General features: G+C 51.5%; 1 protein-coding gene across 3 annotated transcripts; it reads left to right on the forward strand.

The window, feature by feature from the left end:
- The first annotated feature begins 120,975 nt into the window (after positions 1–120,975).
- On the forward strand, positions 120,976–243,365 carry SHB (SH2 domain containing adaptor protein B). 3 transcript variants are annotated; one of them, XM_037140760.2, is made up of 7 exons: positions 121,071–121,880; positions 122,116–122,214; positions 163,725–163,845; positions 198,029–198,244; positions 213,168–213,339; positions 219,073–219,192; positions 242,517–243,365. In XM_037140760.2, the coding sequence occupies exons 1-7, from the start codon at positions 121,164–121,166 to the stop codon at positions 242,698–242,700; spliced, it is 1,629 nt and encodes a 542-aa protein (XP_036996655.1). In that variant the 5' UTR covers positions 121,071–121,163; the 3' UTR covers positions 242,701–243,365. The 3 variants fall into 3 exon arrangements, with proteins under 3 accessions (XP_036996653.1, XP_036996656.1, XP_036996655.1); XM_037140758.2 differs by lacking the exon at positions 122,116–122,214 and having other exon boundaries at positions 120,976–121,880; XM_037140761.2 differs by lacking the exon at positions 198,029–198,244 and having other exon boundaries at positions 121,066–121,880.
- Positions 243,366–245,647: the final 2,282 nt, after the last annotated feature.

Raw genomic sequence — 245,647 nt, forward strand, 5'->3', positions numbered from 1 at the left:
GTGCTCTCCATTTGATGCAATATTTTCCAACAGCTCAAAACGGTTTTTGAACTCGTTGATTTTGATGTCTTTTCGTGTTTCTGCTGTTTTCTGTTTCACCTGTCCACATCTGCAAAACATTTTCCTCTGAGGACTTTTTTCATCCAGGAAACAAAAAAATTCTTGTCCAGATCTTTCCACTCGAGGCAAGATTGGGGGAAAGAATAGAGTGGGTAGGGAACCGGGGTCATGCTGTTTTGGGCCCCAAACCAGAGAGCACTCAGCGAGGTATGGGCAGGTGCATTTGTAAATCCCTCATCATGAAATGAGCAAAGGCCTTGAAAGTCTTCAGAAACAATTCACTGCAGCTGAACTCAGCCTCTCACAACAATGCCAGCTGGTCACTGACACAGATGGGCTTGTAGAAGATTCTCAGAGCAGAGGAAGCCTGTACTACAAGGGGCCTGGCCTCTAGGAGACAATTCTCGGTTTTTGGGGGGTTCTCCTTGTACATTATTTCATTTAGTCTTCAGAGCAGGTCGATGTGCCCACTGCACAGATCAGCGAGTGGACGATGGGCTGAGGACTTGCCTTTGGTCAGTCCCATGAGCACTATAAGGCAGGGCAGGGACTTGACTCCATGTTGTACCCAAAACCCTTGGGGTTTTTTTTCTCTTCATTTCCAATCAGTTGACTTTGACAAGCATTTTTCTGATCGTATCCTGCACCAAGGCCCAAGGGACAAGCCAACAAATAGAGATGTGATGGCGCCCGCCCTCTAGAGACCCAGGGCCCGGTGGAGACTCAGACACGCACTTACAAACAGCCCTGTGGGGACAAAGGGGCAGCTGACCCTGTGTGGGACGGCTGGTGCTTCATGAAGGAGCTGGCCTCTGACCACCCTGGAAGGAGGGGGGGGCCTTAGCAGGACAGAGAGGGAGTGGAAGAGGCAGAAACATGCCACTGCCAAACAGCCGGAGCCGGCAGAGGGCTTGTAGGCACAGAGACACAGAGCCTAGGAGGCTGGAGAGCCGCTGACCCAGGGCAGGAAGGGCCAGGTCCACAGACAAAAGAGTTCAAGTTACTTCCCATATGTGGCTGGCAAATTCTGAAAGGCTTTAAACACTTTCAACCAGCTCAGGTCTACTTGAAAAACTGATTAAAATAATAATTTTCTTGCTGTAAATGTTTTCCTATAAAAATGGAGACAAGCAAAGGAAAGAAAATAAAAATCACCTTTAATCGCATTGCCCAGAGATAACCAATATTTTCTATGAATATAAACATTTTTCTAGAATGTCACTGTATAGTTGACATTGCTTTATAGCTTTTTCCACTTATTATTTTGTGAACGGCTCCTGTGTCATTCAATACTGTTCTTCAACCGTGGGTCTGATTTCTGGAGGGGTGCAGGAACCCCCCTGAAGACCTGATGGAAGCGCAGACCCTCTTTCCAGAAAACCCACATCCCCAAACACACACCCACCATGTTGCCGGGTAGAAACGCAGGCCCGGAGTGGCCAGTTCTTTGGGTGTTTCCACAGAGCTGGAAGTCCATTTCTCTCAGGAAGCCTCCTGGTTTTTAAAGGTTGACCCCTAACTTGAAATAGTAAAAGATAAAAACACAGAACCAAACGCACTCATCAGAGGCCTCAGTCTGTTCTGGGGCAGCCGGTTTATAAACTCTGGGCAAAGCCAATGTCTCTGGTGTTTAGGGCCTATGGTCAGATCCAACTTACTTTCCACACTACACTTTCTGCCTTGCACAGTCAAACCCCTCTCTTCAATTCCCATTTCCCATTTTCTCAGTTCACACCACACCACGCCCACACATGAAACACCTCCCCGCACCCCACCCCCACGCCCAGCATTGTCCAGATCCCACCAGAATCCCTCCAGGGCTTCACAAGTCTACACCTTGAGCGCTTGCCACACTCTCTCTATCCCTAGCCATTGTGGCCCCATTTCCGGTCCTCGGCTGCACTGCGAACTCCTGGGGACAGCACCATTTGCTTCATCTCTGTGCCTACCCCCTCAGCACAGGACCCCCAAACCGTCAGCCCAGACCGGGTGCTCAGGAAACAGTAGTGTGAGTGAGAGACCCACAGCGTTCATCCCCATGCAAGTGACGTCCTGGCTGGAGCAGAAGGAAGGATAATTACAGTCTGGCTTTGGCAATCTGCTGTGCACTCACCCCTCAGGGTGTGTGAATTGCTGTGAAATTCTTACAAAGGGGAAAGCAGAAAGTGACTCTTAAAAGGAAAGTTCAGAAAAGGAGAAGAAAGGAAGAAAAGCCTTTGTAAGCCCTGGAGCCAAGCCTATGCTGACCTTTGAACCAGGCAGATAAGGACTCAGGTCAGGCCCCAGCCCTGCACTGGTGGGATTTTGGGCAGACGCCTTCCCGTCTCTGAACAGTAAGGGGCAGAACCACATCACCTCTTAGGGCCCTTCTTTCTAAAGTGGCACAGTTCGGGGGGCACTTCAAGGGCATCATCTATCATGTCCCTTCAAGGAGTTGGAACTGCCTCGACCTCTCTGCCTGTCCCCACCTCTTGGTGTCTCTCTCTCTCTGGCTCTATCACAATCCTTCCCACTTTATTCCTCTCCCCCCTCCCATACTGTTGTCGGCTTCAGGTCATAAACCAGCTCACGCATTGTTTTCCATGTGTTAGCTTAGAAACAAAGACAAACTCTCAATCGTTTGCCCAATGTATGTCCGAGGTGGCTGGCGACAATAGTCAGCGTAAGATACACTGTATTTTTCAGACCATAAGATGCACCTAGGTTTCAGAGGAGAAAAATGTGGAAAAAAATTTTGAAGCAAAAAATGTGGTCAAATTTTAAATAACATAATATTTCACCAATGTAAATGTAAACAGAACTCCACAGCAGCATTAATAACCATTATTTCTCCCAAATTGGGGCAGGGGGGGGTATGTTTTATAGTCCCCAAAATATAATCATTGTCAAGGGCTAAAACCCTGCACGGTGAAAATATAAAAGTTGACTAAAAAAGCAAATCTCCTTTTTTTTAAAAGAAGATTTTGTTTATTTATTTATTTATTTCCAGAGAGAGGGGAAGAGATGGTGAAGGAGAGGGAGAGAAACATCAGTGTGTGGTTGCCTCTTATGCACCCCCAGCTGGGGTCCTGGCCTGCAACCCAGGCATGTGCCCTGACTGGGAATTGAACCAGCGACCCTTTGGTTCGGAGGCTAGCACTCAGTCCACTGAGCCACACCAGCCAGGGCAAATCAAATCTTCTTGACAGCGATTAGCTAAATATGACCTGGAAAACTTTGGCTTGCTCAAACTAGTGGCCAAGAAAAGAAAAGCCATGAGACTTCCGCCAAGATGGAGGCATAGGTGGAAATACCTTGTGTCCACGCACAACCAAATCTAAAAACAAAGTTTTAACAATAATAAACGCAACCAAACCACACAGAAAATCGACAATACGGAGTCTGAAAACAACAAAATGCTCAGCTAAACCAGTAAGAGGGGCGAAGCCAGCAGCAGAGTGGGTTGGCCAAAAAGATCCCCTACCAGGTGGTGCGCAAGCAGCTGAAGGCGCGGATCCCAGGTGCAGGGTGGCAACAGGCAGACACAGGGAAGAGGCGCAGCTGGCTGTCTGCGGTCATCAAGCATTGGTGTGCAGATAAACCAGTGAAGAGGCGAGCATTGAGACCACACGGCGCAGGGCGGCAGGCTTGCATATTTCCGCTCAGATAAACAGATGAGGGCGAGCATTGTGACGGACTGGGCGAGTAGGGAGGACCGCCATTGCTTCCTCTCTGACCCCGCCCCCACATACAGCGTCACAAACCAGCGACCTGGGTGGCCCCGCCCTGGTGAACAACTAAGGCGCCTCTCCTCATATGTAATAGGCACAAACAGATAAAAACATGGCTCAAGAACAACTCAGAGCCCCAGAGCCGATAAATCTAAGCGATGAAGAAATAGCTAAACTTTCAGATGCATAGTTCAAAACACTGGTGATCAGGATCCTCACAGAACTGGTTGATTTTAGTCACAAATTAGAGGAACATATGAAGGCTAAACTAATTGAAATGAATGGTAATGCACAGGAAACCAATAGTAATGAAAAGGAAACTGGGACTCAAATCAAGGGAGTAGACCAGAAGGAAGAAAAAAATGACCAAACAGAAAAATAAGAAGAAACAAGAATTCAAAAAAAAAAAATGAGAAGAGGCTTAGGAACCTACAGTACATCTTTAAACACTCCAACATCCGAATTATAGGGGTATCAGAAGGGGAAGAGGAACAGTCACGAGTGGAAACCTTATTTGAACAAATAATAAAAGAGAACTTCCCCATTCTGGCAAAGGAAATAGACTTCCAGGAAATCCAGGAAGCTCAGAGAGTCCCAAAGAAGTTGGACCCAAGAAGGAACACACCAAGGCACATCATCATTACATTACCCAAGATTAAAATGAAGGAGAGAATCCTAGAAGCAGCAAGAGATAAGGGGACAGTCACCTACAAAGGAGTTCCCATCAGACTGTCAGCAGATTTCTCAAAAGAGACCTTACAGGCAAGAAGGGGCTGGAAAGAAGTATTCCAAGTCATGGAAACCAAACACCTAACAACCAAGATTGCTCTATCCAGCAAAGCTTTCATTTAGAATGGAAGGACAGATAAAGTGCTTCTCAGATAAGATCAAATTCAAGGAGTTCATCATCACCAAGCCCTTATTATATGAAATGTTAAAGGGACTTACCTAAGAAAAAGAAGATAAGAAAGATGAACAGTGAAAGGACAGCAAACTCACAGTTATCAACAACCACACCTAAAACAAAAGCAAATTAAGAGGACAGTTAGATCAGGAGTGAACCATAGAAATGTAGATCACATGGAGGATTAGCAACAGGGGAGTGGGAGGAGGAGAAGGGGGGACAAGGTACAGAAAATAAGTAGCATAGACAGTAGATAGAAAATAGATAGGGGGAGGGTAAGAATAGTAGGGGAAATACAGAATCTAAAGAACTTGAGACACGTGTTCATGAACTAAAGGGGGGGGGATGGTGGGGGAAGGGTATGCAGGGTGGAGAGGAATGGGGGGGGCCGGAATAGAACAAATGTAATGGCATAATCAATTTTAAAAAAAGCCACAATAGCAGATGTCATTGTGAATCAATTAAGGAAAAACTAACTGATAAACCAAATCCTCCTGGTGAAACAATAGCCTTGATGGAAATAATTTCACTGAGATTAAGAAGAGGGAAACTAAATGGAAGAGAAAAATGACCAAAGGAATCAATTAACTTTATGGTCTGGCTTCGAAAAAGAATTTCTCCATAAAAATTAATCAGCGTGGATATAATTTTTATTAAAAGATCAAAAGCAGCAGAGTCAAAGGCCCAGGCCTGGGGGGCAGCAGGGTAGACATGGGCGAGAGGGCTTGGCGGGCCCGTCTGCGGTCTCTCGCTGCTCACCCCGCTGCACCCCCCACTACCTGTGACAAGCCAGCGGGTCCCTCCTTATTTATAATCATCAGTGTCTTACTGGTGGTTTTGTTACTTCCAAATGAGCCGAGTTTTCACACTAATCGCTGCCTTCTTAATCAATTAATGAGACTTAAAAGGTCATTTATCATTGGAAATTGCAACTGGAATCACCAGAGCACTGCATTGGCCCGCCAATGCTAAGGAACTGCATCCTGCATTGATAATTGTAACCCAGCTCTAATGAGATTCTTATTAACATATACATTATTAATTAGACCATTAATGCAGATGTCATTTTGAGTCACACCAGGATTCCCAATAGCTCACATGGTTATTAAACCTCGTTAATTTTCACAAGGAATTAATATTATATTAAAGGTTCTCTCCACTGTGTATTCTAAATTAAACGCTTACTTGCGACTTCTCACCCGCAGCATCCACTCATAGTCGTTAAAGAGAGGAATAAGAGGGAAGCAGTTTCATCTAGGACATGAAAGCTTCCCATTTTGCAAGGAAGCGGTGTCTGTAAGCAGACAGGGAGGGAAAGGTTGAGGGGGAGGGCCTCCCGCCCCAAACCCCACGTCTCAGGAGGAGCCTACTCTTTTTTAATTAGCAAGGTTTCCTAATGTGCCGAAAATAGGATATCTAAATTTTTCTTATTATCAATAGCCATTTACTCGCTGTAAATAATTTAGGAAATACACATAAGCAAAAAGAAAATTTTCATCACCCATTCTCTCAGCTCCTGGTAATTACCACTCTGAACATCCTTATGTGATATTTTACTCTGTTTTCTCTATGCTTCAATAGACAGCCCCTCACACAAATAAAGTGATACTCTATTTTAAAACCTTTAATATTCTGTTTTAAAACCTTCCTTTGTTACTTAATATTTCATGAACACTTTTCTGTATGAACAAATGTTCTAAAGCATCGTTAATCGTCACGTTATACATATCAATCTACTTCATTTTTTTAAACTTATTTATTTATTTATCTTTAGAGGGAAGAAGAGAGGGAGAGAAATATCAATGTATGGTTGCCTCTTGTGCGTCCCCTGCTGGGAACTGGCCTGCAACCCAGGCATGTGTCCTGACTGGGGATTGAACCACGATCCTTTGGTTCACAGGCCCGCGCTCAATCCACTGAGCTATACCAGCCAGGCAATCTACTTCATTTTTATATAAGACTATGACAGTGATTTTCTTTTATTTTAAAAGATTTTGTTCGTTTATTTTTAGAGAAAGGGGAAAGGAGAGAGAAAGAGAGGGAAACAAACATTGATGTGCAACAGATACATCAATCGGTTGCCTCTTGCACACCCCCACCAGGGACCTGGCCCACCACCCAGGCATGTGCTCTGACTGGGAATCGCACTGGTGACCTTTTGGTTCGCAGGCTGGCACTCAATCCACTGAGCCACACCAGCCAGGGCTGGTCCTCTTATTTAAGGTATAGGTGTAGCTTATAAGAAAAATATTGCAAATTGAAAGCATAACAATTTATGGCCCCAAGGCTCCCAATGAAGGCACCAGAGATCAACACCAGAGAAAACTTTTTCCTCCACACTTTCTCATAATAAAGTGAGGGAATGTCAGGGTCATTAGCCCTTGGATGCCAGGGCGACGACAGAGATTTCAACCAATGTGCTGTGAGAGTCTCACGGATGTGCGGAACTTTTAAAGCACACAGTACCCAACTGTTCAGTCGGGGCCCTGACCTCTTCTCCCTTAGATGGTCAAATATTAAAAAATGACAACAGCCATCACAACAAAAACCATCCAGTGTGAATGAATCAAAATTATACCTATTTTTTGGTCAGATCAGCAAAAAATATATATTTTGGTGTACCACCACATTTTAGTAATTTGTTTATATGCCATGAGATGAAAAAGTTGAAAATCTCTGGGCTACTGGATGATGAAGGGGACCAAAAACTTTGCTTTGTGGGATATTGATTTTAAACTGGTGATTAAGAAACAAAAGACTCAAAGAACCTTTGCCCCCCCCCCCAGCCTCCCCTTTCCTGCTCAAGAGATTCAGCTGGAAAAACCTGCTTCAGGAAGGGGATCATAGGGTGCTCACCTTGGCTGAACTTGAATGAACCGGGGCTGCCTGTCGGGAGGGCCCATCACTCTGGAGCTGCCTAACAAGGATTTCCCTGTCACGTGTTCGGCTCTTCCTCAATCAGTAAATTGCTCATTTTCGCTTCTTGAGTCTAAGACCCCAGCGTCCCTCTCTCTCCTTTGTCCAGAATAACATACCCACCCCGTGTTGCCTTGCTGCCTGGAACTTTCATGCGTATGTAAGTTCCTCATGCACTAAAATTCTGATTTTTTCCTGTTAATCTATCTCTGTTAACTTGATTATTAGCCTGGCTAGAAGAAGAGAGATGGTGGGAGGAAGAGTATGTTTTTAGCCCCCACAGTGATCCTCTTGATACATCCACTTGGTCAGCCTATGGTGCCCAGTCATTCAGTCAAGCACCAATCTAGATATTGCCAGGAATGCTTGTTGTAGCTGTGATTACAGTCCATAATCAGTTGACTGTAAGGGAGAGTCCTAGATGGTGCTAGAACACCTACCTGCAGGGGCCTACACCAGCCCCTTGGGAACATAGAGACCAGGGTCGAGGCTCCCTGAGGAGGAAACTGCCTATGGACAGCAGCCTCATCCCGCAACTGAGAACTCCAGCCTGCTCTTCCCGATGGCCTGCCAGATGGACTTCAGACTCACCGAACCAGCCCCCATAATTCTGTACATCAGTTCCTTGCAATTACTATCCCCATGCCGATATATATCTCCTCCTGGTTCTGAGTCAGTGGTTACCTGACTGATCCTGTTTGCTTAGGATTTTATCACATGGCATCGCAGCAATCTACTTAACCAGTCTCCCATTGTCGGACACTGTGCCGGAGTGTCTTGCTGTCCACTTGGCACTATCACTCCTGTCCCAGGCTGTAACTACACCTCCCAGCACACTGCTTCCTGAATGATTTTGAAATTGTGTAGATAGCGGATGAAAGGAATCCATGCAAAATCTGGAAGGGAGAAGCAAGCTAAAGAGAAGCCATTACTGTCAGGAAGGCAAGACGGTCACACGTGATGGTGGTGTCCCCATGCAGTTTCAACTGATGTGGCAGCCATGCGGACCTCCCCTCAGTCCCCGCTGCCCGGGTCCACCGTGGGAGCCAGACACGTGCAGCTTCTCAGACTTCCCCGCAGGCTCCTGGCTCTCACCTGCACTGCCCGCGATCCCGGCGGAGGTGGTTAGCGCCTTTCCCCTCCAGAACCTCACTCCCACAGCCACTCCCAGGTTTGCACAAGCCCTAACTCCTATTTTAACCCTTCCCCCACCCCCTACCCATTCCTGTAATACTTGTGATGGCTCTGTGTTCCTGAGCAAAACCACTCATGGGTCAGGGGAACAGATCCTTAAAATGGGAATGTGACATCCTTTCAGTAATGTTACAAGTGAGGGCATTAATGACACCTTTGCTAGATCATCATGGTAGTCCGCGGTGCAAAGGGGCAAACTATTTGCTTAAATTAGTGTTACTTGCAGTCATCTGAAGTCAGGTATTTGTAGAAATCATGTGACCAGTTCGCTGCTGCAAGAGAACACGGTAGAGGAGATGAAGATCATAAGGACTGGGGTTAGTTGACTAGATTGAACTGGGCTGAAGAATTTGAAGAGAAAAAGATGAGCTCAGGCTTTCAGTTCCCAACTCGAGGCTCGAGGAAGAACAAGGAAAGCTTAGGTGACCACCCTGAAATAATCTGCAAGCTCAGAGAATGTGCCCATCTGACCACGTGCCCCATCACTCTCAAACAGCAGTCCCAACAGAAGAGTGGAATGGCCTGTTGAAGACTCGTTTATGGCACCAGCTGGGTGACCAACCTTTGCAGGCCTGGGGTAATGGCCTACAGAATGGGATACCTGCTCTAACTCGGTAACCAGTGCGCAGTACGGTGTCTCCCACAGGCAGGATTGCAGGGTTCAGGAACCAGAGGGGGGAATAGAAGCGACTCGTATCACTGTCACCCTTAAGGATGCACTGGCATCCTTTGTGTTTCCTCGTGGGTGCCTTCGGGCTCTCTTAGTTCCCAGCGGAAGACTACTTCTGATAACAGACAGAACAATAGTCCATTCTGCACTTACTGGAGTGATTAATTTTGGTCACTGAAGAGAAATTAAGTTGCTATTTCACAATAGGGGCTATGATAGATTAAATGTTCATGTCTCCCCCACATTCACATGCTGAAATTCATCACCCAAGGTGATGGTGTTAGGAAGTGGGATCTTTGGGGGTGATTAGGTCACGAGGGTGTAAGCCCCCCTGAATGGGACTAGTGCTCTTATCAAACAGATCCCAGAGAGCTCTCTGGGCTCCTCCACCAGGTGAGGTTACAGTGAGCAGACAGTCACTGATGAGTAACTGGGTCCTCACCAGACACTGAATCTATCTATCTGAGCCATGATCTTGGACTTGCCAGCCTCCAGCACAGTGAGAAGTAAAGGTTCGTTGTTTATAAGCCACCCGATCTCTGGTATTTTGCTACAGGATTCCGAAAGGACTAAGACAGGAGCAAAAAGGAGTTTTGCAGAAGCGTACAAGATTTTCTGGGTGTTTCCTAACACACCCATGTCCTGTGGTAAAAGCTCATGGAAAACACCATCATAAGTCTAACAACACAGACTCTTCAGGAACGAAGGTTTCAGTTATCCCGCCAGACAAGGAAGCATAACCAGCCAAAGAGCCTAAATTACAGGGTCCGGCAGGAGTGAGGCCTGCTTGAGTATGGTTGGTAGGGTAATGATATGGGTGGAATAATGTATAGTTTGAATTTGAACACTTCCCCTTAGAATGTCACTGGTGTGCTCGAGCGTGATATTGTTATGTTTACAGAATTACATGCTTATGGTTTGTAATAAAAGATTTTATAATTAAAAAGGGGTGCTATTTGTACCACACCCTGTAAGTTAAGGAATAGGTACTAGAAGAAAGAAGTCAAATTCCAGCTACAAACACATAACCACTTGCCAAAACGAGAACTGTTTGCTCTCTCATTTCCTTGCTTTGATATGAATATATCTATGTGTGTTAATTTTTTCTATTTCTGCCTTCCCTGTTCTCTTGCTATCTAAAATGAAGTATATAAATACCATTAGATGTGAAGTAAATTAATAGTATTACCTCCATTTTTAAGTTACAGAGTGTACAAGGGGAGGAGACCAAGCTAGATGGGGAAGCATCATCCAGCAATGGATCAACAGATAGATAAACGTGCTTATCCACGTTTCTTCTTCGGAGTGAGCAGTCAGCGTGAAGGACAGTGACGTCACTGGAGGTGGGAGCGTGCTCTTGTTACTGCCTTTATTCGGAAGTCAGATTTAGTGAAAGGGATATGCGTGGATATCAAGTTGAAAAGCGATGAAATATTCTGGATCTTCTTGGAACCACTGCTCCCGTACAAGGCTTGCATTTCCCCGAATCCCTTCCCTGGTCTGTAGGACTGAAGCTGTCGAAGAGAGGAGCTCATAAAATTTGGAAGGAAGGCAGTCGTGAACCAGAAGCCACTGTTCTCAGGACGTCACAGCAGTGGCCCTGGTGGCAGGCTGATGTAGCTGTTCTTTCTGTGGGACGTATGTAGTCACTGCATCTCCTGCCTTCCTGCCCAGATCCTCACACCCAGCTCTAATGTCGAGAATTGGCGTGTTTCTCAGACCATGGCCTGGCCCCCCATCTTTCAGGTTCATTAATGCCTAGGTTTAACCCCTTATTCTTATATTACTTATAGCCGTTCTGTTCTTCTGAGAGAATCCATTAAGAAACAATAATCTAAGTTGTTTCAAATTCCCTGGTATTATCACTTATACTGTAATACACAATTATTAACACCTGACTTTTGAGTAGTTAAAAATAGAACTTTAATGTTTTGCTTTATGCCTGGTCATGTCTGTTGGATTCTTTGCTACAGAAACACTGACTTAAGGTCCAAAGAAGTGTGCTGCAATCCTGGCCCCATTGTCTCCTTCTTCTCTGATCTTCCCCCTCTCCGAGCCTGTGTCCCTCTCAGGAAATTAGGGGAATCATTTCCACTCCTTCCAGCCTCCTCAGTGGTTTGTGGGGATCCGCTGGGCGGATTTTGAATAGTTACAAAGCAATAGTGACACGTGCAAGTCTAGAGCATTGTCTGACCCCACGCTGAATGTCAATGCCAGGTGCCTTCGCCCACGTGAGGCAACAGGGACCACTGTGTTCCAGACCTGAAGAGCCAGCTGCGGCATCTGCGTGGAGGTTCGGCTCCGGACAGCCTGGCCTTTGTCGCATGGTTTTGTATTGTCCCTGTCCAGCTTTTATAGTAGGGTGACGCAGCCTCACCTGGACACTTGCCCACCTCTGAGCTAGTCCCCACCACACATCTGCTGGGCCTGCTGTGAATCAGAAACCTCCCTGTGGTTGGAGGACCTGATCCAGCACCCAGAGCGGGACACTCTCAGACATGGGCCTCGCCCCCCTCAGCAGGCAGGTCCCTGGGTTGTGATTTTCACTGAATCCTCAGGACTGGGAAAATATGAGACCATCTGAATACTTAAAAAGAAGAGCATAGAAAACCAGAGCTGACGGAACAGAAATATCAGAGAGAAGAAATTAGCCTCGCAAATGAATCCTTCACCCTCTACAGCAATGGTTTGCCAGTGGGGACCATTTTGCTCCCCAAGAACTTCTGGCAATGTCTGGAGATATTTTTGGTTTTCAACATAGGTTTGGGGGTGGATGGGTTGCTACTAGCATCTAGTGAGTAGAGGCCAGAAATTATGCTAAACTTCTTGCAATGCACAGGACAGTGCCCCCCGCCCCCACTCCCAACAAAGGATTATCTGGCTCCAAGGGTCGATCATACCTAGGGTGAAAAACCCTGATTTAGTGCATGTTTGGTTTTAGTTAAGACTCTTCAAGTTCAAGTGTTCTCTAGTACAGACACCTTCCAGGAGGTCAAGGAGGGAGAAGGAGAATTTGAACATTCCAAAGGCTAAGCATACACACTCCCCTGCTCTAGAGGGGTCCCTTATGATGCTAAGCCCCTTTAGAACAGCAAGTTCTCCTAGTTGAGGTTTCAAAAATATTCAGATTACAAAGAGTTGCTTTGGCTACCACTTTTCCAAGCCTTCCCTACTGGGCGAAGCGTGTCTGTCTCTACTCTGCGGGGACACACAGCCCTGTCCCTCTGTACTCTGCTAGGACACATGGCACTGTTGGTCAGAGGCCCCACTGCTGGTCCATATGGCATTTTGTTAATGTTTAAAAATATATTTATTGATTTAAGAGAGAGAGAGGAAAGAAGAGAAAGAGAGAGAGAAACATTCATGTGAGAAATATCAGTCAGTTGCCTCTCATATGCTCCCTGACTGAGGACTGAACCTGAAACCTAGGTGTGTGCCCTGATTGGGATTTGAACCTGCAGCCTTTCAGTGTATGGGATGATGCTCCAATCAACTGAACCACCTGGCCAGGGCCCATACATGTCATCTTAATGTAAATTAGGTTAAACCGGCCCTCTCCCAAGTTTTAGTGGGTATATTATTTACTCCTTAATGAAAATCATAACAAAGTCATCTTGTATAAAATACACTGATCAATTACAGAACATAAGAGAACCTTTAAATTTGTGTACCACATGTATATTAAACCAAAATAAAATGCTTTAAGTGAAATAGAAAATTTGAGCTTTTACTCCCAACAGTTAGGACTACAGTATAATTATTTGTTTAAAATTGTAATAGGTCGTATTGGACACCTCTTGTGCCCCACCCCCAGCCTCTTGGCCACTTTTCACTCCAGCTGCTTTCCAGGCAACCAGCTGTGCAGTCTGACGGCCCCTCCCCTCAGCTGTTGCCCAGGTCTCCTGCTTTCTCCGCTTTGGGGTTTTTTGGCTGTGATCACACAGGACATTCTGACAAAGGAGCAAACTTTGAAGTACAAGGGGGCTAGTTCTTCAGAGAGCAACAACCCTTGCCCCCCTGGGGGCTGGGCACCCGTGGGGAAGTGCTCCCTCCCTCTGCTCCGTGGGTGGACACCTCTGCAGAGCATTCCACAGGGCTCCCGGGGATCCCACCAGATGGAGCCCAGGTGCTCAACGAGGTGGCCAGCTGCAGAGCGACACCTCAGGTTCCCTTTCCCGTTTCTCCCTTCCCAGTTCCTGGGTGCCAGTTTCCCAAAACAAACCGCCTTCACACAAAACCTTGTCTCAGCCTTTGCTTTTAGGGAGATCTAGCCTCAGATATGCGTCTCACTGTCATGGAAACAAAATGTTATTATTATTTTACTGCTTCCCTGCAATATCTTCTCTAGAAATGATGGCTCGATTTGACTGATTATAAATCTTAAGTAATTTTAAATACATTTTAATGTCAGGAAGCTATGCTCTCCATTGGCAACCAATGATGTCAAAGTTAAAATATTCTGAGATCTACAAAAGTATGCAGAAATGCGTCCAGTGAGTTGTGGATACAAGTCAAAAGGAGAATTTAGAAAATAGTTGAAGGTTTTGTTCCTCACAGATCAATGCCCCATCTACATAGCACAGTGGTCAATTTCAAAGGTAAATGTTCACCTAGTTAGTTGTTCGAGTTCATCACAACTCTTCAAATTATATGTGTCACTTACAAGTAGAAGAGTGAAGGACCATGATATTTAGTAATTTTCAGCTTTACAAACCTTTCTTCAAAAAATAATATTGTGGGCAAAGGACTTGAACAGACACTTCCCCAAGAAGGATATACAAAGGGTTCAGAGGTATATGAAAAGATGCTCAGCATCACTAACCATCAGGGAGATGCAAATTAAAACTACAATGAGATACCACTTCACACAGGTCAGAATGGCCATCATAAACAAAGCAACAAACAACGAGGGTTGGAGAGGATGTGGAGAAAAGGGAACCCTAGTGCACTGTTGGTGGGAATGCAGACTGGTGCAGCCACTGTGGAAAGCAGTATGGAATTTTCTCAGAAAACTAAAAATGAGACTGCCTTTTGACCCAGCAATTCCACTGCTGGGATTATACCCTAAGAACCCTGAAACACCAACTCAAAAGAACCTATGCACACCAATGTTCACAGAAGCACAATTTACAATAGCCAAGTGCTGAAAGTAACCTAAGTGTCCATCAGTAAATGAATGGATCAAAACACTATGGTACATTTACAATATGGAATAATACACAGTGGAAAGAAAAAAGGAGCTCCTACCCTTTGTGACAACATGGATGGAACTAGAGAGCATTATGCTAAGTGAAATAAGCCAGGCGGTGAAAGACAAATGCCATATGATCTCACTTTTAAGTGGAACTTAATCAACAAAACAAACAAGCAAGCAAAACATAACCAGAGACATTGAAATTAAGAACAAACGCACAGTAACTGGAGGGGAGATGGGAGAGGGTTATGGGGGGAAAGGGGTGAAGTGTTTTCAGGAACTACATAAAGAACACATGGACAAAACCAAGGAGGGATGGAATCGAGGGGTGGGGGGAGGGATGGCTGGGGTGGGGAGGGAGGAGTAGGGGGAAAAGGCAGACAGCTGTACTTGAACAACAATAAAATTTAAAAAATGGAAAATAGTAATATTATTTTATCCAATATTTTAAAAAAGAAATAGATTCTGAAATTTTATATGGGTCATAAATGAGCTGATGGTGGAATTCAGAGTAAAATGGGTCTTCCTCTGGCTTTTTTCCCCTCTCATATTTCCTTTTTTAGAGAAGTTGGCATCAATGATCTCCAATTTGTTTAGCATGAAGAATAATTTTCTCAGGAGGAGGAAGCCTAAGGATTAAATACCAGGCAGGAGAAATAGCATGTTTCTCCTGTTTCACATGGGGGTATGAAACAATCTGGCCCGGTGGCAGAGCTCTGAGTCACTCGATGTGACTGTGACCTTCAGATATGAGTAGGGCAATAGACCCTTGAGACTGGTTCAAGCCAGACTGTGATGCCTGAGAGGGTAGACTTTCTTCTGAAAGCAATAGAGACCCTTCAAAAGGAGGTAGGCACCAGAGTGACCCAGCTAGATAGGAGTTTTAGAAAGGTTATCCTGGCATGATCTACATACCCTGGAGGCTAAGCCAAGCACCATGATTTACCTTTCATAAAAGGCAAAGAAAGGACCTATGGGTCATCCAGGGATCTTATTAAAGATTCTGAATCAGCTGGTTTGGAGTAGGGCCTATGATTTTGCACATCCCAAAAAAGCTCACAGGGGATGCTGGTACTGCTGGTCCACAGACTTTTGGAATACAGCAAGGGAATGAAGCCTACTTGCTGACCTGGTCCCTGATGAGTGCTGGGAATTTATAGACCACCTTCGATATTCTCACATTTTCACTTGCACAGGACTAAAACCATTTTCATTAGACTCTTTCTGCCCCACCCCTCCTCCAGGTACACAGAGAAATCAGAAGGTGCCCATGTTCTTAAGTGGAAGCAAGGGGTCATTAGTAGATGCACAGTGGGTCATGAGGTCATTTGTCTCAGGATGATATATGGGCAGCTCCTGGTCCTGTAATAATCATTAGAAGGACACATTCATCACAGGATATGTCCAGCCCATACTCCTGGAGTGCTGTGCCCAGCCCTGTGGGAGGGACGATGGTGGGCCACAAGCATCAGGAGCGAGAGGACAGGATGCAGAGAGGACTCAATGGCTAAGGGATTGGGGCACTCAACTTGGACAAGACAGGCTCAATAGGACATGGTCACCTCCAAGTCTCTGAGGATCTATCCCAGGACAAAGGAAGCAGACGTGATCTGTGGTACCCAGGGGATGAGCTAAGACAAATCAGTAGGTTTGAATCATAGCAGGAATGCTCTCACTTCATTGTAAAAACAAATTCCAGTAGTCAGAGTTGCCCAAATCAAGGACAATCAACCTTGTGTAGTAGTGTGCTCCTTATCACTGGAGGTGTGCAAGACTGTTCTCAATAATAGATGATTACTCGACTGGTGTGGCTTAGTGGAGTGGGCATTGTCCTGCAAACCAAAAGGTTGCTCGTTCAATTCCCAGTCAAGGCACATGCCTGGGTTGCAGGCCAGGCCCCTGGTTGGGGGCGTGCAAGAGGCAACCGATCTATGTAAATCTTGCATGGCCATGTTTCTCTCCCTCTCTTTCTCCCTCCCTTCCCCTTTCTCTAAAAATAAAATCTTTTTTAAAAAATAGAAGATTGACCAGGATAACCCATGAGTCCTGAGATTCCATCAACCATTCATCCAGCTCAAGAGGCCCTAATCCCTGCAGGGGGCCCAGAAACCCTGGGCAGCCCTAGATTCCAAAGCCAACCTCATTGTTCATCCTCTTGGCAAATAACCACGGGCTGATCGTCTTGTCATGCTGTCCATTAATACCCTACCGCCGTTTCCCGACTGAACTGTGCTTCAGAGAAACCCTTTGTGCTGGGCTGGGAGTCAGAAACTAGAGCTTCGTCCTCTCTCACTATTTTGCTCTGTGATTTTGGGAAGATCATCTCTTCTCTCTGGACTGCAGTCCTGGTATCAAACACCACATCTTGACCAGCTGCCAAATATGACAAGTGGAAGTCTCAGGATGGGGACCACCTCAGGTTCCCCGGTGAGCTCCAGGGCCTAAAACACAGTAGGTGCTCAATAAATAGTGGATGGGTTGCATTGCACTCAGCACAGTGACTGGGGCTGTGGAATTGGACAGCCTGAGTTACACTTAACTGAGTGGAGTCAAATTCACAAATGTGTGTGGCACCAAGCAGCAGAACATTGGTGCTGGAGGGAATGTATAAACTGTTGGGCCCCAGCCTCTCTCACCACTCCCCTCCTTCCCTCCTCTGAATCAGCTCGCCTGTCCTGAAAGGTTCCGACTTTTTACTTTCAAACCTAACCTCTCCCCTAAGCTCCAGACCTCTTTGCCTCTGCCCACCGATATCCCTAGGATGCACCACAAAACCAACACGCCCCACCTTCCCCAAACCTGCCCCTCCGCCATGTTCCCATTCACCTCCCGGGTCCCTTAGTCAAGAAACTGTGGTCGTCCTAGATGTTCCCGACTTTTTAAAAAACTCAGCCAGCTCCTGGGGATAGGGAGTAATGAATGATCCCCGAGTTTATTATTTTTTACATCAGTAATAAACCCAATTTTGCAAGCTTAGAATAATAATTTGAAAAAGGAGCAGTGCAGAATTGATCTGAAAGTGCACCTTTCAGCAAAGCACACAAATATTTGCTGAAATAGCCGAATTATAAATTCTGTACTCATCGCAGTTTTTTTCCTAGACACGACACCTCCTCCCCACCAGGGTGGCCTTGATGGCTGCCACCCTGGCTCATTCTTTCTCGCCTGCAAAGGGTTGTCTCCTTGAAGGGCTGCGGGCGGAGACCCGGCGGGGCCAGGAAGCTGGATGAGAGCTCCAGCATGTAGGTCTCTGGGCCTCGCTCGCTCAGTAGAGGGGACCCTGGGACGTGCCTCAGTAGGTTTCCCACATGACCCTGATGTGATTTGTTGGCCAGGACCATTTTGAAAAGTGCCCGACTAAACCTTCAGGTTTAGTTCCTTCTGGGACTGACAGCTATGAAGCTGTAACAGTCGCCCCTGCCTGTCCAATGCTCAGAATGCTAATCGGCTCTTACCACGTGTGACTGGAACCCTACAGAGCGCAGTTATGGGATGCCCGACAGCCTTCCTCCCGAGGAGGAGGCCGCCATGCTGGGAACCAGGTTCAGCAGTGGGCCAGCAGGGCTGCCGTCGGGGTGGTCATTTCTAAGGGGTAATTTTTAATATTCTGGGACATATAACCAAATGTAAATATTTCCCAGAATGCTCCTCAAAGACAGAACCATGCATGACTGGAAAGACTCCACTGACAGCAGGTTGGCCTGGGGCCGGGACGCTGCCCTGCCATCCCAGGAGGGCGGTGTAACTGCCAGGGCCTTTACTGGTGAGCGACAAAGCAGAAAGTAAACTTAGTGAAAGCACCATGAGGAACTCACAGTGCAGATGGGACAGACGCAGAGTCAGGATTAGAAAGTGGCAGCGGCCAGAACCACAGCCAAAGTGCCACCACAGAGCCAGAGATGCGAGGACACCACCACTGGCCCCAAATCCTGCCAGCCACAGCTCACCTGGTGCTGCTCCTGCCACTGGGCATTGGATGCCACCACCTGCCCCACTGCCACCTGGGCCCGGGAGGCTGGGGCCTGTGCCGCACCAGGATGTGGCCTCTGCTGTCGCTTCATGTCACTAGAGCAGGAGGGTCTGAGGGCCCGGGGCCTGCTGCCTGGGAGGCCTGGAAAGTGAGCGTCCAGCCTTTTCTGCCTCCCCGACAGTCAGGATGTTCAGAGGCCAGAGTGTCTCCCAACAGACAAACGTCCGCTCCAGGAAAACCAGGGTGCTGGTCTTGCAGAGTGAATGACCAAGTCCGGGGCCAGAAGTGAGGGTCTGCGGACAGCAGAAAGACGGTTCATGTTGTCGCTGGCTATCCCCTCTCCCTAAATAAATGTCCAGACTTTCACTGTGCAGCCGAACTACCCGCCTGCCTGGGGCACCTCCAAGCCTGGCCATTCCCTGCTCATGAGTGCTGCTGGGTCAGGTCAGGAAGGAGCAATTTAGACCCCAGTATGCAGGGACGGCCGGGCTCGAATCCTTGGAAGGAGTCGTGGAGGCCACCCTTTCACCGTAGGACCTGGTGTGGGGAGTGGCCTGTGTGCCAGGCCTTGGCCATCGTGGCGCTGAGATCTGTACGAGGGTCCAGAAAGCATGCAGCTGAGAGCATGGAGAGGACACGGTGACCGTCCACTTCCATTTGGACCTGTCTACCCCGTGAGGGTCCTCTGGGGGGTGCCGATGACATGGCTGTGTGGCCCTTCACCGCCTTCCGTGTTGACTTGTCACTGTCCACAACCCAGTCATTTTTCAGAAGCCATTACTGAGTCCCAGAGAGAGTCACAGAGGGCACCCCATCTGGCAAACTCCAGACATTGCAGGAACGCAGGCAGAGGCAGGTGGCACCTCTTCTCTAAGACGCAGGTTGGGACCAACTTGGATTCTAAAGGGCCTGAATCAGGCAGCTCTTGCTAACACCCCTCAAATGTCAATGACTCACAGGAACACGGATTTCTGGTTCCCACCCATAACTGCTGCCAGTCAGCTTAGGCATCTGTGTTCTGAGACCCAGACTAGACAAGGACAACTTATTTCATTTGGTCCCATGGAAGCGGAGAAAGAGCAGGAACAAAACCACGTGCCAGCTTTTAAAGCTTCCACTCAGAACTGGCGCTTTCTTTCACGTTCATGGGCCAAAGCCAGCCACGTGGCCAAGTCTGATGTGAGTGAGTGAGGGGTTTTATTCTTTCTCACAATGAGAATGGAAAGCAAGGGAAGCAGTGACACGGCTCCTCCGACCTGCGTGTCCGCTGGGTCTGTCCCATTGCTCCTGCTCCTCCCAGACTTCCTCTAGGGTGTGGCCCCACAGTCCTCCATGGTTCCACTTTAGAGACGTGGAGACTGAGGCCCACCGAGGAGACCCTCGTCCCTAAGTCCTCCCTAATGTCCTTCCCAGACGGGGGCCCCTTACCTACTCCGTCCTCGCCCTTGCCTCCCCGCCTGCTCTCCCCGCAGCACGTGCCGCACACCTGCTGTTGATCTACGAGCCAGCCACGCCGGGAGGTCAGTAATTCACACGGCACAGGGGCGATGGGAACTCCCTTTTCAGGCCCCATGTCCTGAGCAGCACACTGGACTGGAACTCGGTTTTGTCTCGGCTCCTAAGCCACTGTCCTGTCCCTGTTCTTCACGCTGGCTCAACTCCCTTCCTTCTCAGCCCCATCCATGTTCATTGCCACCTGTGGTGCCATTCGGGATCTGGATGTCACAGCCACTGAACTGTTCCCCTCCTCACCAATCCTAACTAATCTTTAATTCAGACCCACGAAGCCAGCCCTTCAGCTCCCATTGCCAGCCACAGAAATGAGGATAAATGCGGCTGTCAGCAGCTTCCTGCCTCTTTGTTTTTTAATTTACTTAGAGTTGGGCAGCAGAGATAGCAGGAGAGGAAGCAGATGGCTCAGTGTGACAGATGGGATCTTATCCAGTGACACAAGGACAAGGTGAGAGAAAGCGTGTTCAAGGGAAAATGCAGGCTCTGCGTGTGCGCATGGGCCGCTGTGCCAGGACGTCTGCGCCTTGGCCAGCTCGCCAGGCCCCAGGATGCTGGGCTGGGGACTCTCAGATCTCAGGCTCCGGTTTGCCAGCGCCCCTTCACCTCCAACAGTGAGGACACAGGCCCACCCAGAGAGGGACTGCAGTCTGCCCGGTGTCACCTGGCCAGCCACTTAAAGGACGCCTGACTCCATGTGGCCCGGCGCACTCTCTGTCATCAGCGTGGTGGGAGACGCCTGGGGACCGGCTCCTCAGGGCAGTCCCACCCTCGCCAGACGTTTTTGCCGAATTCTAACTTCAGCCTTGGCGTGTCCGTGCTAACGACTCTCGAGGCGGGCTTTCCAAGCACCGCTTCATGCCTAGAACATCCCAAGGTCTCGAGCACACAAGTGGCAGCGCCAGGACGCCGACCAAGGACTGAGGCTTGGGCGGCGCAGCGGCCCCTCCACCCCTGCCGGAACCCCTTGAGAAAGAGCATGTGTGGAAGAGAGAGTCTTGCTGGCGGCAGGTCTTGGGGCCTGTCACTGTGCCCCGCCCGGTCGTGTCGGGGAGGGGAAACAGTGCTGTTTACAGGGGTGGCTGGGCTTGAAGGGGGCGAGGAGCTTGTGGTGAATGACCTTGTTCTTCCTCTATGTACATGTGAGAGATTCAGGCATAAGTGGGTGCTCTGCAGAAGAACTGGGGGGCAGGGGCCGGACCACGCTGCAGAGCTCAGCACGACAGAGTGAGAATTTGGGGTTCCCAAGCCAACCTGGAGAAGGGGCGGGGAGGAGAGGCGGTATGGGGAGAGGAAGCCTGAGCAGCCACGGCAAAGGGCAAATTCTGTTCCACGCTGGGGGGTGGGGGTTGGCTTGTTTTTGCAAGAATTGTAGAAAGGGCTGCATTTTATCTCTCACTCACGTTTCGGGAATAAACAACACTGGGGAGATAAAAAGGTGATCCCGAAATGGAACTCGGAGGTAAAGATGGCCATGGGAAAAGCAGCCCCCTTGGGACTTACAGATTCTTAGGGAGCACGAATTTTTTTCAGATAGGGATGGGGTTTAAGTCTATCTTATTTTAATGTGAAAGACATTTGGGATACAGTGTTAGGAAGGTCATTTTGTAGGAGAGAGAAAGGCAGAGATGGGGAAACTGCTTTCTGGGGTTTTTTAAAGATTTTTATCTATTTAATTTTAGAGAGAGGGGAAGGGAAGGAGAAAGAGAGGGAGAGAAACATGAATCAGTTGCCTCTCGTACACCCCACAATGGGGACCTGGCCTGCACCCCAGGCATGTGCCCTGACTGGGAATTGAAACAGTGACCCTTTGGTTCTCAGGCTGGCACTCAGTCCACTGAGCCACACCAGCCAGGGTGGGGAAACTGCTTTCTTCACAAGCACACTGCTCACAAGCAGGAGGATCTGAAGATGAGCAGGTGGGGGCGGGACCTGCCCATATCCCAGCCCTTCCTGTTCAGTCCAGAGGAGGACCCAGGATTCAAACTCAGGTCTGCCCGACCCTAAAGGTTAGCTGTTTCTTCTCCCGTGAACCCCGGCCCCCCCTGGACGTGCTGAGCCTGAATGCAGGGCGAGATCTTTCTCCCCAGTGACAAGGGTTTTCCTCCCCAGCCCCATGTGAGCCACAAGGAATGCTTGTCATCTCTGCAGACCTCAGCTGGCTCTGGGGGTGGAACACAGAGGTGCTGCTCGTTCCAACAAGCAGCCTTACATCTCAGGACGGTGGAGGCTGTGAGTCCCTCCTACCCCGATGCGCCCAGCTCCCTGTCATGGAGAAGCCCAGGAGGAGGACCACCCTACCAGGCTGAGAGCTGAGGAAGCAGGAGGGGAGCAGAGGTTCCTCCCAACCGCATGGACCGCCCGAGGACAAAGATTTCTCCGTCTCTTTGCTGAGGGTTCTGCAGCCAGGCTCTGCCATCAGACGGGAGAGTTGGAGGTGAACAAGGCAGGAATGTGCAGCTGAAATCTCCTCTCAGTCAGGCCCCTGGCAGGACATATAAGGTCATTCCATGAAGGGACCCTTTGCGGAGGTCTGAGCAGGGTGATGGGGAGCCCGCAGCGAGTCCCAGCAGGTACCCTTCCACCCCTAGGCCTGAAGGGCCAAGGGAAGATGTAGCGTCCTGAGAGCCTCGTGAGGAAGCCGAGAGGAGTAGCTGCCTGGCTGTCTGGGGTCACAGAGGGACCCAAACCCTGCCAGAAACACGATGACAGAATGGGGTGGGGGTGGGGGGCAGGAAAGAAATACCCTGACCTCTCACCTCTCCCACCCTTCGGTCTCCTGCTCCACCTCCCAGGGGCTCAATGGCAGAAGAGAGGATGCAATCCATGGGCATCCGCCTCTGCGGCACAGAGCAGGGCGGGGAGAGTGAAAGCCCGGAATGGAGACAAACGACAACGGAGAAGAGCCAGCCGGCCCTGCAATGTGGCCACCTGTCTTCCCCAACAAGCCCCTCCTGGGCAGGGCTTACCAAATCCACTGTTGTTCTGGGGGTACATGTAGGAATGAGAATTCACTAGTCAGGAACAGGCAGATTTGCCTCACTGCTTCCACTCCTTTATGAAGTTACTGGCTTTCGCGTTGATCCTGAGCCCACCGGGCCTGCTCATCCCAGACCACAGATGTGAGAACGGTAGTTCAGACTGGAATGTGGCCGTGTCTTCCACCCCTTCCAGCTCAGGACGGTGGTTCAGGGGGCTCCTCCGAGGGAGCACCAGAGAGTTGAGAGCACAGGTGGCAAACACAAGGCCCATGGGCCGAATCCGGCCTCCACCTTGTTTTATCCAGCCTGGCATCTTGTTTCTACCCAGTGGCAGCACCGAGCTCCTTGCCCCTAGTTAATGAGTACTTACACTTACACAGTCCTAAAATTACATTTGGCCCTTTGAAGACGACCATTCAAGCTGATGTGGCCCCAATGAAAATGAGTTTGACATTTCTTGTCTAGACTCTCCCTTCAGACTGGGAGGTGTGCTCCCTTCAACAGTGGTCCTGAGGCCTCAAAGTACACAGTCAGCCCAAGAACCACCTTCAGAGATTTTCACTGCATCCCGAGAATTACACAAGTCCCCAATTAAACGCAGACTTTTTCCATTATTGTTTCTCCTCTCCCTAAGTCCTGCCCCAATCTGGGACTAGCCACTGGAATTCAAAATCATTCTTGGAGATAGAAACTAATTCGGAACCTCTGTTTCTGTCTTGGAGACAGAAACTAATTCAGAAGAGGCACAGGGGTCCTGGAAGCAATGCTCCTGGTGACTTAGAGAGAAGGGGATGCACATGAGAGAGACACCTGACTGTCACCCTCCGTGAGATAGTGCTGCAAAATTTGTTGGATTTCAACAGATTAGCAAAGCACATTGTTAACATCCGCCAGAGCCTATCTGTACTCAGCATGGATTCAGCAAACCCAATATTATTGCCGTTTTGATATCCTACCATTTGCATGTTCTATTCTCCTGGTCAATAACTACCATCGCTTGCTCTCCTCTCAATCCCCCAAATTCTTTATAGTTTTCAAGGCCTGTCTCATCATTCACTCGTTTATTCAACAGATAAGTTTGAAACCTACTTTGTGCCGAGTGTATTGCTGGCCACTGGAGTTACAACGGTGCTGAAGACAGACTTGCGTCCTGCCCTGGAGGTTCCCTTCTACCTGCAGTCCCTCCGTCTCTGACCTCTCTCTGGCCTCTCTCTGAGCACCCAACCTAAAGACCCCATCACATCTAACCTTCGATGATGATCTCTCTAGTCTGTGCCAAATCCTCCCCACCAGAACACGAGCTCCTGAACAACTGAGCCTGTATCATCCTCGGCATTAGCCAGGGCAGCACCAAACGCACGGGAATCCACATCCAAGAACAAATTCCTAACAGTTGAGGCCAATAACTTAGCCTCTTCACTTGTGTAACAAGATGTTATCTCAGGGTTTCCCCGAGTCAGACTTTCTGAGCATCAGCAGGGAGTATGTATCTATTCACCGCCATGACCACCGAAGCCGTTAGCTGAAAAGGAACTGCGTCCAGCTCTTCTGCAGACCAGGGGTTGCCGGGTGTTCCTGGGTGCGTTTCGGCCAAACTGGAGACACAGAGCAAGTGCTAAGGAATCTGCCACTGCCACCAGCTCATCCCTCTTTGCAGCTAAAAGGTGGGTCGATTACCAGTGGCTCATTTGTAATCATTACAGTTGTTGTCTCGAGTTTTCTCTGCTGATTGCTTGGGTTAAGAAGCCCGTAATCAGCGGAAGGGGCACAGGGGCTTGAGAGCACCTTTCGTCCGCCACCCCATCCAGCCCCACCTCCGATCCAAGCTGGCGGAAAGGGTGTGGAGAATGGGGGTGCCAGTGCCTTCAGCCCTTGGGATCCAGAGGCTCACTGGCACCACAGAGGTTTCTCTGGGCTGACCCCTGATGGGGGAGCCATGATGGAAAGGGACCCCTGGACATTTTCATTATGTGGATGCATTCCCATCCATATCGCATCGTCAGTGAGGCAGGTTTTCTCACTCTGGACGTGAAAACAGACAGGTGGAGTCGTTTTGATTTGGGCTGCCTCGTGTCTTCCCCAGGGACGCTGCTTTCTCTGGCTTGCATGATAATTGAATTTCACGGATGGAATCTTCCACATACTTCTCAATTAGGGATGTGTACAGGCAGCGAGATTTTTCAGGTGTTGGTCTATGATTGTCACTCTTTTTTTTTGCCTTTAAATTAATCTTCTTAATTTCTGCCAGCTCTAAATCCAGCTCTGCTAAATAGCATTATTCTGACTTAAATGGTCTAATCTGTTTGTCGTAAACTGGGTACAGCTGAAAATCATGTATGCAAGAGCCTTCCTCATTAATCACAGCTGACAAGGAGTCAAATCAAGAAGCAAAATTGTCACTGAAGGCGAAGTGGGGAAAGATTAGGAAAAGCAGCCAACGAGGTGTGATGGCCGAGCTGGGAAGGTTGGGGCAACTCCCAAGCCCGGCTATGCGGCCCTGGGTGAGTCCCAGTGCTCTCTGGGAAGCGAAAGAAGAAGAAAGCAGGTGGAGTCCTCAGGGACCTTTCGGCTTAACATTCTTGAGCCTATACATGATGTCTCAGAAAAATGCTCCCCGAACGGCATCTTGGTGTTTAAACGCACAGCTGCTGCTGGCTGTCGAGAACACCAAGAGAACCTACTGTCTCAATGCTTTACCACAGCACTTTCCAAAATGAGGAAGGCAAGAGGGTTTCAGGTAGCAAAGGAACACAGAATCCAGTAACACAGGAGAGCTCTGCCCCCTCTCGGGTCTCCATCCTCCCAGCAGCTCGAGCACCGGGGTGGTGCAGCACATCTTAAATGCCCCTAGTGCGGCCTGCTCCCAGGTCAGCAGAGAGGGGGCGGCCTCGGGCTCAGCTCCTGTGGGGCCACAGACCCGTTAGAATCCAACACCTGTGTGGTGGTGGTGTGTGTGGTTTCTTTGTTTTTTCCCCACGTAGGAGAGAGATTGTTTGCTTTTAAGACGTATTTATTAAGGAGCTGATTTTAAAGAATGTTAAGTTAATGCAGGAGCTGTGTGACTATGGCAGAATTTTAAAGCAGCATCTAAATATTTGGTTTTGTAGTCTCTGAAAAAATATTGAGTGCCTCAGAAGGCTGGGCCCTATTCAGGCACCTGGGAGATAGGTGAGTCACACTTTTGGTCCTTTAACCTCCTTGCCAACCCTCCACTCCCAAATCCTCAGTGCCCAGGCCCCCTTCCACCCCTTGAGCGACGCCCCCATCCTGGGGCTGACCACAGGAACCAGCTTTCTCATAGTCCTCGGATCCCCGTGCTGACACCATTTTGCCCAGTTGGATAACCATCGGGGGGAGCTCCCCAGGCATGGTACTTTCAGTTTTAAAACCTGGACGGTCCCAAGCAAACAGTGACAAGTTGCTCCTCTTAATAAGTGAACTAGTCCAATGCCGAAGTGATGTTACCCGCCCCCCTTCATCACCTCCACCCCAGTGGCCGCAGCTGCAGGTGAATCATGTCCCTTCCCCCTCCTCACAGACTGGCACCCTTCCAAATTTTGGTCTCTGCCTAGCATGCCGGTGAGCCTTTTATAACTCTCCCCCACCTCCCTGAAGAGCTGCCTCACACTCCTCCAGCCCTCCCCGGCACAGCCTCCTATGCCACCCTCCTCCCTGCACAGAAGAGTCTGCTCCACTAGGAGCATGGAGTTCCCTGCCTGCCTGCCTGCCCGCCCACACGTCTCCCCTCCCGCTGCACCCACATGCATGCAGCCCCTTCCTGCCATTCTGTCCTTCCATCCTTGCTCTCTCCTGTATCCGCAGTCACTCCCATCCTACTGGCACCACCCCTGCAACTAAAAACACTTGGTCTCTCAGAACCCTTGCACACCCTCCCCCAGCCAGCTACCACCCACCCCGCTGCTCCTGCTGTTCCCATCCAAATAGCGTGTGCAGCTGTCTCCCTTCCCTTTCTCACTGTTTGAGTCACTAGCCCCTCAACCTCCACTCTGGCGTCTGCCTCCTCTGAAACAGCTTTCTCCCTACCTCTGATGCCCTGCTACTTGCCAAACCCAGTGGATATTCAGTGTCCTCAGATTTATCCCTAAGTGTTTTATATCTTTTGATACTACCATAAGCAGTAAATTTTTAAAACGTCTCTTTCCAACTGTTTGCTCCTAGTATGCAAAACACAATGAATTTTTGTAGGTTGACTTTGTAAACTGCAACTTTACAAAACTTATTACTTCTATAGCTTTTTTGGGGGGTAGGTCCCATTAGATTTCCATAGATGACCATGTTGTGTGTGAACACAGACAGTTTTATGTTTTACTTTCCGACCTCAGTGTCTCATTTCTTCGCCCTGCCTGACTGCACTGGCTAAGTCCTCCAGTGCAATGTGGAAACAGCAGTGGCAAGAACGAATCCCCGTCTCATGGCAGCTCTCAGGGGGAAAGCGTCCGGTCTTCCTGACCGAAGGTGATGCCAGCTCTCTAGACATGGCGTACGTCCCTAATCGGGGTAAGCTAGTTCCTTTTGTCAGGAGTGGGGGTTGAATTTTGTTAAATACACTCTCTGTTTATTGAGATGATCATGTGTTTTCTTATTTAGTTTGTTTACACAGTGAATCACATTGATTGATTTTTTAATGCATTTCTGGGGAAGACTTCAATCTGGTCTTCCCCAGAACTGCATTAATCTATCCTTCAATCTGTTGTTGGACTCACTCTGTACTCATGTTTTTCTCTTTCCTTACAATGTCTTTGTCTGCTTTTGGCATCAGCGTGATGCCGACTTGCTGCTCGGACTGGGACGGACCCCCTTTCCCCTGTTCCTTAAACCTTGTGGGACAATTGGGTTGGCTTGCTATTGTGTCTTTCTTAAATGTTCTGTAGTATTCTTCCTTTTAGGAAGGTTTTTATAACTTACAAGTTTAATTTCTTTAATAGACAGTTAATCAGGTCAGCTATTTATCCTTGAGTGAGCATTAGCGATATGAGTCCTTCAAGGGATTTGTCCAATTCATCTAAGTTGTTAGAGTTATGGACACAGAGCTGTTCATAACATTCCCGTATTACCCCTCCATTATCTGGAAGCTGTAGTGACACCACCTTTTTCACTCCTGACTTTGGAAAGTTCTGTCTTCTCTCACTGCTCCCTGGTCAGTCAAACTAGAGGTTTATCCTTCTTGCTGACGTCAGAGAACCAGCTTTTGTGTTTTCATTGATTATTTCCACTGTTTTTCAATATTCTGTTTCACTGATTTTCACTTTGATCTTTACTATTTCTTTAATACAGCTTATTTGGGTTTATTTTTTCTCCCCTTTCTATTGTAGTTTCTTAAGGTGGGAGCTGAGGTCATCAGTTTGAGACCTCTTTCTTCTCGAATACCCACTTAGGGCTATAAACTTGCTCATAAGCAGCAGCTTTAGCCCCACCCCATGGCTGTACTTCCATTTCATTCTGTTTAAAATATCTTCCCAGTTCGTTTTTCACTTTTTTCAACCCCTGGCTTACTTAGATGTAAAGTGTTGTTTCATTTCTAAACATTCAAAGATTTTACAGAGATCTTTGTGTTATTGATTTATAATGTAATGCCAGTATGATTTAAGGAAATACTTTGTATAAACTGTTTTAAATTTACTGAGGACCAAAATATAGTCTATCTTAGTAAATGTGCCATATGTACTTGACAAGAATGTCTATTTTGCTATCGTTAGAAAAAGTGTTCAATAAATACCAGTCGAGTCAAGCTGCTTGATAGTATTGTATTTCTGTCTATTCATTCCATCACTTTTCAATTAAATGGACAGGAATTCTTGTCCTGATGTAAATATTAAATAATTCCACAAATAAATCTATAACTATCAATGGTGATTCAAGCCAGACATTTGCTCTGGCAGGAATTGAGAAACAGGATTAAATGACTCCTAACTCTGAGACCAAACAGCATAGAAACACAGGAAGCCTTATATAAGAGCTAGCTTCTATTATTACATTATCAGTAACATTCTTGTTTTTATTATTGGTTCTATTATTTGTTCATTTCACATTTCCTGAGTGCCCACTTTGGGCTATGCAAAGAGGCAAAGCTGCATGAGATGGGTCTTTGTCCTCCAAGCAGATGGATTATCCAATACAAAAGTACCGTAACTAGAAACCAGGAGCCCAGAGAAGCACAGTCTGCCTGGGAAGCAGCAGAGAAGACCCTGGGCTGGAAGGGGCGGAGGTGTGCCTCCTGGAGGCAATGGGAGTGCCTTGGAACTGGAAGGACAGGTAGGAAGAGCCTCAAGGGATTGAAAGCTAGAAAACTTCTGTGTTGATTTCCCTCACCCTCTTCTGCAGACTTCCCGGAAACCTGGCAAAAGTGAGGTTTTTGCTCCTCTCTCTAATCCCCTCCCCACCCCCATCCTCACCCCTGCACTCTTGGTGGTGGAGGGTTTTGCTCAGCTGGGCCCCTTAGCCAATTAACACTCTTTGCATCTGAAAAGCTCAAATCAGCTCCTCGGAGGTGTTAGAGATCAGAGTAATTACGGTCTCTTTCTAATGCAAATCTAAACCAGAAATTGAATGTTTGTCTCGGAAAATTAGAGTCCTGAGTTTTACAAGAGGTGGTGAAATTCCGAATAGGGAGGTGACGGCTTCAAGGACTAGAAGCCAATTTGTTTGGACGCTTTCCAGAAATATTTGATTCAATTAAATAAGAATGTACTCCCCATGGCTTGCAGAAGTGATATTTTTACAACTCCAGTTGCACCCCGTCTCCCCCCGAGTCTCTGATGTGCTTGCAGTGAGACCCACAGCCTTTGCCACGGTCCCGAGGCCCGCCATCACCGGGTCCCTGCCATCACCCGGCCCCTGCCCTCCCCCCACCTTCAGCTCAGGCCTTCCACAAAGTGCTTGTCACACTTTGCAATGATTTTATTTATAGGCTGGCCTCCACCACATCATTAAGTAAATACATCCACGATACTGCTCACCCTGAAGCGCAATATATAAAGTTGTCTGAGTGAAAAACGGCTTGGTTGCAAATTAGCACTTGCGATTTGCAATGTGCCCTAGAGCCATGCAGAACAGGGCTCATACTAAAAACTGCCACCATTTCCCCTTCCACCCATCGCCCCCTCTCTGCCCACGGTGCACCAGCCGGTATGGTAGGGTCAGCCGTTTCTCACCTCTAGCTGTATCAGAGTTCGGCCTTCTGGAGACCTAACTGCTCTCCGAGATGCCCCTCGGCTTCCTGAGCACCATTCACCAACAGCTAATTTTTAAGCTGGACACAAAAATAACCTCCAGATGCTAAGAAAATTCCTCCAGCCATGGGGACAGAGAGAAACAACATTATTTACTAAGTTGTTACTCTTCATGTTTACCTCAGTCACCACCTATCTGAAGCTCCCAGAACACATCATGCCCCTTGAAGGATATTTCAGAAACAGAAATCTTTTGAATAAATGGTATTTTCGGAAACTGCCATGTGGCGGCTCGGTGCCAGCACCGCCACCACAGAGGTGGACAAACCCAGACCACGCCTTGGGGGAGCTCATAGTCCAGCAGGGAGACCCAAAGGGCCAAGGACCACTTTGTTCACTGAGCACTTGAGCGCCCCCTAGAGTGGAGTCAGACTGTAAATACAAAAATGGTGGATATCAATTCCACCAAGTGGGTTTGGGAGATGGGAGGAGGGTGGAGAGAAAGGAAGCAAGAAATGACCATCTTCCCATGGCTGGCACTCTCTCCAGCTAGGAGGGACCCTAGCACCTCATTTAGCCACTGAGCACTGTTGGAGCCAGGCACTGAGAGTGTACTGATGACTTATGGCTGTCCTTTGTCATTAAGTGAATCAGTCTGATAGAAGGCAAAAATAAAATAAAAAGAACCCATATCGTAATACCCTGTCACATGGTAACAACAGACATGAATATGCGTCCAGACCTCTCACAGAAGTGGGCGTGATTTACCACAGGGGAGAGGAGAGTACAGAGAGAACTCTTGCAAGACATGATGCCTCATCTGGGTTTTGACAGACAAAGAGGAGTTTTCCAGGCAAAAGAGAGGAGAGTGACATTCCAGATGTCAAGGGCACACCAAGTACAAAAGCACAGAAATGTGAACCAGCATGATCCGTTTGAAGAACTGCAGTTGGGGGCAGTTGGGGGCAATGCCAAAGTGTAAAGTGAAAAGGGAGACTCGAGGGAAACCAGACAAAAGTATCAGGGCTCAGATGCCAGAAGGTTTTGGCTGGAGTTTATGCCTCAAGCTCCAGTGCTGGGCTTTAAGCACAAAAAATAATGAATCAGCTTTTGACCTGAGACAAAACACTACAAATCTCAGTGGCTTAAAACAACAATCATTGTGTTTTGACTTACACACCTGGGGTCAGCCGGGCGTTGGCCGGTCTTGGCTGAGGTGGTTTGCTGCTTATCCACGAGTCTGATCTTCCTTCCGGGGCCATCAGGCCAGCCTTGGCACGTCTTGCTCATAGCAGAGACCCAAGCGTACACAAAAGGAGACGTGCAAAGTGTCTTGAGATCTGGGCTCAGAATCATCACGTCATCACTTCCACCTAAAGTCATGTGGCCTAGTGCAGATTCAAGGGCCTGCACCTGCAAAGTCATAAGACAAAGGCCATGGGCATAGGAAGAACAGGAAGAAATGGGTTCAGCAACGCACTCCAGCACAAGATCAGATCTCTACGTCAGGTCTCTCAGCTGCAGTGTGGAGGGTGCCTTAGAGGGGACAAGGCAGGTTCAGAGATTCAGGTGCAAGCTAAATGCCCCCAGGATCCCACAAGTCACTCTTTCCTCTACTGCATACACTAAGATTTGGCCAGATCAGGCAGATCAGGGCTTATCTTCCGTTCAATTCAAGGAGCTCAGCCTGAGTACAGTGGTCCTTGCAGCAGTGAATAAGGAAACTATGAAATAAGCAGATAAAGGCTAATATTGAATAAACTAGTGAACAAGAGCTTTCTTGAATTCTCCTGGAAAAGACATCTGTGAGACAAAAACAAAGCTGAGCTGCAATATTGGATAAGCCCCACTGAACACAAGAAAACCTAACACAGGTAATTGACTATTGGCAACCGCAACAGAACCAAATAAAGCAAGTAATTAACAATTATTGTGCTCGAGGTAATAGAACTACAAATCCAGGCTGTCTAGGTGTTTGTCCCAGGCATGGTTAAGAACAAAGTGTTTGTTAGTGGGTGAGTAACCCAGGTGTGAAATTCATTTTATTAGACTAGATCTAAAAATAGGCTTGAACCAGACAGTGGAAAAGAACAGAATTCACTGTGACTTGCTCACTGGGGCACACAGGGAAAACTCATAGGTCTGGTTTTTGTTTAAAAAGGGGGAATGATGGTAGATTGTTTCCAAAACTGACCTCGATTGTTTCTCTTCCTGTGTCAATGCTTCTTTGTAGATGAGGCTTTCTATCACAATGGGGAGTCTATTTGCCCACCCCTGAGACTGTGACTAGCGTTGACAAGCACGCTGTGGCAGAGGTGACATTATGCTAGTTTCTAGCATAAGCCTCAGGAGGCATTGCACCCTGCCATTTGCTGCCTTGGGACCCTGGGCCCCACAAGATGAGCAAGCCCACCGAAGGCTACAGGAGATGAGTTAACTAGTCACCCCGGTTGTCCTGGCAGCGGCCCCAAATGTGAAAACTTCAGCCCAAATCAACAAAAACAGCCAACCCACAGAATCTCGAGGTTAATAAAGGATTGTTATTTTAAGCCACTAAGTTTCAAAGTGATCTGTTACCCAGTCATAGATAACAGATACAGGAATATTCTATTTCAAAACACCTGGGAACAAACTGGTGCTTGGATAAAAATAATGATATCACCACTACCAATTACCAGGTCCCTACTTTCCACCGGGAACTCTGTGCATCTGCAGCCTCACTGGCTACTTCGTGTCCATCATCTCCCCTCATCACTGAAACTCTGCAAGGCGGAGTTATTGCCACCATGTTGCAAATGGGGCCCGTGGAGAGACTGAGGCTTCCGAGACCGTTGAAGCGACTCGCCCCAGGCCCCATTTCCTATGAACAGGTTTCCCTATGAACACACTGCTAGCAAGTGGGGCTTCTCGGGGACTAAGGGAGGCTCAGGCCACTTCTGAGTTTTGAGGTGCTTGGTACACTAACAGATGAAGATATGAAGAAACAGTTACCCAAATTGTGGTATATTTTCATTCTTTACATCTATTAAGTGGCCACTTTTAATGGCAAAGAAAAAGCCAGTGTAATAAAACTGCGAAACGCAAGACCGCAGCATTTATTTAAAAGCCCGTTAATTTACAGCGCACTAAAAGTGATGTGGCTGGTAATGGGATGCAAATGTTACTTTGTCGGCGGGGCCTTTGCTGCTTTCATCTGGTCAGCGTGTCCGTGTGATGGGACATATAACCCATATAACCTCCTTCGCAGATAATAGCAAAAGGTGAAATATGAGGTCTTTCATGAGGTCAGGCCCAGCCACAGGGCCCTCCTAGCCATCCCCCCACCCTACCCCCGCCCCCACACGGGGCCTGTGCGTGGGCCAAAGGAACCCGCTCTCGATGCTCATGAGCCCCAGGGAGGCCTCTCATGAAACCAGAATTTCCTGCTCTCGTCAGAGAGTTAAGCCACTACCGTGATGAGGACACAAAGGACATCCCACGTGTCCAGGGAGCTAAAATTCCCAAACAGGACATTCTGCTTAGCCAGGGGAAAGGTGAGAGCTGCTGTCGCACACAGGCTCAGTTCAACCGCCCCCCTCCCGGGGCTGAAAGGGACCCAGGGGTTCCACACATACCGCCCCGCACGCCATCCTGTGTGCAGCCGTCTCGAAGGCCCCCCAGCAGGACGCCCTTCACACGCCTGCAGAGCGGGGGCGGTCACCGCCGCCCAAAACTGCCAGTTACAGCTTCGGGTTGGTTGTGCCTGCTGCAGCTTCTTCCTTCTGCTCAAAGGAAAGGGGCCTCCCCGTGACATCTGGGAACGGGCCCTGCCTTTGACCTGTGGGGAACTAACTTTCTGGGGACCTAGGAGGGAACGCTGAGGGGAAGAGGCGGCCAGTGAAAGAGAGAAAAAGAAAAGGGAAGAAGGAAGGCACTGCGACTGTCTTTTCAATTTACAGTGTGGTGAGACCATGTCATACCCCTGCTCGTAATTCTCATTCATATCGGTCACACATCACCTTGCCCACGCTCCCACGGTAGTTGCCAGGATCCTTGTAAGCTGCAGCTCCTTTAGAAGGCCCTAAATGCATTTTCTACGGGATCCTGTGCAAGAGCGCTGGTTGCTATGGTAACAGGTGGATGTAAATTTCCCAGAACCCCTAACTAAACTATTAATCAGGAAGATGAGGAAAGGGCCTGGGCAGTAAATAAATCAGTTAAGAAACGGTTTCCTACTGGGAAGGACTGGGAGCAGCGCCACCCCCACCCCACGGAGGCAGCCACTCACCCCCCCCTTTGGAGCCTTTGAAGTGAAAAGAGGGGCAGTGGGGGCCCTGGGGTGACGCTGCCTCACCCCTTTCTCCAACGGTTCCGTCCCTTGTCCTTGTGGGGTCAGAGAGGCTCAACAGTGGACGCTGCACCTGGAGAGGAGGAGAAGGCCTGGAACACAGTGACGTGAGCAGGGACATTGCAGGCGGAAGTGCCGGGCCCTGGAAGACGTGTTCAGGCACATTTGAAAGAAATGCTCTCCTGAGGTGTGGAGATAAGACGGGGGTTAGAGCCCTGGCTGGTGTGGCTCAGTGTATTGAGTGATGGCCAGTGAACCAAAGGGTCACTAGTTTGATTCCCAGTCAGGGCACATGCCTGGGTTGCAGGTCAGGCACCCAGCAGTGGGAGTGTGGGAGGCAACCACACTTGATACTTGTCTCCCTCCCTTTCTCCCTTCCTTTCCCTCTCTCTAAAAATAAATTAAATAAAGCATTTTTTAAAAAAAGATGGGGGATTAGATTCAGCACTGATAAATGACAGAAGAATAGAGTAATGGGGGCCTCATTTTAACTAGAAGGTGCAGGGTTTGTTTGGCTGTTTGTTTTTTCCCCTGAGAACATTTTACCTTTTTAAATGTTTACATTCTGCCACCTCAACGAGTGCTATGCAAAGGCCTGCTGAGCCTCCTCAGGTAAAGTAGACCCACGGGGAGCCTGGCCGGTCCCACCAGGCATCCTTTCTCTGATTACAGAAGCCCACCTTGGGAGGGAAGGAACAAGGGCTGCTCCCCCCACTCCCTTCTACACAGAATCCTGCAGAGGGAACTGCACGCAACAAAGAGGGGCTATCGGGCCACAAGCCTGGGAGAGGGGCACTGAATACGAGTGTGGTGGGCTCCACTGTGGCCTGGGCTATGTCCCCGATGAGCAGGGCTGGCAGTGGCCTCACCCCTGCCTTGGGCTGGCACAGCCAGGGCAAGGGGTGAGGGAGGAGGGCACCAGAGAGGGCCAGCCCTGGCTCTGCTGAGGACTCACCCTGGGATCTCAGGCAAAGCCCTTCTGTGTCTGGGCCTCAGTTCCCCAAACTGCACATGGAAGGCCCTGGGCCAACTGAGGTCAAAGTCACCATGTAACTAGCAGTAACGGGCCTTGATGCAAAGTCTAACACAGGACTCTCCCTCCACCCCTTATTTCTCTGAGGGGAAAGGTGAACTCAGTCAAGGATATCTTCCTTGGGCAAGAGAACTGGGGGCAAGGGGCCAGGACTCCCACTTCAAAAGACCCCCCTGGGAGAGATTTCACCAGAGGACACAGGACCCCAAGGGCCTCTTTGATGTTCTCTGGCTCTAAAATAAAAGGCTCCTGAGTGTGGGAAGGGGAAGCAAAGAGAGGCTGAAAGGGGGTTTTCCAACCCAGAGGCAGGACTGCAAAGGTTGGATTAAAGTCACAAAGAGAATCTCCGGGTGGCCCTCTCCCTTCCAGAGCGAGTCCTCACCCCAGGACAAAGCGCTGGCCACACAGGCCTGTTTCCCTGCTGCCCCCTGTAAGCATCCTCAGAGCAGGGGGGCCTCGAAAGGAGCACAGACCCGAGAGGGGAAGGAGAGACGCTAGGCCTCACGGTGAGCAGGTGGGCCAGGCAGGACTTACACCCAGGCCCCCTGCCCCCCACCCCCGGGCCATTCCCACCGCCCCATGGCCAGTAGCCTGTCTTCCCGGGGCTCTGCTATAACTGATGCACACTCTGCCGTGAAAATGGAAGCAAGAGCTCCTGCAAGGATTGGGGTAATTTTTCACCACGGGGGGCACTAAGGCTCTCCTGTTCCCTAGAGAAGGGAAATGAACGGTTGATTAAGTACTTAAAACATCCCTACCTGTGGACCTTTTAATAAGTGCCTCGTCCATCTCGCAGGCATTAGAACAGACACTTGGTTCACTAATCCAATTTGGCAAACCTCTCCAAGGCCGCGGTCGCCGGCTGCTGGGCGCCATTTTGTATGATGTGCTAGGAATCGATGCAACCTCCCAGCGCTTGCTCTCGCTACTGCTTGATTAATTACGATGAGCCTTGGCCCCTTGCATTAATGCTCCAATACAGACACAGCAACCCCCAACGGTCCAAGAAGCTTTGAGGATCTGGTGATGACCCAGCCGTTCCCTCAATTCTCCAGCCTAATTCCTGGATCTGAATAAATCAGCAGAAAGCAGGTGTGTGTGTCGGCAGGGTGGGGGGATGTCTTTAATCCCTGAACTGTGATTTATGCTATGCTGTCCACTTAGCTGGAGGAAATCTATAAAGAGGAATTCAGAAGAACATTCCAGCATCTCGCCTAAAAATCAACAGCAACAATGTACGCTTGTCATTTTGTTATGCCATGTCCCTTATTTGGGTGCCAAACTAGTTCTCAGTGTATCTGTTTCTCTCGGCCAACAAGAGCTCTGTGAGTGACTGGGGCTTCTCTTAGCCTTGGCCACCAGGAAGCCACGAACAATATGTAAAAGAATGAGCATGACTGTGTGCCGATAAAACTTTATTTACAAAAACAGGAAGTAGGCCTGCAGATCAGTTTGCCAGCCCCCTACTTTAGATCATTAATGTCAATATGATACAAGTTTTGAAAATCTTTCTTTATAAAGATATTATTTATTTATTTTTAGAGACAGGGGAAGAGCAGGAGAAAGAAAGGGAAAGAAACCTCGACGTGCAAGAGAAAAATATCCATCGTTTGCCTCTCTCATGCCCCAGCTGGGGACCTGTTGCGCAACCCAGGCATGTGCCCAGACCAGGAATCAAACCGGTGACCCTTCAGTTCACATGCCGGCACCCAATCCACTGAGCCATACCAGCGAGGGCAAATTTTGAAAATCTTGATAACACGATTACTGAATTTTGCTGATATGAAAGCAAGAAAAATAAATATGTAACTGATGAATTTCGTATACTTTGACTTCATTTTTCAACCAGACTTTGTCAGCTCATCAACAAAATACCCAGATATATGCAGTCATACGGTAGCTGTGTTACAGGAAAATGAAGCAACCAGACACTGAGGGATTCTGGAGTACGAGGTTTATTAATGTGCACGGGCCCATATGAGTTGGTCTCCAAATTCTGAGCCCCAAACAAAGGATTCTTGGGGTTTATATAGTCTACGGGGTCTTCCTGTCTACGTAGCAAAGCGGGATACAGAAGCGGAATGCGGAAGTTAGTTCTAGCTACGTGGCAGAAGCAGAGTACAAAGGCTAAATGCAGAAATTAGTTCTAACTGCGGGGGTGCTAGTCCTAGCCCTTGTGAATATCCTGCTGTTTGCTTTCCCCAGACGCCCTATCGGCCCTATCGCTCTTCCTAGGGTGCTTGGGGTTTGGGTAAACAAAGGTTCTTCGAAGCTTCCCATATCAGCTGGGTCTCTCTTTGTATTCTTGTCCAGGCCCTGCAACTATCAGGAGTGTCCTCGGACCTTTAAGACAGGGATGTCAAACTCATTTTCATTAAGAGCTACATCAGCCTCGCGGTTGCCTTCAAAGGACCGAAATCATTTTAGGACTGTCTAAATGTAACTGCTCCTTAGCTGTTAAAGAGCTGAAATTACATTAGGCCCTTTGTAGGCAACTGTCAGGCTGATGTGGCCCCCAGTGAAAATGAGTTTGACACCCCTGCTTTAGGAGGAGACAGGCTTGGCTGGCTCCCCCTTTTACCATTTTTACCTTCCCGCTTCCCTGGAACACAGACTTAACCGTCGGAATTTGGCTACCAGCTTGCGACCATGAGGGAGTGACCAAGTGAAGGGCAGACATTTAGACCTGACATCACTGAAACAACGAACGCAGTTCAGAAAACATCCACCCCCAGATCCTCACCATGTGAAGAAATAAGCCACTCTATGGTTCAGTCACCGTTGTTTGGGTTTTCTGTTACGAGCAGCCAAACACAATTCCTAGACATAAATTTCAATGGGAGGTAGCTCTCCCTCCACAGCTCTTCTGATACATCCGTCACGGCTCATTCATTCCCGCATGCATGCATGCATTCACTCAGTTCACAAGCGCCTATCATGTGCCAGGGCCCAGGGTAGTTTCGGGGTGAGCATCAGGAACTAGAGAGAAATATGGGGAGAGACATTCGGAAGGAGCTCATGGCCTGGTGACAGCGATAAGTGTGGAAACAATTACCATGGATCCTCGACTTATCTACAGTGTTCGTTAAATTAGAGGTTCAGATACGTGCACCAGAAACCTGGATTGACAGAGGCTTAAACCAAAGAGAAGTTCATTTCTCTTGTATGTAACAGTCTGGGCTGGTATGGCCGCTCTGGCTGTCAAGTTATCAGGGGCCCGGCTTCCCCTTTACAGTTGCTCTTCCATCCTGGGTTTCCATCACCTACGTGGTTCAAGATGCCTCACCACCAATCTAGATTCCCGCCAGCTGGGAGGGGTGAGGAGAACACGCCCGTTCCCTTTAAAGGCACAGTTGCTCTAAGTTGCTTACATCACTTACATCCCATTGGGAGAGCCTTAAGATAAAGCTGTAATTAGCTGCAGGGAAGTCTGGGAAATGTAGTCTTTTTTTTCTGAACAGCCATGTGCTTAGGAAAAAAAAAAACCCACCTGGTTTCTAGTGTAGAAAAGCAAGAGAAATCACTCATTTCTGCTACACTTTCTAAAATATTCCTGAAGCCCTGACCTGTGTGGTTCAATTGGTTGGGTGTCATCCTGCAAAGCAAAAGGTCGCGAAGTGAAAGGTTGCAGGTTACATTCCTGGTAGGGGCACAAAGTCCCAGGAGGGGGCACAAAGGGCATGTTTCTCTCTCACACTGACATTTCTCTCCCTCTCTGTCTCCTTCCCTTTCCCTCTCTTTAACAATAAATAAACAAAATCTTTAAAAACAAATATTTGTGAACCACCAAGATAATGAACTCAGATATGTAGGCTCATGACTTCTAGAATCACATTCCTGAGAAGACACTGGTATTTTTTTACACTAACTCTCCCCACTTTCCAGTATTAGTTAACTGCCTTAATTTTTTTTAATTTAATTTATTTATCTTTAGACAGTGGGAAAGGGAAAGAGAGAGGGAAAAAAACATCAGTGTGTGGCTGCCTCTCACACACCCTCTACTGGGGACCTGGCCTGCAACCCAGGCATGTGCCCTGAATGGGAATCAAACCAACAACCCTTTGGTTTGCAGGGGGGAACTCAATTCACTGAGACACACCAGCCAGGGCAGTTAACTGCCTTTGGAAGATTTCATTAAAAGTTCATCTCCTCTCATTACACACATGTGCACACACACAACAAACAAAAATAAAACATTTTTTTAACCACCTAAGTATCATTCCCTGAGTGATTAATTGAGAATACAGAAACTTCACTGGGCAGTCTGCTAGGGTCACTCAGTATTGCGGCTCATTCAGCACATCAGCCTCACAACTCAGGATTCCAATCCATGGTCTTTGGGTCTTCAGAAGGAGCCAGAACTCTGCCTAATGTCTGTGAACACCACAGGCACTGTGAATTCAGGTGAGAGTTATCACAAGATTATGAGTAAAGCAGTCCATTTTGATGTGGCTATTTTCATGCAAAGGGCATTTTATGTGGCGCTTTCCCCACGCCATTTTGAGCTGTCTCAAAATATAAAAGCTGTTTGTTTTCCGTGCCAGCCCACCGGTCAGCCCACCCTGTTTCTCAGGCGCAATCCACTTCTTGCCGCTTGTCATTCAACTGCAAAGTTTATGACCACAGCAAATGGCCCATAATAAACGGGCCCTGGTAAAATACCCGTAAACCCACTGTGCTTCTCCTGAGAGAGATTTAATAAAAATGAACTCAGATAAAAACACTCATTAAGGATTGAAAGAGAGACTGATAGACAGTGCTTAATTTATAATTAATACATGAGAAAATTAAAGTCTCTTTCTTAAGGGTATTTGAAAATGTTTCAGTCTCATAATTTTTGACCTGTATAGAAATTGTTACCTCAATTCTCATGTTTTAATAATGCCCATGGTGGGTTTTTCTTTATATAAAGAACCTGTGTCCTTGGTGTCCTTTGAGGTGGCCCCTGCCCTGGCACATTTCCAAATGGCTTTGACGGGGTTGACATTTTTAGTCATTACCTTTCATGACCTGCCTTAACATGGATAGAAATAATGAGGTTTAGTGGGGTTTATTTTTGACAACTTTGGTGGCTTTAAATAAGTGTCTTTGACCTAATTTTAAAATGGTTGCAGATTTCGTTGAAGCGTATTATCTACTAACACATCAAATGGAACCTCCGGTCATCAGATGCCAGAAACAGAATCATCTGAGCTGCCAGGGAAAAATTCAAAGCACTCTGCTTGGTTTTTTTTTTTAACTCTTCCTTGGCTGCTATCTCTTATAGTTTCTCTGCCCGAAACGGAAAACATTTTTAGTGCTCATGAAGACTGAGCGGGCGGTATTTAATGTGTCCTGCCCCAAAGCCATCGCCATGGACACTCAGCTCCTGTGTTTATGAGAGAAAAATAGTGGTACCTAAGGCACAGCATTTGAGGATTCAGTTGAGACACACAAAGTGCTTAGCATGGGGACAGGCGCATGATAAAGGGTCATTAGATGATATTGTCTGTGGTGTTGTTGTTCTCCTCTAGAGCAGTGAGATCATGGATGTTTCACGCCCTCAGGAAGGCACCTGTGAGTGCTGGCAGGGCCTGGGAACTTGTCTCCACAAGTTACAAAAGGGACCATGGGGCCTTTGCAGGGTGAAAGCTGTCGAACTCCAATGTAACCAGGTGGCTAAAATGAAACCAACAGCCGTGCGAGGGACCGACGTCCTGTGCTCCCTGGCATCGGGCACTGGAGAAGCCCCGTGTCATTTTGATGTAATTCCTGTCCTGAAGGCACGGCCTGAGTTTGGACCCAAGGAAACATGGACCGACCCAGACGGAGGAACCTGTTCCAGAATGAAAGGCCCGTGTCCTTTAAAGTTGTCCGGGATATGCGTGAGCAGGAAGGACCGGGGGAAGCTGCAGGCTGAAGGAGACTAAAGAAAGAGACAGGATCATTGAGTGCGATACACTGGGCTGCACTGGATCCTGGACCAGAGAGGGGACAGAGACTTTGCTGGGGCCAGTGACAAGAACGAGAGCTCTTTGTACAACTGGTCCTGCAACTTTTCATGGAATTTGAATTTATTTCAAAGGGAATTATTGTTGAATGATGTCTGTATGCTTCTTTATGCCCTGAGGAGGCAGTGGGAGCCAAACTGAAAACACCAGTGTGTCATTTCAGCTGAAACTGTACGCCTGCCTCAAGGAGGGGCCGCCAGCCTGAATGCCCCTGAAGTGCTCTCTTCTGGTGACTCCAGTATCGACAGGAGATCACCAGGCAGACAGCAGAGCCTGAGTCAGAGGACGCTCCCTTCTGCTTGGGGAGGACGAACTCCTCCAGAAACTGCCCTCCTGGCATAAACAATCAAAAACCAGACATGGGGTGGCGGACGCACAACGTACAGATGACGGATTAGAGAATTGTGCACCTGAAACCTGTATAATTGTATTAACCAATGTTACCCCAATGAGCTCAATGTAAAAATAAAGCAAACAAAATGAGTAAAATCTCTCTTGTAGATATTGGGCTCTCAACACAGGACTGTGATTATGGGACAACCCCAGGTGAGGCCCACGTCCGTCCCACCTAACTGTCCGGAAGGAGGTCCCAGGTCCCAGCACAGGGTCGGGGACCCACATTGAACCCAGCGGGCCTACTGAGCAGAGGGACAAACCAGAGTTCAAGGAGGTGGGAAGCTGGAGGCTGCGGGATCCCATGTCACAGATGAGGGAGATGCCCAGGGAGGGACTGAGACCCTCAGTGGACACCGCTTGAAGGCCGATCAGCAGTTGCCTGTGACTGAGCGTGTGCAGAGGGAACTGGCTAAAGTGAAATCAGCAGTCGTGCAAGGGACTGATGTCATGTGCTCCCTGGCGCCAGGCACTGGAAGATGGTGGTTTTTCCCCATTATCTAGAAGACTTCTGGGGTGACGGAAATGTTTTATATCTCAATTGTAGTGGCAGTTACATGACTGGAAACATATGTTAAAACCCCTTGAATTGTACACTTAAAATTGGTGATATTATTAGGTACATGCATCTCAATAGAACTATTGAAAAACAATACATTATTGCCCTGGCTGGGTAGCTCAGTTGGTTAGAGCATCGTCCTGACACGCCAAGGTTGTGAGTTTGATCTCGCTCAGGGCACATATAAAAATCAACGCGTGAATGCATAAATAAATGGAACGACAAGTCAATGTCTCTCTCTCTCTCTCTTTCTCTCCCTCTTGACTCTCTCTCCCCCTTCCTCTCTCTAAGATTAATACATTTAAATTTTTTAAAAAATTCTTGACTGAGAGCCATCCAGAAGAATCAAATCGCTTGTGGTCCTGAGATATTTAGAAGCAGTGCCCAGTCGTTGCCCTGGTGCCCTGCGAAGGTTTTTCGCTGCTCCAGTGTTTTAGCAATTTCCCTTTGCAGGTCTTCAGAGCACTTTGATAAGCCCAGTTGAGAATTCCAAATGGAGCCTGAAGAGTTTCTCAAATGCAAGAATTGTCACCTTGAACTTTGAAAGTTTCTTCCACACTCAAGGAATCTCTTACCAGTGGCCGAACTTCCTCTGTTCTCACAGAACGATGGATGCAACATGGCTTTTTAGTCACTTCTGGCCACCCCAAAACTAAGTGGCTTCTTTGAGGATAAGTCTATTAAAGCCGCCTAAATGGCTATCCCAAAGAGAAGTCCCTTTGTCCTTGGCCTCTGTTTGACACCTGTGCCAGGGGAATAAAAATACCTTATGTGAACAGATTCCCAGACTCTTGCCAAAATTTTTCTTTTGCTCTGTTGCCATGATAAGCTGCATTAATGCACATTCTTATCTGAGTCATCTTTACATTCCTGACATAAAACCAATTTGTTCCAATGTATGATTCTTTTAACACAGTTCTGGTTTGAACACTTATTTCATTTGGGATTCCTGCCTCTATGTTCTGAAGTGTGTAACCAGTTTATTAAACAATCTAAAGTCAGCAAGCACGAACATAAAATAGTTTGATTTTTTTTTATCCAATTACATACCTTCAAACAAATTCTGTGAAATCTCTCCTTCCTGCCGCATAATGACCTTTAACAGATCACAGGGATTTCTGGTCTGCACGAGATTTCATCACGATGCTGAGAACAGGGTGCAATTTAACATTTATGAATTGTTTATTCCTGGAATTTTTCATTTAATCCTTTTCAGACTGTGGTTGACTGCAGGTCACTGAGGCTGCAGAAAGCAAAACCGCGGGTAAGGGAAGACGACTGTACCAGTCCAGAATAAAGTAGGACTTCCTGAGTCTTGTTTACCTCTTCAAGAGGTAAACAAGAGTCTTGTTTTTGCCTCTTCAAGAATATTTTTAACTTCAGTTAAGTTTTATACCACTTTTACAATTTCTCCATTTTTTCTCTGTGTAAGAGACATGCTCCCGTCCCCACCCCACTCCTGGTTCCTCATCCCTCAATGACGGTCTGGAACATTTCTCCAAGTTCTTTCTTCAAAAGGGTGCAGAGGCCCTGGCTGTTGTGGCTCAGTGGATTGGGTGCCAGCCTGAGAAACAGGGAATTGCTAGTTCGATTCCCAGTCAGGGCTACACGCCTGGGATGTGGGTCAAGTCCCCAGTGGAAGGGAGGTAGCCGCACACTGATGTTTTTGTCCTTCTCTTTCTCCCTCCTTTCCCTCTCTCTAAAAATAAGTAAAATCTTTACAAATATATATAAAAGGGCATAGGGCAGGAAGTTTTTTAAATTCTTCCATATTTGAGGGTATCTTTCTTGAAACTTCAAACGTGAAATGTACTTTGGTGGGACATCAAATAACTAAATCACAACCTTTTCTTTTTTTTCTTCTATTACCGTTGTCCCATTTTTTCCCCTTTGCCCTCCTTTGCCCAGCCCACCTCCGCTCCAACAGTCAGTCCCCACACCACTGTCCATGCCCATGGGCCATTCATACATGTTCTTTGACTAGTCCCTTCCCCTTCTTTTCACTATTATTCCCCTTGGCCCTCCCCTCTGGTCACTGTAAATCTGTTCCATGTTTCCATGCCTTTGGTTCTGTTTTGCTCTTTAGTTTATTTTTGTTCATTAGGTTCTTCTTATAGGTGAGATTATGTGGTATTTGTCTTCCACTGCCTGGCTTACTTCACTTAGCATCATGCTCTCTAGTTCCATCCATGCTGTCACGAAGGGTAGGAGCTCCTTCTTTCTTTCTGCTGCATAGTATTTCATTGTGTAAATGTACTATAGTTTTTTGATCCACTCATTTACTGATGGGCACTGAGGCTGTTTCCAGCACTTGACTATTGTAAATAATGCTTCCATGAGCATTGGGGTGCATAGGTTGTTTTGAATTGGTTTTCCAGGATTCTTAGGGTATATTCCCAGCAGTGGAATTGCTGGGTCAAAAGACAGTTCTATTTTTAGTGTTTTGAGGAAATTCCATACTGTTTTCCACAGCGGCTGCACCAGTCTGCATTCCGACCAACAGTGCACTAGGGTTCCCTTTTCTCCACATCCTCACCAGCACTTACTGTTTGTTGATTTATTAATGATGGCCATTCTGACTGGTGTGAAGTTGTATCTCACTGTGGTTTTAATTTGCATCTGTCTGGTGACTAGTGATGCTGAGTATCCTTTCATATGTCTATGGGTCCTCTGTATGTCCTCCTGGGAGAAGTGTCTATTGAGGTCCTTTGCCCATTTTTTTAACTGGATTGTCTTCCTGGTGTTGAGTCAGATGAGTTCTTTTATATTTTGGAGATCAAACCCTTGTCTGATGTATCACTGGCAAATATGTTTTCCTACACGGTCAGTTCTCTTCATTTTGATGATGGTTTCTTTAGCTGTGTAGAAGCTTTTTAATTTTATATAGTCCCATTGTTTATTTTTTCCTTTATTCCTCTTGCTGTAGGAGATATATTGGCAAAAATACTACTGCATGGCATATCTAAAATTTTACTGCCTATGTTTTCCTCTAGGGCTTTTATGGTGTCACAACTTATGTTTAAGACTTTTATTCATTTTGAGTTTATTCTGGTGTATGGTATAAGTTGGTGGTCTAGTTTCATTCTTTTGCATGTTACCAGTCCAGTTCTCCCAACACCATTTATTGAAGAGGCTATTTTTACTCAATTGTATGCTTATGTCCCCCTTGTCAAATATTAATTGGCCAGAGAGACATGGGTTTATTTCTGAGCTCTCTATTCTGTTCCATTGATCTATGGGCCTATGCCAGGACCAGGCTGTTTTGACTACAGTGGCTTTGTAGTATAGTATAATATCAGGTATTGTGTGAATCACAACTTTTTTTTTTTATTCATCTGAAAACTTGGTAGACATTCCCCATTGAAATTGAGGGCAGCAAGAGTTTGAAACCAATCTTTTTTTTCTTTTTGTAGGTTTTTCTCTTTATTCTGAGTATACACTTGCATGATTTTGAGAGCTTGTTCAGAGGTTCTAGCAGGGGAGCGCAGCTACTCACATACCCTTGGCCAAAGACCAGCGCTCTCCTCTAGTTGGGAAGGTCGTCCTCTTCGACCCAATCGCAGCTTTGGGAGGGACGCACATGGATCAGTGAGGGAGGAAGGGGACACCTGCCTAGCCAGCCAGATCAGCCGAATCAACCCTGGTGACCAGTGAGGTGACAGGTGTTAAAGCCAGGTCACCCTTGCATCCCACTGGCAGGATTTTAAAAATCCCATTTCTTTGAGCATCTTTGTGAGGTGTCTAGACGTAGGTCCGTTTTCAGTGATTTTTGCCTGGCACAGGTGATCTTGTTCAAACTGCACTCTCAGGGTCTGTGTGGCATTTTCTCATCTCTCAGATGATGGCTTCTCTCCGGCATCTCTGGTCTCACCCTCAGAAGCATCAAGTATTTGCTTGGCACTTCTATTATTATTATTATTATTATTATTACTGATTTGTTGTTCCACTTATTTATTCATTCATTGGTTGACTCCTGCCTGTGCCTGACCTGAGGCTGAACCAGCAACCTTCGGTGTATTGGGACGACGCTCTAACCAACTGAGCTACTACGCTAGGGCTGCTTGGCACGTCTTAATTCTCTGGTCTCCACATTTATAAAACTTCCTTTTGTCACTTTAATGTCTTCATCATTTTCCCCCGTATGTTTTATGAGATTTCTCAACCTTGACCTTTACAGCACTGATTTAATATTTTATAGTACCAATTCTGTTCTTTAATCTCGCCAAAGGATTAATGGAGGGTTTTAATTCTGTGATTACATTTTTCCTTTCTCTTACAGTGTTTCCTTTTCTCATTAATTCCCTTTCATTTATTATTTTTTTTATATAGCTCATTCTGTGGCTTTTGAAAGAATGTCTGCCCCTCTTCTCCTTATGGCTCTCTGCCTGTATTTCACAGGGACCATATCTTCTGACAAGTGCAACAGCACAGTTTTCCCTTTTGCTTCAGAGTTGATGCAAAGATCCAACATAAAGACAAAGGGCTAGGTATCCACAGTGTAGTTCAAGGGGTGCAGCCCGTGTAGACCCTATACTGGATCTTATGAATCCGACTCTTCCGGAGCTACAGGCCGCTCTGGGGGGTCCTTGCGCAGACCGAGGGGCTGCACTTTGGAGAATGCTCCCACAGGAGGGTGACGAAGCCCCGCCTCCCAGTTTCCCCCTCCCCTTGAAACTGGCAAACGCACAACTTGCAGAGCCCAGGAGGCTTCCTTTGCAGAAAAGAGCTCTAGGGCTTCAGGTAGTCAACATTGTCCCCGCAGGGAACTCAGCCTTTGCGCCAGCTTCAGGCGCCTTCTCCTTCCTCCCCAGGACTTCCTCCGTGACCGGGAACAAAGACATTCACGCAAATCCACAGGAACATGCTAATTGGCAAACAACTGAGGCTCCCATCGCCCTGAGGGGGCCAAAGGCTTGTTGGGCACTGCCAGGGGAAGAGGAAAAATGAACACTTGAGCAGTAACAACAGCTCCTCTACTTAATGTATTCAAACATGTCCCCTCCAGGAGTTTGCAGGCCCTCAGGGGTACAGGCAGTTGCAGCTGAAACAATTTCTCCTAATTGCCCTAGCGGACACCCAAACAGAGTCCTGCGTTTGAGACTCCGGTATGAAGATTGGCTCACTCTGGTCCCAGGGCCGGTGGAGACCCCCTTCTAAATCAGGGTCTGCCAAGTGGGTTTCTCAGAGCCCTATTTTCATGGGCTGTTAATAAGTATTTCTGAAAATAGGATTCCAGGGAAAATAAATTGGAGACGTGCATAAGTAAACAGAGTGGCAGGTTTCATTCTGCAGGACTTCTTGGCATCTTGTACACTAATTGCCTGTTATTCAGTCATCCTGCACACACTGAGCGCCCACGGAGTGCCAAGCGGTTGTGGAAACAGACAGGCCTGCAAGGAGCTCGCAGCGAGCATTCCGACAGCTTAGTCTCCAGTCGTGGCCTGGGCCAGTAGCTGCAACACCCACCGAAAACTTGGTAGAGATGAGGACTCTTCAGCCCCACCTCCAGACCTACTGCATCAGAACCTGTATTACGTGTGACAAGCTCCCCACGATTTAAGTGCACGTTAAAGTATGAGGAGCCCTGGAACTATGTGCGTTGCTGGGGGAGAAGAAGAAGGGCTGGACAGGGAAGCGGGAGGCCTTGGCTGTGGAGCCCAAGTGCAACGGCGGGCAGCAGAGCTGGGGAGGGACAGGCACATGGTCCTCCCTTCAGCCCGGACACAGCAAGGCTTCACTGTCAGCACCAGTATTGGATGAGGCAGAGTTCCGCTTTGAGGAAAGGAAAAGCCCTGAGTAACAGCGTTGTAAACATGATGAAAGTGTATTCTCTCCTCGTTTCTGGCCAGTCCAACAACAGGCAACACGGGCTGTCGGAGCATGCCACAGGATCACGACCCTTCCGCCCTGCCACCGTGTCACAACGTCCTGCATCCCCAAAGCCTGCTCCTGGCCCCTCAGGGCTCTGGGCCTCCCTCCAGCCACGATGGCTACCTTCCAGCAATGGCTTCTGTGATGCCGGTGCTCTTGGCCTGGAGGGGGTCATCCCACCCAGGGGTGCCATCACCACTGCAATTTCCAAATAATGGCAATAACATTAAGTTCATGGAGAGAATTCTCTGAATTTAAAATTTTTGATGTGTTTTCCTTAAACTCTAGTGATTGCAACTGCCTGTCTGCTTTTGAAGAGGGATTTAAAGGAAAAATAAGTGAACGGATGGCAAATGGTGCAATGAATATTAATGGGAAACAACAAAATTGCAAGTTCAATAACTTTTCTGAGACTATACGGCTCTCACTACATCTTGCATACATAGAATGGAGCCGAGTTTCCTACAGGCAAACTCTTTCTGGCTGTCACTGGCATGATGGACTTAGATGTGTTGAGGTTTCCCTGCAAACTGCAAAGGGGACGATGCTGTCCATACACTCCATCCCTGAATGGAGTTGAGGCCCACTGCTCTACGAAAAGGCCAAAGATGGGTCCCGACACCCAGGACATCAAACCAAATGACCCCACTGTCTTCTGTGACCCAAACCAGAAACCTGTCAGAATTGCCCTTGAGTCCCAACCCAGACCAGCTCATTTGAGCAAGATGCCCCGGGGGCGGGGGGGGGGGGGTTCCGTGCCCATTAGAGTTTGAAAAGCATTGTCCCAGGAGAGGGGCAGGATCCAAGCAGAGGGACAGGGGGGAGAGGCAGTCAGAGCTCCGATGCCTCTTTAAAAATATATACATGTCAATTGTTTCACAAACATCTTCTCCACTCCCCATGCCTGCCCTGCCTCCTGCCAGGTCCTCCCAGGCTCTCTGCCTGTGTCCAGATTCATGACAAGTACAGGGTCACTAAGAGGAATCAGGGCTGGGGCTACCACTTCCCCCTAGAACTCCACTGCAACCCAGCATGGGAGGAGCAGAGGCAGCTCAGTGTTTTCTGGTAAAGAGGCTGCTCCAGTGTGGCTGGCAGGGGTGAAGCAGGGAGGAGGGGCATTTCAGGAAGAGGGAAGGCAGGTACTAGCTGTGAGGAGAGAGTGCTCTCTGATCAATCTTAGCATGAATGGGGCAAAAATTCAAGGAAACAGGGACCAGAAGAAAAGACCAGAGAGACCTTCGAGGCAGAAGAGGGACAGAACCCAGTGGGGCAGCTCCTCTCAGGAGCACTCTGGTGTCCTCGGAGCTGAACACGGTCCCAAGTCAGCCTTGTCACAGATTCCAGAAACAAACACACTAAGGAACAGCCGGCCTCACCCTGCACGGTGAGGGAGGACTGCGTAAGGCCCTGCATCCACAGAAGCCTCTGGAGACGAAACAGGCAGCTTCGGTCCGTGTTTGTTGCTGAGTGCATGCTCAGTCAGGGGAGTTCTCTCAGGAGAGAAAAAGCAATTAAATTTAGTATTTTCTGCCCCATACATGATTCAGCCGAAAAAAGAATGTCACCTTCCTTGTGAAAATCAATTATAATAAGGGAAATGCTTCCACAGTCAACAGAATTCTCAGCCTCAGGACACACAAGCATTAATTAACAATGCTGTTGCTCCACCTACGCCATAACCCCAACCCCAGTTCAGCAGGAGGAGGCTAGAAGAAGGAGAGCTGTGCTCTAGGAGCAGACCAACCCCAGCTTCCCGGGCCAGCCCCTGCCACGGCACATACGGGAGGAAGGGAGCAGGTTATCCCAGAAAACAGGGATACCACGCCAGAAAATAGAGGGTACCACGCCAAAGTCCGGGCAAAGCCACCGGATGCCCAGTTCAGAACAGGTATCAGCAAGGTTACCCATCACATACCTCTGCCCTCTGGGACTTGGTTTCCCCATCTGTATAGTAATGAGGGAGTTGTCCCTTCCAGCTGTCACGTACTGTGACTCTGTAGTCTTGACCCAGGTTGGCAAACTGCAGCTTATAGTCCAAAGTGGGCCCTTAGTTGTTTCCACATGGGCTGTTAACTAAGAATTGTCTTTCCATTTTTAAAGGGCTATAAAAGAAATAAAAGAGAACCACAAGGAAGACTATGTGATGGCCAACCGGATGTGGCCTGCAAGGCCTAAAATCCACACCGTCTAGCTCCTTACAGCTCCATGGCCAAGCCCTGCCCCAGATGAGGTTGGAGCTGTGCTCCTGCCCATCTCCATGCGTAGAATTCTTGGAAAGATTGTGGGTCAGGAGCAGGCTTTCTCACTAGCTGTGCAATCATTACTTAATTTTCTCTCCTTCCTTGTTTTGTAACTCCAGGAAGGCGTGCCCTTGGACCCTAGCATGGAAAAGATCTTCAGTCCAAATGGATGAGGCCTGTGTTCCAGCAACCCTGCAGCCATGTGCAGCGCCACTCAGGCTGAACAACCACTGGGGCATAATGCACACTGTAATCGTATGCTTGTTCTACCCAATGAACCATCACAGTGGAGGGCTCTTCTAGGTCAAGGTTCCATGCTAGGCTGCTGCCCAGGCCTGACTCTGTCCACCAGGAGCTCAGAATCCAGTAAGAGAGATCAGACATGGACAGAAATAACTACAATCCAAGCTAGACCGTCATTCATGCTCCAAAAGAAAGGTAGAGAAAGGGAAATGCACACTCACAAAAGGAAGAGGCAATTAAGTCTGAATGGGAATTAACGCGCCACCACATAATGGGCAAAACCAGGAAAAGGCAATTCACAAAAGGGAATCTATTCTAATAAAACTCAGATATGGAAAAACCTCTGCCTCACTAGTGGTTGGACAACTGCTAATAAAAATGACAACGAGGTATCTTTTTACACTTATTAAAATAGTAAAAAATCTATTTCGGGTCACAACGGCCAGTGTTCTCAGTGGTGCAATGAAACGGCTCTCTCACACGCTGCTGTTTGGTAGGAATGAAATTGAGTAACTCTTTGGAATTAGTTCGGTAATAATATTAAATATAAAAATGCACAAACTTTATGACCCAGTCACTCCATATCTAAGAATTGGATCAAAGAAAGTAATTCAAAATAAGGAAAAGCCTATGTGCTAATACATGGGACTCATACTGTCGCAGCTATTTGGAAGCAATACCAAGCCTTCCCATGGAATTCTCTTCCCGGGACCCCTTTTCCAGCCCAGCTGCCTGCTGACTTAAGAATGACCCCCACTGGTAGAATGGAACCCTGCTCTTGCTACGCAAGAGGAATCTGCCCCTGAGAAAGAGGGTCCAGTCTCTGTTGGGTCACTGGATTGTCACGTGTGAAGCTTGGTCATGACCAGTGAGTATTTCCTGCCATGTGGACAAGACAAGCAGAGGGAGCTACTGGGCTGGGGGAGAGAGGGAAGAATGCTGTCCACACAGACCAGGGGACATACCCCAGGCATCTGCCTCCCTGTTCCTGGGGTCCCCAAACCCCGGCCACACCTCTGCCCTGAGCTCCGGTGAGATGCACCAGTGTCCTCTGCACAGAGATCTCTCTTCTGTTTAAGCTCATTTAGGTTGAGTTGCTGTCACTTGAGTTGCTGTCACAACCAAGAAATGACTAATACACAGTGAACAGTGAGCAACCAGTAAAAACTGTGAGGAAGACAATGGAAGCAACATGGGGAAGCAACAGGGCTTTTGACCTAATAAGGGTAAAAAACCAACCAGATACAACATTACAAGTGTGTTACATGCTCAAAACACATGGACAGGAAAACTAGAAAGGAATACATTAAAATGATGAAAGTTGTGCTAGCAGTGGGATAAAAGTGAACAATTCCTCCCTTTTCATACCGTTGCATTGCTTTTCTTAAACTTGCGAAAACATTCTGAGTGAAGAGATGAGTCACAGACAAAAACACTGTGATGCTGAGCGAACAGCACTGTTGCCAGACAGGGGGCGGGGCCAGGGAACCTGGCCAGGAAGGATGTTTTTATTGCCTCCGGTGAAGGAATAAGGATGCAGCGTTTGAAACAGGCTCCCAGCAAAGGACCAAGGCATCCGGGAGAGGAGGGAAACTGAGATAGAGAGAGAAAGAAGGAACAAAAGCTTGGAGATGGAAGAGCAAAGCAGGGAACAGTTCCTGTGGCAAGGTAAGAGCAGGACGAGTGAAGACCAGTAGGAAATGAGGCTGCACTGTAGAGGTTTTAAACTGGAGACCTTCGGGCCACATTGACCCAGTTGTCTTTTTGTTCAGTCAGCACAGTAATCACATACCTCTAAATTCGTTGCTGTGCCTGTCATTTCTAACCATACTCCTCTAAATTCTGCTTTGTGATGCTGCTGGGAGTCAGGCGCCTTGGCCTGACAGTGCCTTCTTAGCCTCCGCAGATAGGGGGCGCTGGAGGGAGACCACAAGGCGGAGGACCAAGAGAAATGCGCTGCGGGTGGGAGCGTTTACTGATTGGGATTTAATGTACAAGATTGGCGGTTTACACACCGTGTAATCCAGCAGCCCAACTCCCTAGGATGTCTTTGTGAAACTCTAGCATGTACACGGGGAGACATGCCCAAGAATGTTCATAGCACCGTTATTCAGGGATAAAGGACTAGAAAGGGGGCACAGTAAAATGTGCCCTGGGGATGGGCACCCCCTTCTTCAGCCCTCCCCAAAGCAGAAAGCCTCACACTCTGCACCCAGACCGCCCAGGGTAACCGTAACTAACTGCTCAGGGAGGGCCTCAGCTCACCTCTGTGTGACAAATTCTCCACTCTGGTCTGAAGACACCAGAAAACCTACCTTGTTCTCCCAGTGAAATGTGAAACAAAATAAAAGGTCCCAGACCTCCAGAAACATAGGCAGCTTCCTCCCTGGTAGGGAGATCCGCAGGCTCTGGTGAAGCCTGGGGAGAGAATATTTCTGATCCTTCTAGAAAGCCCATAGGAGTTAACAAAACAAGACAACTAATTTCTTCATAATTCTGTCTGTTAATACCCAGTGTAGGCCAAAATCCAATCTAGCCCTCTTTCAAAGAATGATTCTTATGGTCCCCGTCCCATAAAATGCAAACTAGAAGGGTGGACTGCTGCATGCAGTGGGGAGGTAATGACCTTCACGGTAATGGAAGGAAGCTTGTCTCGTGAGGAGTTGAAATGCATGGTGTTTCCCTTGAGCCCATGGTTGACTGAGGAACGACCCCAAAGATATCTAGGCCCCAATCTGTCAAACCTGGGAGAGTCCCCTTACCTGCAAAAGGACTTTGCAGATGTGATGAAGTTAAGGTGTTATTGAGATGAGGAGAGTATCCTGGATGATCCAGGTGGGCCCTGAACATGATCACCAGTGTCCTCACTAGAGGGAGGCAAAGGGATTTTTGACACAGACCAGGAGAAGGCTTCGAGACTACGGGGGCAGAGGTGGGAGCGATGTGGCCACAAACCAAGAAATGCCCACGGCCACCAGGAGCTGGAAGAGACAGGAGATGGGGCCTCCCCCAGAGCATCCTGAGGGACTGTGATTTAGCACTGTAAGACCCAGTTTGGATTTCTGAACTGCAGAACTGTCAAAGAATAAACTTTTTTTGTTAATCTCAAGCTGCTCAGTTTGAGCAGCCACAAGAAACTAATGCAAGCCTTGGCTGTCAGGAACCTGTGACCTCAATGGCTGCAGCCTTCTTAGCCTAGGGAGGCCTGAATAATTAGGTGCCCCCTACCCTATCCATGGGGTATAAATAATCTGTGTCCAGGAAGGAGGGAGGAAGTGAAACCGAATAGGTAAACTGAGGCCAGATCATGAAAAACCCTGAATGAAAAGCTAAGGACTTTGGCCCTTACCCTGCAGACTCTGGGAAGCCATAGACGGTTTGGAGCAGGGAAACGGTATGAACCGATGATTTTTAATACACCTCCGCTCTGTAGAGAAGGGAACGCGGAGGCAGCAAAACAATAAACCAGGACGCAGGGAAGAGGCTGCTGCAGTGGTGCAGGAAAGACAGGATGAGTGGAAGCCTGACGAGAGGTCAGGCGAAGGGACACCCACGAAGCCTTAGATCCCGGCAGAGAAGAGGGAAGACTGGCTTTTGTAAGAAGGGAAGTGGAGGACAGCAGGTAATCTTCAAAGAGAACAATGCACAGTCCATCCTGTTTGGATGACATATACAAGAAAAAGAAGGCGTTTGATCACACCTCCCTGGAGGTATTTTTAGATGGAAAAGCCAACCAAATTATTCACTGAAAAAAGAGAAACTGTTTTCAATCCCAAGACCAGGGTGACCCTGGTTGCTGCCACGATCCATAAAAGCTTGGACGCTCCTTTGAGCCAAATTTTGCAAAGCATCCAGCTGTTTCACGTGGGGCCTGTGCGACCCATGCAGGGGGCCCACAGAGGAGGGGCTGTTACAGGGGAGGTGGTCTGGCACAGAGGAAGCTGCTCAGGCTGGGAGGCGGGAGCTCTGGACTTCAGTCCGGGCTTTGCCACTAGCTGCGTGGCCTCAGATGGGGACTTGCCCTTCCTTCCCTGGGCTTGTCTCCCCCTAGATCCGAAGTGTTCAAACTGGGTGGCCGAGCACTTGAATTCTGAAGAGGTGCCTCAGGACCAGCGAGGCCTGGGAGTGGGCAGGGGGACCCTCTCCTGCCTCCTCTGGGGCGCTGGTCAAATATGAATGTCGTTTTTCTTCCTTTAGCTGACGTGTTTGACTACTCACTATCTGCCAAGCACTGTTCTCAGTTCCTACTTGTATTACTTGTTTTACAGATGAGGAAACTGAGGCACAGAAAGATCAAATGGCTTGTGCGAGGTTGCCTTGCTGAGAGGACAGAGCTGGGATTTGAACGCGCCCCGTCTGGCCCCGGGACCTGCGGTTTCAGAGGCCTGCTTCGTGTCCCCGGTTACTCTCTCCCTCCTCTGAGTCCCACGGCCCCCTGGTTTGTCCTCCATCACCCAGAGCACACAGTCCACTCCAGCTCTAGGCTGACCTGTCAATCTCCTTCTGATCACACTGGGAGCCCCCGGAGGACCTGGACTGAGCCGGGTCTATCTCTGATCTCCCACAGAGCAGCGTGGGGCCTGTCGGCTTGACCCTCAGTGACCGTTCTGAGGGGCTTCCCACCCCACACACTGGGCCCCAACCCTGCACTGGCACTGTGGACGCAGAGAGGAATCCGACTGGGCCCCTGACCTCCGGAAGCCCAGCCTGGCCAAGCAGACAGATCTGGAAGCTGATAATAAAAGCCCCGAATGCTATTGTCTAGTGTCATGTAGACAAACTGCACTTGACACTGGAGAAAAGCAAAACGAGACCACATGAAAGCAGCCTGTGATGCTGACAGCCAGCCCCGCCCCCCAAACTTGAAGCCCTGCTGGTCGAGGGGTAGGGCAGACCAATGGCAACACTGGCCACAGCCCCCACCCAGAGGGCCCTTCTTTCCTTCGTTCAGCCAAACAGAACCGAGCAGCTCTAGGCTGGCCCTGGAGGGTGCGGACGAGATGGATCAGACATGGCCTTGTCCTCAGGGATTTCACGGGCCAGTGGGCATGGCAAGCTGCAGATACATCACCATTCCACTAACACAGAGGACTCAGACACAGGGAAAGCACTTCCAAGCACCAGGCAAGAAGGGTGGATTCACATGTCACAACTGCTAAGCCCGCGCGGAACCAAACCTTGACTTTATAGGGACAGAACCTGCGGTCCAAAGTGGGGAAGAGACTTGCCCTTGGTCACACAGAGGTCAGTGGCACACCTGGAACGGGAGTCCCAGCATTCTCTCTCTCTTCACACCCCACCCTTTTCCCCAGCTTGGAAAGTAGACATCTCAAAGACACATCTGCTTTCCCCAGCAGTTGCTGAGGTTGGGGGAAAAATGGTCAAAAGAACTCGATTCCCATTCCCAGTGCCCACCCCTTGGGCCCATAGGGACAGCGGCCATAGTCCCGGGGCAGCCAGTGCTCTCACACCCAGCTAAGACTGGGGTGCACCTGGGGGCTGGGCCCCTGATCCTCACAGCTGCTCCCAGGGCCCCAGGGGCTTGTCGCCTGCTCAGATGCTGGCTGTCCCCAGCCCACACCGCTTACCCAAGCTCTGGGCCATGGTCCAAACCTCTGGAGTAGACCCAGAGAGCTGGGACTGTGAGGCACTTCTGTCCAGACCAGGAATCTCAGGGAGGGGAGGGAAGAGACGAAGGGACTCACACTAGCTGAGCACCTACTGGGTGCCACACAATCTCCCTGTGTGATGTTTCAATTCATCCTCCCAACTCTTGTCTGGGTGGGTAGGATGACCCCACCCTTCAGAGAAGGAAGCCTGGGCTCAAAGGGGGCTGCAGGGGTCCCTGCTGGCCAGTCACCAAGGTCTGCAAGCCAGAAGCAGCAGCATAAGAGCCTGCAGGACACACAGTCCCTTTGTGAACACCATTTCCTGTAGTGTCATCTAATGTCACGGCCCGGCTCCTCCTCCAGGTGCAGGACCCCAGGATGCTCAAAGCAGATACTCACCAGGCATCTGTCTCCCTGAGCCCCAAAGCCCCGAGAAGGAGGATGCAAGAGGCCAGCTTCCCATTTCACAGACCGGAAGCTGGGGCCCAAGAGTCAGCTCTCCCAGGCCAGGGTTCTCTTTCGCCAGGAATTATTTTGAGGTTCATCAAGGCACCTGAGTTGAGATGACAGGAAAGGAGAAAGCTGCCAAGAGCTTCCACAGCAAGGGCCGGCATGCCAGGAGAGCAGCAAGCAGGCCTCAGGGTGACTCGGGGGTCCAGAAAAAGACACATAGTCTAGGTCCCTCAGCCCTGACCCACTCAATTGGCCAGATCCAGTTGGTCAGGACCATGGCTGTCCCCAGATGGAGCCAGCATCTCCCCCAAACCGGCCCATTTCACAGGCCCTGTGCGGTGCGGGTAGGTGCTGTGATGGGCTGCAGAAGGCTGGGCAGGAGCCACTGGTAGCAGAGTCCCTGCATCCCATGCAGCATGTCGCCCGTGCGTGGAACCACCCCGAGGGGCTCCCACAGGCAGTGAGTGTGGTGGGCGGGACCATGGGTTCTGTAGCCAGAAGGACTGGAACCCTGTTCCGAGGTTCAGCACCCCGGAACCTCAGTAGTCTCACCTGTAAAACAGGACAATGGTAAACGCCACCTCTGAATGGTTGTGAGGACCGAGAGATAATGTGCAAAGCCCTGAGCACCCCAGTGAGCAGTGAGAGCCCAGTGGGCAGCAGCTGCCAGCAATAGTGATAGCAGCAGGAGTGTGTGAACAGTGGCCTCCCAGAATGGACAGAGGCCACATTTTCACCCTGGGCCTGGGGCCCTGAGATGCTGACTCAGGTCTCAGGGGCCACTAGACATGGTGAATTAGGCAGGGCTGTCCTTAGAAGGGACCAGAGCCTGGGGCAATTCAACGGTGCAGGGTTCACCCTATCAAGCACCTATTCAATGAGCGTCATAGAAAAGTAGGTGCAGGCCGGTGTCAATCTTAGTACCGTCGGCAATGCCCCACGGCACCCCCAAGTCCTTCCTCTGCAGGAGGCCCTGTGGGGCCCGAGCTCAGGCAGGGCCGAATATTTTTGCTCACACTCTCCCAGCACCTCGCACAGCCAGCCACACAGTAGACCTCCAATACCTTTTATTGGGTAAAAAAAGTCACATGGCGCACCAGCGTTCTGACGCCAGGCAAAGGTGCTCCTCCCTGCTTCCATCTTACATAATGGGCTTCTGCGTAGATTTTCCTTTGAACAAAAAGGGGCTTAAAAAAATAAAATTCACCTGCATTGCTAAGTGCCAAACAAAGAAAGAAAGCTTTGTGGGCTGCTTTGTCAAGGGGTTTATTTTTAGATGATGTGCACCTCTACGGACTTGGCTGCATTTAATTTGAACTCTTCCTATATACCAGGTTGTTCTCACGGAACCTGAAGGTTGACCAGTGTTAATAAAGCTTTTAATAGTTACAGCTCGCAAACCTATGTTTTCCAGTATTTCAACATTTCAGGTAAATGTTTTCATGGCTTTTCCCTTTCTTTCAAAACGTTACTGCTTTCCATAGGCCATGCATATATTTTTGTTTAAAATGTGATTTATAATATCTTTCATGTCATCAAACACAGTGTGTATTATAATATATATAGTAATAAAACAATCACCAATATAACACATAAAATAAAATGAAAATCCAATAAGCTAGTCCATGCTTCTTCTTTTACAGTGGGGGACCAAGGCAGAGAAAGTCGGGGGGCCTTGCTTGAAGGCACAGTGCAGTCGATGAGTTCCCCTGTTCTAGGCTTTCTCCTCCCCTTCTCAGGGCGTCTTCCAGGGTGCTGAGGCTGTGGGGCCCTGAGCGGGCCCGGAGCAGGGCCTGGAGCCGGGACGGGAGCCTGGCCGGGAGCCTGGCCGGGGTCAAGGCCAGGGCCGGGGCCTGCGAGGCTGGGGTCCCTGCGAGCCTGCTGCCAGAAGTGCGAGGGAGGGTGAGGATTCTCTGACTGTTCCCACTGCTGGGAACAGAACCCAAGTGCAGGCAGAGGTGGCGCCCAAGATTTATGCGCTGGGATGTTTATCATCGTATTATTTATAATGTTGAAAAATTGGCAATGACCTAGAAACAGGTTGATAAATCATGCCACCACCTTTTAATGGAACATAACGCAGCTACCTAAATTCATCTCTTTGGAGACTGTTAAATATTAGGTTAGAAGCAAGGCGAAACACAAACCTCTAAATAAGGCTGACACCAGTTTTTAAAAAAGACATATATTTTTTAAAAAGCAGCTTGTCGGAAATATATCTTACTGTTAAGCACGATTATTTTCTGGCAGGTTGGAGGGGTGGTTAACGGGTGGGATTTTTTCTTCTACATTTTTTTTTGTATTCTCCAAATTTTCTACAATAAACATGTACTAACATTAGGATGAGAGAAGGGGGAAAAATGAACACTTTCTGTCCCGGGTCCAGTCCCGCTGAGGGGGCCAGCCTCATGCACCCCAAGGTTCATTGCACACCCACTCAGCACGCCATTCCAGGCCTCGAGTTTTTAGACGCCGGGAGTGTGTCTGCCCAGAGGCGCACACGTACCATTTGTAATTCATTTTGTGAGCCGGTCATGACAAATGAATAGGCTTCCTCTTAATTGCAGAACAGACCATTAGAGCTTCTGATAACTGCTGTAATACATATTTTGCAGTTAGAAAAGCGATTTAAATGTTCAAGTTTTATAGCCCCGCAAGACACTGTTTGTGTCTTTTGTATTCCGTAGATTGCCCTTCGTCTTCTGAGAAGAAATCCTGGCAGCTCTTCCTCTGCCTAGACTTCAGTGGTTCTTATTTTTTCCAGCTGATTTTATCACTGATGCTAATGGTCCCTGGTGCACTATGTGACTCTGAATGAGTCATTTGACCTCTCTAGGCTTCAGCTTCTCCCACTATAAAGGCCCTTCCAGCATGAGATTCTTCACTTCTCTGTTTCTCTGTGATAGCCAGGTGACATTGTCAAGATGGAGAGTTTTTGACCTCTGGACCCTTTGGCCAGGTCCTTACACAGTGTCACTCAAATGCTGGGTCATTGATTTTTGCACCCAGACTTGGAGCATTTCAGAGAAGTGGCATCCTTTCGGGGGCGGTGCTAAGAGAGACTCAGCATCCTAAATGGGTGAATCATTCTGATGAGTCTTTATGGGCTCCCGGTGCTTCATTAAACGTCCAGGCCCCGGGGGCTCTGAACCACGGCTCCTCTCCCCTCGCAGCCCTTCAGGAGCAGTTCCAATTACCCCATAAATCACATGATGTCAGAGGGTGTCTGCAGGCCCTTCATCTTGCAGTCCAGCCGCCAACATTTTACGGGATATGCATCGTGCTAGGCTCCCACTCTTCTCCATCCCCGTGGTTACCAGGGAGGGCCCCCTGGAACAGCTTCTTTGGAGCACTGGCTCAGTCTCCAGTGATATTTCTCCCCTCCCAGGAATGCCTTAAATTCTCCCGGATGGAAAGTATCTTCTACTGGAAGCCCTTGTTCTCGGCTCTCTTGCCAAAATGAAGTCTTGGTGGCCTGAAGATCCTGCTGCCTCAATGAAACCAAACGGGCTACTTTCCAGACAAGTGGGGGACCTCACTCTCACTCCTCCCAGGAGTGGCCAGAACCACTATGTGAACCCTCATCTCAGGGCCAGACCTCAAATAGTAGCCATGGTGACCGGCCAGCCAAGCAGAAGGAATGGTCAAGGGAGCCATAAAAACAGGTAAAGGTGTGAAGAAAGCCGCAGTCCTCTCTGTTCACACTCGAGGCCCCAGATCTTCCTCTCTCAGCCCCGTGGGGCCTGCAGCTGATCCCCATGCCTTCAGGTCTATCGCCTGATATCTCATTTGGCTTTTCCCACACGTTGACCATAGGACTAGGATTCTGGTACAAATGTATCCTCAGGAAACACCTGCTGGAGAGCAGGATGTGAGGCAGGGAAGGGGAGGCAGCTAATGCAGGTGTGCGGTCCAGCTTTGACCCACAGGGGAACTCTGGGGGTCAGAGCTCTCCTTCCCCTCCGCCTGGGGCAAGGTTGCTGGGCTGTGCTCACACCAGCCTCAGCTGGGCACTGGTGGGAGGCTGCTGAGGAGGCCACTGCTCACTCTCCAGCACTTTTTGGCCTGCCGTGGGCTCTGGCCAGCAGGATAGGCCCTTGGGCAAAGAGGTGCAGACAAGACACTTGGAAACCAGGCTGTGGCTGTGTTGGAAAGGTTAAAGGGATCTGCTACTACAGCCACGAGGACGCTTAGCAGGCAGCTCCCCTGCCCGGGAAAGCTATTCTGGCCACTGTGTCCCGTGCAGAGTCAGGCCAGCTTTACCCGCTTTTGTAACCTCGGCTCCCTCCCAGGCGGCAGGGAGCGTGGGTCACACTGGGCTCAGGGAGGGAGGCATGTGCCCTCACTACACGTGGCTGCAGACACAGGCCCCACCTGCTGATACCTCCAGGTCTGATGGTCTTTCTCCACCCTGATGCCCCCCCATTCCCAGCGTTGAGGGCATGCACTTGCTGTCTTACAAAGTTGGGGAGCCCTGAGGAGGGTTTCCCTCCCTGCCTCCCTGCCTCGCTCTTCTGTGTTTCCTGAGATCACCTTTCCAATAAACTGCTTGTGCTCAATCCCTTGCCTCAGATCTGCCTCTGGGGAACCCAAACGGAGACGCCAGGCAACAGGGAGAAGTGTCAGAGCGGGGACGGGGGGCACTCTCCCAGAAAAGTCTAGATAGCAAGACGGAGTGACATAAAAATGTGGGTTCTTCCCAAATAAAATTCTCTGCTAATACAATCTAATCAAAAGCACAGTACAGCAACATTTACTACTTTGTTTTTTTAAAGGATGTTTAAGTCAGTGTGTCACTTTCCTATGGCTGCTGTAACAAATTACCACAAACACAGTGGCTTAACAAGCACAAATTTATTCTCCTATAGTTCTGGAGGGTCATAAGGCTGAGATGAGTCTTAAGCAGCTAAAAATCAAGGTGTTGGCAGGGCCTGTTCCTTTGGAGGCTCCAGGAGATCTTGCCTCTTCCAGCCTCTAGAGGCTGCCTGCATTCCTTGGCTTGTGGCCCCGTCACTCCAGCCTCTGCTTCCATCACCTCTCTCTGCTACTCCTGCCCCCCTCTTATAAGGACCCTTGTGATTACAGGTGACTCATCTGGATAATCCAGGATAATCTTCCCATCTCAAAATCCTTCACTTAATCACATCTGCAAAAGCCCTTTGCCATGTTAAGATAACACTCACAGGTTCCAGGGATTCAGATTCGGATGTGTCTGGAAGAGTATTATTCAACCTGCCATAGTTAGATGAGACAAATAAATGAGCTGGAATCATCACTAAGACATGTTTGAAGAAATAAAGAGTAATGAAGGTGGAACATTCTTGAGTTCTTGGTGGCAGGAATATGTTGTCAGTTTGGCTCAAATACACTATTATAAAAATTCAAAAAAATTAAATTAAATTAAAAAATGTTTAAAAAGGAGTAACAAAGGTAAACTTGGTTACTTGACAAATAAACTCTATAATTCTAGTAATTGAAAAATCAAGTTACACAGTGGCGCAGAAATAGATTCAATTATATATTAAAGGCTGGTTTAAGATAAATATGGTACCTCAAATAAGTGGGGAAAGAAGTGATTATTCAATACTTAGTTCAGCTGGTTAATTATGTGCAGACAGAGTTTTTTTACCACTTAAAGCAAAATAAATTAGAGGTATATTAAAGACTATCATGCTTATGAGTTGAACCAATAAAGTAATAGAAGGAGATATAATTGAAAATATTTGTTACTTTGGTATTAATAAGAATCTTTTTAGTGTAAAAGCAATAAAGTTTATAATTGAAAACATTATGAAATTTGACGACATAAAATTTAAAGTCTCTAACTCAAATATACTATTATATGAATGGCAATAAGCACATGAAAAAGCATTCAATATTCTAAGTCATCAGGGAAGTGAAAATCATTACAATGAAACACTAAAATTTTTAAAACTTACATCAAAGTTGGCAAGGATATGGAGAAACTGGAACCTCCTGTTAGCAGAGGTCCAAGGGGGGTGATATTTGGCCCACCCAGGGATGCCAAAAAACTGTTACAGAACAGATACACTGGGGCCCCGGACTCTAGAGGATGGTATACAATTACCATCCAGACCCCCCCTACTGGGCCTGTCTGTCACCAATTGGAGAGACATCTCTCAATGCCAGAGATTTGTGGAAAGGAAACAAAATGTTTATTTAGTGCTATTCAGACCTAATACCTTCATTAAAATATCAAAGTCCTTTACAGGGTATACACCTACACACACACACACACACACACACACACACACACACACACACCACTCCCTTCTCCCTCTGTCCCAACTCCGGGTACTGTAAGTCAGGAAAAGAGCACACGTCCGTTTTTCTAGGCCACTGATACCATCAGCTGTGTCGCCGTCCAGGCAGGATCTCCAATTACTCCAAAGCCATGGGGCACCCTCTCACGGTCCACTGGCAAGAGTTCTTTGTACCCATTTTTCCAGTCAAAGTCTCTCCTGCTTTCCAGGCCACGCGGCCAAAGGGGGCACCCCAAAGCAACGTGGGCCTCTTCTACCAAAGCTGCAGGGGTCCACGCTCCACCAAAAGCATGTGGCTTTCTTCTTCACCTGGCTGCAGGGGTCCCCACTCTGCTAAAACCATCTGGCTTTCTCTCCCACCTGGGCCAGAGGGGGTCCTAACTCTGCCCGAAACTGCATGGCTCTCTCTAGTGGCTGCCGTGTCTGGGTTTAAATCCCCACGTCAATCTTCCTCTGTACCCCTATTTCTGACTCCTCCCACGATCAGTTACACCTGCCAGTATTTCTGTATTATTACAAGTTTACTGGGCTCCCATCGTGAGTCTGGGCACGTGTGGCCCCATGTCCTAGAGCCAATCTTCTCCAAGCAGACACTATAACTCGGGGACCTGCCCCCTAGTTACATCTTGGGGGGAAGTGACTTCATCCCCCTGGCTCCAAGCCTGGCCACAGCCATTTAACATATCCATGTGACCCACCAAAGGCTATAGATATGTTAAATTACCAGGCCATGGATTAGCTGCAAGACTGTGGCTGTACAAAACAGCCCTGCATGTTCCTGCTCCATGTGTCCCTTCCCCCAACTCACACCGGTGGGGGGAAGGGGTGAGGACATGTCTCTCCAATATTCCTATACACTTAGAGTTCTGGACACCATTCCAAATCTTTCTTTTGCCCCCGGGCTGCACCCTGTATCACTCATACAACAAACTGCGCTGTGTTCACACAATGGAACACTGGTAAGCGATGAAAAGGAACAAGTTACCAACCGTAACAGCATGGCTACATCTCAAACATCATGTTGGGCAAAAGAAGCTAGACACAGAAAAGTACAAGTCTCCGTCTCCGTGAAATGCTAAGACGAGCAACACTGATCTGTGGTGACAGAAATCAGAGCAGCGACTGCCTCTGGCAGAGCAGACAGGGGATGAGGATGGTGTGGGAAGGGACACAGGGAAACTTTCGGGGGTGACAGAGAGGTAGGTTACACAGGTTTATGCATTTGTCGAAGCTCATGAAACGGACCATGTTCTGTGCATCTCAATGACAAAAAGTGAAAGAGTAAGCAAAATTAGAAGATAATGCCAAATTAGACATAACATTCATGAAAAATAGGACAGTCTTGTAAACTTTAACATAGAAAGATTACTTGAAAAAATATAAACATCCCAAAGGAAAAAAAGTGAGCACAAATGATTCCTTCCAAAAGAGGGAACACACACACATGTATGTGCGCACACAGATATGAAAAGTAGTAATAAAATGGTATGGATAGATACTATTCATGTATAAATACATATACATGAATACGTATCTCCATAAATATGAAAAATGATCAGGGATATTTCTATATATAAGAAGCAGTAGTAAAGAAGTACAAATTAAAACAATAACTCTAGGCATCACATTAATTAACAAAGATGATTCAATAGTGATGACACTGGATAGCGATCCAGAGAAAGATCGTTCAGTGGTGATGACACCAATGAATGGCCACCCGGAGAAAGAAGGGGCAGGCGCTCAATAACTGCCTCCCCAGGGTCAGGCGAAACCCTCTCTCCTCCCCCCTTTCTCCTCCTCGGCAGCACTGGCCATGGAAGGAAGCCTGGCCTAGCCCGAAATGGCAACACCAGGTTGCAGTTCCCAAATATGGGCCTGGCTGCCCTGGCCACCAGAGTTCCGGGAGGAAGCTCAGAGATGGAGTGAGCTGAGAGCCCAGCACAGATTTCTGAGCTTCTTTCAGAAATCTCTCATGATTTCTGAGAGATCATGAAAATGTGCTGTCCTCGAATTTTCATCCTGACTCACAAAGTCCTTCCACCGCTCTCCTCTTAACCTAGAGGGCTCTTCACTCAGTTCTCCCATCCACGTTACCCTGTCTTTTCAGCCACCTCCACCCACCTTCTCACGGAGGAGACTGGCTTTGATAATCTGATATCAGTTAAGAAGATCCCAGAAAGTCACAGGGCCTGAGGAAATAGGGGGTTCCCCTGATAAGACATTGTCTTTTTTCTTTTGTATAAAAACATGCTGTCAGTCAAATGAGCAGAGAAAAGGAACAAGCAGTTCAGAGAGGTGAAAATGCAGTTAATTAACAAATGTATATTAAAACAGTCAACCTCAATGGTAATAAAAACAAATACAAATGAAATGCCCATAAAACTAGCAAACACTTTTATGCATAAAAATTTCACAAAAAAATTTTTTACCTGTAAGATGACCAAAAATTATTTTTGTTATGATTTCAATGCTGATAAGAGTATAATGAAATTGGAGGTACTGTATACTGTACTGTCCTTTGAGAAAGCAATTTGACAATATGTATTGAGTCATAAAAATGTCCACACTATTGACAGAGCAATTCATCTTCTGAAATAGTACACTAAAGAAAAAAGCCTAAAAGAAGAAGAAAAAAGCTTTATGCACAAAGGTCTTCACAGTCATTTGGAAACAGCATAAATAACCCACAAAAAATGTAGCTAAGTAATGAGGGCACATACATAAAATGAAATATTCTGTAGGCATTCATGAAGCATGACTCAATAGAAGAAACAATTCACTGAAAATAATGATCAACCATCCCCATAATTAAATAAATGAAATCGAAGCAATGGGGATATACTATCCCCCCCCTTCAGAATGGCAAAGATTTAAAACTTTGTTTACATCTTATTGGCAAATGGGGGTGGAGCCATGCTCACTTACTATTCGTGGGAGTGTGCACATTGTAACCTATGATGCCGTTGTGTAAACCGTGCAACAAAACTGTGGGCAGTGATATAAGTAACATCTGTGTATCTCCTGCCCATGATTTGAAATATTAATATTCATGGACCTTCTTTGAAGAGCAATGTGTCATTAGCTATAACACTAGTAATTATATATGCTCTTATATAGTCCAACAATCCCATGTAATAATACGTATCCTCTTTAAAGATACATACTATTGTAGACTCTAATAATTGCATTCCTAGGAATTTAATGTATTGTACAAAAACTACTCTGACTGTGCACAAGGATGAATGGACTAAAAGATACAGCGAACTATTATTTCTAATGGCAATAGCCTAGAAACCCCATGGAATCAGCACAGTGGAGAGCTGGTTGACCAAACCCTGCTCCGTCCCCACAACCCCATCCTGCTCCTGACGCAGAACGAGCTCTCTGTCTAAGTGCCGACGAGGAAGTATCTCCAAGTTACAGCATCGAGTGAAAAAAGCAAGGTACGGAACACACTGGAGGGTCCCACTCGTCTATTTTAAAATATATGCATATATACACACATATGCATTAAAAGTTTTTGAAAGAATTCCCAATAAAACCATAAAAACCAGTTATATCAAGGAAGATAAGCTGTAGGAAAATTGAGAGTATCTTTAATTTCATCATTTATTCATTTCTGAATTGTTTGCATTTTATTTAACCATATACACATGTTACTTTCATAATTTAAGAACTAATTTGAAAGATAAGTATGGCCCTGACTGGTGTGGCTCGATGGGCTGAGCAACCATCCCACAGGCAGAGGGGTCGCTGGTTGGATTCCGGGGCCGGGCACGTGCTTGGGTTGCAGGCCAGGTCCCTGGCTGTGCCCGTGTGAGAAGCAGCTGATCAATGCTTCTCTTCCTCTCTTTCTCCCTCCCTTCCCCTCTCTCTAAAAATACATTTAAAAATAATTAAATAAAATCTTTTTTCAAAAAAGACTAGTATAAATACTGTGTAGCAAATGGGAAATGGATATGGTATAATCTTTTTTAAATTTTATTTATTTCTTTTTAGACAGAGAAAGAGAGGGAGAGAAACCTCAATGTGTGGTCACCTCTCACATGCCCCCCACTGAAGACCAGGCATGTGCCCTGACTTGGAACTGAACCAGCAACCCTTTGGTTCACAGGCCAACACTCAATCCACTGAGCCACCCCAGCCAGGATACATATGGTATAATCTTTTTTTTTAAGGACTTTTTAAAGATTTTATTTATTTATCTTTAGAGGGGAAGGAAAGAGGGAGAGAAACATCAATGTATGGTTGCCTTTCGTGCACCCCCTGCTGGGAACTGGCCTGCAGGGAACCAGCCTGCAACCCAGGCATGTGCCCTGAATGGGAATCGAACTGTGATCCTCTGGTTCCCAGGCCTGTGCTCAATCCACTGAGCTATACCAGCCAGGCATATGGTATAATCTTAAATGACTAAAACAAAAAGATAAGGTGGAATGTGTGCTCTGCAGGTAGCATGGATGTGTGCAGAGGGTCTTTGGAGATGGAAGTAATCCTGCTGCCTCTGGCCTTAATTCCTGCCTTGCCCATCTTCTCCAGGATCCCCGGCCTCTCTGCAAACTTCAGCCTCTCCCTTGAGCATTAACACATGATCGAGTGTCTCCTTATTAAGACAAACCAAAACCTCAACAACCCCTCTGGCTCCTCGGCGCTTACTCCTTTCACAGGCCCTCGGAGCTGGCTTTCCTCGAACCCCTCTCTGGCTACACTGCAGGCAGGTTGCCACTGCCCACTCACCGCCGCTGTCCGCAGGGCATTGCATCATCTTTTCCTCCTGGAAACCTCTCCTCCTGGGCGTGGCTGAACCTGGGCCCTTCCTGCCCCTCCAGGTTCTGGAAGACTTTCTGGCCTGTCCTCCCGCCCTGAACTTGGGGGAGCCTCATCTCCCTAAACCGTCTCTCTAGGTGACCTCATCTACTCCTCTTAAAATGACAGCTCTTTCTACCTTGCTTGAGATTTTCCAATTCAATTTTTAAAGCATAAAGTATTCAATTGTACATGCCCCAGGAAACTAGGTTAAAATGACATGTTTAGAGAGATTGAGGATCAGCTGAGCAAGAGCTGGGCATCGATGCCTCGAGCAACTGCTTTCAAAAGGTTAGACTTGCTCCCACTTTGCTGACCCAGAAATCACTTAATGAGTCCACGCAGATTGGATTTCGCTTTCCCCAAACCTAATACTTCTAGCTAATGGCCATGCCCGTCACTGCCCGCCTCCCATCCCAACACTCCACTCCTGCAGAATCTTCTGTGACTCCCTGTCACGGAAAGGCTCCAGCCATCCTAGACACATGCCGTTCCCCAGCCACAGCACACACGTTCCTGCCCTGGGAACCCTCACCCCCAGCCCTTCTATTCCCTCCCCATCTCTGCTTCCATGCTCCCGGGCCATGGCTCAAACTCCGCCTCACCTGGGGAGTCTTCGTGCTGCCTTCATCTTCAAGTAGGAAAAAGGTCCTATTTTTCCCATACCTAAAGCGCCCATTTGTAGCTCAGATTCACCTGAGAACATAGTGTGTTGGCCCGTGAGTGTTTGTGCAGCTCTACTTGAAGTCTACTTGAAGCCTCCCCTTTCTGCTGGATTGAGGACGTCCCCCACACTGCCCATCGCAGTGACTGTAGCTGCCTCTTCCCACGTCAGGCTCTCCTCTTGGACTGCAGGGGCCAGGCAGGCTCATCTCTGTCTCCATCACCAGACCATGTCCCAGAAATACCCCTGACACCTTCGCCGGATGCCATCACGCACTGTCCCCTCCACTGGCTGCCCAGGTGCCTTTGGGAGTTTGAATCAATTACGCTCAGCCAGAAAGGAGCAGCTGCTGCGTTATCTAGGGCAAGGGAGGTGAAAGGACAGAGGGGACTCCTCTGGGCCCCAGCAATCACGGCTGACAGCCCCTTCCCTGGGATCCAAATGGCAGGTTTGCACGAAGGCGTCACGCTGAAAGCTGCCAGGGCTTCTCCCCAAGCAACACTTCAGGAGCTGGAGGAAGAATCAGAGAAGACAAGGAGGAAGCGTCTGAGGAGAGGAGGAAAATCAATGAAGGCAGATGTCGAGAAGTGAAGGGAGAGTTTTGAGGAGAAGGGGTAGTTTGCAGGGCCAGCTGCCACATCAGAGGAGAAGTGTGGGGAGGGAACCAGAAATACTGGCTCCCAGCCTAACAGAAGCGCATCCTGGCTGGTGGGTGAGGAGGGTGGGGTAGGTCCTGAGCCATTGGAACCCCTCAGACCAGCTCTAGTACTGACGGGGAGAAACCCTCTCTGCCTCCTCAGCAAGGGCCCCTTCAAACAAACTGCAGCACCCCCAGGCCTTTGCTCAGGTGTGACCTTCTCCCCTGATCCCACCCCCTCCACCAGCTCAGTCCTCTCTGCCTTCACTGCCGAGCTAGGGAGCTCTCCTCCACCAAGCTGCCCTCTGGGCCCCAGGTGGGAGGTACTGCCCCATCTCTGAGCCCAACGCTCTGACTTTTGAGGGAGGGAAGGGTGTCCTGCTGCAAGTCTCAGTTCTGTGTTGTGTACCCTGCCCTCGACCAAGGCTGTGAGCACAGGGTGGGAGGAAGGGGAGAAGGATGAAGGGCAGGGCCCCCTACAGACCTACTATGTGCTGATTTCAAACTTGGATGCTCTCCCTGTCTCTGCTTCCTGAGGGCTGAGGAAGGAGTACACACCCAGCCTCTCAGGACGAGGTTCAAAGCAGCCATCAGGGGTGAGATGTTTCTTTTTTTTAAAAAAAATGTATGTGCAAAACCACAGTGAGATACTACCTCATGCCCATTGGGATGGCTACTTAAGAAAAAAAAACAGAAAGTTACAATGTTGGTGAAATGGCAGAGAAGCGTAAGATTTGTGTAAATTTGGTGAGAACGGGGACTGATTATGACCACTATAAAAAACAGTGCGGCGTTTTCTCAAAAAATTACAAATAGAACTAACATGTGATCTAGGTACACTTCTGATCACACCCAAAAGAATGGAAAGCAGAGCTTCCGAGAGATATTTGCACACCCTCGATCACAGCGGCATAACTCACTGGAGCCGGATGGCGGGAACCACGCAGGCATCCCTAGATGCGTGAATGGACAGGCCAAGGCTGGCCCACACATGCAACGGGACATTAGTCAGCCCTCGAAAGGGAGGACATCCTGTCACACGGCACAACACGAAGCCTTGAGGACGTTACGCTAAATGAAATAAGCGAGCTGTAGCCCTGACCCGTGTGGTTCAGTTCCTTGGGCGTCATCTGGCAAAACAAAAGGTCGTCGGTTTGATTCCTGGTCAGGGCTCATGTCTGCATTGTGGGTTTGGTCCCCCCTGAGGCAACCAATCGATGTTTCCCTCTCTGTCTCCCTCTAAAATACATACATACATACATACACAAACAAACATTTAAAGAAAAAAGAAATAAGCCAGATATAGAAAGTCTAATTCTGTATATTTCCACCTACATGCAATACCTAGAGCAGTCAAATTCCTAGAGACAGAAAACAGAGCCGTGATAGGCAGGGGCTGACAGGGGGCGGGCGGGGGCTGCTGTTCGGCGGGTGCACAGTTTGTATATTCTCTAGAAGAAACAGACATCGCACGAAGTGAGCACCCTCCACAGACTGAACTGAACACCTGAAAATGCGTAAGGTGATAAATTTTATGTTCGGTGTATTTTACCAAAAAATTTTAAGAACGCAAAATAATATATATATCCACTCCACAATACAGACATCCATCTGATTTTAATATAAAAGTGACACATGACTTTTCTGTTCCAGAATCTTTGATAACAACTGCTAACTCCAGGAAGATGCCAGGACGCCAGCATCCCCATGAGGGGGCGCCCCGCGTCTGACCCTTGGCTTGTCTGCCCTCAGCCCCCAGGGCCACAGGTGCTCCCCTGTCACCAGCCACACTGCCCGCTGCCCTGAGCTCCCTTCTCACAGCGTCTGGTCAAAGCTTGCGATGACCTCCACTGAGCGGACGGCAGAGCAGCCTGCTCCAGGGCCAGAAGCCGGGGAAGGAAAGTGAAGCGAGATGTTAGAGTTCCACCCGAAGCAGCTTCTTCAACCGGTGAACGAAGCTTTCACGGAGCAACCCTTCTCCCTTTGCTAAGAGTAGTGCTGTCTCTCTCCTGCTCCCATGGAGAAACCTCACAAGAACCAAGGAGCCCAATGGGGCTAATACCAGTTTTTCCACAACTGTGTCTGGAGTGCTGAGGCCACCCTGGAATAAGCTCAACCCCCACTGGGTCTTCTGACTCCAGACTCAGCTCCTGAAAAGGAGTCCCTAAACTGAGCCACTGGACAGCCCTGTGCCAGCCGCAGCACTGGGCCGTACAGGACAGAGTCCCCCGAGTCCGACCCGGTTCCTCCCCTGCCCTCTCTGGCCCCACACTGCCCCCAGCACAAGTCTGAAGCTCCATAGCCTTGTTCATAAGCCTCATCACCTCGCCCCATGCACTAGAGGTTCACAGTTCCCTCCGAGCTTTTGTGCATCCTGCTCCAGCTGATTCTAGAAGCATTCTCATCCCAGAGCACCATCTCTGTCTCTCTGGAAGGCCTGGAGCCCTTCTTGCCTTGTGGTTGGCTGCTGTGATCACCCTAAATTCAAGGCTGCTCACAGCTCAGCCCTGACAGGGCGTGGCATATAGGACACATCAGCAAGCAATCTAAGGAAATCGACCAGAGGGGGCTCCCGGAAAGAGAGCTGGACCCAGCTGGACCCAGGGAAAGCGGAACCACCTGTGTCTTGGGGCAAAGCTCTGAGCTACAGGATACGGGAGACTTGGTTTGCCCTGTGTCCCCTCATGGCAGAAGCCATTAGAAAATGGGTCCCACACACAGATCAGCAGAGGTGAAAGATGGGAGGAGGGTCTAGGCTGCATTTGGGTTCCTTTGTCCCTGAAGCTGACAGAAAAATGACTTGTTGATGTTTGAAAGGACCGTCCATGACTCAGTAATGTGGGAAGCCCAGCGTCTTCCCAATAACCTCCTCTTCCCCGGGGCTTAACATATGAGTTGGGTTTCTATGATGACAAAAGCATCCTGACTGCGAGGACCAAGAGCCTCTGAGTTTTGCCTTTGTTGTAATGAATCCTGAAGTCAAGCCTGGAAGACTCCCTATAGGAAGAGGCCCGATTATACTCCCTCATCCACTTGGGGCAACAAGAGGCCTCAGCCATTGCCTCAGCTTCTTCACCTGCTCCAATCTCCCTCTACCTTCCATTCTAGAGAATTCCATTAAGTCCCAAAGGGCTAGCCTAACAGGGTGCTTTCAGTCCACCTTCCTTGGTGTTCTCACTATGACTCCTTCCCTGTCCGAACTTGGTCCTAGGACACCACAGACAGACTGGCCAGCAAAGGGGCAACTGGGAGGGTGGCCCGGGTTGGTTTCCACTCCTGGGCTTAGGTGAGGGGCACAGTAAGAGAGACAGGTTCGTCTCAGATGACACTGTACCAGCCAGAAGTGTTCTAAAGTCAATTGGAAGATCCCATCTCAGTGCTGCCTCTCCAGCCCCTAATCCTTAATGAGACGAGACAAGATGAAACAAGATAAGATAATAAGCAAAAGACAGCCTGAATTACTGGAAAACCCCGGGCTGGTTCAGAAGCCTTGGACTCTCGTTCCAGCTCTGCCCCAAATGGCCATGCGGCCAAGCACAAGCCCCACCCCTTCTCCGGGTCCTTTTTCCATCAGTAAAATGGGGGACAGTGGGGAGCAGGGAGTTTACACGATTTCTAAGGGCGCTTCCAACTCTGATTCGGTAAATTTCTGTTAGATGGAAAGGGAGAAGGAGCAGGGAATTCCCGGGGTAGGAGGAGGGAGTGCACGAGGCACAAACATCAGGGGTGTGTGGCCAATCGGTGGTCTGGGACCCCAGTCCCTCCCACAGCCTGAGCCCAGTGCTTGCCCTCCTGCCTACGCCTCCTCACTTCAGACAGCAGGGGACATGGAGGTGTCACACCCAGAAAGGGGGACCTCATAAATAAAGGTCCCTGTAGCCTACAAAGGCATCTGTTCAAATCCCACCACTTCTCCTCACACTTCATTTCGGCCCCCTTGATGACAGGGAAAAGGGCAGGAGGACCTGGGCACAAAGGACCTGGGCACAAGTCCAAAGGACAAGCACCTTCGAAGGAGGCTTTGGGGGATTTGTAACAGAAAGTCAGCAGACCCTGGTTCAAGGCCCAGCTCTGCCGCTGTCTGCTGTGAGCTCCAAGCAGTCCCTTCTCCTCTCCAGGCCAAGGTCTGTCCTCTGGACAACAAGGGGTGAGACCCGGGGACCTAAGAGGTAGTTGTGTGGTCTCAGGCCATTGATCACCGATGGACAGGGGAATAGAGGGGTCCAGAATAAAGAAGGGGGGTCTGGCCTTGTGGTTTCCTGAGGTCTCTGCACCCAGAGCCTCAGAGCTTCCTTCCTGGAGGACCCATGTAAACAGTCCCAGTGATTAAACGTAGGCCCAAACACAACTCACACACGTAGAAAAATGACCTGAGGGTTGTCTCGGCTGCACCTTCACTCCATGTAAATAGACAGAGTTGCATCTACCCCCTTTAGCTCCTGTCCTCTAGGGCCAGGGCCCTGCCCGGGGAACTTGCCATGTTCAGCTGCTGAGACTGTAGGACTGTTTGTTACTGCAGGTCGTCCACTCTGACTAAGGCGCTATGCAAACGCATTAACTAGATCTGTCTCTCCTTAACCAGGGGCACCTCGGGTGCTCCCTGGTAAGCTGAGGGTCCCCAGGAAGCACTCGCGTTCCTCTGGGGAGTCTGTCGCCCGCTCTGGCTCTATGTGTCTGCACCCAGCTCAGTCCTTTCTCATCCCAGCACTTCATCCTCTGGGCCGGCCCTCTCCCCACGGCCCCTCACCCCACACCCCCAAACCACCAGCCAGAGCCACACAGTGCAGTGAGGTCTGAGGTTCACAGCAGGGAATTACTTTACAGAATCAGAAAACCATTTAAAATGAAACTTCGGGCATCACTCTTGCTCAAGCTCATCAGCCAAACTCACCGTTGGTCGATTGCTGGTGAGATTCCAGCCTCCTTGTGCTGATGATGCTTTCACTCGGCAGCCACCGACGGTGCACGGGCCACGCGCCAGACTCCTCGCCTTCTAAGTGCTGGGGATGAGTGGAAAACAACACAAAACCCCGCGATTACAAAGCTGACTTTCCAGCTGGGCCAGAAGACAACAAACAAATAAACATGGAATGTGATGACAGTCCAGGAAAAATTATTGAAAACATGAAAAATGAAGCACTTTCAAGCACACATTGTCTAACAAGCTGCCTAATTGTCATCCGACTTCCTGGAATTGTGATGTCCCATAACGTGGCCCCCAGCACACATGACCCTGTAAATGTGACTTACTGACTTTGTATTAAATTAATGGAACACATGCAATATAATAAATCATACAGTATTTTACTAGTACTTATACTCGTATCACATTAAATCATTTCTATTATGTTATATTTTGAGAACTGACTAGGCACACTAGTCAGAATGGAGGGGCTGTCACACTGGAGGGCACAGATCTAGAACATTCCTTCATTGTACAAAGTTCTTTTGGACAGTGCTGTTCTGGGAGAGTGATTTTCAGTTGACTCGCTATTTACTATTGATTAGGGCCCAGCCTCTAAGAAGTGCAACGTTAACTTAAAGAAGATTGATAAGCTGCAAATGATTTTTGTCCAGCAGAGATGCAAATGATTTCTGTCTGGAAGAAAAGGCAGCTCCAAAGGCTACGGTTTTCCTGCGCTGTAGGACATGGGACAGTTCAGCCCATACCTTGGCGATCTTATTCCAGCACTTTCCCCATCGACTGCACAGCGGGGTTCCCGCACCCGCTTTGGACCTGCCGAGTCATTCTGCCGATTCCCACACCGATGAGGTAAACTAAGCCCTGACACATCTCTCTGAATGTGTGTGTGAGAGTTGCGCTTTCGACTCTTTGAAAATTATACTTTGACATCAGGCCATGGTCGGTGCACTGAAGGAAACTTAAGCAGAGTGAGGAGATGGAGAGCAACAGTGTGCAATCTGAGCGAGGCAGGCCAGGGCAGGCCTTTCTGAGGAGGTGACATCTGAGCAGAGACTGACTGAAATGAAGGAGCAGGCAGTTTGGGTATCTAGGGGCGCACGGTCCGGAAGGAGAACACAGGTGCAAAGGCAGGTGTTGAGGCCGGTGGTGCTCAGGATTGTGGCAGAGCTGGGAAGCTGGTGTGGGTGGCGTGGTGTGAACCTGGTGGGTCATAAGCTTGGGGAGAAGCAGGGCCTGGTTGCTTAGGGCCTTGAGTACAAGGTGAGGACTCTGGGTTGCATTTTATTGGTGGGTTAAAATTTTACAGTAGGAGCATTACTACTCCCTGCAATAATTCAGGGGGACACCTCTGCTGAGGCTCGCCCTGGGTAGGTGGGGACACCCGTCACAGCATGCTGGGTCCCAGAGGCTGCCTTCACGTCGAAGCAAAGTGGGCGGGCCCCCAGGAGTGCCAGAGGCTGTGGCGTGGATGCAGCCCCCCCCCCCCGTGGCTCCTGCTCTCCCACTCTAGCCCCCCCCTCCCCCTGCGTCTTACATAAACGCTCTTTAAGGAGCTTCTCCAAAGGGGCAGTTTTCTCCAGAAAAAAACTCTGGCAGACCTTCCAGAAGGCTCCGAAGCAGCCAGTTTTCAAACAAGTTTTCCTTCTCGCTCCAGAGAGGGGATGCCGGTTTTTTACCAGACATGGGAGCAAGACTGGGGCCTCAGAGAGCTGTTGAGGCTGCTCTTACCGGTCCAAGGATCTGGGCTGATAAAGAAGTGAAGACAGGATGGGGCTGCGAGACTGAGTGGAAATGGGGACAGTACAAAGAGGGCCTAGAAGTCTCCTTAGGGTGGAAGGGCAGGGGCAGAGGAGAGCTGTGGCCAGGGAGTGGACTGTGGCAGCTGAGACTTCGGGGGTGGGGACGGCACCATGAGTATGGGTCCTGGCGCAGTGGTGCCACTGTCAGGTCCTAGCTCTGCTGCTTATGACCTGCGTGACCTTGGGAAGATCACATGCACTCTCTGCGATGCCATCTCCTCCAGTGTAAAAAGGCTTTGGGGGCATCGAGCGAGATAACGCGTGTGGAAGGAGCCCTTGAAACAGTGCCTGGCATGATGCAAGTGCACCAGAAATATTAGCTATGACTGTTTTGTTTTTTTTCAAGACTGTATTTATTTATTTATTTTTATGAGGGGAAAGGAGGAAGAGAGGGAGAGAAACAACATATGTGGTTACCTCTCACCTGGCCCCAACTGGGGACCTGGCCCTCAAACCAGGCATGTGCCCTGACTGGGAATCGAACCAGCAACCCTTTGGTTCATAGTCTAGCGCTCAATCCACTGAGCCACTATGATTATTGTAAAAGGTGATCCTGTGATAGCAGGGTCAAAGTGGAGTGCAAGTTCAGGGACACTGAGTCACCTGCAATGTCAGGTGTCACCTGCGATGGTGGTGGGACTTGGCTGTGTGGGAAGAGTGCTGTCGGAGCAGCAGGTGGCTGAGGCCCGTCAGAATGGCAGCCTGCCTTCCTGGGGTCCCTTCGGGGCCAACTTCCAGGCTCCCGCTCCCTGCGCCCCTGCTCCCCAGCAGAGCCCGGAGTGGATCCCAAGCTGCTAGGAAGCCCTCGGGGCTCCCAGAATTACAGAATCCTGGGGACTTTATACACATCATCACATTTCATCCTTCTAACAGCCCTGAAAGATAAGTTTGATCCTCCCCCTCTCAAGCTTCCATCCAAGGCCCTGGGGTGGATCGACCAAGGGCTCAGTGAGGCAGAATCTTCTTTCTTTGATTCAATCAAAGTGGACTTTCAATGAAGATGCTGCTTGGTAAAAGGATGCTGCAGCTTAAAAAATAAACCAAGAAGGAAGGACTGAAAATTGCACTGGAAACCCTCAGGTAACCTTTAGACTTAATAGGACCCAGAGAGGTCTTTTCCCCCAAGGTCATTGCCAAATATGCTCCTTTGGCCTCACACAGACCCACCAAGAAGCAAAAAGGCTGGGGATTCACAGAGGCTCTGCTCCTGGGCAGAGAAGAGGAGGGCTGGTGCCAGAGGGAGAAGAGAAGAGGGACGTGAGCTTGCTCCTTTCCCGATCCCTCTCGCTCACTGAGATTCTGCAGCTGGCTGCTTTGGTGCCTTCAGTACACTGCCTGGGAGTGACGCACGAACACGGGGATCTGGAGTTTATCTGCTCCACCCAGGTGAGTCACAGGACAAAGGTCAGGCCCAGGGAGGGCCCCTTCTCGGCCACCCCACCTCACTCCTGTTCACCCCCGTGAGCGGTGTGTCCACTTATCACCTCACAGGCCACTTCCCTTCCTCCCGGAGAGGGCAAGGTCCTCACCCCTGCTGATGGGCACAGCTGTTCTGGAACAATCCCTACCCTTGACACCTCCATTCTGTCACTCACTTTGCTTCCTCCATCTGGAAGAGAATGTTTTTCTGAGTCAGGAAACTCCCAGCTCCCATCTCTGAGGGTAAAAATGACCTCCCTATGTCTAGGAAGTGAGATTTTGGTTAATTAGGATGTTTTCTTCTGAGTGCTTTTCTGTACTTCTTGGTTCTGATTAATTAGCAGCAGGTATTGTAAATATAAAAGTGGTAAAACCATTCATTTTATATAGACCTTTTTTCTTTCGGCTTCCTTCCCTTCGGGGCCCAGGAAGAACATCCTAATCTCCAGCCGGAGAGAAGCTTCACCCGTTCCAACGCCCACAGCTCTTCCCTTTCTCTCCCCCGCATTCCTGGTCATGGCTCGTCTGCAGTTGTAGTTTGTGTCCAGGTCCCACTTCCCTCCCCGCCAGCCTGTGGGTGCACCAAGGACCAAACCGGGTGATTGTCTCTATGGCCCAACTCCCTCCTCCAACGCCCCCATCACCACCGCCACTATTCTCCCTTCAACCACTCAACTGCCACCACCCACCAAAATCACTGCCGCCCCTATCCTCATCACCACAACCACCATCACCCACCACCATCACTACACTCACCATCAGCAACACCACAACCACCACAGACAACCGCCAGAGTCAGCACTACTACACCATCACCACTGCACCACTATTTCCCTATCAACAACACCACAACCGCCAGTCCCCATCAACACACCCAACAAAAACAGAGACCTCCATCTGCCACCATCACCATCCATCACCAACGCCACCGACCTGGCTCCACCATCACCGCCACTCACTCCCCTCACTTCAACGTCAGCATCACCATAGTAACCCATATTCGTCAATACCACCCAACAACAACAAGGACTTTCTACCACTGCCACCACCCCCACTGCCACCACCAAGGCCACCGCCTCCACCCCCTGACCACCCCTGAGCACGTGCACCACGAATGATTGGTTGGCTGGTCACCTGACTGAGTGAACAAGTGAATAAGTAAATAAGCAAAGGAATGAAGAAAATGAAAGAATGTCCGCGAAGGAAAGTCAGCTTCGCCACTTTGATTTGTGGTGTGCAATACAAATAGATTTATGTGTCTGAGCTTTGTCTTCCTAGCATTTCTTTCATCTTCCCAACTTCCACACATCTGCTGCCTTCCCCAGCCATTGCCCAGCACCCCCAAAGCCCATCACGGAGCAGCCCTCTCTAGGATAGCACTCAGACGCTGGCAAGGAGCTGAAAACCCGAGTTTCTGGTGAACAAAGGGGAAGCATGTGGCCAGCTGCCCTCCACTCTGGTGGAGCTGTCCAAGCGGCTCTATATAACAGCCTGATTTAAAGTGGGGAAGGGGACACCCAACCCCACATTCTGTAAATGTCTCTGGGGTCTTAGTCATTTTCACTGGCTAAGAAGCCCCAGAGTCTCGGCCTCCCAACTTCCTTCTCTGCCTCTCAGCATGCAGCCGATGCCCCAGATGCAGCTGGGAGTCAGAAGATCTAGGTTCTAACTTTGAGCTCCTGCCCTGACAATGACTCTCTGGGTCTCTGTCTCCCCTTGTGAGTGAGAAAAGATGTGTCTGGTGCTTCTCCAGCTTTCTCACATCTGTGACCTATTTCTACCAAGAAGATTTCTTTTTCTTTTCTTTTTAAGAGAGATGGGAAGAGAGGGAGAAATAGAGAAAGAAAAATATAGATGTGAGAGAGAAACATCGATCAGCTGCCTTCCATATGAACCCTGACCTGGGACCAAACTTGCAACCCAGGGGTGTGCCCTGACCAAGAATCAAACTGGCAACCTTTCAGTTTGTGGGACAATGCCCAACCAACTAAGCAAAGGCATCCACTAAGAAGATTTCTCTGCTGGAGGAATCGATAGGTACAGTTAGAATAGATGGTCCCTCTCTGTTCACATCCTAGACGGCAGACAAGAACCCAAAGTAGTAGTTGGCTTGAGCACCCAAGAAGAAGGGATGCGAGGACCCCTATATCTTTAGGTCCAAGTGTGCAGTCAGTTATGAGGCCCCAGAAGGGCCTTGGGGATCAGATGGTCCAAACCCTGAGCTAGAAACATTCCTAAGAACCCCAGCCAAGCACTCCCAAACCAGGGCCTGAGCTCCCGAAGTCCCTGCTCTGATGAGCTCTTTCTGCAGCCAGAAAACCTAGAAAAAACTACTGGATAAACCCCAACACTTCTCTCAAAATCCCACTTCATACCCACAAAACTGCTGCAGCTCACACACCATCTGAAAAGCTGAACCCTCAAGCCCCAATGAAGAAGCCTTGGGACAAAGTCCTCTGGGGCCATGTCAACCACTGAGCCTCAGAGGACCCAACGGGAGCATCGGCTGCACTCACCTTTGAAGCCTTTCCCAGGACCGGTGCAGAAGGAGAGGGGAAGTGTAGAGAGAGGGTCTGCTCTCCTAGCCTTCCTCCCTCTCTGCTTCCTGTCTCTCTTGCACACTGTCGGCCCCTTTCTGACTCTCTTTTGGTCTCTTTGTCTGTTGCTCTTTGAAATTTATTCATCTCTATGTCTTTCGGTTGCTTTCTTTGTCCCTATTTCACTCTCTTTTTGTCTTTCTATCTCCATTCTTCTCTCATCTCTCTTCCCCTCCTCTCCTCCCACCCCCTCTCATTTTCTATCCATTAGTTTTGTTCTTGGAATTTAAAAGATAGGTACCAATTTCAAGGTCTTATTAATTCAGCTCTAGGAAAATCACTGTTTATGAACGAAGGCATCCAGGAACTATAACAATTCTTACAAAACCCCACAGACTGATGGAGAGGGAGGAGCCCAAGCCTGGGAATGAGAGCTCTGGGTTTCTTTCCCAGCCCCACCTTGACTAGCTGGGTGATCTTAGGAAGCCTTCTTGCATCTATAAAATGAGGGCATTAGGACACATTGACCTTGAGCACCAGTTCCAGCTCTGAGGACTGGATTTGAAAGGATCCAGATGCTCCTGTTCCCCAGCTCAGCCAGTGTGAATACTAGCTGTGGGCATTATCGACAATTTGCATTTGTGAACACTAGCTGGGAATTCCACCAGAGATCCCCATGCCAGCAGGCATCTCTATGCTCAATGATTAGGATCTTGCACTAATCCTTGCTTCTTCCTGCTCCTTTGTTTGAATTCAGGAGAACATGAGTTGGGTTTGGCAACAGATGAATCCAGCCACCCCTCAGGAAGATCAGTCTATGATAGGTGAATTGGAGGGGATGTCTTAAGTAGCCTGGTGGGGGAGAGAGTCTTAAGCCAGAAACCCAGAGAGAGAAGTCATTCCCTTTTCAACAAATGTTTACTGAGCAACACCTTTGTGCCAAGCACCTGACCTAAATCAGACACTGTCTTTGCCTTTACTATAACATAAAGAAAAAAGATAAAATGATCTTCACTGATGAATAAATAATTTCCTGTGAAAATGCAGAAGCAACAGAATTTTGCTTTGAATGAAGAGATCAAGACAGACTTCCCAAGAAGGTGACAGTTGATCTGGGACCTGGTGGGTAAGTCAGATTTCACTGGGCAGAGTAGTGTGGGGAAGGGTGCAACTCGAAGCAGAGGAAACAGAATAAGCAAGAGAATGGAGGGATCATCAGAAACAACTGAGTAGAGAAATGAGTTGAGATCAGAATGTAGATGGGTGTAGATAAGCCTACAAAAGGATGCTAAGGAAATAGCCTTTATCCTGAGAGTTTGGGGAATCATTGGAGATTTCTCCTCACGGGAGTGAAAAGCTCAGATTCTAGCATTAGAAAGATCCCTCTGGTCATCAGTGTAGAGGCTGGAATGGAATAGAACAGATAGAAGGCAGAGAGAATCTCTAAAAAGACCAAGAGAACACAGAAACAGAAGCTGTGCCAATAAATACATCAGCACACATACATACCCTAGGCTACAGGGTAAGGGAAGAAGCCAAATACAGTGAGTCAGGGACAGGAAACGAGGTCTGAGTAGGACTTGGCAAATGCACCTTAGAAGACAAGTCTGTCAAGGTAAGGACAGAGAAAAGAAAGAACAACATCCCAGAAACCCCATGACTGAGCCCTGCATTTGAAAGAAACCACAAGTGATAAATCACCATCCATCAAAGCTGGCAGGGACCTCCAAGACTGTTCAGTCCTCCATCCCCACTGCATTGGTGGGGAAATCAAGGTCCAAAAGGCATGAAGGGCTTACCTGGGTCTAGAATCAAGGACTTATGCCTGCAAATCCCACAGTTTACATTTTTTTCTGGCTAGTGTGTGGCTCTATCTTGCCAGAAAAAAAGAGCAAGAGCCACAGGAACCACAGGAAGGTGCTCGAATTCCTAGTTCCTGTGAAGCAGGCACTCAGTTGTGGTTTCAGAGCTGTCGTTCCACTCAGGAGCTGTGAGGGCAGAGTTGGGAAGAGCCAGTGATCGTGGAAAGGAAAGGTGGGGAAAAAGATATTTTGAAAGAAAAGTTACAAAGATCAAGGGAATGTTGCTCCAGGGTAAAAGAAAACAGCATTCTGGGCATTTAGAATCTCTGGTGGTGGTGGATCCAGATGAGATGTCATCATCATTAGTGAACAAGACCAGGTCCGGGGTGACCCCCGAAGTAAGGAAGCTGGAGAGCTAGAGCAGGCAGAAGACAGGAGGGCTTGACTGGAGTGAAATTATGACCTTGGTTTGAATAAATTGAGTTTGAAGTGGTGGTGGAACCCAAAGCTAATCTTTTTGAGCAGTTACCCTATCGAGGGCACAAAGTATTTGTGTCATCTCATTTAAGACTCACAAGAGCTCCTTGAGAGTACACTATTATTATCTTTATTGGCTAGATGAGAAACTGAGGACTAGAGTAAGTAACTATGTCCAAGGTTCCTCAACTTGTATATGTCCAAACCAGATGTCAAACCCAAGTCCTCCTAACCCCAAAGCCCAGTCTCCTGTTCCATTACCAAGTTGCTACCGAGGGGAATACAGTTGAAGAAGTAAGAATAGATAACCTCTGGAAAGCAGAGAGGAAAATGAGGCTATGGAAAACCGTGAGCAAATGGTGAGCTCGGTGAGCAGTCAGAGAGAAGCAGATGGAGCCAGAGGGAGAATAGAGTCTTTGTCACAGAAGCCAAAGTTGGAGACAGTTTCAAGCCAAATGTCACAACGAGTCTTGGAGTTGATCCCAAGTGTCTTGTGTGGTGAAAATGTGCTGATCATAGTAAAAGCAGAAGAACCTTGGATAACAAGAAATCCCGGTGTTTTGAGGTGCCCCGGCCTCAGGGTAGGACTTAAGAGGGAGAGTCAGAGTACTGACGAGAGCACTTGTTGGGCTGGATCACAACAATCAGATCTACGGGGGCATCAGGAAGCAAGCCCCAAAACACTCCAGGGAAGAGCAACAACTAAGTTGCTCTTAGTTGAGGAGAAGATATGCTGGGGGTGGGGAGAAAAGATGCTTCCCAGAGTTGCTTTTTACATTATTAAATACGTCCAGTTTTCAACAACAACAAAAAATAAGATATACAACAAACAAACAAACAAACAATGTGCTATACACGAGGGGGGGAAGCAATCCATAGAAATTCTACCTGAGGAAACCCAAATATTTTAAATCAGTTATTTCAAAATGTTCAAAGAACTCAAGGAAAACACATTTACAGGCTAAAGAAAAGTATAAGAGAGGTGTTATAGTAAATAAAGAATAACAATAAAGAGATAGAAATTATAAAGATAAACCAAGTAGAAATTCTGGAGTTGAAAAGTGCTGTAGCAGAAATGAAAAATTCACTAGAGGGGCTCAGCATCAGCACTGAGCAAGCAGATGAAAGAATCAGCAAACCTAAGATAGGTCAGTGGAGATCGCCTCATCAAGGAAGAAAAATTTTTAAAGAAAAAAAATGAACAGACCCTCAGAGATCCATGGTATACTAACAAGCATACCAACCTTAGCATCATGGGAGTCCCATGAAGAAAGGAGAGAGAGAAGAGATAGAAAGGATATTTGAAGAAACAGGGTCCAAAATTTCCTAAATTTGATGAAAACATTGATCTATCCATTTAAGAAGCTCAGCAAATTCTAAGTACGATAAACATAGACAGCCAGACATAGACATACCATAACCAAAATACCAGAAGCCAAAGGCTAATGGAGAATCTTCAAAGCAGCCAAAGAGAGAAATCTCATGTGCAAAATGAGCTTCACTGAGATCATTACCTAATTTTTTATCACAAACCATGGAGAACAGTAGCCAGTGGTGTGACATATTCAAAGTGCTAAAAGGAAAATAACCTGTCAATCAAGAATCCTAAATCCAGGCAAAAACATTACAAAGAAAAAAAAACCCTATAAACCAATATCTCTTATGAATATACATGCAAAAATCCTCAACAAAATACTAGCAAACTGAATCAGGTAACATATAAAAAGGGGTTACACACCAGGATCAAATGGGATGTATCCCAGGAATACAGGGTTCAATATAGGAAAGTTGACTAATGCAATGCACCATACTATTAAAATAAAGGGGGAAAATATGAGATCATCTCAATAGACACATGGAAAGCATTTGACAAACTTCAACACTCTATCATAATAAAAGCATCCAAGGAACTAGAAATAGAAGAGAACTTCCTCAACTGTGAAAAGCCCACAGTTGACATTACACTTAATGGTAAAAGTCTTAACGCTGAAAATCTGAAAGCTCTCTCCCAGGATCAGGATCTGCTTTCATTCCTTTACAGCATTGTACTAGAGGTTCTAGCCAGGGCAATTAGGCAAGAAAAATAAATAAAAGACATACAGGTTAGAAAAGAAGAAGTAAAACTAGTTGAATTCACAAAATGGGATGATCTTGTATACAGAAAATCTCAAGAGATACACACACATACTCACTATTACATCTAGTAAGTTCAACTAGATTGCCAGAGATAAGACCAACATGCAAAATGTAGTTGTATTTCTATATATTAACAATAAAGAACCCAAATGAAATTAAGAAAACAATTTCATTTATAATAACATCAAATAGAATAAACCATTTGGGAACAAATTTAACAAAGGAAGTACAAAACCCATACACTGAAATTCCACTGAGGAAAAAATTCAATGATTATGATTTTTCAACATCATTGAAAAAAATTTAAAAACCTAAATAAATAAAAAGACATCTCATGTTTATGAGCTTAATGTTAAGATGACAATACTCCTCAAATTGATCTATAAAGTCAACTCAATCCCCATAAAAATCTCGGTGGGTTTTTATTTGTTTGTTTGTTTTGTTTTGTTTTATCCTAAAATTCATAGGAAAATGTAAGAGACCCAGAACAGGCAAAACAATCTTGAAAAAGAAAGAAAATGTTAAAGGACTCACACTTCCTGATTTTAAAATTTATTACAAAGTTACAGTCTTTAAGACTATTTGATTCTGGCATAAAAATAGACTTATAAATCAATGGAATAGAACTGAGTGTTCAGAAATAAACCTTCGTGTCTATAATCAATTGATTTTCCTCAAGACAGTTCAAAGGGGAAAAATCGTTTTTCAACAAACAGTACTAGAACACCTGAGTATCCATATGTAAAGGGGTAAAGTTGGACCCCTTTCAAAGCACATACAAAAATTAACTCAAAATAGACTAGACACCTCCATGTAAAAGCTAAAAGTATGAAACAATACAAAAAAAATAGATATAAATCCTCATGACCTCCTATTAGACAATGAATTCTAAGGACACCTAAAGCAAAAGTAACAAAAGAAAAATAATAATTGTGGAGTGATCACAATTCCACAATTACTTCCATCAAACTTTAAAATGCTTGTGCTTTCAAGGACACTAATAAGAATATGAAAACACAAGCCACATGTGGGAGGAAATATTTGCAAATCATATATCTGGTGATTCTAGAATCCAGCATATTCAGAGAACTTTTAAGACTCTGTAATAAAAAGACAAATACCCCAATTAAAAACTAAGCAAAAGATCTGAAGAAATGTTTTTTTCTCTCCAAAGAAGAGATATAAGTTGCCAATATACACATGAATATTTACTCAACATTATCAGTCATTAAAGACATGCAAATCAAAACCACAGTAAGTAATAGTTCATACCCACTCAGAGGGCAAAGATACAAAAAAAGGCAGCCGGTAACAAGTGTCACTGAGGAGCTGGAGAAAGCAAAACCCCTACACACAGCTGGTGGGAATGTCCAATGGTGCAGCTGCTTTGGAAGAGGTTGGCAGTTTCTTCAAATGTTAAGCATGGAGTTACCAAATGACCCACATTTTCCACCTCTAGTCATACAACCAAGAGGAGTGACAACATATGTTCAGATGAAAAAATTTTTACAAGAATGTTCACAGAAGCATTATTCATAATAAGCAACAAGTGGAAAGAGCCCAAATGTCCATCAACAGATGAATGGACAAGCAAGCGTGGTATATCCATACTCTGTGGCACTCAGACCTAAAAAAGAATGAAGTGCTGACAAAGGCCACAATGTGATGAACCTTCCAAACATTCCACTGAGTCAAAGAAGCCAGACGCAAAAGGCACTGCAGTAGGTGATTCCGTTTATGTGAAATGCCCAAAACAGGCAACGCTATGGGGTCAGAAAGTAGATTAGTGGTTGCCAAGGGCTGAGGGGACAGACTGCCCAATGGATACGGATTTCTTTGGAGGGGGTAAAAATGTTCTGGAAATAGATGGTGCTGATGATAGGTGTACAATCTGTAGATACACTAAAACCACTAGATTGTACACTTTTTTTAGATTTCATTTATTCGTTTTTAGAGAGTGGGGAAGGGAGGGAGAAAAGGAGGGAGAGAAACATCAATGTGTGGTTGCCTCTCATGCACCCCCTACTGGCAACGTGGCCTGCAACCCAGGCATGTGCCCTGACTGGGAATAGAACTGGTAACCCTTTGGTTTGCAGCTGGCGCTCAGTCCACTGAGCCACACCAGCCAGGACTGCACTGTGGACTTTAAAGGGATGAATTTTATGGTGTGTGAAGAATATCTCAGAGAGACAGAGAACACACAGGTAGAACTTTCTGTAGCAAATACTAAGTGGTGGTTTCATCCCTCGAGGAACCTCAAGACCTCGTCTGTCTAGGTTATCTGGGCTAGGAGAAGCACATTTTATCCCACTGTTAAATTCTTTTGAAGATATTACTCTGAAGATTAGCTTATGTTGCATTTTGGACTATCTTAGTTATATACTATAGTTGGATTTGTAGAGAAACGTCTAGAAGACTGTTATCTGAAATGCTAACAGAGGCCGTGGTTGCCTCTAGGAGACGGAGGTGGTATCTTGTGTGGTTTCAAATTTTATCCTTACCCTTTTATGTGTCACTTAAAGCTTCTACATGCATATTTAACAACTATAATCAGTAAAATCCATAAAGCTCTTTTTGTTTGGGGGGGAAAAACCCAACTTAGCTGTGTTGAGAAAATGTTGATAAATAATTTTTTAAATTCTACCTACATGAAACCAATATCATTTTGCTAGTTGCTCCCATGCGGGGAGGGATGTCCAATTAGCTGAGTGATCACAACTCCACAGTTACTGTTTTGAACACGGAACAAGGCCCTGTGCTGAGCAGGACTGAGAGAGAAGGACGTTTAGGGCACGGTTCCTGCATTCAAGCGCTGTTTGATGTAGGAAAGGATCTCAGATGTGTAAATAAATAACCGAAAGCAGGGCAGAAGAGAGGAGTCTAGCATGGAGCCACCTGACAGATGCTGCAGAGTCCCACGAGGAAGCTGCGACAGGCGACAGACCGATTCAAAAAGACAGGACAGCTTTGGAGTTCGGTTTGGAGGCTGGGCTGGATTTCGCCGTGTGGAAAGCAGGAGGGAGGGGGGCAGGGCAAAGGCAAAGGCCCTTCGGAGCCCTGCCCGCCTTCCCCACCCCCCTCCACCTCCCATCAGGGCCCTTGCCTTCCTGGGCCACTAGCTCTTCTGGGCACAGACCTGCAGTTTCACAGCTTCATGCTGTTGTTCACCTGGAATGCTTCTCTCTCCCTCACCACCTCGCTCACTCCCATTGTGCTGTGAGACTCAGGTTCCTGTCACTCTCCCAAGAATTCTCCTTGACTAAGTGGACTGCATTCAAGGCCTCCCGCCTGTGCTCTGACAGCATTTTGAGTCTGTCTCTACCGTCACACTCTACATTGCCCTGCATTGCCCTGCGTTGTAATGGACTGCTGGGTGTTTGTTTCCTCCGCCAGATTGTGAGCTCAGGTGGAGGAAGGGCTGGGAGCTGGGCACAGAGCGCTGGTGTTCCTAAGCTTTTAACTGGGTAGAACACACCCAGTGGCTGGTCTGGGGTGCAGGGATGGTAGCCATAGCTTTGTGTGCCCAGCACACTCCCCAGCTCCCTTCTCCTAGGAGCCCACCCTGCCCTCCTGGCCACAGAGCTGGGCCAGCGATATCAGATGGGCTGGTCATCACCCCCAGTTCCCCCAGTACAGCAACTGCTCTAAGGACGCAGGTAGCCCAAGCCAGGACAATCAGAGCCCCGCCCCCACCGCTGCCAGGAGGAGGCACGCTTTCCATTGAGATAATAAGCTGACAATGGCCATATTCCTCCCCATGCAGAGAAAACCTGTCTGCTGGAGAAGATGGAGCCCTCCCACAAGACAAACAGAAATGAGAGGAAAGCAGAAACGGCATGCTGGGAGTTACCGATGGTTTCAGAGACCCGGGATCAGTCCTTGACATTCCCCAGCCCTGGGTCGGTGCAGGCAAGTCTTTCTTCACTATGTATCCTAAACTGGGACCTTTACATAAATAGTCTTGTGGGTACAAGCTGGTCCGGTTGGGTTTCTGCCACTCAGAAGAACATCCCTGTCCAGTGCTGGGGTCCTCAGTCAGGCATACAGCTGGAAAGATCAGCAGAGGCCAAACTGGAGAGGATTCTACACAGCATACCTGGGGGGTTGGAGTTTATATTGTAGGTGTAGTCATGGGGAGCCAGAGCCCCCTGAGAGAACACAAGGAACACGCAAGTTTCGAATTAGAGGGAGAGACAAGACGAGAGACCAGATGGAAATGCAAAATAAAACTACCCCCATACATCACAGAGGTCAAGGAGAAAGAAGAGTGAATAAAACCCTAATTTTGTTATGGAGGAAAGTGCAGTAAAGCTTGTGATGAATGGGGAATTAAAGGAGAAAGGTGGTCATATCGAATAAATAGTCGTTTCTGAAACACTGCAAACAGCCCCGTGTGCAAACATTAGTCACTATTACAAATGGGATCTCAGAGGTTTTATAAACAAGCAAGCCGCTGCCAGCACTCACATTTGGCAGATGATACATTCATCACGTGTAATTACTTCACGTAGCATCGATTACCCTGATCAATTTTAGGCATCTATCATTTTCCGGGCCTGCAACCCAGCACAGGGAAGTTACAAAGAAACAGAATGTACCCATCTTTCCAGGGTTACAGCTGGTGCGGAGGAAAACAGTGAATAAATCTGTAGCAAAACTCAGGTGGCTTTCAAGGCAAGGAGAGAAAAAAATACTATTTAGATTTTCCATTGAGGCATTTCTTAAAATAGATGAAGAAACCATAGATGAAGAAATTTTTGAAATTTCTTATTAAAATCTTAGGAGGGAGAAAGATGAATAATCATACACAAGAAATATGGATGACAGAACTGGATCCGCAGCCATCGGATAAGACGCTGCAGTGTGCCGAGTGCTTGGAGGAGGAGAGAGCAGGGCGGGAAAGCGATAAGGAGTTCACGTTTTATCTTGTAGGCAAAGGGGAGTCATAAGAGGTTTTTTAAACAGGAAAATGGCACGGTGGGAGTGGTTTAGGAAAAAAGCCTTTTCTAAGCAGGTATGGAAGGCAATAGGGTCCCTTCCTTATTGTCAAAGTAAAGGGGAAAGTAGGGGAAAAGTCACAGACTCATGACTGTCAATCAAGAGAGATGATGGGGGTTGGATGAAAGTGAAAGAGAGAAGCTGAGACCCTGCAATGGGGCAGGAGAGAGTGACAGGCGCAGACCAAGGAAAGAGAAAGGAACCAAAGATCACTGAGCCCTTACCGGGTGCCGGGCATGACTGTGGGCACTTTTTACACATTATCTCATTTAGTCCCTCAAAACAATCCTGCAGGGTGGCTGTCATTATTCTGAGTTTACAAATGACAGACAGGAACCTCAGAGAGATGAAGTAGCTTGCCGGAGCCCACACAGGTCTTTTGGACATAAATGCCTGGTGTCCCTTTCAATATGAGATGCTACCTCCTGGTGTAGATTATTTATCCTTCTCTGCTCCATCGGGCAGGAGGTAAGGCTGAGATCTAAAAATTCATCGACACTCTCAGCTGGTGAGTGCCCAGTTCGGGACACGAACCCAAGCCTGACCTGCTGTCCTTCCTCCTCCCCTCCCTACCCAGCTGATCTGTTCAATGAACCTTTGTTCTGCCATGTTGTGTAGCTCCCTTCAAGTTCATTGTTAAACCACTAAGTCGCACTGGGTGTGTTTTAAAAGGAACCAGAGGAAGGGCCCGGGGGAGGATGTGGGGTGGAGATGGCTCTTCCTCCTCCCAGGACCTTTGAAAATAATTCCCTCAAAGACTCCTAAAACCCCAGACCTCTACCCTACAGCCCCAGCCTGCAAGGCAGTTTCCAGAGCCCCAGCCTCAGAGGCTCACAAATCCTCCGTTCATGCTCAGACATATAAATTGCATTAGCAGAGAGGAGAGCTATGCGCCTGGTGGTGTAATCTTTGAAGAGAAGGCGCTGGAGCTCAAGTGCACGCATGTGAGCACACCCGGCCCGGCCCACCCCCCTCAGAGTCCGACAGGAAGTCGGGGCCTCTCCAGCCCTCTCCAGGCTGAGACAGAAGAAGCCCATTTCCCTCTTTAGAGCGAACCAGGTGTGGGGGAGAGGGATCTTCCAGACTAGCAGGCACATGGGCTCTCACCGCCCCCACCCCCGACTGCCCCAGGTTGCTGTCACTAGAATTAACAAGTTTGCTCCAGAGGCTATGACCGGAGGGTCCGCTGGAGTGTATGGCACAGATACCTTTCTCTGTAGACAGCCCAAGAATCCGGATTTGTTACCAGCACTTCCAACTAGGAGTTGACTAGAATTTCAATGAGCAAAATATTTTTCTATCCATTCACACTTATCTTGAACCCCTGATCTGCTTTAGCTCCTTTGCTGGGTTCTAAGGACCCAGAGATGAATTGGAAATGGCCCCTGATCTCAAGTTCTTACTCTAGAGGAGAAAGCAGAGAGTGAGTGAGGTCAAGGATTTAACAGAAAGGGCCCTGGACAGGTTGGGAAGACAGACCTCGGTTCCCACTCAGTCCTCACACTTAATCTATCCAGCAGAGTTGGTGTTTGGAAGGGAGAGAGAAGATTGGCACCGTACCCAGGACAGAACAGAAATGCCATATATGCTATTGATTATTAAGAGAAGAGAGTAAATCAGTAAAGGCTTCCTGGAGGCAGTAGCATCTACATCAGACCTCAAAGCAGGGGTGTCCCACCACTTGGCGTCTCTGGGCCGCACTGGAAGAGGAAGCCCCACATTAAATACACAAACACTTGAAAAATGATGAGCCAAACAAGGTTTTAAGTAAATTTACGATTTTGTTTGGGCAGCAGTCATAGCCATCCTGGGCCACATGTTGGACGCCCTTGCTAAAGGATTTTGACATATAAAAAACCAGAAAACGTTCCTGTGGGGGATTAAAGGGAGGGATAAACTGGAAGGAGTACAAGGGCTTTAAGGACAGTGCAATTTTCCTGCATGGGACTGTACTAGTGGGTCATGTCCTTACGCACTTGTTAAAGCCCAGAGGACATACAACACAAAACACAAAGAGTAACTCTTAACTGTAAACTGTGGATTTAATGATAATGTATTAATATCAGATCGTCAGTTATAACAAACATACACACTAATGCAAGATATAAATAACAAGGGAAACTGGAGAGTGGAGCGGTATATGGGGACTCTATATTTTCTAATCAATTTTTCTGTAAACCTAAAATTGCTCTCAAAAAAATGATCCAGGAAAGAACACTTAGACAGAAAGATGGGCAGAAACAAAGGCCAGGCTGGCAGCGATGTGTGGCTGGAGCAGGCAGTACCTGGAAGAACAGTGAGCCAGGGAGCTGGATGTCAAGGTGTCTAGATTTTACCCTGAGACTGTGGAGGGATGGTAAATATTTCAGCGGGATCAGTCTGTGTTTAAGGATGATCAGTTCAGATGGCCCCTGACTCGTTTCCAGCTGAAGCTGTAACAAAGGCCAGGACGAGAAATGATGAGATCTGAGTGAAGACAGCAGTGGTGGTTTGGGAAAAGGGGGCCAGGTGCGAGAGGTACCCTGAGGCTGTCTCAGACAGAACCTGGCGATGGGCTGATTGATTGCCGAGAGTGGGAGAAGGGCAGGCACCTACCGGAGTGCCCGGGTTCCGGTTTATGCTAGATGAGGGACAGGACCTTCCCTTCTCGGATGTGGAGGGAGGGGTAGAAGTGAAAATACACTGACCTGGCCAGTTCCAACGTGTTTCTGAGAGAACATCATTCTGGCTGTTGTGCAAAAAACACTTTCCAGGATTCTATCAACCTGGCCCCTTTGCACAGATTGAGGACTCACTCACTACCTACAGACGTGGGCGCACGTGTGCCCGCACGGACGCAGCTTGACAAGGGGTCATTCCAATGCTGAGCTGAGACTGCCTCCCATAGCTTCCCCCACTGGGCCCAACTCTGCCCTTGGGGGCCTCACAGACCTGCTTTCTGTGCCCAAGAACAGCCCATTAGTGACCTTCGAACAATGCCAAGGTCCCTTGAGTCCATTCTTCTTCAGCTGAACAGCCCCAAATCCTTCACTTGTTCTAGCACAATACAATTTTCAGGCTGCCCTCCCCACCCTAGACACACCCCAGGACACGAAAATCCCAGGAGTGCCTGGTGCAGCCCAGAGTGTGTACAATACTCAGCCCCTCCTTCCAGACATTACTGCAACATTAGTGCAGCCTGAGATCCCCTCAGCCCCTGGGGGTGTCCCCCCATACTTCCCACCCATCTCAGTCAACTCTACGACACAGGCTCTTCTCTCATTTACCTCTGTCGAGCTAGAATTCTGCAGTTGGACTTTTAGCTCTGAGGGTAAGACTTAATATGGATCCTGGATAAACTCCTCCCTGCTATGTGGCCATCAATGGGACAAGCCAGCTGGAAACTGGAATGCAAAGAGCTCCGCCAAATCCTTTTGAGGACTTAGAAGCAGGTGAGAGGTTGCTGAGATGGTCCTGGCCCTGCTCTGGTCTCAGCTCCACCATATGCCACACGGGCATGACTAACCTCTGCTTCCTGCCAATTTGGGAGAAGTGACCATACCCAGGTGCTCATCCCCCACCCTCTGGGAGCAACAGACTCCGAGAGGTCAACTCATACCCCCTCTGTTGCTGGGCAGCACACCCTCAATCTCTCCGAACAGAAAATCGTGCAGAAGCTGTGAAGTGCAAAGTCACGTGCAAGCAAGCGTCTCCATCACTCAGTGACACATAGTCTTCCTAGGGCAGAGTACCACCTGGTAGCTGCTGGGGACCCCTGGCTATAGTGAATTACAAAGCTGGGCATCCAAGACCTGGAGGAAGTTCCCACAGCCACTCAGGGCCACCAGCCTGCCTCCTCCCACCAGCCAAGGACCCCCCAACACCTCACAGTCACCCCATCCCAGCAGCTTTTTCTGTGCAAACCCTGCCTTCTTTCCAGAAAACACAGTTGTGCCATTCCCATCCATGAAGCCCTATCCAGAGCCTGTTTAAAGATCTCACTTGCTTAGTTAGCCCCTTATTGTAGTCAACACCCAGCCCGTTGGAACCAATATGTTCAAAAAACAGAGGCAGGCGATGCTGCCTACCACAGCAGTGCTCTAAAAGACACACCTCAGGGTCACTTACCTTTAAAATTCAATTCATTTTGACTCATCAAATCCTAATACAGGGTTTAAAATGAAGTGATCAAGAGTGATGTCGGCAAAATGGCAGAGTAAGGATCTCCAAAAATTCTCTTCGTACAAGCAATGAAAACTGTGGCAAAAACGGTCAGTATCCTCTGGCTGGTGTGGCTCAGCGGATTGAGCACCAGCCTCACGACCCAAAGCGTCCCCAGTTCTATTCCCCATTAGGCCACATGGCTGGGTTGCTGGCCTGGTCCCCAGTGGGGGGCAAGGGAGAGCCAAGCACACACAGATGTTTCCCTCCCTCTCTTTCTTCTTCCCTTCCCCTCTCTAAAAAATAAATTAATAAAATCTTTTAAAAATACGCCCTGGCTGGTGCGCCTTCGTGGACTGAGCGCCAGCCTGCGAATCAAAGGGTCACTGGTTCGATTCCCAGGCAGGCCACATGCCTGGGTTGCAGGCCAGGTTCCCAGTACAGGAGCACGAGAGGCAACCACCCCTTTCAGGGAGAAAGAGAGGGAAAGGGAAAGGGAGAGAAACACATTGATGTTTCTCCTCTTTCTCCCTCCCTTCCCCCCTCTAAAACTAAATATAATCTTTTTAAAAAATCTTTTAAAAATACTTTTAAAAGGTGAATTTTACTGTATATCAATTATATCTTACTTTTTTTAAAATACCCAGTAAATTAAAAATATGAATGACAGTACAGCACAGGAAATATAGTAAAAATATTGCAATAACCATGCCCAGCGGATACTAGACTTACCGGGGGATCACTCTGTAAATTCGACAAATGCCTAACCACTGTGCTATACACCTGGAACTAATATAAAATAATATTAAATGTCAACTGTAATTTAAAATTAAAAATGGTTTAAAAAGTACACATTTTTAAAAAGCAACAATAGCAAAAAAAACATAAACTACATGCTCCCCAGTGATTCCTAACTGCTCTTCGGTTGCAGCAGGCGCTGTGGGGTCCTGAGCCCACGCGGGCGTCCTCCCCCTGCGCGAAGCCGCCCTGGCCCCTGCTCTGTTCTGCCTGGTGCGCCCTGCCTTCCCCTGCAGGGCGGCCGGTTCTCAGTCACCGGACCTCGGCTCACAGGCCCCTCCCCCAAGAGACCCTCCCTCCCTGTCCCGGCCGCAGCAGCCCATTCACCCCTTCAGGGCACTCGGCTCAACCCACAACCACCGCTGACAGTCTGCTGCCTTGAGGCTGGCTTTCTCCTCGCCCTGTAGGATGAACGCCACGGGAGAGGGGCTTTTCCTGCCTCGTCCCCGCAGCACAGGCTAGGGACCCACTGCATGCCCTTTATAATGAATCAGGGACATGTCCTCTCAAAGCCTGTTGTCATCTGAAATCAAATATTTTCTAATATTTTCTTCTGCTGCCTGCAATATGTCATTTGGTCTGGTCTCCTTCTTAGAACTTTTTGAATCACTTGAAACCGTATATGATGATGTTGGGGGCTGGGGGTAATGATACAGGGTGCAGCCAAGGGGGCGCCCCCCAAAAAAAAGATTTGGGATGGGGTCCAGAGATCATGGTGTCTAGGAAATATTAAGATGTCCTCACCCCCTCCCCCAGAGGGAGGGGACGAATGGGGAGCAGGGTCATTGAGAGCTGTTTTGCATAGCAACAGTTTTGCAGCTAACCCCTAGAATGGTCATTTAACATATCTATAACCTTTAACTGGTTTCATAGATATGTTAAATAGCTGTGGCCAAGTTTTGAGCCAGGGAGAAGGGAGTGGCTGGGACCCAGGATGTAACTAGGGGCTGCGCTCCTGAGTGGGAACCCCTGTGTGAGAGCTTGGAAAAGACTGACTCCAGGACATGAGGGGAGAATTGCCCAGGCGAGGAGAGGCCATGCGGTTTCAGCAGAGTGAGGACCCCCTCTTGGTGAGGTGAAAGGGAAAACCACTGAGCTTTGCTAGAATGGAGATCCCTGCAGCCAAGTGAAGAAGAAAGCCACATGCTTTTGGTGGAGTGCGAACCCCTGCAGCTTTGGTAGAAGAGGCCCACGTGGCTTTGGGGTGCCCCCTTTGGCCGCATGGCCTGGAAAGCAGGAGAGACTTTGACTGGAACTTGGTACAAAGAACTCTTGCCAGTGGACCGTGAGAGGGTGCCACAGTACTTTGGATTAACTAGAGAGAGATCCTGCCTGCACGGTGACACAGCTGATGGTGCCAGCGGCCTGCAACACAGACGTGTGCTCTTTTCCTGATTTACGGTACCCGGAGTTGGGACAGTGGGAGAAGGGAAAGCTGTGTGTGTGTGTAGGTGTATACCCTAAAGGACTTTGATATTTTAGTGGAGGCGTTAAGCCTAAATAGCATTAGATAAACATTTTGTTTCCTTTTCACAAATCTCTGGCATTGAGAGATGTCTTTCCAATTGGTGGCAGACAGAAGAGCCCAGTAGATATTAGTATTCTGTCTTTGGGAGGGGCCCCTGTTCTTTAGCAGTTTTTGGCATCCCTAGGTGGGCCAAATATTGCCCCCTCCCTCGGACCTCTTGTTCGGTAACAGTATGACATTGTCTGATGAAGGGATATTCCAGTTCCCTATTGGAATGTCTCAGGCCGAGATGAAATACCCGCTGCCCTGCTGGCCACTTTAGTAGCTGGAGAGGCTTCAGGAGGGACTGGTGCCTGGCAGGGCTCCTACCTTCCTGGTTGAGTGACTGTTCTCCCTGCTGTGGCGTCAGGCTGAGGTGAGTCCATCCCCCTCACTGTGTGATGGCCACGTTGGGGATGTGCTTTGCCTAACGCGAGCTGGGAGGGAGGGCCGCCCTTGGGAGGTGGTCAGGGGTACTTCCAGATAGTCTCCAGGCAGGTCTTTCTTAGCTGGCATCAGCCCCTTCCTCAAACCAGATTTCTAGCAATTTCTCACCCAAGTGTCTCTTATTTCTCAGGCACGTGGAAGATACCCACTTGGAGTGTTTCTGTTTTTTTCGCCAATGCCAAGAATACCTCCTTCCACACACGTCCCTGTGCTGTGCACACAGTTGTGCGTTCTTATCTGTTTATGTCCTCAGATACAGTCTTAAAAGTAAAATCGCTGAGTTCAAGAGTATTCATACTTCACAGTTGGAGCCATATGACTCCGCTGCCCTTCAAAAAGACTGAGTCGATTTCTGCTACTTCCAATGGTACTAAAGTCCTCGGTTTTGAAGGCATTTCATAGAAATTTTTTGTTCCCAAATCCCACGTCACCGTATTTCCCTTTTCACAGACACTGAAAGTCGGCTTTCTCTCTCACTAAAGAAGTGAGGGGAGGTGGGGTCTGTCCCTCGGAGTGGGTGAGATGGGGAAGGGCTGTCACCTCCTGGGCGTATCCCGGGGCAAACTGAACTCCATCTCAGGCGGCCCCCACCCTCCAGGTGGAAGCGTCCAGAGTCATGGCTGTTCCAAGTGCCCACAGGAACAGGTACCAATGACATGTCAGCCTTTGTGCAATTCACTAAATTTTCCGGACACTTCCACAGCGCTACCTGGGGAGGAGCCATGCCAGGCCTTTCCCGAAACCATTGTCCTTCCCCAATGCCCTCCCCCACACCACCACCAACCTGCTGGTCAAAGTCAAGCTCATCCTTAATCAGAGAAAGGCGGACTTAAGCAATAAAAGTGCTCTGCTCTTTCCCATCCAAATGGTGAAGATTTTAAAAAGAAAATAGTGCTAGGCCCTGGCTGGGTAGTTCAGTGGGTTAAAGCATCCTGATTCACCAGGCTTGTGGGTTCTCTCCCCAGTCAGAACACACACAAGGAGCAACCAGTGAATGCAAGTATGGGTGAAGCAACAAAATCCATGTCCCCCCACCCCCGCCTCTCTCTCTCCCTTCCTCTCTCCGTATCTCTAAAATCAATCTTTTAAAAAAAATTTTAAAGAAAAGAATGTTGGCAAGTGTGCAGTGAGATAGGAACACACCTATGTTGCTCGTGGGAGTGTGATGGGTCCATAGGTCTCCAAGGTTCACACCCTTTTCCCCTAGGAATTCTACTCTGAATCTACCCTACCTATGTTTTATGTACAAAGGTACTCACTTGAGCATTATTCATAGCAGCAACAAATTTGGAAACTACCAACATATTCAAAGACACTGAAAAGGTCACACAAATCCGAACAACAATACTAAACGGCCATTCTACATCACGGTTTTGAAGAATGCTTAACAACACGGGAAAAGACTCTTGACATATTAATGCAAAAAGAGAGTGCTGCGAAATTGTATCAACACAGTGACTCCAACATTGCTAAACATAGGTAAGCCATCTGGAACATTACTCACTAAAACATTTACAATGTTTTCTCTGGATTATGCATCATTATAATCCTTTTTATGTATTTCCCATATTTTCCTTTAGGAGCATATGTTATTTTTTAATTGGAAAAAATGTGCTAAAAATGAAAACTTTTCATTGTCCAAGGCTCAGCTTAAATTACACTTTTGCCTTGCAGCCCTTGCCATGGATGTGACAGGCACTTCAAAGACGTGACCATTAATGTGACATGTTCCCATAACTGTCAGGTCTGGTCACTGAACCTTAGCCTTTGCACTTTCTTGTGTGGGACTCATCTCAGCCTGTCTCACTTCAGAGCCACTTAACCAAGTGCCAACCCGCTGCCTTCTTCCAGCCTGTCCTCCAGATGGGGACCCGAGGGGCAGGGATGAAGTCTCTTTTTTTGTCCTGTTTTTCTCAGGTTGAGTACAGTGATTGTTTATAGAATTAGTTGCATGTGATCCATCAGATTGTTCAGAAAATAAATTCTAATTGTATTCAGAAGATCTAGGTCAGCAGAGCTCATGTTCTAGATAAAAAGATGTCAAAATTAGGATCGAAACCTCTGTTTCTTACCATGACCTGTAAGAAGGGACGTGGCTGGCCTCTGGGAATCGCATGGACAATGAGCTCACTGCTCCATGTTCACACTTGCTGTGTCCCTCCATCTCTGGGCCGTGCCCTTCTTCAAACCTCAGGCCTGCCACCTGTTCCCTTTGCATGGAAGGTCTGTCCCCTTCTAGCTGGCTATAGCCTTGTTTATCTGTCAAGTTCAATTCCATTAATAGGCTGATTTGGTTCTTCCCTCCACCTCCAAAGCTCTTTCTTTTCCTTCTTACCCTTTTCCTCTACTGTCATTCTGTATTTGTGGCATCATTTGCTCTATGCTTGTCTCTCCTGCTTCACTGGAATCCCCAGAAAGCCACATCTGCCTATTATGGCTGGTCCTAGCATCTGGCGCAGAGCTTGGCAACAATCACTAGCTGAATGAAGGAAAGGAGACAGACGACATGAAAAGGACCTAGCACTTAGTAGGCATATTTTCGCATTTCTCTCCTTCCCCAGACCCCAGAGCTGATCCAACCCCCTGAATTCAGGCAGAGGATGTGGAGTCAGAATGTCAGGGCCAGCCAAGGTGCAGAGAGGCTGAGAGGTGTCCAGGGCACACGGTTTGTTGGTGGTAGGGTGGGGTCCAGCGCCCAGGCTCCTGACTCCTGGCACAGGGCTCCAAAGAGCCAACGTGAGGAGGAGCATTGGAAGCAACCCCAGGCCAAGCCCTGTTTTCCCAGTGCCCAAATCCTTTCCAGGGGATGAGCCTTGATAAGGTAGAAGAATTGGGATAAAGTCTCTAATGCCTCCATTTATCACCAGGGCAGGGACCAACAGCTGCTGCCTGTTTAGATCTGGCTCAGTGCAATGACATCTGTACGTTGCAGTCATTTCCAAAGCACGTTCACTTCCGTTCCCTTGTTTTAGCCTCAGAGAAATCCTGGGAGGACAGGCAAGCAGCTGATTCACCCACATTACATGGGAAACAAAAGGCCCAGAGACGTGTGTCAACGTGCCACGCAGCTGATCAGTGGAAGAGCCGGGCCTGGAAGCCAGTGCCTCCTGATTCCAAGTCCAGAGCTCTTTCAGTATTTCCCATATTCAAACACGACACTGAAATCCTTGCTTCTTATAGGACTGTTCATTTGTGGCATCTCAGTGCTGTTTGTGATTTGAAAAGTGGCCGGGGGAAGGAGCTGATGGGGTGATGGGTGTGGCTCCCCGTGACTCTGACTGTCGCCAGGTCCGGTTTCCGTCACCCCAGCACACTCCCGGATCTCATGGTCTGAATCTCATGGTTCATGGCCCTTTCCCAGCCGCTCTGCTCTGACCCTGACGCTGATTAAGAGCAAAGCAGATCCTGTAGCCTCCCTACATGCACAGTTCCTGTGAAGGAGGCAAGACAGGACGGGGGGAGCCAGGGAGTGTTTCTGACAGAACCAGAACCCAGGGTTACATGCACTGGAGAAGCAAGTGCAGGCACTTTCTGGCCGAGAAGAGCCTGGGCTGTGGAAAGGAGAGAGCGGAATGGAGTTCAGAACTCGAAGAGACTGCTCTAGCATTCAGACAGAACAAAGAAGGATGTGTTGAGAAAAGCAGGGCTTGGGCCTTAAGTTCTGACTTCTGGTCAGTTTTCCACCATGTAACTTTGGGAAGTCACTATACTTCTCTGGGCTTTAATTTTCTCATTTGTAATAGTGCACAGGGGGGGTGGGGGTGGGCAGGGAGGGGTCAACAGGTCAAGGTCCGTTCTAACCAGTCAGTTCTGTCACTCAGTAAAGTAGCCAAAGAAATTAAGTCTTCATACTTTGAGGCACCTTAAAACACACAGCTTAAGAGCACAGTCTTGGAAGACAAAACTCCCCGGGTTCAAATCCAAGTTTGCCACTTATTAACTGTGAGTCCTTAGTTGTAAGTTACTAAAACCCTCTGTGTTTGTTCCTCGTATTTAAAACAAAAATAAGCCCTGGCTGGTGTGGCTCAGTGGACCGAGCACCAGCCTATGAACCAAAGGGTCGCTGTTTCCATTCCCAGGCGGGGCACAGGCCTGGGTTTTGAGCCAGGTCCCCAGTTGGGGGGCCCGCTAGAGGCAACCACACGCCGATGTTTCTCACTCTTTCTTTCTCCCTCCCTTCCCCTCTGGCTAAAAATAAATAAGTAAAAATCTTAAAAAAAAACAAATAATCTTAATACCATTACATAGGGCCATTATATGGATCAAAAGAGTTAATATAAATAAAGCAATCAGCGCAGAGCCTGACATATGTGTGATTCTTGCTGCTCCTCAGCAAAATCCGCCACACTCCATTCCGACCACTTAAATAAAATTTACCGACGGCTAAAGCTTTCCCTTGGCCACAATGTTAAAAACTATGATTACTTTGGATATAAATTAAGAACTATAATTATTTTGAAGATAAATCTAAGATGCGCTATAAAATGTCTTGCTTTCTTAAACAGTGCCTATCAATTACAGTTCACCTCCTCTCCTGACTCGGGCTCCACAAGAATAGGAGATCAATGCAGACCAAGTCGTTTCTAAAAACCTTTCTGGTCTAACTCCTAAGGTCTCACAGGTAAAGCACCTGAAGAAAGCTCACCTCCACCCTGGGCTGGCTCCTGACACGCAGAGTCCCCTGGAGTTAGAGAGCACGACCGCACCCAAGGGGGGCGGAGCCCCAGGAGACCTGGCTCTCCTGGGTCTGCGATGGCCCAGCTTTGGAGTTGACAGCAAAGTTTTGCTCCAGCCTCCTGTGCTCTCCCAATGTGTTGAAACTCAAGCCTGTTTGGCAAGAAGTTTGGCCCCAGCGGTGCCAACATGGCAGTCTGCTCACTGCCCTGCGTATATCAGGCTTGGCCTGCAGGTTGAGGCTTGCTTCTCTTCTACCCAGGCCCTAGGTCAGACCAGACCCTGGGACTACAGGGCCTGCTGGCTCCCACGTGGTCCAGGAGAGTGTTTCTGGCAAGGCAGGAAGCCCCTCCCGGCGCCCAGAGGAGAGGCCCTGACTGCTGAATGGGAAGCAGTGGTGGGACAGTCCCTTGTTACCAGCAGAAAAGGAGATCTCAGATTTTTAACGAATTTGGGAAATTCTGCCTACTAAAACCTCACCCAGTGCGGCTCAGTGGGTCGGACATCGTCCTGCAAACTGAAATGTAGAGGGTTTGATTCCCAGCTGGGGCACATGCCTGCGTTGTAGATTCAGTCCCCAGTCCAGGAGTCTACAAGAGGCCACTGATCGATGTTTCTCTCTCATATTGATGTTTCTCTTCCTCTCTTTCTCCCTCCTTTTCCCTGTCTCTAGAATTAATAAAAGAAAAAAATTCTAAAGCTTACCTGAGCCAAGGTTAGACTTGAACTCTGAAAACTCAGTGGGAAAAAATCTGTCTGTGGGGCCACAGAAAATGAAGGGACTGTCTCAGCTCAGGGCGTGGTGTCAGGCAAACAAGCCTGGTCCAAATGTTCAGTCAAGATAGCTAATCTCTCGGGCAAGAATTTTTTTTTTATGCTTAGCATGGTGTGTGGTATATAACAGGCACTTAATAAATAGGAGTTCTCTTCCTCCTTCCTGAGCCTTCCCCACTCTGTACGTCCAAGGCACACAGACACACACACCCCACACCACATGCCACACACACACACGCCCTGGAAGCCTAGATTAAGGAGGAATTAGAAACCAGATAAAGGCCCCACCAACTCCCCACCTTTGCCCCCTTTCCAGTTGAGACCCCCGCCTCCCCTAGTACCAAACTGCCAAGAAGACCCAGAATCTGGCTTCCTCCTCCACACCAGGTAACAGCCATTATACCTAACAATTACTGAGCACTTCCTCTCTGCCAGTGCTGTGCTCAGCATCTTTCTCGCATTCATTATTCCACCAGCCCCGGAGCCATCCTGGTCAGGCCATCCTCAGGGGTTCCAACCGGCCGGGCAGCACAGACAAAACCGGTGTCTGCTGCAGCGCCAAGCCCAGTCCCTTCAGAGGGCCCCTGCCCCAAAGCACCTCCAAGCGTGGGATCCTGAGGCCAGGCCAGAAATGCTTGAGAGGGTGCCTTTCACACTCACAGCTCTGCACACTCCTCCTTTTCGTCTTCAGATTATCATGTAGATTTTTTTCCCTGAACTGATACAGCAGTGTTTTTTTCTATGTGTGTGTGTGTGTGTGTGTAAAATGTTACATTTACCAAAGTCATTATTTTTGCTAGTTTATGAGCTTTGCTTTTTTGTCAGGTTTCACTGATTTTGACAAATTGCAACTACCACAATAGCTTTCTCATCCTCCCAGATACATAGTGACCATCGGCTCTGCAGCTTGAAAGGAAACTGGGCCTTTAAACACACTGGTTGTTTTGCCCATCGGCTCCCTTTCCCCTTCCTTTATTTCTTTTTTTCTCTCAGTACATATTAACATAATTTCATAAGGTGTCTCCGAGCAGCGCTTTCACTGTAATTAATTGCTTTTCACTCACAGCGACACGTCTAAGAAGTGAACTAACACAAAGGAAGATACGTTTAAGAATTGAGAGCTCAGTTAACTTTCATACTGATTGCTGGGGAAGGCAGTAGCTGTTCTTTAGAACAAGGACTCTCAAAGATTAAAAATGTTTGCCTCCCTGAGAAAGAAAAAAACCAGAAAACTATAAGAAACAGACCAAAATGTTATCAGCAGTATCTTTCAGAGACAGAAGGACAGATAAATACTTCCTTGCTTCTAAAAGCTTCCCCTTCTGAGCTTTCTCGTGTTTAAAAAGTAAGTGTGTATTATTTTCATAACAGAAAGAAAAAAATGCAGTCAGGGTGATGGCTGCCCCCTAACAGGTCATCTTCCACCTCTTGCTTCCTGTCTTTTCCTGGAGAAAACATCAGGGCAGAGGACGGAGGAGGTTGTCATCAAGAAGGCCTTGTCCCCGGTGAGCAGATGGAAGCTCAGAGTTTGCACACTTGCCCAGAGTCACAAAGTCACTGACCGAATTAGGGCATCTCTCTGTCTAGGTCATCAGGTTACCTGCCCACGGCACGGAGCTGTGCCTTCCCCATCGTGCCATTCCAGTGGGTGACTAGAAATCAGGCTAAGCCATTACAGAAACAGCCTCCAAATAAAGAAGAGGTTCAAGGCGGCCGTCTTCTCATGAGGATGCTACTATCAAAACAAAACAAAACAACACCCGGAAACAAGTACCGACACAGAGGTAGAGAAATCAGAGCCCGTGCACTGTTGGTGGCAATGGAAAACGGGGCAGTGACTACGGAAAACAGTAGGAAGTTTCCTCGGATAATTAAAAACAGGACTACATGATCTGGCATGTGCACTTCTGAGTAAATAACCAAAGGAACTGAGGGCAGGGACTTGAAGAAGAGATATTTGCACATCCAAGTTCATGGCAGCATTATCCACAAAAGCCCAAACATGGAAGCAGCCTAAATGTCTATCAACAGATAAATGGATAAACAAAATATTCTTCAGCTTTAACAAGGAAGGAAATTCTGACAAATGCTGTAACATAGATGCTCCCTGAACACATTATGTTAAGTAAAATAAGCCAATCACAGAAAGACTAATACTCTGTGATTCCATTTATATCAGATACCTGGCGTAGTCAAGTTCGTAGGCACAGAAAGTAGAATGGTGGTTACCGGGGGCTGGGGGTGGGGAAAATGAGCATCGTTGTTTAATGGGTACAAGTGTTAGTTTTACAAGATGCCAACGCTCTGGAGATCTGTTTCCCAACAATGCAAATATACTTAACACGTGAAAACAGCTAAGGTGGTAAACTTCATGTTCTGTGGTTCTTTTTTACCACAATTTTTAAAAAGTAAAAAGGCCCAGGTGGGAGGCATGAACGGGCCACTGTCCATGTTCCCAAGGCTGGAAGAGGAAGGCTCGTTACATCCCCGTCATTCCCGAGGCGGCACTTTTCCTGGAGCCCTTGATCGGCCACTGTCCCCAGACCACATGGGTTCCTTTGTGGGACACCTCGGCAGAAGCTGGGCAGAGGAGCATGAGACACGGAGGGAGGGACTGGAGCCCAAGAAAAAAGGTGCCGAGCCTGCTAACTCCCAGCTGAGAGCCAGGGGAAAGATAGGATCAGCCGCAGAGCTCCAGGGGCTTCTTAGGCGAGGAGAGCAAGGGTTCTGCCTGGGAAGAGGAGGGCGTGGGGGCGGGAGGCCAGGGGGAAAGCTGCAGCCAGGCCCCTGAGGAGACGTGGAGGGCTCGGGACACAAGGATTGACTCCCAAAGCAGACACGAGACCAGCCCCCTCTGCTGAGGCGCTGCCCTGGGTGTTCGAGTCACTGATCCGCCCAGGCCCGTCCCTCCGCTTGTCTCCTGGTCAGCCCCCCGACTCTGCTCACCGGATACCACCCTTGGCTCCACCTCCCGTGTCCTGGCCCAGGTTCCCGTTCGCTGCCTCTGTTCACACATTCCTTCATTCGGTTTTTTTTTTCACTCTTCCCTTCTGTCCATCCATTCATTCAAGATATTACAGAGGCTAAGAGCACAGACACAGCCACACTGCCTGGGTTCAAATCTCAGCTCTGCCCCTTACCAGCTGCAGGACCAAGGACAAGTCACTGAGCGTCCTTGTGTCTCCATTTCACCATTCTCTAAAATGGAAATAAAATGGTGTCTACCTCAAAGAGTTACTCAAAGATTAAAGGACTGAAATTCATGTAATGCGCTCGGAGCCGTGCCTGGCACGTGGTCAGTGCTCAGAGTATGTCAGCTGTGACCATTCGTGCATTCGCAACACTCGGAGCACCGACTACACCGCTCACACAGCTGAAGCTGTACTGAGGACAATGGGAAGAAGAATCTAGATACAGTCCCTGCCCTTGAGTCGCTCCCAGTTTAGTAGGGGAGACAGACTTACGAATAACTAAATATAAATGAAAATATGAAAACTGCCCTGGCTAGTGTAGCTCAGTGGATTGAGCGTGGGTGTGTGAACCAAAGGGTCGCTGGTTCAATTCCCAGTCAGGGCACCTGCCTGGGTTGTGGGCCAGGTCTTTGGTTGAGATGTGTGTGTTGATCAATGTTTCTCTCTCTCTCTTTCTCCCTCCCTTCCCCTCTCCCTAAAAATAAATCGTTTTAAAAAACGGGTCAGCTGTATCACTGGGCACCCTATGTTTCTTCTTCCTAAACCTAGTACCCCTACATTGGGGTGGAAACGATAGCCCTCGGCCTGGGCCCGAGCTTGTGTCCCCACCCACCCTTTTGTGCTTTGCCACCACCATGAGTCACCTAGTGCTGTTGACTCTGGGCTTCAGCGGGACCCTGATAACTGTGGGCAAATTGTCTGGTGCCACCTGGTCATTGCCGATCTCCCTCCGCCCCCCCAGAGAGACTGGCGTCCCGCGCGTTCATTTTGTTGGAGGTTGCTCTGTCTGCCCTTTTTATGTCGCCTCTTGATTTTCCTGAGGTCACATCTCTTTTTTTCCCTTTGAGATTCATTAACACCATGATAGGAAGAAATTGATTCCCTTTTCGCCATTATAAACAGAGAGAGGGAAATAAAAAACAAATACCAGCACAATGAAATATCTGACAACGGTGACAATGGCTGTGAAATGCACAGGGTGGGAGGGACAGGGACCTAGGACTACACAGTGGACCCGAGTGGTACAGGCCGGTGATGTTTTGCACCAGCCTTTTTAGGAGTCTCCCGGCAGCTTCCGCCCCAGCTGGGCCTTTAAAGCTTCAGGTGAGCGGCAGCTGCACAACCCTCAGTCCCATGCAGCAGAGAAACCTGGCAGTCCGCAGCCATTCACAGGTGGTCCTCCGGACCCTCCCTCATACATAAAACATGCCACGCAAAGTCATTTCACGCTCAGCATCTGCCCATCGTTCCAGAAAGGTACACCTATTCATCTCTCTCAGAAATGTTTATGGAAAGAAATTATCAGCAAGAGAAAACAAAGTCTCTGGTGAGATACTGCCCTTTGTGCGGTATCTATTTCTGTAGAAATGGTGGCAACGGGGACGGTGTTTGGCTTGAATGCAGTGTGCCTGAGAGAACTGGGAGGAGCCTGTCTTTACAAAAACACCAGCACGGGGAGTTTCTGCCACTTGGGTGCCTGCTTACACAACGGGGCTGAAAGACGGGCTTTCAGTGAAGTTTCTGAGATTACAGCGAAGTGGGAGGGGGGTTCCTCTTCTTGTTGGTGCACTCAAAGCTTGCTCCAGCCCCTGGGCCAGAAGATAAGACAAAATGTAGTAACTGGAAGGAAGGACCCCCTCCCCCGTCCCCCACACTGTTTTGGCTGCCTCAGAAGGATTCTGTTCATCAGACACGGGATTGAGGACACACAGGCTTTTCAAGAGCTTCCAAAAATGCGCACCACAAACATGCTCGTAGTCAAGATACAGAATAAAATTCCGAAACCAAAACTTAACTGTCTACAAAATGCAGTACTGTGTCAACTCCCTAAGTTATTTCATTCGCTAGCCATACCAGTTTTATTATATCTGAAAACAGTGCATTCTTCCACTTCAAGAAACTCCTAACTATGCACAATGATTTCTGAGAAATCACAGCCACTGAATATTAAATTACCAAAATCATCTTGAAAGCGAAAATATAAAAATGCCCTTGAGACTATCCTACAGCAAAAACAATTGCATTCACAGCACTATGTGGGGACAGTTTGATGTGTGCTGTGACACGGGGCAGGGACAGTTAGGACTGCTCAGCGTCAACCCTGTCCCACGGGGCAGGGCCCGTCAAAAGTTTTAGAGAAAGTGGGTGTGTGCAGACGGGGTGATGAAGAAACGTCTTTGTCACGAACGGAACTGCTTCGTTCCCACAACCCCAGAGACCGTTTAGGCTAGAAGGATCCCTGGCCATCATGGACCCCAGAGGAAAGGTAGGGCTGGTCTGTGAGTCTCCAGACACCAATCCTCTTTGTGTAGGATGTGACGCCTAAGGCTCAGAGAGGGGAAGGTCGTCTCCTAGGTCACACAGCAAAAGCATTCATCAGACAAAGGGCCGAGAACCTATAAGCTGAGAGATGGGACTCTGAGACTCCTACCTCCCAGACTTTGCCCTGGCCACCAATCCCTGCCTGGCTGTCCTGCTTCCTTCGCCAAAGCACTGAAGCACACCCTTGTCCTTAGAAGAATATCTAAATCTCTTAAAGTTCACTCACTTCTTCGATTTTGGAGGATTCAGCTCATATTCTTAGGTGCCTGTTGATGTCCATCATCCATGTGTTTATCCTTTGACTTTCCCACCCTTAGTCTAGGCATCCTACTTTCCAGGCCTACTAATTGGAGGCCCATCTTATCCTGTGCAAATCACCTGTACCCAAGATCTCCTTTCTTAGCACGACTTAGCTGACTGGCTCACCCAGCCAGCCTTGTGGACACCTGGATACTTGGACCATGCCATCTGCCGCCCCCTTGTGGCCACTAGGAGAGGTACACTGCTTGGGACTTTGTCCACCCCCGTGTGCCAAGCACATTTGGACAAGCTTAATTACTGTTTCTGGAAAGGTTTCCTTATTCCTGAATGGTTAGTATCTGGACAGCATTCCTCTCCTTTACTACTACTCCTCCAGTGAATTGCCCACGGCAACTTCGGCTTCCCTGATGAGCAATCAGTCCATCAATTCCCAAGTCTTCATTACATACCAGTCAATAGTGATAAACTTGGCAATGGAGGGTGAAGAGGGTGTGCAGAGAGCATGTAAAATGTAGTCCATGACCTTGAGGAATTCACAGTCAATAATGGGAGTCAAAACACACCAAAAAACTTACAAATAATTTGATGTGCAATTGTTCTGTGCCAAGAACTTGAGGAATTCAGAAATGGGGTGAAGTAGTGAGGGAGGCTCCTGGAGAAAGAGATTTGAACTGATGTTTGGAAGGCAAGAAGTATTTTGAAAACAGAAGTAAAAGACAAAGACTCCTAGGTGTCCCCTTTGCTTTGACACTGTTACCACACTACTGCTGACACCAGACGCTGGGGTTTTCCAGAGTCAAGCAATCCCACCACACCCACTGGGTTACCCCAGAACTTGGCTCAGCTCTGACACTGTCTGCCCAGAGAGAACATCGGATTCCAAGGTTAAGGGCTCCGACTCACCAGCCTGCACCCCCTTCAGATGCCAACTGCAAGTCCAAGTCACCTGTGCTTCTGACCAACCACTTACAACTTTAGAGCTTCTCAGACCCCCTCCGTAGATTTGATGAATTTGCAAGAGCAGCCCAGGGAACTCAGGAAAACTTAACACACTAGACTGCAGATTTACCGTAAGAGAATATAACTCAGGAAGGGCCAGATGTAAGACACGCTTTGGGCAAAGTATGCGGGGGGGGGGGGAACAGAGCTTCCACCCCCTTAGTCGGGGGGGGGGGGTGTTGAGAGGGGACACTCTCCTCACAACTCTACATGTTCACCAACCTGGCAGCTCTCTGAACCCCGTCCTTTGGGTTTTTGTAGAGGCTTCATTATTTAGACACGAATGATTAAATCATTGGCCACTGGCAATTACTTCGACCTCCATCCCCTTCCCCCTTCTTGGAGGAGGAAGGGCGAGAGGTGCCTGAAAGTCTCAACCCCCTAATCACAGGGTTGCTTCCCCTGACAAGCAGTCCCCATTCTTAGAGTCTTCCCAAAAGAGGCCTCATCAACATAAACTCTGGCGTTGTTGAAAGTGGCTTGTTATAAATAACAAAAGACATCCATTTCACTTCTATGCTCTTAAGACTTACGAAATTCCACGTGTTTTAAGAGCTCTCTGTACAAGAAAGGGGATGGTGACCCACCATATATTTATTATAGGTCACAGTGTCTCAAGAAGGAAAGGAAGAAGAGTATTCGGAAAGGAAGCAAAGGCCATGAGCAATAAGTAAAATAAAGTTATGGCTAAAATAATATTTCCAAGATAAAAGATAAAACGGAGATGAATTCCTTTCTCATGATCTTCTCTGGGTGCTTCAGACCACGTCGTCAGTCCTCTTGCACAGCCCACGGCACAGTCTGCCTCCACCACATCCGCGTGTCTCCCTTCTGCTAGTCACCAGGGCCCTTTGGGTTGCAATGCACAGAAATTCGGCTTAAACCAGCTTAGGCAAAACAATAAATGCATGGATGGGAACGAGTGAGAAGGACACGGCTGCACGGGCACAGGGTGTGACCACGTGCAGGGCTGACTCGGTACCACGTGTTATCAGCTCTCTCAGTCTCTGTCCCTCTCCCTCTTTCTCCAGCTCTGTTTTGCACTGTTTTCACCCTTTGAGGGCCTCATTCTGTCCCATCACAGCTGGGTTCCCCCAGAAGTCAGGGAAGACGGCCAGGCAACCAGGTGCATGTCCTTCCAGCTGCGACTCCCGAAGCTGAAGAAGGCCTTGCCCACCGGGTCCGCCAGAAGAGTCCCGGGGAAAGGCCTTCATTGGCTCGGCGTCCCTTCCATGCTCTTGCCTGTGTCACAGGGGCGGGAAGCCTGAGAAATGCACGCCCCAAATCCCTGTCTGCAGATCCCAGAATAGAATGCATGAAGGAGAGGCACTTGCCAAGACGTGGTAGGCAGAGGAGAGGCAGTAGCCAGATTTCTGCTGCTCTGGCAGCGTCTAACGAGGCCTGGGCAGGCGTGACATTTTGCAGTCTAAGTATTTTCCTGAAAATCTTGGACCTCAGGATTAGAGGCAGCTGCGATCATCCCTACTGGTTTGTAAGTCCCTTCAAATTCTTGTCTGTGGAAGCTGGTAATGAAGCTGGTGATTTTTCTTGACCTCTGTCCAGAATTTCCAATGATTTTGTAAGCACCTCATTCCCTCTATTCAATTCCTTCGTACTTGAAACACCTCAAGCAGTTCCTGTTTACGAACATACCCCGACCGATACACGCCTACACCCCAGCGGAGGAGGAGGAGGAAGAAGAATCTGTCACTCTGATGAGGGAAGAGGAGGAGGAAGAATGTGCTAGCAGGCAAATCCAGAGCAGTCACACTTCTCCCATGGGACACGGTGGGAGGTAAACCCAGGTCGGTGAGATGAGGTGAGATCATGGAAGGCCCTGAATGCCCGGCATTCAACTCTATCTCCTGAGAAAGAAGAAAGCAGGTGAATGTGATGGCAAAGGCCACATTGTAGGACCACCAGAGGTGACATGGAAGGGACAGATTAGTGTACTGGCACCAGAAAGGAAGCAGTGACAACAGAGGGGCCTGAGAACAGGAGAAATGTGAAAACACAGAAAAGGTGCATCTAAGAGATGTGTTAAAAGAACAACCAGGATATTTTGGTACATCATAGTTCAGGACTTGATAATAGTAGCTGTCATGCATGAAGTTATAATTAATTACACATCAGGTAATCGGCTGAGTTCTTTACTTATGTTAGTCATAATCCTGCAAAGCAAAAATCGTCCACATTTACAAATGAGAAAACCAGGTTCGAGGGATGTTAATTGATATGCTCAAGATCAATCAGCCAGAGATCAGGGACGTGAACTTCATTAGGTTGCTCTTCAAGGCCTGCATTCTTTCCACCACGCTATGCAGATTTTCTCCCCACCACTGGTCCTGTTAACAATTCAAAGGATCGAACTTGATCCCCGCTTGGCAGGAGGCACGGAGGCCAATGAAAAGGTCAAAGCCTTCGTCCTCTGACATGCGGCCCTCGGAATACAATCAGGAGGAAACAGTCGGACAAATGCAAATTCAGGGATGTTTCTCAGAACAACCAGCCTGGTCTCCTACAAAATGTCAATGTTCTAAAAGACACACAAAAAGATGAAATACCACTGTAGATGAAAAGAGACTAAAGAGATAGGACAGCTAGAGGCAGTGAGTAGTTCTGAGTTGGATGCCGAATCAGACAAACAGTGCTATCAAGGACACTTAATAAACAATTGGTAAAGTCAACCAGATATGAAATAGTAATGTGCTAACGTTATGCTTCCCACGTGTGACAGTTTCATTGTGGGTTTGTGGAAGAATGCTCCTGTTCTTTGGAGATGAGCTGAAATATTTAGAAGTCAATACAGTGTTTCCAAGTAATCCTCAAACAGATTGGCAAAATTATGATAGGAGGCAGATGTGGAAAAATACTAACAATAAAGGGGTTTGTGGGATTGTATTTTTTTATTAATTAAAAGATTTTATTGCCCTGGCTGGTGTAGTTCAGTGGATTGAGCGTGGGCTGCGAACCAACGGGTCACCAGTTCATTTCCCAGTCAGGGCACATGCCTGGGTTGTGGGCCAGGTCCCCAGTGGGGGACATGTGAGAGGCAACGACACATTGATGTTTCTCTCCCTCTTTCTCCCTCCCTTCCCATCTCTCTAAAAATAAATAAAATCTTTTTTTTATTTTAAAATAAATAAATTTATTTTTTAAGATTTAAAATAAATTTTTTAATATTTTATTTTTTTTTAATATTTAGAGAAAGGGGAAGGGAGGGAGAAAGAAAGCAAGAGAAAAGATCAATCAGCTGCCTCTCAAACACTCCACACTGGGGACCTGGCCCGAAACCCAGGCATGTGTCCTGGCTGGGAATCGAACCAGCGACCTTTCAGTTCTCAGGCCAGTGCACTGAGCCACACCAGCCAGGGCGGATTGTATTATTTTTGTGAATTTTTCTGTAATTCCAAATTTTTCAAAGTAAAAAGTTGAGTAAACATTTTTTTGTGGTATCCATTCCCCTTGCCCCTCCCAAAATAAAACAAGACAAGAAAAAAGGAAGGAAGGCCTTCGCATTGAACACACCCAAGTCTACCACTCCCAGCTGTGCGATCTCTGAGCCCTCAACTCCGCAGCTGGAGAACGGCGAGCACCGCGTGGGGCGGCCACGGACACCGCAGGCGTGCCACCTGGAGCACAGCGTCCTCTCCGCTCTCGGGGTTCCCGTTTGCTCTCCTCCCTCCTTCCTGCCTCACCCCCGTTTCATCTCAGAACCCGTTAAACTAGAGAGTTGCCCAGGACCAGCAAGAACCACCAAGTGCCCTGCAGAACGCAGTGGAAGAAGAAACATGGCCCCCTGCAGGGACACCAGGATGCAGGCCGGCTGACCCTCTGAATGCTGGACCGACCGCAGGGACAAAAGTCGGAAATGCGTCCACCCATGACTTGCTGGCTTGTGCCATGGACTGGAGCTCGGAGACCAGTGGGAGCGTCTCAGAGTGGGGTCGCTGGCCCCCCGGAGCAGGTCAGCCGTGGTTCGGGTAAAGCTGCAGATGCCTGGGCCCCACTAGGACCCGAGCTGGCTTCTCAGCACCAGTGTTGGGAGCGTCCGTTCCAACACTGTTTTCTAGGTGACTCAGAGCCACGCTCCAGTCCGAGCGCCCATCCCACACACACAGTGGCTGTCGGGATGTGCTACTTTATTGCAAAACCCGCCTGCTGGAGAAGTGAATTCCTGTGGTTATAGAGCCTAATAATAACAACGTAAAGAGGTTATACCCAGCATGGAAATGTCCACAAATGGAATAAACGGAAATCTGAATTGAGTTGTATATGGAGATGAAAGCAGGACATTTAGGGAGAAAGCAGTGTTTCCCTCTGGGCTTTGCTAGCTCCGGACTCAAGGTGTACAAATGAGATGCTACCCCAGCCTCAGGGGTGAAGGGAGCCCCCAGTCCAGCACCCCCACACCCACCGTTATCTGCACATTAGCATTACAGGGATCGATCGGAGTGGGCTCTGCGCCCCTCCGTTCACCAGGACTCTGGGAAGCTGCACAAAGCAGACAGTTCCCTCCTCTGGACGTGCGCTAAGTGGGGATTCCACAGCACCTCGTAAACTCCAAGAGCTTCAGAACTTCTGATGACCGAGAGGCTTGCTTACATTCTGCCCCCATCTGCCAGTATCTCTCCAAGTCGTGCCCAGCACCCTTAAGGACCCTCTCTGGAGAAGGTCGCTCTGTCGGGTACCACCTGGGTAAAAGAAGCAGACAGCCGCCCCCTGGTTTCCCTGTTGTCTGCTAAGGGCTTGCTAGGGAATGTTTTTGGCTTGGAAGGTGGCTGGGCTCCTCGAATCATTTGGCCGCACAAGTTCCCCTCGGATCCTGAGAATCCTCTGTTCCACACCAGCTCCCGCAGGGTCTGAGTTATTTTGGGAGGCTCAACATCCTGCACTGGCCCTAGGGAGGGGGAGAAGGATAGGCGACTGGGCAGTCTCCACCCCCAGTCCACCACCAAACTGAGCAGACAGCAGACAGCCATTGGCATCTTTAACTCTTCCCTGGCTCTGGCTTAGGCCAATGCCTCCCACTTAGAAAAGCCTCAAATGGAAGCATGGTGACCATTTTAATTCAAGAAAAAGAAACAAAGTAGTATATCAGAAGAATACTATGCACTGGAAAGTGACTTTTAAAAATCGTCTAAATATTACAGCCAAAGTGAAAGGATGGAAATTGCATCATCAGAAGAGCATTTGTGTGTGTGTGTGTGTGGTTTAACACTGAAGAAACAAATCATTTTCCCAACTGTTGGCCTTAAAGCAGTACTTCCCCTTTCAGACATGAACTAGGGTTAAACTCTTCGGATTCATAGTTTTACACACCAGCACACAGTCATTCACATTGGAACCCAGATAAGGGTAATCTCCTAGGTGTTGATGTTTGCTGCCTTTATCTCTTCTTCTTTGATTATTCCCTACAGTGTGCCCAGCCCCCAGGAGGCAGCTGGGCCAGGCTGACGGGAGAGGGGCTTGGTGCAAGGAAGGGAGGCTGGGAGGCAGCAGAGAGAGTCCGCAGTGATTCCACAGGGTGACAAGGGCCCTTCTGCACAGGGAACATCTCTGGTTTCTTGCCGCTGTGGTTCATCAAGGCCTGAGGTGGTGAGTCATATTTAAGAGCCAGGATCTGTCATATCTGTCCTGGATTCAAGTCCACACACAGTCTGTCACTCAGGGCCCAGCATTTGGCAGGAACCGAGTGAATCCCGGATGTGGACAGAAATGAATAATGCACAGCCCCACTGCCTGCCCTCCAGATGGCTCTCAAGGACAGAAGAGTCCCTCATCCTGGACACAGAAACCAGCCAACCTGTGACCGTGAGGTCCCCACAGAAGGAAACCTGACAGACCTGTGGGCCGGCATTGAAACCCTCCTCGGCCGCAGAGAAACGCCACTCTGCTCTCGACTGCCACTTGCTTTTTCATACAAAACAAAGCAAAACTAAACAAGCAGGGCCTTCCTTCTCTGCCTCCGACACCTGCCCCTCCAGTCTGTGGGGAGCCTGCCCTGGGCCTGGCTCCCCACAGAAGCAGTGACTGGCCCCCTGCACCTTACCAGCCTGGAGACACCCCTGATTCTCGCTGCCCCAGCCCCGGGACCTGGGCTGACCTACCGCCCCCCTGACCCTGTTTCCTTTCTGCCACACTTTCTAGTTCCTCCTTGCCCACAGGCATCGAGCCCCTTCTGCTGGGCCTTCAGGCCTCCAGAAGCCTGACCTGAGGGAACGTTATGTCCTCAGACCCCTGTGGTCCGTGTCTGGCTCTTCTGGCCAGAACTTGTTCTATGGCCCATGAGCTCCAGGTGCCAATGGTGGCCCTCAAGACAGCTGCAAACATCGGATTGATGTTTGGGGACTGAAAAAGCCACTGTACTCAGCATTTGCCAACTCCACAATTTACACTGCAATCGCCAGAGGACAGGCAGTTTGGCCATTAAGATGCATCACCATTAGCAAATTCGGCTAATTTGCTTTCCTAGCATCTGATTGCAGATCAGGCCCCAAAGGACAGAGCCCTGTTGTCATCAAAGGGACTTTCAGAGGGGCTCTCAGACTTCAGTGACAGCAGAATCACCTGCAGCGCTTGCTGAGCCACAGCCCCCAGTTTCTGGTTCTGAAGGACTGAAAATCAAAAGGACAATTTGCTTTTCCCGCAGAGTTGATGCTCTGTGCCAGGGACCTCACTTTTAGGAGCTGCTGCTCCAGACCAGTGCTTTTCAAACTTGGCTCCACATTGGACTCACCTGGAGAGACACAAAATGAACAAACAGCAACAACAAATGCCTGAATCTACCCCCAGAGATTCTGATTCAATTGGTCTGGAACACAGACTGGTCACAGGAGGTTGTAGAAACTCTGGAGGTGATTCTAATGTTCGGCAGGGCTTGAGAATGTCTGTTCTTGTCCATTTCAACAGCAGAGTCTGGGCTAGGGGTGGGGAGCCCTCTTTATCCCCTGCAGGAACCCAATTATTGCACGGATGTCCTTTAATGTTATTGTTTTGTTTTTCTAAACACGGCAACCCTGCCCTCAGACACTTCCATACACAGAATGAGCAACAGTGATCTGCCAGGTCCTGTTTTATAAATAGTAACACACTGAGGGCCCAAGAGGACACAGAGGAAGCCTTGACCTCAGTCTGGAACACTTTCCTTCCATCACACTTAAGTGTGCTAAAGACATTTGTACCCTCTTTTTGTTGGGGGCTGCTGTCGGTTGCCTGGAGGTGACTTCAAAGGAGACAGCGCGATTTATGTCTTCTCTGTTCCCTTCCCAGTGCTCAGCTCCGCCCACCTTTCTATTGCCACAGACATCACGGAGGCTGTCCTGGGGGATGGCGGTCCTCAGGGCCATATCCTTCAGGCCACCGCAGGGAGGAAGCGGGCTGGAAGTGGAGACGACTGTGAGGGAAGGCTTGTAATTGGGTAACACAAGGACAAGTGGGATTTGGCACAGGCACACTACCGGCAAAGCATGTTGGGAGAGGCCCACTTAATTCACAGAGACACTCGGAATTAGTTGTAAATTCTCTGGGAAGAGATCAAGGCAGCGGCATAAACAGCTCAATTAAACTGTCGGCTCAATGCTGAATGCGCCGTAATGGTCAAAACACAGCCTTTAATCTAGATACAGAGGATTAGCTTCCGGCCAGCACTAAGATTCCGAAGATTAGCTGTACCTGAGTTGAAGGGAACAACAGCTGTCTCAGCAACACCGGGGACAGCCTGCAGGTCAGCGTGACTGGGACTTGTGTGGAAAAGGCTACCTGGATGCCACAACCCTCCTGGGGCCCTCTCTGGATGCCAGGAAGATGGGGAAGAATCTCATTCTGCCTTCTCTGCTTGGGACACGGTCTGGGAACACAGCAAGTCTGACATGCTCCCACCCCCAGACCACAGCGAGCTGCCACTAGCACCTGCTCCAAGGCGGACAGAAACGTCAGGCTCCACCCTCTGCCCTCCTGCCCTGCGTGACCCACCACTCACATTCACAGTCCCTCCCTAGGTGTCCGCCACCGTTCTGGCGGATGCTGGCGATAGGCAGTCAACAAAGAGGAAAAACCCCTTTCCCACTGCGGGGCAAGACAAAGAATAAACAGGAAAAATAAGTAAACTATGTGGCGCGTGAAATGGGCGGAGTGAGACTAATTGTTGAGTGGGGACAACACTTCTAGATTTGTTGCCCAGGGGAGGCTTCTCTGGGCAGTGACACTGAAATAAGACCTGAAGGGACTGAAGGGTGAGTCACAGAGACAGACAGCTGGGGGAAAGCATTCTAGGCAAGGAGATGCAGTGCAAAGGCCCCAGAGGGAGACAGTGTTCAGGCAACAGAAGAGGTGGCCTGGGTAGAGCAGGAAAAAAGACAGGAGATGGTGGGGTCAGGAATTTAAGGAGACTAGAGCACATAAGGCCTTATGTATGAGCTGTGGTGAGGACGTGGGCATATAGTATTGGGGAAATGAGCATTTAACGGGGGGTTTGAGCAGAAAGCCATAAATGGATTCTTTTTAATAGGATCACTGGCAACTGAGACAGAAGCGGAGAAATGGGTAAGAGACACTTTCCATGATCCAGGCAACAGACGAAGGACAGGTGGAAGCAGCTGAGGTGTGGGAGGTGGCAGGACTCTGCATATTCCTTGCTGATGGGAAGGATGGAGTGGGAATGGGAGCAGGTGTCAGTGATGACTGGACGGTTTTGCTTCAGACCCTCACTGAGCACTGATGACTTCCAAATCGACTCTTCTGACCCAGACTCCTGCCCTGGGGCCTGGCACGCAGCAGGGGTTAACATGTGATGGACTAAAATGAAGAAAGTTAGTGAGCCCGTTTGGTTGGTGGCACAATTTTTTCCAGGCCTCCACCAATGTACAGCCTACCTCCAGATTTTGGAAGGAGATACAGAGAACAGGGCTGCCATGTCCCCATCTTGGTCTATGCGAGAGGTTGAGAGAAGGCAGAAAATGAAAGAGGGCCACAACCAATCCTTCTAATAAGAAAATCAGGGAGAGGAGAATGGGGGTGGGAGGGGACACAAAAGTGAAAAATGTGAAGAATGACAGGCACAGCGTTGGGCTGTCAAGAGACTAGACGCACCCTGGCTGGTGTGGCTCAGTGGATTGAGCGCTGGTCTGTGCACCAAAGGGTCACTGGTTCAATTCCCAGTCAGGGCATATGCCTGGGTTGTGGGGCAGGTCCCCACTGGGGGGCAGTGTGCCATGAGAGGCAATTGCACATTGATGTTTCTCTCCCTCTCTTTCTCCCTCCCTTCCCCCTCTCTAAAAATAAATAATACATCTTTAAAACAATGTAAAGAGAGTGGGTGCCACTCCCAGCTGTGCCTCCTGAGTCAATCTCTTCCCTTCATTGCTCCCCCTTTTCCCTCTGGAAATGGAAAGGCCAGCTCTCTGCAAAGAGAGCCTGTCCAACTGCAGGCCTCACGGCGCTCCCTCTGATCCTCTTCCTGCAAGACCCTGTCTCCTCTAACCACCTGACACACTGCTTCTCCAAAGTCATCCTTAGGAAACTTTCCTGCTTCCTTTCACAACGATTCTCTGACTCCGAGTCTTGTAAGATGTGTCTGTACTAGTTCCCAGAGAAAAACACCCATGTGTTTGGTTGGTTGGTTGTTTTTTTTTTTTCTGCCTGCTTAAAGTAAGTACCACCTTAGGCCAGTTAGCCCATCTGTAAACTGGGAATAACACCAGATTGCTGGAAGGCTGAGTAGGGTTAATAAAATACAGACTGTGTAGGGGTTGAGCAGATATACAACTGTGCTGGAAGTTCTTGGCATAATACTATAGCATTACAATAATTTTGGCTTGCAAATTACACCCCAGCAGAGGTATCACATGGAAAAGTGAGTCTGACCCCATGGCCTGCTGAAAGTGAAATGAAAAAAATAAGTTGTGAAATATAACTTCTCTTCCTAAACCTTTGAAAAAGGCAGAGACAACGCTTCCATGTGCAACCCACATGCAGGGAACAAATTTCCAGATCCTGGAGAGGAGTTTCTTGTCTGGGGTCACTTGGCCTATCGCCAGGATCTGGCTGATCTTCCTTCCTGAGCAGAGATGGGAAGGGAGGGAGCCAGAGAAGATTTGTGGTTGGTTGAAAGGTGGGGCTTTAATGAGGATGTCCTTCAGTTTTTCTTTTGGGGTCCCCTTACTTGCAGGATAATTAAGTGCTTCCCCAGCAGAGGAATGACTTTAAGTGTAATTTGAGATATTTAAGTCTAGGGATACCCAAAATAAACATTTTAGCCCAGGTCAACTTCTGGGTCCTCCCACCATCCCCTAGACACTTTCTGTCTCTCTCTCTCTCTCTCTCTCTCTCACACACACACACACACACACACACACACCAGGGAAGGGGTTGTGTAGTTGGTGATGGTGTGTGATTGTGTGATTTGGAAAAATTTAACTGGCTCATAGAAAATGACTGCTCTCTGACCACAGAGGGAAGGAGCAAATAACTTGATCCTGAAGTGACAATTTGCAGTCAATTCGATGGCATTACTACGTGGGGCTGAGTGGACAGAGTACAGGCTGCAGAGTAAGACCCAACTTGAAGTCCTGGTTCTGCAACTTTGCAACAGTGGCCTCAGGCAGAGGAAGAGTCAACAGCTGTAGGCCCCTCCCTGTCCAAGAGTCTCAGACTGAGAGTCTGACTTCCAGCTCTAGTGTGGCCAGTGCTGTGTCCTGGCCAAAAGAGCCTCTGGCCTTGCAGCCTACCAGAAAAAAATAGACTCTCGCAAAACTCATCTATAATATACAGGTAGCAGATAAAGATTATTAAAAATTTGGGTTATCATCCTAGTAAATCAGACTTCTTAGAGAATTTCTCAGGTTTCAGTTCTCACACCTAAGGTAAGCCATATTCTGGGGCTTGCCCAGTCAAATTCAAAGGAGCTCCAGCTCTAGTGGCAGTCACCTAGACCATGGCCGTGCAATTCCGGCCTTTACTGGGAGCATGCTGCAGCCAGGAAAACAAGCTGGCCCCTCCCCCTGCCTCAGTTTCCTCATTTTTGGTTAATAATTAAAGGACGACCTCAAGTTGCCAGGTACAGACTAATGGAAATAACATCATTTTACAGCCAGGAGACTGGAAAACTGGCGCCCAGGCCTTCTCTGGGCCTCAGTTTCTCCATCGGCAAAATGAGTGCCCTGGATTAAATGGAGCCTTGTCAACTCCTACAATCTTGGACATGAAATATTCCCACAGCTCCCTGTGCCAGGTTGTCCCTGAACGGGGTTAAAAGCACGACTTCCTCAGAGGTGAGAAGGTAAGCTAACATGCCGACTTCTCCTTAGCCTGGCACTTGGATTGGTGCAGAGCAGGGCACCAGCCACCTATCCTGGCCGCGTGGTCGTCTGGATTGCTAATATCCTAATTAGCTTAAAGACTCCTCTGAAGATCTGACACACCAGGGCTGAAACGCGCAGTCTCCCTTCTTTTAAGAAAGATATAGGCACCCAGTCACCAAGGGGTCCCTGCACCTCATTTCCTCCTCGAGAATCACGCTGTAAACTAGAAATGTCCCAGTTAATCCACCTTTGCAACCCACCCAACAGTGGGGATCCCTGGGGTAAACAGCGCTAGGGTCCCTGGGGATAAGGGCAGGTTTAGTGTCTGAGCGCTGCAGGCTCAGGTTGGCTACCTCTCGCCTTAGGCGGCAGCGGGCGGCGAACGAGGCGGGGCTGGTGGCACCGCAGGACCCCGGCGCCCTCCGGCACAACCCCGCTGCTGGCGCCGAGGAGGCCGCAGGAGGTGGCGCGTGCTGAGGGGCAGAGGTGCGCCTGCGGAAGACAGGGGCGCAAGGAGGGCGGGGCTTGGACCAAGTCCCGCGGCCGGGCTCCCGGAGGTGGGCGGGGCGGGGCCTGCTGGGGCGGGCTGGGGGCGGGGCGCGCGCGGGCCCCGGGAGGGCGGGGCCGCGGCGCGGGGCGGGCTCTGGCGGCCAGAGTGTCACACACGCGGCGGTTCGGGAGGCGGCGGCAGCGGTAGCGGCAGGCGCCGCCGGGACGGGCACGGGCGCGCGGGCTCGGGCGGGCGCCGGCTGCTTCCCTCAGTCGCTGGCTTTCCGGCTGCGGGTCCGGGATCGCCCCAGCCCTTTCGGAGAGGAAGAAGGGGAGGCCGCGAACGCCGACAAGTTCGCCGATCAGCCAGAGATCCCGGCCAAGGCAGAGACTGCGCCTCCGACGGGCAGCAGCGCTCTCCGCAGCGGAGCGCAGAGCGTCCGAAGCGGAGAGGCGGGGTGCCCGGGCCTTTCGCTCTCAGCGGGGCCGTGGGCCGGGATCCCATGAGACTCGTCCGCGAGGGGCGCGAGATCCGAAGCCCCGGCGGCGCGCGGCGGAGGCGGAGGGTGGTGCTGCAGCTGCTGGAGCCCGGGAGCAGCCGGCAGGAGGCGGCGGAGAGAACTTGAACTTGGCGTCGGGAGCAGGCGCCCCGGACGCCCCCCGCCGGGGCCGGGGCGCCGAGGGACCTGGGCGGCAGCAGTGCCCCCCGAATGGCCGCGGCGGCGGACCTGGCTCCCGCGCCGCGGCCCTAGGCGGCCTGTCGACATGGCCAAGTGGCTGAACAAGTACTTCAGCTTGGGCAACAGCAAGACCAAGAGCCCCCCGCAGCCGCCGCGGCCCGACTACCGCGAACAGCGGCGCCGGGGCGAGCGGCCCTCGCAGCCCCCCCAGGCCGTGCCGCAGGCCCCCACAGCCGCCTCGGCTTCCTGCGGTCCGGCTGCCGCCTCCTGTTTCTCGGCCTTGTCGGGATCGCTGCCCGACGACAGCGGCAGCACAAGCGACCTGATCCGCGCCTACCGCGCACAGAAGGAGCGCGACTTTGAGGACCCCTACAACGGGCCCGGCTCGTCGCTGCGCAAACTGCGCGCTATGTGCCGCCTAGACTACTGCGGCGGCGGCGGCGGGGAGCCGGGCGGAGGCCAGCGCGCCTTCTCCGCCTCGTCCGCATCGGGCGCCGCGGGCTGCTGCTGCGCCTCCTCTGGCGCGGGCGCCGCCGCATCTTCGTCTTCGTCCTCCGGCTCCCCGCATCTCTACCGAAGCAGCAGCGAGCGGCGCCCGGCCACGCCGGCCGAGGTGCGTTACATCTCCCCCAAGCACCGCCTCATCAAAGTGGAGAGCGCAGTGGGCAGTGCCGGAGATTCCCCGGGGGGCGCCTGCTTGGGCGGCCGCACCTGGAGCCCAACAGCCTGCGGGAGCAAGAAACTGCTCAACAAGTGTGCCCCCTCCGCCGCGGAGGAGAGCGGGTCCTGCAAGAAGGACAAGGTAAGGCTCCCCCTGGCCTCACCCAAGGTTCCAGGGCCACTGTGCCCATGGGGAAACTGAGGCACCTCCTGGGTTTCGAGTCCCTATATCAACTTCTTGCTAGGACCCTGGGGTCAAGGCTCTCACCCTTCTTCCTGATTCTGCGTCCTCGCACGCGCTTTCCCCTGGGTTGTCCACCTCCTGATACACTCGGTTTTGCCGCTGCTCCCAAAACGTCCCCTCTCTAAACCCACAGCCAGGTGTCCGCTTCGGAAGTTACCTGACGAAAAAGCCCCGCCCGGCCTTGCCCAAGAAAGAGACACGCAGCCAGCCCTTCCCGCCCCCGAGGAGTAAAGTAAGAAAGTCAGAGCCGTCACAGACTGAAAAGCGTTTTCTCTTGCCTTTTCCCGTTTCCCGCATTTCCTCTGGTCTATAGATGGGAAATTGAGGTTCAGCGCTGGGGAGGGACTCGCCCCGTATTACACAGCACTCTAGGTGGCAGATCCGGACCGGCTGTCTCTAAAAGTGCATGTGTAAATCCCACTAAACGCCCTGCGCTGCCCCACCCCCTGCGCCAGGTTTCCAAACTCTGGCTGCCTTTTGTGCCGGAGCTGCCTTTGAAACCTTCAAGCTGGCTTTTCCGGGAGGGGTCCGCCCGTGGGCTTGGCTAGAAGGAGACCCATCCCTCCAGTCCTCACCTTTCTTCCTGACCCACCCCTACCCCCATACTGTCCCAGGAGTGAGGAAAATAACTTTGTGACACCCCACTGCCGTATATATCAAGCCATCTTGACACCTCCCCCCTCTCCCCTCTTTGAAGCAGGGTAGTTCATTAACAGCCAGACTGGGCCCTCACCTCCCCTTTCACACTCCTGTGACACCCTTCCTTTACCCATAAAATAATACTTGTTCTGTCCACTTCTGGTGGAAGGCAGTGTTTTGATTACATCTGAGGCCCAGTGTCCTGATATGGCTGTCAAGCTGCTGTCCCTCTTGTGTCCCCCACACCCCCAAAGAGAAACTTTTGCCTGGGCCAGGGGAGACTGATAGAGTCTGAGTCCCTTTTAGGACTACTGTCCGGACAGGTGGAAGACAGGCTCCTACCTGCCAGCTGGTGCTGGGAAAAGGATCTTTTTTGTTTTCCTGTCGGGAGTAATAAGAGGATGCACCCCTTTAATTTTTCCACTTGGCTTGCTACCCCTGAGGCCCCAGGTCTCCAGAGTATCCCCTCCCCAATGGGTCTGTTGAAGACAGCATGGGCAGTCTGTGTTGGGTCCCACCTCCCCCTGGGGTCAGTTTGGGGACACACCTCAGAAGCATGGACTCAGCTTCCCAAGCATCCAGGATGCCCCATCTAGATAACAAGGAGCAAGTAACTACCAGGTGCTGCTTTGGGGAAGGGGAGATTTCTCTGTGAGCCTCGGGGATCGTGGGCTTGTGGTTAAACCATGAATGGGACATCAAAGAAGCTCCCTGCTGCCTTATGCAAGGCCCGGGTTTGGCTAGGTGCTGGCCTGGGAGGACCTAAGGTTCCTGAGTACGGGAGGTGTGTGTGAGGGAGGCCCGGCTTGGCTATCAGGAGAGTCACAGGCAAAGGTGCTGGGCTCCCTGCATCCCCCTTGGTAACTCCGTGGCCATCTCTCTCTCTCTCACTGCTTGTCATTCTGCCTGCTCACTAAGGTCTTCTTTTGTGGCTTTCAAAACTTCAGTAAACATTTTTTCTTAAGTACAATAAAGACTATTTCAAATACTGAGGGATAATATTTTATAGCTGGAATGTCAAGTGTGTTTAAGACTTTGCTTCCTTCTGCCATCAATTATTTCTCATGGGTCTTCTTGTGCCCTCCCCTGCTCATGGTGAAGTCGGCCCCTCTGGGCAAATGCTGCGATGGGGACTTGTGTTACCTGGGACTGAAGTGGGGGGGATGGTGGGGGGGCATTATCATGGGGAAGGGGTGCTGCTCTTGGCTTCAGAAGAGAGCTTGGTGCTTCAGGGAGCTTCAGGTAAAGTCCCTGTTGCTAGAATTGAGAGATGAGATTTGGGCAGGGCCCCAGAGGGGCAGCAAGGGGGGAGGGTCAGGAAGGACCTCGTAAGTTAAGCACAGTGAGGGCCAGTGAAGGGATTTAGCTGCCAAGTAATGTGAGCAGATACAATTTTGTGGAAAAGATCTCTGGGCTGAGTTTCACCTAACTAGATTGTGACTTGGGCCCTTTGATATGTTGAGAAGCTGGTCCCATTCTGGATTCTGAGGAATTATTGCTACCCAATGTTCTTCCTAATGAGGAGGACGAGAGACAGCCAGGGAGGGTCACTGAGGCAGTGGTTCTCAAACCCTCACTTGGGGGGCTGGTTAAAACACATTGCTGGGAGCCCCCACCCCTACGCCCCTGCTGTTTGGTTCACCAAGCCTGGTATGGGGCCTGAGAATACGCATCCCCCGGTGAGCTTCCGGGTGATCTTTTCCTGCAGATCCTGGGACTTTGAGAACCACTAAGACAGCAATGGCCTCTGGGTGTCCTGGCTGGAGCTGCTTTGGGGATGCAGAGACTCCCGATGCTCCGTGAGTGGGGGGGCTGCCTGCTAATCTGGGGCCGGCGCTCAGCCCCCAACTCCTGGTCAGGCAGCCAGGAGGCAGCCTGGTTTTCACACTGTTTTTAGCCTGATAGCTTTTGAAGGCCAGACATGCTGTAGATCCAACCCTGAGCACCCCAGAGCCTCCCATCTGCCTCACCCATGGATCCAGGGACACCCACTTCTAGCACCCCACTTAATCTCAGGCCCAGCTTCCTTTTATCAGTTGGACAAGAACCCATAGTGCTGTTGAATGCTCCCCGCCTGCCAGGCCCAGTGTTTGTTTTTAACCTTGGGCCTGAGTTGAGTTACTGTGTGGCCTGGAGTAGTGACTGTCAGTGCACAGGTCCTCCTTTCAGTGCCTCTGGTGCCACCCCCACCATGGTTTATCTTTGGAGGCCCCCTCCAGCTTCCCTAATATTTGTGCCTCCCTCTGTACACACTACAGCATCCTTCTGTTCTCCCAGGTAAGGCCTGGAGCGCGCACATACCTGGTCACCCCCCCCCCCACTACCACTCGAATCCTGTCGTGGGCATGTTCCCTGTTAATCCTGTGGAAGAGGGACGGTTTCAATGTAGCCAGCTTTCACCTGCACTTACATTGTGCCCAGAGATCTCCCAGGGCCCGAGCCAGTGAGGAGGGGAGGGCAGAATGCTGCAGCAGCAGCCTCTGGGGGAGACCAACACGCTGTGTTTTCATCATTTGTCTCCCGGGGTTTTTGTCTTGGGAAATTGAACAAGGTCCTCACCTAGGAGGCAGCTTTGAGCTGGATCTAGAGATGGAAGCAGCATTTCAGCACAAAGAAAGGGGTGACTGCAGCCCACAGGTGCACTTAGGTACCAGTGCTGTGTGTGTCCGTGTGCCTAGGAAAGTGTGTCCCCATGCCTGTGCGTGGTTATGTGTGTGTGTACATGTTACCCTCAACAAGGAGTGTCTTTTTGGAAACCAGAGCTTTCTTGTAGTGGGCCTGCCTTGGGGAATGGAAGATGACAACGTGAAAGAGCTGGGGGCCTGAGTTTGGACCCCCCTTCCCAGGGGGAGTCCCGGAAGACTGTTGAGCCAGGACAGGGATGGACCCAGCCGGAGCCATGGTTGGGGAGCATCCCAGGCTACAAGCAGCTGCCACAATCTAGGGGAGCTGGGGTCGGAGTATAGTCCGGGGGAGAGACAGCGAAGGCCTGAGCTCTTGGGAAGAGAGAACAGAACTTCGGTAGCTGGAAATGGTGTCCCTTCAGGTTGTCTTTACAAAACAAGAACGATGGCAAAAGGGGCTGGTTGCTTGGTATTGCTTTTGTGCAGCCAAACTGTTCTCATCCAGTTACATTTTCTGCTGAAGGCTCATTTCTTTTATCATTAAGTAAATGTTTCCACCACAGCTGAAAAAGTCAAGGCGCATCATGACATCATTTTCCCGAGTTTTAAATACAGGCTAACACATACCAACACTTTATATTTTGTCAGCATTCACAGAGTTGAGTTAAATAACATGTTTCCTAAGGAGTAAATAATATCATGTCTAACCTTTTTTTTTTTTCTTTCTTTTAAACATTTAGCAAACAATGTCTGAGCAGCCTACTAGGCAGGGAGAAGTCAGAGAAAATAAGTGGTGGCCAGTTTTCCAAGAAAGAAGTGTCTCAAGGTCTAGTCTGGGAGAAAGATTTGGCTAATGAGACAATATCGTGACCCAAGGAATGTCAGAATAGAAATGTGTACAAAGGTCTGGGAGATCCTCATATCTGGGAAGTCAAAGAGGGCTTTCAGGAGGAGGTGCCTTTTGAGCTGACTCTGGAGGGATGAGTGGGAATTCCCCAGGCAGGGAAGGAAGGAGGAGGGCTCTCCACGCAGAAGGGACAACACAGCTATGTCCAGGCCTGGAGGCCTGGGAGAGAATGGCTGGAGGCTCAGCAGAGCAGATGTGGTGGGAAATGGCATGGGGAAGTTGGAACCACAAAGGGAAGGAAGTGTCTCGTGTGCCTTGCTGGGGAGTTGTGACTTGTCTTCGGGTGCTTTTCACATAAAATCATTGATGTGTGGCTTGATGGATGCCAGGGTCGAACATGAGTTGCAGGTCATTTTCCCTTTGGTTAATGGGCACATTCTCCAGTTTTCAAATCCAATTTTTCCCACTGATTTTCGTCCAAGAGGACAGATATATTCTCCATGTTTCATGCTAACCACTAATTGATCATTTAATCCTCATGATCACCCCAGAAGAGGTTTAGGTACTGTATCAGTTAGCTATTGCTGCATAATAAATCATCCTAAACTTGGTAGTTTTAAACCAGGGCTTGGCAAACTCTTCATAAAAGGCCAGATAGTAAATATCTTTAGGTTTGCAGACCAGTCTCCAAAACAACTTGCTGTTGTGGCTTGAAAGCAGCCAATGACAATATATGAATGAAAGGGCATAGCTGTGTTCCAATAAAACTTTATTTACAAAAACAGGCAGCCGGCCTGTGGTCTGTCGTTTCCAACCCCTGCTTTCAACTATAATAAGCCTTTATTATTGTCTGTGAGCCTACATGTCAGCTTGGTGGTGTTTTGGTCTTAGCTAGGTTCACTCGGGCATCTGTGGTCAGCGTGGGGCAGGGGTGCAGCCCTGCTGACCCCAGCTGGGCTCTCTCACATGTTTGGGGGTCAGCTGGTTTAGGACGGCCCTGACTGCGGTAGCTGGGCTCTGTTCCATGTAGTCCCTCATCTTCCAAGTAGGCTAGCCTTGTCCATGTGATGGTGGCAGGGTTCCAAGGCAAAACAGAAGCCCATAAGCTTCCTTGAGATTGGAAATTGGCACACTGTCCCTGCTGCATTCTGTTGACCAAAGCAAGTCACTGAGCCAGGTTTTGAGGAGAGAGGAGGAGCAGCAAAAATCCATGGGCCAAGAGCACTGATACAGGCAGACCATCAGTCAGGGCCTTCAGTGCCATCTATCCACCACAGGTAGTCTTGCCCCCATTTTATGGATAAAGAAACTGAGGCTTAGCTCTGACTGCCGTGGCTCCGTGGGTTAGGCATCATCCTGCGATCTCTGGTTTGGGCACATGCCTGGGTTAGGGGGCCAGGTCCCGGGTTGGGGGTGTGCAAGGGGCAACTGATAGATGAACCTCTCACCGGTCAATGCTTCTCTCCCTCTCTTTCTCCCTCCCTTCCCCTCTCTCTAAAAATGAATCAAAAAAATTTTTTTAAAGAAAAAGACACTGAGGCTTAGCAGGGAGTGACTTGCCTTATGTCACACAGCTACCAAGTGATGAGCCAGGATCACACCTGTGCAGCTGGAACTCAAAGCCTGTCTGCTTTTTATTAATGTGTCCCACCATCTTCCACAATTTAAGTGGGGAGAGTGAGCCTGATGCTGAAATGTGTGTGATGTGTCTCTTCCTCGCCTTCTTGCTCCCGGCACCCTGGTTCCCGTCCCTCTCAGGCTGGGCTTTGGGGGCCCCAGAAGGGACCCCAGAGCTGGCTTTTCTCTCTCCCTTCCCCATCTGCCTGTGAGTTCCATAAATGAGATGTTGGTGTTAATGCAGCACTTGACTCATTGTATAGAGAAATTCTCCGGACAGAGTTGGAGCTTCCCAGAGGACAGCCGCACAAAACATGTCTTTCAGCCGTCATGTCTTCTTATTCCAACACCAAGTGTTCCCTCCGTCCCCAGGACTGACGAGGCTGTGTGTGCTGTTCTGGGGCGCAGACTAGTGGTACTTTGTCCCTTATAAACAAACAAAAAAAACAAACCCAACTTTCCTTAAAGGAGATCAATTTCAGAACATGACTGATTTCCCCAGACTTAACTCCCAAGGGTTGACCCCATCCTCTCCCCACCCTCACAGCATTGCGGACCGGACCGTAAAACAGGAGTTAAACAGAACATCCGAAACTGACTTGGCTTTCTCTGGTCATTGAGCGAAGCTGGGCTTGGCTGTGGTCAAGAGCTCCCCTAGGCAGTTGGATTTGCAACTGACTTTTCTATCTTGTGCTGAGATAGCCCAGAGGCAGTGGTCTGTGGGGGAGAGTGGGTCAGGCTTGCCCCTGGGAAGTAAATTGGAATTTGTGGCTCTGAAGCAGAGAGCTGGGTGCTGGCTTTCTGAGGCTGGGTGGAGGGCGGTGTCGGTAGGTTTCCTGCAGGATGGAGGCAGAGGCTGCGGTGGTCTCTGCCACCCCAACTTCATAATTCTGTGTGGCCTGTGTTGACTGAGGAGTTACCATATACCAGCCACTGTCAGGAGCTGTGTTGATACAAGATGATGAGCCAGGGGGTAAGTGGTACCTCCCCTTAAGAAGCTTACCTTCTGGTGAGGACACAGGAACCAAGTGGTAGAGTGTATCAGTAAACAAAGTAATGTATCAATAAAAAAGTAGTGTAGACAATATAGATCTCTATGACAGAATGTATCAGTAAACAAAGTAGTGGGAGAACTTGGAGCCCTGCTAGCACAGAGCTGCTCTGGGCAGGGCCTTGAATCCATGGACCCAAAGTAGGAGCAGGGTGAGGAGGAGATCCATTTCCACTGAGGGAAGTAGGGAAGGTTTCTCGGAGGAAGCATTGGAGTGAGGACAGTGTAGTTGCTTGAATCGGGGAGCTGTCCACAGCAGAGATACTAGCCAGTACGCCCATGACGGGAGCCAGGCACCGTTCTGCGTGCTTTGCTTTGAAGGCATTGACTCGTTTACCATTCACCAATGCCCCTAAAGGTTGGTGCCGCTGTGGTTCCCATTTTACCTATGAGAACGGCAGGGGGCGGGGCACAGAGAAGTTACATAAAGGTTACACACTGATGGTAAGGGGCAGAGATGAGATCTGAACCCAGGTCCACAGTCTTTGTTTTTAGCCACTGTGCTCTTCCACCTCAGACCGCGCAATCTCATGCCTTATTTGTGACAATACTTACTCTTTATTTTAAAAAAAAAAATCCTCTCTGTTAACATTGTAGGAGAGACTGATTCCTACATTTATGTGAGTATTCCCCAGCTTAAGGGGCACGTTCACGGCCATGATTAATTTGATTTTCAGAGTTCCTCTGTGAGGAAGGTGCTGTAACCCCCGTGTTACAGATGGAGAAACTGAGGCCCCAGGGAGGTGTGGACCCTGCCCTGCCTCACAGCAGGTATCGGCTGAGCCAGGGGCCAGGCTGTTGACCTTGTTCTGGCCCAGTAGTGCCCTTTGTGCCTGGGTGCTGTGGAGGTGGCTTGGCCAGAGCTCCAGTCCACGGGAAGGGGGACGGCCTGATTGGTTTCCGGTTCATTCTGTGTTTTGATTCTGAAATGCTTTACTGAGACCATTAATGAGGATCGACGGTGGGCCTTGCTTCCACAATGGAATTTTCCTCCTCTTCCTGTTTGGTATTTTCCAGTAATATTTCTATTCATGTTTCACTTTCAGAGGCACTAACTTCCTGACAGTTTGCGCTTTCTCAACTGCTGAGCCAGGACGAATTGGATTTTCCTTTAAATCATTCCGCTCCTTTCCATTTTCTCTGTGGGGCAGTCTCTCTGGATTTCCCATTATGCCGCAGAGGAAGGATCTTGGAGGTCGGTCCAAGGGATGGAGAGAGAATTAGTCAGAGCCCTAGGGAATGACTCAGGCCCTGGGTTTTCCGAGCAGTTCTTAAGAGTAATGGTCAGAAAGGGGCTTCCTGAGGAGGCCACAGAGGGGAGTGACTTGACAGGTGGGCAGGGGGGCAGACACCACCGGCCTACTGCTGGGCCTTCCCCTGCAGGCTGGACCCGGAGTCCTCAGCTGGGCCGCAGGAACCCATCCCGAGGCCCTTCTCCTCATTCATTCATTCATTCATTCATTCATTCAGCAGGCATTGCTGAGTGTCCGCTACGTGCTGGACGTTGTTCTCCTCAGGTGCTGGGGGTATAGCAGTGAACAAAGATACAAGTCTGTGCTCCCCCGAGTTTGCCCTACCAGGAGGGCAGTCAGCAAAGAGAAAACGTCAGGTAGAGTGTGGAGAAAAGTAAAGCAGGACACGGGAGCTAGAGGGGGCCAGAGTTTGGGGTGGGGCGCCGTTTCCGGTGGGTGCTCAGAGTGGGCTTTGCTAAAGGATGTGGTAACGTGATTCACAGCTCTCAGAAAGGAGCACTCCACAAAGAGGGAACAGTCGGGGAGAAGCCGGAGGCAGGAGCATGCCAGGTTCTTCAAGGGGATCAGCGTGACTGAGGGGAGCAGGTGGGGAGGACGGCGGATGAGGTCTGAGGTGGGCTGGGCAGGCCAGGTGTGTCCAGGTGTGTCCAGCCCAGGAGGCACTGAAAAGGTCTCTTGCTTTAACTCCCAGTGAGGTGGGATGTCAGTGCAGGGGGTTCTGAGCAGTGGAAAGACGTAATCTGACTTGGGTTTTGAGAGGATGGCTCTGGCTGCCTGGTGAATAATAGACTGAAGGGGACAGGCCAGGAGACCAGCTAGGAGACCTGCAGCCACCGGAACTGAGGCGCTAGCAGTGGGTAATGAGGACACCAGATTCAGGACACGTCGTGGAGGTAGAGCTGCAGCATTTCCTGGCAGATGAAATGTGAGGTGTAAGAAGGGGAAGAAAGTCAAGGATGACTCCCAGGTTTTGGCCTGAGCAACCTGGAGGACGAGTGTTCATTAGCTGAGATGGTGAAAATCCCCCCAGGAGGATCTGTCACCATTCTGCGGATGGAACTGATCCCGCAACTGGGTCCTCAGCTGGGAGCAAGCCCTTCTGTACTCTCTAGGGTCGGGAGGTTCCTGCAAACCCAGAGGTGGCGCGGGGTGGCCTTAGTCCGGGGCTGGAAAATGAACGACCGGGATGAGGCCATATGGGAGATGGGTCCAGAGGAAAGTGCTGATGGGGCATCACGGGCAGAAGGGATCCTCCTCCGGCTCGGAAGGGGAGCGCTGCTGCTGCACACAGGCGTGGCCAGACCTGCGAGCTGATTGCCTTGGTGTAACTGCTGTGATCCGGAAAGGGGCGCAGGGGTTGGGTGTGAAGGGTCTCCCCTGCCACTAGTCTCAAATTACTCCGATTCCCCAAATTCGAAAGAGGTCACCTGCCAAATTTCATGTGGTGTTGTTGCAAGGCTGGGCACTGCAGGTGGGTAACGATGGATGCCAGGTTAAGTCTCCAGGGACAGGGCTGGTGCCTGCCTGTTCTGCTCAGCAGAGCATTTCACCGCTGAGCACTTGCGATTGTTTTGAAAGTTCTCCCTTATATGGGTCTCACTGAAACTTGGGCTGGTGGTGTGAGGGGGGGTGCACACAGAGTGGGGGGAATGGAACATTCCCGCTTTCTTCTGGCTAAATTTTAAAGACGAAAATGACCAGAAAGTTACAGTGAAGCTTCACGGTTTGGCTGGATGTGCACTCCCAGAAAGCTAGACAGCCCCATAATCCCTCCAGCGCATTCCAAAGCCACACGCGATTTGGGGCCCGCCTGGCATTCACAGAATGGTGCAGCCGCGACCTGCCCTTCCGTGGGGGCAGCTTCAAGTGGGCCGTTCCTCAGGACTGCACACTTGGATTTTTCAACGTATCTCCGTGTTTCTCTCTTTGTTAACTTTTTTCTTCCCCCTTTAACAAAACTAAGACAAGTTTGGTATAGAAAATGCAGATGACCGAAACTAAAATAGAGACCATCTCTAACTCTGTAATTCCAAGAAACCGCTCTTTCAGTGTCTACCTCGCTTTTTTCAGTGCTTACGCAATACATTTTTTCTCCTCTAAAATTAAGTAATATTGTATCTATTTTCTTTTTGCTTAAAGACACGGAAGGATTTCTACATTATCTTAAACATGCAACAACAAAATTTAAAATCCGGATAACGTTCTGTTTGCATAGTTAGGCTCTCCCTAGTTTTCAGTAATTGAGCAACGCTGTAATAAACATCTTTGTAATTTAATTCTTTGCCTAAGTCTGTGATGATTTCCCTCGGAATGATTCCCAGAAAGAGAATTGCTGGGTAAGAAGGTAACGTTTTTCAAACATGCTTTCAGATTGTATCCTAGAAAGTCTGTACAAGTTTATGCCTGTTACTCCAGTGCCTGGGTAGTTTAATTTGCAAATTCTTGGGTTACTAGTGCATATATGTGCTAACCATCCCTGTTTCTTTTCTAAGAAACATTCCTGTACTTTTCTAAGTACCATTCCTGTACTTTTATCTTCCGTCCATCCTTCCTATTGCAGGGTTTACCTTCCCTTTGTTAACTTGTAAGAGCTCTTTGTGGATAGGACGGCTGCCCCTTGCCTGTCCTGTGGGTCACAGGATGTGTTTTACAAGTTTGTCATTTATTTGCCTTCAGGTTTTGAGTCTGGTGACTGTTGTTGCTCACACTGACCTGTTTGCTGTTGTTAAGTCAGTCTCCATGTTCTTCATGATTTCTTCTTTTTTTTCTTGCTTTTTTAAATCCTGAGGATATGTTTATTGATTTGAGAGAGAGAAATATTGATGTGAGAGAGAAGTATCCGTCGGTTCGGTGCCTCCCTTACGTGCCCCACCTGGGCGTGGAGGCCACAGCCTCGGCTGTCCTGTCCCGGGATCAACCTTCGGTGCACGGGACACGCTCCGCTGCCCGAGCCACCGGCCTGGGCTCTTCGTGATTTCTTGAGTATGACGCTTAAAAATGTCTTCCTTACTCCAGTATTTTCCTTACGTTTTCTCCTAATACTTTGACTTTTCAAAAAACATTGAATTTTTTCATCTGTCTGGAGTTCGATTGCAGGGTATGAGGTAGGTTTTAATTTTATTTTTCTGGTTGACCAGTCGGCCTGGACACCCTCTCCTTGTTGTTTGTTCTGTGACCTGTCTATATTTCTTCGGGCTCCTTTTAGACTTAAATATTTTGACTTGGGACGTCTCACACTCTGACTGCGTTTAGGTCTCATCAGCTATTACAATAATGATGATTTCACCTTGTCTTTATCGGATGACACCTCTCGTCTGCAGATACCCATGCGTTTATTACACATTCAGCATCTGGCACCCGGGGGAAGTCACTGGGCGTTAGCGCTTCACCTCCGGATGCCAGACCCAATGCTGTGGGTAGGACGAGGCAATGGCTCTGCTCACCTCTGGTGGGGCTGCCTTCCCGCTCCCAGACAGGGGTGGGGGGCAGCAGCCGTCGGGGTCCGTCTGGGGCAGACCACCACTACCTGTGGTCTGCCCTGCCTGTGCGGCCTGATCCGGGTGTGTCTGCGTACTCCATAACTTTGTGGAGAAAGGGCTGCAACGTTTAGTCATCCCTGCAGCTGACAGTTTTCGGATTCCCACCACGTTCCTGCACTGGGCGGGCCCTGTCCGAGAAGACAGTCCTCCTTCGACATCATCAGTAGGTTCTGCGACATGAGGCAAAATGACTATAACAAAACCAATTTTAGCGTAGGCTAATTTATAATAACCAGAGTTAAGTTTCTGCAGCATCTCATCAACCTTTGACGAAACCACATTGAATGAAAAGACGGGATGTGAGGATCTGCTGTATCTCTAACACAGCAGACAGAAAGAGGTCACAGCCAGGAGAGAGAGAGACAGGTCATGACTCTGAGCAGAGCCTCGCTGGAGCTCGAGGTGGTCGCGGGCGGTGGTGGAGCCGACAGGGAGGGGGAGAGTTGGGACCTGAAGGGTGAGGAGGACGGAAAGGGGTGGCATGTGGGGATTACATTATTTTGGTCACTTAAATTTTTTTCACACCTACCAGAGTCCAGTTCAAGTGAGTTGAATTCACAGAGCTCTTCCCCTGGCCCTAACATGTTTGTCCACCTCAGCCCAGGTGTCCTGAGTTTAGTCACTGTGAGACCTTCTGAACTCCTGTTGTGTGTCCCTCCCTTTCTGGCTCGGGCCAGTGTCAGGGGAATCTATCCGGTATCCGCCGTGGGGTGTGTGACGTTAATGAATGGGTGTCGTTGGAACAGATTAAGGCCAGGAGTGTTCATGGAGTATAAATCAAGAAAAAAAATGTAGATTTTTGAACACAGGTGAGCATCTGTATGGTCCTAAGAGACTGAGAATATCTACTTAATGTATTACCCTGTACGTCACACAACATCGTTGAGTCCTAGCCCAGCCCTGGGCTCTAGGAAGAGCTTTGTGTTTTTATATTCTTTTTGGTCACAGTCTGTCCTGGCTACAGTCTGTCCTAGAGCTCTGGCTGGGCTGCCCTTTCTGACCTGGTGGGGTCATCCTCAGAAAGTGACTGTCCTTATCTTGACAGTCAGTTTGCAGTGCACCCATGAGGCCCTGCAACTGGAGAGAAGCCAGAACTCTGCCTTGGTCACTGCTTTTCTGAGTGCTTTGTGAGTGTTAATTCACTGAAGCCCGCAACTCCCCTGGGGTGTATGTTCTGTTAAGAGTCGCATTTATAGATGGGGAAGCTGAGGCAAACAGGAGTTTGTTTGTTTGTTTAGTACCTCGTTGCGGGTGACACAGCCAGTGATGGGTAGAGCTGCAGACAAGGCGGTCAAGACCAGGCAGCCAGTCTGACTTCTGTCTAGCCTAAACCTCTGTCCTACAGGCCGTTGGGAACAGTGACAGAGGTCAGTTCCGTCTCACCTGGTGCTCCCCAAACCACAAGGCTGGAGCCACTTGAAAACCATAGTTCTCTACTATTGAGAAAGCATCTGGTCTGAGCTACACACGCTTCACATTTGTTTCCAGGTTAATGCTGCCAAACAAGTCTCTGTTGGGAAGCCTTCATCGAGCATCGAGGAGCGGGTATGGGAACTGGGCCTTCCTGGAGAGGGAGGACTTGGGTATTTAGAAACTGGCGAATGTGAAGAGGGCACCCCAGGAAGGGGCTCTGTGAGCGGTCCCACGTGCCTGAAGGAAAGGCTGTGAGAAGGTACACAGGCAGAGACGCTGGGATGGGAGAGGAGGGGAGGTGTCTGAAGGCCGGGAGGCCAGACCAGAGAGCTTGGTCTGTTTTCTGTGGATGACGAGAGACGGTGGGGCCAGGGCGTGGCAGGGTCAGGTTTGTGCGTTAGGACAGTTGTCTGTCTGCAGCTGCGGAGAATGAATGCGTTATGGAGGGTGTGGGAGGGGTGGCCTGAGCTGAGCCCGGAGGTGGGGACCCTAGTTAGGCAAAGGCAGCAGGGGCCTGACCCCAGTCTGCATCCTTAAGCATGACATACTCTGACTGCTCAGGCTGCTGTCAGGCAGCCCTGGTCAATGGAGGGAGATTGACCGAGCACTTGTGAAAGGGATAGATTTTTCTGGGTGCTTGTTGTCAATAGCTGAGATGCCCTCTTTGGGGGGTTGTCACTTATCCACTCCACCAGAGCATTTGTCCACATTCTGCCAGAGTCAGGCGGATGGTGCACCAGGGGTCCCCCAGGATGGGTTGGGAATGGAGATACTTTTCCACCCGTGGTCCATCTCGCTGGGGAGTTGCTGAAACACAGAGAGGAAAGGGCAAAGCCACCAACCAGCCCATCCACTAGGAAAGCTGTGTGGGAGGAAGGGGCTGGGGGAGGAGGCAGTGTTTGTTCCAGGGGCCAGCAGAGCCAGTCACCTGACCTTGCGATGGAGGCTCAGCCCTCCCCCTCTGATGGCGGCACCTCACGGAGTTGGAGGCCTTCCAGGATGACCGGGCAGGTAGAGGTCCGCAGACGTAGAAGGAAGCTGTGGCAGAGCGGCTGCTGGTGGAGCTGGAGCCTTTAGAAGGGGGCGCTGTGGCTGTGGTCGGTGCTGGGATGCTGACCTTTAGAGGACGTCCTACACAGGGGGAGGCTCTCGAAGAAGCAATAAGTGCTCAGGAGGCTTCGGGTCCCCAGAGGGGAAGAAACATTAGCCCTGATGAAGAGATGTTTGCTGGGCTCAATCGAAGGGCCCCCTGAGGATCCTTGGCCAATTTCTTCCCTATTCCCTGCTGAATCAAACGGGCCCCTCTGGCCATCAGAGCATGCATTCTGAGCCCAGAAGAGATGCTTTGTAAATAAAGATCCAGGAATAATGTGCCATCAGTTCACCTCAGGGGGCTCTTGCCCCACACTTGAGATACACGCTTGGGGAATTCATCTGTCAGTTGGTTCCTGCTTGCCTAGCTTCTGCGGGACGTGGGATTTGTCTGAAAGCCATCTCTGGTGTGACTGCAAAGTGACAAGATGGGAATTGGTGTCATCGCTTCCTAGTCACCCACAAGGCAGCTGAGAACACGGTTACGCCCCAGATTGCACAGGCCTTGGCCTGAATGCTGTCAAAGTGCAGGCACCAAACCTGGCCATGTGTCTGGGGTCTTGCCTTCCTTCCCTGTGCCCCGCCCCTCCTTGATTTTCATCTGCATCCTTGATTCTGATTATCACATGCAGACCAGAGCAGAAGGAGGCCTGGTTTTGGAAAAGCAGAGAAATGTCTCCATGCAGGCAAACCCTTTGTTTTAAGTAGTCCTTAAAGATGATTTAGACATGAAGCCTCCAGAGGAAGCAGAAATTGCTCTTAGTGACAGCTCACGGAGGGATGCTGATTAAACAGTTTGGAAATACAGTGGATGGGGGTAGGGCACATTCTTCGCTTTTATTTTGTACCATTCCATTTCTTTCCCCCTAAATGAGAAATGCCTTTTTTATACCTGCCTGGTCCTTCGGGGAGTGGTTATCCCAGAAAATATCATACTCTCTTGCTTTTGATGGTCTCTTCTGGTTTTACCCTTTTCTCTGCAACCCAGCAAGCACTTCAGAGTATTGGATTCCGTAAAGTTCAGCGGCTTGCAATTTTATGGAGCTCAAACATTTCTTACTCTGAAAATAAATTTCAGTTGTACACTTTCATTCAGAGAGTCATTTCGTCTTAGACATTTCTGATGACTATCTTGTAGTCATGGACGGAAAAGGGACTTTAGATCTGTGAACTGTACCAAAACGAAACAAGAAGTTTGTTTTTGTCTTACCCAAACTTTTCTTTAAAATTTTTTTTCAAAATGGGAAGTCAGGGCTTCTCGTGTAGGAAGAGGCCTGGCTTCCTTGGAAGATGTGTATATTTGAATTTCAAAGGCTGGTTTGATTGTGAAATCTAAGGTCATCTTGTACTCACAGTCTGAAAATCAGAGACAAGTGAGCTAGTCTGCTATAAAGTCTATTCCTGTAGCTGTTAGGGGCATGAACCTTTCTATGCCTTCGTTCTTCAGTGGCGACAGAGAGCCTTCCCCACGGCTGAGTAAGGAGTCCTTGTGCACAAGCACTGGTCAGTGGCTGGACGATTAAAACACTGACAGGCATTAACAGGTGGACTCCCAGTCACAGGGTGTGTCTTAGGGATTTGTGGCCAGCCATGTGTGTTGTGTTGTAGATCATCCTGTTCTCCCACGGTACCCGCTCAAATTCTGGCCTAGGGGCCTACGAGAGGCACTGTGGCTCACTGCTCGGGAGTAGCCTGGGTTCAAGTTCTGTAGCCTTTGGCAAATACTTGACCTCTCTGAGCCCTTTTCCCATGTTGACATGAGGGTGTTTATCATAGCTGATTTGCCATGAGATCAGCCGATACGGCCACTGTGAAAGGATTTCATAAATCCAAGTTGCCCTAAAAAAATGTTGTAGATTTGGTTCCAGGTCACAGAAAGAGTGACAGGAAACAATGAGGGGACCACATGGAGAAGCTTAAAGGTTGCTGCTCTATAACCCAGTGGTTCCCCTCCTAGGAATATGTCCCAAGGATAGAGGGAAGAAAGTCACAGTTATTTAGCTGCTGATAACCCACAACATTTGGAAAGACAAAGAAACTGGAAATCACCTAAATACCCAGCCACGGGCAATGGCTGATGTGTGGTGCTTTCAGACAGCAGCAGGCAAGTGGCCTACCAAAGCCGAGTTGAGCAACTCAATGCCAAATAGTCCAGAGGGAGAAGGCTTACTGCACAATACTTTGTAAAAGTCCGGTATAAAAAACTGAGCATTCGTGTTCACCACCACCCCATGCCCACACACACATGTAGAAAAAGGCTGGAAGGAAACAGACCTCATGTGAACAATGGCTGTCACAGAAACGTTGGGCATTTTTCAGTTTTTAAAAACATGCTGTAATCACAAAGGTGCCTTTTTTATAAAAAAAAAGCAAACTAGTGATAAGTTAAGTGCAGAGGGGAATTCGAAGGTGAGCCAGTGCAGGCACTTTGCCTCCCAGTTGAGCTCAGGCCATCCCAGTGAGTTGTTGAACTTCAAAGCCAGGGCTGAAGGAATGTCTCATTGTGTTGGAATGTGGGTGATGAGGATCACAGGAAGTGGTGACAAGCCCTTTGTTATATAAGCTCACCAGGCTTGCACATCGGTGCCAGTGCTGGCCTTGGGTACTTGATCAGGACATCATCTGTCTGTGTCACAGCCTTCGCTTGGGCAGGGCCCTGTTATCAGAACTGCACAGCCAGGCACAGGAAGCTGCAGCTCACACCCTCTCTTGCTAAACTCCCGCTGGCATGCTGGGCTATTCCATGAAAGGAGAGGGGCCAGAGCAGAGGGATTTACAGGCCTTATTTCCAGGAAGGTTTGGGGATTTTCCCTCACCCTTTTGAAAGAAATCTCTCCTGGCTTTTCCCAAAAGCCAGACCAACCTGCTTTGCATCTGCTTCTGTTTCTTGGTTCCTATTGGACTGTACTGTGTTTACAACTGTCCCGATAAAGGAGTGAGCTGGGAGAAAGGGACTGCTCCCTCCTTTGCTGGGAATGTTGCTGCTCCAAAGGCAGCTTGTAGTTTTCCCCTCTGTTGACTTCCCTGGAGGAGGCAGGCAGAACATGCCCTGCACGACAGGTGCCCAGTGAAGCCTGGCCGTCTAGAAGAGGCTCCTGTGTGGGAAGGGGTGTGTGTGTGTGTGTGTGTGTGCGCGTGTGGGGAAGGTCCGTGGAATGCTGCTGCTGGAAAGCATCTGGCCCTCATGCCTGAGATTACAGGCCTCTTTTTTTAAAAAAAGATTTTATTTCTAGAGAGAGGGGAAGGAAGGGAGAAAGAGGGACAGAAACATCAATGTGTGGTTGCCTCTCGGACACCCTCTGCTGGGATCCTGGCCTGCAACCCAGGCACGTGCCCTGACTGGGAATCAAACTGGCGACCCTTTGGTTCACCAGCTGGCACTCAACCCACTGAGCCACACTAGCCAGGGCTTGTGAGCCCCTTTCTTGAGCACCCATTGTGTGCTCTACTCCATGGGGTGCCTTACATACCTCAGTGTAATTCTCCCAGGGATGCTGCAAGGAGGATATTGTTCATTTTTCATGTAAAGAAAACAGACTCAGGTCAGGAGACATGGCCAAGGCCCGTCAGACCTCCATGGTGTTTTGACATCCCTGTCCTTTTTGGATGCCAGGGACTCAACTCTGTGAAAACATTTTTTATTTTCCCTCATAGCCCCTAGCTCAGAACCTGAAACTCTGTAGCCACTCTCCATAACTTGAACCTTGAGGTTTCGTGGCTGGGTGACTTTGGACAAGTCCCATCCCCTTTCTGAGCCCCAGTGTCTCCATTTGTAAAATGGCCAGGGGTTCTTCTCTGTCACCAGGTCCTGTCTTTTCTAAAGACTTCCCAGGATGGCCAGCCCCCAATGGCCAACCCCAGACAGCAGGTTCCTGTGGAAAGAGTTTGCTCTTGTAAGAGGTGGTCACAAACTATTGAGGTGTTTTTTTCGTTTTGGGGGAGTTTTCACTGTCAGGCCAAGGCTTAAACATCAGATGACTGTTGTCCCCAATTAATAAGACATGAGAAATAAGGTTGTGCAAGTTTATAATGAAACCACATTTCTTGCTGCAATTTCAGTTCATCCAGTGTTCAAGGCACGCATCCTGCCCCTGGCAAGCCCGCATGTTTCATTCCTTGGCACGATCACCCACCTTTTCACCTGCATTGGTTCGGAAACCCTTGGGCAGGGTCCAGAAATCATACCCACTCTACAGGATGGAAGATTTACCACTCCAAGGTGTTCAAAGAAGTGTGTGGCCTCCCCTAAGGGGCTCAGAGAGTAGGGACTCAGAGAGGAGCGCACAGGGGCTTTGGGAATAAGTTGGTTGCCTCCCAGGGTGGCCGCTTGTTCGTGTGTGTGAGTTCCCATGTGTCTGACACAGAGGTCAGTGAACTTTCTGTAAAGGCCAAACAGTACATACTGTAGGCTTTGGGGGGGCAGCACGCATTCTGTTGCAGCAACTCCACTCTGCCCTTGTAGTGTGAAAGTGGGCGTAGACATGATGAACGGGTGCGGCCGTGTGCCAATAAAGCTTTATTTTAACCCATAAAACTTTGCAGACCTCTGGTCTGAGGCATTAGGCACATCTCTTCAGAATGACAGCCCCTGTTGGCTTGCTCTCTCTGTTTTATACATACCTCTTTTGACCTCCCGATTGTATGCAAGTTCCTCCACTGGCACCCCTTACTTTCTTGCAGGCTGTCTCTGGCCTGTTGATCTTTGATTAACACTTAGCTGTGCAGAAGTTGCCCATTTGTCATGTCAAGAAGTACAAGTCTTTTACAGATGCACCATTTTCCTCTACAACTGTGTTGTCCTGTGTAAGATTTCTTGATGTATGTCTGGTTCATCATGAAGACATAGGAAATTGATATATTGTCACATCTCTTAGTGTTACAGTATCCCCGAATGCTGTCGGAGGAGAAGCTCCATAACCTGACGTCCCGTAGTTCTTGAGTCTTGACTCTTCTGGTTGGTCCTTCATCTCTATCTTTCAGACTTGACTTTGGCCATGCCATTACTTAAACATTCCTCATGGCTTCTAGCATGTCCAGGCTCGTAGCATGACGTCCACGCTGACCCTTCCCGCTCCGAAAGGCTTCCTGTTGCTCCGTGCTTCACGGTCAGCCAGGTAGAAACCTCCTGCCTTCCTCTAGGGTTTTACCTACGTCCCGTGTGTCTTTCCAGGAACCGTACTTCCACCCACGTTGTCCTGCCCAGTCCAGCTCAGCTATCATGCCACTCAGGAGGCTTCCCGATCTCCCACCCTCCTTTTCTTCCTTTCTCCAGGTACATGTGTCCATGCATCTGGCAGGTGTGGTCACCCATGTCACGGCTCTTGTCCCTGCCAGGCACCTAGAAAGCTGCAGTGAGAACCCCTCCCATAGGGCCTGACCTGAGTGGGTTCAGGAATGGTTGTCAAATGAGGGGCCTCAGAGAGGTTGATTGAGGACCCGATGTGCTCTGTCACCCCCAGAGTCCCCAAACCTTCAACAACTCCAGCTCAGGGGAACACCCCAAGCCCCCGTGACCTCTTGATCAGCCAGCATGCTCTAAATTATAGGCACCTGGTGGGCCTCCGACAGGCAGAGTGGCTTTGGTGCCCACCTTTCCGGTGTGGTGGTGAGACTTATGGCTGAGAAGGCAGGTGGGCATCAGGGAAGAGCAGCTTCCTCCCTCCTCAGGGGCAGGTGGGAATGATGGTAATAGCAGTTACCAAGTATTGAGCACCACCTGCATACACAACTCTAAGTTAGGTACTTGGCTCTGGTCTGCACAGGCTGCAGGGCAGTGAGACTTAGGGATCCTTCAGTTTTTCAGCACCAGGCCCAGCATGTAGTAGGTGCTCAGCAAATACTTTTTGAATGAATAAATGAATTAGAGCAGAGGAGGTTTTTCTGGAAAGCCTTGTTGTGGCTAGATTAAAGGGCTGCAAGTGCCATACCGAGGAGTTACTTGAGCAGTGGGGACTCAAGGACAGGTTTGTTCAGGGAGGGACATCTGCACAGCATGTCGCACTCACCCCATTATTTATCCTTTCCGGTGTGGCTGAGGTGCCAGGTAATGAGGCGCTGGGCTGCACAATGCGCTTCCTTGTGTCGGAGGGAGGCAGGGCTGGCCTTGCAGCCAGTTGGCCAGCAGCCTCCTCCCTGTAATTTACGCCCAGTGGCAGGTTGGAGTGGGCAGCCAGGCAGAGCCAGGGCTTGCCTGCTTCCCCAGGTCGCCGCCTGAGCTTGCTTGCTCCATCCTAGGGACCGTGGCCTTGTCTCGAGGCCAGCCCCTCAGAGAGCTCCCTGTCAGCATGTTCTGGAAAGATTATAGGTAGTTGGCCCCGCTCTTCCTAAGACTCTCTGACCCAGTTGATGGTTCCTATCCCAGGGAGGGGAGAGAACCCCAGTATCCCTGACCCTCAATTTCTCTACCTCCGCCATCCCCACTGCAGCTCCATGGCTCCAGGCTCGGTTGTTCACCTTGGGCTTCTGCTGTCTAAAGGCTGCTGGCCCTGCCGCTAGGTGGTTTTGCTGCCTCTGCCCCCAGAGACCACTTTCCCAAGGAGGATGAGCTCACTGTTTCATGTTGGGAAATGCAGTTTAGGTGGCAGTCCCTGGGATCTATCCTGAGCACTTACTATGTTCCAAGGGGAGGGCCGTGCTTCAGCGGTTTAGTCCCCTGCACATGCACTGGCTGAGCCGCCCGACCTGGACACAGTGGAGACTGCAGAACAGAATACTGTGGAGAAACGGGTGCAGGGCAGTGGACACAAGGCATTCCACTTCACAGAAAAACAGTGGGGGTTGCAGGGGCCTCTGATCAGTTGATTCTGGGAGGGGGAGATGGGCAGGCCCCGTGGGGAAGCAGGAGTAGATTTTAGGCTGGCCCTGAAAAGTGTCTGGGGGAAGAACAAGACGTACTTCAGCAGGGGGTACAGCTTTGCTGAAATCATGGAAGGTGGCAAGTGCAGGTGGGGTCTGGTGGGAAAGCTGTGGGGCTGGAACTCAGAATGGGAACAGGTAAGGCTGTGGGTGATCTAGCGGGTGGCATTCGAGTGGCTCCGAATGCCTGACCCAGGGGTCAGCTGTATAGTTCAGTTATGTGGCAATGAGTCTAAGGGGCCCTGGTTGCCCTGTCATTGCAGGGCTTGACAATGCCCTGGGTCACCCAGGGAAAGCCCAGGGCCTGGCGCAGGGTGGGAATTTACGGGAGTTTGATTTCTAGGCTAGGCTGGGTTGTCCCGGGAAAGCCCATGCTTGGCCAGGCTGGAAATGAGCCCCTGCTGTTCTGGCTCTGGCATCTGCTTCCTTGGGCTGGCCTTCAAAGAACCTGTCACCATGGTTTCTGAGGGGAGCCAACAGATGGGCAAGGTGGACATGCCTGTCCACAGAGGCAGATCCCTTCCTACCCTCCCTGAGGAAGGCGGAGGCAGGGGAGCGCTGACCCCTCTCCCAGGCCCTCACTGCCCCAGGAGGCAGAGAGGGTGGGGATTTCCAGTTCCCATTTTATGGTTGGAGGAGTGAATTGCTTGCAGTCACCCCCAAGTTGGGGAGCCCTGGAGCAGGGCTGAGCCTCCCCACCGCCAGCTCAGCACATTAGTCATTGCTTAGTGCGGTCCCTCAGTAATTAGAGGGCATAGGCCAGTTCAGAGGTGAGGTTCGCAGTTAAATGGCAGGTGAAGACATGGGCGGTTTCTAGCCTCACTAAGAGATATTAAGCTCCTACTGTGTGCTGGGTGCTGTGTGGAGCTCTTCTTTGCTTCCTTCTTTTGACAGCCCTTGTCGGTAGATCCTTTTGTTAATCCCAGGGAGGAGCCCAGGGCACAGGAGTTTAAGGAACGTACCCAACAGTCCAACACCAGACAGGCTTCTGTTCCCTGGGGGCCCCACCCTGGAGCCCACTCTGAACTTCATGCCGCGCACCCCTCATCTGCTCTGGCAGTCCCAGCATGCTGTGTGATTAGAACTGACTGCCATTCCTGCTAATGACTTCCTCCATACTCAGAAACTCAGGAGAAAATTGAAGAGAAAGGAAGTAGGTAGAGAATGAGGTTGTTTCTGCTAAAGCCCAGAGCGCTGTTCATGAAAAGCACGTTTGAAAGCCAGCTCCCGCTGGCTAGACTTGGGCAGTTGGCAGGCCTCTGCCGCGCTTGTGCTGGCCCCGCCTGCACCCCCGTCGTGGAGGGCAGACATCACACTCCTCCTGACCACTCGGCTTCTCAGAATTGGTGGTGGCTTTAACCCAGCAGCATTCCAGGCCTCTCACGAGGAGGTCCCATCTCCTTTCCCAGCTATGTGGAGAACACTCCTCCCTAAACTCACTAGCCTTTGACCCCTCAGCATTTCTGAAGCTGGCACGCCCATCCTCCCAACAAATGCAGGTTGTACTCCAATCTCACCCCTTCAAAATTCTGTAGTCTCTCCCTTCTGTCTCCTACCTGTCGGTCATGCCCCTGGGCCTGGAGGTGACTTCCTGGCCCGCCTCAGTGTCGCTGTGTGTGCCCCACCCCCACGCAGAGCTCCCTGTAGGCCGGTATATTAGCCCATGTGTGTACATGACTGTGGAAGAGGCAGTTTAAGTGCAGCCTTTATGGGCAAAGGGAAAACAAAGGCTCCTGATGAATGGAAAGGGCTTTCTGGGTATGGGTGTGAAGGGACTGTTTCCGATTGTGTAGAAAAAGAACAAAGGTCCTGGTAGTGACTGCATTTTAACCCTTCATCCCTGACTGGAAGTCACCTAGCTGTGGCTTTAGCTTGGAGAGGAGTGGGTGCGAGCGAGGGTAAATCACCTAAGACCTCATCTGTCCCAGTCCTGCCAGGAACCAGCAGGTCCTCAGGAAGTTAAATTGCCTCTAGACATCCGTGGGGCAGGTGTCTTTTCTAAGTCAACTCTGTCACCTTTCCCCAGAATGGCTGCATTCCATCCCACCCTCGTCACTCCTCTTCTTGCTGAGTAAGTGCTGTCTCTGCTTCCCAGTGTTGACACATTTCTCTGTTCAGAGTAAATCCCCAAAGCAGAGCCCTCAAAATCCACCCCCGAATTTCACTTCTACACGTCTTTGCTGTATACCCGCCACATGAGCCCTCCAGCCCTGTGGCCTAATCTCTTTCCTGCCCCCTCCCTCCCTTCTGTGCCCTCCTCCAGATGCCTCACTGCCCATCCTCTCACCTTGAGCGCAGTTGCCTGCCCTGGGCCCAGGGGAGATGTGCTGCCACCTCCAGGAGGGCTGCCTGCCCGCCTGCCCACTCTCACTGGCATGCGGCGTAATGGTCTCGTCTCCTTCAGCAGAGTGGCTGGAGCCTGTGGGCTGGTCCTGTCCCCTCTGTGCGTCCCCTCCTCCACCTCACACAGCATAGGTGCTAATGTCTGTCTGAGGAGGCCACCCGGCTTCAGTAATAAGAACTGTGGGGATGGTTTGCCAGTTTCTGAGGACAAATGACAAGTCTTGTCCTCTCTGAATAATCACACTTCAAGAATCAGGCTGCTATCAACACTCTAGAATGTGGCCTTAGAACCTGAACCAGGAATTCCGGCTCAAAATAGAACTGTGGCCCAGGGATTTGCGGAGACCAGGGCCCCGGCTGCCAGACTCCTGTCAAGAGTCCCCTGGCAGAATTCCTCCTCCTCTTCCCTCTTTCTTCAGCTGAGAGTCACCCTGGAGAGGGCTTGGCCTGTCATTTCCAAGTCACTGGGCAAAGCCCTCCCCAGGGCCTGCAGTTGATGGCAGCCCCGGGCCAGGGGTGCCTTGGACTTTGGAGATAGCTGAGCTTCCCTGGGGCGTTTATGACATCACAGCTGTTTCTGGACAACTGTGGCTTGTGTGGTGAAGGTAAAGAGGTTGTTCCGGAAGCCAGGTGAGCATCTATAGGAAATAGGGTCACAAGGGGACTTGTGGCTTTGTGACCTCTGCTCTGTAGGTAGAGGAGGGCATGGGTGGGAAGGGGCAGAGGTACTTGAGCCAAGAATCATGGAATCCATTTACTCACAGAGTTGTGTGCTGCAGAATGGGACGGCGCCCTTGGCCCCAGGGCCACACCCCCCTCTTCAGGTCTGCGGTAGCACGACCAGGCCAGCCGCAGGGAAATCCTGTGCTGTAATCAACAAGCCTTGCCCTCGGCTTCTTCGTGGGCTTAGTCCAAGTGCACTTTCTTGTAAGCCCATTTTGCCAGATACCTTCTGATTTAGATACAATATAAAATTAGAATAGAGTTTAGGTTTTTTTTTTAGGACTCCAGTTACTCAGTTGGGGGCTGCTGTTGGAGGCATCAAGGCCTGACGGCAGCATTGCTCAGGGTACGTTATCCCAGGAGTGCTTTCCACTGTTCCGACAACAAACTAGTCACGTTTATTCAAGGGAACAGAGTGCTCTGTGGCCAGCCCTTCCCTGGCCACGCTGTGTTGGGCCAACGCGCTCTTTCGCCAGCTCAGCCCGATAAGCTTTAGGAGTTCAGAAGCATTTTTCGCAGCTGACACTCTGTCTCGGAAGCTTCCATCGCCTCCCTTCCTCTGGCCCCTCTCCAGCCCACTCCCTGGGCCTGTCTGTTCTCTCTCGGTCAGACGCTCCCTCCCGGGGGCTTCCTCTGCCTTTTCCTGCTCTTGCCACCTCCTGGTGGGCAGCCCCAGCTTCTCCTTGTCCCCAGGCAGATCTGCTGTGTTCATTTGCTGTGTGATCGTGGGCAAGCTTCTTAACCTGTCTGAGCCAGTTTTCCTTACTTGTAAAATTCGTGTTTCACTTCCTAAGCACCTTATTGGTGCCAGGCCTGGTGTTAGACATGGGTACCAGAAAGATGATGGGCCTAGTTCCTGCTCTGGAGCCCGAAGTTTAGGAGGTCTCGATAAACACGGCATGACAAGTTTGTGGGTGTTTGGGAAGAGCAAGTGGCCCTGACTTGGAAGGGCCCCAAAAATCGTGAAGTACAGTGCACATGCAGAGTGTTGGTTCTGGGGGCTCCTGGGGCCATTGCTTTTGTGACAGAACAAGGTCTGCCTTGTGACACTCCCCCGTCTGGAGGCCCCTTTGAGCCCGGTGCTGTGTGCCCACCTGTGACTGCTGAGCTCTGGCGTACGTGGAATGCATGGACACGAGTCGGGGGGGGGGGCGGGGGACGGGAGCTGGACAGCAAACCCAGACTGTAAAGTAAGAGAGGGAGAAAATTCTAAAAGCCAAATATGGTTTGACCTGATTTAAAAAAAAAACAAAACACTCTTATACAACTTGTCTGGAGTTAGCAAAACTGCCTTTAGTCAGTGGGAATACAGCCAGATTTTTTTTTTAATCTTGTTGGAGTATGACAGGATGTAAAATGTCACTTAGCCCCTCGCAGCTATTTGTGAGCCGGCATCTATGCCCCTGACTAGCCTGGGATCCCGTGCCAGACTGCAGTAGTGCGTTGTTCTCCTCTGGGTCCTGTGGCCCAGCGTGGGGCCTGGGCTGGAGCAGCCTGGGGAGGCCGAGTGGAGGCGCAGACACGACTGTGGAGCTCAAAGGAGGGAGAGCCCCCTCCTAGCCGGACAGTCTGTGGGGGCTGAGCCAGTGAGGATGATAACACTCTGGAGTTTCTGCTGTTGCCAGGCACTGAGGCGAGCTCTCTTAGTATCCCCACTTTACAGATGGAGACACTGAGACCCAGAGAGGTTGAGCAAGGTTCCTGAGGGGACGCGGTCAAAATTCAGACTCAGAAGCTCAGGAGCTCGTGCTGTCAAATGCTGTGCCCTGCAGACTGAGTAGAACTTGAAAGCGTGCATGGGGTCCAAAGACTGGGCTGGGGTGGAAGCTGGGGGCTGCTGACCCCTGCATGTGGTGGGGGGGAGTGGGGAGGGGATGGCATAGGGAACAGCCCCCTCTAGCAGGGAGGTGGGACAGGAGGTCCCCGAAGGACATGGGGTCCCCTAGCAGGCAAGAACCCTGTGATATGAGCTGACCCTTTCTCAGCTCAGCAGGCCCTCAGCACCTTGTCCTAGGAGCTGGCAGGACCCTTCTCTGTGAAAAGAGAGGGCTCTCCCAGGGGTGGTACATAGGCTTGGTTTTGCCCCAGCCCCCCTGTGTGTGGCCCCACACCAGCCCCTTACTCTTGCTGGGTCTGTCTCACCATCTCTGCAGGGATGATTTGCTTCAGCAGAGTCACTTTAAAGCCCTTTGAGTATAACATTAAGAGCTAGAATCTGGGACAGAGCAGCTGAGTTTAAATCCTGACTTTGTAACTCACTGCCTCCCTGACCTTGGGCAAGGTACCTAGCCGTTAGTGTGCCACCGTTTCCTTGTCTATAGGAGGGGGGCAGTGTGAGAGTCTACTCCATAGGATCATTGGGAGCATTAAGAGACCTGCACACAGGCCCTGGTAGCTGCCGTAATTATTTATTGTATTATTATTATTCTGCTTGTCCCATCCTTGCTCTCTAGCCCCTGACTGTCTCTGTGGCTCAGTGGTGAGGAGGGGGAGTCTGGAGCCCAGAGGCTCTCTGGCCACACGCAGAACATCCTGCAAGGCCAGCGATGCCTGGATTTGCCCTGTTGCTCTGCAGATGTTGAGATCATTGCTGCCAGTGGCCATCCAGGCTCAGCCAAGCTCTTGCAACATTCCCCAGGGCTCTGGTGGTTCCTCGTGTTCAAGTCCTGCATGGGCAGAGCTCCGAGCAGGCAGCACGTTTTGGCAGGTCCTTAGTGGTGTCATTGGTAAAGAGTTTCCTGTGGCTGCGCTTGTTAGGGCTGAGGAAATACAGTTTTTACAGTCCTTTTGTTCCTCCCAGATGCTAATAAACTGTTTCAAATTTGCTTAAAATGCTGTTTCTCAAAAGAAAGGCAGATGTTTTTGGTCCCGTGTTAGTTTGAGGTCACCGAGGTTTGGTCTGGGGAGAGCGCCAGCTCCCGCATGTTAGAGTAGCTGGAGAAAATGTGGTTGGCATTTATTTCTCCAGGGTCCTCACCTTTCTAGAATAATGGGGCAGGAGCTAGAAGGCACCTGTATCCCACACTCTGGGATGAGCATGTGGGCCTGTCCCTGTCGGCCATGGTGCAGAGCCAAGTCCATGGGCTGGGATTCCTTACCTCTTGCTTCATTGTGTGACCTTGAGCTAGTCACTTCCCTGGGCTGGGTTTGTGCAACCTTGTGGATTATTGCAAGAGAATAGTGGGATTACACTTGCTTGTTTTCTGGTAGAGACCAGTGATTCACTGTCTTGGCTGCACAGTGCAGTCACCTGGGAGAGCCTTTAGAAGTCACTAATCCCAGGCCTCTACTGGGACCACTTAAATTGGAATCTTGGGTGGAGCTTCGGCGCTGGTGCTTTGAGAAAGCTCCCCAGGCGATTCCATTGTGCAGCCCATTGTGAACCACTGGATGAGACCGGGCTGGGCAAACCAGAACCTTTGGGCCACATCCAGCTGCTGCCTATTTTTGTAAATAAAGTTTTATTGGCACACAGCCATGCCCATTCATTGAGTTATGTGTGTATGGCTGCTTTCACATTGTCATACAGTGACAGTTGAGTTCAGTGGTTGCCACTAAGACTTTATGGCCTGCAAACAAAATATTCACTATTTGACTCTTTACAGAATAAATTTGCTGACCTCCCTCATCAGTCTCTCTCCTCCTTTAGCCTAGACATTGAGCTATATCTGTCCTTCTGTTCTCAAGACCTAGCCCATCATGGGCATTGCTGAATTACAGAATTCAGGTGTTTGGGGTTTGATTCTGTGCTTCTCCCACGGCACCCAACCTATCAGATGCTGTTAAGGAAATAGGACCAATCTTAGCTTAGGTTGACACACACACACACACACACACACACACACACACACACCCCTACACCTGCCCCTAGTGGCCTGGGTACAACCCTGGAGCCATCTGGAGATACTGAGCTCACACTTACCTTCTTCTGTCTCATCTTCGCCCTCTCCGAGGGCGGGCATGGCTAGCCCCCCACCTTCATGCTTTTGAGCCAGTCGTGCTACAGAGCAGCACCCTTTGGGCCCTAAAGCCAGGAAGGCTTGGGGCTTCTTGTGGGAGTGAGAGAGAGGGACGTGCCTTTTTATAAGGCTGAACTGACTCCCTCAACACTGGCTCCCTGCCCTCAGGCCCATGCTTTGGGGTACTATAAAGATCCCAGGAGGAACATCAGGTCTCTAATGGCAAAGAGTCTTAGTCTGGGCCCTTCTGCTGGCCAGTGTTCAGCCAAGTTCCGCACAAACATCCCTATGGCGGGGAACTCACTACCTCCCAAACTCACTGCCTCCCAAACTCATTGCCTCCCATCCTGCTCTATTTTGAACAGCTCTGTCTGATCAAACATTCTTTCTAAAGTTCAGTTACAATCTTTTCATAACCTCTCCAATTAGTCCTCCTTCTGTCTCTCTTACCCAGTATGTCTGCATCCTGTTCCAGGGATTAACCACCTACCCTGCACCACACTCCGCTCTGAATCTTCTCTAGAACATACAAACTCCTTGATCTCTTTAATTAAGCTTTGAGACATGGAGTCCAGGCTCCTTATCATCTGGTGGCAGCTCTTAATTAAAGTGCAGGGCCCAGAGCGGAACATGATTCCCCACTGACCCTCAGATTTGTACAGATTGGAGCGAGACAGGCTCCTTCCTGGCAGGGAAAGTCCTAAGGTCACATCATTGTCAACACAGCCAGTGGGCAGGTTGGCTTTCGGGAAGCTATCTTAGACCGAGGGAGCATAGCATCACTTTAATAAAGGTCCCAGGCAGCTGAGACCCCTGAGTTCCTGTATATCTGCAGCAAGTTAAGGCACCGTTTCTCCCACCTGGCCACCTGCAGCTGGCTCTGTGGAGGATCATTGGTCTTCCCCAATGTCTGTGTCCCTTCCTGGCTTGTCCCCAGGGGGAGAGGCACACATCTAGTCCCCTCACCTGGCAGAGAAGTGGGGTTGTTAGAGCTTCATGGGCCCTGGGTGTATCACATCGCTGGGCTAGGAACGAGGTTAATGTTTTTAATGACGAAGGGTGAGCCCCATTATTACCCCGGCTCATTAATCAATGGCGGAACCCGTTTTACCTGTTATGTGCCCTCGGTGTGGGGAGTTCATGAATGGGAATCTAATTTTCTCTTTAAAACCCAAGCCACCTCTCCCCTTCTTAAACTCAGGAGGCAGTTCTGGGGAGGGTGTCAGTATATTACAGCAGATTTTCCTACAGTGGAAAAGGCTGTGGGCAGCCTTTGCATAAGCCTCCCTGCCTTCCTCTCCGAGCAGACTGACTCCGTGGGCTGGGGCCGCAGCGGAGGGGCCGGGGCTATACAGCTGGCCCAACCAGTCCTGCAGGCCCAGGACGTCTGGGGGAGCTTAGGACCCTCTATCTAGACCTGTTGCCCACAGATCACACCAGGGGCATGGCAGAAATTCAGGGAGAGGGGAAGGACAGCGGGACCACTGAGGTGGACCCAGTCCAGGCCTTCCCAAAATGCTGGTGCTTTGAAGGTCTCCAGGGAGTACATTCTGCTGGGGTCTGTGGGTTGAAAGGACCTCCCTTGCCCCAGGCAGGTGGCCCAAATCACCTGTTACCCCCAAGAAATGAACATGATGGGGCACCCATAGAGGTGAGGAGGTGCCCACTTGCATCTCAGGAAACACTGGTTTGGGTTATTCCTGGCCCCTCTCAGGCGACACCACCACCTCTGGGCTGGAAGGTCCTTAGGGGTTTCAAGCTGGCCCTCTGACCCCGGGGCCTCCTTCTCTGCAGACAGAACATCCCCAGTTCTCTGGTCCACACTGTACTTTTTTTTTTTAAATGCAGCTGGGCTTACCCTAACACGGTGAAAAATGAACCAGTACTACCATAGAATTCCTTCCCGCTTCACAATGACAAAAATGAGACTGACTTTACAGTCAACTTTGAAAATAATAATAGCTAAATGCATGCTGGGCAATGTCCAAGTACTAACTCTTGTTAATGAAGCAGGGGTCAAGGTTCAGGTTCATCTTTCAGCTCTCATTCCCCTGCTGTGCTGAGTGATGTTGCCATGTGCAAAGGTTCAGGGATGTAGGGAGGGGGGCCCCCGGGGCCTCTCCACTGCCTCCTGGCTGCTATGAACCTTGCCTTTAATGTAAGGACACAGCCTGCGTGCTGCTGCACTGTGCTCTCTCTGGTGGTGCGTTGCCAGGAGTAGAAGGAGGTGGGATCCCCCAGGCAGGAAGGATGAGGCAGGAGGGGATGAAGGGAGGTAACTGCTGAAAGCCGAGCGCAGGGCAGAGGCTGCGGGCGGAAGTGGCTGCTTCCCCAGGTGTGGCCTGCGCAGGTTGCAGGTGTGTTCCAGTCAGAGGGCGGCTGTCACGGGAAAAGGAAGGGAGACTTCCAACACCCAGCTGACTTAGGGAGTGTCAGGGGTGGCCCTTGCCTGGGGTTGACACATCTGAGCCAAATTGGCAGGGCCGTTGCTTCTTCCTTTCAAACCTCCCTTTAGACTGAGATTTCCTCCTGCTGTCAGGAAGGGACTTGGGGTATTGAACTCATGCAACAGGCCACGGGTGTCGTGAAGGAGCCCCAGTTTGGAGTGCGCAGGGTCAGGGTTGAAACCTGCACCTTCCTGTGTGCTCTGAGGCCTTGGGGGAGCTACTAAACCTCTGAGCTTTGATGTTCTCATCTGAAAATGATGCCCTTAGGAAGATGAATGAATAAGACGATGTATGTACAAGCACACAGTCTGGTGCCCAGCATGTAGCACGCACTTCCATCCTCTGCATCACCTCTAAACCTCTGGCCAGCTCTAGTCCTCTAGCATGCTTGGGCTCCAGGATCTCAGATCCTGGCAGAAGACCCTCGTGTCCAGGAGTCCATCCCTGTGAGTCACACATGGCTTCATGGCTGGGCAGAGAAGGGCATGGAGGGAGGAAGCTGGTGATGCCTGGTGACAGCTGCGTTATTGGTGAGGGGCGGGCCTCCCCGATCACTTGATTTACCACGGCAGCGGAGGATCAAAGTTTGCTCTTTTGAGATGGGTAAGTCTGGTGCTTAGTTCAAGATACCTCGGCCTCCCTTTAAAGATAGAACGTTTCTGGTGGTGGGTGATTTATGAGCTTCTGTTTGGAAGAGAATTTCATAATGTGCATTAATAAATTAGGGCCATTTCATGCCTGATTCATGAGGCTACTATTAGGAGCTATGTTGGTGTTTCGTAGAGACAGACACTCAGCAGTGGTGGAGAACTTGCCCTTGGAGTAGGGGGGAACCCCGGGTGGAGAGAGAGGCAGGAAGAGCCAGAGCCCTTCCACGGTGGACACACACCGGCCTGTTGAAATGCCCATGTGGTCCAGTGCTTCGAAAGCTTAGTGATCTCCGGCGGAATTAGAAAAATGAAAAGCTAGGGAGGTTTTATGAAACTGAATCCATTCACTTTAAAAAGACTGTGCTTTGTTCTGTTTCCTGTTCAATGTTTCGCATTATTGTTCTTTCCTTTAGAAAATATTGGTGAGGAGAGACGGTAGTTGGGTTTTGTTTAGTGTTGTGGTCCTGTGTCTTTTCCCCTCTTTTCTGGGAAGCCCACTCTACCCTTCCCACCTTTCATACGGGGAAACAAAGGTCCCAGCAGGGAGTGTGGCTTAGCAAACGGTGCCCAGACGGAGAGGGGAGGGGAATAGCGGAGGGGAATAGCGTTCGGACCTCAGGCTCCATGGAGACTTGTGAGTGTGTGCTACGTCATTCTACACTCCTTGCAGTCCTCTTTCTGTGCACATAAACACATTTCTTTCTTGTGTGGGGGGGTATATTTTAGAAAAATAGAAGACTGTAAGTATTGTTTTGAAACCTAACTTTTGTTTAGGGGCTGAGGTGTGAACAATAATTTTATTTTTTAAATCAGCAAAAATTCTGTAAGCTTCTTCACTGGCTTCCTAGTGGGCGTCCTTGGGTAATTCCCCGACCAGCCTGCCCATCGCTGGGACTCAGGGCAGCAGGTGAAGGGACCTCAGCTGTGCCCTCAGTCTTCGGCTCGGCACCCGACAGCTGGGCGCTGCGGTGCTTCCCAGGCCTGCCCTCCCCAGGGGCTGGAAGCCCCACCACGAGGGCAGAGGAGCAGGCCTGCTTTCATTTGCCACCGCATCGCAGCTCAGGGCTCACTGCCTGGCACTTTGTAAGTGTGGGGTTTATATGATTAACAAGCCATCAACACCATTACAGACAGGCGTGACATTGCAAAGCTCTGTCCCCAGTCATTTTCCTGTACATTAGAAGGTGCAGAGTACCTAGGAGAAAAAGTGCTTTGGGGCTCAGGGGCAGTTTCTTGGCCTGGAGGACTACCCAGGCCAAGAGCTCCTGCAGCTTGGTCCCTGGAGGGTTTGAGGAGATGGCATTCTTCTAGAAGTGAGTCACCATTCAGCAAGCACCCTCTGTTAAGCCGAACTTAACTGGTGGTAAGTATGGCCGAGGCTGACTGTCCTCAATGCAAAGGCAGCGTCCATGTAGGAAATGCACACAAATAATCCTGATGGGCCCCACTCAGAGAGAAATGACCCTTCACTTAGTCCCGGTCCTGTGCCACTGGCAGCTGATGAAACGAGGGCACTGGCCCAGATCACATGGGCTGCACCAGGCCCGAGCGCCTGTCCCTGCTGATCTCAGCTCTGAGCACGAAGCAAATGGCAGGAGCGGCCCCCTTGCTCAGTCACTTCTGCTCAGTCCCGGGCCCCTTGTGGGGCACAGATGCCTGGTTATTAAAGGCACCACAGCTCTCATGGAAGGCCCTGGACTAGGCTCTGCCGGTTTTCTTTCACATACCTTTCCTGTGAGTACACTGCCGAAGTTACCCGCAATGCTCAGAGCCTCCCGTTACCGTGAGAAAGCCCCACAGGCCTTCCCCGTCCCTTCCTGGGGAGGAGCAGCGGCGAGGCTGGAAAGATGGCTTGAATACAGCTGCCTAAATCCATTTTGGAAGCAAGCCTGCTATAAATATATAGCTCACCAAATGACTGAGGTTCTCCTGCAGTTGGAATTTGGTGGGAGACTGGGTTTGTCTCCCTGCTAATTCTATCTGGACAACCTCTGAGAGACCCCTCCCCTCTCCAGTCCTCAGTTTCTCCCTCACTAAGACAGAGTCCCTGGGGCTGGGTCACGTGTTGAGATAATTGCACCTGGCATTGCTTGAGCATTTGCTGGGTGCCTGGCTCACAGAGTCCTCCTTCCATTGCTGGTTGTAGATGAGGAGGCCGGGGCACAGCTCGGCAAATGACTTCCAGAGCCGTCCTGTGTCCCTGCTCCTGATGACGCTTCTCCAACCCTTCCAGTCCTGAGTGCCCAGCCAGGGAAAGAAGGAAATCCTGACCACACCTTCTTGACCCTGGGGCTGGTGTGAGAGCATTTTCTAGGAGGAGCACTTGACCCCCCCCTTGAGCAGGAAGCTTGGGAAGAAAGGGCCGTGGAAAGGTGGGTGAGGTTGATGGAGTTTGCAGGAGGGCTGGGCGGCACTGAGCCTGAAATCCGGGAGGACAGACGGAGGCTCCGGAGGTGACTCACGTGGACCAGGCCTGGGCTAGGGCTGCCTCCCGCAGGGAGCTGTCTGCAGGGATGGGTGGTGGTCCTCGCAGGGGGTACCAGGGAGTGTTTCCCAGGGTGGGTGACTATGACGGGTATACCCTGAAGACTTTAGGAGTGACTTGAAGAGGAAAACTAGGTAGCATCTACAATACAGGAGTTGCAGACACAGCATGGACCTGGGAGTTAGGGAACACCTGGTTACCTGTTCTTCACCCTTCCCTCGGGCCTCCTGCCCCTCAGTGGATTCACACTTTCCAGGCAACGGAGAGTGGTGAATAGTGGTGCATGTTGAGGTTTCCTTGGCATGAATTGCCCACGTGAAAATTTGAACTGTGCCAGTCCCAACCATCTCCCGGGGCCCTTTCAGCTCTGGCCTCATTTGCAATCACTCTGCAGATCCTCAGGGGGGATGCACTGAACTCTCTGTCCGCAGGCCCTAGCTGGACACAGGTGAGAAATCCTAGGACTGAGCTATTCGGGGTTCCAAATAGAACCTCTCATTGCTTGAGAGATGCTGAAAAGCTAGTCCCTACTACTTAGTGAGGTTTCAGGGTAAACACAGGGCCAGGCCCCACCCCAGCAGCCTCCCACCCACGACCCATAGTAGTCTTCAGAGTTAAACTGAAGGAGAGTGGGGGTGAGTGAGTGAGGCGGGGGTGGAGGGGGAGCGGGGAGGAGGGCCTGAGGAGAGCTGACAGAGGCTGTAATTTGGAATGCGTTTTTCCTAACAAGTCGCAGCCTGCAGGTGTGGAGGCAGGCAGCTGTGGCCGTGAGGTGGGGGGAGGACTGGAAAGACCAGTGGAGACCACTTGCAACACCCCTTGTCTCCTGACATGTGGGGCGGGTCACGGACTGGTCTGTGAAGAAGCGTTTACAATAGAGTGCCCGAGGTCTGCACAAAGAAGAGGCTGGCAGCCGCCAGAGGAGGGCTGCTGGAACAGTGACGACTGTTCCCAGTGACTGAATTATGATGTCGTGAGCTCCCCGCCAGAGGAGGTTTGAGGGCAGAGCACTTGACCTCCATGCATGAAAGAGGGACTCAGAACTTTGAGGTGATTCTGCGTGGGTGAGCCAGACCTCAGAGGAAAGGAACTGACCAGTCCTCAGTAGCCGTGGGAAAGTGCCCTCCCCACCATGTGATTTCCAGGAATTGCTGCTGAATGTGTGAATGTGGCTAATTAATCTTCCCCAGATTAATTTCCTTATCATGTCAGAAATGATTTATTGGCACACCTGTAAGGGGGTTGGTGCATGATGGTCAAAGCCTGGGGCAGACAGGCGAGGCTGGGGGCAGGGGGTGCAGTGCTTGCTTGAATCTCCACCTGGGGTGTCCCCAAACATGGTTATGGCCAGTCCTGTGGACCCCTTAGAGCCCTGGACACAGGCCCTGGACCAGGAGCACCCTGCTGCTGCCCAGCACACAGGCGGGGTGGCCCTGAGGGTCCCTAGAGGTTCTCTACCTCTTAGCCAGTTGCCCTGACTATGATGCACCTAACACACGGAAAGGGGAAACAATTGTTCATGAACGCGCTTGTCTCTGTCGGGGATAAACACGACTGCTGTTGTCCTGCCCGACTGCAGCCAGTTCTCTGGTGCCCGCAACTCTGGGGGACTGGGGCTTCTTCTCGGTTCTCTGTTCGGTCTTCCCCACTAGGTTTCAGTGGGCAGAGAGATACCCCAGTACTCAGCTCGGCCCCCAGCACCCAGGAGGTGCCACCAGAGCCGTTTCTTTATGAACTACTCCTCTGTATTTGCTCCTCACGCCATTCGTGGGAAGCTGAGACGGCAAACAGTTGTGCCCTTTTTCACGAATGAGTTGCTGAGGCTCAAAGAGATGGAACAGGTTGCCCGGAGCGACCCAGCGAGTCTGCAGTGCCACCTGCCTTTCTGTGTATTTGCCACCGGTCAGCCTTGGGGCCTCAGAAACATTGCCTGTCTGGGCCACCCTGGGGGTTCTGCAAACCCCCACCCGGGGATTCCTTGAAATCAGGGTGCTGCTCCAGGGGCACTGAACCTGTGCTGAGAAAACGCAGAGCATGGGCGGCTGGTAGGAGTAGGCTGACCTGCACCCAAAGCAAGTGCAGACCTTAGAGCCTTTGCTCAGACACCTGAATGGCAGGAGCTCTGGTTCCCGGGGACTGTGTCCCTTTATCGGCTGTCAGATGTCCTTCCTGACTCCTGAGCTTGTGTCTGTAGAGTTGCCGGACAGCCCCCTGGTCATCTGGAACCCTTCCAGACCCCCAGTCCCTGTTTTCATTAATGCTATATCTTGGTTGGCATGGCAACAGAGTCTCCGTTGTGGGGGCTATCAGGCCTGCCAGGGCCTTTGTCATGGTGGGTCCCAAAGGAGAACCAGGACTCCAGCCTGCCCAGCCCCCAGATGGGGGACAGAGGCATGGAGCCTTCGGCTGCTGCCGCGACCTCCTGCCCTGCACACCATTTGCTCGCTTTCAAGGAGCCCTTCTGATCCCCGGAGGGGGGGAGAGGGCCAGGTTGGCTCTGCTTGGGAGGGCTGTGGCTGCTGGGCTTCAAGCTGGCAAGCCAAGACATAGCAAACTGACTGTCCTTCCCACAGTCATAGTCCTCCCACCCCAGCCTAATGGCAGGCCGGTCACACGTCTTCCTTCCTGTGTTGTCAGCCAGGTGTTGAATAATGTGTTGAATTACAACAGAGTCAGCACCCGCCGCCTCACTAAGGCAAAGAGTGCGTCTAGTCTTAACTGCGGTTTTAAGGTGGCTCGAATGTAAGGGGGCTTGGCCTCAACCTGGGGCTCCTGACCTGCAAGTGTGCCCGGCACTTAGCAAGCATATGTAAAGGTGATGGAGGGAACCACGCCTTCATCAGTCACCAGATTCGCAAAGAGATCTGTACCCCTCACCCCGCAAACTGTTCAGAAAACTAATGCACAGTCTTAATGGCGTTGTTCCTATGCAGTTTGCTTTGGAGTAGAGCAGACAGAAGTCATGGGCCTGGAAGGGACCCAGGACCTCCTGCGGTGCCACCTCCTCACTTTCCAGAGAGCAGAGCAGCGCAGAGTGGGGGTGACTTAGCTTGCCTCATCCAGCGGAGGCCAATCTGGGGCGGCCCCAAGCTGCCAGTTCCCACAGGCAGCAGAGCACATGGAGGTGACCGTGTGGCTCGGAGGAGCTGCCCTTGGGAGAGTGGGGACAGCACAGGTCACCCACTCCTGGGAGGTGGTGGTTGCTCCGCCTCTCTGGTCCCCCCACAACCCCTTTATCAGGTTTGAGTGATTTTAGCAGGGATGCCCCGTGCATTTCAGCGGTGCCTCCCCTACATTCCCACCAGCCCTTCCTGGAGCGGGGGATCTTCCTGAAAGGTTCACTGAGAGCCACGTGGAGCTGGCCAGAAAAGGTCTACCAGGGCTGTCCAACCTGCGGCCCCACACAAAATCAGAAATTTACTTAAAACATCATGAGACTTTTTTGTGATTGTGTGTCGCAGTGTATTTAATGTGTGGCCCAAGACAGCTCTTCTTCCACTGTGGGCCAGAGCCACCACAAGGTTGGACACCCCTGAATGCCTTAGAACAGAGAGCCTTGCGTGTTCGCAGGGCCAGGCTCCCCTCGCTGGGCAGGGTGAGGCCTGCCTGCCTGGTCCCCCCCCCCCCCCCCCCCCACAGCCCTGTTGCTCAACCTGGGGCCAGCCCTCAGGATTGCACAGAGGATGCCATTACCTCTACGTCTTAGATTCTGGAGATGGACCAAGGTGTGTTGGGTCATCTCTTACTCCAGTCGACTCCCAGGGAAAAAAGCCAAAGAGCTGCATTCAATACCCACTTCTCGTTTCACTTTAATGCGTGGGGCTGAGAAATCTGGGAGAAGTGAAAATCCAGAGTAATGTCTGGAGGCTTTGCTTTCAGTTGGTGAGGGAAGGGCTCTCTGTCTTACATTTCCCAAACTTTCCTGATAAGAATCACCTGGGTTGCTTATTAAACACACACGTTATTGGAGCTAGGTATCTGTGTTTTTACCAAGCATTCAAGCCATTCCTATCTTTGGTCGAGTTTGGGAAACAGTTTATCTACTGTACCAAAAATAGCCCGTGAAGAGGGGTGCTTCTTTAAAAGTTTAGTTTCGCGTTTAACACATGAATGAGTTTTCCTTGTTTGAAAATGTGTTAACATTACAGACAAGTCTCCTTTGATTTCCTGCGACGGCCCCCACCCAGCCCCACCCCCTCCACCCAGAGGAAGTGTCAAGGTGAAGTGTGCATCTCCCCAAACCTTTTCTTTACATTCAAGATACAGGTTTCTGTTTATTTTTCCTAAAGAAGTGTCAAGTTGTTTCTCTCATTCCACAACCTGCTTTCCTTTTATTCCAAGCCATGCCATGGAGAACTACGTTTGTGCATAATGAGCGACTGCTTTTTTTTTTTACTCGCTGCATAATATTCCACAACGTGGAATTAGCATGATTGAGCAATTCCCCTGTGGGTGGATGTAGCAGGTGCTTGCAGTTGCTCATCAGTATTGCTCCAGTGAGCATCTTTGTCCGTGCCTCCTTACATACATTTGGGAATAAATACTGAGAAGCAAAGTTGCTGGGTTAATCCATGTACATTTCTGGATTTTAATAGGTTCTGCCAGAAGTTGTCTTTCAAAGTGGCTCTACCAATTTACCGTTCCTCCAAGAGCGTGCACAGGGAAAGAACCCAGCTCTCACCCCAGGGGCAGCCGTCTCACGCAAAAGCCTGTGGATGTGTGTCCGAGTGACAGTACTCACCTTCCCCTAACCCTTCCCTCTGGGGATGAGCAGGAAGACTACCTCCTATCACAAAGCTGTGTCTCCAGGATAAAAGCACCCTGGCCCCAGACTGATGGAAGGCAGCGAGCGGTGTGTGCGGAACAGAAAGGAGGCTGTGGAGCTGAGTCCCAGAGCCCTCCTGTCAGGGAGGTGGCACAGGCAGGGTCGAACCCTCCGACCCTCTGGGCTGCGTGGGCCACATATAAACAAGGGATGCTGGAGCAGGCCTCTCAAGGAGCCTCCATTCCGTTGCTTTCTGAGGCTGTGAAAGTCCTTTGAGGGTACTGGGTTGATCTGGAGTCTCTGGTTTCATTTGAAAGCAAGAAAAAGCTTTCAAACTGGGCAACCTGTTTGAAATAAAAATGGGATTCAGCCATAACCTCCGTCTTTCTGCTGCTCAGCTCCACAACGAGGTGGTGAGACCAGGAGCCTGGGCTCCCTGGCGGCTCTGTACCTGCCGCGTGGGACCACGAGGCCACGTGAGGGGCCAGTGCCGGGTCAGGCCTTTCCAATCCAAGATCAAAATCAAGGAAAGCCTCTCACGGGCCCAGGTGGCCTGCTCTTCAGAAAAGTCTCCGCTTGGCTCCCTTTTAGTCGAATTGTTCAATTAGATTTCAGGGACTTGTCTGCTAACTGGGGCAAAGGCAGCCCAACAGGACCCCAAGCCCACGTGCGGGGAAACGAATTCTCCTTTCTTAAGTGAGAAAATTCGCAGCCTTCACGCAAGCCCCTTGAGGGGCCGTCCTGACTTCGAGTGAGTCCTGGGCGGCTGGGACAGGGATCTACTGCTCACGGCCTGTGGCTGGGGCCCGGCACACGCCCCTCTGGCTAACTGCCCACTCCGCTCTCTCCTAACACCTGGTTAAATTTTTACTTCCCAAAACCAGGACATGATTTTGCAAAAGGTCAGACAGCTCGGTGAGTGTTTGCAGAGTTTCAGGTTGCTCAAACCTCCAATTCCCTCCCCACCACCCACCTCACTTTGAAGTTTGAAAGCAAATTGATTAAATATATATTTTAGGAACCTTCTGATTTGCTTTTTAGACTAACAGAATCCTAAACTTTTTTATTTTTAAACGGAAGGATTTTCAACTGTCAGCAGGTATAACTGGAACCATATGTCAGCAGAGACCAGGGGCCTTTCCTGGTCTTAGGGTTTGTAGATTCTTATTGAAACGGAAGTAAGCAGGCAGCTGGGGGGCCCGTGACAGCCCAAGCTCAGATCTCATTTTAATTAGAAAGTACAGATAGTGCCTGCTGAACCAAAGGCCTCCCAGAGCTTCTGTCTCAGGGCGAACAAAGATTTGGTTTCTATCCTGCAAGGCTCCGTGTTTGCAAATCACAGAGCACTTCCGTGTCGTGAGCTCCCTCCCCCGTCTTCTTCCTCCCCGCCAATCCCCCCAAATGGTTTTGTTTTCCTGGGGGAATTTTTGCTCCCTTCCTCACTGCGGAAGAGATGGAGGATGTCCAAGTTGAGAAACGACAGTTAAGGAAGTCTGCAGCAGGAGACGTAAGGTTAGATGTCAGCCGCAGCATGTCCATCACTTTCTGTGTGTGGACTCTGGTCCACTGAACTTTAAGACACCAAACCCTGTGCCAGATCCGCGTCTGAGCTATTCTGTTTGACAGTGGTTCACATGTATAATTTTCTCCCCGCTGTGTTCTGCAAATGGTAGAGTAGAAATATCAAGTGAAAGACATTGCCTGGCCCAGGTCTCTCCCCTCCCCCCCCTGCGGTCTTTCCCTTGCCTGGTATCATTTGAACTCAGTGAGCCTCAAGAAAGGCCATCGTTACAACGCCTCATCTGGAAGGACCCCTGCTGGGACTCAGAGCCCGACCCACAATGGAGTGGCAGTGGACAGGCCTGCAGGCCTGGGGGCAGGCAGCCCGGTGCACGTGCTCAGGTGGGGGGTGCTCCAGCTTTGGGTCTTTCTCCGATGTGTGCCGTGCCTCCTGTTGGGCCCACTGCACACACCCACGATGGGGCTGCTGCTGGCTGTCCCTCCTCGGGCATCACGTTCAGGCAGCTGGCGGTCACCAGTTCACCCTGCCAGGGCCGCTGCCACAAGCTGCCATTCACCGGACAGACAAAGGGGGATTTTCCCTTCCCCTGGGTTTACAGGCCCCTCAGATGCCTTACATTCCAGGAGCTGGGGGAAAAAGGAGGCTCCTGTGGTTTCTAATTAAACCCACAATTTAAATAACAATTTATGCAACCCCAAGGGTTGAGAGAAACGCCAACCTACCCCCTCAAGAGGGAGGAGCAGCCCGGTGGCCCTGGCGGGAGGCTGGGGACTTGCCCTTTGCCAGATGTGTGACCAAAGAGACAGATAATGACGGAAATCACTGAGTTTGTGGTGCAGCCAGAATGTGTTGAAAGGGAACGAGTTTGGTGGGCTCCTGTCCTTTCCCCTCTGATAAGTGTGCCTGTCATGAAAGTTAGGAAGTAAGAAAGGGGAAAGAAAGTTGTCATCTTGACACTTAGCCTCCGAGAGTTTTACCCTCCTCCAGGGAAAATATGGAACTTGGTTTCTGAAGTGTTCACAGCCCAGATTCTCACATTTTCATGGGACTCCCCCCTCTGTCCCCTCACTGTCTACCCCCAGGTGACTGTCTGTCCATCTGATGGGAAGCTTTGCTCTTTTCTGGAATATAGACAAGTGAGGAGGCCAGGAAGGGCCCTGGTGCAGAGTATCTGGCCCAGGGTCTTGGTCGAGCCCCTTCCTCAGCTGGACCCCCCAGCTTCCCCGTTTGTTACAGAAAGGTCTTCGGATTTGTTGCTTCCCGGGCCCCGTCCAGGACTGGCACTCTGTCCAGCCATCCCTGAGCTGCCTCTGTGTTTTCATCAGGCCTCTCTGGGGCCACAGTCTTCTTCACAGTGCATTGATCTCACCAGATTGTTTTCTGATTACCCAAGGCATGATCATGTTCCAGATTTGGGGAAAATGGAACGCTCAACGTAATTATCTCTAGACAAGCTCTTCTTGCCTCAGCCAGCACCAGGAGCTTGTCAGCGTTTCCAGCTTTCTGCAGTCTCCTTTCCAACTTTCCTCCATTTCCATTCCATTAAATTGAGCAATTCGCATTCCCAAAGACACCCTCCAGGTTCTTGCCTCTGTGCCTCTCTACGCAGACGCCTTTCTGTTCTCACTGCACTGTGCCCAGAGCAGGCCAAGCTGCACGAAGCAAAGGCTCAGAGGTCCCCCTCTTGCAATGGAGCACTGCCAGTGATGCGGGATTGGGGGGGAGTCCCTTTGTTATCCCTGCACGAATTGGAGCTTCCTGAGGGCAGGCACCAGTTCTGGCTCCAGACTCCCCCTGCCTCTCTCCCTCCCCCCCCTTGCCAGTGTGGCCCAGGCTCAGTTTATGTGTGTTGGAGCAAAGCCTGGCTGAGAAGCCGAAAGCCAAAGGTGGACTCACCCTTCCATCTTCCTCCCTGCAGGTGATTATTGCTGATGACTACTCAGATCCCTTCGATGCCAAAAATGATCTCAAGAGCAAAGCCGGAAAGGGGGAGAGCGCTGGCTACATGGAGCCCTACGAGGCCCAGAGGATCATGACAGGTAAGCCAAACAGTTGGCACAGGGACTTGCAACTCAGCAGGGAGGTAGGGAGCCCACTCCTGGACACATAAGGGTGGTCCCCGGCCCGTCTGGGCAGGGGAAGGTTTGTGCTTTCAAGGAGGCCGAGCCTTGTTGAATGTTCACCACGGTTTGCCATTTCATGGTTCACGTACACCAGGAGGAACCTGGCAGGGTACAGTGGAAGTCCGGACACCAGGGTACCGAGGACAGTTAACCAAGACAGAGACAGAGAAGTAACTGGGGAGGAGAGAGGGAAAGGTCTGTCGGGAATGTCTGACTGAAGAAAGGTACAGCATTTGAGACAGAAAACTTCACTTGGAGCTTCCAAGCAGGTGGGGTCACCTTCTTTTATTACCTGGTAGACGCTGGTGAACTAGGTCATTGTGGGCAAAATCACCTCAGTCCAGATCTGAGGAGATCTTTGTTTTCGGGCTAGAGGTAGCCTAAAGAGCCCTTGTTGTCTACCTGTGGCTATTTTTATATTGGCCTTTAATGAAAAAACCTTGTCAAAGCAGTTGTGTTGTCCCAAAAGAATGTGGCCAGGCATCATAATGCCTGGAGCATCTTCCCGGGACAGTGCTGAGAGCATCTTTAGAGAATGCACAGGTTATCAGCCATCACAGGCAGACTGGGGGGGGGGGGGGGGGGGGAGATCCCCAGCAGAGGAGAAACCACCCCCGCTTACAGGCCTCCCTGGCCCAGGAGGGCTGTCCAGAGACGAGAGCCCCTGTGGACCAGAGCCCTCTGGTCCCTCAGCAGAGTGGCCAGGAGCAGGTTGGGAGCCAGCGGTGATTTGGAGGCCGAATGAAGTGGTGCCCTCTGCGTCTAGGATTTAGGATAGAGACGCCTCTTCTGTGGCCCTGTATTGTTTGTTTCGTGTTCACTGAGTCGTTGAGCTCTTTCTCTTTGTTCCTTCTGCATGAGAAGAAGGAAGGAACAGGAAGAGACGTTTACTGAGCACAGAGTGCACGCTGGGCCCAGGAAGGATAGAAGCTCCTGGGTTTGTGGAGACCATGTAGGACGTTGCTGAGGACCTGGGTGCGAGTCCAGACCCTGCTTCCAGGACTCTGCCTGCTACTCCCCCTGTTTATGGAAAGGGGTTCTCTGGCGACCACGTGGTCTCTGGAATGCCTGGCCATCCTAGAAAGGGCCCAGGAGCTACACTCCTGGAGGGCCGCCCCTCATACTCACTCCCATCTTCCTAGTCTCCCCTGGCAGAGCGGCCTCTGGGGCCAGCAAGAGGCAGAGGGCTGGGTGTGCACTGGGGCCAGGGGCCTGAGGGAGGGGCAGCCCGCCCTTCTCCAGGGACACGGAACCAGGTGTGCCAGTGGAGTCTTCACCTCGGCTCTGCAGTGACACCCGCTCCTGCTGTCACAGCCCATCACCTCCCATGTTCTGTCACCTCCACTGGGCTCAGCAAAACCCCAGCTCTGTGGCAGTGCTGTGGGCTATGTCCCGCTTAGGCCTGGCTGAAGAGCTTGGGCCCTGCACCTCCGGCCGGTCATGCATCCAGCAGGCATCAGCCGGGGCATAGGCGGGTGGTGGTTACAGGAGTTACTTCAGGACACCGACACATTCATATATCAGGGCAGCAAAGGATACTCAAGGTCATCCAAACCCAGCAGCCTCATTTGACAGATGGGAAAACTGAGGCTAGGGAAGGCGGGGGACTTGCCCAAGGACACAAAATAGTAAGTGGGAGGCAAGATGCCCAGCACGAGGCCTGAGGTCTTCGGGGTGGAAGGCTGGAGGAAGTGCAGTGTTTGTGTTTGACGACAGGGTGTCCGGGACACAAGGAAATGGCAGGAGCCACCTGAGGCGAGCCCTGGGCTGTGTCCTGGGCCCTTGGACATACATGCTTCACCATGTCCCTGCAAAGAAGGTGTTGTCTTGTTTTTCAGCAGAGGAAAACTGAGGACAAGTCACTTCCCTGGGGTCACACCTGTAGAATTGAGGGGCTCAGACCTGTTTCTCCAGAACGTGGGAGCAGGGAGCTGAAGTCAGGAGGGGCATTTGCTGAGAGCCTTTGTGGAGAGTCTGCCACTGCCTGGCGACTCTGCAATGGAGCTGGGTTCCTTCCGGGCGCTGCCATGGACCTCAGCAGTGAGTGGCCGTCTAGCTGGGTCGAATTGTCGTGTAAGACTTTGGCTTTTTAATGAGGCACACCCACAAGGGCCAGGTCTAAGCCAGGGCAGTTCGAGTTCACCAGGAACCTGTTAAGATCTCCGTGCATTCTCTCCAGAGAAGCATTCTCGTACTTGCTGCTCTAGGCTTTCTTCCTAGCTTGGAGCCTGTGCCCAAATTTACACCCCCCTTTCTTTTCTAAAGGAAATAGTTGACTAAATAGGACGTTTTCTGGTTGTAACGACCTTGTTCCATTTGACTTGGAATTCTTTGTGTGTAACGTCACCAGTGTGACTGATGGCAAGGATGGGGGCTGGGACCATAAATGCTCCAGGAAGCAGGTCACCGAGCTGACAAGGGAGGAGGAGGAGGTGAGGGACAGAGATGGGTGCTGGTGACAGCAGTGGAATAGAGGATGGCCCAGGAAAAGTTACAGCCATCCTCTTAGGGTGATGTTTTTTGGGGTACTCTAACATTTATGTGTATGTGTGCACGTAACTTCTAGTCTTGGGGCAGGCTTCTTTGCACTTGATCTTAGCCAAAAGGCCGAGAAGCAATGGGGCAGGCTTCTTTAGAGCATCAGAGTCCCGCTGCCCGGCAGAGTGTGCCCTCTCTGCCATAGATGGCGTGCCTCTTTGTGCTGTGCCGAAGGAGGCCAGGCTGCAGTCGAGGCTATCTGGGAGGGCCACTTGCCACCTGGCTGCCCCCTGGGAAGCAGGAGCCTTAGAGGGAGTGGTCAGTGTGAACAGGCTGTTTGACCTTGGGTGGTGCCTTCTGTGCCTCTGTTTTTACCTATTTATGAAGGATAGCTCAAACGGTGATAATATCAATAGCAGTGGTGGCAGCTGCTAAGCTCCCTTGTGCTTTTTACAGCACCAGATGTGAATTCTCACTGCACCCTCACCATCACCCTTTGATGTGTAGGTGCCCATTATACTGGAAGAGACGCTGAGGCCCAGAGAGGTTAATTAACCAGCCCAAGGCGCCCAGCTGGGAAGTCAGTTGTGGGGCTCATGGCTGAGGCCCTGTTTTCACCACTGTGCAGTAGAGTCTCTCCAGGGCCCATTCAGCCCTGGTTCGCCCCTGGTTGATTTTCAGACCCCTCAGCACAGCGGACGTGGCCTGTGATTAGCTGATGAGGTTTTGTTCTCTGCATCCTCAGCTCCACGTGGAAGGTCGTAGGAGCTTTTGGGAGGTGTGTGTTTGTGAACAGAGAACTCAGCCTAGCCCCACGGGCTATGGCTGGGAGGAAAGGCATGGAGAATCATGCTTGTTTCCCCAGGGGCTTCTCTCACCTCCTCCCCTTTGTCTGCCTCAACTTCCCTTTCCACACATTGCCCTTCACGTCACCCACAGGAGTTAGGTTCTGGCTCCAAGACTGAGACTCAGCTGTCCACAGAACCCTACCACCCAGATGCCCATGGATGGCCTGGTGGGCCTCACTTTCTGCCCGTCCCCACCCCCATCACTGCTCTCTCTCCAACCGCAGCTCTGGAGCTACCTCCTTAAAACTCAAAGGCTAGTCCTGGCCGGGAATCTGAGATGGTTAGAGAGCATCGTCCTGATGCACTGAGGTTGTGGGGTTGATCCCCAGTCAGGGCACAGGTAAGATGCAGCCATTGAGTGCAGAAATAACTGGAACAACAGATCGATGTCTGTCTTTCTCTCCCTCTAAAATCAACGAATAAAAGAAGAAAAACTGGAGGGCTCTGTGGAACCCCAGTAGAAAGCTAATGACACAGTCCGAGCTTTTTTTTTTAATAGGTAAGGACACTGAGGCTCAACAAAGTCATAACCCTTGTGAGATTTTTTTAACCCACTGGTTAAACATGAAGCTGTCTAGTGAGACAGGAAGTTGTCCATCCTAGAGGTAACCAAGCAGAGGCAAGACGGCCAGCACTGGGAGACAACATGAAGGTAGTTAAGTGTCAAATGGGTGGTTGATGCAAGTGACCTCTGAGGTCTGTATCAACCTCGAGCTCCTGGATCCCGTGATTCACTGTGTGCTGCCTCATCATTAGACACCTGGGACCAGCCCCGAATAGGTAAGGATCTGGCAAGGTCTGGCAGGTTCCTCTCCTGGTGCCAGCCTGGCTCATGCCGTTCAGTCCTAGGCCCCTTTGCATCTTGCTTGGACCATCATTCTATGGTCTTGGTTTTTTCCATTCCACTGGGGCTTCCCTTTCCTCACGTGTAAACTGAAGAGGAAGAATCAGAGCACTTCCGGCTTTCCTTCCTGCCTGAGTGGCCTGCTCTCATGCCCCCGGCCAAGCCTCCCACTGAGCCAGTAGAATCGAATCAGGCTGCCTCCCTCCACAGCCCTGCCTCACAGCCTATTCTTTCCCTCTTCACTCCAATCTCCATCCCAGGCTTGAGGGCCCCGGGTGCATGGAGGCCTGCCGATGTGTGGGAGAGGTGGTGGGCTCTGAGTCAGGCCGACTTGGGTGGCTGGGGTGGGTCAGGATGCTTAGCCTATTGAGGGCCATGGTGTCCTCACTATAAAACAGGGCACACAACACTGACACGGCCTCAGGTGGAAAGAGCAAGCCTGGCACATGAGCATGAATTGTTATTGAGGAGCAGAGCAGCTGTTGGGCCTTCACTTGGTAATCGGTGCTATTGGATTCTCTGACCAGGCCCTGGCCACCTGGAGCTGGGTGGCCAAAGCAACAGGGTGGTGGAGAAGGTGGTCCTCAGACCCTCTGTGGTGCACTTGGTTAGCCTTGAAGCCCTTGCTGCACCCTGTAGTGTTGGAGACCAGGCCATGTAGCCTGGGCAGGTACTGCCACTGTCCCCAAGCATTTCCACAAAGCAAGGAGGCAGTCATGGGCCCAGCTGATCAGTGGCTGGTGCACAGAGGAGATGCAGAGGGCGACCCACGTGGGCGGTGGGCGGGTGTGGAGGAGGTGGTGATGAGCACAGGGTCTGGTAGCCCAGGCGGAGGGAAGAGCTTGAACAAAGGCAAGGAGGTGTGGGATCTTTTTACTGGAGAGGAGAGGCCAGCGATGAGGCTTTTGATAGGGTAATGATAGGAAAAGCATAATGAGGATGATGGGGCAAGAGCTTCTGAAGGGAGCCCTAGTTCACCTAAAAGCACAGAGCAGTTCTTGGCTGGGGTCCTTTTGCCCCAGGCCTTCAGCCCCAGGAGTTCGGAAAGGTTCCTAAGGTGGTCATGGTGAGGGGGCAGTGGTCGTTGTTTTCTGCAGAGGGCTTCCCTGAATGCCAGGCGCTGCTCCAAGTGCTTTCCATGATTAGCTCGTGTAATTTTCGTGTAGCTCGTAAGGGGTAGATACTTGTCACCCCCCACTTTACAGATGGGAATACTGAGACTCAGAAAGGCCAAGTAAGCAGCAAAACCAGGAAAAGCCCACCTTCTGGAGCCTGCAGCTGAAACACTCTCACATCTGCCCTGTCCTCCCAGAAGGTTTGCAGAAATACCTGGGAGTTTACAGTTACTTAGATCCCCTTTTTATGTGTGACCCCCTCCACCTCAGCATCCCCTATAAATTGCTCAGTGTCACCTCACAAGATGAATCATATATACATTCACTGAAAGCATTTTCCCATAATTTTTAATATTATAAGTAATTACACATTAAAAAGTCCTTAGCATGTTTTTATTATTAAACAAGTTTATATCATAGTAAGAGGAAATTAAAGGAAAGCCATTTCACCCAGCGCCTGCTCCCCACATGGCTGTTTTCCTTGCTCACAACTTGCCTTCTGCCCTTTTTAACCCCGTATGCTGGTGGGCATAGTCCAGGTAAAGTCAGTCACCCACTTCAAAGGCAGAAGGGAGGGGGAAATGTCTTTTTGTATCTGTTCCCTGTCTGTCATGGCCTCTTTCAGCAGCAGCAGGCTTTCCAAGAGTGAACGTATACATCATGCTCAAGCCTCTATGTTACAATCGTGCCCTATTTCAGGAGGAAGGAGGCAGGAAATGTGGCTTCTAGCTCTGGCTCTGCCCTGATGTGCTGTGTGTCCTAAGGCAGGTTGCTTTCCCTCTCTGGGCCTCAGTTTCCTCATCTAGAAAGTCAGATTTTCGCCTTCTCCCCTGGGCGCCGCAATGGTCTTTATAAATAAATCCTCAGATTCCCTTCTTCTCCAGCTGTCAAAGTAGGGACTGCACCTCCTCCTGCTCCACCCCCACCACCTCCGCGTGGCGTCAGCCCAGGCCTTGCCAGGTTGTGAGGAAGAGCTGGCCCTGGCACCTTGTCCCAGGAGCGTGCATGCTGCTCTCTGTTTTTCAGGACAGATAGCACTAGGAGCTGCAGGTTTGAGCCCTGTTGGCAGGCAGGCTCCAGAGGCCCTCTCTGGAGCTGCTGTTTCTGGTTTTTGGAATAAAGCCCTTCCCCTCACTCCCCAGAGACCAGCCAGCAAATGCGTCTTAGAGAAAGGGTGGTTGTCTTTGAGTTTTGACTGGGCATCAGAAAGGCCTTCTCTGGACACCCTCACCGAGATTTCTCTACCTTTTTCTTGTGCTCACCATCATCTCTGCCCCCGGTTCGAGGCTGTGCCGTTCTCCTGTGCTCGTAGCTGGGAACATAAAGGGCCTTTCCGTCTGGGCCCCAGAGTCCAGGCCCTTCCCAGCTCTGCAGTGGCAGTGGACTCTGCTCCTCGAATGTCTGTGCACTCGCCTCTTCCTAGCTGCTTCACTCCCCTCCCGCTAGGCTGCCTCCCTCCCCCCTCTGCAGGCCCCTTCACCCTCCTGGTCTGCCCTCTGCCTGTTCTGGTGGTCACAGCTCTGCCCCGGCTGGGGGGACGGTGTCAGGGTGGAACGATCCTTGAGGAGCAGTCTTTTCTGCACAATTCCCCTTTGTGCTCGAGGCCCGGAAGGGCCAAGCACTAACTGGCCAAGGTCACATAGCAGCAAGCTGCTGAGCCAGGCTCCTGATTTCTAATCTAGGGTTCCTGGGCCTTGTTTTGAAAGGTTTTGAAACCTGCCCTTACACCTTCCTGGCAGATAGAAGGCTTGGTCACAGACTGTGCAGAGTTCCCTGGCTGGTCTATCATTTACCAGAATGACTTACCTACAGGACAGGAAGAAGATAATCAAGTGTAAATAGATTTTGTATTAGTCACCCGATGACTTTCCTGATCTTGAGAAATAGCATGGCTCACACACCCAGCCTGGTGGTGCTGCTCCCTTGCTGAGCTCCTGGCCCAGGGAGACCTGGTGGGAGGGGGGCCTCTGGGAGAGGAGCCTGAGGCCTGGGTTTCCATGGTGACCAGTGGGCCAGTGCTGGCAGGCACTTTCTATTCTCTCACCCCATGTGCCCCTCTCCCTTCTGACCCTGGTCACTGAGCTTGTCCAGCTTTTCAGGAAAGTTGCAACAGGTACAGGCCAGAGAGCTGGCAGTCGTTGATGACATACCTGCTGGGTGCCAGTCTTCCCCACCCTTACCCTTGCCTTCCAGAATCCCAGAGAGACATTCACAGATCTGGAGGCACAGAAACTGACGGAAATACCTCTCCAAAAATTGACTCAGGGAGACTCAGGTTGACGGGCAGCAAAGCCCCCCGGCACCTTGCACCCACCCAGCAGTCCCTGGGGTGTGTGCGGAGCAGAGCGTGAAGGCTGTGGGGAAGCACTGCCCGCTCCTAAGCTGGGTGTGCCACAGTCAGGAAGTTGTTTAGGAAGTCGTGCCTGCCTGGGTGTGTGGGACGGATTAGAGCAAAGAGAAGCAAGAGGCAGGGAGACTGGTTCTGTGGCTCCACGGCTACGACAGTCATCTGGGCCAGTGGGCCAAGACCTGAGCCCGGGCTGTGGCTTCAGGGCACTGTAAGCTGGAGTGGGCATGTGGGTGGAAGCTGTGGGTAAGAGAGAGGGAGAAGCTGGGGTCCTGGTGAATGGGAGGATGAGAGTTTCAGTTACCTGATAGGGACTGTCCTATCTGAAAAGAGGGAGGAGGTTTCTTGGAGGCGGAGCCGGAGCTGGTGGTTCCGCATGTGGGCACCTTTGCATTTGTGTGTCAGAAGAGAGCCCAGGTGCTCTGGTGGCCTGGGAGCCCTGCTGGGGGGATCTGGGGAGAGGAGCTGGTTTACGAGACTGTCCATGGAGACCACCGGCTGAAGTTCCTGCTCCGCCTATGGAAGGAGATTCAGCGAGTTGCCCCATACCCTATTATTTGTCTAATTAATTAGTACCTTCCTCTAACAAGGGCTCAGGCTGACTTTCTGGAAGTTTACACCGATGACAGAGAGCTATGTTTAAAGGGTAGCTTTATAGATTATGCTGGGAATCTCCCTGAGGCTTTGGCAGAAAGCAGTGGGATCATTTCCATTTTGCAGATGAGAAAGCTGAGTCACAGGGGCTGACCAGAACTGTGTCCCATTCTAGGCCCCCCTCTCTTTGTGGGGTCTCTGCCTGGCTGATCCAAGCATTGGGGAACGACAGGTTGGCATTTGCTTTGATGCAAAGTCTTTCCACCTATGGGGTAACTCCGCAGGTGCCTCAGGTTTAGCCCCCGCCCCTGCCCCGCTCAGCCTCCCGCATTGTCCTGCCTTTCAGCTCTCTTTCAGCTGGCTCGGCGCATATGTTTCAATGTGGTGCACTGCCTCTGGTCCTTTTCCAAAACAGGCAGCATGAGCATAAGTAAATAAAACGCCACTTCTTTCTCCTTTCCAGAATGCAGGCTTGTAATTGTACCTGGCAATCTAAAAAGTGACGCACTGGAAGAGAGTCATCTCCAGGGGGCCAGGCTTCTTGTTCTTCCTCCCTGTTCTAGCTGCCACGGTCGCTCTTGCTACAGTTGGATCGTGCTGATGCAGCACTTACCTGCCGTGTCGTAATTCACCTGCTGTACTGAGCACCCTTGGCCGGGCAAGGGCCAGAGGGCTAGGAACCCTTGCCCTCGGACTGTCAGCGGCCGGTATTTGAGATGTTGGCCCAGAACTTGCTGGTTTTGCTGAAGCATTGTGCAAGTGATCAGTAAACTCTCCCCGAGGACGAAAGGCTCTCTGCCCCTGTCCCTCGGTAGGTTCACTTCCCTCGCCAGGACTCATAGAGACTGGCACATACGCTCATGTCCCCAAGCCCCAACCACGGCACCCTCCAGGAAGCCACCCTCTGCAGCATCCCATCGCCAGATTAGGGTCCTTTCAAGTCTGCATTGTCCTTGTCACCCTCAGCCCCTGTGTTGCCACCTTCCCTAGTGTCCCCACTCTAGCTGGTGCTGGAGCCCTCATCTTTCTCCAACCATCAGCCTTATCATGCCACACTCAGTGGTAGCGTCTGATTTGCTAAAGCTAGGTCCACCCCTGACCTGACCCCGCATGACCTTTCCAAATCCCAGCCCCCCAATTTGCCAACACAGTCCTGGCACAGAGTGGCATGGAGGGGGGTCTGCCTCCCACCAATTTCTTCCTCACTTGGCCCCATCCTGGTCCCTTTGTTCTTGCTGTGCCCCTCCCCCCGAAACCCAGCCAGGCCTAGCAGCTCAGGGGCACCTCCCCTGGAAGCCCTTCTGCACATGTCCAATCTCGTCGACCTACTTCTGTCCCCAACCTCCGTAGTTCTTCAAATCAGAACCTTTCAGGGTGCCATTCCGCCGGGAGTCCTGACCTTCAGAGCTCCCCTCCTCAGCCTCCCTGAGTCCCAGGAAAGCAGTGCCTGGGACAGTCTCCATTTTACTGCCGACAAAGCAGTAGAGGCTCGAGCAACCGCCTGGAACCAGCAGGGAGGATTTCTGGGATCCTGGGAGCTGTGTTCCCAGCGCCACACAGGAGCAGGTCAGGTGGTCATTGGGGTTGGGGGGACCCCAGGCTAAGGGAAGCCCATGGGTCTGAGGCTAGTAGACAGAGATCAGCAGTCCCGGTGGGTGGGGGAGCCCCACAACGCAGCAGAACTAGGAACAGCCAGTGGGTGACAGCATCCCTCCCGCATACTCACTTTCCTTGGCCTTTTCTAGGGCTTTATTTCTCCTTTCTGGACTTGTTTGAATTCCCCTGCTAGAGCGGCTTTCACCAACTATTTGCCAAGGAAAGAGTTAATCCTGAGCCCAACTGCCTTTAGGGGGGAGGGGGATGGGCTAGTTTCTGGGGGGGGTGGGACCATGTAGATCCAGGTAAGGTGAAGGAGGGGCAGCCCAACCCCAGGTTTCTCTCCCTCTGAGGAATGGCCTCTGTTGAGCCCCTGCTGTGCTAGGAAGTGGTGTGCACCTGGACCTGCCCCCAGGAGGGCCACTGTAGTGGGAGGTGGCCCCATAACTGCAGTCAGCCCTCTGGGTATGTCTGGTGCGGGCATAGAAGCATGTACCTGGGGAGTCTGGTCTGCTCGGGTCAGGGAGCGTGGGTTAGAACAGATTTCTCTGCCAGGTGACTGGGCTAGGAAGGGTGGTGGGAGCGGAGACATCCAGGGGCCTCACCCAGCTCTGTACCCTAAGGGCAGACCTGGAGGAGGGCTTAGAGGACAGGCTCCACAGACCCCAAGGGTTCTGCTGTGGGGGCCTTAGAAGTAGAGCAGGCCCAGGACTCGCCCCCCTCCTCCACCCTCGCTCCCACCTCTGGCTCAGCCAGGCCTGGTGCAGACGAGCCTTGTCATTGAGCCTCAGAGGCAACTCTGCGATGTTTTCCTTATTTTCATAATTTATACCCCAACATTAGGAGGAAGACTTTGTTTGTAATTAATACACGTAGCCTATTTATTTCCGAGACTTGAAACTGACTTTCAGCTGGACCAAGATTTACCGTAAATCCCCAAGGCTCCCTGTGCTCATGAAAGGTTCTGGGCTGCCTTGCGGGCTGCAGCCCTGGGCCACGCCGTGGGCTCCCCAACAGAAGGGCAGGATCGCTGAGCCTGGGGCCCAGGTGGAATCGATCGCCTTTGGAGCATTAGAGCCAGGCCTCACAGCCTCGGTGACGGACGAACGGACGGACTGAGCCCTGGCGTCATCCGGAACCAGTGCTGCTGACTTCTGCCTGAGCTGTGTGTGGCGCTGTTTGGAGAGCTTGAGCTTTATGTCCACACCTTTCCTCTCACTGGAAATCTCCCTTTACAGTGTGGGGGTTTGGGAGCGGCACTAGACTAGAGGGCTGTCTGGTTGCCCCCTTGTTCTGTAGGGGAAGAAACAGAAGGCCTGGGGACAAGGCGGGGACGGCCCCTGGAGTGGTGCGAGGGGAGTCCTGGCCCAGGGTGCCTCCCTGTCAGCACATGGGGTTTGGTGACTGTCGCCAAGCAAGGCCTCCTGCAGCCAGTGTTCCCTTGTTTCTGGGGAGCTCACTGCCTGGAGAGGACCCATCTTCCCTCCCCAGCACGTGCATCCCTAGGGCTTTGTAGTGGCTGGCACCCATGGGAGTTGTCGCCTCTGTCCAGTCCTGGGAGAGAATGAAGAAGGCCTTCCCCCGCCTCCCTCCCCTCCTGGAGCCCTACCTAAGGCGTCCACAGCTCGGCCCCCAGGGCTCTGTCTGCAGGGAGTGTCTTTTCCCTCTCTGGGGCTTAAGAGTCTGCGAGGAAAACATCTTCGTTTCAGGAAATCTCTGGGTCTATGGAAATTTCTAATTAATATTGTCAGATTAGTTGGCCTTTGTCTAGTTTTTTTCCCAGGACGTTGGCTTTCAGTTATACGTGTGGGGTTATCATAACAGCTGATATTGACCTCTCCTTTTACTGACTACAAAGGACTTTCTTAGACATTATCTCATTTTGTCCTCAGAACGAGCCCCGTTATTCTCAGTGTTAAGACCAAGAAAGTGAAAATGAGAGAATGGAGGCAGCCTGCCCAGGGTCTCCCAGTAAGCAGTGCCGGGCCAGCCCTTGGGTCTCGAGGCTCCAAGTCAGTGCTCATTTTGCTGTGCTGCATCAGTCCCTGTCTCCTGCCCCTTCCATCCACGGCCCAAAGCCTGTGGCTTGAACCAGGCCCCTGGGGATACAGACAACACAGGAGCCCCTGCCCTCCAGAGCTCACAGGCTGGACGGCAAGGGGACCTCTATCTGCAGAGGCCCCGGGGGCAAGTGTGGGTGGACAGCTCAGTGTTCGAGTCAGTGTTCCAGCTCCACGGTGGACTCCGGTGAGGAGAGCCCTCTGTGCCTGTGAACACGTGGCTTTCAGGGGAACCAACCTCGCCCTCCTTCCCTCTCTTTGGGGACACCCATCACCCCGGTGTCCCTGGCACCTGGTCTCATCCTGCAGAGAGGCAGGATTGAAAAGGACCCAGCTTGGGAGTGTCTGATTGACTCTCCTGGATAAAGCACACAGATCAAACCGTCCCAAGGGCTTGGCCCACAGACGCTGCCCTTAGCTACAGGATGGGGCTGCCCAGCTCTTCCCGTTCACAAAGGGCCTTGTGTGGTTTTGCACACGGGGCGAGAAAGGCGCAGTCTTTCATGTCTGGAAAGAGCCCTGGGTTTGACACTAGCCGTGGAGCTATAATTATCATCTTTAATTACACACAGTGCCTCTGCCAGAGAGACGGCTTGACAATTATCTCCTCTCCTGACAAGGGTGGTTCCGTCTCCCTTTATAAAGTACTGACATAAACACACACTTGAGATTTCAAAACTATGAAAGGGCCATTCAGAGATGCCTACCAAGGACCCTGGCTTCTTTTCCAGGAGAAATGGATGAGCCAGGTATCAGTCAAGCAAGTGCTTTCTTGCCTGTTGCTGAAAAGTAGTGCCCGTGTACTTCCCGATCGCTAAAACTGGAAGAAAAGAGCCAACCTTTTCCTGATCTCCCGGCTCACCCCCACCCCAGAGCAAAATACTATGTAACAGCGCTTGTGTTTATGTTGACACACTGAGACCTTCCACACTCCAGGGTGGTAAATATCCTAGTTATATAGGTGGGAAGATGAAGGTCAGGGAGGTTAGGAGACTTGCCTGAAGTCACACAGGAAACTGGGACAAGAGGCCACACGAGCTGTGTGCTTCTGCGCTTGGATGGCAGTCTTCTCGGTGATTTTTATGAGCTCGCTCAGGTCCCAACTCACTCTGGGGCTCACACATGGGAATTAAAGCCAGCCGCTCAGCCCCAGACTTTTGAGGGCCAGGGTGAGTTGTAACTTTTAGGCGGTGTTGAGGGCAGTCCTGGAGATTTGGGAGGGTAAATCACGTGAGAGTCCCCAGATGAACGATGCACGTTAGCCCTGCACTGCAGGGCGTGCCTGCCTGTGCTCTCAGCCCCCAAGGCTGCTCTTCAAGCAGGCCAAGGGACCCCTCACCCAGCCAGGGGAAGTGAGGGTGAGGTGAGTGGGTGATGTGAGAATGCAGGTTCCTAGACCCTGCCCATTACAGACTCTAACTGGAGCCTTAGAATCTGCTTTTTAATACCTGGCTCCATGATTCTGGGACAGGTGGTTCCACGGTGTAAGAGACCCTGGGTTAGCATCAAGCTTCCTTCGGTTCCTGACACTCTGGTCTGGTCCGCCAGCAGCATTATTTTCCCTGACTTCTTGCCCCATCCTCTTCCTGCCTCCATTGCAGCAGGGTGGACATCCGTTCTGGTGTCTCCTTGACCTTCCCCATGCATGTCCTGAGCACGTGGGGCTGCCGAGAGGAGCAGAACCCTGACACCTTGCCCAAATGGACAGCACGAGGGCCCAGCCTTGCATGTTCCTCTCCTTAGCTTCACAGAGCTGTGATCTTAACAGTAAGACTCGTAAACCTTTGAATGGCCAAACAACAGGGCCGGGATGGAGGGTGCAGCATGGGTAGGGGGAAGGAAGAATCGTGAGCCGAAGGACTCAGCGGCTCAACCCATCTTCACTGACCCCTGGTGTGAACTTGGGCAAAGCACTGCTCCTCGGGGCCTCAGTTTCCCAGTCTCTAAAGTCAGGGCTGCAGCCCGATCCTGAGGTGACTTCAGTGCGCACCTACTCCAACAGTGGCAGTAGTACCAATAAGGCCCATTGGGAGCACACAGGTCCCACTAGGCTCAGGGACACGGTTTCCCACAAACAAAAAGCCTCTGTCCGCTTGTCACCAGTTGTGATCAGACAGACCTCCACACAGCCTGTGGCACGTGGCGTCTGCAGCTTCCGAGCAGCACCCTGGAGACCTGTTTGTGAGCTGAAGCCTCGTTAGACCCCCTGGGGGATGTGTTTGCACAGCCTGCTTCCAAATGGAGCGTAATTTCACTGTACCTACTTTTAGGAAAATGCTTTTCATGTATTTTAAAGTGCTGTCATTTTGCACGTGCATCCTCTGAGCAAAGAGCAGCCATTTGAGCTCCTGGCACCCTGTATTCACCACACACTGCCCTTCACCCTCACAGGGAGCACGAGGACCCAGGGAGGGCCCACATGCCAGCCCCCCACTCTCTCTTTCCAGACCCCTCCCTCTCACCATCACCAGATGATTTTGCCAGTGCCCAGTTGGGTTACTCCCCTGCGCAAGTCCAGGCTTCCCAAGCCTTCCTCAAGCCACACCTCCTCCTGCATTGCTCTCAGCGCCAGGCTCCAGGCAATGCCTCCAACACCTTGCTGCTCTCTCCTATGTCAATTCTCCCTGTCATCTCCTCCAGGAAGCCTTACCGAGACTCCTTGATCCCACAGGTCTTGCTTAATACTTTTCTCCCCCTTCTCTTATTCTTGCTTTGAGTCCTCAGTGAGCCTCTGTCTCCTTCAGCATCCCGGGCAGGGCCTGAGTGACTGATTTTGAGGCTGTGGGAGCACGTGCGCTCCCCATGTTGAAAACCGGCAACGCAGAGACCAGTTTGTCTCACTCTGCGGGGAGGTGCTGTGAGTCTCGGGAGCATCTGCACTTAGTTCTGGGAAATTTGCGGCTTACGGAGCTATTTGTGGCCAGGAAGCCCAGGGCAGTGGGTAACTGTCTGGTGTGACCCTGGCCCTCAAGCTTCCCTGCCTCCTCCCTCTGAGCTGCCGGCTACTGGTCCCTGTACCTTGGAATCATAACTCTGAAAGGTCTCAGAGCAACAGGAATGCCATAAATCCCTGTCTCATTTCCTTTTACAAGAAGGCAGGTGAGCAGCCTGTCACTTTACAAGGGAAAGAAGCTCCGCCATAGCAAATGCAGCGTGTGCCTGGACGTCCAGCCTGCTGTCTGTCTGCGGTTCACTCAGTGGTTACCATGAGCCCGGAAGGCACACCATGTTCCTCCCTCATTTCAGGGCCCTCTGTCCTTCAGGGTCTCCTGCCACGAGCTGATGTCCCCAAGGCTCCGTTGTCCTTGTTGCACAGCAAAAATCTCCTGCCTGCCTTGGACAGACTGGCCATCTGGCTTGGGGGAACGGAGCAGTGATGCTGCAATCTCGATCTCTCTCTGTGGTGCGAAAGGCACAGGACTCCCCACGTGGGCTGAGCGGCTGCAGGCCTCCGGGGCATGAGGGGGTCAGCTGCAGAGATAAGACGATTTGGGGGAGGGTGGCATTACCCTAGGACAGAGTCTGTCTATCCAGCAGTCATTCTGTGGACCCTGTGCGGGTTCCAGGAGGTAGCCATGCACCCAGGTCAGGCATCGATGTGTCTTGGACTTTACTTCATGGGGTGGAGGCCACACAAAGATGGTGTGGTCACTTGGGTTCCAAGGGAAGAGGAGGCAGAAACGGCCTCCCAGGAGTTGAAGCCTGTCCCACGTCTTGAAAGACGTGCAGCCTCGGAAGTGTGGTGGTCCTGGGAACCCACCAGTGCTTTTGCAGGTGCTGAGCTGGGCCCCGAGGAAACTCAGCGGAGGCACTTGTGAGGCAGAGAGGGAGGGAACCTTGCAGGGGAGAGGCAGCCGGTGCCATCTCCCAGAAGTGAGGAGTGCAGCCCTGACGTTAGTGGGGGTGCGTGGGAGGTGTGCGAGCCAGTTCAGGGAGCGCTTTCTGTGCCCCTGGCAGGGGCTTGGGCTTTACTCAGAGGTCTGTTCGGAGTTACTGCACCATAACTTGCTCCCTTCCCACTTCTTATCCATCAGTGTATCTTTTCCCTGAAACAAATCATTGAGCTAGCTCAATGAGACCCTGCTGGTACCAGACAGGCACTGGGCCACTTGGGCACGCAGATTGATTCCATAAGAGCCTCTGCTCTCGAAAACCTCCGTCAAGTTGGAAGATTAGCCCGGGATAAGAAGTCAAGGACAGAATCACAAGGGTGTTGAAGAGCCAGTACTAGAAGAAGCATCAGGCAGCCTTGGTGATTAATTGACATATGAGTGGGACAAGATAATCAGTGCAAGAGTGGGCAGCAAAGGGACAAGATGCCTCCCCAGGGCAGGTTAGGGACAGCACCTCAGGGAGGTGAAGTCTAAGCCAGGCCTTCGAAGGCCTTCAGGTGTTGGAAGGGAAGGTCCTTGCTACGGGGTGGGGCAGTGGGGAGCAGACTCTGATCTTGGCCTGGGGCTGGGGCACAGGCCAGAAGCACTGCCGTTTGTGGCTCTGACAGGGAGCCATCTGGTATGGTGGAGATGAGGGTCTCAGGCTCTTGCCTGAGTTAGTTGACCTCCCAGATAGTTTTAAGAACTATGCTATTTAAGTCCTTCGAGCAGGCCTGTGCAGTCTGGGCACCTAAGCACGAAATCGCAGATCCGCACACACCCAGACCGAGGGACCTGGGTCTGTGGCCTCCTGAGCAGGCTTCCGCTGGGAGCCGAAGCTGAGCTCGGGGGTCGTGAGGGCAGAGGTGGGCTTCAGGTCCTCCTGAAAATTAAGACCATCGATCAAGCCTGTGGACAGGAGGCCGCCCTGCGTCTGCTCTTGCTGGTAAGCCATGGCTGACGCGGTGGGCGCACAGAGCGGCTGCAGTCCTTCCAGCTCGCGCATTTTTCAAAACAGCCATTTCCGGTTGTCCACAGCACAGAGAAATCGCCACAAAGCACCCCAGCACATCTCATTTTTAACCAGCGGGAGCTTCCTGGGAAACTCTGTAAGAGGAATTAGTTGCCAATTAAACCCCCAGGAAACAGAATGATTTGACCTATTGTATAGAATTGTTGGATGTGAGCCAATTGGATGTTGAAAGACATCTGCCTACGATGATGATTTGGCTCTTGGAGTAATTGATCTTAAGTCATTCCTTCTGGCAGATAGGAGGGAGTACATGCAACCAAGGGTCCTAATGACCATGACCTCCCCCATGGAGCAGGTAAGAATGAGGAGAATTAGCCAGCTCCCTTTGGGTGTATAACAAGGGCCCCTGCAGGTGCTGGTGAGTTTTCTTCCATACGTCTGTTCTCCTCATTTTGAGCACCCCTCTTCTCTCTTTTGCCCTTGCCCCCACCCCCCACAATATTACTCCCACTGTTAATGAACATCAATTGTCAGTGAGGAAAGCAACCTAAGCAGAGGGAGGCATCCTCCGAGTAGTGGGTGAATGAGATTTTAATGGACTTTGGTGACAGGTGCTCAGCAGGACCCCAGAGGTCCTGTCCTCCCTCAGGCTTGGAGCCTGCTGTGATTGCCACCTACAGAGGGACAATTTTACAGACTGGCAGCCAGTGGTCGGGGGCCGCTGAAGGACTTAGTGACCAGCCCCTCTGAGTTGGCACTAAGATGCAGAAGGGCAGGCCCTTCTCAAGGTCAGTGGCGGGCTGGTGGTAGACATAGCAGGCCCAGAGGCCAACAGGTTTAAAGACCAGAGGAAAGCTTGCACCAAAGGGGAGTTGTGAGAGATTCCTCAGAAGGGTGGGATGTCCTCAGGGGGTCTCAGCCTCTTTGTCTCCCCATGATGAGCAAGGAGCCCTCAGTCATGTGGCCTGTGGCTGATGCCTCCGTCAGGACGTGAGTGAAATCTGAAGTGGGAGCCTGTGTGGTGGCAGCTGTAACGTGACAGCTGCCGCCCACCCCCCCTTCTCCTTCCCGGCTCTCTCCGCCCCGTCCTCGTTTTCGAGCGAGGAAGCTCGTCTGGCAGCACCGACTCAGCTGTCATACCACATCAGTTTTTGTAGGTTCCCAGCGAGTGGAAAAGTGCCAAACGCGAGCAGATGATAAACTTACTGAAACGCTCAGGAAGAGAGCTGTGGTTCCAGTTATTAGGGGGTGTGTATAACGTCAAGGCATTCTTTTTCCCAGAACGATTCCGAACTGTTCGCTGGTAGGTGTCACACACAAAAAATGTCATGTTTCTGAGCCCCAGAGTCAGATCCTGCCGTCTCAGAACCTTGTCACATGTGGCAGGGACCTTCTTTGAGGGGGGGTAAATGTCGAAAACTATTGAATAACGAACCAGAAGTTGATTCTGTTTGTTCGGACTCAGTGGAAAGCGCTGTACACAACTGATGTCATGAAAGAAAAACGAAATGCGTCTTGTGGACACAAACTGATTGAATGACGAGTCGCTTGGACTGGACGTCAGCGAGGACTAATCAGGTTGTGTCTCTATCTGTGTGCACGTGTGTGTACGCCGCCCTAATCAGTAACATCTGCAAAGAGTCTGATGCTTTACGAGGCTCTTTTATGCCCTCCGTCTGGTTGTATTTTTATAACGGCCCCGTGAAGTTGGTAGCAGTATTCTCTCCACACTACAGCAGAGAATGCTGAAGCTCAGCCGGGACAAGTCACTCCCCACAGAGCCCGAGCTGGTCAACGCCAGGGCGGGGGCTTGGCCCTGTCTCCTGAGTCCGTTCCACATTGCGCACATTGTCACTTACAGCTGCCAGCCTCTTCTGTACCTGGGACTGAAGCCCTTCGTTTTCAAGAGAAGATAGAGGTTAATCATTTGAATAATGTTTGCAGGTATTCCAAGATGAGCAACGTCTAAAACATATTTGAGTCAGAGAAGACAAAATATTCATTCACGTGCACAGGGCTCTTCATTTGTTATTCAGAGGTCTAGTGACGTCATTTGTCAGTTGAGCTGGAGCCCCCCACCCCACCCCACCCCCCACCCCCGGCCCCACCCCCTGCCCTGAGAGGCTGGAGAGTCACCAGGGTCACCCATCTCAGAAGTAGCTGAGAATCAAATCCAGATCTCCCGGACACTTTCTCCTCTCCCATGCTACTGGGTTACAGACACTTGTGATTATACAATGTGAAAATGAAGAAACAACATGAAAACAGGGTGATTCAGCAAATAAACGAGCAAAGGAGGTCAGTCGGCCGCCTAACGTTCAGTCGCTGTGCGCACATGGAAGCAGTGAGGAGAGGTCTGTGGGTGTGCACACGGGGGAAGCAGTGAGGAGAGGCCTTACCGTGGTCTGGGGGTGGTGTGCTGCCCCCACCCCATCACCCCGCCCCCGGGTCTCAGCTGTAGATGAACCATCACGTTCTGAGTCTTCCGTAGGCCATAGGTCACAGAGCTGACAGATCAGAACACCGTCAGGGTTGACCCAGTCTTGTATTGCCAGCTTCATAGCTGGAAGACAACTTTAAGTTCCAGACTGTGGGCAACCCCTCCCTACCAAGGGAGGCCGAAATCTCGGGCTCGTATCAGAAATTCCCTATTTCTCACTGGTGAGTCCACATTCATACTTCAGTTATTTTTAGGTGGGAACTTCACATCTGCTGTTTGGCACCACTCTGGTTTCCCTGCTTAGCTGGGGTTCTATTTTCTGTCCAGCAAAATGTTGGAGCTGCCTTATTTTTAGCCTGGTTCACTTTTCTTCCTGTGATTTCCTTTTTCTTCTAACTTTATACACACTCAAATGGGCTTCCTTTCCCCCCCCCCCCCACCTAGTTCTCACTCACTGGGTCATAAGACTTAATCCAGAAGGCAACTGCTAAGCCTCATCTTGTTTGAGGCAAAAGGAAGAAGAGTCTTCAGCAGGCCTTGAGTATCTGCTAATTGTCACTTTGTTAGTCTCTTCTCCTGTTTCTCGACCTTCGTACCCCGACTCCTGGCTGAGGCATTCGCATGTGCGCACCTGAGGAGAACGCTTCCGCCTCCTGCATCCCACGCCCACCCGCCTCTGCACAGAAAACCTGCTGACCAGGTGGGGCAGGGGCTCCGGGGGGCCCGGGCATTCATCAGGCTGCTGGAAGGCCAGTCGCATGTGTGTGTAACTCTGCGTGTGTGTGTACACATCCGCGTTTGTCCCCATCAGTACACACTCATGTACTCTGTTTCCATCTCTGGCAGCCGTAGCATTTGACTCTGGCTCACAGGCATCCCACAGATACACTTGCCCTAGGACTTGGAGTTGGTTACAGTGCACTGTCTTTTAGTTCATTTACACCGTCCCACATGCAGGCGGTGGTAAGAGTCCAGTATAAAGTTTGCGGAAACAGACCTGGGGGACCTGACTAGCCCGGCCTGCCCCCAACACAGGGGAAAGTGCCGTGGACAGATCTGGGGCCCCTGCTCACCCCTTGGCCTCCTCAGCAGCCTTCAGTGGCTCCCCATTGCCTGGCCATTAAAGCGTGAGCCTCTTAGCCTGGAGGTACTTGAGCAGAAGACACACTTCGCTAAGTTACCCCAGAGAAGACTGTGTTTTAGGCTGTGAGCTTCTCTAGGCCAGGGGCCAGGTTCGATTGACCAGCGTTTCCCCATAAACCAGCAACATGGGCGCTCGGGAGCGCGAGCAGCAAAGCAGCAAGCGAGTGTGAGAGTGAACTGGTGAAGCCAGTTGGTATCTGGACCTCCTTCCTCCCTCACTCCTGGCCGCATGGATTTCCAGAGTTGGGACTCTTTAGTCCATTCCCTGAAGCACATCTCATATTGGTAGGGCCTGAAATTCTGCATCAGTCCGAAGGGTGAGAACTTGTGCGGCTTGTAATCCCTTCTGATCCCCTGGGCAAGAAGCCGCCTGTCAGGAGGCAGCCTCTCCTGGAGCGGACTTGTATTCCAACCCGATTCATCCCCGAGCTCCCCCTGCCCAGGGGGTGGCCTGCTGCTATCAACCATCTGAGGCTGATCAACATTGGTTGATGGGAATTACCTTGACTTTCGACCTAGAAGAAAGGGTTTCCAGCCCCTGTGAGAGCGAGAGCCCTTTGCGGTTCCCCAGAACCAACCAGGCCTGTGTAGCTGTGTGTCTTGGGAAAGCTTTTGTTGTGTGTGGTGTAGTCTGTAACTACAGTTCTTCACTGTGTCTCTATAAATCAAGCACCTCCATGATGACCAGGGTTTGGGACCATGTTACAATTAAAATAGACATCTTAGAGTCAAAAACCCAAATGTAATTCCCTCCGAACACTATTTCCTAAACTGCAAATATGTCAGTGTGACAAGAAAAGGGGATTGTGAAGACACAGCCGCGAGAGCAGAAGCTGTTGATCCAAAGCCCATTCCAGCAGGATGGTAACTAGCAGTGAGGGGATCCCGCAGCCGGGGGCGTCCCGAAGGCCCCAGGGAGCCCGGCGGACCCCAGCTCCCGCCTACGACCTCGGTTATCTACTCTCCCTGTCCCAGCCTCAGTTTCCTCGTCTGCCCTGGGGTTAATATAAAACTCCTGTCACAGTGCCTGATTCAGAGTAGACACTCAGTAAGTGTTGTCACGAATAATAATAATAACAAAGAGGGTGGTTTCATGTGCCATGTCTGCACGTGAAACGTCCTTTAAAAATCCTTCTTAAAAAACTATGTGCTCTGGGTAAGAAAGCTCAACATATAAGTGTCTAGGACATAGAAAGTGGACTCTCTCTCCAAAGACAAGCTTGATCATTAATAACTTGTTATATCTATTTATCCTTCTTTCCCATTTGCTTACAAAAACACGCATCTGTACATATCACAAACACTGTTTGTACGTAACTGCTATCCTTCTAAGCGCTGTTTCAAATCACAGATCTGGTCCGAGGTCAGGAGTTCTTTGAATGGTTCCACGTGACTGTCCCACAGTCCATGCAGTCATCCCCTCCTCGTAGACTTCTAGCTTGCTCCCAGTTTCTCTTGTCAGCGTTCTGTGGCAGGCTTCCCCGTACATTTATTTCTCTGCGTGGGTCAGGGTATTTCTGTAGATACGATTTCCAGAAGTAGAACTTCCGGCCACGGGGTATTTAATTTTTGTTAGATCCACCAGTGTTCTCTCTGAAAAGGCCGTCTCCAGTTTATATGCCTTCCACCAGTCTGTGAACACAGTTTCCTTCCTAAGGAGGCACACATTTTAAAAATACCTTTTTCCGTGCTAAATATGCAAGAGATTGTGTATGTTGTTGTTCTCTCAGCCCATATTTACAGAGCATCTGCGGAGCCATGTTCCGTGCTTGGAATCGCAGGGTCTGTGTCTAGACAAGCTGCACTTGAACTAGCCCTCAGCAGCTGGGGTGGGGGTGAGGACAGAGCGTATGAATGTCTAGAATCTCAGTGGAGAGTCTTGGGGGCCCCGGGCTGAGGAACTCTCACCACTAACATTGAGGGGTGGGGTGGTGACAGGAAATGCCAGAACACCTCCCGAGCTTCTCAAAGGGAAGTGCTAATGACGGTGTCGGAGGCACCACCTCTAGCGTGCTGTGGGGTTCACTACCTGGTGTCCCACATCACACGGAAACCTGGACTGGGAGCTCTGGGGCAGCAGCATTTCAGGCTGGGCGTCCTGGAGAGGAGCCAGCTGGGAGAGGCCACCAGAAATAAGATGGCTGTCTCCCCTCAGAGTCTCCAGGCGTGGCTGCTCGCGTGTCCCAGGCGTTAATGCAACCTTTCACACAGTATGGAGTCTCTTTAGGACACCTTTTAGGGCCCCGAGGAGGGGCTGTTCTTGTGTTTCCCAGCATAAATGCACTCATTATCCAGATGTTTCCTTCCAAGTAATTCTTGAGATGGTTGTGTGGATGGTGTAATCCGTGATTGCTATTGACAGGAAAAGGCCGCTTGAGAGTAGCTGTGAGCAGTGGTCGCTTTCAGGTTCCTGATTCTATGCGAAGCCCCTCCCACACACCTTCCCTACTTGTCTTTCAAACAATCAAACAGACAAAAAACCATCATCAGCATTAAGTGTGGCTGGGCCTTTGGCTGGTGAGTGTTCAGCCAGGTAGGGCCCCCATCCCTCCCCGGCCAAGATCCTGATCCTGTATTGACTCTGCTGTTGTCAGGCCTCTCGGCCACGTCCCTGTTTCTCGGGCCAGGAAATGTAGGAGATTTCCTCCACGTAGGGATAAAGAGGTTTATAGACCCAGCTCTGTGTGCTGGCGTGGTCTTTACGGGAACTGTTTCTAGAAAGGGGAATGGACAGGCAGCCCGACCTAGGACCATGTGCTAGGCATGTGGGGAACTCTTTTTAGAGAGGCGTGTATTAGACAGAGTTCTCCAGAAAAAACAGAGCCAGACAGAAGTATTTATGATGATAAGGAACTGGCTCACACAAGTTTGGAGGCTGGCAGGTCCTAAGATCTGCAGGGTGCATTAGCAAGCTGGAAACCCAGGAGAGCCCATGGTTTTGTCCCTATCTGGGTCTGTGGGCCCAAGAACCAGGAGAGCCGATGGCATAGATTGAAGGTTAGCAGGCTCCAGTGCCCAGAAGAGCCATTGTTTCACTTTGAGTCCAAAGGCGGGGTGGGGGGAAACCCAGTGTCTGAATTCAAATGCTTTCAGACAAGAAGAATTCTTGTTGTATTTGGGCCTTCAACTGATTGGACAAGGCCCACCACATTAGGGAGAGTAATCTGCCTTACTCAGTGTTCTGATTTAAATGTTAATGCCATTCAAAAACACCCTCATAGAAACACCCAGAATATTTTTTTTTTACCAAATATCTGGGCTTAGTCAAGTTGACAGAATTAATCAGAGGCAAAAAGTACAACTGTGTATTGGAGTAGTGCTCTCCCTGCATGTTAAGGTTGAACTTGGGGGAGTTTGCTAGAAGGTTGTTGGGATGCTGAGGTCAGGGACCCCACACACTGGTAGGTGGGTGCTGTCACATATGTCCCCTTCTCCTTCACATGGCGGAACTGCAGCGCTGGACCAAGAAGCATATGTGAACATCTAGTATTCAAAGAATCAGACTGAGGGATTTGGGAGCCAGAAAGGTCTCTGAGACCATCTGCTCCACCCCTTCCTGCCTCACCCGCAAGGACTCTTAGCTCCATGGATCAGGCAGCTGTCCAGGGTCCCACGACTGGTGAGCCCAGGGCCAGGCTGGTCCCAGGCCGGCAGCCTCGTCACCGTCATCCAGAAGGCTGAGGTTATCCAAGTCTCCAGGGCCATAAGTTCCTCTCTTGAAGCAGTTCCAAAGCGAGGAAGGCGAAGGCTGGGGCAGAGAGCTTGCCAGAGCTCAGCAAGTCGCTTCCGGCTGGGCAGCTGTGCTGGGCACCAGGCACAATGCCAGCAACACCCTTCAGCAAGAGGCAGTGACCTCCCGACCACAACAGCCACCACCAGCTGGGCCCAGGTGGGGTCCATCAATTTGGCCTCAAACCTGCCATGCGGCAAGGGCTGACCCCCTCAGGTGGGGGAAAGGTTATGCCCAGAAGAGGCTCCGGCTCTGCCCTGAGAGGTTGGCATCCTACCCCCCAATGCCAGTTTGTAATCACCTGCTTAGCACCAGCTAGGGTAGGACAGCAGCATGTGTTGGGTGCCCCTTTAAAGTTCCAGAAAGTGCTTGAATTACCCCATGATGGGCAACTGCCTTGTGATCACGCCCTTGGCTTTCCTTCCGGACTGCTTGATGATGATTTCTGTAGGGACCTGTGTGTGGTCCTAGTCAGATGGACTTTGGATGACCCCTTATCTGCCTAATGAGCAACCTGCTGACCAGAGGGAGGGAGAGACCTGCCTGGCATTATAGGCATGGCAGGGGCTCGGGCCCTGCTCTTCCAGTGCTTGCCTCTCTTGCTGACCTGAACATGCTGGTGTTATTCCGGACCTAGTGGAGCAGAAGGAGCACCAACCAGGATTGGGAAGGTGGTATAGCCGGCTGCAGGGTTAGGGTTCAGTTGCGTGGGATTTAGAGCCAGGATGCCTCCCTCGCTGGCTTGTGATCTGACCGCTTGACAGTGGCAGAATCAGCAGTGCTCCCTCAGAGAGGTGTTGTGAGGATTCCACGAAGGACCGATGCAGGGCACTTAGCGCGACCCCAGCGCCACACGCACTTGGCACTCAGTAGTTCTTAGAGAGTATTACCAAGAGTTCAGCCTTCAAGACCTTGGCAAACCACTCAGCTTGTCTGAGCTGCAGGTGGGGCTGGGCCTTGGGTGTGGCCATGGCTTCTCCAAAGCTCCTTCTGTGAGGGTCCGTGAGAACAGGCAGACGTGGCGTCTGGCATGAAAGCCTGTCCCCTGTGGCTTTATCACACTAGAATGTGGCCCGAGGCCTGTCTGGAAGCTGAGGCGTCATCGTGCCCACAGACCGGAAGATTGCACCAGTGGGGTGGCTGGCCGTTCTTATAAGTACAGCCGTCAGTACCCAAGTGAACCAGCCTGGGCTCCTGTCTGGATCGTTTGCCAAGGCCCCAGGGAGTCTCTCCTGGGCCTGGCCTCCATCTGCAGCATGGGGGCTGGGGGCACCTGTCCCTCTCAAGGTTGACCTGAGGATGTTGGTGCCGTTCTGACCCCTCCCCCTGATCCTGGTAGAAATACTTGTTTCCACATTTGGGGCTGTTGGAAGTGTGCTTTTTTTCCTGGAGCCTGGGCCCCCCTGTCCACTTCATGGAAGGGTGGAGCCCTAATTGTTTGCAGGGTTGGACCTTTAGGTCACCAGTAGCTGATTGCTACTCCCCAGTGTTTCCTGCCAGCTTCTAAAAAGGCTTATTGTGGGTGTGAAAATGCAAACCTGAGTAAGGCTCCTGGTCCACCTCTTCCAGTTTGCACCTCTGCTGAGTCTGCAGCGTCCCTCCTGGCACTCAGACCCTCCACGGCCCTGGTCTGGTTTTCCTTTGTAGCTGCTTCTCGTGCTTCCTCCTCCTGAGCACGGGGCCCACAGCAGCTCAGACTGTTTGGTTTCACCTGCAAATCCCTCCAGCTTTCCTCTGTCTGTGACTCTATTTGTGTTTGTCTGGCCATGGTCGCCCCCCTCTCCTGATGCCCTTGCCTTCCCCTGTCTGAGCTGACCTCCTTTCCTTGACTGCGTTCCACCCTGGGCCAGCAGTGCGCTGCCTGTGACACCAGTCAGGCCCCTGGGCTTCCCTGACCCTTGCCAGGCCTCCTTGCACTAGGATCTGAGATTCCCTGAAATGCCACCTCCTCGCTGAAGTTTTTCAAACTCCCAAGGGCTGCGTGTGCTTTGGGCCTCCACGCGGCCACCACAGTCTGTATACCATAGGGTGGCTGGGGCCGGTCGGAACTGGGTGAACTTCGCTGAGCCTCTGAACCTGCCTGAGCTCCAGTTTTACGTTGTAGAACACAGTAATACTCGCCTCTCTGGGTCGGGGGGTTGAGGAAGGCTGTACGGCCAGTGCTCAGGACGGCTCCTGGCACCAGCGGGTGTTCAGTAACTTGGAATTGTCATTAACCCAGTGATTGTAGATGTTGGGGTCCCAATTCTCCTGCTAAACCAAGAGGTCTTTGCAGGGATGGGAGCCTCGTCTAACGCCATAGGGGTGCTCATTATTTGGCCTGGGAATGAGACCTCATCATGCCCAGCAGACTCTGGCACACAGGAAGGGCTCAGTGGATGTTTGAGAGAGAAAAGCAGGCAGGTTCCCCCACTGGCCTGTGAATTCAGATCTTGCAGTCCGCAGGGAATTAATCGGAAAGCTGTCTCGTCAGGGAGTTGCTGGTCTAACTGGAGACTCCCTTGCCTAAGCACTTCCTCGGCCAGGAGCAGCCAGTTCGCCTCAGTGAGTCCCCGCCGGAGATGGCAGCACAGGACAGTTGTCACTGGAGGAGTGTGGAGTGACAGGCAGGGCCTGGGGACTCGGCTGTCATCGTGGAGGGCGCCTGAGAGCTCTGCGGGGAGGCCTGCGTGGCCTTTTAAATCCCGAGGAAAACATTTGGTGTCATCAGAGGTGTGTGTGCTTGTCTCCCCGCTGGTGCCACGGAACAGGGAGCCTCAAGGGACAACCCTGTCCCTGTACAGATGACCAAGAGAAGGGGGCACACCAGGCTCCGTGACTTTGACCCTGGCCTCTCCCTTGCCCTTGGACTAAGGGTAACACAGCAGCAGTACAGGTTCTGCTGGCCAGCGCCAGGCCCGCTCTGCCTCTTCGGGCGAGACCAGTGTCCTCGCTCCACACCCCCTGCTTCCTCAGAGCTCCCCCTGTTTCCTGGGTGTTTTTTGTGCACACCTGGAAAAGAGATGGTAAGAGAACTCCAATTAGTCGGCCTCCTGGCTTCTAGACAGCTCCTGAAACCAGACTAGATAGAGGAGGAGAGGCAGGGCCTCCTGCTTGTGCTGGATTTGTCTACAGGTGCGAATTCCCAGCCGCCCTGCCCTGCCCTTGCTGGCCTGCAGTGTCCACCCAGGGGGACACCTGCTGCCCCATGCCGCCACCTCGGCCTCCGAGGAACACCTGCATCCAGGCATCCGCTGAAGCACCCTAGTTAGGAGGGTTTCCCTACAGCAGATTTTTGAGTTTAGATGGGTCCCCAGTCTTCTCTTTGACGTGGTGCCCTGGAACTTGGCAGGGATTCAGCCGCGTGTCTAATGAGAAACAGCCATCGCTGCTCCTGTGGAGCCCCTCACCGATCTGCCCGAAACAGATGCCCCTGCCTCCGGAAGACTAAAGAGAAGAAGATGGTCTGATAAAAAGGTGCGAGGAAGCACCCAGGAAAGGCAGGAAGAAGAGCCCTTGTCTTAGAGTTAGTGGGCCTGGGGCCTCGTCCCTGCTACTTTCTTCCCTTCCTCAGGCCTCAGTTTGCCCGTCTGTGGTGGTCAGACCTCTGGCCCCTGTGGCCTCCCCTGTGTGTTTTGTGTTCTGCACAAGAGTTGACCCGGAGCAGGGCTCTCACGTGGAGGCGTGGGATTGCCAAAGCAGCAGCTAACGTGGAGTTGTGGATCCAGGCACGGAGGTAGTTCCAAGGCTGGTGTAGAAACCCTTCCATTTCCAGTGGAGGGGTGGCCTGCCCGACTGCAGTGAGCAGGCCTTGGCGGCTCTGGGGCACAAGAGGCGGTCTCAGAGGAGGAGGGGTCTCGGGATGGTGTCCCAGGAAAGCCCCAGGGCAGGGTGACTGGGATGGTGACACCATTCCTAGAGTGCTCTCTGTGTACCGGCACTGTCCTAAACACTGGGTGCATGTGAGTAATTGATAAAATCCTCCGTGGTGGATACTGTGGTCCCCACCCCCAGTGATGAGGAAACTGGGGCAACTTGGCCCGGTGCCCCCGTTGGAGCCCGGATTCGGGCCCAAGCAGCTGGGCAGGCTCGGGGTTTTCAGCCTTCACACTGTGCCACTGAACCTGTTGCACACCCGGCCCCGGGACTTTCCCTCCCACCAGGTGGCCGATGTGAGCCAGGCTGGGTCAGTGGTGGGTGCGTCTGAGTCTAGACCACTCCCGCCCTGGCTGAGGAGAGGTCCCTTAGACTGAGAGGTGGTGGCAGGGCCTGGCCTCTGTGGGCCACATGTCTCTCCTGAGCTCTGCCACCCTATGATTTGTGAGCTGGTGTGGATTCCCAGACAAGCCCAGCTGGGAAAATTAGAGGTGAGGGGCCTGCAGGCCCGCGTCTGTCATTTCCAGCTAGGTTCCTACACGTCTGCGCCAGCCTCTCCCTGCCCGGCTCCGCCCTGCCCAGAGGTTCTGGGGCACCTCTCCTTAGACACTCCCGGAGGTGCCGTCTGCATCATTCGGGACCATTCAGAACCCACTTCACCTGCCTCCAGCTTCCCCTTGCCCTGGGCCCCCTGGACGGCCCTCCTTGCCCGTGTACACCTCATGCCTCCGTCCCCTGTGCCTCCATCAAACACATTTTCTGTGCTGAGACCCCGTCTACATTCTTAAAGGCCTTCCCAAGTTCCCCCCAGCTGAGCTGCAGGGCCCTGTCTGCTCCCTGTTAGGAAACTTCGCGCCTCTGTGTACAGAGCTCCCTGAAGGCCAGCGCTGTGTCTAATCCATCTCCGTGCAGCCCCGCAGCTGGGCCGTGAGTAGAGGCCTGGCTGGGGGCGAGGATGGCGCAGCACCCGAGAGACCGGCGCTGCTGCCCTCAGCCCGGGACTGCCAGAGAGGGGAGCCAACCCCGCCCCCTCTCTCCGTTCCTTAAGGGAAGGTGGAAAGGTTAAAAAAGAGTTTCTTTTCTTTCAGTTTCCTTCCTAGTAAAAGATTTTACCATAACGTGTGTTCATGTACTTTTTCATTTACTTTGTGTTCATCATCTGCTTTCAAAATATGGATTTGAGGCTGTCCATAGTGAAAAGAAATGTGTATATTGAGGCTACAATAGTAGTGATCAAAAATCTATATAGAAGGAAGGGCAAGTGAATCTACACAACGTAAGCAAACATAGTTATTGAAGGTAAGTATCAGAATTAACCGTGATCTTCCTGGCAGACAAAGGGGAAAAAATTAAAAGGCAGGGTTGCTGGGGCACAGAGTTGAATGAATGCTGGAGTGAAACGCAGCAAGTAGTGTTGGGTAGCCCAGGTGGCTACGGAAGGACCCGGAGCCAGAAAAGTCCAGTTAAGGGCTTTTATTCCAGGCGGGACACTTTTATTCTATCAGGATCAGGCAGGCTGGGTCCAAACAGACAGTCCCAAGGGAAAGTGTGGAAGGGCTTTTAAGGTGTGTAGCAGACCCCTGGGGGGAGGGTGAGTCACCCTGCGGACACTCTCCCGGTGTCCTGGGTATCTGATAAAGGGAGGGCTGATTCTGTAGAAAGCCAGGGAGAGGGCAGTGACAATTCCAGGAGTTTCCAACAGGATGTCTCCCCAGCTGTGCCTTGGTTGCTTCTGATACGGGGAACCTCCAGGTCAGGTATTTAGCCAGTGATGGTGACGTATACCTTCTTTGTTCCAGCCTAGGCGGTGTGGCTGAGGTCCACCTTCCAGTACATTCTAACATACAACTTGTTGCCTGTGGGCTTGGGGAACTCTAAACCTTCGTCAGGCCCACTCAGCAGGCTCCTGGTTTGCACTGAGCTCTGTCCCGGGCCCCTCGCTTAGGGAATCCCCGGGCCCAGGGCCACAGTCCCTTGTCAGGGCGCCTGCCTCACCTTCCTGGCTCCGAGCCCATGGTGAATGCTCCCAGGGCTTTTTCCAGTTCTAAGGTCGTCTAATTCTAGAGGAAGTTTGATCTCTCTCTCTCTCTCTCTCCCTCCCTCCCTCCCTTTAGTTCTTTCTCTCTATGTAGTTCCACTTAAAAACCTTTCTACTCTAGAGGTCAAGAGAATCCTCACCCTGTCAATTTAATGTTTCTGCTCCCTGCCCAAGTGGCATGAAATCACAGCCTGCCACCCAATATTAAAGGTCGTTTTCAATGAGTTTATGGATGGCGATGCCCAGATAACTTGTGACTTAAATCATATGATTATCAGCTCCCCTATCAGATCAGCCTCTGGATTGTCACAGGTCTGTCTGGGGAACAAGGAGGCTGAGCCCGGTCACCAGGCAGGAGACGGTGACGCCTGGTGAGCTGGCCCCTGACTCCTCGGGCTCCTGGCCAGCCTTTCCAGGGGGAGAAGATGCTCCCCAAATGGGCCGGGCAGCTGCCTCCAAAACACACGCAGCTCCTATAAGCCCAACCTGCTTAAAATTGTATTTACATGTTATGTGTTGCTGTCTTAATTACATTTTTCTTTACTAGTATTTTTATTCATTATGTAAAACAACTTTCAACAATGACCACGCAGGCATCCCTTCCTCTGTACGCAGTGGCTGTTTACCTTGCCGAGTCAGGTTCTCAGCCCCACCCGCATTCACCCACGCCCGTCCTCACAACATCGCTGTCACCAGTGTTCAGAAGTCACGGGCAAGGGCGAGACACTGGTTGGTGTTCGGCAGCTCCTGGGCAAGGAGTCGAATTCCCCTCAGGGCACTGTTCACCGTGTCCAGCACTTGTTTGGAAAGCCTGTATTACTCAGTATGCTCTCAACACACAAGTGCTCTTGTATTTTACTCTTTAACTTAGCATAATTTCATGCACGCTTTTTCATGTAGCTACACAATCTTCAGATTTATCATTTTAATGGCTGCTTAATATTCCATCCAGTTAGCATGCCATAATTTACCTAACTGTTCCTTTTGTTGGGGCCTTAATGAAAATTTGAATTCACCATGTAATGCGGGGAAAGCTTGTTTTAATGATTACCATTATAACATCCCCCGGCCTAACTGCATGCCATTACTAACCCAGCTCTGGAAGGCCCAGATGCTGTGGGAACAATAAATCCTGTGAGCGGTGCACACACGAGGCCCTCTGATTTAATAGCTAATCTGTTCGCTGGCACGTGTTTCTTTTTTAGGTTGGTATTTGTACAGAATATCCATCTCTTCTGAATATTGCATAATACCAAACTACACGCACTTAGCATGTCGTTCCAGGCACTTCATCACTGCTGTCAGGGACTTTCATAAATTAACTGGAATTGGGGGTAAACCAGGCTGTCGGCTGCCGTTCATGTATCCCACCCAGATTCATTGACTATCTGTTTGCAGCCAGACTCTGAGAGAGGGAGGGCGTTCCTGGTTATTGGGGGCCCCCAGAGGTGCGTCTGTGAATTGCTTTGTGGTGCCCGCGATTAAATGGTGATTCGCATGCAAAATGCCTTGTACACTGTGGAGTACGGTGCGTGCCTCAGTGGTTGCCGGTCCTGTTTGTGAAACAGGGTGAGGGGTAAAGTGGTTCTCCCAGGCCGGCGCCTCTCGACTGTGGTCCCTGCGTCCTCAGCCCTCAGAGTTCTCCAAAGACAGAGGCAAGGCTGTCCTTAGAATCAGGGAGGCAGCGATGTGGATGACAGTGACCTTCCAAAGCAGGTCAGATAGATAGTTTGGTAGATTTAATGATTTACAGAGTTGGCTGTGTACTTTGCGGTTGGTTTTCTCTTTCAGGTGACCCAGCACTGCCTTTTCTGGCTCTTCTCTTTTCCTCCGCCTCCCCCATAAAAAGGGAAGGCTCATCCCCCAAACTTATACACTACTCCAGGTTACTCATGGGACCCAGCAAGGCGTGCTTTGCCAAAGATGGGGCATCTCGGAGGAGAAGGATTTCAGGGGGCCTGAGAACCACATTGTGAGAAGGTTTTTTCCTTTTTCATCCTCTCTGTAAAAAAGAGAAAGTTGTTATTTGTCAAAGAAAGTCTGTCTGGTGCTTTCATGCCCAGCTTCTCCAGCGTCTGCTCATCGCCTCAGCCGAGAGAACGGCCGTGGGCGGCCTCCCGTGGGCAGTGGTGCCTCCCTAGTCGGTCTGGTCCTCCTTCCTGCTTTTTATGTTGATTAACTGTTTAGATAAGGGCTTATGGGAGGATGATAGAAAATGTGCTTTTTAAGCGATGTTTTTTCTCTAAAATGAATAAACAAATATGGAAATTAATAACCCAAGTGGTACTCAAAAAATGGCAGACTCACGAAGTCATTATGTGACTGAACGCAGTTTGGGAAATGTTCCCACAGCGTTATTGAAAGGCGACACTGAGGACCACCGGCACTGCCTCTCGGCTTCTGTTGTACTGGGGCCTGTGCACTGGTGGGCGGGGCGGGGGGTGCCCTCCCCGTGGGCTGGCCTTGGATCCGGAAGTGCAGCCTTACAGCAACGCTCTCGCTTGGAAGGGCTGTCGTCGCTCAAGTGCTCTGTCAGCTGCCCTTTAAGGCGCACGTGACTTGACCATGTCATTTCGCCATTGGAACTCTGACTTGGAGAATTGCCTCCAGTTCAAACTGTTGAATGGCACACTCTCACGACCCTCGCCTCTTTGGTGACAGCCTCCCTCCACTCTCTTGCCTCCTTGGACCCGGTACTCCAACAAAAGTGGGCAGTGAATAGACACGCAGCGGGGTATTGCCCAGCCTTACAGAGAAATGGAAATTCCGACACAAGCTACGACATGGAAGAACCTCAAAAACATTATGCCACATGAAATAAGCCAGCCACAGAAGGACAAATACAAGCTCCCCCTTATATTGAGGCCCCTACGGTATCAAATCTATAGAGACAGAAACAGCATGGTGGTTGCCAGGGGCTGGGAGACGGAGAAGTGGGGAATTGTTTGATGGACACGGAGCTTCAGTTTGGGAAGATGACAGCATTCTGGAGATGAATGGTGGTGGTGGTTGAACATACTTAGTACCACTGCATTGTACACTGAAAACGGCAAATGTTGTATGGCCGGTTACCACAGCAAAACAGAAAAGCAGGTAGTGAGCATGTTCTCGCCAGCCCAAGTGCCCTGGCTTGTTGGTCCTTCCACAGGGACTCCTGTCCTCTGCTGTTCCCGCTTGTCAGAGCTGTCTGCTCAGATGCTGTCTCTCTCCCATGTCATGGCTCACAGGCCCCACACTGAGCCCCTTCTCTGTACAGTGTTATGGCGATTTAGGTTGTTGCAGCCCTTGTGGGAACAGTGGGCTTCCTGAGAGCAGCCTCCACAGCGAACTCTGCCTTCCCTGTGTCCCCAGGTGGGGCTTGCACACAGTGGGTGTTTACGGTCAAAGCCGGTCACGTGTCCATTTGACTCAGAGGCCCCCGACTGTAGCATCCCCGCACTTCTGTTAGCCACTTGGGCCTCTCGGGAATGAGCAGCAGCTGAAACGGAGGTCACCCCTCTGCCCTCTGGAGTCGGGCCTCGGCATCCTCGCCGGGAGATACAGAGCTTTCCTTCCTCATTCAGAAATGGAACTGGACGGCTGCTTTCACATCGCTCAGATGTGCTCAGCATGTTAGAAGACAGGCAGGCTCTGGGGGAGGCAGCAACACCGGGAAGGAGTCTCTTAAAAGGGGAGAAAAACGGTGACTCTAGGTCCCCTGGGGAGGCTCCTTGGGTCTATTTAAAACGAGTGTGCAAGCTGGGTGAAAACTTGAGTGAAGGTTGCAAGGGTGGAGAGGGGCCGCGGTGGGGAAGTCTCCAGTTGTCTGTAAGGTGAGGAGCTCTATCTGCTCAGGCTGGTGCCCGAGCACACTCGAACCACGTGGGTACCTGGAGGCCCTGCCCCCGAGGCTGCAGTGAGCGAGCTGGTGGCGGCAGTGAGCCTTCTGTTTCTGTCCTCAGGTCCCAGAGCCTGATGCCTCGTGAGGAGGCCTCGCCCCGTGAGGGCAGCAGTGCTGCCTTCCAGGGTGGGAGGCACAGTGGATGCAGAAAGAGGGCTGTTCTGTGCAGTCCTTACCTCCTGGGCTGGTGGCTCTAAACTCCTGTGGGTGTCACCTGGCAGATCCCAGGAGAGGAAATGTAGGTTTCAATTCTCTTATACCTCTGCTTCCCTTTTATTGCCTGCAGAATTTCAGAGGCAGGAAAGTGTCCGGTCCCAGCACAAAGGCATCCAGTTATATGACACCCCTTACGAACCTGAGGGCCAAAGTGTCGACTCGGACTCAGAGAGTGCAGTCAGCCCCCGGCTACGGGAGAGCAAGCTGCCCCAGGACGACGACAGGCCCGCTGATGAGTACGACCAGCCGTGGGAGTGGAACCGGGTCACCATCCCAGCTCTGGCAGGTGAGGAACCAGTGGCCTTGCTCAGAGATGGCCACTCGACTTTGGTAAAGGGGGTCAGTGCACTGGTCCCTGCCCACCGAGTAAACCACAGGGCTGCCTTTGACACTCTGGTTGGGCTGGCCTTTCTTCTGGTACAGCCGAGCCCTCAGAAATGGTGAGCGTCCTGAAGGGAAGGAAGGCCTGGCCAAGGGGAAATCCGGGGTCTCAGTTGCAGTCTCCCTAGACGGCCCAGATAATCTCACTGTCTGACTCTGTCTTGGTCTGGTTGGTAATGATCTAGTTCACTGAAGCCAAGAGTCAGACTGCAGAACACAAAACCAGTCTGCAGAGAGGCTCTGCTCCTATTGGGCTGGAGGGAACCCAACGCTCCTATCTAGTTGTACAGCTGCGCGGGCCTGCGTGTGTCCAAGGCTGCTGCATTTCCTGGCTTGGCTTTAGTGTGAACCTGCTCACAGAGCGCCAGCCCTGGGCACATCCTGACCTCAGGGGCTGCCCCACCCACCCACAGCCAAGAGCCCCTGAATGACTCAGGTACCTCCCCTCCCCCTCACTCCGAGACTGGTTTTCTCCAGAACCCGGGCATCCGTCACACTACTGAAGCTCTCCCACAGCCTTTTGGAAACCAGTATGCCACATGCGTTAAGGTCCTGAGCTTCTTCACACCCTATGATTCTAATTCCAGGCCTTAGGATTCACGCCAAGGTTATGATCTGACATTCAGAAAAGGCTCATAGTTGTGAAAGATGGGGCACAGTGTGAATGTCCAGCTGGCCAGGACTGGTGGAATGGAACCTTGTGCAGCCACCAAAAAGTGCTATGGACAACCAGTTTATAACAACCTAGGGAGATGCTTGTGTTTTATGCTAAGAAGTGAAAAGCCAGGCCCTCGCTGGTGTGGCTCAGTGGATTGAGCGCAGGCCTGTGACTCAAAGGGTTGCCGGTTGATTCCCAGTCAGGGCACGTGTCTGGGTTGCGGGCCAGGTCCCCAGTTGGGATCACATGAGGGGCAACCGCACATGGATGTTTCTCTCCCTCTCTTTCTCCTTCTGCTCTCTCTAAAAAGAAATAAATGAATGAAATCTTTTATTAAGAAAAGTAAAAAGCCAGATGCAAACATTTGTATGCATTTCAAAATTTAGTCATGTGAAAAGAGACACTGAATGACTAATCTAATTCACCCTGAAGGTCATAAAGGGAGAGTTTTTATTTTTAATTTCTTTAACATCCCTATTGCCTGAAATCTCCCTTGTTCATGCACAACTGGGCCCCTGCTCCCCTTCCTGCCCCCAGCTGTGAGGCCTCTGCCCTGCCCACACCCCGACCCCTCAACGGATGTTCTGGCTGTTCCAGCACATCCTGCCCACAGTTCCCTGGATGGAGCCCTCTGGACACATCCATTCCTTCTGCCCATATGCCTGTCCCCTCCTGTATCTTATCTGGAAAAATCTGAGCCTCCTTCGGGACCCAGCCCAGACGTCGCTGTCTCTGTGAGCCTCCCCTGCCGCAGACAGCCACGCATCCCGTGGGCTTCCTCTCTGCCTCTCTGGGCCTGTCGAGCTTCCGGCACATGTCCCTGGGGAGCGTCTCTCTCACCAGGTGGAGTTTGCTCTGTAGGTGCTGGTCTCGCCCACCAGGCTGTGAGCCCTAGGCCGAGGGCCGGTAATGAGAGTGGTCATGTGGCCGAGCGGCCTTGGTCATCTCTAGCATCTCCTGTGCTTCCCTCAGCACAGGGGATTTGAGGACTGCCCCTGTCCCCTAGCATAGCTGAAAGGGTCTGTGCTCCTCCTGGATGTAAGAGGCGCTACAGTGGAGCCTGTGCTGTCTGAGAACTTACTCTTTGCAAACACCAGTTTGATTAAAAGGCTAAAGGAGCTCAGGTGACAACTCTCCCAGGTACCAAGGGCCCGTGGCGTGAGTTATCACCGCAGACAGGTGTGGGGTCTAACCCCCCACCCACCCCTGTCCTGCACTCAGCGCCTGCAGGTCACGCAGTGCTCTACCTTTGGTGCTCTAGCCTCGTCCGGTGCCTTGCTCCCCGAAATGTGGTTTCCGGACCAGCAGCTGGTGAGAAACGCAGGCTCCTGGGCCCCTCCCCAGGCCGGCAGAGGCAGACCGCGCTGACAAGGCCCCCGGTGAGTCACCTGCGCACTGAGGTGAGAAGCGCCTGCCCTGCCGGACAGCATCCCCTCGGAAGGTTCTCGTGTGGGAACATGCTCACTTCTGCCCAAAGGCAGTCTCAGAACTTCTACACACTTAGTTTTTCACAGAGGATCCCAAGGCCTCTGACAGTTTCTGAGCCACAGGTATGCATTCTGGACTTGGTTTTCCGTCAGAGTCGTGCCAGGGCTGCTGTTGCAGGTTGATAGAAGACAGACTCGGCACCATGTCCCGTCTGGGTCTCAGGGAGTCGCTTCTCTCTGTGTGCTCTGCCCGGGGGCATGTCTGGCTGTGCTTTTCCCAAGAAGCATTTGGCTCAGTTCTGATTTCTGGGGCCTGGAAGGAAAGCATATCTCTCTGGCCGGAGGCACGCCGTGAGCATGGGCCTTCAGTCTCGACTGGGTCCCACCCCGTGTCTGTGGATGGAGCCTGCCGGGCAGCCATGGTAGGTGAGGAGCGGCTCCTGTTTTCAGCCCAGAGTGGGGATGAAGTGAGAGTAGACCGGCTACCTGTCAGGGGATGAGTCTTAACAGCCCGACTGTCTTGATTACTCAAGTGCCACCACAGTCCCATTTATAAACCCCAAAGAGTGGCTGCTCGGGAATGAAGCAAGTGGTTCATGTTGTCGGGAAGCAAGGCAGTGCTTTGTGGGGGGCGGCTGTCCTCCTTGTCACAAAACCTATTCAGAATGCCCCGTACCACTTTGCTGGGCTCTTGGGAGCTCGTGGACGAGTCCTGGAAGCCTGGGGTGCAGCATCCTTCGCTGGAGAACGTCTGTGTGGGGTGAAGCTGCCTGGACAAAATTATCACCACCTCTTTTTCCACCCCTTGTATTATTCTCTGATTCTGCATGTCTAGCCTTGGTGGAGAAACATGGGCAGGGAACCTGGTTAGTGTTTTCAAATTTCCAAAGGGTATGGGGTGTGAGGGGCCCCCAAAGGGCAGAGCTGGGCCCACCGAGGAGGAGATGTGGGGATTTAGGGGCCAGGTGAGTGGTAAGAATTTCGGTTACACCTACAAGTATGTAATGAGCTTCCCTCGCTGGGAACTTGCATGCAGAAGCTCGGCCGAGGCAGGCTGATGTCTGGGGACTTTGCCAACCGTGGGAGGCCGGCCCGCAGGCACCTGCAGGGATGCTGCATCATCCCTTGGGACCCCTTGGTGCTGGTCAGAGCCCAGGAGAAGGGAAGGCCTCTGAATTACCTCCACGATTCAATCTATGAAGCAAAAGTGCTCCCTGCCTTTCAAAGTGCCATCCTGCTTTGCATTCGTGGAAAGAGGCACTTCTCAAAGGGGCACTTGGATGGTCGCCTCCGAGCTAGCCCACCTGGGCCAGCAGCTCTAGACCATCCTCTGTGGAAGTCAGACCCTTCCCATCGCAGCCAGACTCCAGGGGCTGCATGCAGCCTTGGGGAAGCTCGGTTCTCCCTCACGGCTCTCGTGGAAACAGCTATTGCAGGGTGCGAGGCAGTCCTAGCTTCTTGGCAGTGAAAGTCTTCCCTTCTTGCAGAACTCTGTGGCCAAGTGAGTGAGAAATACCACAAGCTCTCAGAAAATCCTCACTGCTTGCTCTCCCTCCAGGAAGCTGACCGTGAACCCCTACTCTCACCTCGCCGAGCCCAGCGGGTCCCATTTCACTTTTGTGACCTTTGTTGATCCCAGCCCCCAGGACAGATGCTGGTCAGGTGTCACCCGCAGGCTGTAGCCCTGCCATCCACCTGTCAGCCCCCTCCCCACTGGGCAAAGACACCTGCTTCAGAGCCGGCTGGACTCCGTTCCTGGCCTGCTTGACTCACCCCCTGGGAGTCCTCACAGCAGCAAACTCTGAGACTGGCAGGTGGGTCTAGAAATGGCTGCCTGCCCGCCCTCAGCCCCCACCAGTGCAGACCGGGGCCCACAAAAGGGTTGCTGTAGATCCCAGCCCAGCGTGGGTCAGGGAAAGCAGCCTGGGGTGACTCAATGTGGTCTTGGAGCGGCACTGGTTAATGTGGGGGGGGTCCCCGGGCTTTGTGGTACAGCTCATCAGATGGACAAATGGAGCCTGCATGGGCGGCGGCCACACAGGGAGGGGCCGAGGAGCGGGGTGGGCAGCCTGGAGAAGCAGACCCAGGCTGGGTGTGGCATGGACAGGATGTCTCCACATCTCTGAGCGGCCAGTGGGAGGACAAGGGACTGAACCTGCCCTGGATGCAGCTGTGTCCTTACCTGGAAATGTGCCCACTCCAGAGGGTCCGGTTGAGGCTTAAATGCACCACATCAGGAAAGTGCTGGCGTTTATTGAGTGGCTTGTGCACACAAGCATCCTTGCAGGTGCAACTGAAATTCTTGCTGCTCATCTGGGCCCTAAATTCCCACGTCTCCTCCTCAGTGGGCCCAGCTCTGCCCTTTGGGGATCCCTCACACCCTTTGGAAATTTGAAAACACTAACCAGGTTCCCTGCCCAGGTTTCCTCACTCAGGTTAAACATGCAGAATCAGAATTCTGTATGTGCTGTGTCATTTAGTCGTCACAGCTGTCCTCTGGGACATCAGTTTCCTGCAGTTATGGAAGCTGAGGTGCAAAGACCAGAAATAACTTGCCCAGGGGCCACTGCTAGCCAGCCACAGAGCTGAGAGTTGAACCTGCAAAGTCCACTCCAGAGCCCAAGCCCCCAACCCAGTCAACATCTGGTCACCCTGTTGCTATCCAAGATGCTGCGTAAAATATGGTCAGAGCCCTCCTCCTCCCAGAGCCCATGGGAAATGTCACGTGCCTTTCATCAGCCTTGACCAAGTTCTCCTTACGTAGACAGCTGGTAGGATGTGATACTGGGCCTGTGTTCCCATTCAGAAGGGTTCCCTCTGAAGATTCTATAGGAGCCCAAGTTCTGGAGGTTCAGGCCTCGCATGGGGGTGACTAGGCCATCCCATGGTTTGGTCATGCTCTGTCCCCCCTCAGCACAGGGAGAGGCCCCCCGAGGGGAAGGGGACTGCTTGAGACCTCGGTGCAGAGCAAGTCAGGCCACACAGAGAGGATGGATCAGCATTTCCTTCCGATGCAGTGAGTAGAGTTAAAAGCTACATCCTTAATGGTTTGCAATGGCCTCGGAGAAACAAGCAATGGTAGTGCTTGCTCAAGGAGCCAGGCAGCAGAAAAATGTGTAGGGGCCCTCGAGATCACTTAGAGAGTCGTTTCATTTTGGACTCACCATCTGAAGATTTGTCTCTATTGAAGCGACTTTTCAGACGATGTCCTGGGCTCATCCAGCGACAGGTCTGCCTCCCAGCAGAGAAGATAGGCCTGTAAGTCAGTGCTGAATGTAGGTATTTGGGATACTTGTCTGTCTTCCCCACTTGGGGAGTTTTTCTGCCCTGGAAAACTCAGGACAGGGTCTTTCACATCGGGAGTCAAAGGGACAGGAGAAGGAGTCAGACAATCCTGTGTTCATGTGCCACATCATCTGCTCACCACCTGTGGGACCTCAGACAGGCTCTGCAGTCTCCTCGAGTCTTTGTTTTCCCATCTGTAAAATGGGGATAGTCACAGCCCCTGCCACACCGAGCCTCTGTGATGATCGGCAGGAAAGATCTGAATAAAAAGACTTTGTAAGCCCTAATGGGTCACACATGAGAGAATGGTTATGGGTGTTCAGGGGAGGCTTGCTGTATTAAATAAAATTTAATTTAATATTAAAACAGCAGTACTGCATAAAGAGGAACTTAGAGGGCACAGAGGACCCATTTATGAAGCTTGTTCCCACTTATTGCCTGGCAATGAGATGCACAGGTAGCGTGGGAAGCAACATTTAGGAAATCCCAAATCCCAGTTCCAGCAGTAGTTGTAACCATGAGCCACCCAGGTCCTCCATTCTGTATTCACGGGTCCCCTCTGCCCCCTTCCCATTCTGGTTGGGACACAGTAGTGGATTGGTTGGTTTGTCAGGATCACCCAGAAGAAGCGTTAAACAGATGTCTGGGTCCCCCTTCCCCCGCCCCGCGCACCTAGAGTTCCTGGTTCCATAGGTGCATCGACATCTCGAGTGGGGAAATGCAGGTCTGAATGACTGTCCCTTTCCCTTGTGCTGGTGTGAGGTGCCTTGGGTTGTTGAGGCAGAAGCAGTTGTGCCCACTCCGTGGCATGTGAGTGTCCCAGCCAAATACGTGCTCCAAAGCTGGCAGTGCTGACGTGTGCGCCAGGCACTGCTCCAGCGGCTCGCTGTTCCCAGGGAGCCCTGTGACTCATCCTCTTGCTCTCGGAAGGAACAGCCTTGGCCTCTGCAGAAGGTTCCTCGGGGAATCTTAGACCTGCCACCCTTACCTGGTGCACCCAGCAAATACCACCTCCTCCTCCTCCGCTGGCCCCACTTGGGCTCCCATGATGCTTCCTGCCTCCTGCACAGCTTCCCAGAATGCCTTGGGCCTGCAAGGAAATTAACAACTGTGTTTGTACCAGGAGCTTTTTGCTATGTACTAATGAGTAACAGTTGTAATTAATATTTAACACGTGTGAACAGCAGGTCTGCAGAGAAAGGGGGGGTTAAATGCGAGAGCGGGGATCACTTGTTTCCTTTGGCTAATATGTTACTGAAGGACAGGTTTTTCCAGTTGGCTTTTCTGTTTGACTTATGAATGAATTCATTTAGTAATGTTAAAAAAAAGAAAAGAAAACACTAGCGTTTAATAGCTTTGATTCATCTGCTAATTATACTGATAGACATGTTCCTTTAAGTGCCTTTGTCTCCTTTGTGGGGGAAAAAAAAACAAAGATTCCATAGAATGTCTTTGCCCTCCTGTTTGGCAGGTCACAGACCTTCACGTGGATAGAGGTTTTTAAGCTGCATGAGACAGAGACTGGGCCTGCCTCGATCAGTGCCTGGCACATAAGGAACACGCAGTGACTTGTTAAATTACTGAGTAAACCAGGTCTCAGGGAAACCCTGCCCCCCACGTTCTCTTTAGGATGCTACAACATACCTAAGCAGGGGGCCTCCGACCACAGAGGTGGTTTGTTTACATGCCCTTCGTTTGTGCTGCATCCCTCTCCGAATGAGGCGAGGGACCTGCACCTGCAGGGGCATTTCTGAGTGGCTGTGGACTGCTGTGGTGGCCACCGCAGATCTGAACCCCTGGGGAGAGAGTTGTGTTGCCTCCTGTCTGAGGATGGCCCGCACATGGGCTGGGGACACCGGCGTGCCAGTGGATGGCAGGTGGCCCTCTGAGAGCCGTGTACCTGGCTGGCCCCTGCCTGCCTCGCCTGCCTTCCCCCACTGCTGTCTGTGGAGGGGCAGCCGCAGAAACCTATAAACGGATGGGCCAGGGAAGTTTGTTCCCACCGATGCCCACCCTGCTCCCAGCAGGTCCTCTGAGGCTGGTGGATGGGGACGAAGCCCCTTTCTCGGGCCCTAGGATGCTAAGGAAGGGTCAGTGGGTGGCTGCAGGTGGCATGTCAGGGGACACTGCATCGGACGTGAGCAGGCTTTCTCCATCTGATAGGCAGGCACAGCAGAGTGCACACGATTTCAGCTGCCCGGGGTCTGGATTTAAAGCCCTGTGTGTTGCTATTTGCTAGTGGGGCGACCCAAGCAAGTTGCCGCTGTGTCCTCATGTGTAAAACAGAGTGGCCGTCAGTGCTGAGAGCTGGGCACAGCGAGAGCTCAGTGGATGCTGGATTTTGGTATCACCGTTGTTACTCTTGTTTTGAGAATGAGCTGCACTGCATCAGGATTTGTGCCGAAGTTAGAGGTCTCTGGCATTCAGAAGGCCTGGGTTGGAGTCCAAGTTCAAGCCTAGATGTTGACTTGGGGCAAGTCTGTCCCTTCCCTAGCCCTCCTTTTTCATCTGTAAAATGAGTTATCACAGTGAAGATGGCTTGCTTCTGCAGGTAAAGGCCCCTGTGTTTGAATCATTTAATCATTTTTGTCAGGATTTTCCTTGACATTTCCTGTAGCCCAGCAGCAGCCTATGCTGTCCAGTTCTCCCTCAGGAGTGCAGATAAGAGGATGCGGCCCGCCTCCTTGGGCCAGGCCCGCCTTCCCCGGCCCAGGCTTGGCTCTGTTTGCCCTGACTGTGTTCTTGGAACCTGGTTGGCGTCCCCACGCCTGCCCCACAGCCTCCCCATGCCCTGCGTCGCAGAGAGTCACTGCTGCCTCCCCTGACAATGAGGACCTCTGTTCTTGGCACCGCCCACAAGATGCGGCGGCGGTGCCCGGGGGCCTGCATTTGTCTGCGAGGTGAACACAGAGCCCTCTTGTTGACGATCCTGGAAATGCAAACCAAACATTTGCTGAGCCACATGATGCCTTACTGTACATCCTACGTGAAGGGAGAGCTGTCATTCACGGTGCAGGCTAGGGAGATGGGGAGAGCAAGGCCCACTCCTGAGCTGGAAGGGAAAGGGGCTTCTCTCTGGGCCTTGGTCTCTCCATCCGCCAAATGGGAATTCTAATTCTTGTCTTGCTGTGAGGAGCAGAGGAGATGATGTAGAATGTACGTCTAGAAAGCTGAAGCACCAGAGGACTGTTGTCATGGGAACAGTTTTGTCAACTGCAAATGTTTGTGTCGTCGGGAAAGTTTCTGCTGTTTCCAGAGACTTCAGGGGTCATGTGGTCCAGCAATCTCCCCAAACCAACTCGCAGTCTCCCTCCTTGCCCCATCTTGGGGGCTCACAACTGCCCCTTCCATGCCTCTTCAACCCTGCGCCCCCACTGTCTCCTCCACATGAGTACACCAGGGTCTCGGGTGGCTGTCAGCAGTGTGGTAGAACTGACACCAAGGGTGTACAGAGGGGTGGCCTTGAGCACTTTCATACGTTGTCTGAGTCCTTGTGTGTTCAGTATAATGGGACGTCCGTTAACGGACGCGAGCCTGGTGCCCTGCCCAGTGCCCCCCCATCGGCCCCACGTGGGTCACAGCTGAGGCCCGAGTTTGCTCTCCCCCACCCACAGAGGCCCAAAGACGCCTCTTCAGCAGACCTCTGTGTAGAGTGCCTTGTTTTCAGTCATTCTGGTCCTCGTTGCCTCTACTTCAAGGACTGTGTCCTGTGCTGCAGGACTGGGAGGGTCGGAGTCTCCAGACCTGGGCCAGAAAGGAGCAGCCACTGAACTTAGAGCACCTCGCAGGCCTCGCCTGGGGCCCAAGGACCCTGCCCCCCTGTGCTTCCTTCCAGTTCCCTTTGCACAGTCCCTGTTCTCAGGGGCTGCCATCCACACCCGTGGTCGGGCGGGAATACTGGAGGGCGTTTTGCAGACTGTGGGCTCTCCTCCACCTGCCCCTCCCTGGGGAAGGGCACTGCTAGGGCGCCCCTGGGTGAAGGGAGGCCGCCCGGGGCTTCGGTCCCAAAGCAGAAGCATCAAGGGCTAGGGCCCAGGGCCACTCCAGGTGTGCAGCCTGCTCCTATCAGCTCCGGCAGGTTACCTGCCCGCACCAGGCCCGGCCTGTAAAAACAGGGACAAAGGGGCGCTGATCTCCCAGGTTCACTGTGAGGGTCAGAGGACAGCTCCACGCCAGGTGCTCACACGTGCCTGCCCGTGTGCATGAAAAGCTCTCCGTAATGGCTAAGCCCTTCTTCAGAACTTTTAAAAGAATTTGAGGCAGGAGTGCAGCTCCTAAGTTTCCTTTCTTGCTTGATGATTGGAGGCTTTCCAGTCCTGCTACCTTGGGCGGAAGGAGGTTCGTTCACACAGCAGATACTGAGCATCCACTGTGTATATGCACCCGACACCGTCCTGGGCACTGGGGAGTCGGCTGTGAACAAAATAGAACGTGTTCTCTCCTCTGGGGACTTCCATCTCAGACCGGAGTTCAGTGGAGGTTGAGGGAAAAGGTGATTTCTGATAAAAGGCCCTTTATTCTCTTGATTGCATGAAAGGGGCCCATTCCGAGCATGGCTGTGACTATGGGCAGGGGGGACCACCGTTCACAGGGAGCCTGGATGGGCTTGGGGACGTTGTCTGTTACCGACCACCTCCACAATCCTTTATGCTGTAGATACTGTCCTCCCTATTTTATTTTACAGAAGGTGCAGCTAAGGCTCAGAGAGTTTGCCCCAAGTCACAGTACTTAATAGCAAGTCAGGATTCGCACCCGGGCAGGGCCTTCCCAATGCCAGAGCAGTCGGTACACACCCTTTCTGTGATGCCCAGCCTCCGCCTGCCGTTTCTCCACTGCCTGGCTGTGCGGTGGGAGGTTCAGAGGAGCTCAGGCCCGAGGCCCCATCTCCCTTGGGTTCTGAGAAGACAGCTCCATACCCCATTGTAAGAGAAACTGGGCTGGGACCTGACAGTGGCCAAGATGGGCTGCAGAGCACAAGGGGAGAAAGGAGTTCCACCTGGAGGTCCAATTGCCACAGGAGGCAACATTGGAGCTGAACTTGGAAGAATGGCTGGGACTTCTGCACACAGAGAAGAAAGGGACTCGAGAGGGCAGGCACAGCCATGGCCTAGAGGCAGAAAGGCAGGTGGTGGATTTGGGGACTGGCCGTTCTTGTGATTGGAGCCTGGGGCTGGGCGTGACGCCCAGCGGGGTTATGTAGGAGAAAATGGACCAGGTCAGGTTGGCATCGAGTCTCTGAGGACCTCACTTGAGCACCAGTGTGCGGCGTTGCCCTCCATCCCGAGCACTGGGAGGCAGAGCCAGTGAGGGTTCGTGAGCCCAGCAGAGCCGCGCTTTGGAGGCCCGTCTGCTTTTTGGCAGCTTGTTCTCTGGCCAGCCCTAAACCATACACAGAGAGGAGCTGGACCTCGAAGAAACACATGTATTTCATCTGAGCAGATATTGACTAAGCACCATCTCCGTGCCGAGCGCTGTGGTAGGTTTAGGGGCAAACAGGACAGGAGAGGAAAAAGAAATGAAATGAGTGCCAGGTGCTGCCCCCACCCCAGGGCCAGGCTGACTGGTGAGCAGTGGTGTGGGTGCCCCTGGGCGGGGAGGCCTTTTGCCACCCTGAACTCCTAGATGTCCTACAGCTGGAGCAGGACCGTGGTCATTGCAGGTCCCGAGGTGGGGGGCACAGCCCAGAGACCGGATGAATGGGGCACAGCCCCTGCCGCCTGGCAGTGTCTTTATGGGGAAGGAGGATCTGGAGGGGGGTAAGCCTGACCCTGGCGGCCTGCAGGCCTGGGCTCCAGGCTCGGCCCTACACCTTAGCTCGAAGAACCTGGAGGCGGTTTTCCCTCACCTCCTCACCCATTACCCACAGGATGGCCGGGTTCTTGTCAGGGTCAGAGCTAATGTGGGTGCCCGGGATACCATCCTTCCTTATTTTTAGTGACTCAACTTCAGGACCAATTGGTACAAAACCCGTACAAGGCCAGTCCTCAGATGATGCCCTGCCACACAGCCCAGTTCTGTTCCAACGTTGCTGGGCTGCTGCAGGAACCTAGCTCTTGATTATACCGATCAGCCGGTGGTGAAACCGGTTTTGTCATAATGTTGCTTCGCTTAAAGTCGCAGAACCTGGCAGTGGTGTTGGGACAGTTAGGCCTTTCCTGTACAAGCAGGGAGGGGACCAGCGATGGAGGCTGACCTGGATGGAAGGGGAATAAAGGCCTCCTGGAATGTGGGGGGCACCCAGCTGGGTCTGGAAGGATGAGGTCTGCCCTCGGACCACTTTCAGAAGGACATTTCAGGCATCGCAAAAGGGCGATTTTCACCTGCCCTGGAGAAGAGGCTGGTGGAGCCGCCACCTGGGCCTCCCCCCTCACCGCCCGATGGGGGTGGGGGGAGGAGTCCATTCCTATCGTCTAGTCCCCCCTCCCTTCTGTGGAGCTCAGAGTACCATTTGTAACTGCCTGTAGGTGGAATTAATTAGGTTCCGTCACCCTTACAATTCTGCAGGGTGGCACATTTTTTCTCTAAATGCAGATATTCTTTTGAGAGCTGTGTCTTCCTTTATCTTTTGCAGAAAATCACTAAATTAAAAGAATTGCCATTTTAAATTGCAGATTAAAGTGAAACCTAATTAGAAGGAATGAAGGCAGTAGTGTTTGGAGCTTTTGTTCCTAACGATTTTTTTTCTTTTGCTCCTGAATCACTGCACTTGGAGTTTGTATATTTTTATTTTAGGTGAAATGATTTGCCTAATTAAGCCTGTCATTCACCACCACCTGTTCTCTCGAAAATATATGGCTATATTATTAAGCTTGCAGGCGAATGTATAAATTAATTCAGCAGGAATGACAGTGTTGCCTGGGACGTTACTATGTTTTATCCAATTTGTCTGGTAAGAAAACTGATATTTTTCCCCGATGATGTGAAACGGCCGCTGATTGAGTTTCTTCATTAGTCTTCCGTTGAGCACCTATTATGCGGCAGGTGTGTGCTGGGGGTGGAGGTGGGGCAAATAGAGTATAACCCCTGACTTGGGGGGGCTCAGGAGGAGCCAGACAGGAACACTGGTGATTAGGATACCGTAGGCTGCAGTCAAGGTTAGTCTGGGGAGAGGAACTCTCTCTCTTTTAAATAAACTTTTTTTTTAGGATTTTATTCATTTATTTTTAGAGGGGACAGTAAGGAGAGAGGGAGAGAAGTATCAATGTATGATTGCCTTTCATGTGTCCCCCGCTGGGAATGGCCTGCAACCCAGGCATGCACCCTGACTGGGAATCGAACCGCGGTCGTCTGGTTCGCAGGCCCGCGCTCAATCCACTGAGCTACACCAGCCAGGGCATTCTTTTAAATAAACTTTAAAAAATTTTTTTTGGTTCACAGCCAAATTGGACAGAGAGTTCCCGGGTACCCCTGCCCCCCCTCTCCTTCCAGCACAGCAGCCCTGTTCTGAAAAGCGCCAGGTCACAGCCTTGCCCAGCGTGACACCCGAATGGCTCTCCTTTCTCTCAGAATGAAACCAAAGTCCTGCCCAAGGCCCACAGAGCCCCATGTCCTCCCACTCGCCTTCCCCCAGCCCCGCCACCCTCCAGCTGCCCCGGGCTGCCTTATTTCTCCAACACCCCAGGCATGTTCCCACCTTGGGGCTCTGGAACTTGCCCTTCCCTCTGTCTGGAATGTCCTTCCTCCCAGCAGATGTCCACATGGCTCGTCCCTCCTTTCCTTCAGATGTCGCCTTCCGAGAGGCCTCTGCTGCCCGTCTTTAGTTGCTCTGCAGCACTCGCCGTGAGCTGGTGTGCGGCGGGTCTGATGTGCTCCGCCGACTGTCTCTCTTCTCCTTGGGCTCTGAGCTCCGCAGGCAGGGACGTCTCTTTGGTCGCTGCTGTTTCCCCAGCCCCGAACGTTGTTTGGCCCGAGTGAGTGAGTGTTTGGGGGGAGATAAGTGAATGGACGACCCGTCAGGCCCAAATGCACACACGCGCGCGTCCAGCCTGTCTGGCAGGAACTCCCTCCCTGCTGTTTTCTTTAGTGGTCAATAGAGAAGAGTATCTTGGAGGGATGGAAGTGCTTCACAGACCTCATACGTGGTCTCGTCGCTGTCATAGAACAAGTTCATTTCCACAGAACAAGTTCGGTCCCTGTAGACAGTACGGCACCACTGACGGCTGAGTTTTCCCACCACCTTCCATGAATGCGAGGTTCATGGCTGTATGTCAGGTTGATGGCTGTATGTCTGTCTGGAGTCACAGGCTGACTTGCCACATCTGAGCTTGCTGGTTGGAGGGCAGACGTGTTGCTCGGCCAAGGATGTGTGTCGGTTGGCTGGTGGCTGGACACGACTTTGGGAACTTTGTTTCACAGACCCTGACCCAGTTTACTCAGCACTCCGAGTGCGCCAGGCCCTTAGGATATATGTTCCCTCGTCTGATCGCCACAGAGGCCTGGTGACAGGAAATGTGCCTCAGAGAAGCTGAGTGACATAGGGAAGGCTCACAGAAAGCCAGGGCAGGCTTAGGAGAGGAACTCAGGCCGGGTCAGTAGCTCACGCGCAGTGACTAGCACCGTGTCCCCACTGAGCGAACTCGATGGCAGAATATGTGTAATAGACAACCCTGATTGAGCACAGACCACACGCGCATTGCATGATCGAAGCCTCACAGCAACCCCTCAAGGTGGGTGCAGTCGCTGAGGCTCAAAGAGAAACTTGCAAGGTGGCCTAGCTGGTCTCTGGGAGTACTTCCAGCAGCTCCGGTTTCAGCTCAGTGTTTCCTGCTCTCTGTGGGTTGTCTCCAAGGCCCTGCCCTCGGGAAGCGTCATCCCCAAACCCATGGGGGTGAGCGATGCTCCTGCAGGCCCAACAAGGGACAAAAGCCCATGGGAGGGTCTGTCCCCCTGTGACAGGCACTGTCAGGCCTCCCCAGGTGGCTGCGTGGGGCCCACACAGGGGCACCAAGCAAAGACACGCAGACCTGGGTTGCCACGTGGCCCTGACCGGAACTCTGTGGGGATGTCCCAGGAGAAGGGGTGCCAATATGGCCAGTGCAGCCCGTTGGGACGGGAGAGCAGGAGGAGGTGAGGAGCTACTGGGAGGCAGGTTTTGGACGCAAAACAAGGAATAATGTTTTTTCCTGAGAACTCTCCAGGGGCCTGAGCCCCTGCGGGTGTGTCCTGCCCCCCCTTGCTGCAGGTTGCAGGGGGCTTCCCGGGGGATAAGGCTGAGCTCAGCGGCCTCTGCAGACTTAACGAGCCCCTTGAAAGTACCATCTGGCTTTAACAGCACCTTCGTGCCCTGTCGTAGGAAGTCTGCCTCTTTTGAGCCGTGTATATTCATTGCTTGGAGTTCTTCCTCCTGAGAATTGTAAAGCCCCCACGAGCAGTTGACATACCCCACGATGCCACACAGTAACTCCTTGGGCTGAGCTCCTGGTAACCTCTCTCTTTCTCTCTCTCTCCCGCCCCCACAGCCCAGTTTAACGGCAACGAGAAACGACAGTCATCCCCCTCGCCTTCTCGGGACCGGCGGCGCCAGCTTCGAGCTCCCGGCGGGGGCTTCAAGCCCATCAAACACGGGAGCCCCGAGTTCTGTGGGATCCTGGGAGAAAGAGTGGACCCCGCTGTCCCGCTGGAGAAGCAAATGTAAGTTCTAAGGGGGCAAAGCGCAACCTCAGCTCCCGGTTCATAGTCACTGCTCTTCCCTCTATTTCCTTGTTCTTATTTTTTTAATTCACAGACTCAGAAAATGTTAGAGCTGCAGTGGTCTTTAAGTCCATACCCCTACCTGCCCCCATGTACACATGGGCAGGCTGAGGCTCATGGAAGGTCAAGGCCACCGCCAGGTCCACGGCAGAACGGGATTAGAACGTGTGTGTCATTCCCAGCCAGGTGCTGTCTCTGTCCACACGGAGTCACCTCCCTTACTTTCGATGACTAGGAGGAGGGACACAGTTCCCTCTTCCCTCTTACGTGCCAGTTTCTATCTTCACCACGTAGCAAATGAGTTTTTAGGTAGCTAAATGTATACCAAATCCTGTTCCCTAATTGTAAATTAGATTTGTTTTCTAGCTTGTGACATTTTTGCCCCACATCTGCTTGGTATTCGTTGGGCATGGCCTTGACACTCTGGATTTGGGTTTTCTCCCAGGCCTGCTGGTCGGGCCTGCTTCTGCCCTCCCCTTGGCCGTGATGAGCCTCCCCCTTCTCTGCCAGGGTCCTCATAGGTGCAGGTCCCTGCTCAGCCCTGAAACCTTCCATTGCTCCTCATCACCTCTAGGACAGAGTCCCATCGCCGAGCCTGCCACTTACTCCATAAAGTGCCCCAAGTCACTCTTTCATATCCTCACCATTCCATTCCGCATATCTGAACTTGAGTGAGTTTCTCCGGGAGCAGGTCCTGGGTCTTGTGCTGGTGTATCAGCCTCTAAACAAGCAAATGTGTAACAAATGGGCTTATCAGCCCCACTGCACAGGTGAGAAAATCAAGGATCCCAGAGGGGCAGAGCCTTTGCTAGGCTGTCAGGGTTCCAGTGCAGAGGCAGGATTTGAACTCCAGCCCCATGACTCTCCCTCTGCTCCTCGTGCAGATTCTTGCCCTCGACCCTTAGCACATGCCTGGCACAGAGCAGGCACCCAGTCAGCCTGAGAGATTAGCTGATACCAAGCCGGTTCCTTGCGAGACTGTCTCGTGCGGATCAGGAACTGTATCCGTCTCCACCCAGGGATTCTGCTCGCAGCAAGGCCAACAGTGCACCCCTCGCAGGAAACGCTCGCCCGGTGAGCAGGATGCAGGGCTTTCCGATGACGTCCTGTGCTCACGTGCCCGTTTCAGCACGTGCCATCATCTCGGGAGGCTGCAGCCTCCGGGCCTGCCCCTCGCCTGCTGTACTGAGCACATGGCAGGGGGAGCGCTCCCAGCGGGCATTGTATTCGTCGTTTCTCAGAGCCACGCAGATTGGGTGGCAGGTTTTGCTTATGTCTGATCAAACTGTACTTTTTAACCAACAAACACAGTGTGATCCAGAGATGCCAGAAGCTGCTCATCGTGCATCCTGACCCAGGTCTGCCTGGCATCAGCGGCCCAGCCTGTGCTCTTCCCACCCCCGGGCAGAGCTTTCGTGAGGCTGGGGCCCTCGAAGGCAGTTCTGCTTGCTTTCCTTTCCCATTCCCACTCAACAAGGCTCTTGGCCAAGTTCGTAGTCATGGCCAGCTTTCCCTTTCCTGTCATCTCTTCTTCCAGGGATTATTCTGGCCTGTGGAAGACCCTGACTCATCACCCAGAGGTGTGCTCTGGTACATTCCCACTTCCAGCACATCCTGGTGACCCAGACAGAGAGATCACTTAATCCCTCCCCTCCCCTGCCCCCGGCTGCTGGTGCCTCAGAGTTTAGGAGGGACCTCTGAGTCTCGGTGCCTCCCCACCCTAGCACAGGGGAGGGGAGTGGGGCCGACGCCCCGAGGGCCGTGTCCTGCAGGGGTTGTTGAGGGTGGACAGTCACACTTCTGCCTGCTTTCCCTCCTGGGACAGTGAGTTTTTAGGTAACTCATAACCCCCTCCGTCCTGCATCACGAACTTTTTTGTTTTAACAAACTTCTTGAAAGTAAATAATAAAATCTTGATCTTTCTATAGCTCCTGCCCCTGTTGGGAACATAAGTTCTGTGAGGACAAGAACTTGTTTGGGTCACCACAGTGTCCTCAAGTACCTAGAACAGTACCTGGCACATAATAGCAGCTCAGTAAACAGCTCTCTGACAAGTGGGCGGAGTCCCCAGAGAGCTGCCAGCACCATTTCTCTCCCTCTCATCACCCGCCTTCTCTCTCGCCCACCACCGCCTGCTTCCCTTTCCTGCCTGGGTCACCAAGGGACGTCCTCTCTCCTCCACAGCGGTCAGCACAGCAGACGGCTCCCTTCTTCACAGATGGTCTGCTTGGGGCTCTTCTCCCGCCTCCCTGGCTGGCAGCTCCTCCCTTCAGCTTGACCTGAAGGGTAGACTGTCCGGGCTCAGTTTCCAGCTACGTACTTCCCCTGGGTAGTCTCCTTGGGGCCCTGGCGGTGAGTCACTCTTCTCCCAGAATGCCCGACCCCTACATCCAACTGCCTTCTTGGCATCTCCACTTGGCGGAAGAATGGGCGTCTCAAATTTCATGTGTTCGGATCCGGGCTCTTAATCTCCCAGACACTCACTCTTCTCCCAGCTTCCCCACCCCACAAACAGCACCACATCCACCTGGTTGCTCCAGCCCCAAACCTGGAATCATCCTCAGTCCTTTTGTTTTTTTGCCTTACAACAGCATGTAATCATTCAGTAAGTTCTGCCAAGTATCCACCCAAAATACAGCTCACATCTGTCCATGCCTCTCATCTCTGCAGCCACCCCCCATCTGGACCACTGCAGAAGCCTCGTAACTCCTGTCCTGCTTCACTTCCCCTCTGGCCCCCCTGCAGGTCAGCCTGGCTGAGCCTTTGTAAGATCATTCAGAGCAAGTGATATCTCGTTTTAAAACTCCCATTGCCCTGCACTGTGCTTAAAATAAGATCGCACTTCCCTTGGCCCACGAGGCCTCAGGGAACTGGGTCCCACCTCCCGCTCCACCCGCATCCTGTCCTGCTCCCAGGCCCACAGCCCCAGGCGGCCTTGCTGCCTTTCTGCTCCACAAACACCCTGAGCTGGTTCCTACTTCAGGACCTTTTCGTGTGCTGGTTCTCTGCAGAGAACTTGTTTTCTCTGGTTTTCTCCTCCAGATGCAGAGTCTCAGGTCAAATGTCACCTTCTTAGAAGCCTCCTTCAGACTAAAGTAGGCTCCCCCCTTGGCCCCTCCCAGTCATTACCTCATCAGAGACCCAGTATTTCTGCATAGCACTTGTCACTATCTGAGATCGTTTCCTCAACCTATTTATTGATTCTCTATCTCCCGGTATCAGCCCCATGAGATCAAGGATGGAGTAAGTGGTGAGTAAATATTGGATAAGCTAATGGGTATTGGATAGGCCAGGTGGTGATGGCTGAATCTGAATTCCATCGTTCCGACCTGACGGGCCAGCTCCACAAAGTCCAGCACGTTCCCAAGCTGTCCTCCTGCCTGAATTCTCTTTGTGGTCCAGGCCGAGCCTGCTCTGGGTCAGCAGTTGGTCCCCAGCCCCACAGGACACCCCCCATCCTGTCTCCTGGCCAGCCTCCTGCTGACAGGCTGGCCGTAGCTTCCCCTCAGTGTCCTTTGGCACTTGTATCCCAAACTCTGCCCGGGTCTTCTTTCATCCTCCGCTGAGTTCCCCCGCCTTTCTCTCCATGCGGAGCAGCTGAGCAACCCAGGAGTTAACCAGCAGCTCACCCTGTTTGCCCACTGGGGACTGCCCTTCACGAGGGCCCGGAGCCCCCACCTCTCTGAGAGCGCAATCACTCCCGTGCTCAGGGAGGGGCAGCGGCAGCCAGCACTTCCCCGAAGACCACTTTCCAGGCCTGTCCCCAAGGACACCTCTCTTTCAGCTGGCTGGAGCTTGTTTTTCTAAGAAAACAACGGTTTGTGTCAGCTCACTGGGGGCAAGTGTTACACAGGTGAGATTTCCCAGAAAACAACCTTGCCCAAACTCTTTGCTCTTATTATTGAGGTCGGCCCATCCTGGTCGGTCTCTCCCGGTCACGGTCCTGCGTCCTCTTTGCAGCATAACCCTGAGCCTTCAGGACTCTGGGAGTGCTGTTCTCATGGCAACCCACGCGACCCTCACCTTCACATTTCTCCTCATTTCTGTGCAAGTCTAGGAAGGAAGGCGGGTCTGCGGTCTGTGCGCTTCCCTGCTTTCCCTTGGCCAGTCCCCTCTCCAGGTATCCAGCCCCAGGGCCGAGCCATCAGTGGTCACAGCCTGGCTGTCAGCGACTCAGTCATGTGCTCACTGGACAGGAGCACTCACGTCCACTCTCCAGTCCTCGTGTTCATTCGTTTGTTCATAACTACATCATCACCACTGCCGCTTCCCTCGCAGAGCTCCGCCCTGCGAATGGCAGAAAGTGGGTCGTGAAGGCAGCTGGTGTGAGCGCTGTGTCTCTAAAACCCTGTCTGTGACTGGAGCGGCTGCGCTGCTCACAGGGCACTCGTGGCCAGGACCGGGCAGTGGCCCGAGACACGATAGCTGGGGAGCGCCCGCGGCTGCCTGCAAGTTCAGCCTCTTTCTGCTGATGTCTGTAGCTGCCATTCATTGAAACTCACCCCACCCAGGCTCTGCATAAGCCCTTTTATGCATCACCTCGTTTACTCTTCAACCCGAAAACAGGGGTGGAGTGACCCTAACTTGATAGAGAACCAAGGCTCAGCAAGGTTCACCGTTCGCCCCAGACCCCCTGGCTGGACAGTGACCGACCCATATGAGCTTCTGTGGCCGAAGCCTGACCCAGCCTCGTGGCCCAGCCCCTGGCTCTGCTCCCGGCCCCGCTCCCACCACCTCCCCACAGCCCCGCCCCTCGGAGACTGTGATGGAAACAGAAAAGCGACCTGAGTGCACCCTCTCACTGGTGTTTTCGCTCTCCCGTTCAACTTATACCTTCAACCTTTCCAGTCTCAACAACAACCACTCTTCTCCTCTTGTCCTGCCGCTGGGGGCCACGGGCCGTCAGCCACTGCACCCCACCTTCTGCTTCTGCTGCCCACCACGTGGCGTCTGGAAGCAGAGAGGCTGGGATTCCCACACGTCCGGTCGATGCGGCCGCCCTGGGTGGCCACTCTCCTGAGTGATGAGCACAGCTGTCTGCGGATGTCAGAGTCGGCACATGTCCCTCCTGTCAGCACCCTCTGATGGCGTCGGGGTCGACTGGGACGGAGAAAGCCAGCATCCTCACCCCGCACACAGGCCCCTAGCCACGGCCTGTGGGGCCCCCCCACCGACTCCCCCGACCCCTGCCCCACTCTGCACTGATCTTCTTGCTGCGTCCCAAACAGCAGGCCCTCCCACTCGGGCCTCTGCCTTCGCTGCCCCTCCCTCTGCCAGAATGTTCTTTTCCAGCTGCTGGCCTTTATGGCTTCTTCCACCACCACCCTCTCCAGAAGGCTTCCCTGGCCACTTTAACACAGCCGTCCCTACTGGGAGCCGCAGCCCACGGGGCCACACCTCTTCTCCTCCATAGCACCGGCACCAGAACGTCAGCCTCACACGGGAGGCGGCAGTGGGTCGGTCGGTTTGTTCGCCGTTCTCTCCCCAGGACCTGGCAGGCAGAGGGGACTCGGTAAATGTCTCTGGGATGACTGGATCCATGCACACACGTGCCTGCCTCGGAATGAGGGGGCCCAGGAAGTGACAGCTGCCCTCTGAGGGGCCGAACCTCCCCAGGGAGGAACAGATTTCAGAGTCCCGAGCTAGGGTCCTGACCCTCTCTCCTCTCCCCAGATGGTATCACGGAGCCATCAGCAGAGGAGACGCGGAGAACCTGCTGCGGCTCTGCAAGGAGTGCAGCTACCTTGTCCGGAACAGCCAGACCAGCAAGCACGACTACTCCCTGTCCCTGAAGTGAGTACACGCGTCGCCCCCCAGCCTCCCCGGCAGCCTCCAGCGAAGCGCGGCCAGCGCGCGTGTCTGTGGCCAAAAGACCTGCCTGCGTGCCCCTGGGAAATTCGCCAGCGCGAGTTATTTCAAGCCTGGGTTTTTCCATTTGATCTCAGTCCCCCGGGATACAGAGGGGTCTTTATGTTCTGTTTCTGCCTCCCCAGAAGAGGAGGGGCCTCGTTCTAGGATTTATATTAAATAACCAAGAATGGCTTTCACATCTACTGTGAGCCAGGGACTGTATGAAGCTCTTAGCATACCTAGGCCTTCTTAAGCCTCCCCACACTCTTTGACAGAAAACATATTGTCCCTATTTCGCAGGTAAGGAAACTGAGGCACAGCGAGGGGCTGTGGCTGGCCCCAGGTCCTCAGGGTAGGGTCAGGACCGAGGCCAGCTGTTTGACTGACCCTTCAGTACTCTCCGCCGCTGCTGTGAGAACAACCTTTTCTTGGGTTCCAGGTTGCTGTTCGGACAGGTCTGATTTCTGGGCATCTCACAAAGGTTCTCGTGAGAGGTGCTGGGAAGAAGAGACCCAGTGGCGGTAGCACCTGGGGCTGCTCTCTGACCCCCAAGGCACTACGGTCCAGTTAGGTAGCCCCAAAAATAAGAAAAGAGGCTTTGGGGGTTGAGTGCTTCATTAGTCAGTGTTGTTATTAGAGCGGACCCAACAAACCGTCCAAAACCCATTTTACAGATAGGAAAAGTAAGACCCAGAGAAAGGAGGGATTGCCCAAGGACACATAGAGAGTTAGTGACGGGATTAGGATATAAAAACCGAGGCCTCCAGCCAGTACAGGCCACCAGGAAGGGTGAAGCCCCCTCTGCTTCCTCTGCTCCGTTCACCGGCGTTGGGGGCCACGTGGCGGAGGGAGGGCCTGCTGGACGTGACTGTCGGGAGCCCATTTACCCGCCGGCTGTGAGGGCATGAGATCCTTGCGGCCCCGGAAGGGGCGCCATTGGGCAGGCAGCAGAAGCGCTCCCTGGAAGTCTGCCTGGAGAGGGGTGGGAACCGCAGCCCTCCGAGGACTGTCGGGGCAGCTGGAGCACTCGAGGCGGAGGCCCAGAGAGGGGCTTGTGGGCAGGCAGATTCAGCTCAGCCAGGAGAAGAGTTTGCTCACAGTCAGAGCTGGTCAAGAGCTCGAGTGATCTCAGGCCGATTCAATGGGTAGTGAGCATCTCATCACTGGGGGTTGCACCAAGGCCTAGACGACCACCTGACCAGGGAGGATGGACATGGAGGGGGTTTCTAAGCTGCCAGGAGGCCCTCAGGACCAAAGGCACCTATGCACATCACTGTCCACCCTCAGACCCAGCAGCTTAAAGAATCAGGTCAGTGATTGCAGCTGGGGAAAATCCAGTGCGTTAAACAGCTACTGGGCAGAGGAGGTTGGGCTGGAGGCCGCCAAAGCTGGAGAGGGCGGTCATTGGAATGGCAGGGGCAGGTACACACCACTGGCCATGCTGACAAAGGCCAGGGGTCCTCAGCCTCTCACTGCTCTGTACAGCCCTCACTGCTGTGTTAACCCAGCAACCCGGTGCCCACGAGCGATGCTTCCAGACTGGGAGAGCTACTGAAAGCCAGTAACATCAGAGGTGGGACTTCCTTGTCACCCCCCCTTTCCTGCTGATCCAGGCAGCCTGCACCCCCCCCACCCAAGGCTTCCTCAGTGTGGTGATCGCCACACAGGCAGCCCCCGAGCTTCTCAGGGGATCTCATTTCTCCTGGCGTCCTGGTGTCTGGGGCTGGCCAGAGGGCTCCTCCCAGGAGGACAGAAGGGATGCACCAGAGAGGAGGGGGTGGCGCGCCCCATGGCAGACCTCACTGTTCCTCCCAAGGGCCAGACAGCAGGACTGCCCTTGAGGGACAGACAGCACCTGGAGCCTGCTCTCACAGTGACAAGCTGGTAGTGCAGAGAGAAAGCAGGGCCCAGGCTGCCCCATCCCTGGCCTTGTGGGGGTGGCAATCATGTCCCCTTTCTGGGCCACAGGGTCCTCATCTGTGCATGGAGTACAGGCAGATGACAATGTTCCTACAGACAAAAGGCATCTGGAGCCCAACCAGGGCGGTGTAAACGTTATTTACATCACTCCCACCCCACCCCTGCTTTCCCAGGTCAGCCCTGCAGTTTCTATGACAGCCGTTTTTAAGGGGCACAGAATGGACCCAGTGTCCACCATTCTGGACAGGAGTCCTGTCCTGCCACTTACTGCTCAGTCTGTGTCCTTGTGCGAGTTCCCTCCCTCTGGGGCTCCGCACCTACGTCTGCCTGGTGTGAGATGGACTTGTGTGGTTGCTGAGGACGCCTTCACTTCTTTCATTAAGGTGTCCCTGACTCCTCAGACTTCCCCTACCTGTGGGCTCAGCCACCCTTCATCCTTGGGGTGCTCTGGCTGGACCCCCACATCTCCGGGCCAGGGAGAAGCTGGCGGACGCTGAGGGCACAGCCCAGCCGCCCGTGCCAGGGCCTGGGAGGGGAGCACCCTGCCATCAGGCCCAGTTTGGATGACTGGTCTCTACCCGTGGGTGAGTGTTTGTCTCAAGCCATTAGATCCCGAAGGCCAGAGGGGTAGTCTGGCCTGGTCGGCTTTCCCTTGAGGAAGCTCAAAACTGGGGAGGTGGGCTAGGCCACTCCCTGGCGGGCAGAGCAGCTGGCTAAGGGAGTGTGGGCTTGCTCCCCAAAGTAGCCCCGATTCCTGATGTCCAGTCTGACTGTCAGCCAGTGAGCGGCACCTGGCATTAACCACCTGGACCACCAATGGGACTGGGACTGAACACGCTGTCTGCTCGGAGCACGTGCCAGCCTTGCCAGGCACCGCATGGGGCGTGAGGGCTCTCCTGTTCCCGAGGCCTGTGGGACCGGCGCAGGGTGTGGAGTGGCCTTACCCCTCCCTGCAGGGTATCATCAAGAACGGGGTGCGAACTGACACTGGAACCCCAGCTGAGTTTTCTTGTAAACCTTGGGTCCCCCTGTGAGAGTGCTCTAGGGTGGAGAAAGGACTCAGGACGTTCTGGCCTCAGAGAACAGGGCCCCCCATCCTCTCCATCCTTCCCTCGGGGGATAGTTGTGAGACCCTCCCACACCAGGCACTGGGCAGGGCAGCAGAGTGAGGGCCGAGGCGAGGACAGCCCGGCGCAGGCCGCAGAGCTCCCAGTCCAGCCCGCTCATCGCAGGCTGTGCTGCACACAGGTCAGCACCGAGGGCCTTGCATAGGCGTGGCAGTCCCTGCCACAGAGGGTCAGGAAACAGGGAAGAGTTGCACTTGAACCTTAAAGAGATGGTGGGTGTTCCCCCAGGGAGGGACAGCTGGTAGGACCCCAAGTAGAGGGGACAGCCCAGGCAAAGCCCATCATAGGGACCTTACCAAGGCTGGAGTGGATGCAGTGGACTCCTGCCCAGTGTCTCCGCACCCCCGTCTAAGCATTCCTTACACCAGGTCAGCAGGTCAGCAGGTGTCAAACCTGGGAGTGACCCGAGAGGCCCACCTAGTCCATCCCTTTGCTTCCTGGGTGAGGAGGCTGAGACCCATTGGGGATTCACGATTGGCCTAAGTCTCCCCACCTGGCAGTCGACTGCACTCACAGAGACAGAGGCTGCTGCCCACTGTGGGGACCGGACAGGTCCCTGCACCAGCCCAAGCTGCCCTCTTCTGCCCCCCACCAAAAGCTCCTGCACTCCCCACCCAGCACCTCTTAGTCCCCACCCCCTGTGGCGCACACCCCCCACCTGTGAAGCAGCCTTACCAGGATCCCGCCTCCTTGTGTTGGAACACTGAGTCCATCTGCTCCCCTCACCGAGTTCTCCCCCCTCCCATGTGCGGCCTGGCTCGACAGAGCCACAGGCCCTGAGGCTCCCTCTCGGCTACCAGTGGACATGGTGACCCTGGCATCTACCACTGACCCCTGCGTACACTCACTCCAACCTCTGGAAGCAAAGGATCAAGACTTTAAAAATTGGCAGGGAAACATCATACTCTAATACAGTTTCCTGTCTAAAAAGGCAGGCAGTTGGGGAAAGAGATGAAAAGTCTTGAAAAATCTCATTAAAAGAGTTCTTCAGGCATTTTGGACTGTGAATGACTCTTTGCAAGTTCTGGTTCCATGAGTTTTTGCAAAGGAATCTGGACAAGATGAGGGAAATAGGACTTCAAAGCTGGAGAGCTTGCAGCTGAGGCGCCGGGAGCAGGGTGAGCGCCAGGGCCTCCCTCCCTCGATGCCGGGTGGCCCCGGCCTGCCTTGGGTCTGCGCCTGGGAGACACAGCGGCACTTCTTAGGATGCCACTTCTTTGACAAGGGCCTGGCCTCAGCTGTCTTCAGGCAGTGAGAGTCCCAGCCCTGGTGGGGGAGATGGCTCCAAGGAGTCCTCAGCAAAAGGGCCATCAGCTTTCCAGTCCCCAAAGACACAGTGCACAGCATCCTTGCAAATGTGGCTCAAGAGGCGCTGCTGGGGTCTGGCCTGTTTCCATCAGGGTGTGTCCCAGGCCTGGCCATTCAGGAACCTTCCTCAGACCCTGTAAGCTCTGCCCCATTCGGTGTCATTTACGGGGCTCCGGTCCTCCAGGACTTCATGGCTGCAGGTGGGGGAGATGTTCACAACTGCAATTCATACACAGACAATCCCTGACTTGGGAAGGTTTGACTGGATGGTTTTCTTGATTTTACGATCATATGAAAGCGGTACACATTCTGTAGAAACCGTACTGCAGTTTAAGTTCTGACCTTTTCTCAGGCCCCCAGTGCAAGGTAGGATCCTTTCCCCTGATGCTGGACAGCGGCGGAGAGCGGAGTTCCTCATCAGGCCCTCGGTCACCTCGCTGGAGCCGACTCCAGTGCCCTAAGTGTAGCATCCTCCACTTAACATACTTTCACCCCATGATGGGTTTATCAGGACGTAGCTTCACTACCGGTCAAGGAGCAACGTGTTTAGGGCTGTGCCAGGAAGTGAGTTCGCAGCACAGTGACAGGGCAAGGACAGGAAGAGGGCGTCTGTGGTGGGTGAGCAGGGCTTAGGCCTGGGGGTGCGCTGGGAGGGCAGCCCAGGCAGGGGGCGCGCTCAGAGGCAGGGAAGTGCAGAGCTGATCCTGGAACCAATGACATCCTGGGGGGAGCCAGGGAAAGGTGCAGCCTGGTCTGCAGGCTGAGGAGTTGGGGCTGTGACTGAAGGACAGGGCATCCTGAACGCTTTGAGCAGGGTGCGGTCACGTCCGTGGAGCCGTGTCCTAGAATCTTCAGTGATACGGGGTGCACCATGAGTGCTGTCGAGGAAGGGACGCTGCTTCTGCCCACCACGTGCCCTCAAATGTGCCACAAGGCTGGGAAATGGGCAGCGTGTGGGCAGTCGTCGGGGCAGGTGCGAGGCAGCCCTTTTCAACATGCCAAGGGGCGGTACGGGCTCTGCAGTTAGATACCTGGGTTCGAACCCTGGCTTTGTCTTTTACCTGCTGTGGGACGTCGTGCGAGTGACTCCCTCCCTGCTCATCACCCGGAAAGCTCTAGTTCACCCTCATAAAGCTACTGTAAGAGGTCTGGTCGGCCTTCCAAATCTGCGGGTTTCACGTCCGTTGCTTCCACCACAGACAGAAAATATTTGGGGGAAAAATGTTCCTTTATTGCCAACTTGCACTGTATAGTCAGGCCCAGGATGGTGTCTGTACTGAACATGTAGACTTTCTTTTCTTGCCATTAGTTCCTAAACAGTGCGGTAAAACAGCATTTACACTGTACTAGGTATTGTACGTAACCTGGGGATGATTTAGAGTGTATGGGAGGAGGGGGGTAGGTTATATGCAAACACTGCGCCATTGTATACAAAGGACTGGGGCATCCCTGGATTTTGGTGTCCAAGAGGAGTCCCGGAAGCAGTCCCCCACTGATTGCTAGGGATGGACAACCGCAGTGCCGCTCAGCAGGTATATCCCTCCTGCGGCCCACAGCAGGTACTTAGTGTATGCTGGTCCCTGCTTCTCCCAGCTTTCCCAGAGCCTTTAGAAATTGCCGTGGAGACAGCACAGTGGATGGTCAAGAGCCCTAGGGGACACTGAGACTGTTTCTGCCCCCAGATGACATGGCAAGTGTCCCCTCCTTGCATCCACAGAATGACTATCTGGGGCTTGGTCAGTAAGTGTGCTTCTGGGTTAAGGGCTCCACAGTTAGGGCAAGGTAAGAAGGCCCCATCTCCTTCTCCAAGTAGCAGGGAAGGGGCGGGACAATTGATGTCACTTGATTGATGACACCTGCACATTCTTGCTTGGAGCTTCGGGTTTGTGCCGACTGCCAGGCAGTGCCCTGGCTGCACAGGCCTGCCTTCCTGGAATCCTCATCTCGGGGGGACTGGGGGCGGGGGGCAAGGGAGACGGAGACCAGTGGTGCTTCCTGGGGCTCCGTGGAGTGTGGTGGGTGGAGCTGGGGGCGGGTGGACCTGAGGGGCAGCGTGCTGGGGGCACATTTCTCTCAAAGCTGTTTTTCTTTCTCTCCCCTCATTGATTTATATAGCAAAGGAGAGAGTTTTCAAACAGTAGGCATGTCTGGGTCCAGACAGGCAGGCAAGTGATTAATCTTAGTTTGTTGCTGCTGACAGCCAGGAGCAAAAAATAATAAAGGTTTACGGAGTAGGGAGGGGCGGGGGGGCGAGGAAAGGCTGCTCACCCCTCGGCAGGGAGCAGAGACTTCACTCCCCTCTACTGGCTAAGCACCCCTTGCTGGGTCAACATCCGAGGCTCCAAATGCTCGCTGCCTGCTCCTGTACCTGAGCCCCCAGGGTGGCCGCTCAGACGAAGCAGGACCTCCCAGCAGTTGTGGGGTTCCCTGCACAGGAGCCCCACCCCTGAGACCAAGGCTTCAAGGAAGACAGGTGTGTGCAGCCAGGGCACTGCCTGGCTTTGCGGAGAGGGGCCCAGGGTTCCTGACCAGCCGCCCACCTGTGGCTCTCTGAGCTGCCAGGTGGGTGTGAGGGCTGGGGGGGGGGGTGCCAAAGAAATACAGAGAGGACGGCTCAGGCAGACTGGAATGGGGGTGGTTGGCTTCGACTTCAGGCAGACAGTCATAGCAGGAGGTGGCAGGGGCCTTGCGGGTAGGAGTGGCCAGCCCTGCACAATGCAGGGAAGAGGGGCTTCAATGTGGTACTTAGAGAGTGAGGAGGATTCTGAGGCAGTGAGGGGTGATCGGGGCTTGGAGCTGCCCACACTGAGGAAACAGCAGCCCAGGAGGACAAAGAGCATCCTACTTTCCAACCTAGTTTCCAGCACATCCTACCACCAGCATCCTCCTTCTCCCCCACCCCCAGGAGAAAGGCAGCTCTGGCCTGCAAAAGACAGGCCCGGAGTCAGTCTGGCTTGGGCTCCTGAACCTTAGTTTGACCACTTACTAGCAGGGTGGTCTTGGGCAAAGGGGCTTAACAACACAGCCTCTGTTTCTGATGTATACCATGGGTTTTACAGGCGTACCAATGAAGAGACAGTGTATGCGAAGTGTTTAGCATGTGCCTAGCACGCAGTAAGTGCTCAGTCGGTGAGTGAGTGGTAGCTCATTGTCTTTGTCAGAGACCTGGGCGAGCCAGCGGTTGAGGAAAGAGCTCTGTGTGGTCCAGAGCCTTGCAGAGTATCTAGGTCTGACCTAGAAGCCTTTCTGTGCCCACAGCCACTCCCCTTTGTGGTGGTGGGGTCTGAGTTTATGCAGACTACAACTGCTTCAACTCCTGCATCACTGTAACTGAGACTTTGAGTAACGCAGAGCTAGAGTCAAACCCAGGCTGCCCTCTTCCTGGCTGTGTGACCTTGGGCAAGTTGCTTAACCTCTCTGATCTCCCAGTTTCTCGTGAGTAGCTGGAGAAGATGACCACCTCAACAGGCATTACATCTGTCCTCCTCACTGTCCTGCCGCCCTTCCAGCTCCCTGCCTGTGTCTTTAGGCAGGAGTTAAATGCTCATTCTCACCAGAACTTGATCTGGTCTCCTTCATTCATGGGGAAGCGTGTATGTGTGGGAAGAGGGTTTGGGTTTTGGTGGGGGTTTTTGGTTTGTTTGTTTGTTTGTTTGTCTGTTTGTAAAGCCAGAGGAGAAGCCCTGGTACACTAAATATACTAAGTGGAAACATTGGGGTTTAGGGAACAGAAAGAGGCCATTGAGATCACCCAGCCCAGTGCCCTGTACCGGTGGGCAAACTGAGGCCCCAAAAGGGAGGGAGCTCGCCCAGCCCTGGCTTCCCAGCCGGGCCCTGTTTTCTGGCAGCATTTGAGTCAGTCTGAGATGGGGCGAGCAGGCGGGGTGGGGGCCTTTGTCTCTGTAGTCATTACGTGGAGGATTTCCCATCCTTTTGGGGCGGATGGAGGAAAACTGAACTTTCCGTTCAGTTAGCACACAGCATGTTTTCTCCTTCTGAATGGTTTAAAGGAAACACTGAGATTCGGAGCTGCTGCCGTAGGCAAACCAGGGGCCCCTCAAACGTTCTTTGCAGGGGGACTCAACATAAACGGGGAACTTGAGAATGTGCGAGGTCCTGCCTTGTAGGCAAAAGGACACGCTATCGAGAGACACTGTGAGGAATCGTAGCCGGCGTTTCCCTGTTCAGAACTGCTGAGAAAATATCCCCTGCCGGTGGGAAACATCTTCAAGGGCGCTGCTATCACCATTAACACGGTTCCTCTTTGGACTCTGTGCCGAGGCTTTGGGGATTCTGGGGTGGCGAGGCGGCAGAGGGCGGGAAGAGGCTGGGGTTCGAATCCAGGCTCTGCCGCTGACTGCTGGCTCTGGGGCCCCAGACCAGTTGGTCACAGGCTCCTTCCTTCCTCGGGGGCGGCCATGATGCGGGGGGTGCCACACTGCAGATGCACTACCCCTCAGAGCCGTGGGGGCCTGGGCTCCGTTGCTGAAATGCTTTAGTGAGGTGACTCGTGTCGGTGCTCTGGCATGGCTGCCGGTGTTTAGAAATGGCAACCTTTCCCACCGTAGTAGGATGCAGTGAGAAGGGTGGGCATCGTACCTTTATTTTTATAGTTACACAGCCCGAGGCTCACGCCGTCACAGCGAGTGAGAGAAGAGCTGGGATTTCAATGCCCAGTGCCTCTTTCCTCCGGGGCCCCTCTGAGCAGGAACACCCCCACCCTGCCTTCTGTGAGTTTGAGAAGCCCAGTCAGGCCCAGCAGGTACCTGGACAGACACCCAGGACCGAAGCCAGGAGTCTGAGTGTGGCCTGGGCCTCAAGCCCATGGCTGGACATTCCTCTGGCACCCTTCCCAGGGCAGTGGTGATGTGTACAAGGCCAGAGACCCTAAAGCCCCTTCCCTCAGCTTGTTGGGGCCTGAAGACATTGGCGCTTTCTCCGTCTGGCTCCGAAGCAACGGCGTTGGGGTGAGTGACCCACCTGCAGGAGTAACTTTCCTCCTTGGGTTCAGGTTGCTGGGAGCATCTCGGGGTTTGGTGGCAGAGAGAGAGGCTGAAGCAGCTCCGAAGGGACTGTGGTGGCTTTGGTAGCTGGCCAGACAGATTTTCAGGAGCCCGTGGACTCCTGAAAATTTGGGACTGACGGTGGATGAGTCTGGGAGGCGGGCCGGGAGTGGAGGCCTTGGCGCTGTGAGGGGCCAGGACAGTGGGAGCAGAAGGGAGAGCGTGTTACGGTAGAACCGACCAGGTGGGGAAGCAGGGGGTCAAGGCCTTGACCAGATTCCTAAACGGCTGGACGAGTGGCGGCCTTGCCAGCTGCGATGTGGACCTGGGATGGTCAGTTCTGAAAAGACCCAGAAAGACACACTCTCCCTAACTCAGCTGCCCTCCTTCTACCCCTGCCCCAAACCCAGAGGCGAGAGGTGCCCGCACTCTGGCTGCCAGCCCAAGGGCATCCGCCGGCCTGGCAGGGCCAAGTGTGTCTGCTGGTGGGCTGGGATCCCCCCGCCCCCCAGCCGGGCCTTCAGTGTTGACTTTTGCTCCCCCGAGAGCTCCCCAGTCCCCTCCAGTGGCTGAGCCACCCCAATTACGTCTCCAGCTGGTTTTTAATTATCTCATATCAGCCTGCAGAAATCTGCCTGCGTGGCCCGCCTGCTGGGGAGGTGTTCCAACTGCCGGGCGTTCCAGCTGCCCGTCCATCGCCAGGAAACCTCGGGCCCTGGGACGGCTTCCTTTCCGAGGCACTGGGTGGTCTCTCCAAATGGGGAAAACATTTCTTTCCAATCACATTTCTAACATCTTGTTAATATGACTTATTTAATAATATTTCTACAAAAGCCATCTGGGAATGGCTTGGTTGGGGACCAGGGAAGGGCACAGCGGGGCTGCCCTTGGGAAGGACAAAGTGGGTCCGTGGCGGCAGGACCAGAGCCCGAGTCCCACTGCTTCCACCGTCCGTGAGGGTCAGCAGCGGGGAGCTTCCCTTCTTTGAGCCCCTGGGCCCCAAGGCTCGGGGACACAGTGGGAGTGAAAGCTCTCTGTAAACTCTGAGAGGCTCTAGGAATGCAGGTGGGGTTATTTGCGGAGCCTCTGAGCTCAGCTCAGGAAAGAATCTGTGGTCTTATCTTGCTTAGAGCTAGGTAAGTAGCTCAAAGGCCCCCGGAGGAAATAGGGTCAGCACCCACCTCGAGGCATTTGCTGGGGCTCCAAGCAACAGCTTCATCCAGGAAAACCTCAGGATGCAGCGTCGCTGTTCCCCTTTGGGCCATTCGGCCAGGAGAAGGTCTCGGGTCATCAGGGTCAGACCCTGGCTTCCAGAGGGAGAAACGGGAAGTGGGGGGCTGCTGGCAGAGCCCCGATGTCTCAGCTCCTCCTGGGTTATCGCCCTTTGGGGCCCCATAGCAGCATGCTTCCTTGTCCCTTTGTGTCCATAAACATTCTTGATATCTGAGGCCGACGTAGAAAACTGGGTGTCCAGTTTTATAGCTCTTGTCTTTGTTTCCACAGTTCAAATGCTGGAGCTGTAGAAATGTTGTGGTGTGTGTGTGTGTGTGTGTGTGTGAGACACCTGAGCACTCTTCAGCTTGGCCGGGGCAGAGACCACTCCGCTGCTGCTGCTGCTTCGCCCACCGTCCGCCTTCCAGCCACGGGTGCTTTCTGCCACTTTCAGAGCTTTCTTTCTTTTTTGATTACTTTGCCCAAGAGAAATATCAGAAACAATTGGATTTGGCAAAGCCAGCTTATTAGAAAGGCTTTAATTAGAACCTTTTTTTCTTTTTGCTGTTTTCCTTTTGAAAACCCACATGCTGCTCTTAGCTCCAGGCGGCTTGGGGACCCGCCTGCCACATTCTTAGCCCAGACTTTCTGGTCAGGGCTGACAAACCTGTCAGCAGTGTGGCTGACACTGCCGCACTCCTCTCGTGCTCTAGGCCTTCGGCTGAGTGGGGAGAGGAAGGCGCATCAGAGTCCGGGAGGGGGAAATGCAGGCAGGTGAGTGCTGTGATGGAGGGGGGAGCGGCAGGGACTAAATGAGAGAAGAAGCAAGTAAGTCTCACCAGAGGTGTCTTGGGAGCCTTCCTGGAGGAGGAAGCATTTGAGCAGGGCCTTGGAGGGTAGTAATTTGGGGGGAAGTAATAACAAGGCAGGGTGGTTAGGGTTGGGAATAGAGGAGAGGTCTCTGCAGTGTCCCCTCTCCCCATAGTCCCAATTTGTTTTTCATTGTCCCCGCCATATAAGCCCCCCATGGGCCCAGGTGACCCACAGTTCAGACGTCCCAGTCAGCTCTCTCCAGCTCCTCACAGCATCCCCACTTTGTCATAAGGGAAAAGGGCTCAGAGAGGCAGGGGCTTACCCGTGGCCATGCCGGCCCCCCCGACTAGCCAAAGAACAGGCTGCATGCCCGTGACCTCCACCTGACACGAAAGGTGTGCGCCTTGCCCAGGCCGAATGCGGCCTCTGGGGAGAAACACATCCACGCGGTGCCCGGCGGGCTCTCTGCTGCCCCGGGACCTGGCGCGGGGCATCAGTGAGGACAGGCTTCTGCAGTGTGCGTCCCGAAACAGGGAGAATTATGCCAGTGACGATGATGAAAAACTCGGCAGCGTCTGAGTTCTGCCACAAATGATGATAAAACCACCAAGGTGACGTTTGAGTTCCAAGTTTCAGGCTGGAAAAATGCTGTTCCTGTTCTGAATCACTCTAATCTTAACAAGGAAAAAATCTTCCATGGAGAATCTAGGGTTGACTAATTGGACTTTCGTGGGAGTTGTGTGTTTAAAAAGCAATCAGTTCCAATAGTAACTTTTTGGAACTCAATTACTTGCAGCCATGCTGGGAAAAAAAAAAACAAAACTATAATTAATGGGTCAAACCCTAGCCAAACAATAAAATGAAAGCTTTGTTGTGTATCAAAGCAGAAATCAATTTCATTAAGGGGCAAAAAGCCAGAGATTTAATTTTGAGGAAATTCTCCACCCTGTGGACAGAGGTGGTCAGGAACCTGCCGGAATGGATGCCCAGCACCAGAGCCCGGGTTACTGAGGGCTAACAGTGGCCTTTCACAACTGCCTGTCCGAACCTCCCGAGTGTGGCCAAAGCCAGTGGGCTTTGGTTTTTATGTTCTTGGCCTGGTGCCCCTTCTAGTTTTGGTCAGGAGGTGAGTGTGGTCTTTACCCAATGACACCTGTGTGTCAATAAGACCCTGCCTGTCCTTTGGGACGCAGGAGAAGGTGGAAGAGAAAGGTGAGCTCAGGAGATCAGCAGACACCAGAACAAGATTGAGCAAAGATTTGGGGTGTCCACATTGATGGGGCAGTCACATCCAGACGGGTGCTGATGGCCAAGCAGGGGACACCCAGCAGGACGCTGGCAGTGTGAGAAAGAGTGTGCAGTGAGGGTGACTGGGACAGAAGGGACAGGAGATGCTGGCCTGTGCGGATGGTTGGAGAGAGAGAAGCACCCTCGGCTCTTCTCGCCTCTCAGGGGCCTTCCGAGGGCAGAAGGCACATCTGTGGCCTGCAGAAGCCCGAGCTCGCTGCTGCCTCTCAGCTGCATAAGTGGCACTTCGACTGAGAACGTGGAAGGACTTCCCCGTGGGCAGAGCCAGCTGGGGTTGGGAGGGGCTGTGTTGGTGGAGAGTAAGCTCCCCGATGTTGGGATTAAGCAACAAAAGCTGCGGATGCTACATGTCATGAATATTACAAAAGAGTTTCCATCATCAGAATTAGAATGGCGGTTCTCAAATTCATATGTCCTTCAGAATCTCTTGAAGAGCATATTAAAAGCAGCTTCTGGGTCCAAAAAGGCCTGGGAGCCACAGGCCCGACGACCCAGCCCCCAGGGACGCTGCCTGAGCACCAGGGCACATTTGAAGAGACTGTTTGAGCAACCTGCACTTGAGACTCCAGGGTGTCTGTAGTGAAGGCGAGTCCTTCCATTCAGTGTCTCAACAGTCCGTAATTCCTTCCTCATCCTGTGAGCGTCTGCTATGTGCCTCACGCTTCAAAGATCTGAGCTCTGCGGGAGGGACGTCGGCAGTCAACTCCTGTCACTTCATTGTGTAGATAAGGACACTGAGGCCTGAGAGGGCAGGAGCCAGGGCTGGGGCTAGGTCCCCAGTGTCCAGTTCAGAGTTCTTCTCGCTTGCTTCCTGGGGACTTCGGGGAACACTGTAAGCTGCTCCGTTTCACAGATGAAGAAACTGAGGCTCATTTCTCCGAGGACTGTTGGGAGTTGTTTCCACCGCGAGCCACTGTTAATTCATGTAGTTTGCAAAAGACCCTCAGCCAGGGTGTCTGGGCGGCTCACAGTCGGCCCCAGGCCTTGGACGTTCCAGGGAGAGCAGGGTCCTCCGTTAGGTGCAGGGCCAGGGCGCTGAGCAGGCGGGGCTGTTGGAGCTGGCGTTTTTAAAGGCCCCTCTGGATCTCCCTCTACTCTTTCTTTCTGCCTTTCTTCCTCTTTTCTTCTTCTTTCCTTTCTTTCTCTTCTGTCTTTTTGTTTGTTTTTAAGTTGTATTGGGTGCTTTGCGAGTGGGTCCCCTTCATAGCCATGCTGGTGAATGCCCTGGGGCCCCTGGCAGGGAGACCCCACCAGGACAGGAGCTGGCATGGAAGATGGCGAGGGCACAGGCTGTGCTTTAAGGATGAGGATGGCGACTGGGGGGATCGCTGCCACCTGCCATTCCCCTTCAGCTGATGGCATAGGTGGGGGTCGGGGGGGCGTTTCCAGCCCCTGGTTGACTGGGGAATGGGAGCTGACCTCCACCCCTCTGGGCCTCAATGTCATCCGTAAAATGAAGACAGGGAACCAGATGGTCTCAAAAGCCTCTGCTTAGCATCTTGTCTCCCTCAGAAACATTGGCTACAAAGCAGTACTCACAGCAGGCCCTTAATAAATGCCATAGACCGTCTATGACCAGTGTATTTTAAGCAGAAACTCTCTCCTCGTCATTTCCGCTGTTTTTATGTGGATCCCTGTGTGGCCCAGCGTGTCTTGGTGTCAGGGGGGCGGACCACAGAGGGGCCAGCACCCTGCCACCATCACCCAGAGACAGAGCCGGGCCAGGCCTCAGGGCCCCCGCGGCTGCTGGTCTGCCACCGTGGCCATTACAGGCCAGACACACAGACGGGAGATACACTTCGTGCTCGTCCTGGGCAGCCAAGCCATCAGGACAGACCAGATGGGCAGCTACTTGTATGAAGGCTCCGCGGGGCCGTGGGGACAGAGTGGGCGGTGGGGGCAGGGGGCAGTCAGAACCCGGAGCCCCAGCACTGTCCACCCCAGACCTCAGGACAGCCCTTGTGGGCGGGTGGTGAAGCTCCATTACACAGATGAGGAAACCGAGGCACAGCTCACAGTGACGAGGTGGAGATTCAGACCCAGACCTGGGTCAGCCCGGGTGGTGGCTCTCGCCCTGGTGTCTTTCGCAGCTCTCTGCCTTCCTCGGCCAGGAGTGCTCCCCTTGTCTCACCGCCAGGCTCGCCAGGGTTCACCCCGGGGTTCCAGCGCCCCTTTGCCTATAAAAGCCATCATGGGTGGCCCTCAAAGCCCTTTCCCCAGCAGCTGGTGCTCAGCTCCACAACAGGTGTGGCATGGTCCCCCACACGTCCGCTGGTCAGGGGACCAGGGGTAAGGGGGTCAGTCCAGGGAACAGCCTGGAGCACTTTGCAGCCAAGCTACTCAGCACATTCTGTGTTGTGTCGTAAGCCCTTAAATCAGTAGCTGGATGGCCCGGCCTTTGTCAAGTGTTCCCGCTTCCTTCACATGGAAGGTCTCGCCTCCCACAGCTCCTGTGAGGGTGGGCTCCCGTCATCCCCATTTCACCGATGAAGAAGCAAGGCCCAGGCAACTAGTGAGGGGTGTGGCTGTAACCTGGGCACTACTGAAATTGGGGCTGGGCGATTCTTTTGTTGCTCTGGGGGCTGTCCTGTGCGTAGTAGGCTGTTCAGCAGCATCCCTGGCTTCCACCTAAATGCCAGCAGCACCCATGTCCCCAGACATTGCCCACTATCCCCAGGAGAGGGTCAACTTGCCCTGGTTGGGAACCACTGGTCCCAGGAGAGTAGGGGCCAGGAGGGAACGTGTTCTATCCCTCCGTTGGCACAGGCCTTAGGAAGCCTGCTGTTGGCATGGTGCCGTCCCCAAACCTGGGATCCACAGGGCCCAGTTCTGTCCCACCTTCCTCCCTGTGTGAGACTTAGCCATCCTGCCCTCCTTGGTCTCCCTGGCTGGTGCGTGGGTGGCCCCCACCCTCTCAGGATGACTCTTGTTGGCTTGAGACCTTTGGCGCTAGACGGGAGCCCCTTCACCTTCCCCAGAAGGGGACCTGCCCAGCCAATGACATCAGTGTGATCAGAGTTTGAACCAGGTGTCCGTCTGACTTCAGTCCAGCCACTGCCACCAACCCTACCCATTCCTAACACAAAAGGGCCTTCGTGTTCCTAGAAAAGTCCTCGGAGGTAAAGGGGGGTGGGGGGGCACCACTCCAGAGCCTCTTTCCTCTTCCTAAAGCTCTGACATTTCATACATCACCCCCTCCCCTCGGATGCAGTTGGCTGGCCTCCAAGCATCATTACCCTCCTGCTTACACACCTCCAGTAATGGGAGGCTCGCTCCCTGAAGTGTCAGCTTTGATCATTAAAATCCTCCTGCCTGACACTTTGTTAGTCTTCTCCTGAGAAAATTGCCTTAAATGGGTTTATTTTGACCTGCCTGCTGCTTGGTGTGGCACAAAGCAGGCCTTATGCCTCCTCTTGTTTGACGGAGAGGCATCTGCCAGCTCTCCTGCCTGGAGACAGCTTCTGTCATGATTTACAGAAGGCCCTCACCCTGAGCCGCCAACTTGGAACTTGAGAAATGCCCAGGTGTCTCAGGAAGACTAATCGCTGCTGACGAATTTATTGAAAGTATAATTATTTGGTTGTAAATCAAATGGTTTGGCTCGGCGGCATTAACATTGAGACTTTTGTTTGGAATAACCCAGCTTTTGTGTCTTTGGCTCGTCGCTGTGACAAGGCAGTTTCAGACTGGGCTGGTGTGCAGGTATTCACCATGTGACCTCGGGAGCCCCTTCCCCCAGCTCCCCTGACTACTGGAACCTCTCTGCTAGAAGGGGCCTCCGTGCCGTGTCCCCACGCCCCCCGTACAGTGCATAGTTGGGGAGAAGCCCTCTCACAGCCAGAACTACTCCCATGCTGGTCCTCTGGCCTTAATGTCCTCTCTCAGTGACCTTGGCAAGTGGCTTCTCCCTCTGCCCTTGGCCTTCTCATCCGTGCAGCGGGCATCTTGCCACATGATGCCAGTCCTGCCTGCTTCTCTCTGGAGCCACAGGCTGGTCCAGCGTGGGCCAGGGGGGTGGTGGGTGTCATTGTACACCTTTTTGTTTCAGGCCTCCAGGCCTGTGCTGCAAGCTCACATCATGTGCACATGATAGCCGGTACACAGTAGGGCCTCAGGAGATAGTGACCAGGTGTCGGTCTCTAGAAGGCCCCCGTCACTTGAGATCTGGGCACTTCTCTCCCGAAGCAGGACCAGGGCTCTCCTCGGAGCAGGCTGCTCGACAGGCACAGAGTTTCTGGAGTGGCTGCCCCTTGCTCTCAGGTGTGGCAAGGCGAGTGTCCCATAGATGCAGCAAAACATCCATCTCCCTGCCAGTCAAAGAGGAGGTGGGTGGGCAGTAGACTGTCCGCATCCCAGAGCCATCTGCTTGTGGGAGCAGCGTTGCCAGCCGCAGTCGCCCTCCAGACCATCTCCCCACAGAAGCTCCCTTGCCCGTGGTCACAGCAGGTCAGTGTTAGAGCCAGGCCTAGAGCATACCCCTCTTCCCACTGATTCAGTTCGCGTCCATACCCTCCGCAGCTTGAGTGCACACCTGTGGGGCCAGCAGGGCCCCCTGGGCTGGCCTCGTGCCCTCTCCATGCCGAGCACCGGGGACGGGGTGTTCCAGGGCTCTGAGAGAGAGGGCTGGTTGCCGTTGTTTGTCGAGCTCGGGAGACCTGGGACAGCTTTCTCCCCTGAGAGTCAGCCTGCGGCCACTTGTTGAGCACATTTCAAACGTACAATCTGGCCCTGGCTGGTCTCCGATTCGATTCCCAGACAGGGCACCTGCCTGGGTTGTGGGCCAGGTTCTCAGTAAGGGGTGTGAGATACAGCTGATCAATGTTTCTCTCTCTTTCTCCCTTCTCTCTCTAAAAAAAACCAAATGTAGTCTCTGCTGTCATAGATCTAGCCCCAGGAATCTGTGAACAATATAAGATTCACACGTTTAGTTAAAATCACAAGAGAAGTCATTTGGGGGTCCACTTAGACCCCCCCAAAATGCATCCATTTAGAGATCTGCTGGGCCCCAGAGTGGGCAGGGCCCACAGGAAAACCGTAGCTTTTGGAGGGAACTGGCCTTACGTTCATTTTTTGTTTACTTGGGCCTGGGCAGTGGTTCCAGGAATTCCTTTTAGAATCCCGAGGAAAGAGATGGGCTTGACCCCTTCTCCCCTGTGGCCTCCTTCAGGCAAGTCCTCTCTGGTCTAAGAGGCACCTGCCTTTGTGCCCCCGCAGAGTCTTGCTGGTTCGTCCTGGGACCAGTGCTGACCAGACCAAGCAGACTCTGTGTCTGGCCTTGGAGGAGGCAGCTTTGACCCTGGATGGGCTGCACTTGGCACTGGCTGGAGCGGCCGCCCGCCTGCCCTTGGGAGCTCACAGTCCTGACAGGAGGGTGCATGGGGACTTGTCTCCCTGGCTCAGGGTAGACCCTCCCTCGTTAGCTTCTGGGTGGATGGATGGACAGACAGTGTGCCGGGCATGTGCTGCGGGCCCAGAGAGGGGCTGGGTTTGGCCTGCTGAAGAAACATCACAAAGAACAGGCAGGGTTCTTGACCTCAGGAGCTCACAGAGCTGCAGGGAAGCCAAGTCTCAAGGCAGAAAGAGCCCAAAGCATCACCTGGATACCTGGAGCCACCTGGGCGGGTGGCTGAGCAAGGGAGATGAGGCTGCCGTGGCCCTGCAGGGCCCTGAGTGCTTGCCATGAGCTAAGAAGTAAGCACAGGCTTGAGGGCCAGGCAGGCACAGTGAACTCCTGGCCCCTCCGTGCCCTGCAGGGGGCACACAACCTCCCGGAGCCTCAGTTCCCCCATCTGTGAACAGTGATAGTTAGCGACTCAGCGAGGTTGCTGTGGACGTCAGTGAGGCACAGTGAGGACTCCGGCAGCGCGGGTGTCGTCCATCCCGCAGCAGCAGTGGGGAGCCGAAGGACAGCGTCCTGGGGCACCTTGGTCAAGAGAGCACCTCCATTGGGGGAGCGGCGCCCCACCCGCCGTTCAGCAGGGTGAGCTGGGGAGATAGCCTCTGCATGGACTCCTGCGACGGAGTCCTACGCACCAGTCCCAGAGGGCACGTAAATATTATATGCAAGTATTTTTAAGTCATTTCATCATGAAAAAAAGCGATTTAACATAACTATTACCCAGGATTCTTCATGAAATATGCATCAAGCAATTAGGTCTAAAAGCGAGAGGTGAGGCCTCGCACCCTGCTCGGGCCGGCAGCTGCGGGCTGAGTGATGTTTTATTAAAGCCTGTGATTATGAGGCGAGGTGGGGCCTGCTATTAGGCCCTGCACGCCAGGCGTGTTTGATAGTCCTGGTGATGAGGAGGTGCTTCTTGTGATGATAATGAGCAACCTGAGCGCCACGACAGCCCCCACACCCCTAGCCTCTGGGGGCCTTACAAGGCTCATTAGAAAGGTCACCCACCAGAGACATCCCTAATTGTGACTTTGCTCTCGCAAGATGTCCTATCAAAGGAGACAGGGCTGACTCGGGAGCCTGGCAGGTGGCTGCAGCCCCTCTGACTCCCCAGGGACCTGTACCTTTCCAGAAGCAATGATGGGGAGGTGGGGTGGCCTGGGACTCAGGGCCCCTGGGTGCTGACGAGAGAGCCCACCCCCCCACCCCCGGCTGTGTGTGCTGGGCCAGAGTGTTGCTGTCTCTGAACTCAGTTTCCACCAGAGCACCCCAAGAAGGCGAGAGCAGACGGCCCCCAGGCCGCCCCGCCCCGGAGGCACTCTGTCCAGAGCAGCCGGAGCATCCCGTGCATGCTGGTTGTCTGATGTGGCCTCGGTCCTCCCAGAAATTTTTTATTTTTTTTCCTCTTTTTATGCTTGATGTCTGCAGTATAGAATTGGGAGTCATTAAAGCTATCCCTGGCATATGTTTTTAAGTATTCAACTGCTGTTAGGTAGCATCTCGTGGCAACATTGTGCTCGGGATATGTTATTACAGCACACCTCTCCGGTGTGTTTTGACAAGGCCTCCCCGACCTCCGCCTGAGTCGGGGTTTGACAGAGACAGTCTCCCACGGAAAGCCTGCTCGCCTCTCAGAGCCCACCAGCCCCGTGGGAGGGGTCACCGCCCTGCCTCCGTGGCCGGGCCTCCGAGGCTGGGCCTCCCCAGGTCAGGACACGCCATCCTCAGTCCCTGGGGTGGCCTCTCACTGCCAGCCGTGCTGCCTCTGCCCCGCCATCAGCCCGGCAGGCTCGGGGCCAAGCGGTCCCTTGGTCAGGATCTAATGCCTCTGGCTGCCCACCCTGCCTGGCCCCATGTGGAGTGCTGAGGGCTAAGTAGGGCCCTCTCCTAGAGCAAGATGGTGCTGAGGCCCGGAGCACCGGCTCCGGGGAAGCCCTGCCAGCGAGGGAGACAGTGGCCCCACCGCCGCTGGTCCCCGTGTGGCATGGGGTCCGCCCCCTCCCCGCTGAGCCTCTTACTCTCAGCAGGAGGCCTGGCTCACAGCAGTGCTGAGCCCAGGGGGAGGACCATTCTTTGGGGGGGAGGGTTCCATTGTGAGGCCCAACTCTTGGCCTTTCTACCTCTTTTGGGGAATGGTCATGCCATAGGGTCAGACTGGGGGTCACAGGGCCTGAGTTCTCTCCCTCGGTCTCTAACTGTCATGACCGACCCGCCCCCTTGGTACCGCACAGTTACAAACCAGCTTTCAAGTGTCGGAGGAGCAGACAGTGGGCCTGGGGAGTCAAGGAACTACGGGAGGTGCTCACAGCCCTGCTGCCTCGCAGGCCCTTCTGCTGAGGTGGGAGCATCGCCATGGCATCTCTAATACCTGGTGGCCGCTTCGAGCCTGTGACCTGGGAACAGGAGCTTCTGCTTCTACCTCTGGCTCTGTCAGCTGTTGCCACCCTCCCAGCCTACTACCCTTGCTGGTTGTTTCAGTAACAACCTGTGTGAAAATGTCCTGTTAACCCACACGAGTTACTTTCCTCGATGTCCTTAAAAATTAAATCAGTGCTTCCTGCAACGTCATACCCGGAGGGCACACAGAGCCTCAGCGTTCAGACTGCTCACAGCCAGCCACTGTGATCCTGCCTTACTCTGTGAGCTGTGGTCTGGTGCCCTGTAACAGGACGACTCACAAAGAGGAATCCATGTGCCCGAGGCCACGCCTCCCCCGGCCTCAGCCAGCTCTTACCTGCAGCCCCTGCGCTCCCCCCACCTGCCCCTGGTGGCCTCTGAGAACACCGACTTTCTTTTAACTGTCCCGCGTTCTCTTAGCTCCGTTCAAGCAAGTGCGGTCCTTCCAGGCCAGCAGAGAGCGGCGGGTGGCCGAGCCTTCGCTCAGATGGCTCTGCGTTTTCCACTTATGCACACACCATTTCCCTTCTAACAGCTGAAGCAAGTGCGCCTCCTGCTCCTCAGACGCGTTGAGGCAATTCTCAAATGAAATGACCCTTCACTGCGGAGCAGAACTTGCCACAGGCTCTGTAATTAGAACATTGTCAGCCTTAAAAAATCTTGATTTAAATTTCAGTTCTTTATAGGAATTATTCTCTCTTGAAACATAATTGCTCTCCAAACGATTTCCTTTAAGCCGAGGGTGACATCTCTAAGTACGCTGTTATGAGCCGATGAATTGCTCGGCGCCTGCACTCCATCACGCGTTCGCTCTGCCCATTTGAAAATGGTCCCGGAGTCCAAACTGATGTGTTAAGAGAAGAGGTGCTAGTTAAGCGAGGGGACCTAGTCCTGACCGGGTCAGGTGTGTGTGCGCCCTCCAGTGTCCCCGTGAGAGCAGCCAGAGCCAGAAGAGCCGAAGCTTACTTAGAAAGGAGCCCTGAGTCCACGCAGAGCCCTCCGCCTCACCGGGGGAAGGGCCTGGCTACAAGTGACCGGCGTCCGGGAAGATAACTTGGAGAAAGCGGCCGGAGTCAGAGCCCCGGCTTTTCTCACTGACAAACTCTCAGTTATTTTAGACTATGCTTTGGAAACCACAGCATCCGCAAGGGAGGCGGCGAAATAATAAGGGCCAGGCTCAGAACTAAGCGGGCCGAGAAGGGCAACCTGGGCAAAGGCAGATCGACGGAGGGCGGAGTGATCTGATGCGGCCAGGGCCCTGGATGGGCATGTGAGAGGTCCCCTAGGGGCAGGTGGAAGCAGCACGGCCTTTGCCTTCGCGAGCCGCGCCCTACCCAGCAGGCTGGTGCAGCTAGACGGCTGCAAGGGTCACAGGGCACAGAGCTGTGCTCTCATCTCCAAGGAACCAACCCCCTGCAGACGCGAGGCATGGTGGACACAGACCCTGCTCTGGGGAGTTCTTGGAAATTGGGAAGGTGTATACCCAGCACAGATCCTCCCCATACGCCGTTGGCTAAAACTAACCACATGGGTACAGTGGCTCCAAGGGAGGCTGGGAAATGTAGTCCCGGCCGGACGGCCCCCTCCCGGTTACAGTACCGTGCTACACTAAAGGGCAAGCATCAGTTTTTGGAAAGTGGCTCACCTGCCATCCCTGCCACACTCTGTCCACATCTGTAAACTGGGGGTGATGACCCCTGTCCTGACCAGTGGTACACCTCACACCTTCCAAGTGTCAACATAAAAAACGCCCGATCCTGTGAGAATTTTTATGAGTTTGAGCCAAACTGATGACAAACGCCAGGAAGCAAAGTCTCAACGAATTAAGGGAACGGCAGTTATGCGCCTTATTTTATACATTACAGTCAGAGGAGGAGGCATAAAGGGGTCACGTGAAACCCATCTGCGATAGATTACAGAGGCAAAAGGAGGCAAAGGCGGGAATCTCCGGGACTGGATGAAAACTAGACCGAGTAGACACATGCTCCTTTCACGTTTGTAGGTATAGGAGAGTTAACAGCAATTAACAGTCACAGTGAGGGTATCCGTGGTCTCTGCTCTGGTGCCAGGGCTGCCCCTCGAGGGGTCTGGGGAGAGGAAACTACTTTGACATTACGAAGGTGTGTGATCTTTGATGCAAAAGGACAGCTGACAGGCTCCCACCCCAGGACATGACTGCCTGCCATGAACTGCTTCTAGTTCAACAGCTTTGATTTCAGACCGTCCTGGACGGTCAGGACTTTGGTCTCTGAGTTCGTAAGGCTGCCACACCAGCCTCCCCTGAGCTCATCAGGTTTCGTCCGCGGCCCCCTTTTCGCCCACACAGGCAAGGCTTAAATACTTGACTGCATGAGTAACTGGCAGAGGGGCTGGGGTCTTGGGGTCCACAGACGCCCTTGCCGCAACACCAGTGTCTGCTGCTGGTCCCAGGTCCCGTGCCCTGGGGGCCCTGGGGGAGCTTCCGGTGCAGCTGTATTTTGGCCAGGCCTGGACTTTGGTCCCGGCTTGGAGAAGTGTGACTCACAACAGCTCCATGGCAGGATTTCTTCTGTCCTGGGCAGGAGGACTCCTTGCACCTTAGTGGGAATTTGGCCAGAGGGATGGTTCTCCACAGTAATGGGTATGAATACACGACATGTCCTTGTTCAGAGCTAACCCGAGGGGCTGAGAAATTGCTCTCCTGCTCCTCAGCCCTCCCGAGCCTGTCCCCTCCTCCTGACTGCAGTCAGGACGCACTCTTTGCCATTCTGCAGATCCTAACAACCTCTGTTTTGTTTCCAGGAGCAACCAGGGCTTTATGCACATGAAACTGGCCAAAACCAAAGAGAAGTACATTCTGGGTCAGAACAGCCCCCCGTTCGACAGTGTCCCAGAAGTCATCCACTACTACACCACCAGAAAGCTGCCTATCAAAGGGGCTGAGCACCTGTCCCTCCTCTACCCTGTGGCTGTGCGGACCCTGTGAGCGGACCAGCCCTGCCCCAGCCTTGCCCTGCTCTGCGGCAGGGCCTGGAGTTGGAGGAGCCGGAGCCCCGCCCACCGGCCCGGCCAGTCGCCAGCGGCGTCCAGTTCGTGTCGTGTGTACGGTGCCAGCGCACCACTGCATGTCTCTAGAAATGCTGTCGCCACTACAGGGGGCTGGAGACGGCCTGGTAAAGACAGAGAGACGGCCCACTAGCCGCCCCAGCCCCCAACCCCACCCCCTCCTTGAGTTTCTGTGAATTAAAATATTTGCAAATCCAAAGAGATGCCTTCCAGGATGAACAAAGGAGAGCAGCTCCGAGGGGCGGGGCGGGAACTCCCTGGGCTGCAGCTCTTTGTTCTCTGAGTTGCGAATTCACACCTGTGCAAACCCCACTGGGCCCCCTGGTGCTGGGAGCAGAATGTCAGTGCTGGGAGAGCGCGGAAGGCCCCCGGTGGCCTGCCTCCTCTCTGGTGTGTGTGTTTGTGTGTGAGTGTGAGCACATAACATACGTGAGAACATCATCACACACAGATGTGAGTAAGCCCACTAATCCACTCTTAGTCACTCATTGTAATCATTAGATCTTCAAGGAATCATTGTGCGGTCAAAAAGAGGATTGAATTATTTATGAATAGGGTGTGTAAATAAAATAGTCATTTAATATATATTCTTAGCCCTTTTTTTAACATCTATGCACCAGAAAGGGTCTCTGAGGGGGCTGTGCTTACCTGCGGGTGTGTCTCCTGGACCTGTGTGGAGGGAGGCAGAGGCAGTGGGTGGAGCCGGAGTTTGCTTTGTCCCCAGAGAGTCAACCTGCTGGAGAGGTGACAGTAGCCTCAATTGTCAACCCAACAGCCAGGCTCTACCTTCTTCCCACAGCAGCCCGGTGGGGGCAATTCTGCATTAAACCCTCAGGGGCACGGCACCCAGCAGCCTACAAAGGACTCCCCCGGTTTGGTCCCAGTCACCCTGTGAGGCATTTAACGGGTGGATGAAGGGGGGCTCAGAGAGGGGTAGTAACCTACGTGACTTCACTGTCATCCTGCTCCGCGGGAAAGGCACACCTGGACCTCTCATGGCACACGGAGCCCCATCACTCATCCACACACAGGGCGGACCCTCAAAGGCCACGAGGTGGTGGTTATTCCACTCCCCTTCCTTTCCCACCTGCCCACCCGCACACTAGAGCAACTGCGAATGGGAGAAACAAGAACCCACCCAGCGGCCTGCAAGGTGTGGCTTCCATCACTGAAGAAGGTACGAGGGACCCGGCTACCACATGAGTTTCTGGTTTCAGCACCTTCACCAAGCACATGTCCTCCTGCCTGCCCAGTTGGTCTGCAGGGAGTGGAAGTTTGGTGATGTGTCCCCAGCATGAGGGGCCGAGTTTGAACTTTGCCAGCCGGTCCGGACATTTGGTACTGCCAGGGCTTCGCAGATGCTGTAGGCTCCCTGCTCAGGTGAGGAGACAGGCCAGCGAGGGACAAGATGGTATAGAGCAGAACTAAAAGCTGTGTTCCTTTAAAGGTGGCTGCCGTGGATTTCCGTGACCTATGGCCAAAGCTGTCTCTTAGTGACCAGCCTTTCTGCCCCATCAGCCTCTTGGGCCATCCTCCTGGGGCCTTGTCCATCAGCCTAGGTGGCCGCCAGCCCCCTCACCTGGGGATCCCACAGACCCATACACCTCATGAGTGCCAGGTTGACTGTGGTCTGAGTCCAGTCTTCCAAAGACTCAACCTTGACCTTTTGCCTATTTTGCATTTTCTGAAACATCCTTTGAAACAAGAAAGTATCTGACTGATTCATCACTTCTTCCTCCCCCCTCCTCCTTTTTTGTTTTTCTAATGTTTAGTTTAGTTTAGTTGTTGTTCATGTACACTTTTCTGTCTTTTATTCCCAGCCCAGCCCACCCCCCAGCCCTTCCTGCCTCCCTCTTTTTTGTAAATGAGAAAATGAATGAAGAGTTGGCCCTCGACCAGAAAAGTGCCAGGAGAGCCTGGATCCCCAGCACAGAGTTAGAGGCTGGGGACCTGGGAGGCAGCCGCGGAGCCAGGGCTGGGGGAAGCTTCATATCAGGTCCTCTTCCACCAGCAAGCCGGATTTCTCCACAGAAGAGGCTCCGTGCCTGCAGTCTGGGGAAAAGTGAGGCCGCTTCACGGTCTGGCCTTGGCTTTGCTCTTTTTAAGGGATCCCTGCCTCCACGTCCTCAAGTTCCCCCCGGGGGGGCCCAGCCTTTAGCTCCCCCCAGGGACTGAGGCTGGAGGAGCCAGCCTACAGGATGGGAGCTGCTAAAAGGAATTTTTTTCTTTAATTTTATGAGCCTCTCCCTCCTCTTCCTCTCATTGTGGCCGTTTCCTCTGTCAGCGTGGATTCATGTTTTCTTGGACATCTAACAATTGAAACAGCTTTTTCCCTTTCAGAAACACGCATATTCAGGTTACTGGTGTTAGTTTGGTTTTTGTTTGGGCTTTTTTCCTCATCTGCTGCCAATTAATGGGCGGGGGTTGTGGGGGGAATAAGCTGAATTTCTTTGAGGAGGGGGGAAAAAAAAGCTCCCAGCCACACAATACCCCGCCCACCCTCGGCGTTTTGTCTCGGAACACACAGCCTCCAGCCACTAACAGGCCGCCCTGAGCGCAGCCACGGGACTTTTGTTCCCCTTTCTTTTCCTCTGCTGTCTTCATTGTTGACCATAATGACCCAGCCACTTCAACGGCTGTGCCCTTGAGCTGTGTCCTTGAGCGCTAAGGAGTCAGGGGCCTGTTTGGCATCCCCTCCTCCCCCAAGAAGGCTCCACAGGAAGAAACGGGGCTTTGTGGGGAGAGAGGGCCCACCTGCCCTTCAGTACGAGGGTCCCGTCAGAATAATCACAGATGCTAACGTCCCCTCCTGGAGCGGCTCACAGAGCAGCCCCTCGCGGGGGAGAGGGGAAAGGCTCCTCCCAGTG

This window comes from Artibeus jamaicensis, unplaced genomic scaffold (genome assembly GCF_021234435.1).
Source record: "Artibeus jamaicensis isolate MK-2021 breed Jamaican fruit bat unplaced genomic scaffold, CSHL_Jam_final scaffold_1964, whole genome shotgun sequence".
Taxonomy (NCBI): Eukaryota; Metazoa; Chordata; class Mammalia; order Chiroptera; family Phyllostomidae; genus Artibeus; species Artibeus jamaicensis.

Coding starts and splice junctions, on each gene's coding strand:
- SHB (XM_037140760.2), top strand. CDS start 121,164: ATGGCCAAGTGGCTGAACAAGTACTTCAGCTTGGGCAACAGCAAGACC. Junction 121,881..122,115: donor GGTCCTGCAAGAAGGACAAG/GTAAGGCTCCCC, acceptor CTAAACCCACAG/CCAGGTGTCCGCTTCGGAAG. Junction 122,215..163,724: donor TCCCGCCCCCGAGGAGTAAA/GTAAGAAAGTCA, acceptor TCCTCCCTGCAG/GTGATTATTGCTGATGACTA.